Below are 266,977 nucleotides of genomic sequence, written 5' to 3'. Positions count from 1 at the left end.
TAGATATTACTAAAAAATAATAAAGTGTTATCACCCTCCACTGCATAACATTCAGGCTGCTGAGGTGCCTCTCATTGGAAAGGCTTTCCAAAACTTGGGTATCCAGCTTTTTTTGGACTACAATTCCCATCATCCCTGACCACTGGTCCTACTAGCTAGGGATGATGGGGGTTGTAGTCCAAAAACAGCTGGAGTTTCAAGTTTGGGGAAATCCTAGTGTAAGGAGATCCCATTACAGGTGAAACTCAAAAAATTAGACTATCGTGGAAAAGTCCATTTATGTAAGCAATTGTTTTCATTAGCTACTGGAGTTTAATAAATGAGATAGACTCATGACATGCAAAGCGAGATATGTCAAGCCTTTGCTTGTTATAATTGTGATGATTATGGCATACAGCTGATGAAAACCCCAAAGTTGAAATTTTTAATTAGGGGTTCTCATCAGCTGTATGCCATAATCATCACAATTATAACAAATAAAGGCTTGAAATATCTCGCTTCGCATGTCATGACTCTATCTCATATATTAGTTTCACCTTTTAAGTTGAATTACTGAAAGAAATGAACCTTTCCACAATATTCTAATTTTTGGAGTTTCACCTGTACTTATAGAGAATCCAAAATACTTAGAATAACGCCCTACTTGTTGGTTGGGAATATTTCAAACCCATTTGCTTCATGTACATAACATTTAGTACAGTTGAGTATGGACTTACCCTAGGCCCAAATTCTGATATTAAAAGGAAGTTGGAGTATACAGGCATTTAACTTTTTTTTTAATGGAAAAGATTAAATAATGACACTGTAAGATTATTAGTTATTGGTTCCAAATTCTATACAACAAGCATCTGGCCAATGGAGACTAGATAGAGGAGGTCATAGTGATGGGAGCCCCTCTGATTTTGACGCCAAATGGAAGTAAAGAGTGCCTACTTAATCAACTGGAAACTTCCCATCAATGAATCTTACCATTTTAAGTGAATGAACACTGTAACCCTACTTTTAATGCAAGGGTTGCCCTGCAGTGCCATGAGGCAATTGGTGAATATATATCGTGTGCATAAACACAGAATTAACTGAGGTCGAGATCTGGAGGTGCCTCCTGCACCTTTAAGAATGGCACAGAATGGGAAATTCCACAGGGTGTGGCTTCTCCACCCACTACACCACTTAAGCATTTAAAACACCCAACAACCTTCTCATGCCTATGCAACACTTAAAGGCACTGGAACTTAATCCAGGTCTGGACTTGGAAGCTGTGCTGAATAAGCATTGGGATGAAGAAGGGGCAGCTGCCTCCCCAAGCAAATGAAGGCAAGAGTAATTAAAGTTGTTTGGAACAGGCTGTATACAGGTTTGGAGCAGGATCGTGGGCACATTCCTTTGCTTTGGGTCCCCATCTACCTTGATGGATCCTGACAAACTTCCCTGCTGCCAGGGACAGCAGCAGTGCTCTGAAACAGTACCAGGCAGCTGGAAACCATTTAAATTACCCACATGCCCTAGAGCAGGCATGCCCAACAGGTAGATTGTGATCTACTGGTAGATCACTGGATGTCTGCAGTAGATCACTGGTAGATCAATGGCTCCCCCCCAAAGAAGCTGAATAACTGCGGCTCCCCTAAAAAAAAGCTCAACATTTTACCCTCTCCCTGAAAAAACTCAACAACTTTGACCTGAACCCCCAAAAAGGAGGTAGATCACTGCCAGTTTTTAACTGTGAGTAGATCGCAGTCTCTTGGGAGTTGGCCACCCCTGCCCTAGAGCATAGGTCTTTAACCAGTGGGTCAGGGCTGACAGGTGGTTTGCAAGGCCACACTTAGACTGACCCAGATCAAAGGAGCATCGCATGCATGCCCGGCATAGGACATGTTATTCTGGTGAGATGTTTATTTTATCAGTTTCCATGGCAGAAGAAAGGCACAAGCCATATATATAATTCAGTATATTCAATATATATATAATTCAGTAGTAGTACTGAAGCAACACTATGGATATTGCTATGTTAATATCAATTTTTGGGTTAATAGTGTGCTTTATTAGCACTATGAAATGTGAATCAAATGTGGAAATGGGTCCCATGTTTCAGCATGGAGTTAAGTGGGTGGCCTTGGATCTGGATCAGTTGAGGACCACTGCCCTAGAGCAGGGGTGGGATGTGTTTTTCAGCCCAAGGACTGTTTTTCCTTCCAGGGCTTACAAACCAGTGGGGTGAGGGGGAAGGTGCTGGCTGGAAAGGTGGTCAGAACATTGTATGCGACTCTTTCCTTTATACAGAAGGTTACATTCAGCCATCCAAAAGGCAGAGATCTCTACACTCACACATTCCTCTATCCACCTTCTGAGCAAGCAAGAGGCATTATCCCAGTTTAATGACACATTCCAGGAAGCTGTGTGGCCTGATGGAATCCCAAGAACGAAGCAGAGAGGCCTGGAGTGTTGCATTTGGCCTCTGGGCCTGAACAATGCTAAGCCAGGAGTGTTGTGGAAAACTAAAATGGCGGCTTCCCTATCCAGACAGTCTAAAAGAAGGGCAGGGCTGTTGCCTGCTAGTGTCAGGGCGCTAACACTGAGGCCAAATCTGCACCATACTTTTAAAGCAGTATCCTACCACTTTAGACAGTCATGGCTTCCCCCAAAGAATCCTGAGAACGCCGTTTTGTTAAATGTGCTGAGTTGTTGGAACAGCCCTATTCAGATCTACAGTTCCCAGAGTGGTTTAACGGCCAATCCTTATTATTGGGGAACTCTGGGAACTGTATCTCTCTGAGGGGAACAGGGCATCTTCTAGCAACTCTCAACCCCCTTAACAACCTATGGTTCCCAGGATGGTATTATGCAGCCTAGATCTGAGGAGAATAGGAATGTTCTGGAAGGCCTGTAAACTCTATGCTGGTATTCAAGATAACCCCAAACTAATTGGCAGTTTTTGCAAGCACAGCCTCAAGTATGTTTATGCTTTCACTTCCTTTGATGCATTCTAATTGGCTTCTTTGATGCTGTGCTTATCTGTGGACCTTGGGATGCTGGGCTCTAGGCCCAGAGAGGGGAGAAGCTCTGGACAGTTGCCACCTATGGCCTCACTGGCCAGGTGCGATGGGAGTCCAGGCCAAACGGACACTTGTTGCTTTGTGCATAAAGGATGTGCACATGTTTGCTTCGGTGCAGACAAGCCACCTCCTTGCTGTAGTATCCATCCCACATCTGTAAAAGCTGGGAGACCTGGCAAGCTGCTTTACTGTAAGCCTACATTTTTTTTTTCTTTTAATAAAGCACTAGAACTGATCACTCTGGTGCTTTTGACATCCTTCTTTACTATCCCTGCACCCAAACACTCGCACAAGCTCTTCTTTGGGCTTAGTGGATCAGGACAATCAGACATAATAGTGCCTCTGGTTATAGATGCTTGGGGAGGTAGCAGCATTCTTCCTGAACTCCCTAGCTATTCACCTCTATTGGAGGGAAGAGGTGTGTATCACAGATCCTGTTTTGCACCCACTTAAGTATCCTGCTACTGTTTGCATTAAAGAAAGAATAACCTTCCAGCCCAGGTGGCTTCTGTACTTGGGAAATACGGGGAGGGGGGCACCATCTTGTCCTTTGCTTCAGGTAGCAAAATGGCTGCTCACAAGTTATCCAGAAGCAAATGAAACTGAAATCATTTTACCACAAGGTCATATATGAATTTATGGGTTTAGTTTGTACCTATAAAAGTGTTCCATTGTTTGCATTTGGGGTACCAGTTCTCACACATCAGATGCCTCTGAGAAGGACTGTTATCTGATTAGACTTTGTTCACAAAGTTGTGTGTTTACTCTCAAAGTTTATGAGGGGGGGAAAGGAAAAGTACAAGTTACGTGTTTAGAAGACATGGCAAGTCTTATGAAATTTAAATGGCCACAATCCAATGGAGAATTAAGTATCCTTAAGTCTTTGTTGGATTGCGGCTGTTGCTTCTTGGATTTGTTTTCTTTGAGAGATCAGGAGGACATACCGTTATGTCTCTTCTCTGTGAATTGCTGAAGTCTTTGACTTGTGCATTAGGGCGTGTTGAATTTTTCATCTTTAAAAATCCTGATTTGAGGGGTGTTAAAAAGTTGTGGTATGATTAGGTAATTTGAAATATATTTTGGTTACTTGTAAATATTTAGGTCTTGCTTGGTAAATATCTATGTGAAAAGTTCCTACTTTTTAATTTTTTTAAATTTTTCTGTCATTTAAACGTATATGTTATTCCCAAATTTTCATGAAAACAGATGTTGATAAGTGCCTAAAATTGATTACAAGATATTGTAGTTCTGTTATATATGTATTGTAGTTATCTGTATTATTAATATTAATATTATTAATTATTAATATGTAGTTATCTGTATTATTAATACTGGGTATGTTTAGCCTGGAGAAGAGAAGGTTAAGGGGTGATATGACAGCCATGTTCAAATATATCAAAGGATGTCATATAGAGGAGGGAGAAAGGTTGTTTTCTGCTGCTCCAGAGAAGCGGACACGGGGCAATGGATTCAAACTACAAGAAAGAAGATTCCACCTAAATATTAGGAAGAACTTCCAGACAGTAAGAGCTGTTCGACAGTGCAATTTGCTGCCAAGGAGTGTGGTGGAGTCTCCTTCTTTGGAGGTCTTTAAGCGGAGGCTTGACAGCCATCTGTCAGGAATGCTTTGATGGTGTTTCCTGCTTGGCAGAGGGTTGGACTGGATGGCCCTTGGGGTCTCTTCCAACTCTAGGATTCTATGATTCTAATATTATACAATGGTATGCGATTTCTTTTTTGCTTTGTACAACCAGTGATAACTGCTTCACTATGACTACAAAGAAGAGAACAAGGCAGGGAACATTCACACATATGAGCAACCTTATTGGAAGTGGAAGAGACATGTTGCCTTCTGAATTACCAACTTTGCAAGAAATGTTAAGATATGGACTGTTGCTGAGAGAACAAAGTAAGTGAGGATATGAGAAACTATCCAGCTGCCAGTGTTGCAAAAGACTTATAGCCTAAAGTACTTGAAAAATGGGAACGAGCAAACTGTTCTTTGGTTTTCCCTGTTGTGAATTCAAGAGTTACAGTATTAGCAAAGATTCAAGAAAGTTGAGAGCAAGCAGAAAACATATCTCTTGGAAGGGGCAAGTTAGATATTAAAGAAGCCTTTGCTTCAAAACTTGACAAGCTCTTTGACATTCTCAATTGCAAATGTGAAATCATTATGTGCTCTGAATTTGGCTGTGCTACAGATTGCACAAAAGAAGCTCACATTAATTGCACATGCTCTAAAGACAAGAAGATCCCAGTGAAAGAACTTGCTTTCATTAAAGGCCAGAGAAACAATATTGGTTCTATTGGACCACACCAAATTGGTTTGCCAGATTTTCCAGAACATAACAGACTGATAAAGAAGCAAAAGCGAGGAGAAGTTGAGAGAACAAGACTTGCTGATGCTGAATAGAAAAAGGAATGTTTGCAGACTTCTTCACTTCCATCACATGAAGAAAGTTCCTCCGGGGTTGGAAATGAAAAAGAATCTGATACAGAAGATGGAAGTGAATCAAATTATGATTTAGCAGCTCCTTCAACTTCTAATGGAGAGAAACAGTACAATACATTAGGTATTCCTAATGTTGCTATGCAGTGCATCAGATACGGTGTTGGTCTTCGTGCCATAGCTGCAATTACCACCGCTGCATTTATTGATATTGGCTTGATCACTGAAGAGAATACAAAACTTGTTGTTGACCACAATAAAGTAAGGAGAGCACAGGAGAAATTGATGTCATCATTAGACAATGAATTTGAAGAAATTCAAATTCATTGTCTAATGAATTTGAAATTCAAATTCATTGTAAGGTGGCTTACAACAGCAAACAGACTTTGTCGCTTGTGAGTTTCCAAACATGGCCTAAAAGGCAAAAACCTCAATAATTTAAGGCTGATTGTAGAATACATTGTTGGTGTGTACTATCCGTGTTGGTTCAATATAAAAGTAAAACATTTGTGGATAGAAGGCCCATGTCATTTGTTGTTTCAATTGCAACAGCTTAGACTGCAAAACAAGGCTGCTGTTTTGCCGACTGTTAAGCGTTCAGCGTGGTATGCATTTAGTGAAATGTTAATTCAGACACTGCTGTGCTCAAATAATAAGGAAGAAAGGAGAGCTGGAATTCAAAAGATCATCGATTTGAGAGGTGGCAATGATGATATATTTGGAGACCTTTCAGTACGTCCAAGGAAGACACCTTCTATAAACACCTCTGCTTCAAACTTATTGGAGTTGATAGACTGGTTTGATGGAGTTTATGAACCTCCATTAACATGCAAAATGACCTTGACAGAAATAAAGGAATTTATTGACAAGCCTATGCAAGTTCCTCAGTGGCCTTGTCATGGTCAAGGGATTGAAAGATGTGTGAAACAAGTCATGGAGGCTGCAGAGAGGCCAAGAAGCAGGTCGTCTGCTTTTGTCAAGAAATGAATCAATACAGGACTTGATGAAACTTGTTATTAATTCCAATTAATGTTATTCTTTTTTTTTAACTATAATAGGACGTTATAAGATAAAGTGATGATATGTTGTTACAGCTGGAAATAAAATTTCTTTATATTTTGCTTGTATAAAATGATTAAAAACTTTAACTTTGCTTCAAAATGCGAGTTTTTGGCTTTTTTTTAGTGTATTTCAAACAAATCTCAATTTACCAAGCTAAACATCAACCAATCATAAAAATAATTGCAGATTTGGATTCCTCATGTGCAATTACATATTTTTAGACCCCCTCATTGAGCAAATTCACAAAATAAAATTTTCCGTCCTTAAATGACACGCCCTATTGTGCATGCCTCACAGTTGCATATGCCAAAAGTTAAATAGGTGTGTTCTAGTAAGGGATAAAACCTGCTCACTTCACTTTCTGTGTCAGTCTTGAAATTCTAGAAAGTCAAGTCTTCAACCTACTATATATTAATAATCATAATCTATGGCCCGGTAGCTAATCAACTTACAGTCACATGGTTATAAGAAACTAAACTTTGCACCGTGTGCTCCTGGAAGTGATTTGCATGTGGTTAGCCTTGGGGAAGTAACAGAAAAGGGGCTGTCTTTCTCTTAACAGCCCAGTGCAGGTGTAACACACCTTGCTTGCCTAACCATGGTTAGCTAAGTAGGAGTGATCCATGTGCTCTTCCCCTTTCCTTTCCTTTCCTTTCCTTTCCTTTCCTTTCCTTTCCTTTCCTTTCCTTTCCTTTCTCATAGAAATCCCTAATTCCTTTTAGCTTCAGAGCTAGCTTTGGCTTATAAGCACATTTCCTTTTGGGGTGGGTGGGTTTTGTTAACCATGGTTACCTCCAAACCACTTGATTAGGTGCAAATCCACAAGCCGTACTTTCAGCTAACTAAGGTTAGCAAAAACACTGATGACAGTGTTACACTCACAGTAATTGGCTGCAATACTGAAAGTGATGCAGGAATGTCCCCTCAAGAAGGGAGGAGGAAGGACTCTGTAAACCCATTGGGTGTTTTTAAATGGCAGAACCATGGTTAAGCAGAATGATGCCTGCATTGGGCCTCTTCTGTGTGAATGAATTCCTGGCAAAGATTCTGCAGAACCTTGGAGAGCTCCCCCCAAAAGGCAGATCCTGGTTTGAGGCCATTTCTAGAGTGGTCTTTCAGCCGGTCTTTATAGGACAAGATTGTAAAACGTTCAAATCCCATCACTTTCAGTGTATTAGTATTACTGTATTAGTTTTACTGGTTATAATTCTAGTATTTCTGTCTTGTATTCTAGCATTACTGTTACACTGTTGTGTTATGGAACTGTGTTTTTTTTATTATTCATATACCACCATGCCATGCTAAAATTTAAATTTTGACAGATCACTATATGCCAGAATATTGCTGCAAATTTCCTTATGGGAGCAGCAGTTGTGTGATCATGGAAACTGTGGGGAAATTACAGTGCAGAACTCCTACAATTTTCTGAGTTAACCATCTTCTTTCTCTTGAAACAATTAACATGGAAATTTATATTCTATTTATTTTCTATACCTCTCTTCATCCAATGATCATAGGGCAGTTTCCAATATGAGCACTAAACTTTTGCTAGATTCCACTAGATTCCAGAACTGTTTATACATGAAAAATCACTTAAAACACAAAAAATAACAGATAAGGATCTAGGAAGACAGAATAAAGTGCTATCTGAATGCAGCCAAAGTTAAGCATTATTCTATGTGCTTAACTCTCTTTCTATCATCATATTTAGTTGGACTGAATAGCACTTCCCTTTGGGCAGACTTTGGCCATATTTTTTTACTCACAGTAAACATTTAATTGTATTCCATTCGTCAGGAAAATGCAGTTATGAAAAAAAGAAGTTGCAAAATGCACATGAATAGGGATGATATTTTAATGGTGCAATGAAACATTTCTATTTACTAAGATGGTGTAAACCATTGAGAAAAAATTAATTTAAATGGTCTGTATCTGTATGTGTGCATGCGCGTGTTAAAATAAATTAATAGCATTGCAAATGGTACCTGGAAGATTCACAGAGAGAGAGAGAGAGAGAGAGAGAGAGAGAGAGAGAGAGAGAGAGAGAATTATTACTTGTTAAAATTAGGAAAACATTTTTGAGGCCAAAAGAAACACAATTAGTTGTAGGTAATGGAAGGATAGAGTTCACCTCTGTGCTAAACATAATGAGAAAAACAATGCCATTAGCAACACACTGAAGAATATATCTTGTGATCATCATAAAAGCTCATCAACTCTAGTAATTTTAATCTATGTTAATAATGGTTTTCATGGCAGTGCTTTGAATAGGGTTTTAAAATTAAAAATTGATTTTAATTAATTGAAATTGATTAATTGAAATTAATTAATTATTAAAATTTACACTGTTTTCAGTTTACAACAAGTTTCTAGATTAAAAGTGACTTCTTCATTTACTCTTCTAAGAAAACCATTTAGCTTGAACCACATTGAAATGAGAGCTGTTTCTCTCCATCAACCATCAACTCCCTCCCTAATGGATAATGCTGGGAATAGGGTGGGGGGACATCAGGAATATTCTGGGCAATTCCCCTGACTTTTTAGGTTTCTTTTGGTGGTGGAGGTCAGGGTCTAACTCAAGGGAAACCAATATGTCAATTTTCAGATGCTGTCAGAGACTACAACTCTTATTAGCCCCAACTAATCAGAATGGCCAGTGGTCCGGGTGGACACTGTGGTTAAAAAACATATGGATGGCACCGTGTTGGCTATCTGTAGAAACAAAGGAAGGAAACTGTATTATGTCAAGTGAAGCCTATTGGACCATCTAGCTTAGTATTGTTTACACTGACTGACAGCAATTTTGCAGCTTTCAGACAGGGCTCCCTCCCAGATGCCAAGGATTGAACACAGGACCTTCTGCATGCAAATCAGATGCTCTTCTAATGAGCTACAGCCATTCCTCTAAAGCCCTTGGTCTAACCCTTTGACTCGAGGGTCAAATTAAATGTTACCTTGGTGAATATGTGGCCCCAAAGCTGTGGAAAGTGCAGGGGAGTGTGTTTATTCTTAGACTGAACCTTGCTTTCCTATCACAATCAATGGGTCATGGTGGCTTCCAAAAGTTGCAAACTGGATCATACATTTAAATGCACACATACCAAATTCTAATCCAACAGGGTCGTAGGTTTCAGTTTTGGAAGCCAGCTCTGGAAAACAATGCTTTTGAAAAACCTGTGGATGAGCCAATTGCAGGGGAGAATTTGGAGGTGGAGGAACAAGAACAAAGCACCACCTTCTCCTAGGGATGGATGACTCTGGCTGGGACTGAAGAAAGTTGTAGTCCAAAAACATATGGAGGCCAATAAATTGGGGGAGGCTGTTACATATTGACCACAAAATCATCTTCTGGGTTGTTTGTCACATGTACACTATATATTTCAAGTCATAGGGTATCTTGGGTTTGCTAAGGGTGCTGGGAACTGTAGTACTGTGAGATTAACACAGTTAATGAACAGCAGTTCCCAGGATTACTTGGGGGAAAGCCATGTAGCAAAAGCAGCACTGGGTACACACACAAGAAAGAGAGAAGTGTCAGCACTCAGTCTTGGGGTAAGCCCAGACCACCCAGTAAGGGCTGAGCATGCTCAGTAGCCGTGGAACACTGAATGTCCCAGGACAGGGGGCGGAATGGGGAGGTACCAGGATGCAAAAAATTCCATATAGAATACGATATGTTTATCTGAAGGAGACCCATTTCATTGTATATTTTAATTATGAATGTTTTTCATCTTTTGATTCAACTGCTTTATTCTGTGTTTTAATTATATGTGGATATTTTACAGTTGATCCTTGAATGGCGTCCTGGCATGTAAGTGGTATTATTACCATTATTGTTGGGTTGTATTGAAGTAAGTCCTACTTAGAGTAGACCCACCGGGAGTATTGAACCTTAGTCATCATGCCCATTAACTTTATTGGATCTACTCCGATTAGGACTAGCATTGAATACCACCCAACACAGTCATTTCTGGCTAATAGGCCTATATCAAATGAACATCAACTTTGGGTTTTAATGTTAGCTGTGGTTAATCACAGCGGTTTCTACTTTCTTCACCAGAGGCTGAATTGTGTTTCTGAGGATGAATAAGCTTGTCAGTGGGCTAGGTTAATGACCTGACATCTCATTCTGAGTCAGAAGAGACTTGCTAGCTGCATCTCTTGCAATAAACAGAGGCATTGCTCTGGGGGACAAAGCAGTCTGCTTGTAGCTTTCATTAAGAGGAAAGTACCGTTTTGGCTCCACTGTGCACTCTACAGAGGGTTGAAGTCAATGGCTTTTGCACTGTCATTGAACTGGCTGGAGGTAGTTGTGATGAGATTATATATATACTCCAGACAGTGGATTGATCCAGGTAATAAACAAAGAGGTTCTGTGCCAAGGAAAGCCAATTTCTGCTATCAGGATAAATAATGCTACTAATATATGCTTCCGTAACTTTGAGTAAATTTTGCTTTTGCAGGTCATGGGATATCATAGGTAGAGCCTATGCAAAGCCAAGGAAAATTGATGGGGTGTACACATGATGGAGCAGCACAAGATGGTAGAATAGACTGCACCACATCAGACTACAGGTGTGAAGTGCCATTTTTAACCCTTGCACATCTTTTTAAAGAACCCCTGGCAAACTAGCATGTCAGGGAGAAACGTTCTAGACCATCACTTTGCCTGCTCTGCTGGCCTTCTAACAGAAGGGAGTTGCTTACACACACATAGGGGCATTAAAAAAGGAACCATTCAGAACATTAGCTGTCTGAAGTAATCCATTCTACCACCTCAGCTTCTGGCTACTTCATTCTTCTGCATGTGTTGATCAGGTTCATCTTTGGTCACCTCTCACACATTGCTTCTGCGATAGTACCAAAAATAGTCTGCACATCTCTTCAGGTTTATCTCAGCAAGCATAGGAGGCTTGTTTTCATTTAAAACATTTGTTTTAAATGAAAGCTGAGATTCTCCAGGAGATCAGTTCTGCACCGCTTATTGCATTCTGCATTTTCTTTTCTCCTGCACTGGTGGTTTTGCAGCATGCAGACTGACCTCAGACAGCTCAGTTGATTAGAGAGTGGTGCTGATAATGCCAAGGTTGCGGGTTCAATCCTCATATGGGACAGCTATATATTCCTGCATTGCAGAGGGTTGGACTAGATGATCCTGAGGGAGCCCTTCCAACTCTGTGATTCTATGATTCAATATAACCTGCTTATCACAGTCAACCTTCCTCCTTTAGCTGAGTATGTGGTTGAAATGGGCTGGAAGATCCATTCCAAAGCCCTGTATTACCAACATTGCTTTGTAAAATGTTGACATTACACTTGTGTGACAGAGCACAACTGTACTTGGAAATCTGATGCCTCTTCCTTGTAATCTCTCCTAGCTATCCTAAGAGCATGAATCAGCTGCAGCAAGAGAAAAGAGGATACTCTTCCTTCTTATTCCCTCATGTATTCCATGACTTGTACAATCCGCCCAACCCAGTTTTTCTAAGGCTGCTTTTGCAACATGCAACTAAGCAATCCAAAAGCAGCCACCAGCTGTCAATTGTGACCTATCAGGATATTGATGAGCCCCAAATTTTTGTAGTCCCTGTTTATTAAGGGATGACTGTGCATGACACTTTCAACCACCCCCAAACTCCCTCAGCCATCATTCTCTCCTTCTTGGAGATGTTGTGCTTTCCTGAAAAGTTAATTGAGCAAGCAGAAAAAGGAGACATGCAATTGTTTTTTTTTTTTTAAAAAGAGAGCTGTAGATGAAAATAGTACAAGAGCCCCTTGAGATGAGAACCATCTAGTTCAACATCCTTATCCAATGGTCACATCCACGCTGTACATTTAAGGCACATCTAAGCTTTCCCAAAAGAATCTTGGGAACTCTCACACAGTTTCAGCACTGGGAAGCATGAAACAGTGGTCTGCAGAGATGAGAACAATAGGGAAAGAGCACTGTGATGAGTGGAGATGCAACCGTCAGAGGCCAACCTGTTTGACGTACTCGAACTCCACACTGCACAGTCTCCAGAATAATGCAGTTGTCATGGCAAGCATTTGAATTTCCCTTAGCAACTGCGGTGCTTAACAGCAGGAGAAAAGTGCTCTAGCCAATTCTCACAGGACATCCCTTGGCATTTTTACAACTTTGCTTTTCTAAAAGAAATCCATCTTTTCTCGATATTGTGCTGCAAAAACTGTTGTTTTACATTTCCAGTGTAATTCATGAAGTGGCAGCCAAGCCTAGAGATGTTGCCACACGGAGCTGCCATTGCTCTACAATTGTTGCTCAAAACCCCCCTGCCCCACCAAAGCACACACTTTTGTAAATGCCGTGTTCCCCCCACTCTCCCCCCCCCCGGAATCCACTAGGGTTTGTGTGTTTGTGCCATGCACGCATGGATGCATGAAATAGTTGCCTCCAACTCTGATTCCTCTAAAACTTTCTATGTGTCATGGCAGGTACCTGTGATCCAAAGACCTGTGCTCCACTTTTATGCTGGTTTTGTTTCCATTTTAATGGGTGCTGCTGCTGAAGGACCTTGGACTAGATACCCTTATTGCAGGATGGAGAACATTTTAGAGCCTGAGGGCCACATTCCCCTTCTGGCAAGCTGCCAAGGGCCACAAGCTAGTGGTGGGTGGAGCCAAAGGCCAAAATGGGCAAGGACAACGAATGTAAAATTGTACTTTACTGCAAAGCACTACTTTGTACACACATTCTCTATTTCTCGTCCATCTAGAGCAGGGGTCAGCAACCTTTTTCAGTTGTGGGCTAGTCCACCGTCCCTGAGACCATGTGGTGGGCCTGACTACCGGTATTTTTTTTTGGGGGGGGAGAGAACGAATTCCTATGCCCCACAAAAAACCCAGAGATGCATTTTAAATAAAAGCACACATTCTACTCATGTAAAAACACCAGGCAGGCCCCACAAATAACCCAGAGATGTGTTTTAAATAAAAGGACACATTCCACTCATGTAAAAACACACTGATTCTCATACCATCCGTGGGCCAGATTGAGAAGGCGATTGGTCCACATCCTGCCCACGGGCCTTAGGTTGCCTTTCCCTGATCTAGAGAAGCAAGAGGCATTTTGCGGGGCTCAAGGACTCTTACCAGCCAAGCAAAAACACTCAGGTTGCAACAGGGAGTGGCACAACCTGGGGACAGTTCTGAGCACCAGATAGAATGACCTGGAGAGCCACATTTGCCCTCCTGCAGTTCCCCACCCAGCCTTATTGGGTCCCCTCCATGAGCAGGGTGCATCTCCTCCTCACCACTGACATCACTGCTCCTTTCATTCACTTTCTTCCTCTGGGACCAATCCATGTGGCAGCCAATGGGGAGGGAGCATGAAGCGAACAAAGGGTGCCGCCCCTTTTCCATTCTCCTGTTGCTCACTGCCTGCTTGTATAGAGAGGACTGTTGAACAGGTAACCAAGGGCAGCCCAAGACATTTTGGCACCTGAGGCAAAACGCCTTGCTGCAGCCGCCATAATTGTGTTGTGGGTGGGTGGGTGGGGGTGTTTCTGCAAGGGCTTCCCCATAGCCAGTAACATCATGTGCACTTGGCTTCAAATGCAAGAGGTGGGAATGTACTGGAGCTGTAGTAAGTTGCGATGTGTACACAGCCCTTGCAGAACTTGTCTAAAAAGAGGATGTGGGCCATAGCTGTCAACCTTTCCCTTTTTGTGGGAAATTCCCTAATTATAGCATTGGGAAACAGCAGGGAAGGTTGACAGCTATGAATTGGGGGCAAAACTCGAAGTAGCTGCCATTGGCTTTGGCTCTGGCTTTTGTGGCATTCCTAACCTTCTGCCTCACCAGTTCCAATAGACACCACCACTGTCCCTTGCAAGCAGTCCAAGGAAGTTAGTTATCCAGTACAACCTTCATAAACCTGGTGACCTCCTGACATTTTGAATTACAACTCCAATCAGCTCCAGTTTTGGCCGGGGCAGATGAGAGTTGTTGTGCAAAGCATTTGGAGAGTGTGCCAGGTTGGCAAGGACTCATTCAGTGCACAAGTATTTGCCAGTTTCCTGCTTGTTTCTCTGTGCCACTTGTGTTGAAGGGTGGAGTAAATTCCTATAGCTGGTGGCACCCAGAAGTATGCAGGTAGACAGTTTTTATTTAGGACCAATAAAGCAGCTGGGACAAAGAACAAATGAAGGAAAGGTGCACTGCACTAAAATATACCGGTATGCGCTAAAATAGAACCAACTATTTCAAAAAAATAAATAAATTCTAAGTTATGAAGCAGAGGGAAAAATAAACCCTGAATCTATTTACCTTTGGTTTTTGTGTGTGTGCAACGAGGTTATAATAGCACATAATTATAACCATGCAAATTAACCACAATCCTATTTCAATCCTAGCCCTGCCTTAATTAGCTTTTGACCAACACTGCTGATCCTGAAATTCCTGTTTAGGTGGGGATATGCCTATAAAACTTTCTCAGAAATTCCCTGCTTGGTTAGAAACAAAATAAATATTCATAGAAATATAAGGACTCGTTGTTTGCACAGCACAAAGTGGACTAATTGTGCAAATGTTTTGGTGCGAATCTGCTAATTCTTATGAACACAGTACCTTTGTTGACATTAGCAGTGAAATGCCATCTGACTACTGAAGAAAATTCTGCTTCATTCATAAATGGCTTTCAACACCAAGGTTGTGGCATTTGGGACTTTTTAGTTTACAGAAAAAAGCGAGTTAGAGGTGACAAAATAGAAGTTTATAAAATTATGCCTGGCATGGAGAATATGGATACAGAAAAGTTTTTCTCCATCTTCCATAACACTAGAATTTGTGGGCATTCAATGAAGCTGAAAGTTTCAAAACAGATAAGGAAAAGCACTTCATGTAGCATATAGCTAAACTATGGAACTCACATATTGGAGAATTGGAGAAATACATGGAAGATAAAGCTATTAATGGCCTTATGCTAGCCATGATGGCTCTGCTCTGCCTCCAAGGTCGGAGGCAATGATGTTTCTGAATACAAGTTGCTGGAAAACTCAGGAGGGGAGAGGGCTCTTGTGCTGGGGTCTTGCTTGTGGGTTTCCTACTACAGGAATCTGAGAACAGGCTGATAGACTAGATGGGCCACTGGCCTAATCCAGGAGGGCTCTTTTGTTCTTACCTCCTCTGATCACACGGGAATGACATGCTCTTTAGTGTTTCTGAATGGCTGCACAACCCCACCACCACCACATGCACCCCTGGACACTGAGGGCTTCCTGCACTGGTCGTTTCTTACGTTTGTTGCTTTGTTTTTATTTTGTATGACACCCAGAGTCTGCTTTTCATTAATACAACCTTTCTTCATTCCAAAGGCCACATTCCCTTCTGGGCATGCTTTCACGAGGAACATGTCAATGACAGGTAGGGCTGAAAGCAAAGCTGAGTGGAAGAATGGATGCAAATGTTACTTTTCTGCAGTAGGCTAGCTTCTTTGCTAGACAAACATGAGGCTTTATCAGAATTCAATGACACATTCCAGCCAGGAAATAACATTTAGGGTGTGAAGTGGAGCCAATAAGGGATGTGGTTTGGGGACAGATCCGGGAGCCAGATAGGGAGGCCTGGGGCCTAATGGACCTGAAGGCTCCCATCCCTGCATCAATGCAAGAAACAAACAAACAAACAAACAAACAACATGATATTGGGCTACTTGTGAAATGTCTCTATAGCCATCCCACCCTCTTCCTGCAAGCACTTTTGCTAGAGAGGAATGCACTGTGTGGACTGTGGTTGCTGAAATGTGAAGGACTTACTTGAACAAACTGGTGAAGCAGGGTATAAATTGCTAAGCAAACGCCATATAAAATGTTCCTGGTGTCTCCACACTTGTGATCTACTCATGGTGTCATCTAAAATAAGCACACACCCTTGCCATTTCCCACCAGTCATCAAATACTTTTCTGTGCCAGTGAATTTTTGCTTCATTGCCTTAGGTCAGAAGCGGTTTTAGGGTGGCACAGCTGGTGCTGTGGCACCGGGCACTAGCTGCAAGGGCACCATAACAATGCTGTGGAATGTAGCGAGAGAGGTGGGGGGGGGGGCACACACCTAATTTTAGCATCAAACAGGGTGCTGCTGAAATTTCAGAGCCCAAAGCCCGCCACCTCTTAGGTAAAACTTTGCATGTAGGATTGTTTGTAACCTGCCACGCTTGTCTTTTTATTTTTCTACTTTACCAAGATGTTTTATTGTGATTGATTTTAAAATTTATGTATGTTGTGTTCAACGGGCCTCAGAAAGGTGGGACAGAAATCTTGTTATATTTTTTTTGTATTTTTTTTTTTACTGTACTAGAAGCATGCATTGCCACAGTAAAAACCCATTAATGATAAATTGCATATACTAAATAAATAAGGGATGCGGGTGGCACTGTGGGTTACACCACAGAGTCTAGGGCTTGCTGATCAGAAGGTCGGCGGTTCGAATCCCCGTGATGGGGTGAGCTCCCGTTGCTCAGTCCCTGCTCCTGCCAACCTAGCAGTTTGAAAACAGATCAAAGTGCAACTAGATAAATACCATGTTTCTCCTAAAATAAGACACCGTCTTATATTTCCCCCCCCCTCAACAAAACACAGTATGGCTTATTTTCAGGGGATGTCTTATTTTAACCGGTACGCTGCATAGCCACGCCTCTCCAGGCTGTTTTAATGGGAGGTGCCGCATCACTATGGCTTATTTTCGGGGTATGGCTTATTTTTGGGGAACAGCTTATATTTCACAAATGCATAGAAATCCTGCTATGGCTTATTTTATGGCTATGTCTTATTTTAGGAGAAACACAATAGGTACCGCTCCGGCAGGAAGGTAAACGGCGTTTCTGTGCGCTGCTCTGGTTCTCCAGAAGTGGTTTAGTCATGCTGGCCACATGACCCGGAAGCTGTCTGCGGACAAACGCCAACTCCCTCGGCCTATAGAGCACGCAACCTGAGTCATCCGCAACTGGACCTAATGGTCAGGGGTACATTTACATACATACAAACACACATACATAGCTAGCTTGGCTTGGCTTAGCTTAGCTAGCAGTGTGGGTAGGGAGATATGAATTATAGCAGGGGTGCCCAAAACATAGTTTGGGATCTACTGGATGATTTGCAGAAGATGAACAAAGGTTTCTGGTTCTTGAATTGCTGAACTACAAAATTGTTTTCCACCCAAATTAGGCGGCTGTGAAATGCAGAAAGGTAGAACCAGGAGTAGAATTTTATGTGAAAGGGTTGTGAATTCAGTTCAGTTCTGGTTCAGAGGCATTGGTTCAGAGGCACTATGTTCTTTAATTCTAACTGAATGCCTCTTGCTCTGGTTGGCAGACCACAGAGTTCCAGTAGGAACCAAAGTGGGTATGACAAACTTAAAAGTCTGACCACCCCTGAAATGAAGTATCTCATGAGATTTAGCTGAGTAATGAAGCAAAAACGTAGACCTTACAAAAGCAGGGCAAATGTTCCGCAATATATCAGTAGGAGGGGGTGCAAAAACAGGAAGAGAATAGGATAACACATAGTTTATACAACTTAATGCCAAGGCTTTAGTATTTTGGTTCCACAGCAATGACAGAGTTGATTTCCAGCAGCTGCTCTTGTGCTCTTGTGCAGTCATTGTTTCTGAGGAAGCACACTCTCATTTTTAAAGAAACCAAAGGTACCTTTGCCTCTTGTCTTTGTTACCTTACCTTACCTAGCTTGTGTTGGCTAAAATACCTGCATAGACAACACCATATGAGGAAAGCTGTTCTGTACAGAGGAGGCTTCCAACCTCTCAACATTTTCAGGTTGGAATTCAACGGCATGCCAGCAAATTCAGATCTTGCCATTATAGTTGATTGTGGGGGGTGCCTTTTAACAAAGCCACTTCCCCAGAAGACCAGGCTTTTGGTGATAAGACAAATAACAGGGAACTGCAGTGTAAAATGTGAGGTACCGGTAATACTTGCTTTGATGCAATGCCGTCTAGTCTCCCCATAAACAAATCAGGATGAATTTTCAGTAAGCAGGTTGTCTGGAAGCATGCTGAGTCAAGCAACAAGGTCATCTAGTCAAGTATTATCTACTCGGGCAACATGCATCTCTACTGCACCTGCAAGTTTATAGTCAAGGCCTTATGCCCTTTGGTTTCAATAGGACAGTCCCAGCCCATATTCTGCAGTTGCATCATGAAAGGCACTCCCTTATGAGCAGGTTTCATAACAGTCCAGTAATAACGCCTGACTTAGGCAGCCTTGTCATCTGGTTGAAAAACACTGGACGAGAAATTAAGAAAATCAGTTGCCACAACCATGTGGTTCTTTTTTTGCATTGGCTGTTTTCCTTCTCTGCTGGTATGTCCCGTGTAGGACCTTAAGGTCCTCAAGTAATAATCTTTTGGAGGTCCCGAGCAACATAGATGCTAGGTTGGCCTCAACTAGGGCCAGAGCTTTCTCAGTATTGGCCCCAACTTGGTGGAACAGTCTATCACAAGAGACCAGGGCCCTGCGGGATTTGGCATATTTCCACAGGGCCTGCAAGACGGAGCTATTCCACCTGGCCTTTGGGTCGGTTTCTGTTTGATACTTATGCTTCATTCTTTTATTGGCGGGCTATTTGAAAATGAGACTGCAGTTTTAATTTTGGATTTTTAAATCTGTATTTTAAATTGATTGTTTTTATGTTTTTGCTGTGGTTTTAATTAGTGTTAGCCGCCCTGAGCCCGGTTTTTGGCTGGGAAGGGCGGGGTATAAATAAAAATTTATTATTATCATTATTATTATTATTCCAGATCATGTGAGAAACCAGAAAATTCACCACATCCAAGCAGTTCCTCCATCTGAAATATATAGCTGGGGAGCCTGCGGTCATCCCTGACCATGGGCCACAGTGGCTGGAGGAGATAGAACTCAGAGAACAACAAAATCAGGAGAGCCACAGGTTCCCCATAACTGATCTAAATGTTATGACTGTGGAACTGGGACACAGAGAGAAAGTGAAGGTCTGAATAGGCAGTCACCTGCACAAAGGGCTTCTTTCCCCCCAGGAGGAGATGTATGCTTAGCTGAATAATATGGCACATCCGTACTGAGACAATGGCATAATGAGAGTGGACTGGACTGTATATACTGCAGCTTGCCACTGTGATTTGAAAAAGGGCTTTGTGATTTTGGAACTCAACATGTATGCTTGTGCGATATGCCGAGTCCCAGTGCTTGAGTGACATCCCTTCAGACCTCAACTTCCCCAGGGAGGGGAAATTGCCTGCAATTGGACTCATCACCAGATGGATCTGTCATCATATATAAAACTTTGCTTTCAAAGACCAAAGTAAATAGAAGTGGCAATTCAAATTGGAGCTGACTCATTGCATGCAAGTTGCAAGCAAAGGAGATAAAGCTATTTGTTCAACAGCTATTTGTACACCAAATGAAGATGTGGGGGTTGGAGAGGTTATTCTAGCAAATAGAACACAAGAAATATTAAGTCACCGGAGAAGAAGTGACAACAGTGTTTGCTAGTTTGAAACAGTTAGGATCAGCCTTCACAGATGTGCTGGCTGGGGCAGATAGACGTTGCAGTCCATAGCATCTGAACAGCACCAAGCAGACAAAGGCTGTTCCAGATTATCTAAGGGGCAAAAGTGTCACTTGCATTCATCTCAGACTTTTTAAAAAATACATGTTGGAGAGCTGAATTATATTAAGACTACAATGCACAGTGATGAAAAAATCCCCCTCCCCTGAACCTGATACTATATTCTGGTATCAAAACCTTCATTTTCTATTTCACAATGAATCTGCTTGCCATAAACATCCATCCTGTATCATAGAATCATAGAATCTTAGAATTGGAAGGGACCCCAAAGGTCCTCTAGTCCAACCCAATGCAATGCAGGAATCTCAGCTAAAGCATCCATGACAGATGGCCATCCAACCTCTGCTTAAAAACATCCAAGGAAAGAGAGTCCACCACCTCTCGCGGGAGTCTGTTCCACTGCTGAACAGCTCTGACTGTCAGAGAGTTTTCCCGAATGTTTAGTTGGAATCTCCTTTCTTGCACGTTGAAGCCACTGGTTCAAGTCCTACCCTCCAGAGCAGGAGAAAACAAGCATTCTCCCTCTTCCATGTGACAGCCCTTAAGATATTTGAAGATGGCAATCATATCTCATCTTTTCCAGGCTAAGGATACCTGGAACATACCTCTGCACACATTCCAGTTTGTCAACATCCTTCTTAAATTGTGTTGCCCAGAATTGGACACATCATTCCAAGTGTGGTCTGACTAAGGCAGAATAGAGTAGAACTATTACTTCCCTTGATCTGGATATTATACTTCTGTTGATGCAGCCTAGAATCGCATTCGCTTTTTTGCTGCTGCATCACACTGTTGATTCATGTTAAGCTTGTGGTCCACCGAGACCCCTAGATCCTTTTCGCATGTATTGCTCAGCTCATCCTTATGCAGCCGCACCGGTTTCCTCCCACTTTTCTTTCTTGTTGGTTTTGTCTGCATTTGGGCCTTCAATATTTCTCCTTTTAGAAACTCCCATTCTTCTTGGACTCCCTTCTCATTGAGTATTTCTTACCATGGGAGACCCAGTAACTCCTTCAGCTTTTCAAAATTGGTCCTCTTAAAAGTCCAGAGTGTGTGTCTGACTACACTCAGTTTTCCCTTGCCTCTGTATCCTGAAACCCAGGAGAACATGATCACTTCCTCCCAAGTTTCTGAGCACATCCACCTCATCAGTCACTTCCTCCCTATTGGTGAGAACCAGGTCCAAGATAGATGATCCCCCCCTTGAACATCCCTGTTTGCGAGGTCTGGTCAGAGCTCCCAGGATCTGCACTGAGCTAAGTTTGACTGCTGCTGGTTGCTAATTCCTCCCCCTCAGTTCCTGTGTTCCCACAGGGCAATCAGCCACACACACCCTCAGGCCTGCAAGGAAATAAAAGTAACCAGGAAAAGTAATCAAGCCTCTAGCAGAGCACTCAGCCACTCCCTGAGTCCTGCTATCAATCTATCAAACTTTTAAACAGCTCAGAAAAAGCAAGCAAGCAAACAACATAGCTGTCAAGTTTCGGATTTGAAAATAAGGGATCAGCAGCCTCACCTATCCCGGGGACAGTCACATGGCAGTGGTGGGCGGAGCCAGAAGCAAAAGTGGGCGGCACTGATGTGAACGCGCGCAGTAGGCTTACTGTATTTTGGAAACGCTGCCCGTGGGCTACGACGCCTGTAAGCGCGGGAAATGGCTCCCGCTTGCTTTGAGGCTGCAAGGAGGTGAGGTCTTCCCAGTCCCTGGCCAGCAGGGGGAGGGAGAGGAGCTGCTTCCTTTGAAAAAACGGGAAAGGGAGATTCCTGGGGAAAACGGGATACTTGACAGCACTGGCAAGCAAGCAGCCTTACTCCAAAAGACACAAGGTCACTCTCTTCAGTCTCCTCCAGCAATCCTTGCCCCTGTTTGAGAGGTCTAGTCGCAAGCTCCCAGGATCTGCACTGAGCTAATTTTTATCTTCCAAGGATCTCAAAGTGGTGTACATGGTTCTCCTCCTTCCCACTTGTTATCAGATATATGCTCATGTTGCTGTTGTTTAGTCGTGCCCTCCATCTTTCCCAGCATCAGGGTCTTTTCCAGGGAGTCTTCCCTTCTCATGAGGTGGCCAAAGTATTGGAGCCTCAGCTTCAGGATCTGTCCTTCCAGTGAGCACTCAGGCCTGATTTCCTTCATAATGGATAGGTTTGATCTTCTTGCAGTCTTGCAGGAGTCTCCTCCAGCACTTTGTAGCCAAAATGCTACCATCAATACACAAAAGAGAAGTATCATCAGGCTTGGAGAGCCCCAAGGTATGAAGCTGAAAAAACAAAATTGCAGAAAATACTAAATAAGAGAGGAACCCCTTCTGAAACAGTCAGATGAGGAGTGAACATGCACAAATGCCTGTTTGTGGGTGGGGAATGGGGAAATGGGGTGGAATAAGAGTGGAAGGAATAAAGCATTTTGGGAGACAGGAAGGCTGGAACTCTTAACAGGAGCACTCCACAATTCAAAAATTCACCCCACTTATCATTGCATTGCAGATGCAAGAAAACAAACTGAGAGAGATAGCACTGTGCCAGCAAAGGTGTTTCAAAATTGGGGCTTCATTTTGCAAACATATCCGTCAGATATTGCAAGCGAGTCATTGGCAGCAGTCCCCAACACTTATTAGAGTTTCCTGTGGGAAAAGATTACATGGTGGTTGTAGGGAATATGAGTTGGCATTCTGATCGCTAAGGGATGGTTTGAAAAATTTACGTGTATGAAGAACACGGATCCCACAGTAAACACTCACAGAGAAGCAGCCAAAAGAGTTCACAGTTGAGACTTCCCATATAACACTGTCCCAACCATGTTTCAATGGGACTTACTCCCATGCCCATGTGCTTGAAGTCACAACCATGCAGCACAAATCTAACCATGTCTGCTCAGAAGTACGTAAGTTGCATTGAAATCAGTGGGGCTTCCTCCCACAATTACAACTGAGGTCAGGATTGAGGCAGCATGATTCTGAACTAGCTTTTGCCTGGTAATCTTTTTGCCTAAGGGAAACAATCCAAAATAAAACAAACTGATAAATATGTTCTTTGTTCATAGTATATAATGTTTTGTGTGTTTTTTTTTTTTAAAAGGATTGTGCCATCACTTTTTGGAAGGATAGGTTGGCTCTCTGTTTTCCTTCCCGAAGTACTTCCTAGTTGAAAAGAATCAAGCTGCCACATTCTTCTTTATTCCACCTGTTTGCCCATCTCATCTATTTGAGAAACAGAGCTCTCTAAACAACAAAGGCTAACATTATGCATAGCAGAAAGATGCACAGAGGAATGTATGTGCTGCAGGGGGAGAAATCATGACAATGGGGGGGGGAGTAAAAAAAAAGGGCGCTATGAAGAAGGAAAGAGAAAATGTTAAGTTAGTGACTCATAACGCTGTGTGACTAATCACCTAGAACAGCTTGTTTCAAGGGTGGAATCTGTAGAAAATATCTTGCCGAAGAAGCTGAGAGGTTATGTGAACTGATGTGTGGGTTCAGCTTGGGCAAAGAGTCCCCATGTGCCATTGACCGTGAAGGACACTGCTTCCTTTTCTATGCCAGAATCCTGCTGGGTTCATTTGAGCAGATTTTTCAGTAATGACATCACACACAAAAAATATTTGGGGGATGTGGTTTTCCAGCCAGAAGGGAAACAAAGAAATGCTTAGAATAATGTTGCTAAACTGATGTGCAGCTCCATCCTGTTCTTGTTTAGTTGGAGGTGAGACCCATTGAGTTTAGTGGGAGTTGACTTCCTAGTAGGTTACTTGTTTAGGACTCAGGTAGGTAGCCGTGTTGGTCTGAGGCAGTAGAAATAAAAATATTTTTTTTTTTAAATGGTCCAGTAGCACCTTAGAGACCAACTAAGTTTGTTCTTGGTATGAGCTTTCGTGTGCATGCACACTTCTTCAGATACAATGAAGCAGAAGTCACCAGACCCTTATATATAGTGAAAGGGTGGGGTGGGGTATTTCTCAGAAGGGTAATAGGAGATGGGTGATTGGCTCAATGGGTATGGTAAACCTGTTGACAACTGTTAACAACTGCAGTTGGTCCTACAGGAAAAAGCAAGGGATAGCATGCAGATGACCAAAGATAGCTTTAGCTTATCACCCTCCCACTATATATAAGGGTCACTCGGATATAACTGCCAGAGTGAAATCTGGACATCTTGGCGCTCTCTCCCATCCCTTTCCACTAGCTAGAGGTGTCAAACAAGGCTGCCTTTTGGCTCCTTTGCTTTTTAATTTTTATATAAACGATATAATAACAGCTATTAAAGCATTTAACCAACCTGCCCCGTCTTTGCAACAAGCAAAAATACCCATCTTATTATACGCTGACGACATGGCAATCCTCTCGCTAACAAAGTTGGGACTCAACAACATGATGAGAGGGCTTGTGCAATTTTGCGAAGAAAACTTCCTAAAAATTAATTTTTCTAAAACCAAAATTATCCCCTTCGGCATGATAAAACCAAATCCATCGTGGAATCTCGCGGGCCACACCATTGACCAATGCTCGGTCTTCAAATACTTGGGCATTACTTTCCACCACAGATCATCCTGGACAGCCCATTTAAACACAACCATCCTGGCCGCTCGCTGAACCGTGGGTGCTTTGGTGAAATTCTTCTTCGCGAAAGGTGGGCAGCTGGTGGTGCCAATCAGAAAGATCTACCTAAGTAAAATACCCCCAATGTTGCTTTATGGGGTGGGAATATGGGGGTGGAACCTGAATATCCTCCAACGACTGGAGTCCCTGCAAAACCCTTTGGCAAGAAAGATCTTGGGTGGGCCTCCCTAATGGGACAATGGCGGCCCAACTGAGAATGGAACTGGGTCTACCATCCATTGTAGCAAGAGCCCATATCAGGATAATTACCTTCTACAAATCGCTTACTGAAACTCCAAATTCTCTATTAGCTAAACAAGCCTTCTTAGCCTTCACCGGCAGCAGCACCTGGTCAAGGAGCATGGAGATCCTCTGTGATTGCTACTCCCTTCCAGATTTCGCCGCCCTATCCTCATGGGACAAAGACAAAATTCTTGCTAGGGACATTTCTTGATCAAGAACTATCTAATGCGGCCAGACTCTCCATGTGGTTCCCCCGCGTGAAGGTAGTTAGATCTCTGGCCCACTATTTGAGTGATCTGATAAATCCTACACTAAGAAGGGCCTTTACACTAGCTCAATTTCATGCCGACTGAACGACTGAACAACAACAACAAAGATAAAAACCACACAACCAACCTCTGTTTGAACTCTCCTAGCTCTCAAAAGGGTTGTTTGGGTTTTTGTTTCTTGTTTGTTTTAAATCAAGGCCTTAATAGTGGGAAAACACTGATCTGACTTAGAGCATAGATGACAGACATAACACACTGTTTCTTGGGTGACTTCCTCCACATTCAGTATGAGCACGCCTCTTTCTGTCTTGGTTCAAGCTCTGAAATACCAGTTCTGCTAGTTTTCAGAGTCGCTCAGTTTGAGTCTGAGGGAAAGCACCTATTGGCCTGCACCTGTGCATCCCAATATACCTCCCTCTCCCTCCTCAAAGTTTTGGTGAAAAATAAAGTTATTATACAGCCTTGGCAGAATACCGAATGATTCCTCAGTTTCAGAGGGAAACCACTTTTAAAAAAAATTATGACCTCCCTAGGAAAGCCTACCTGGTTCCAAGTTCCCTCACTTCTCTGCTAATTGTTAAAGCTTAGCTATTTCAAGCGCTCTCTTTTTCCCCCAAGGCTGCATTCTAATCCTTTGTGAAGTTATGCACTGATGTATCTTCTTAATTACTGCATTCTTTGGCTGTATTGTTTAATGTGTTGTTGTATTATTAATAATAATACAAATCAAACGGGTTGTTAGCTGCCTTATATACTAATATAGATGGTTGGACAGTGTTCTCGAAACTACCAACATGAGTCTGACCAAACTGCAGGAAGCAGTGGAAGACAGGAGTGCCTGGTGTGCTCTGGTGCATGGGGTTATTATCTGCTGCCTCAAAAACAGCCCATATCTCCTCCGAAAAAAACTCTTCAATTCTTTGCATGAAGAAACAGTTGAAGAGATATTTCCAGCAATAAATGAGAAGGATAAAGCTATTTCCCCCTTAATCGAGGCACAAAGATTGATTGATAGAAAGGTGGACCTGCTGGAGGAATGCTGTTTATTGACCGCTCAAACAGTTCAAAAAATCTTTGAACAATTACAAAACATCTCCAAGAAGTTGGATAACTTAGACGATAAGAGGCAATCTATCCCCTTTTTGCCTCCCTTAACAAGCCCTAGAGATAAACAGAACAAACACAAACGTACATCTGTAAACCTGCCAAAAAACCAGAGGAAATCTCCTTCACCCAGTCAACCTAAACGACTAAACAACAACAACAAATACTAATATTTTAATATTCCTTGTATACTAGAAATATTTTAAATAAATAAATCGTACTTACTGACCTTCAGGGTTTGTTGCATAGATTATAATGGAGTGTATTTGAAATGGTTTGAACACCTTGAATGAGTTAATTATGATTAGTTACTATGCCTGCACGCAGAGCAATACCTCACTGGTCAAATTTCTTTCTGTTGGGAGTTTTAAAGCAAGTGCTAGAAAGAAAAATAAATTAAAGTGGCATTCCTAGCAGTGAAGGAAAAGGGGAAATTGCTGTCTCCGACTGTTCACAAAAATAGATGGGACTTAACTCAGCTTTTCCCTGCTCTGGAATCTTTTCTTCCTGTGAAAGAGGGACTGTGCGTTAAGAGAAATGGCCCTTTCCACCCACTGCAGGGCATCTCCCACCCTCCCACCCCGGTTCTTCTATTGTGTTCCAGGTTTGAGAAGTGGCATTAATAACAACTTATCCTAATATTTACCTTTTAACAATATTTAAGTTCAAAAAGATTTCATGTGATTGTGTCTGCTAGGCTAATATATGCAAAGTACTGGAAATGAGCAAACAACTTCAAAGAAAAAGTAATCCAGCATTAAAGGAGTGGGTCACAAAACTGGAACATGTCTGAATGAAACTGAAAATGATTTACATCTTACTGGAATGTCAAGATGAAAAAATACTGTTGTTGTTTCTTCCTTGCTGAGAATGGGAGTGTTAAACCACTCCCTCAGTAAAACGGTGTGCCTCTGTTTAAGCTATTTGCTTATTTTTTGTGATATTATTCTCCTATTTTATTATTTTGATAATTCGCCCATTTCAGTGCTTTAATGTTTTCAAGCTGCTTTTAAACAGAAAAGATGCAAATTATATATATTACGTATATATAATTGTATTATAGATACAAGTGAAGCCTGGACACACTTTGTACATGCTTGGAGGAACTGTTAGCCCCAGCAAGGTTGTGGAGCTGTGCAGTTTGAATGGAAAGCTTCGTAGCTCAGTGGCAAAGCACCTGATTGGCATGCAGAAGGTCTCAGGTTCAGTCCTTGGCATCTGCAGATAGGGCTGGGGAAAACGCTTGTCTAAAACCTTGCGTGGAGAATGGCTGCCAGCCAGCGTATAACGCAACAACAAGTAGACTTAGTTGGGGCTCAGTATATTAAACTCACTAAAATGAGTTTTCCCTCCTCTTGGGTGTGCCAAAAAGCAACAGAATGAGAAAGAAATTATGTGTGGGTTCTAATGAAGCCATCACACACACACACACACACACACACACACCGAGAGAGAGAGAGAGAGAGAGAGAGACTCAAAACGGCGGGAAAGGAGCAGCCCGTTTGTTCGCCTAGTTAGTGCGCGCGCTCCCTTCCCGAGCGGCCCTGGAGCGCTTGGGCTCTCCCTTCCTCTCTGCCTATGTAGCTGTTGCCACCGACGCTCAGCTCTCGGGCTGACCTACTTTCCACGCCAGATTCCCAGCGTGCCAACCTGGGGAGCGCGCAGCACAGGAGCGCGCAGGAGCGCGACAGAGAGAGCACTGGCAGCCCTTGCTTGTCAACTCTCCGTGGCAGCTCTCATCCTAGGATGGGACGCCTCGCTACGCTACGCTGCCTGCTTGATGCTGCTGCTGCTGTTGATGCTGCCGCCGCCGCCGCCGCCGCCGCTCCTCAGTCCTTTGGAGTTTGGCTGCCGTGCCATCACCACTTCAGGAGGGATATTCCTGAAACGGGTTCTCCCTCCTCTTGGCTGTGCCAAGCGAGACAGACAGACAGATAGATAGATAGCGCGCGTGCACCCACACTTATACCAAGGCTCTCCTTTCAACGTGGGTGGCACTCTCTCTCTATCCACCTCCGCCTGGCTGGGCATGATTGCGATGGCTTCAGTTGACACCCCCCCCCCCATAGCAGCCCGGGTTCTGTTTTAGGGAGCTTCCATCACTATCCAATATCTGGACGGGGTAGTGGGGTGGTGGTCCAGCTCTCTTCTGTCAGCTCTCTTCTGTCAGAGGCGCGCTCCGTGGGAATATTTCCCCACTGATGCCCAGCAAGTTCCTACTGCCGGTGCCTCAGGACGCGCTCCTCCTCCCCTTCACGGGCACGAGTGGGTCTCTCAGCCACTCTACCTAAATCTCCCCTCCTCTAAACTAAGGGAGATATTCGCTATGCGCGTCCCACAGCACAGCAGAGCAAGAGGTTCGCTTCCCCGAAGCGCGCCGCCGCCGCCCTACTCAGCGCTTCTCGCTTTTGACACAGCTCTTGGCGAAGCGCTCTTTCTCTCTCTTCCTTCCTTTCCTTCAGTCCCGTCCTCCGTCTCGGCCCTCCCTTTAAAAGATGTGGCTGGCTGACTAAACTGACTGGACTTCTCCGCGAGCTAGAGGCGCGCGCACGCGCTCCCGGGTCCTACTGACCCAGGAGGAGCGGCGGGAGCGCGCCCGCAGCCCGGGCGATGATGCCAAGGGAGGACGGGCTAACCCCAGCAAGCCGTGCATGTATGTGTTGGGGAGTTACACAACCAGTCAGGGCAGATTGCGTGCTGCAAATGTGAGTTTTCCCCAAGTAAGCCAAAGCTCCCGTCTATCTTTCCCCACCTCTTTCTTGGACCAACCCCGTCTTCTTATTTTTATTTTTTTTTTGGGCTCCCCTTCAAGTGCCCTCACTGTTACCACTTTCTGGAGACGTTTCCCTCCGCACTTCCTTAAACAATTTTCGTTTTTATTACGACTGTTGTTATTCTGCTTGGGAAGGCGAGAATCGAAAAGATGATATGTGGTTCCTTCTCCTGGAGGCTGGCACCAGAACTGAGGACCCTCGCTGCTGTTGGTCGGGCATCTTCTTAGAAGAGAAGCTGGGTAAGTTCTTGCACTGGAGGCAGTTCGACTTTCTTTCAAACCTGGGTTCTCCCCCACCCCACCACAGCGCGGTATGTTTGTTTTGCATCTTATTTGCCTGGCATGTGCAGGCAGCCTAGGTGCCCGACTTACTCTGTGCGGCATAAAAGTTTTGGATTCCGGGGGTTGTTGGGGTTTATTTGCTCCCCCTTGGTTGCAAGGCAATTGCTTTGTTTTGCAACTGCCTTTCCCTTTAATGAAGATGCCTGCAAGGTGAAGGAAATGGATGTGTTGGAAGATTCCCGGTTCGTCCCTGTTTCCTGATCTCCCAAATCACGCTAAAGTCCTGTTGGTAGGACCTTTTTAAAACTCACAGCAATGTGTTTCAGCCTCAGAAGTAATTTTCTTCCTTCCTTCCTTCCTTCCTTCCTTTCTTTCTTTCTTTCTTTCTTTCTTTCACCAGTGGAATGTGACAGGTTTTGACATCCAGGGAATCTTTAGCTAAACCAGGGCAGATTGAAGTGGTCTTGCTAGGTGTATATTATAACTTTGAATCAAATCAGAACCATGGAAACAAATGGAGAAGCATCTTTAATATAAAGTCATCAAGGCTTACCTGTGTCTGGGTAGATTTTGGTGAACAAATAGCATAATTAATTCGAAATACTATGCATAGTTTGAGTTACAAGGTGCCTGAGCTTCCTGAGGTATCATATGAGGAAGAAGTCTGTTCCATAGTGTGCCCAGTTTGCTGTAAAAGAGAGTGATTTATCTTAGGTACAGATGAATGTGGTTGTGATGGATGTTGCCAGCTTTCTCACTCTTTCATTGAAGAAGTCTATTAGAATGGTCCAACAGGAAAGGGGGAAAGCTAAATCATATGCTACTAGGTCAAGAAGTTACTCCCTGTCTGACTTTGCAGACTGCTTATAAACAGGGAATTGTGGAAAACTGCTTATCAGCTTACAAAAACTGTAAATTGATTGCTCTTGCGAGTGGTTTGTATTAGAAATGTACAGCTAAGCTGTGCCCAGGTGACTCAGGCAGTGTCATAACCATCTTACAGAATGCCTGGCCTTTGTAAAATTACACAATCCCAAATGTCAGATCTGAGCCACCAGATATCCCGTTTTACCAGTCTACCTTAGATCCACTGTAAGTAGATTTAGAGAAGCAGCCCTGTAATGAATTGGAGGAGGAGGAGGAGGAGGAGGAGGAGGAGGAGGAGGAGAGGGGCAGTCTGAGATGACATGATAATTAGTTGGGCTGTGATCTTCAAATCATACTTGGGAATAGTGCGATGAGCTTTAGTGGGAATAGTCAATAACAATAACAACAAAACTTTATTACGGTCATAGACCAGCAAAAGTGGGAACAGTCAAGAACAAGTGGACTGAAAACTACAACTTTAAACGACTGAACAAACACCCTCCTGTTTCAGGAGAGATTTTAGGGGGTTGGGGTTGGTATTGGTATTAGCAAACCTTTTTTAGCAAGGTGCACTTGAAAACAGATATTATTATCCTCAGACATCCTTAAAAAGGGTGCAGTAGGTAGGCCTATGCACTAAGAGGGAAGAGATTTATTACAGGGAGATTATTTTACCTTGCCCAGTAAAAGCAGTGTTGATCTAATTAATGAGACAAAATGTTCCATTTGTTTAGACTCTGAAATGTCAGGAGTCATTCTGTTTCTTAAAAACAACAACAGCAAAAACCCATACTGCTAATTCACCTGTAGTTGCCTACCCTAACATGGGATTCTTTTCTGCTAATACTTGGGGCTTTGGATAGGTCCATCACCTGATGAAATATATCTTAGCTGATTGGTTGTATGAATTTTAATTGATTCACCAATTAATTAAAGGCAAACGAATCTGCAAAAATTCACATGCAAGGAAATCAATACTGCTGCAAAGAAAGTACTTATCAAACCTTTATTAGAAATTTTACGAGTAAAACCGCGAAAGAAAGAGGCAAAGAAAGTACTTATCAAACCTTTATTAGGCATTTTATGAGTCAAACTGCGAAAGAAAGAGGCACATACAAGAAACTTTAAAAAAGGGGGGGGAGTATATATACAAAGAGACAACAATTAAACTCGTAGGCTGATTGTATGTGTATATATGTAAAATCTAGGATTTCCTCCTGTTAAAGTACTCCTTAAAGCACTGCTGCCAAAAACTCGGCTACCCCCGCAGTCACCCCTTGGTCAATGTCAGAGAGACAGAATCCAGCACTTCCACCATGCTGCGGTTTCAAACCACCCAAAAGGGGGGACAACACGCGTTCACGCAGCGTATTGTGTAGTGGACAGTAAAAGAGAATATGCTCTATGGTGTCTGGGACACTCAGGGAACATCTGCAGTATCTCTTGTTCCTGGGAATATTCTGATATCTACTGCTGACAAATGCCAAGGGAAAGATATTCAGTCGGGCCAGCATAAATGCCCTACGTTGGGCTGGTATTATTAGTTTAGTAACATAGTAAAGTAAGTAAGTAAAATGATTTACTTAAAAAGAGGGATTAACTCCTGTGTGAAGCAGAATAATGTGATATCTAACAGCAGATTTTTTTTAAAAAAATAGATGTTTTAATACAAAAACTGTGCATAGAGTGTTTTGCAATACATAGTTTTTTGTAAGCCCTTGTAACTTTTTTTTCAAAAACAGTCTGCTGTTAGTTAATCAGCGTTAACATATTTTTAGTAAATCAAAGGTGTTTTTTTTTTAAGAAAGAAGAAAAAACACACTAATGTTAAACCATTTAATGGCCTAATAGTGCACATCTATGCTACAAAAAAAAGAGAAAGGCATGCTGTGTTCCTCGGAAGTAAAACCCATTGAACTCAGTGTAATTTACTTACAAATGTTACAGCTCTTGTTTTGGACTACTAAGCAGCTTTTAAGATCCAATATCAAAATTGGTATGGGCAGGTTTGATGCCTACAGTATACCATCTTATGGGAGGGGGAGGGAAAAGCACTTGTACAGTATAATAGGTGTGGGGAAAACTCAGGTGCCAAATGCAGCCCTCCAAAGTCACTCTATTTGGCCCTTGAGATTTGCTCCAGGCCACACCCTTTTACAAGGTCATGCCCTCTCCCAAGGTCACACCCCTCTTTCAACCAGCCCCACCCTGTACTTACAAGTCGTTTAGATTGTTTTCATTGTCTGGAGCAGGCTTCCTCAACCTCGGCTCTCCAGATGTTTTGAGACTACAATTCCCACCATCCCTGACCACTGGTCCTGCTAGCTAGGGATCATGGGAGTTGTAAGCCACAAACATATGGAGGGCCGAGGTTGAGGAAGCCTGGTCTGGAGTGTATCAGTGGAATGTAATAATTCCTCTTGCTTGCCTAGATATAAAAGCAGTGTGACTCTAAGTGAGAATATGAAAAGATGTGTGTGGTGTAAAAAAAACACCCTCTGACTATACAGCCCATCAGCTATGAATTTGTTTCCTTAGATTCTCAACCTGTGTGCAGTGGCAGGGTGAGCCGTCCAGAGTGGCAGGGTGAGTTGCCCATAGGGGTGGGACGAGGGCGGGGCGAGCCGCCCATAGGGGCGGGGCACACCACAGGGCCTCTGGAGTCTGCCTGTCTCCTTCCACTCAGCTGCCCTACAGCTGGGAAGGAGGCAGCAGGTGGACTGTTTGGGCAGGAGAGATGCGTGGCTCGGGAGCGCTGCAGGCCCCACGAGTGCCGCCTGGCATTTTGTCACCCCACCTGGGGTGACCCGCACCCACCACACACCCCTTCCTCTGCCCGTGCCTGTGCATTTCAAAGGCTCATAAGTGATTCATAGATAGAAAATGAAGGAACTTTGTAGTTGGCATGTTCAGATGCTTGGACACTGGTGCAGGGAGGTCCCAGTGACCCACAGCCATCAGGATTTGAGCTATTATGTTCATCAGAGAGCCAGTGTGGTGTAGCGGTTAAGAGGAGTGGACTCGTAATCTGGGGAACCGGGTTCGTGTCTCCACTCCTCCACATGCAGCTGCTGGGTGACCTTGGGCTAGTCACACTTCTCTGAAGTCTCTCAGCCCCACTCACCTCACAGAGTGTTTGTTGTGGGGGAGGAAGGGAAAGGAGAGTGTTAGCCGCTTTGAGACCCCTTCGGGTAGTGAAAAGTGGGATATCAAATCCAAACTCCACTTCTTCTTCTTCTTCTTCTTCTTCTTCTTCTTCTTCTTCTTCTTCTTCTTCTTCTTCTTCTTCTTCTTCTGTGGCCTGTGTGGGGTAGTGGTTAGAGTGCTGGATTAGTGCTTCAAGTTCAGAAGGGGACTTTGGACCAGCCTAACCTACCTCACAGGGTTGTTGTGGGAATCAAATGAGGAGGTGAATCATGTGCACCACATTGGGCTCCTTGGAGAGAAAAAAGCTGGATATAAAAAATAAATATAAAAAAGCACAGGTTGGAAACTTCGTCACCCAAAGGCTGCATGCATCCCTGATTTTTAAGGGATTTTTTATGTGGTCTTAAAACCGCTCCAATTCTTAGGATCATAGAAGGCTTGTCATATACCAAGTTAGAACATTCGTCCACAGATGGTATTTAACACCCACCAGATTGGCGAAAACTTCTAAAAAAAAAAAAAAGTAAAAAAGGTATATGTTGGAAGTGTGAAGAAAATGAGGGATCCTTTTGTCACATTTGGTGGTCCTGTAAAGTAATTAAGGAATATTGGAAAACTATATATAATGAATTTAAATATATATATATTTAAAAAGTTTCCCCCAAAGACACCTGAGATTTTCCTCTTAGGGATGGTAACAACGGAGGTTTCCCCCCCCCCCAAAAAACCCCCAAAAGAGTTTATTACTATAGGCCACTGCCGCAGCTAGAACCTTATTGGCACAAAGGTGGAGAACAAGTCTAGTACCCACTAAGGGAGAATGGCAGTGTAAAATGTCCAAGTATGCTGAACTGTCTGAAGAAGTGTGCATGCACGCGAAAGCTCATACCAAGAACAAACTTATTTGGTCTCTAAGGTGGAAGGAATTTTTTTATTTTATTTTGTTTTGTCTGGTCTGACGAACAGAATAAGAGAAAACGAAGATAACGAATACAGGGAGGAATAGATAACGTTTATCGACTATTTCAAGGACCAGTATAGACAAATACACATCTTAGCAGGTCTCGAGTAAATCCAGCAGAGTTGAAATAGATATTTTTTTAACAAATTGGATGATTAAAAAGGAGTAGCAGAAAAGGAACCAGGAAAAGTGTGGAAGGGAAGTCATACGGTATACATACTGTATTTGGTACGAAGATGTAAGGGGGATGGGAGGGGGCTTAAAGATGCTCTTTGTTCCTGTTTCGGAAAATGCAAATAAAAAAATAAATGGAAAAAAGAGCATTCGTCTTTGTACACTGTACTCTCCAGGGTTTTAGGCAGGAGGCATTCCCAACTATACCTGAAGATGCCAGGGACTGAACTTTGTACCTTTTGCAGGAATAGTAGATGTTCTGCTACTTAGCTGTGATCTTTTCCTGTTCCTACATCCCATCAGAGCTTCCTTCCCGTTTGTCTCCTTATTTTCCTGGACTTTTAAAAGCTTCCCCTCACTCTTTCTGTGCAGTTTTAGATCAGTTGGAAGGGGCAGTTTTTCACATCAATGAAAATAAATGGTTGTTGATGAAATTATTGCTTGTGTGGCTTGTATATGTTTTATTCACCAGCTGTCCGAGAAAAATGTGCATAGGCTTCTAACATACATGTGTGAGATACTGCTTTCACTTGAAAAGCAATATACGTATTTGAGAGTAACTGCTTCAACCCCAGTGGGGCTTACCTCTGAGTAGAACTTCATAGGACTGAGATTCTGAGTTAGTCATAAGAGAAAACTAAAGCAGGGTTGCCTCTCGCTCCACCCATCATTAGCTCTGACTCTGTCCACTATGGAATGGGTTCCTAGAGGAAATGTGAGCCCAAAATAAGGTTACCCTTCCTGATCCAGACCATTCCATTTAAAGCCCATTACGGCAGTTTTTGGCGCAATCCTAACTATATCTACTCAGATGTGAAGCCTACTGAATTCAATGGGTCTTACTCCCAGATATGTGGGACTAAGATTGCAGCTATTTTTATTTTTATAAACACAGCTTGAATCAGAAAGCCTTTTGGGTGGAGTTGGAGGCAGGGATGTCAACTCGAATAAAATACTGGAGGGAGGCAGGTAAGCCCCACCCCACATAATTTATCACAAGATGCAGTACATGCACACCATTTGAATAGCCATGCCTATCGACTTTGGGGGTTTTTCTTTTGTGTAGTGGGGTAGGATGAAAGGACCTCGGCCTCTAGGAGTTGTCATAGCAAGTAGGCCTGATGACCACTCTGGTGTCTTTTATATTCTTTATTAAAAATAAAAAAGAATTATAAGACAAAAGAAAAAGAAAAGGGGAAAAGAAAACTTATAAACTTACAAGATTGTTATTATACTCATCCTAAACTTGGAATATTGCACCACTCGGAGATTGCGGTGGCGTGCAACACTGTTTTAGCTTTCTCCCCAACTAGCCAGTTTTCTGCCTTGGAGGACTTTTCCATTCTTCCATGCAGGAGCATTTGGGCATCTTGGTTCTAGTCGCAGTTGGAAGTTGCACAGTGATTTTTTTCCTTCCTCTACTGTGTAGTAATAACAACCTATGGTTTTCAGTGGTAGCTTTCTACTTTAAGGCCTCCTCTTTTTTCCCACCTGAAACCTGATGGCAAATATCGAAGTGTTATTGAACCAAAAATCTTCTCCCCATATGCATTGCTCCTAATTTACTGCCCTTTGTATGTATTTATGTTGGTGTAAACACCAGAAGGATCTGCCCCAATGGATTTCAGTTTGACAGTAACATCCAGGCGTGTACCATTGATGTTGGAGAAGACTCACCATTCTGTATCACAGCTGTACTGCCTACCTCTGAGACAGAAACATGCTGTTACAAGTATTCCGCTTTAAGGAGGAAATGAAAGTTCATTGAATTTAACAAAGGTTTCTTGTTTACTTCAGTGACTAATAATGTCCTGAACCGTATCCTAAACCCATCAGCTCTCTTACAACTGTTGGTGTGTTCAGGATGCTGTTTGGGACATGGAACTAGAGAACATTTACCTCTGTTCTATTGCTATAGTTGTGTTTCCTCCCCTCTGTTTTTCACACTCAGTGGGTTATAGTCTAGTCAGAGTAAGACCCACTGAAACTAATGAACATAACTTAGATGGACATATCAATTTCAAGGTGGTCTACTCTAACTTAGTTAAGCACAACCCCAAATCTTATGCCAAATGAATTCTGATCATGTCTAAGTAAGCGTCTGTAGCCAAGATTACAATCTGAATCACTGGGACTTCTTCTTAGATGTGCATAATTTTGTACTTTTAAGAACATGGAGAGTGACCTTTTATTTGATCAGACTGTGTCTGCTCTGCTGGGTTTCAGAAAGAATATTTTCCATCATTTGCTAACCCAGTGGTTTTCAACCAGTGTGCCATAGCACCTTGGGGTGCCTTGAATGATGGTCAGGGGTGCTGCAGGCAACACTGGCCTCTGTCCCCCTTTCCTTCCCTCATGCCCTCTTGCGTCTCTGCCTCCCAAAGACTTGCACAGTTGTTTGTTGCAGCAGCCCTGGCTACAAGTGAAAGGTGCCTCTGGGGCTGACCAGGGGGTACTTCCCAAGCCCCTGTGGGACAGTGTGAGGAGGCACCTCTTTTGGGGGTGGGGTGCGGCCAGCTCAGAGACCAGGGGTGGCAGCAGCAGCTTCCCAGAAATCTCTCAAGGAGAGGAGAGGAGGCTGAGGGAACACTCCACAAGGGAGGGTGCTCAAAAAGGAGTAAGGGGTTGCCAGCTCTGCAGACAAGGGGTGACTTACCATAGCTGGGCTCCTGAACCCCAGAGGGGTGCTGCAGAAAGAATGCAGTTGGTCAAGGGGGCTGTGGACTCAAAAAGGTTGACAATCTCTGAGATGCCTGGGGTTAAATACAGAACCTTCTGCATGCAAGTGAGCCTTTTCATACCATTGATCTATTACTCTGTCTTATTGGTTGGCTGCCCCCCTGCTCACCACCACCTTTGTCACTCATTTCCAGTTCTGTATGGGACTGGACTTGGATTCAAGTGGCTCTACTATTCTTTTTTAATTTAGTGCTGTGGCCAATCATTGTGTGTGCATGTGTATATACATGCATGTGTGTCTTCAGGATCTGAGTAGTAAGGCTATTGTACACATTAGTGGCTTAAAACACAGTGGGGTTGTTTCCTCCCACTGTGTTTCAAGACACATTTTTATGCTTTTGCACACACCAGAGAGGGGGCAGGGAAGTCTTCAACAGATGCACATTACTTATTTGGTTTCTCCATGCTTGCAGCCCTCCTGAACTCCTTTTCATAGAAGCTGCTATCTGCACATGTGCAAAGGCTGTTCTCAAATGTACACACCTCTGCCTAACGACAGCCTGGATGGAAGCTGGTTTGAGGGAAAGCATAGCAAACAAGAGTTTTTCTCAAGAAACTGCATGATGCATATGGGTTGTAGCTAACATCATGAGTACTCGAAGTCACCAGCAGTAGCAGCACACTGGAGCCAAAGTTAATGATAATGTGTACACAGCCTATGTCCTTGTCAATGTGTCTACATAAATTACTAATCCTGAAAATCTACAACTCCCTTTTCTCTTTCGCATGCCCACATGTGTCATTGTAGCACATCAGTGGCCTGGAACCAACTCTGTTCTGGTTTAGATAAGCTTCATTGCTTTCATTTGCTGAAGACGAAGGCTTATTCACTGTAAGCGATCACTTGAGCTCTCATTCATTCATTTCACTTATTTCTATCCTTCCTATCAGTTTTAAGCTGTTCAGGTTACCTTCCAACATTAAAACCACACATAGATTGCTATTAAAAACACAGGAAAGAATGTTGTGAAAATACAGTCCATAAAATAGCACTGGCGGTAATAAAAATGCAGAAATCACCATTCATTAAAGGCAAATGAAATTGTTTTCCATTCGTGTCTAAAACCCAAAGGATCTGGAGCCAGGCATGCATATCCTGGAAGCCAGTTCTGTAGACTGGGTGGCAGTAAATAAAAAATTGTAATTTGCAGTTGCCACCCCAGTTTTTGTAGTCCCATCAGCAACCCCCCCCCTTCCCTTAAAGCAAATTCCATCTTCAAGAGAGGGGTTTCTACAGGACCTCAACCATAAATCATCACACAAATACCCAGCTGATGCAATTTGTTCTTTTTTGTTTTAAAGAAAACCCTGCATGTTAGACTCATTTAATGGTTGGTTCTTCCTGCCCTCTGCAACTTGCATGCAGTTTGCCCAGAGATGTCTCTCGTCCACTTATTCTTCTGATCATGAATCAGGTGCACAGACTTGTTATTTCCATTTGCATAAGGGAGGTGTTTAATACACCCCCTCACCACCTCCATCGCAGTCCACCATGTACTGATGCATTCTTCTGACCCCCATAACAAGGCTGTAAATATCTAAAGAAATTAAAGGTGGGGGTGCAGGTTAATTGTTTGGGCTTGTTTTGCCTGTTTGTAAGATGCGTCTGTCAGACCAGAGGTGAATGTGTTACTCACTCCTCTTCTAGTGCACACCAGGTCTTTTGAAAAATGGGCAAAGGGAAGGGTTCACAGCACATAAAACTGCACTAGGGTGTGAAGTCTTGGATGTTCTCCCTGCAGAGGAACAACTGTTTTTTCAAAGGAATTGTGGATGTAAAATATACACCGCCTCCTCTTTCTGCTAGGAACTGAAAACAATTTAAGATTCATAGCCTGGAGCATAGATTTGACAGCTGATAAGCTGTCTTCTTCATAGAATTTGAAATAGCAATGCACTCTCAGAAAGTAATAAAAGAGGAAGTCAGATTTACCTCCCTCTGGTAAGTTATCTGATCTTATTTTGCTTCTCTTACTCTTGAAGTCAGGGCATAGCTTCCAAGTTTACGTTTTTTTACTATGTGCCTCTCTCAGCAGATGCAACACGTGTTATTAACTCTTCAGTTACCACCACAACTTGCATGAGTCAGCATTTTTTTTAAAACAGTAAATTTGATCTTCTCTTTTGCAGTGGACAGCAGTTTAGAGACTGTGGTAGATATTTCCTGTTTTCTGTATTGATTTAATGACAGGGAGTCAATGGGCAAAGAGAGTCGCCAAAAATAGTAATTTATGGCTGCTGTCAGCTGATTGATGTTTGTATTGAACAAGTCACATTCATTAATACTGGAAGATTGCTGGACATCTTAATTTAGGAGTTCTCTACTAACTGAATAATGAGGCACTTAATTTTGCAAAAACCACAAGGCCATTACTACTACTACTACTACTAGTAGTGATTGTTTTGATACAGTAATTTCTCTTCTTCGGCAGGGGTTTTGTTCCCAGGGTTCCACATACAGTATACACAAAAATCATGTATAGTATATTGAAACTTTTGGAGCTGCCCCATGGCTAGCTGTTGAGGGGAAGAAACAGAACATCTTTAACACTCCCCAGGCAGTGTGCTGAACCAGCCTTGGCCAGCAAGCAAGGTGGAGAGCTTAAAAGTTCTTCTTGCTTGGTGTTACCCAGTGCAGAGAGAGCCAGTGTGGTGTAGTGGTTAAGAGCAATGGACTCGTAATCTGGTGAACCAAGTTCGATTCCCTGCTCCTCCACATGCAGCTGCTGGGTGACCTTGGGCTAGTCACACTTCTCTGAAGTCTCTCAGCCCCACTCACCTCACAGAGTGTTTGTTGTGGGGGAGGAAGGGAAAGGAGAATGTTAGCCGCTTTCAGACTCTCTAGGGTAGTGAAAAGTGGAATATCAAATCCAAACTCTTTTTCATCTTCTTCTTCTTTTAAGCTCTCTTCCTCACCCACACAGCATGCTGGCTCTTGGAAGGCTAGCGGTGCTCATGAGAGGTCTCACCTGGATTGCCCTGCAAAATCTCATGAGAACATCCCAGAGCCAGTACACTGAGGGGGACCTTGCATTTGTGCTGGGTAACCCAAGTGGACCCCATGAAAATAACCTTTAAGCTCTCTGCCCTTGCTTGGCATATGACTTGCACAAATCCAACCAGTCCATCCTCAACTGCATATCAGAGGCAGCACGACTGGTTCCCCCACAGTGGGTGCCTCGCTGAGGGGGGTGCTGCAGGGCTTTGCAACTAGGATGTAGTGGAAGTGCAGAACGGAAGGCAAGAGGTAGGGTGGGGAGCACCAAATTTTGGCCTTGCACAAGGTGCTGCTAAAATTTGGAAAACCAAATGGTTGAAATTGTGCATTTCCCTTCCAACTCTACACATCTATGATTCTATGAAATTTAAATTGAATTTAAAATTGTGCTTTGTTTTTGTTTTTTAATTAATCTGTTATAGTTCTTATTTGCTTATATTATATTTTTTCTTGTGTGTGTGTGTGTCTTAATTGACATTGATTTGGTTTTGCTTTGTGAACTGTTCCTGCCCAAGGGATTTCTGCTATGGGATTGGCAAATATATATGCAACGGGATCTTTGAAATCAAGCCTGTGGTATAGGCTTGCCAACTTAACTTTGTACAGTACTTCAGGAATGTAGTTGATACTTCTCTTTTGTGTATTGATGGTAGCATTTTGGCTACAAAGTGCTGGAGGAGACTCTTGAGAGTCCCATGGACTGCAAGAAGATCAAACCTATACATTTTGAAGGAAATCAGCCCTGAATGCTCATTGGAAGGACAGATCCTGAAGTTGAGGCTCCAGTACTTGGGCCACCTAATGGGAAGAGAAGACTCCCTGGAAAAGACCCTGATGTTGGGAAAGATGGAGGGCACAAGGAGAAGGGGACGACAGAGGATGAGATGGTTGGACAGTGTTCTCGAAGCAACTAGCATGAGTTTGGCCAAACTGAGGGAGGCAGTAAAAGATAGGCGTGCCTGGCGTGCTCTGGTCCATGGGGTCACGAAGAGTCGGACACGACTGAACGACAACATGGAGGGCGGACGTACTTTCTTCTTTGGTTAGCTGACTACACCTTGTGTTTGCATTTACAGTATTTATCTCCTTAACAGCTCTTTCTCTGTGTTCTTCTTTCTCTGTGTTCTTGCCAGGTTCTCCCATCAGTTTTGTTTTGTTTTTGTTTTTTTACCATGCATCCAATTCCTTAAGGCAGGAGTAGGGAACCCATGTCATTATGGGAGCTGCATTCTTTTATGGACAAGTTCAACCTTTTGGAGGCTGCATGCCAGTGGTGGGCAGAGGCAGAAACTGGGTTCGTGAGTGAGTGAGCGCAATGGTTCAGGATCAGTTTTTAGACTGAATTGTCCTTGAACCTCATGATAGATGACTCTTCAGGAGAGGGACATGGGGAGTGCAATCCTGTTGCTCTTGCTTTACATCTCAGTGACTTTCAGTACTGTTGACCATGGTATCCTCTTGAAGTTGGAAATTGGTGGCACTGTTTTCAGTGGCTTCACTTCTACTTAAGGGGCTGACTCAGAAAATAGTGTTGGGCGATTATTGGTTTGCCCCCTGGCAGTTGTGCTGTGGGATGTAGCAGGGCATTATTTTGTACCCAATATAAAATAAATAAAGCTGGTGACATGGTCATTATGAGATTTGGGGCATGGTGTCATCAGTATGCTGATGACACCCAACTCTGTTTCTCTGTTAGATCTCATTCAGGAGAAGCTGCAACTGTTCTGAGCTGGTACCTGGATGCAGTGGTGACTGGATGAGAACCAATAAACTGAGACTGAATCCTGGTAAGACTTCATGTGTGAGCAGTTCTCAGGACCAGAAGTAGGGGAGTTTTTCAGTTCTGGAGCACTCCCTCTGAAAGAACAGATATGTAGTTTGGGAGTAGTCCTAGATCTGCCTTCATCACTGGATGCTCATTAACCTCAATGGTGAGGAATGCCAATTATCAATATAAGTTGTTGGTACACCAACTGTGATTTCTTCCTGGACAGGAATAGCTTGACCACTATGATTTATGCATCTGTAACCTTGCAATTAGTCTGCAGTAAAGCACTCTATGTGGGTCTTCCCTGCACCTTGAGAGCTGGTGCAGAACACTTCAGCCAGGTTATTCAGTGGAGAACCTGGAGTGCCACATATTTCACTTGTGCTAAGAGAACTGCATTCACAGCCAATTAGCTACCCAGCAATGCTCAAGATCTTGTTACTAACATATAAAGCTCTGAACAACAATAATGTTGCCTGAAGGACCAGCTGCCCCTGTACAGACCTGCAAGATTGCTGGAGATCTTATTTGGGGGAGATTTTACTTGTGGTACTACACCCTATAGAGGTAGATGCAGCAGTGACCTGATACTGTGTAACGTAGCTTTCTATTTTTGTATGTACAATGTCTCTTTAAAAGCAACCCCTATTCCCCCACTTATTTTTCTTCCCTTAGAAAGCTGCCTTATACCAAGTCACACCAATGGCCCAAATAGCTCTGCACTGCCCTACAGCATCGGTTCTCAGAATTTTCCCCACTCTGGCTCACATTTTCAGAATAAATATTTGCTCGTGCCACACTTCGTTTCTTATTGATAAGAAGTACATTGGAAAGCAAAAAAGAAACAACTTCTAGCAGTGCTTGATTTTGAAAAGGTATCTATCCATATTATGCAAATGAAAAAATATTTTGATGCGATACCACACTACACTGAAATGTTTCTTTGTTTGTCCCTGAATCTTCCTGCCACACTTGCAATCCCCTCCTGCCAACCAGTGTGGCATGCCAAAAACTTTGAGAGCCATGGGTCTACGGTACCTGAAAGTAGCTCTCCTGGGTTTCAGACAGGCCTACCTGGAGATGCTAGGAATTGAATCTGGGTCTTTCTGAACACCAAGCAGGTGCTGTACCACTGAGCTACATTCTGTTAATTAGAATAAACCTTGCTGCAGACCTGCCAGGGAACTGTGCATAACCTTTTAAATAAACCCATTATATTTACTTAATGGGGAACAAATTCAACAGACGACAAAGGTGCCATCTTGTCCTAACCTGCCAACTCCCCATTAGTGGACAGTTGTCGAAATCCTTGTTGTGCTATGTGGCTCAGCTGCCTTTGGCTGGATGTAATGTCGTTAGGGGACGTGGGTAGCGCTGTGGTGTAAAGGTTGGCGGTTCGAATCCCCATGACGGGGTGAGCTCCCGTTGCTCAGTCCCAGCTCCTGCCAACCTAGTAGTTCGAAAGCACGTCAAAGTGCAAGTAGATAAATAGGTACCGCTGTGGCGGGAAGGTAAACGGCGTTTCCGTGCGCTACTCTGGTTTCACCAGAAGCAGCTTAGTCATGCTGGGCACATGACCCGGAAAAACTGTCTGGGGACAAACGTCGGCTCCCTCGGCCAGTAAAGCAAGATGAGTGCCACAACCCCAGAGTCATTGGTGACTGGACTTAACTGTCAGGAGTTCTTTACCTTTTTTAAGTCGTTAGCAAAGACAAGAGGCCCCAGAGCCACTACAACATCTTTCCATGCAGATGTTGCTAACTGCTAAGAAGGCCATCTAGTTTTGTCTTAGTGATTCTGGGGGTGGCTTTCTGCCCAGCTCTGTTTGAGTAGCGAATATCTAACCAAATTCCACTTTCTGCAATTAAGCAGAGAGAAAGGTGCAAAGCACATGCAAAATAAACATTTAAAACATGGGTGTCATTCAGATAAACTGATCTCTGTGCACATCTTCTTTTTCTTTTTCTTTTTCACTGCCAAGTGTTAATGTAATGCAAGGAGATACTGTAACATAAATGCAATGCAAGTGCTAATGCAAGGAGAAAACATAAATTACCTGTTTCATTGCTGTTACTGTTTTCCAATCTCACATGTAAAACGCTGGGAATGATGTTCCACGATAATGGAGTGTGGCTGGATTTTATTTATGACTACACAGGGCATGCTTCCTTACCACCCCAGGAGACAATTCTTGCTTCTTCCGAAGCTGAAAAAACACGTGCATTCTTTGAAGTCAGTCTGCTTTTCTTTAACTGTGTGCGCGCATTCGCAAGCACTGTAAGCCCTGGGAGTAAGCTCCTTGAGGATGGCAAATTTCAAGCTTGTTTCATCACCATGGGGCTCCTCCGTTCAAGCTATTAGAAAAGCTCTGCTCAACTTCCAGAGCCACAATTTGCATACAGTGGTTTGCCAGGCACCATGTCTTAATGCATCCCACGCCCCCCCCCCCAGCAGCCGTAGTATGTTATTAGAGCATAAAGCTTGATGCCGTCGGTATTGGGTTCAGGCAGTTTTGCGGCACTATGATTTACAGTATACACATTGCTACCAGGCAGTTGTCAATGCCAGTATCTTCGGCATCTCAGGGACATGCTTAAGTAAGATTTGTCCAACGACAAGTTGGAATGCAGTTAAGTGCTTTAATTAGCTGATTGTATCACTCTTCAGTTTTGCCGTAGATTTTCCAGACACTTTGTAACAACAAATTGTTCTTCTTTACGCACCAGGGTGTTCAGATTATTTTGCTGTTCACAAAACACTGCCAGGAACCCGAGAACCTTCCTAGCTTTCCACTTGCAGGCAGGAAGGAAATAGGAAAGGTTTGTCGGATGCTTTCTGGGCCTTCATGCAAGGCAAGTAGGTTTGTGTGTTTGCTTCTTCTTCTTTTTTAAAAAAAATGATGTTCCCAAAGATGGGAAGAACATGCAATGAACCATACACTTGTAAGGGCATGCAGAGAACATTTTGTGAGCTCCACCCTGGTGCAAGAATTCTCATTTCATGTCAGAAGTTGGCAACCCTATTTAGGTAATGTACCTGTACCAGGACAGCACTGTGGTGTGACATATGACTTGTGTTTTATGCTGCTTTATTTCAGTGTATGCCCTTTACTGTACAGCGGTGTAACACTTTGGGATTTTTAGCTGTCTGTAAATGCTTTTAACCATCCATTCATCTTTATTTAGTTAGTTTAATTCTATTCCATTTTACACTTTCGGGGGGGGGGAACCCTGCAAGCAGCTTAATAACATGTCTTAAAACACAACAAATAGAACATCACAAAATATCAGAACATTACAAATGAAAATCAAGTGCAAAACCCCACCATCACATTTAAAGCAGCATAATTAGCAGCAGAATAGAATACTCCCTTAAACATCAAAAACACTGCAAGTAGAAATCAAATATTTTTAAAAAATCTCACGTGTTATTTAAAAAAAATCTCATAGGTTAACCTCCAAATGTTGTTGGAGTCCAGTCCCATTAGTCTCAGTTACCATGTCCAATTGGCAGTGATGATGGAGGGCATCACAGTGGCTTCGTCGTCGTCGTCTCATACGCCTCTTCAAATTCTCTCCATTCTCTGTTGTTTTCTTCCTGCATCCACATAAGTCTTGCTGTCAGTTTTAGATCATCCACCCATCGCATAGGTCTCCATCCCCATAGTCTTTTGCAGTTTTAGGGTGTCCATACTGACACTGCTTTTTTCCATTGGTCTGAACTGTCTCTTGTCACATGTCCTTCATACAGCAGCGTAGCGTTGGTTGCAGGTGCCCGGGATAGGTGGGCATGTGCCGGGTAGGGTGTGTGAGAGCCCAGCCCTCACCATCAATGCCGTTAAAGCGACCTCACCCCCCACTAGAGCAAAGCAGGGCCACGTTGAGCTGCCTGCCCGCCTGCGCAGAGGGGAGCCTAGCCTTGCCAAAATGGTGAAGAGGAGCACCGGGCCAGGCTGTGCTGGGGGCACCTGCATGGGGATGCCTGGTGTGTGCCCCTACAAAAATTGTGCACCCAGTGCCACACCCCCTGGCACCCCCCATGCTATGCCCCTGTCATTTGTTTTTCTATCCTTTAATGTTATTCCTAACATTGCATGTCCCATGGCACATGGTGTTACTCTGTCGTGTTTCTCTGCATCATGATCTTGTTTTCTGCTCCATAATGCATCACAGGTAATGCATAAAGTGCATATTGACCACTTTAGTTTTCAAGTCTAATGAAACATTTTTAGTTTTCATTATAAAGCTGAGTTTTCCAAAGGCTGCCCAGGATTGTTTTATTTCTCCGCTTTATTTCTACTGTTTGGTTTTCTGTCCCCAATATGACTTTTTATCCTAAATCCTCAGCTGCAGGGCCATTTAATCTTTTGCCATGATAGCTGCACTGTACCTGCATTGTTGGAGGGCAATGCACCTCTGAATGCCAGTTGCTAGGAACTGCCAACGATTTAGATATATTTTCCTGACATACATTTAACAAATTGAAATGCTGTCCACATGCTGGCCAATATTTTTTTTGTTTCGCTTCACGCTTCATGGGTGGTTTAATGTCGCTGTTCCATTTATCTCATTATAATTCATATGGCTTTCTTTATGTACTGATGACCTTGTTGGTTTAACAATCAGCTTGCTATAAATAAATAATTGTAATTAATCACACCATCATCTCTATACATTTTGCTCTGCTCTGTTGACATGAATCGGATAATCTTTGTATGTTCTGAGTCCTGCCCCATCCCAGAAGTTACTTGAGGATTAGTGTACGGGGAACATTTCAGGGCCAGACAAGGAGAATGCATTTTGGGGCATTGAGATTATTATTATTATTATTATTATTATTATTATTATTATTATACCCCACCCATCTGGCCGGGTTTCCTCAGCCACGCTGTGCAGCTCCCAACAGAACACTAAAAACAGAATAAAACTTCAAACATTAAAAACTTCCCTAAACAGGGCTGTTTACACCTCCCTCACAATAAACCTCCTCTTTGGCATCACTGAGAGGTCAGGATCTATGTGTGATTTTGAAGTAATGTAGTAAAATTGAAATGGTTTGGTTGAAATGGAGTTATAATGGTTCACTTTCAACAAAGTTGTGTACTTTCTGTTATTGCATTTCATATTTGGCTACCAGGACATATATTTATGGACTTAAGCTGGATGGAGGAAGCTCTCAGTCAATATAATGCCATCCTATGTTCCTAAAGGCTAGGGAGGGACTTCAGCTTAGAGGTAGAGCTCAGGTTCTGCTCATAGAAAGTCCCAGATTCAATCCTATGCATCTCCTGGCAGGACTGAGGGGGGGGGGGGTGAAACTTCAGTCAGACGTTTGGAGGATTGCTGCCAACCAGTGCAGACAATACTAAGCCAAATGCACTAATGATCCAAATTTGTTCCTATGAGTTATTCACTCCCAACTTGTGATCATGATGAATGGGGTTCAGTCCATCAACCTGCCAAGTTCTGTCTCGCCCCTAAAGATCCACAGCAAACTATGTGGCCACATTGGTCAGTGTTGTGAACTGGATCTTCAGGAATTTGTGACTGCACACTGACCAATTCATACTCTCTGGACATTTTAACTGTTCCTTCTCCTCTAGCTAGGTTTCAAGGGCTATGCATCTTTTGAGAGCAATGTGCAAATCTCCTAGGTTTCTTTGGTAAAGGCAGTACATAAATGCTTAATAGTAAATACCTTAAAGGAGGACTTGAAGGAGCTGGGTGTGTTTAGCCTGGAAAAGAGGAGACTGAGAGGAGATATGATAACCATTTTCAAATATCTTAAGGGCTGTCACATGGAAGAGGGAGCATGCTTGTTTTCTCCTGTTCTGGGGGGTAGGACTCGAACCAGTTGCAAGAAAGGAGATTCCGACTAAACATTTGGAAAAACTGTCTGACAGTCAGAGCTGTTCGGCAGTGGAACAGACTCTCTCCTCCCTTGGAGGTTTGTAAGCAGAGGTTGGATGTCCATCTGTTGTGGATGCTTTAGCTGAGATTCCTGCATTGCAGGGGGTTGGACTAGAGGACCCTTGGTGTCCCTTCCAACTCTAAGATTCTATGATTCTATTTATACTCTGAACTTTGCACAGGTTTCTTTTCTTTTTGTTTGCAAAGGTGATAAATAAACACATATAATTTAGAGAGAGAGATTATAAAAAATATATAGAGAGTGAAAGGGCGGAGGAGCAGGTTCTAAGTTACATTCTCCTCCCTGGCACTGTAAAATCTTGCAGAAACCAGGACTCTTTAGTTAAAGGTCACAGACATTTTTAACTACTGCTTCTGGCTCCTTGCTATGCATATGATGGTCCACTATCTCATTGACCTTGACAGTGCTATGCGGTTATATTGTCACACAAATGAACTCTTTCTGAACCGTTTCTCAAGCTGCATGCATTCATTGCATGAAAAAGGGCCATAGCTCAGTCGCAAGTGCATGCTCAGCATGCAGAAGATCCAAGGTTCAACCGCTTGAGTAGCAGGGCTGGGGAATACCCTGCCCTAAGACCTTGGAGAAATACTCCTGAATTAGACACTGGCTGTGTTTGCACGGAACACTAGGTGGACTATATACACAAGCAGTGTGCAATGGCACACAGGGCCTTTGTAGCTGCTCTGTGCCTCCAATATGTTAGTGGCTAATAAGCTGAGATCCTAGGGTCCCATCTTCTGGGAACCCAGAAACCATGGTCAATGGCTTCGATGCAAGTGAGGATGTGATGCCATGGTTTAGAGATGACTCACTATCCTAGGTTGTTTCCAGTCTATAACTATAGTTCCTGGGCTCACACATAATGGCTGCATTTGCAGATCCCAAGAATATGCGAATGGCTCTTAACCAAGCAGAAGCAACAGACCACGACCCCATACTTAGCTTGATTTCCAAAATGGAGATCAACATTTGTTTTGCTCTATAACGAACCACGATGTGAAGCCAAGATTTACCAAACATGGTTTGCTTGAGTGAAGCTAAGCAGGAATCCCGACTTGGAGATATACAGTAACTCTGAGCCAGGGATAGATAGTGGTTTCATGCTTGTGCATGAAGGGAAGAACGAATCAGGAGCAATCTCCGCATTCAGTGTAAACCATTAATTATGGTTAATCATGGCATGCAAACTGGAACACTGGGAAGCTATGGTTAAGTACTGATTTCTGGCTTGTTCAGCCACTCATGCAAAGGAAGCAGTCAAGTGGCTGTGAAGGAGTTCTTGAGTATCTGAATAAGCAGTATTTTCCTGCTTATTTTTGACTTAGCTTTGGATGCAAATAGAGGCAGTGATGGACTAGAAAAGGCCCAGTGGTTTAATCAGTAAAAGGCAGTTTCACAAAAAAAAAGTATATTCATTTAAGGAGGAGGACCTGGTATACTTTTGCATGGCGCAAGCTAGGGTTTGGTCATATCATTAGTTGTAGCTGACACAGTTCTTACCTCCCCAAGCATTTTCTAAGTCCTTACCAAGGGAACACTGGGTTATATACATGAGTTGTGCTTTACAAAAAATGTGCTTAATTTACATCATTATTTTTTTTTAAAAAAATTGCAGCCTGAAATTTGAATTTTTTTTCAATGAACAAATGTAATGGCAAGATATGCTTGGTAACTTTGGAGCCATCCATGATGATGGCTGTGAAAGAGTACCCTACAGTATTTATTTCTTCTCCCTTTATGGGCTCCTTGCTAAAAGCTGCAGTTTTGTACTTTGGGGGATATGGTTATAAACCATAAATGCATGCCAATTATGGTTGTTAACAACAACAACAACAACAACAACAACAACAACAACAACAACATTATTTATACCCTGCCCATCTGGCTGGATTGCCCCAGCCACTTTGGGTGGCTTCCAGCACATATAAAAACATAATAAAACATCAAACGTTAAAAACATTTTTAAAATAGTCTTTTAAAAAATAAATAAATCAGAAGTTCCTGTTGATGCTGCTCCCATGCTGAGTCATACATTTTGTTAGTTCAATGGTCTGATTAACCACCCAGCCATGCAAAAGAGCTGTAGGAAGAAAGACATGTATAATTTAAATAAGGCTCATCAAAGCCCAAGGCCTTTCTTATATAGTATTTATGATAACAATTAGCCATAATGAGTGGTCATTATTCCAAAAGGTTAGCTCAAGTTGAGTTTACAATGCAGCTGTTCAATATAGATTTTTTTACAAATTTTGAGATAAAACTGTTCCGCCTTTGATCTGACATACATTAATCAGATGGGCAGGTGGAGCTTAGAACTCCCATATTATTTAAACTGGTTATTGATTCATTTCCAAGCCTAATTCAAAATTCAGGTTCTTACCTTTAAAGTTTTAAATAGCTTGTGTGTGCGCGTTTGTGCGCACGCCAACCCCCTGCCATAAAGGAATCTTTCACCCAACATGGGACTCAAACCCACGCCCCTGAGATTCAAAGTCTAATGCTTGACCAACTGAGCTATTACCTGCATGCACCTTTCAGCTTTGGAGGCCCAGTTTCCTTTTGCAATATGAGATTCAACACATAAGACAAGGCTTTCTCAGTCGCTACACCTCAGCTGTAAATGCACTCCCCCCCCCCCAAGCTGGCCCAATCTGCCTTGTTTAGAAGCGCAGTAAACTGCCTTCAAGTCCATCCAGCTCAGCACTGCTTACTCTGACAGGCAGCAATGCAGGCAGAGATTTAATTTGGCATGGAAAGGCAGTAGCTTTACTGCTAAGCTAGTATGGCTGCTCCACCCACTATCTCTATATTTTGTAAAGGATGCTGCATTTTGATTGTTGTTGGGGACAGGACTGGTCCAAGACATTTTGACACCTGAGGCAAACCACAAAATGGCGCCTCCCTTCCCTGCCAGGAAGAAGGGGTGATTGAAGATCTATGTCAGGAACCAGGTGGGAATAAAGATCTACATTGGGCTCTGCTGCCTCTGTGGAGGCTGTCACCTTGCCTTGTCTCTTAGGTAGACAGGCCTTATTTGGGGATATGATTGAAATGCTTTCAGCATCTCTATTTACATCTCGTGTTTTCTTTCATATACTTGTTTTATCATTTGTTTTGTTTGATTATCTAACGAGATGATAATGTTTACCACCTTGAATATCAAGACGTATAGAAGGGTGGGGAATCTTTGTAATAAATAAGTTTAATATTTTTTATCTGTATACCTCTATATAGGCAGAGACATAGGCATTGTTAATAATGCAAATACTTTATATATAACTGAATTGCCCACAGGAGTTTTTGAAGTAACTTCAAATAAAACCACCTCATGAGCAGAGATTAATGGGTGTGTATGAGCTCAGAGGAGGGGAATTAACCATGTAGTCCTGCACATGTTTACTCAGAAGCAAATCCCTCTGGGTTCAGTGGGACTTTATAGTTATCCTTAAGACTGCAGCCTAAAACTTAATTACTGTCAACGTGTGTATGTATGTGTGCCTCTGAATTTAATTGGGTTACAATTAAAGCTAGAGGCATCAGGGGACAAGTAAATCAGTGGTCTTTGTGTCTTTGGAGCCCCGAATGCTTACCCCATGATGGTTGGTTGTCATTAATCAGTGGTGAGCAAAAAGCAGCATTATTTGTTTCCGCAAAACATTATCCTTTGCAGAATTATTTGAATTGTGTTTGAAAAGTGAGACGGGGTGCATTATATGCCTATTGAGACACCATAGTGAACATGCATGTCATGCATGAGTTATCCTGCTCCTTACATTCATTGCCAAGGAATCTTATTTTTGAAATACTATTAAAAATGCAGCTATTTTCTTTCTTTCAGTGTGGTGTAGAGCAGTGGACTCGTAATCTGGTGAACCGGGTTCGTGTCTCCGCTCCTCCACATGCAGCTGCTGGGTGACCTTGGGCTAATCACACTTCTCTGAAGTCTCTCAGCCCCCTCACCTCACAGAGTGTTTGTTATGGGGGAGGAAGGGAAAGGAGAAGGTTAGCCGCTTTGAGACTCCTTCGGGTAGTGATAAAGCGGGATATCAAATCCAAACTCTTCTTTCTTTCTTTCCAGTGCTTTTTTTTCTAAAAAAAAACACGTTTAGGGGTACTTTCATTTTCCTACTCATATTGAGATACTGCCCCTCAATGAGGCCAAACTTAGATGCAAACAAAATGTTTAGGGGTATGCGTCCCTCTGCGTCCCCCAGAAGAAAAACACTCTGTCTATCTATCAGTCTATCTATCATCTGCATTTAAATCCCATTTAATATTTCAAAAAGTATCTAAGCAGTGTATCGAAAAGCAAAAAAGCAAAAAAAAAAAAACCCAAAACACAACCTAATTTATGACCAAACCTAATCAGCAAATGCAGTAAGTAAAAAAAAATAAATCAACATTTTTGTGTGTGCGCACACACCATGGTTTGTTTATTTCTTGTACAGTATGGAGGCCAATTGAGCTTCCAATCAAATTCTAATCAAGTACAAAACAAAATAAAAAATCCTTCCAGTAGCACCTTAGAGACCAACTAAGTTTGTTATTGGTATGAGCTTTCGTGTGCATGCACACTCCTTCAGATACACAGTCACACATGCACACGAAAGCTCATACCAAGAACAAACTTAGTTGGTCTCTAAGGTGCTACTGGAAGGATTTTTTAATTTTTAATTTTGTTTTGACTATGGCAGACCAACATGGCTACCTACCTGTAATCAAGTACAGTTACCTATATATTTTTCTGAGTTTGTGGCATGTCATCTATAATTTATATATGGCCTAGTCAGTAAACTTGTACCACAAGCATGGTATATTAAGGATTGTCATACAGTGGTACCTCGGTTTAGAAACAGCCCTGTTTACGAACTATTTGGGTTACGAACATCTGCAAAACCAGAAGTTTACCTCAGTGTATGAACTTTACCTCAGTCTAAGAATGGAACCCGAACGGTGGAAGGGCATTAGGGAAAGCGCGCCTCAGTTTAAGAACAGACTTCTGGAACAGATTGTTTGTAAACCAAGGTACCACTGTATTTACTCCCTTAGTGACTTTAATGTATTGCCCTCTGTGTGCCTGAATCTTTAATTCTACTTCAAGATAAAATCGCACCATTAAAAACAATATATATATATATACAGGAACAAACAAGAAGAATGCTGCAAGACTGTTAAGTCGCAGGTGCAGTGTCTATACGATTTCAGCTCTTTGTGTAATCAGCTCTGGGTAGCGATTCAGCATGCTAGCAAGGATATGCTAGGAGTCAAGTCTAACAAGAACAATCTTCTTTATTGCAGTAGGGACTTGACTGACTGGAGGGAAAGGGCAAGCTCCTTTTATACTCTCAGGAACAGGAGTTGGGGAAAGGATACATTTAGATTTTGGCGGGACCCAATCAGAGTAAGGATCCAAATTGTGCCAACAAGTTAACCAATAGCAACTGTCACCGCACCCATTTGAATCACCCTGGAGCGGGAAAGGTAGTTACAGGACTAGCAGTGAAACTCATGTATGCATATTAAACCAATACATAACAATGACAATACAGCAAGATCGCTAATGAAGGGGAAAGGTAAAGTCACTATATCCTTCGTAGGCTTGTGGGACAAAAAGGTGCAATTCTTGACTATTACTTAACATTTTTAGGGCTGGCTGAGCTAAAGCTCAGTTCTTGGATTAAGCCCTGGGCTAATGTCTTATTTAGCTTTTTGAGGCTGCTCCACTTATATGACCCACATATTACAGATAAGGTTTATTTTGACTGACGTTTTCATTTGCTATGTTTGTCACATGCATTTGTCAAGTCTTGTTCCTGGTAAATAAGAAAATGAATCTTCCAGGACCTGGTGACCACAGGAAAATCAATGGGGTAAAAAACACAATTTCTTATTGTAGGTCAAGGGTAGGAAATCTGCGGCCCTCCAAGTGTGACTGAAGAGCAGCTCCCATTATCTCTAACTATTGGCCATGCTGGCTGGGGCTGATGAAAGCTGGAGTCCAGAAACTCACAGAAATCATGATAAAGTTGATTTACGACTTACGTATGTTTAACACATATGATATCATCATTACCTGGTTGAAGGCTGGCTAGTTGAAACTACAGTGGACGCTCCGGTTGCGGACGTAATCCATGATGGAGGCATGTCCACAAGCCGCAGCGTTCGTATCATGCAGCGCTGCATCTGCACACGCGCGTGATGTAATTTGGCGCTTTTGTGCATGTGTGAGTGCCAAAACCCAGAAGTAACCTGTTCCAGTACTTCCGGGTTCAGCGTGGAATGCAACCTGAAAAGACATAACCCCCAGCAGCCGTAACATGAGGTATGACGCAATCTGAAATTTTTGTGATGCATGCGCATGGCTAATTTGCATAGGGTAATGCGCATCGTAATATTGTCAGTTTGCCTCTGAAGTGGCATGGCCTAGTTGCGTGTAGAGGTCCTCAAGCCCACCCCCAAGTGATTCACACCGGACACAGAAATTTTGTTAAGGTTAATGGCATAAAAATTTGGCCACAACTGTTTTATTAAATTACAACATGTGAGTGGTTGCTTAGGCATTGGTTTGACTATAAGTCCCATCTAGGGGACAGGCTGACTTCCAACCGCTTGGTGGAAGACAGCAAAGGGAAAACACTTTGAGGAGAGGATTTGGGGACGGGGCGGCCAAGACCCTCCCTCTCCCTTAATGTTCCCAGGGGCCCTAGCGTGGCCCTAACCCATGACCAAGGGACGGACAAGCATGGAGAGCCCCTGGATTCCTTTAACGGAATTGCCTGCGCAGCAGCAGCATTGGAGGGGCAGGCACGGCCAACCACTTCCCCTCCACCATCCAAATTAAATAACCAATGCCTAACCGCCAACCTTACAGTTGTGACTAATTGCTATGCAGTAGGCAAAACCCAATGGCCACAGCCAATCTGCCAATTGGGAAAATTCCTACCAGGCCCCTGCCACAAAGCAGACGACCCCATGACAGGCATAGCAAGGTCAAAGCACACACCTATACCGAGGGGGGGACGGGTGGGAGATCCGGTGCACGCAGCAAAGAGGGGCAGTTGCTGCGAACGCCCCAAAATATATAACCCCTGAGCTGTCTATCAAACTTTGCAACATGCTATTCTCCCCAACAACCCCAACAACCCCTATCAGCATCCTAGCTAGCTAATTAAAACCCGCCCCACAACTCCAGCAGGGTGTCTTGATGGCCCCAACCACAACACATGCTCTCTAGGAAGGAGAACACGCTTTTTCATAGTACAATTTTCCAAATCAAAAATTTCTGCAAAATTCACACCACTGATAGGCCGTGCAGGGGATGTTTTCAGGAGAGGGGAACCAAAATAGCAAATGATTCTAGCCAAGCCAAGGGAGTGGGGCGTTGCTATCACCTCTCTGAGGCACCCAGGTGGAAGTGACAGCTGATGAGAGCTAGTTTTAGGAGGGGAAGACCCAAATAGCTCTTGGTCCCAGGTGGAAAAGTGCCAGCGGAAGGAGATTTGGGAGGGGAGGAGCCAAAGGACAGCAGTTCCCTCACCAGGCTGATATGAGGGGTCTTGCTGTCATCGAAGATGTGTATTCGATTGCTGAAACAATTCTGAACAATGAGCTTCCTAATGATAGTGTTAGCCGCCAGCACTCAATCATTACACTTCAAATAAGTGGGCCCAAAATGTTGGGGGTGGGGAGCGAAATTACTTATTGAGATTTAAATCGTAAGCCAAGAAGAGGCTTGATCAGATTAGTCAGGGCTGAATAAAAATAGCACTAAGTAGAATCAAGTAAATGTGTTCAATATATTCCAGACTAGGAGGACTGACAGCTACAGGGTTTGGATCTTTGATGATGTAGCAGAGGGCCTGTCTCTCAAAACAGTCCAGCAATTGTTGGGATTTGTTCTTCAGCCCTGCACTACCTGGGAACGCAAGGCCAGCTGATTTTTCTGCTATCATTTCAACTTCTCAGCAGCCTGGCAAGAAGAGGCCCTGGGCCTTTTGCACTTTTAATAGTTGCACAGTAGAGATAATTTCAACATGTGTAGCTTGCATAGCAATCAACACTTACTGAAATTATCCCTTTTGCAACAACTATTAAAGGAGTATAAACTCTGTCCATTTTTTTTTTTTGCATCTGGCCACAGCTGCGATAGAGAACCAGAGATGTCCTCGGGCTTCCAATAAGCACAGACATAAAACAAGAACAACACATCCCTTTATCTGGTTATCAATCAATCAAGGCCTAGAGCCTCTAACCATGAGACTCGAAGCCCAGAACCTCTAACAGCAGCCAGCCATGTTATCAAATGAACATCCAGCATTTCCTATGCTGGCTCTGAAACAACCAGCCCCTTGTACATTTATTAACTCTTTAACTCTGGTGCATGCCTGTTGGCACAGCCAAGAGCTGATGAGAGTTGCCGATGGTCTGGCCTTGTTATACCCTCAACACTTCTCTGGAAACAGCTTTGGCTGTTTACCGATCCCATGCCAATATGTCTGATCCAGCTTTGGTGGCCACCTCGTGGCTTCTCTCCCACCAGTATGTACCTGCCCCTTTCCCACCGTGGCAGAGCAAATGTGGCAAGAGAACAGCAGTTGTGGGAACAAGTTCTTGCATGCAAGTGTGCCTGAGGAATACAGTGTTGAATCCTCCAGGCAAACTGCTGCATGCATCCCTGCAGAACCCAAAGCAACGTACATGGGTGAGTTTCTTCTCGATGCGAGTGTTTTGATTTCCTTCTGGGATGTGTGTATGTGTTTTTGAAGCTTGTGAGTGACAGCGCACATTCATGCCATGGCCTCCACTCCCCTGGGGAAGGGTAGCCCTCCATAGCACAGGTGGGAAAACCTTTCCATCCTGAGGACCACATTACCTCATGGGCAGCTCATTTGTGTGGGAATACGTTTTAAAGTGCTCCTGCACTTGTTTTCTTTAAGGTAATCTTCCGCGCATAGCGGTTTGCTGCCTGGATCCCTCAGCGCTGGGGGCAAAGCGTGCCAATTTAGCCTCATTAATGATCAGTTAAGAGTTTCCCGCCCAGAAACTAGCCTAGAAACAACGTTGTGATTGGTTGTTGACAATGTTATGACGATGTTTAACTTCCTAATAAATAGCCCCTGCTCTCTGTAGCGGTGTGGAGAACGCGCGAGACAAGCCAGAGAGAACATCAGTGCGAGACAAGCCAGAGAGAAACCGAAAGAGAAACTAAGCCGCACAGAGCAGTGGAGCGCTTCTTCACCATTGACTGCAGTCTCTTAGTCTTTATTTCTTTTATTTCAAAAACGTTTATTTGGCCTTCTAAGTTTCAGCCACTATTTAGCTTTGCCTATCTTTCCTATCCGGAAACCTCCAGAATCTCCAGAACCTTCACAAACCTTCAGAAACCTTCGGAAACCTTCAGAACTCATGACAACTACCTTCAGGTTCATAGCCAGCGGACCCTTTCACGGCCAGTGGGAGCAGGAACTCCGGGATTACTGGTTATCCCCACAAATTTGCCAGAGGCAAATGGAGCTGGCTCTTACTTTTTGTGGAGTAGGCTGCATTCCAACCACACACAAGTCAGGTGTTCCTACATGAGTGCATACGCACACACCCAACCACCCACCCACACCTCTCCATGGTCCTCCAGGCAAGCAAGGGGCATTGTTGCCATCCAAGACACATTCCAGGCAGGCAAAAATACAGAGCAAGGCTGGCGAGGGATGTGGCTTAGTAAGAGTGGTTGTGGCCAGGTAGAGATGCTCGGAGTGCCACGTTTAATTCCTGCTGTAGAGGAGCCTCTAACAGAGAACACTTGGCACCCTCACCACAGTACACTTACCACATTTGTAAACCGCTTTGAGGTTTACAATCAATCAGCAGCTGAAATAAATAAAAGAAACAAATGATTATTTGGAGGATCCATGACAGTTAAACATGTGCACACTTGTGCTGTTGATTCTTTGTTTGTGGTTATCTGCTGGGATTCTTATAGTTAAGATAAGCTTGGAAAGTGACATGATGAAACCAATTAAGATATACCCTCCAACATTTCTCTAGTGAAAATAGGGGCATCTATTGTTGTTGTTGTTGTTGTTGTTGTTGTTATATACCCCATCCATCTAACTTGGTTGCCCCAGCCACTCTGAGTGACTTCCAACATATAAAAAACCCAATAATTTAAATTTAAAACTTCTCTATTCAGGGCTGCCTTCGGATGTCTTCTGAAGATTGCATAGTTACTTATCTCCTTGGCTCGGTGTTCACATAACATTTCTCTGATGAAAATCAGGGCATCCTAAGGCAAAGCGGGACATTCCGGGATCATATCAGAAACCAGGACAGCTTCTGTAAATCCAAGACTGTCGCTGGAAAATAGGGACACTTGGAGGGTCTGATAAAAGTTTGTAGCAAAAGCATAATATTAGTTTCCCTCTGTGTTCTTTATGTATTGGATCTTCTCCTTTGGCTTTCTCGCCACTCAGGGCTGTGTGTGTCCCTTTCTCTCTCTCTCTCTCTCTCTCTCTCTCTCTCTCTCTCTCTCTCATCCCCTTTCCAGGAGTATTGTGGAATGACTCCGCAAGCTAAGAATGGCACGTCTGTAGAAAGGATGGCATAGCAGTGTCCTTAACCTATCCATTTCCTTCCTCTGCCTTCTGACACCCCATCCCTGACATCTCACCATCAGCTTTAAGATTATTTCTGCGGCATCAGTAAGGTTGCTGGGCCATGAGTGGGGAGCTCAGCTGCAGAACAGATGTGAACCGGATCATTTCAGGATCTCTGAGCCAAATGAGGTTAACAAAGAATTGTGAGCTGTAAGGCTTTATATTCTTTCAGGCTTCTGGGCTCATTTGTTGTACCTGGGTCAGGATAATGCAGTGCTATGTGTGCTTTTTACTTAGCTTCAATTAATATCTGCAGAGCTTAAAAATAGAAGATGAAGCTAGTTAATGCATCCCTGCTGTGACTCCTTTTGATACTCATTTCAACAGGCAAGCTGATAAAAATCTGTGGGGTGTATCTAAACTTTAATCCTTTGAGTTTTTTTATTGTTTTGTGGCAGCTCCTTCTTGAGTTCTGATCATTTCCTTCTGCTTGCTTCGCTAGTGTAGTGTAAGGATCCAGATGCATGTTTGCACTAAGTTCATTCTCTCCCCCCCCCCCCACTTTCTCTGTATGGCTACTTGCCAAGCTTTAAATATTATTTAAGATAAGCTTAGAAGTCAGTGAATGACTTCCTGGTTGTCAAGAGTTCTAGGCATTCCACCACTAATACATGCACATGAAGATCAGATAGCCAAGAAAGAAAGAAAGAAAGAAAGAAAGAAAGAAAGAAAGAAAGAAAGAAAGAGAATTGTTGAGTGAGTTGTTCAGCTTTTGGAGATTTCTAAGGTATTAGAACTGTTTCCCTCTTCCCCAAGTATTTTATTCTGTCCAAAATCAAAATATATTTATTGTCTTGTCCGTAGGACAAAATAACAGTTACATGATATAACAATGTATTCATGATTATTTTAGTCTGGCTCTCTGTTGGTTAATATTGCTACAGGCCACCACAATCTCTGATGAGCAATGCAAGATCCTAGGTGTCCTGGTGCATATTTTCTTTGGAATGAGGCACGATGGAGACTGCATACCCTCCAGCAGTTATCCAATGAAAACGGGGACATCCTATCCCACAATAATGATAATTTTATTATTTATACGCCGGCCATCTGACGGGCCTTCCCCAGCCACTGTGGGGGGCTTCCAACATATAGAAAAACATCATAAAACATGAAACCATCTACAGGACTACCTTCAGATGTCTTCTCAAGGTTGTATAGTTATCTCTTTGGCTTCAGGGGTTGCGTAACTCCATACCGTCCAACGAAAATAGGGACGTCCTAAGAAAAAGTGGGACATTCCAGGATCAGATCAGAAACCAGGATGTCTTCTGTAAATCTGGGACTTTGCCTGGAAAATAGGGACACTTGGAGGGTCTGAGACTGTAGTGTCTTTAAAATATATAGTTTTATCTATACATATATATATACACCTGAGCCTTGATGGAGGGATTGTGGATCATTACACTGCCAGGGTGTCATTTGTTGCTTCTCCCATAGCTTCAGCAAGCTTGGGTCCAGAGCAGAAACCAGCCCAGATGTGGCGCTGGGGTGCAAATATCCACTCAGCACCCCCAAATTATCATGGATAGTGGGGGGTGGGGCGAAGCCATGGGGGGGCGCAACTTTCCCCCATGCCACTGCAGGAGAGCAATCCCCGACAAGGCTTGGGAGGGAAGCTACGTGCCCGCCAGCCATATAGTTGGCGGGGCGCAGCTTCCATCCTAAGCCTCTGCGGGGATCACTCACCTTGGGGTGGGACAATACTGCAACATTTTGCTGTGGGTACTATTTATATTTATTAGTGCAGTTCTGATTCCCCAACCCCACCCTTATGATGTGAAAATACCCAAGCAAAAGAACAACCCTGAAATTACTACTGCTCCTTTGGGATGGGTTAATAGTTTTGACGTCTTCATTTTTGTTGCACCCCCAGAATTCTATCAAAACAAATCAGCGGAAGAATTAATTTCATAAATATTTCTTTTGTTATGTAATTCCAGTAACCTTCTTCATAAATAATTGCTTCAACATTGGTGTGGCAAGAATTCTCCAGCCTGCTTGGTGAGGATATGGCAGGCATACCCAAGCTTTCCATTATTTGCAATACCCATGACGCTGTCTCTGTGAGAGTGATTGATCGTGTGCTTGTGTTGATGGGGAAATTGGAAAAAAAAACAGGGTCTTGCTGAGCCCTATAGGACTCATTAGCACATGGGCACTGCAGCTGCCTTTGAATGGACAGAGCCCATTGTGGGGATGGGTGAATCTGTCCATTTCAGTTTTATTCAGTTTCCCATTTTTGCAATCTTAAATTCAGCTCTCCGTGTTTCCAGATCAGTTTGCATTATCAGCATCTTAGTGCAAATTTCTCCAATATATACATTATTTTTCTACGCAATTTCACCCAATGCACACTTTTTTGGGAGAGAAAATTTTCCCTAGTACAATGCATTTTTGTATGTTGTTTTTACTAACATATATTTTACTACACACACTTTACCCAGGTTTGTGCATTTGGCTGGAGAACTGCACTGCAGATTTTGCAGCTGTGAGAGTTTTGAAAGATGGCTGTGTTCAGTTTGAGTTACAGGTAGGTAGCCGTGTTGGTCTGCCATAGTCAAAACAAAATTTAAAAAAAATCCTTCCAGTAGCACCAAAGAGACCAACTAAGTTTGTTCTTGGTATGAGCTTTCGTGTGCATGCACACTTCTTCAGATTTCATATTTCAGAGTTCAGTTTGCATATTGTTGTGGAATACTGTACTGTATTGCTTTCTTTTGAGTTTACTTAGCAAATACTGATCGAACAAATACCCTTATCTATTGCTCTGGTTGCCTGAGATATATATTTTGAGTGCTTATACTACATACAGTCAGGAAATGTAGTATGTTCCAATCCAGTAATGTAGTAGTTCTTACATTGTTATGTTTCTGCAAAGTCTTCCGAGGAAGAGAGCACTGAAGTGCAGCAGACTCTCTTGAAGATTCTTTACTCTGCTGCTGCTTGTATCTAGGTTAATGAAACAGGCTTGTGCATGCAATAAGTTAAGGAAATGTGTTACTGGGGCAGGAGAATTCCTGTCTACCTCTCCGTCCCAGCAGAGAAGAAGCAAAACTGTACATCTTCATTCCTCTTTGACATGGAGAGATGTCAACTTTGGCCACCCTCCAAAAGTGTCTGTGAGTGTGCGTGCTTTACTTTGGCTAGCTAAATGTCATTTTGAGTTTGCAACAGTCTGCCAACAGCAGGAGGCAAATTTTAATGCTGCATGTATAGACTCCTTAATTACCGCGTTCTCAGTGCTTAAACCAGCCATAAGGAATATGGAAGCCCTGCCTGCTGTTGAAATGTCATCTACAAAAATGAGGCATAATTGAATCAGTAACACTTTACTGGAAAGGTTAAACTCACACTTTTCTTTTAAAGTCATTGTGCATTCAGATGTCAGATGCAAGCTGTTTCTTTCTGCCTATAGTTGAGCTTGAATGGCAGGCGCTGGTTGATACTATAGATGTGTGCAGCTATAGTGGTTCAGAGAGCTGTCCTCCTTCTCCAAATGTAGTTGTAATTATATGCTTATTGTAAAGGAATTGTGGCAAGCCCGTATGTGCTCTGTTGCATAAGCTCAAATTCGGTTTTATGGCAGAGGTTCCATCACTGCTGCCTTTGGATGCCACCCAAAGACCAGGAAACCTCAAAGTGCTTTGAAAGAAAGTCATGAAAATGGGTTTTTGTTAAGGACCCATCAGAATGAGAGTTAAGTTTTGCCTAAAATTATCTGGATTGGAAAGAGCTATGTGGGAAAAATATAGTACTTTGCTCAGGAAATAACCTTCGTTCAGAGGTCTCCTTCTAGCTGTTGCTAAGGTATGAACACTTTCCTGAATATTCATGCCCTGCCGTCTGTGCTCATGTATGTTTTCATAGGGCCGCTAGGATGAGTACCTTCTTCCTCTGTGCACATCGTTTTGATGGATGGTGTGAATTAGATTGGGAAGCAAACATTGCTACAGTACTTCTATTTATCGCATACATGCTGCTGACAATTTACAAAGTGCACCACAATCTTTTTATCATATATTTGTCATCACAGTAACCCTCTAATCTGGTTGGTGTTACTTCCACTTTGCAGTCAGGAGCCAATAAGGTCAAGGGCTAATGATATGTAGGACAGAGTCAGACTTTTGTCGGATGTTGCATTTAGCCATGAAACATTGTTTTGGGAGAAGCATGAGGTTTTCTCAGGTTCATCCAAAGGGCACAAAGATCAGCTTTTGCTGTGAAATTAGAACATCCCGCCCTCGTTGGCAGAGACTTGCCAAGAGGAAGGAAGCTGTGCCACTGAGCTTAGCTGTTGGCATAGTTCAACGCTCCTAAATTAGTTTCTACAGCAACTTTAAAGGGAGGCAGTTCACAGAAATATGCAGAACCCTACCCACTTTTCTTGGTAAGAAGGAAATTATATTACTGCACTTTGCTTCTGTTAAAATGTCTGTTGCAGTTGCTCCCTTTGGAAAGTTTGGAAAGGGAGGGCATTAGGCTCTCTTGTGCCCATGATGACATCCAGGGGCGTCTTACCCATAGAGGCTAGTGGCGCGGGGCGCCAAGTTCTGGAGGGCGCCAGGGAAGAGGCGGAGGCTGGACGCAGTGCCTCCCAGCATCAGCTCGCTGCCCTCGCCCGCCTCTGCCATGCTGCGCCAAAGCAGCGCTGCACCCGGAGCCTCTGTCTGCCATGGCCACCACGGCACGAAGCGGCCAGCTGAGCTGGGAGGCGTTGCATCCAGCCTCCGCCTCTTCCCTGCCGGAGGAGCCGCCCTCCAGCTGCTTCCCGCCTCCTCCAGCCCCGCTGGCAGCGCCGCCCTCCCTAAGAAAAGGTTGACAACTTTGGGAATCGGGGGGGGGGGAGGGAGTGGGCGGAGGGAGGGAGCTTTGCACCACGGCGCTGGAGATGCTTAAGACGGCCCTGATGACATCATCAGTGGTGCAAGTCGTGGCTGATTCAGCAGAAGTCCAGTTTTGAAACCAGAGACATTTAAGTTATCCAAATGATGCCATCCAGATTGTTTTCCATTTAAACAGTCCCATTCCAAACTGGATGTGGGTGGGTCTTTCATTACTAATTGCAGCATGCTGTAATTCTGCAAGCGTGCTGATGGTTGCCAAAGTAGTTTCTCATTTTGCACATAGTAAACTTTTGTTACATCTGCAATCCGCAGTTTACAAACAGAGAGGCTATCACCCTATGACCTATGTGCACGGCACATGTTAATTCCCCTGGAACTAGGTAAAAATGCTAATATCAACATGGAAATGCTTCTCTGAATAATTTGGTAATTAGTATTCTTTTTTATTGTTAATTTGTATACCACCGTTTGTCTGAAAATCCCAGGTCGGTTCACAACAGAAAAATGCAAAATTAGAATACAAAATACATAATAAAACCAAACAAAAACAATAACTCCCCTCAACAAATTTAAAAAGCCATAGAATGTTAATCAGCCAAACTCCAAGCAGTCATTAGTAAGCCTGTGACTTTAGGACAAAATGCAGGAAATGCGTATTACAGATCTTACACTGCAGTATTTTGTTCCATATTGCAATTTTTTGTGCGCAGAATTACAGTAGCCAGTTAACATGCTCTCATTTATTAATTTGCAGAATTTGTATACTGCTTTATATCCAGAAGTTGCAACAATTGGGTTTACAATACAGTTGTAATTAATTAATTAATTTATGAAGCATCCTGAATAAATCAGCACGGCGAGATGGAAGCATTCCCAACAAAAGCCAGTATCAACAAGAATGGAAAAATAAGGCTTGGAGGACCAAAAGCTTTCCTAAATTAAAGCCCCTTTTCCCAGTTTCTGAAAAGCAAGCAGGAATGAGCATTGAAAAGCCTCTCTGTAGGAAGGGCACTCCAGAGAATCGTAGCCACAACTATGAAGACCCTTCCTTTTCAAGGCCTTATTTTGACTGGGTTGTTGATTGTTTGACTTCTGCTGATTATGACACGCAATAAAAACAGCACTATTTTTCTAGAAAAAGAGGTCCCTTGTTTTCTTATAATGGCAATGGCACCCACCTGAGAGGTGCTGGGACTCAGTTTTGGTAAGTTCCAGCTTGGGGGGGGGGGAGCCCTGAGTAAAATATAAATCTTTTTTTATCACTTTGGAAAGCATCTTGAAACTCTTTATATGGCAGAACAATCCCAGACCCTCCAAGTATCCCTGTTTTCCAGGAACAGTCCCAGATTTACAGAAACTGTACTGGTTTCTAATTTGATACTGGACTGTCCTGCTTTTCCTTCGGACGTCCCTGTTTTCATCTGAGAAATGTTGGAGGGTATGCAGTTATGTGACCCTCCCCCCCAAGCCAAGGAGATAGGTAACCATACAACCTTTAGAAGACCGCAGGGGTGGAGCAAGGGGGCGGGGGCGGGGGGGGCGGAAGGCAGCCCTGTATTGGAAAATATTTTTAAATGTTTCATTGTGCTTTTATATTTGTTGGAAGCAGCCTAGAATGGCTGGGGCAACCCAGTCAGATGGGGAGGGGTATAAATAACAAAATAGTTGTTGTTGTTGTTGTTGTTGTTGTTGTTGTACAGGACACCCCTATTTTTCACTGGAGAAATATTGGAGGGCTAGGGTGCAGGGCCACCCCCAGTTTCGGGGAGCCCTGGGACACTGGGAATCTGTGGGTGCCTTTCTTTGCCCCCCTCTTCCTTCTCAGCCATTCCCCTCCTGCCTATTGGCCTCGGCCCTTTCAAGTAAAACCAAATATTGACCTGTATGTCAGCCTATTGTCAAAAACCTGTTCAAATCTGCTGCTTTTCATGGTAGTTCAAATTAAAAACATACAGTGGTACCTTGGTTTAAGAACAGTCCGGTTCGGTAAACGATTCGGTTCACGAACTCTGCAAAACTGGAAATAGTGTCCCGGTTTGAGAACTTTACCTCGGTCTAAGAACAGAAGCTCAACGATGGAAGGGCACTAGTGGCGGGAGGTCTCAATAGGCAAAGCGCGCCTCGGTTTAAGAATGGTTTCGGTTTAAGAATGGCCTTCTGGAATGGATTAAGTTTGTAAACCGATGTACCCCTGTATATGTTTTTAATTGCCTATGATTTGACATTTTAAACATTTGTTTCATATCTGCTATTCAGTTAGAGGTTCTAATTACAGTCAAGCCATAAAGAAATTATGACCAAGATAGATAATACGAAAAGAAAACTAATCATTTGAATTTCACTGATTGCTTTATTTTATTTTTTAATTAGTGAACAGTATAGCTCACAATGCTTTTTCTCTAAAAAAAAAAAAATGTTTAGGGCTACTCCTATTTTCCTACACATATTGAAATACTGCCCCTCAATGAGGCCAAACTTAGATTCACAAAATGTTTAGGGGTATGCGTACCCCTGCATGCCCCCAGGAAAAAAAGCACTGTTCGGAGCTATAATTTAATGTGCAATTCTATGCACAGTCACCTGAGAGTAAAGTCAATGGGAGGACAGACATGTCATTCATTGAGATTATTTCCCCCCCCACACACAATGGCAAGGGGAAGTTTATCTTTGATCTAATCCTTTCACTTGGATTTCAAATGGGCACAGCACAGGTAGATGGGCAGGTGGATAGAACCACACAGTTACAAGTTTGGTCACATCTTATGAAACTTTTCTGACGTATCTTGACTCGATTCTATTTAAAGATCCAGCTTAAAACAAGACAGCGAACACTTAGCACTCATTGTAGCCCTAAACTGTTTAATCCAGTTAAGAATATTTTGACCTTATTTGTACCATCTAGGCTGATTCTTTTTACAGCTCAACATTCTGCTGCATCATGGCAGGAAAGGCTGCGCGTGTTTTGGCAAGCATTTTTACATGCAATAGCATAAATGTTAACTCCAGCTTTCTCATTTATTTAGCTGTTCTGCTCTGGCACTCAGACAGTGCAAAGTAATTTGAACACTTGAAATGAGCTCTAATATATACATGCTGATTATTATTGTTGCTAGCACTGAAGCCTTAAAAATTAAGGATGCAGTCCCAACTCCCTGGTGCTGATGGGCTCAACCCAAGGAGCATTTCTTTGCCATAAAAAGCCCCTATGAACCTGTAGCCCTCAAGTTTGGAATTGCTGCCCCACACCCGGAGAGCCATGGTTTCCCTATCCCTGCACTGGGGCCTGCTCCGAGACGTTCTCAAACCCTGTGCCCTCCAAATGTTTTAGACTACAACTTCCATAATCCGGCATCATCTGAGGTGCGCAAGGTTGAGGGAGGCTGTGCTGGAGCTCACATAAGGCATACCCAGAGATCCAGTGTTTTATATATAAAAAAGTGTCACTGTGGTCAACGCGTCAAAGTTAATTATTCCTCCCCTACTGCAGCAAAACTTACTACAGTGGTGCCCCGCTAGACGAAAACAATTCATTCTACGAGTGTCTTTGTAGAGCGAATTTTTCGTCTAGCGAAGCAGAAATGCAGCGCGGAGGTTTACGCGCCGAAATTTTTTCCCCCCCGTCTTGCGAAGCAGCCCCATTGACTTTTTCGTCTTGCGGGGCAGCCTTCCACTAGCGAATGCCATTCGTCTAGCGAGTTTTTCGTCTAGCGAGGCATTAGTCTAGCAGGGCACCACTGTATAGATCTTTGGGACACTTACACTCTCTCAGCCTAGCTGACCTCATGGGAATGTTGTGAAGAGAAAGTGGGTTGGAGGTGGGTGGGGGACGACCACAAACACTTCCATGAGTTCTTTGGATGAAAAGCAATAAATACATGCTATAAATAAATAGATATCCATTCAGCTTTTTTGATATGCTATTTTAGTCTTGCATGTCTTGCTTTAGGGTCTTCTACTGATAACTAACTTAGTTGGTCTCTAAGGTGCTACTGGAAGGATTTTTTTTAAAAAAAACATATTTTGTTTCGACTACGACAGACCAACACAGCTACCTACCTGTAACTTCTCTACTTTCTGTTATGTGTAAAAGTACCTCTGCAAAAGTGTAAAAATTGCAGTTAGCCATCGGCTAATTAAATGACCTATGGCCTTTGAAACTGGTGTGTGTGTGTGTGTGTGTGTGTGTGAGTGAGATAATTCTATGTATTTTTGTGCTTTTATATTGTAAACTGCCCTGTGATCCTGGAATGAATGGTGGTATAGAAACATATAACATATGTGGCTTTTTAGTTTAGAGTAAAGATGACATCACAGGCATGTATAAAATCATACATAGAATTGTAGAGTTGGATGGGACACTGAGGGGCATCTAGTCCATCCCTCTGCAGTTTAGGAATCTCAACTAAAACATCCAGCAAAGGAGAGTCCACAGTGTCCTGAGGGAGTCCATTCCATTGCTGAACAGCTCATACTGTCAGAAAGTTCTTCCTGATGTTGAGTCGGAATCTCCTTTCTTGTGACTTGAAGCCATTGGTTCGGGTCCTACCCTCTGTTGACTCACATTGTTGACCCGTGTTACATGTACTACTAGCAAGCTAAGTATTCCCCAACTTATATTTGTGCAGCTGGTTCTTCCAGCCAAGGGGGAAGCGGGTGGCTCTGTGGTCTAAACCACTGAGCCCCTTGGGCTTGCCGATCAGAAGGTCAGCAGTTTGAATCCCTGTGATGGAGTAAGCGCCCGTTGCTTGGTCCCAGCTCCTGCCAACCTAGCAGTTTGAAAGCACGCCAGTGCAAGTAGATAAATAGGTACTGCTGCGGCGGGAAGGTAAACGGCGTTTCTGTGTGCTCTGGTTTCTGTCACGGTGTTCTGTTGTGCCAGAAGTGGTTTAGTCATGCTGGCCACATGAACCAGAAAGCTGTCTGTGGACAAACGCCAGCTCCCTCGGCCTGAAAGTAAGATGAGCGCCGCAACCCCAGTTTATCTCCCTCGTATCGCAGTGGAGCTCTGAGACATCCAATGAAGCTAAATGTTGGAAGTGCCATTAAATTATGGAATTTGCTCCCTCCATCTTCTGCACAATCTGCTCAATGGGTCAGAGAGGACGTTCCTCTCAGGGGCATGCAATTCCTTTTTGCAGCGATCAGGATAGACAGCTAACCTCAGTGATACCTAGCTAAATCATTGAGACTCCAGATGTGCCTATATGTCCCTGTCCTCTGCTTTTCCCGCAACCCCCAACCCCTCCCACTCCCGTCTCAATAATTTTAAAGTGTGGGCGTTTTCAACATGAGTAGAGGATGCAACAAAATTGGCTAATTAAGCAACTGCTTCAGAGAAATGATACGTCTTACAGATAGACAATAAAATGATTCGGGGCAAAGAAAGGTCTTGGCAAATTAAAGCAATTAAAGATTTGATGTAACATGGAGAATCTTATAGATCAGTGGGTGGTACTTCCCCCTGGGGGGCAGGGGGATTAGCTGGGGGGGGGGCAAGGAGGCGGTGCGAGGTGGGGCTGGAGGTGTAAGTGACTACCAGGCTTTGAAAAGCTGGTGACACTGAAACAAGTTAATCAGTTCTGTTGAATTAATTCAGCTAAATAGATTATTATTATTATTATTATTATTATTATTATTATTATTATTTAAAAATAAACCTTTATGTACAGTCTTATAATTATTACAATACTTTTCATACATCAAAATCATACAGTAAATTACATCACATTGTAATTATTCCTTACCCAAATTTCATTCTTTATCCCACTACCAGTGTGGTGTAGTGGTTAAGAACGGTAGACTCGTTATCTGGGGAACCGGGTTCGTGTCTCCACTCCTCCACATGCAGCTGCTGGGTGACCTTGGGCTAGTCCCACTTCTCTGAAGTCTCTCAGCCCCACTCACCTCACAGAGTGTTTGTTGTGGGGGAGGAAGGGAAAGGAGAATGTTAGCCGCTTTGAGACTCCTTCGGGTAGTGAAAAGCGGGATATCAAATCCAAACTCTTCTTCTTCTTCTTCTTCTACCAAAATCCCCTCACCACACCCCTCTGACTTCCCTCCGTTACCAATTTGACTTCCACAAAAAAAGAATGTTGTAAACTTACTCTTGCATTGCAGATTTCCCTTTATATTAATTTATATATTGATTCACCTGATTCATTTCTAAAAATTTCTATCTTTATTTACTTCATATATCTTAATCAAGGCATGATAGTATATTATATTTTAGTTTTAGTTGCATAGTTTTTAATTTGGACATTGAATACATGTGCAATTAGTTGTTACGGTTTTGAATTCTACTCTGCTGTTATTTTCCTTAGAGGGTTGTACAAACCGCTATTCTGAATAATGCTTTTTTATGGCTGCAACCCAGCAGTCCGGGGGGGGGGGCACCAAAAGCAGCATTGTAAGCAGCACTGGATGACAGAGTATAGCTGCCACAGTGCCCGAGAGGAACATTACATCATAGAAGTTGGGGGGGGGGAGGAAACCAAGGTGGATTTGATTTAAATCAATTTTTTACAGAAAGGTTCGACCTTGCTGGCATCCTCTTATTATTGACAATCGGAGGAAGGTTTCATTTTTGGAATAATAAATTTTCAGAGTAGTTTTTACAGTTCTATCAAAAATTACTGATTTGGTTCTACTATTAGAAATACATAGTCAGATAATTATGACATTATTGTTAGTTAACTGTTTATATTTGGACAACTTTTCTGCTGTACTTTATCGGAAGGAGAAAAACAATCATTTCCTCAATAACAATTTGAACAATTTATTTAACTAAAACAGTAACATTATAGCATATGCAGTGCTTTTTTTCTGGGGGGGAAGGCACACCCTTAAAACATTTTGTGAATCTAAGTTTGGCCTCATTGAGGGTCAGTATTTCAATATGAATAGGAAAATGAGAGTACCCCTAAACATTTTTTTAAAGGAAAAAAAAAGCACTGAGCATATGTATCCATGTTTGTTAATGGATGTGGTTAAACAATTTTAAAAAAAAACCACACACAATAAACTTAGACTGAGTTTTAGCACACGTTATAGGTTTTCTCCTACAGGGAGAGAATATTGTGATAAATCTCAGGCTATACACACAAATGTAATGGAATCTCAGAGGGGCTATATCTCCCAGCTTTGGAGTGGTTGGCCTTCCTTTTTCTAGGGGGGAGGAGAGATACAGTTGGTAGGCCTAGGCTGCAACAGGCTTGCAGAAAGAACAGGAGGAGGAGGAGGAACAGGCTGGTGGAAAGCTGGAAAAGGGGAACCAAGGACTGAAGCAGAGAACTTCAGGGATTCCTGCTGCAGGACTAAAGTTCCAGGTAGAGACTTTATTGTTTGGACAATGCCAGGCGAGCCCTGGGAAGAAGGGACTGGAGGCAGTGAACTCTTTTTAATTTAATTTTTATTTATAAGAGCCAGTGTGGTGTAGTGGTTAAGAGTGGTAGACTCGTAATCTGGTGAACCGGGTTCGTGTCTCCGCTCCTCCACATGCAGCTGCTGGGTGACCTTGAGCTAGTCACACTTCTTTGAAGTCTCTCAGCCCCACTCACCTCACAGAGTGTTTGTTGTGGGGGAGGAAGGGAAAGGAGAATGTTAGCCGCTTTGAGACTCCCTAGGGTAGTGATAAAGAGGGATATCAAATCCAAACTCTTCTTCTTCTTCTTACCGGTAGTTCACTGGCAACAAGCACTTCAAGGTCTCGCCAGTTACTATTTCCACCACCAACCCCCTTTGGATCTGCATTGACATTCAGGTGCCTATTCTGTACAGTTAAGTGTTAGTGCAGTTGTTGGAACCCAGTGGGACTGGGAAAAGGTTGCACTTGCCTCAAGTCTGAGTTGCACAGACAATGCAACTGACTTGCACAATTATTACACAAAGATCCCAAGACTTGTGGAGTATTCTGCTCACTTTCATTTTTACTGCTTCACACTTAGCTACTTGCACAAATCTATTCCGCTCCAAACAATGTATTCATTGAACCTCTTGGAATTTAGCATTTAAGACGTAAGGGTTTGATTGTGTCTATATAAATTTGCAAAAGAAGAATGGGATTAAGTTTTTCCCCCTCAACTCTCTGTTTATTTTGTAACATTTTTCCTGTGAAGAAAAGGCATGTTACCTCTGCAGACACTATTTCACACTTTTGAGAACTGTAAAAACAAGCATCTGTGAAATATTTTCTTGTTAGAAAAACTGTCTCAAATAATCTTACAGAAGCCTCTGGAAGAGCATGACATTGTGAATGGATTAATGGAATCCATTACCAAAAAATTTAAACATGGCATATAAAGCCTCATGCTGCATAATTAAAAACAAATCCTTATTGCCTTTGGACTATGTTGTTGTTCAGTCGTTTAGTTGTGTCTGGCTCTTCGTGACTCTATGGACCAGAGCACGCCAGGCACTCCTGTTTTCCACTGCCTCCTGCAGTTTGGTCAGACTCATGTTGGTAGCTTCGAGAACACTGTCCAACCATCTCATCCTCTGTTGTCCCCTTCTCCTTGTGCCCTCCATCTTTCCCAACACCAGGGTCTTTTCCAGGGAGTCTTCTCTTCTCATGAGATGGCCAAAGTATTGGAGCCTCAGCTTCAAGAGCTGTCCTTCTAGTGAGCACTCAGGCCTAATTTCCTTAAGAATGGATAGGTTTGATCTTCTTGCAGTCCATGGGACTCTCAAGAGTCTCCTCCAGCACGATAATTCAAAAGCATCAATTCTTTGGCGATCAGCCTTCTTTATGGACTATAATGTAACCTAAATAGAAAACTATTTTTAGAAAGATTTTTTCCTCCAAAAACATTTTATTTAAAAAAATCCAATTTAAATAAAGAAATCGATTTAAATTAAAAAAATCCAATTTAAATAAAAAAAAATCCATAATTTATTTTTTTATAACAAAATCATTGATTTTTATCCACCCTGGGGGGAACTGAAATGGAGGCTAGTTGCCTGAGCTTCTTGCTAGAACCCTGGAAGTTGCTTAAGATTGCCAGGTACTAATGCTAGCCCTGCCTATGCTAACCTAATCTAATTCAGCGTTTGCATGCAATTTTTAAAAAATATGTAATTATTTTCAAATTGGTTGAGATTTCTTACTGTCAGCCAAATTCTCACATACTTAGCCCTTTTTGCCTATTTTTAAACCAGTCACCCTTTCTAAATAAAAAATAAAAAAATGGCTGCTCATCCATGTTTTTAACCAACATTTTGGTTTTATCTGAATTTATTTTGAAACCAGCCACTTCTCCAAACCTTAAATTTTTTTCTCATGCTTTGAGAACACTCTCCAAAGGTTGTTCTAGAGTCAACAGCACATTCTCAGCAAATGCCCTTAATTTATAGACTCGAGGTCCCACCTCAATACATTTAATTTCCCTGTTTCTCCTTATATTCTGAAGCGGTATTTCTAATGTCATAATAAACAACAGTGGAGCCTTTTCTTCACTGCTATTTTTCTATAAAAAAGGAGTGCTGGAACTCACCATGTTCTCTTAAAATGGCAACGACGCCCCCCTGAGGTGCCGGAACTAAGTTCTGGCAAGTTCTGGCTGGGAAAAAAAGCCCTGCTTTTCTTCCATATTGTTCTCGTGAAGTTTTAAAACTTATTTAGCTGTTAAATCACTTGAGGTGGTGGTTGCCATGCAGCAAAAAATATTTTGTTGCACCTACCTAAAAATTTTCCTGGGGCACTAGGTGTGGTCCTCTGGACGCACTGCTGAAAGTGGCTTGTGAGTTCCTGGGGTTGTGATTGGTTCATTACAGTCACTGATGGAGGATGATTCTGATGGCATGGCTGTGATTAGTTCTGGTTGGGATTTTTTCAAAAGGGAGGGTCATTCCCAGCGGTGTAAACGCTGGTGAAATCAAAAGGGTGTGGAGACAGATTGTGGTTTGGTTTGTCTGCCACAGCCCATCTGTCAAAACTGGGATGTGATTTCTCATAATCACTCTGAACCGATGGATTTAATGCAAGTTATCAGCTGAGAAACAATTCGTTCCGTAGCTGTTTTCAGTTACTTCTATTGCGCTCAAGATGTGATTTCACCCCCATTTTTTCCCTGTGGTTTTGAACATGTAAACCAGATTTGCACACAGATTTAGCTTTCTGATACAGAAAAGCAAACTTCTTTCTATCTGACATGGGCTGCACTCACTCACCATACTAAACCAAACCATAGTGTAAAGGCACCTGCTGCTGAGTAAGAAATCTCATCTACTTTGCTCTCCCCTGTGCTTTAAATCAATGTGGTGCAGCAATAAGCAAAGCTGTGAACCTCGGATCGTGGTTAACCATGATCTGTATGCAAGGCTTGTTGTATGGCTAACTGGTATCCCCAGTTCATATGACATGTTAAGTTGGACGTTGGTTCAGCAGCTGTGCAATGCTAACATAAAAAACCCAGAGAGGGCAATGCAGTTGCAAGCTCAGGCCTATCATGATGTGTGAACCAGGTTGTTGTGTTTTACTTTAGGAGTGGCATTTTTAATGGTTCCCTATACACCTGAGGATGGGACGCGAGTGGCGCTGTGGTCTAAACCACTGAGCCTAGGGCTTGCTGATCAGAAGGTCGGCAGTTCGAATCCCCACAACAGGGTGAGCTCCCATTGCTCGGTCCCAGCTCCTGCCAACCTAGCAGTTCGAAAGCACGTCAAAGTGCAAGTAGATAAATAGGTACTGCTCCGGTGGGAAGGCAAATGGGGTTTCCGTCTGCTGCTCTGGTTTCACCAGAAGCGGCTTAGTCATGCTGGCCACATGACCCGGAAAAACTGTCTGTGGACAAACGCGGGCTCCCTTGGCCAGTAAAGCGAGATGAGCGCACAACCCCAGAGTAATTTGCGACTGGACTTAACTGTCAAGGTTCCTTTAAAGGTAAAGGGACCCCTGACCATTAGGTTCAGCCGTGTCCTTTACCTTTTTATACACCTGAGGGCCATCTTATGATCTCTGTAATTCTCATCAGATGTGCAGAGTTTTCAACACTGAAGTAAAACTTCTTTGCTTTAAAGGGCTTCATTGAAAGGTGACCCAACCATTCTGAGGTAGTTACTCTGATGTTTTATTATATGTTTATGTTATTTTATGATTTATGACTTATGGTGTCATATTTATGGTGTCACGTTGGTATTTTAAAATGAAAGTTATTTGCAGATGTATATAAGTAGATACAATATTGAAAATGGTGCAGTTGGGTGTTTTGTTTTGTTTTTATCTATCCTGAGCTTGGGTCAGACAGGTTATTTATCTAAATGAATCTGCCAACAAATACAACAGCACCAACAATTATTGGTTGATGAAGCTGCTACCTTCATAGCATTGGGCAATTGCCACCTTCGTAGCATTGGGCAATGTTTCTCATGCTTCTCGTATTCTCCTTGTGTTTCAGAACTCTGTATTGTGTAAACGAGCTGATGGACGAAGATGAGAAGGACAGGGCAAAGAGGTATGGATATAGGTGCATGTCGTTCTCCAAGCTCACCTGTCCTTATCTGAAAATGCAACAACAGTTAACTATACCACTTCTGATAACAATGGCTCAAAACCCAAAGGGTTGTTTCTCACTCTTATTTCTTATTCTGTAGTGGTACAGATTTGTGTACCGTGCAAGATGGCATCCGTTTTCATCACGACTAACAAGGGTGAAATTATCAAATAAAACTATCCAAGTTCATTAGCCCCAAAAGTTGCTACATGCATCTTTTTGATGTTTTAGAAACTGTGGGTGAATACAGTAACTGAAATGTGGATCCATGTCGTAATTATTCCACCCACACTTTCCCCTGGAATTTGGTGCTGCTGGAGAGAGGACACTGGGCTGGGAAATGACTCTTTCCTAAGGATGTAAGCTCTTCACAATCCTGTTGGGTTTATGCAAGCACAATTGGCCAACTTTGGCAAAACCAAATGCCTGCAGTAGGCTTCCCCCTAACATTTAGTATCCAGCTGTGCAGTGCCTAAGGTGAAGTGTAGTATCTGTTCTTATCAGTTTAAAAAAAGGAGGCACTGCTTAGCACATATTTTATATTAGGTTTCCTGAAGACTGCACCTGTAGACTTTCTCCCAAATGCAGGGCGTTGCCTCCCAAAGTGGTTTACAAACCGTACACCAACATCTAATATTCCAGAGCCAGAGAACAGTATTGTATATATGTAACCCAATCACAGGTTGCTTCCAGATGACCTGTTTCTTGAACACTTGTCCTAATTTGTTTTCAGAAAGTTTGCAGGGAGTTTGGATGATGCCAACTACTTATTCTTACTTATTTTAAGGGAGGTCATATAATGTTGCATCAAGCAATTGTTACTTTCATTTTCCCATCTGTTTCCTTATTGCAAGAAACTCACTTTTGTGGGGCGGGCAGGAGTGGGTTTGTGCAGAAGAATGCTGAATCAACTTTAATTGAGCAACCTGAATATGCCAGTATCTAATTGAACCCCACCTAAAAATAACCGTAGTCTGGAATCTAGCTGTGAAAGGCTATGGTAAGAAAACAGGTCTTTATGGCTGTTTTAAAAATGTTGAAATGATCACGACCTAAGCCTCGATTTCACAGTTCTTGCATTATACCTTCATTATTTTCAATGCACTTTTGTGTTTCGATTGACTAGGGCATCGCGCAACAAGTCAGAAAAGAAAAGAAGAGACCAATTCAACGTCCTTATTAAGGAACTATGTACCATGCTGCAAGGCCATGGGCATCCACTCAAGATGGACAAATCCACAATACTGCAGAGGACCATTGACTTCTTACAGAAACAGAAAGGTACCTGAACTGCCTGCGGACTCCTTTTCTCTGCCTCCCTTCTTAGTAGTTGCTATTTTTACTGTTACTGAAGTATATTGCACTACAGATGTGTTAAAATGCGTATTACAAGCTTTAAAAGGTGTGCAGTGCCTTGCCGGTGACCCACCCCACCCAGTTAGCCTCTTTTTAAAGAGCACAAACAAACAGGATATATAATCTCTAGTTTGGGGAAAGGGGGAAGAGGGCATGTATTCCCAAGGCAAATGTATTTTATAATAAGCTTTTGAAATGGTAAGGCATAAGAAAGGGAGAGCCTTGAGCTTTTAAAATAAATACTTTTAAAAGAGCTGCATGAGTACTTATGCAAATAAACACCCAACCTTTGCATTTTTTTTTAATTAAAAACTTTTTAAAACCCTTGTATGAACACATGGAGCTGCCTTATGCTGATTCCTAGCCCTTTATGCCTATTCTGTTTGGCAGAGACGGTATTGTAGTATTCCAAAACATGTTGCCCTCCATATGTTTGGACTTCCACTCCCATCATTCTTAACAACTGGCTATGCTGTCTGGGGCTGATAGGAGCTGTAGTCCAAGAAATTCAAACTTTATTTGCGTAGCCGACTGGCCATAGCATCTAAAAGACAAACACCAACAAAAATACAGCAAATATGGTTACCAATAAAACCTTATAACCTATTAAAACTCAAGGTAATAGCTCCTTGGAACTTAACATAAATAGTAAAATGATAATAATAATGATAATAATAAAATCCTATGCTGGGAATCCGGATGACTACACTGTTGTCGTTCAGATAGCAGCTCTCAGTCTCATTGCTCTCTCGATAAACATTTGGCCGGCTTCAGATTGGGGAAGCCTCAGACAGAGCATACAGAGCCTCAGCCAGAGGTCTTACAGAACATCTGTTACATGGTCTTTCTTAACTGGAAATGTCCAGGACTGAACCTGGGGCCTTCTGCATGCAACTCCTTAGAAACTGTTCCAAAACAATAAGGGCGTTGAAGAGAGGGAGATTATTTCATTGTCAAAAATGTCATGCAACCAGTGCTTCCCCCCCCCCAAAAAAAGTGTTTAAGGGTACTCTCATTTTCCTACTCATATTGAAATATTGCCCCTCAAAGAGGCCAAACTTAGATTCACAAAATGTTTAGGGGTATGCGTACCCCTGCGTCTCCCCCAGAAAAAAAGCACTGCATGCAACTAAAGAGGTTTCTGGACTGGGAATCATGGACACCAGTAAGACATGAACATGATTGAGGACTGAGTATGGGATGTGCATGTTTGCCTCAGCGGTCTTATGCATTTGGTCCCATGCCAACTAAAACTTGGATTTGGGCCATGGCATTATTTGCGTTCTCCTGTTTCCTAGTTAGATCAATAATTATTTCTAGTCATTAGAGACAGGGCCATCTTAAGTAAATCCGGCGCCCTGGCGCGAAGATCCCTCTGGCGCCCCTCGCGCTCCCCCAGGCAGGGCCAGGCGCAGTGGGCACCTGGAGGGCGCGGTGTGGCGGGCGGGGATGCTGAACTTGCGCTCTGCCGGGCAGGGCCAGGCGCAGCAGGCAGCCGAAGGGCACGGAGGGGCGGGTGGGGACGCTGCCAGCTGTGCTCTACCTTTGCCTGCTCGGCTGAAGTGGCAGTGCAGTGCTGCCGTCCAGGGATCCCTGGCTGCAGCACCGATGGGAGGCTCGCTGATAGCCCGAGAAGAGGTGGGCGAGAGTGGGGCTGCTGGCGGGGCTGGAGGGCGCAGGCACCCTCCTCAGGCTGTGGCACTATGGCGCCTTGTGCCAGTAGCCTCAATGGCTAAGACGTCCCTCATTAGATATGATTGTCAGGTTTTTCTTCACTGTTTTGTCTATAGTTAGATTATCTTCTAAGTACAGGGCTGAAGGGGTGATATATAATATGTCTAATTTTCTGATATTGCTCTCTTTAAATGGGCTTCACATTTCACAGTGTTTGATACTCCTGCGCCGCTCAAAATCATAACTTGCCTGCCCTCCTTGTTTTCTCTTTTAGAAATCACAGCACAGACTGAGGCCTGTGAGATTAGGCAAGACTGGAAACCTTCATTTCTTAGCAACGAGGAGTTCACTCAGTTGATGTTAGAGGTAGGATAGAATTCAAATTGTACAGAATATGGGGGTGGGGGTGCTGATGTTCAGTGTTCTTTGTCACCAGGTCATTAACCTGCTGTCCTTCTGAAAGGTGCTAGGAAAAACCACACCCAGCATAATGCCATCTGCCAACAGCTTTATATGTGTGACAGTCTGGCTGTGAATTTCACTTTTCACAAACAACTTGGCTGGTGATATGAAAAATTAAGATTTGAAGCACCTTCCAAAGCCTGACATCCAGTTGTTTTGGCAGTGAATAAAATGCCTAACAGCCCCTGCCGTTTGTTTAACCATATATTCCCAACTATTTGCCATGTTTACTGTGGGAATTGGGAAGTTCATAAACCTTACACTTCAACCACCCTAACTATGGATATATTTGGACATTCACCAAATGATTTTTTTAACGTGTTCTGAGAATCATCCTATTTGGGTTTCCCTTCTCAATCAGGCTTAGTGGGAAGTAAGCATTCTGCACATTTTTATATATAAAAAGAGTCCATCTATCTGCCTACCAACTTACCAACCCGTTTTGTTTTTAATTGTTTGTTAAAGCAAGGTTCCCCATTGTTTTCAGACAGTTCTCTGCTTTTGTTTTCCCTGCCAATGTTTAAGGGCGTGCACTGCCCTAGAATTGCAGTGTTTTGATTATTTCCTTCTCATAGAGATGTGATGACTCACCTTCTTTGGGAAAGAAGGTATGTTTATCTCCATCTGCAAATGCCTCTTGGTGAACAAGTCAGTCCATTGCAGTTCAATCAAAACAGGTTCCTGCCTGAGACGATACAAGCCCTTTGCAGGCTTCACTTGCAGATAGAGGACTATTTAATGGAGTGTTTTTCAACCTTTTTTGGGCAAAGGCACACTTGTTTCATGAAAAAAATCACGAGGCACACCACAATTAGAAAAGTGGAGGGTGTCCCCCTAGGGAGTGCCAATCGGCGCCCCTGCTGGCCGAGGGTGGGGTCAAAAACCCCACCCCCCCATACCCAGGACACAGTCTGGCGCCCGCCTAGTGGGCGAAAATTTGACATTTTTTTTAAAAAAAAAATCTTTCGAATTTTTCAGTTTTTCCCACGGCACACCAGGCAACATCTCGCGGCACACTAGTTGAAAAACACTGATTTAATGAACCTCCTCTGTGCTGAGAGCCATCTCACCCTTTATTTTTGACATTATTTTAATGATTTCCCCATGAATGTGAGGGAGCAGAATAAATTGGGAAGTGGGAAGGAAGGGTACTGGACTCCCTGTGTCCAAGCTGCTTGTCTTGGGTCCCTGCTGACCTGACAACAACAACAACACAGTTGTGATCTCAAGGACATGTTGCCATGTGTGCATCACTCATCAAAACTCCAAGCCTTTTATTGCACTGACATAAATAAGAAACAGGGAAAGAAATAATGAAATGGAATGAATTAAGTCAGAATAAAGGAAACAGAAAACTTTTGCTGCTGTGGATTCCCAGGTCTCTCTGTGTTGCTGGTTCAAATAATATGGCTGGGACTTTTCCATGTGGCTTGTGAAAACCTGGGGTTTTTTAAAAAATTTTTTAAAATACAGCGATGTTCTGGGGAAAACAGACACATGGATGAAGGTAAAAAGGAGCAAAGGTTATTGAGTTCACTAAAGTTCTCACCAAATAGCCTCTGAAGTAGTTCAGGAATAAACTGCTGAAGGGCAGTTACTACCCCACCTGAACTCTTTATCTGCCTTCATGGCTTTGATTCTAAAAAGACAAGTAGCACTGAAGAATCCTCCTTAATGGCAACACTTACCTGAGATTAACCACTGAGCTCAATGGGACTTGCTTCGAAATATGCCGAAGCATTCTAGTTTGGAGTTTGTACTGCCCTCCCTAATGATTGTTCAAAAATGGCATTGCATAACCAGTCTCCCTCAACCTGGTGTTCTCTAGATGCTGCTGAACTACAACTCCCATCAACGCTGCCCATTGACCATGCCGGATGGAACTATAAAGGGAGTTGTAGAGTCCAAACCATCTGGAGGGCAGCAATTGGGGAATGCTAGCATAGACTGTAATGTTATGTACAAAACATATGTTTCTCAAAAAATCTAATTATACTATTTCCCTAAGGTGTGGGGGACACATGATGTCATGCAGTGTATGGGTGTGCATTATGTTGGGTAATTATTGTGGAACACTGAGTTAGGGAAACCTAAAAATAATTTATTACTTCGTATGACAGAAGTTCACTCAATGTTAAAATTATCCTAACATTACCTGGAATTAAAAAAAAAAATTACTTAAAAGCTCAGAATTTGGTGTTATTTAAAGAAATTGTTTATTTTCATTTTTAACCATATATTTTTAAAAATTAGATTGCAGTCAACTAAGCCCCATAGATTTCATTGGGATATGCAATCCCATATCTGTTTAGGATTGTACTCTTAAGTTTGCTTGAAATAATATGTACTCTAACTGTGCAGTTGTTTGCATATCCCTATGCACACAATGAGGGACGCGGGTGGCACTGTGGTCTAAACCACTAAGCCTTTGGGCTTGCCGATCAAAAGGTTGGCGGTTCGAACACCGTGACGGGGTGAGCTCAGCTCTTGCCAATCTAGCAGTTCGAAAGCACCCCAAAAGTGCAAGTAGATTAATAGGTACCATTCCAGCAGGAAGGTAAACGGCATTTCCGTGCGCTGCTCTGGTGTTGGTGTTCCGTTGCGCCAGAAGCAGCTTAGTCATGCTGGGCACATTGACCCGGAAAAACTGTCTGTGGACAAACGCCGGCTCCCTCTGCCTGTAAAGTGAGATGAGCGCCGCAACCCCAGAGTCATTCACGACTGGACTTAACTGTCAGGGGTCCTTTACTCCCAAGTACGTGAAAATAAAACTGCAGCAATTATTGCGAGGACTTACCTCTGAGTAAATGTACATAGGATCAAGCTGCATACCGGTAGCTGCAGTATACGTACTTGCTAGTCTTCCATTGAAGACTAGTGCTCACAAAACTTTTTGAAATCAGTGCACAGACTGTTTTGCATGACATTTAAAATACCTCATGTTAAAGGAACAGAACCATTTAATTGTTAGCAAGGCCTCTTTGTAAAAGGTACATATTGTCACATATGGAGGAGTTGCCCCACAGTTTTGCCTTTCTGGAACAATGCTTTTCATGTTATGGGAGGCGGGGATCACAGATCAAAGAGTTGTTTTTAATTGCATCTTTAGCTTTATTATATATACTAAGAACAGCATGATAAACCCAGATTTAAAGATTATATTAGTTATATGTTACTGACTGATAATGACATTTATCTTTAAGCATATATAAATGGTATTCTACGGTAAATTACAGTTTATTGAACTAGCAGAAAAGATAATATAAAAACTACAGTTAGATAAAGGACAAATAAGACATCCTTTCTGAAGTATGGTATAACTATTATTTTTAATGGAAACAAGGCAGAAACCAGAAGACCGCTGACAGTATGTAAATGTAGAAATGACTGAAATACCAGTAATCTCACAATAAATCAAAAATAGCTTTTGAAAAAGATCTTGAAGTACTGAGAAGACCCTGGGGGGCAGAATCCATGATAAAGCAGCATGTGTGTGTATATATATATATAGAGAGAGAGAGAGAGAGAGAGAAAGAAAGAGAGAAATGTTCGTGGCAGCAACAGACAACCTGGGAAGAGAACTGCAAAATAAAAATAACAATTGCATTTGTTTCTAATTTATACATTTTGATTATTATTATTTTTAAAAATCCATACCCAAATAAATCATATTCAGGGGAGACCCATTTAAATAAATGGATTTAAATTGCTTGTGTTCATTGATTCTAATTAGTCTACTTTGAATAAAACTAATGTTGAATGTCACTCAATAATAATATTTCTCTCACACACAGGATAGAAGCAGGGTTTTTATCTAAATTATTCCTTCTTTTTCCATATAGGCATTAGATGGTTTTCTCATTGCACTTACCACTGATGGGATTATTATTTATGTATCTGATAGTGTCTCTTCTCTTCTTGGGCATTTACCGGTAAGTTCTCACAACAAAATGTCTGAAAATCTTATTATTTTCCTTAGGAATGTCGGTATGGATGAAATGCAACAAGTATGCATGCAAAGTAATTTTTCAGAGACTTGGATTAAGTTTAATGCAACTGTTCTTGCCCCTAAGTAGATATATTTGGATGTTGCTGTCTTTTCTAACCCATGGCTTTCTAGAAGCATGACAAAAACTTGTTTGGTCAGAAATTGCAGGGGATAATAATGGGTTCTTACTGCATCCTGTCATCCTCATCCCAATACGTACAGTGATGTTCTGAGATTCTGCACGTAGAACTGCCATAGTGTGGTCTAGGGATAGACAAATCGATTAATTTTGGTCTTTCTTGGTCTCTCATTTTCCCATTCTTAAGTACACTTTGCCTGAATACCTCATGAGGCGTGGGCATTGTTTTTCCTTAAAAGTCCACATGACAGTTTGTGTGCATTTTCAGGTACATTCCCTCATATGGGTACATTAGGCAAAATTGGTATCTTTTAGGACATATGGTTTATTTACACATATATACAACCTGACCCTGTGGTAGAAGAGTTCATAGCACTGATGGCCCAAGATGGTCTCGTTTCTCCCATAGCCAGCAGAAATCAGCCATGGCTCTGACCCTCTCTCCAGTTTGCCGCCTTTTCCAAACTGCAACCTTTCCCCTCCAGGTCACATCCCAGCCAACTCTGACTTTGCCTTCTAACTCAGAGCCAGAGGAGGGCCCCCACCCACTTGCCATTAGGCACAGAGCCCCTCTCCATAGCTTTCTTAATAAGCCATTGCCTTTCCTTAATTTTCTTAATGGCTCATTTCCCAGGCAATTATCCCCTCAGGAAACTGGCCTGGCTTATATTTTAACATTTGCCTTGACTGAAACCTTACTCCCAATGGATCCAGGAATTTAGGGGAGTCTGGTACCCACAAGCTCATGAAGTGGGTTGTAATACATAAATGATATAAAATATCTGGAACATGTAAACTTTGCCTATAAGAAATACAACATGATACTTTAAAAAATGGAAGTTAAGAGGGAGTTGAAGAAAAATAACCAGATTAAAAATTGTATTATATGAGAACAGCAGCTAGACAGGGTAGGTTTAACCAGGAAAGGCTTCCTTTTGTGTTTTTGCTGCCAGAAAGAGAAATCTAGATACAGTCTCTGTTAATTGTTTGAACCTGCCAAAAGGTAGTCCAGATACCAGATGTTAGCGTCTAAAATGCCCACCAGATATGATAGTAATGCAAGATACTCCTTAGAGAGAGTGATCATGTGCTTGATGCCACCTCTCTTAAGTAGGCGTTATGTTTGTTTCTCTCTTTCCCTGAGTGTATGGGAGACATTTCTCTAATTAACTGTGCTGTAGACTATTCTCTTCTCCATAAGGAGTGCAGATGGCTTGGCTATCTTTTGCGGCTTTGGGCACAACTTGTCTGTTTTCTATGGGTGCTTTTTAAGGCCATCACATTAACATCATCATCATTAACATTGTGCAGCCGAAGGCCCATCTTTTTTTTTTTTTTTTTTTTTTTTTTTGCTGGTGATATTCAGTTGGGTTCTTCTTGGCCTCCTTGTTCTGTTTGCTTTAGAACAGCTTTCCCTCACTATTGGCAGAGACACAGGGTAAATGCAGTCAAAATGCAGCCAGCACATTCTAATTTGCCCTTGTCATCTCCGGCCTACCAACTTCCACACTTCTTGTGTTCTGTTCTGTTCTGCCCTGTGCTGAAGCTCTTTCTACCGTGGTTCACTTGACAGCATATTGGTTTGAAATAGATCTGGGTTCTTGGCTGAGAGGCGCAATTTTTTCAAGGGTGGGTGTCCCCCCCCCCCCCGTTTAAAGCGTTCTCACTTCACTCTTTAGTCAAAAAAGGCTCCAAGAGAGGATTATAGATCAGTAAAAACAAGACAGACCCTCTTCTCCGGCTTAACAGTCTAAAATTCACAACATCAAAGGGGGAAAAGGGATGTGGTCGGAGGCACTACTTAAAGTTGCAGCTATTATAACACCTATTTGGGATGGAAACTGGTCTGGCAGCCTGATGGAATAGCTGCTGCTAGGTGACAACTGAGTAACAGCCAAATAAACTTGGTCTTTCAGCAGAGTGGATAGCATTTCCTCTGCTTTATTCCCCCCCCCCCCTTCTGCTTTGCAGCTTGATGGAATGGTGCAACTATGGTGGATAGTTGAGTGAGAGCCAAAGTCACCTGGTCTCTCAAGAGCCAGTTGAATAGTTCTGCTTCCTTTTTCTCCAGCCTCTTGCTATATATTCTTGGGCAGGTTACTCTTTCCCAAGGTTATAATTAACAGGTCATAAGCCTTGCATGGAAGGATGACTGTACTGAATGTGTCTCAAGTGACTGAATACTGCTCCATACAAACAATTCCCCTAAGAGCGAAAGATAGAAATCGGGATGTACTGCGTAGCCTTCTCCCTGACATCTTGTTTTCTAAATGTGGGAATGTTTTCCCCCCTCCCAATGGGAGAGACATTCCATCATGCACTTTGTTGGCATTGGTCTGTCTCTAGAAACAATGGAGTGTACCTCTGGGGGCAAAGTCGAACTGCTGGAGAATCCCAGCACCCCCTGTGGCTGCAGAGACCAGTTAACTCATAACCGCTGCCTCTGGTGCTGTTTTTGCTGTGTTAGCAGCACCGAAGTGACCTTCCTGGGGCACAAGCCTGGGCATTGCTCATGGAGGTCCTAGTCTGCCTTGGTGTGGTCCAAAGGAAACCAGAGCAATATATTTGGCACCAGCTTGGCTGCAGGAGTTGCTGGAAGGAGGCATGCAAGATGACATCAAATAATATCACCTGGACAATGGTTTACCACCTCAGGTGTTGTTCATGAGCATTCGGCCTCAGTTTTCCATATGCAATTCATCAATAGTAGTACCCTGAGTAAGTTGTTGTGAGGATGACAGGAAAAAAGAATGCAATGTGGTTGTTGGCACACTATTAGGCTTAAAACCCTTTCCCTATGTACTCACTACGTATGCAAACAAGATTTATTGGCGCAGAGGTTATAGCATCCCCCCAAAAAAACTGTTATTGTAGTAATTAATAATCATCCTCTGTCTTCTAAATCTTTTTTCAAAAGACTTGTGTGTACATGTCTGCCTTTGAACCAGCTCGTGTGTGTGTTTGTGTGTGCCCATCATCTCCGTGCAGCATCATTTGATGACTTGCATATGTGAACACACACCCAGAGAAATCACCAGCAAATCATTTATGTCACTTGATGTCAACGTAAATCCGAATTCCTTACAACAGAAGCAGTTCCCATATTTGGCTGAGGGTCTTCAAGTGTTGAGTGACTATTCAGTGCTGTTTTTAAGTGTCAAGCAGCCCTTTCATGTGTTGTGATCATTTAAACACTCTGCCATTGAACATGACAAAGTGTTCTTTTGTATCAGTCAGATTTGGTGGACCAAAATATATTAAACTTTCTGCCTGAGCGTGAACAGAGTGATGTGTACAAGCTGCTTTCTCCACACATGCTCATGACAAACGCTGTGGCAACAGATTTCCTGAATGGTAAGTAGCATTTTGTTTATTGTCTCTGATAGGAAAGAGAAGACCTGCACAGCAAGGGCACACCCACACCATAAATGTTAAGCACTGTGATACCACTTTAACAGCCAGCCTCTGAAATTCACAGGTCTCTGAATTTTGCAGTGCAGTTCTTGCCGTGCAAGAAAAGAATACAAAACTACAGAGATAATGGTGTAAAATTTGCATACAAATACACATATGAGCGAAAACAACATACTAAAATCCATTCTTTTAGGGAAATTTGCTTTGCAAAAATGCATACATTGGGCAAAATTTTCTACAAACGTATGTATGTTAGGATAAATGTATACTAAAATCCTGTTGAATTTTCATGATGACTATTTCTCTTTTAAAAAAAAGTCGCAAATTGATGTGGAAATGTGAAGAACTGAATTTAAAATTGGGAAAACAGGAAATTGAAATAAAACAAAATGGACAGATCATATCTGCAAGTTCAGTAGTGTTCATCTGCCATGAATTTGTCTAACCCTCTTAAAGCTTTCCAAGTTTGTGGCCATCACTTCTTGTGTTACCCTAGCCCCGTAAAAAGTTCAGAACACTATGCAATGGCTTTAATTCTGCCAGGGCAATGTAAGAACCTCTATTAGGTTTTCCTACCCTTGCTGAAAGAACCGAATCTCTGTCCAGTGATTCTACAGACAGCTTAATTGTCATGTAAGTACTGATTAAGCTGGCAAAATAAGCCTTCACTGGGACTTAAGAGGCACACAGGGCTTCTTATATCTTGTGCCCTCTGCCCTGTTTCAGCCTTGAAGAAGGTTGCATGATTGTATGATTCAGGTGCGGGGTTAATCTATAAGTCTGATTTAATTCCTGCAGCCTGCTGTTATTAATGTGAATGTGCTTTGGTCAAAGGGGTTAGCAAGTGAAGACCAGTAAGCTTTGTTCTCAACATAACTTTTAGTCCTATGGCAATCAAAGGAACAATCTACAAAGGCAAAACGATCAGATTTTAAACTTGTGGAGATGTACTACTTAACCATGGTTTGTTTTTGTTATTAAGCATTGCATCCGATTGTCAGAAGTCGGAGTTAAGGATGGGCTCTAAACCAGAAGGCAAAAGCACGGTTGAAGTTTTTTTCCATAGTGCGAAACATCTGAATAGAACAAACTGGTTGTAATGACTTGAGGGCATCTGGGTTCTAGTTTGTACAGTGCCCAAGCTACATTAATTGCTGCTCTTGATATTAATGCCAATAGGATATTTTATTTTATTTTATTTTATTTATTTATATATATATAAATAATGTTTCTGCACTGCTCTTTCCTAAAATTGGCTCAAGAGCAGTTTGCACAATTAAAATTTGTTGCGAAGAAGCAGCTTTTTCTTGCCAAAGGAGTGCTGTCATTTTGTGCCCATGTCATTACATTTCTTTTAAAATATTTTATTTTGGGGTTGGATGTCCAGAATTTTCTGAAGGGATGAGGTTACTATTTAAATTTTAAAAACATTCTCTCTCTCTCTCTTTCAGCTGAAAAACAGATAGAATTTTGTTGTCATTTAGCCCGAGGAAATTTAGATCCAAATGAACCCATTACATATGAATATGTGAAATTTGTGGTGGAATTTAAATATTTTACTAATGGTAAGCCATTGTATTATCACTGTCCCTCTCCCCCCTGCCCATATGTTCATAGAGTTGCCTTAAACCTGTTGAACCTCTAAAGTTTCTGGTGCTGACAGTATGTTAATTGGGAATTATTATTTTTTTGAGTGCATGTGGGGGTCATCATTTTTGCATTGTGGAATAAAGCCAAGGCATGGCATCACAGTGGGCATCCAGAGCCAGTGTGGTGTAGTGGTTAAGAGCGGTAGACTCGTTATCTGGGGAACCGGGTTCGTGTCTCCACTCCTCCACATGCAGCTGCTGGGTGACCTTGGGCTAGTCACACTTCTCTGAAGTCTCTCAGCCCCACTCACCTCACAGAGTGTTTGTTGTGGGGGAGGAAGGGAAAGGAGAAGGTTAGCCGCTTTGAGACTCCTTCGGGTAGTGAAAAGCGGGATATCAAATCCAAACGATCTACCAGATCGTTTTAGGTCTTCCAAATGTTTCTTATTATTATTTATATCAAATTATATGTCAAATAATAAAGGATGTCATATAGAGGAGGGTGAAAGGTTGTTTTCTGCTGCTCCAGAGAAGCGGACACGGAGCAATGGATTCAAACTACAAGAAAGAAGATTCCACCTAAACATTAGGAAGAACTTCCTGACAGTGAGAACTGTTCCACAGTGGAATTTGCTGCCAAGGAGTGTGGTGGAGTCTCCTTCTTTGGAGGTCTTTGAGCAGAGGCTTGACAGCCATCTGTCAGGAATGCTTTGATGGTGTTTCCTGCTTGGCAGGGGGTTGGACTGGATGGCCCTGGTGGTCTCTTCCAACTCTATGATTCTATGATTCTATGATTATTGAGCATTCATGATGGTTTGTGCTCATGATGATGGCATCAATACTGTTCGCACCTTTAGAGGTTTCCCAGTGGACATACTGCTTCATTTGCAATCAGTTTAGGCTCCATAGTTTCCTGCTGAAATCTTTTAACATTCGGTATCACTGTTGTTCTAGTTTATTGCACTGTGTAAGGCAAGAGTTCCCTTCCAGACGGTAATAATTTCAATGGAGTAATAATGGAGTAATTTTGGGAAAGCATTGCAAAACAACTAATAAAGCAGAATGATGTGTGGGCAATCCGAAGTAAATTCGCTACTAATGCTACTAATACTAATTGCATCAGGGGCATTTAGCCCCTGCCCCTGCCCCAAAGAAACCAGTCAGGGTGGGGGGGGGATGTCCCTATTTTAGTACTGAATAGAGTTGTTTTCTTTTCCCTGTCCAAGGTCTTCATGACCTTTCTGCAGCTCCGTTTCACAATCTTTTCCAGTATAACAATGCTACGCCAACAATTCTGAAATAATCTCTCAAATAAAAGAAGTATTGTTATGCTGGATGTTCATAAAGTAGAAAGTTTAGCTGGCTTGGTTTTATTGGCACTGGGTGAATATTGAGGGGGATGACAACCAAAAGTAGACAGGAACGTTTTGGAAATGCTGCCTTTACTTAAGAACACAAGGAGAGCCCTGGTGAATAACATCAGAGGTGCAAATAGTTGAGCGTTCTGTTCACACAGGGGCCAACCAGATGCCCATCTGTTTGGCACCATTCTGTCTCAATAGACAATGGAGTGTGCCTCCCAGGGTGAAGTCAAATGACTGCATTTGCAGAATCGAAGTAGACCTCTTTGGGGTGCAAACCTGGCCAGCAGTGTGCATGGAAGTCCTGGGCTGCCCAGATGACAAGGCCCCCCTCTCGGCCTCACTGATAGAAAGCAGAGCAAGGTGTTCGGCACCAGCTGGGCTGCAGGAGTTGCTGGAAGGAGGCATACAAGGTGCCGCCTTAGGGACTCCACTCTGGATTTGTGTAGGGTTTACTCCTTAGCCTTTTCTTCTCTCAAAGATGTCCCACAAGGCAGCGGAGCTATAGGGCCGGAGTTTTCCATGTCTTCTGCCTTCCCCATCTGTCACACTGCAGTCTATGGGGAGCCCAGCAGCACTCCCCCCCCCCCCCAGCTCTGATTCCTAGTACCCATTGTCTGACAGTGGAGGTGGGACATAGCAGTCATGGCTAGCCTTATCCTCCATGAATTTGTCTCATCCTCTTGACAAACAACAATGAAAACTCAGTTTCTGAATGCTCGTTTCGTGTTTTTGCTTTCAGTGCCTACATCTTCTTACAATGGCTTTGAGTCTGCCATCGCTCGAGCGTTCCGATCAGCCAACGAAGAGCAGACCTGCCTAGTAGCAACAGTTCGTCTCGTCACTCCACAGTTCTTGAAGGTATGCAGTTTCTCTGATTAGTGCAGTGTTGTCATAAATCAGGGTAGGGAACTGTTTTCAATCCCGGGGCTGCATTTCGTTCCTGGGACATTTTGCCAGTGTTGGGCAGGGCCAAGGGGAAAAGTGGGTTGGGGCAACAAATGTGAGTTATTCCTTTGCATTTTTAGGCTGGTTTCTTCACACAATTGCACACTCCTCTCTGCCCTCCATCCAGGCAAAGCAGTAGGCACTATTCCAGCCAGGCAAAGTCACTCAAGGTGTGAAGCAGTGTGAAGCAGGGGAGGCTTCTGAGGGACTGGCAGGGAGCCCCAGAGGGCCACATTGGCCATCTGGAGCCTGAGGACCCCCACCACTGTCTTAAAGGGGCAGGCTCAGTGGGTGAGAAGGGCAGAAGAGGAGAGCTTCTAATGAGTTTCACGAGATCAGTACCTGTTTGTTAATTTTATTTAAGCTATTTGTATATTGCTTAATTGGGACGCGGGTAGCGCTGTGGGTTAAACCACAGAGCCTAGGGCTTGCCGATCAGAAGGTTGGTGGTTCGAATCCAGGGTGAGCTCCCGTTGCTCGGTCCCTGCTCCTGCCAACCTAGCAGTTCGAAAGCATGTCTTTTTTTTTTTTTTACATAAAGCATTTATTCAATTTTATAAAGTAATAAAAAACAAAAAACAAAAATCATTGATTACATCTTATAACAATCCAATACAACATATAAAATACAAATAGAAGAAACAAAGAAAAAAGCAAGAAAAAGAAAAAGGAAAAAAAGAAAAACAACAACAATTATTTTATATCTTAATCTTGTTCTACATCTTCTTTAGGGGGGACTTCCCCCGTCCTCTCTCCAGCGTTCAATTCTAATTTACGTTAGTAATTTTGTAACTATTTGTTAATCATTCACCTTAACTATTCATATTCATTATACATTATAACAACTTATCTTAACAACTTATCTTAACTTTATAAACTTTATTATATATTCTAAACTTCCATTACTTTAAATGCAAAGAAAAGTCTTATCTTACTTTCTCATTTTCTATTTTATTCTCACATTAAATTGCTGTCGCCTATATCTATCTCTGATTTCACTTCAAAAAGTCAATTTTTCACGATGTTTCAAGTAGTCTTTAAACTTCTTCCAATCTTCTTCCACCTTCTCCTCCCTCTGGTCATGGAGTTTCGCGGTCAGTTCTGCGAGTTCCAAAAAGTCAATTAACTTCATCTGCCACTCTTCTATCGTTGGGAGCTCTTCACCTTTCCAGTTTTTAGCAATCAAAATTCTAGCGGCTATTGTGGCATACATAAAGAACACTCTGTCTTTCCTGGATATCTCATGGTTGGTTATGTCAAAGTGCAAGTAGATAAATAGGTACCGTTCCGGCGGGAAGGTAAATGGCGTTTCCGTGTGCTGCTCTGGTTCACCAGAAGCGGCTTAGTCATGCTGACCATATGACCCGGAAGCTGTACGGCGGCTCCCTCAGCCTATAGAGCGAGATGAGCACCGCAACCCCAGAGTCGTCCGCGACTGGTCAGGGGTCCCTTTACCTTTATATGTGGGATTTCCAATGCTGCTGCAGGAGCTCCATGTTGCATGATGTTTGTGACAGAATAGCCATGTGCTTTGCCAAGTGAGCTTGCAAACCTTCTCCATTATCATGTTCACTTGAGGTTTCTCATCCTTATTGTTCAGCAGCTTTGGGCCAATAGGTTGTAATGGTCTCTCTGACACTGACTCATTTCACAACCTTGGCTAAGTTAATGCAGCCTTTTGGTCTGCACCCATAAAACAAAAAAATAAGCAAGGAACGTGGAGGAATGTTGTTGGGAGCAATTTTCATCAAGTTTTTTCAAAGGCCTGCAAACCCAGCAGCCTCATTTACCATATGGCCCATGTGTTTGTCAGAAAGATGTATTTGTTTTTCAAGAGCTGCATTTATAAAGGGGGTGGGGAGGAAAGAGGATGGGAAAAAAATCTTGTCCTACCATCTGTTTCTGCAGGAACTTTGCAATGTGGAAGAACCGTGTGAAGAATTCACATCAAGGCACAGCCTGGAATGGAAATTTTTGTTTTTAGACCACAGGTGAGATGGATATGTTTGTTTTAAAGAATTGCATTTTTAAGGGGAGGGGAGAAACAACCTCAAGATGGGGGGGGGAAGAGTTGGAGAAGACAAACTCATCTTAACTCCTTACCAGGAGCTGGATTAATAGTCAGATTAAGTAAATTTGAGAGCATTAAAATTGGCACATTGGGTCAAATGTTTATTAGTTCAGCATTCTCTCCTTTCATAACATCTGCTATTGATCCCCAAATTATAGTACTGGAAGAGTTGGTTCCAAAGATTCCCTTTTTATTATAGAAGGGCTTCCGTAACCCAAGGAATGTATTTTTTTTTTTTACCTTATTTTGTTGCAGAGTATGGAGGTTGCATTTGTGACTACCGTTGCTCACAGCCTAGCAAACACAGAGCTATGCTTCATATGCTTATCTTAGCATTTTAAAAAACGCTGTGCAAATGTGTGCATGACCATTGCAGCATCTTGTGGCCATGAGTTCCATAGGTAAATTGCGCGCTCAGTAAATAATTGCTCGCGTTTCTGTAAAGGAAACAATAACCAAGTTCGGCAGAAAGGTCTGGGGGGGGGGGCTTCTTGAGCACATTTACTGTATATTCTGGTGTATAAGACTACTTTTTAATCCAGGAAAACCTTCTCAAAAGTCGGGGGTCGTCTTATACGCCGGGTGGAGAATCTGCGGTCGAGTAAATCTCAAACTCTATATTTTAACTGGGAAAGTTGGGGGTCGTCTTGTACGCCCAGTCGTCTTATACGCCGGAAAATACGGTAACTGAACACACTTAGAAATCTCCGTGCACTTGAGAACTCTGACTTTTCAGGATTTGTGCCTAATGCACAAAGGCCTGAGAGAAGCCCTGTGCATGCAGGAGAAATATACCTCCTTGCTCCTCTACACATTTTTAACACTTGTGTATTCTGGCAAAGCATTTGAAGACAACTCCGATTAAGATTTTACCTTGTGGTTTATATGCACAACCTGTTGTTGTGTGTCTAATGAATGTGCCTTTGGGGTGAAGCCAGACCATTGGAGAGCTACAGCACCTACTGTAGACCAATATGGGAGAGACATGTTTTGTTGCAGCTGTGGCAGATGAATTGCACAACCATCATTCTACAATATGTGGGAAAGCAAGCGTAGTTATCACTCGCGGCTGCACTTGTACTTCACACCCACTAAACCATGGTTTAATGAGACATGCTGGAGCAGGAAAAGAGAAAATGAGAGTCTTGAGAGTGCATAGTTATGCCTCCCACACAGCCAGAAGTAGAACATAGGTTTTGGCTTCTGTTTAAAACAAGCTGAAGAAACCATGTTTTGAAGTTAGCTTCTATTGAAGCTGGCCAGGGTTTGTTACTAACTACATCCCATCTCTGGGCAAAAAAAGCGAAAGGAAAATGAGAAAAACCTGCTAAAATCTTCCTCTTGACCACGTGGGAGGAGGAGAGTGGAGAGGTTGACTTGCTATACTTCAAATCAGATCCTTAGCTAATGAAATTGATGTGGTATGAAACTAGGCCAGATTATATATATATATATATATATATATATATATATATATATATATACACACACACACACACACACACACACACACATATATATATATATATATATATATATATATATATATATTCTTATTAAAAAGATCTAGTCCATTTATAGACCTCCTAGTATGTTTTTCTATTAAAAGGTAAAATCTGCCAAGACAATACAAGCAATTAATTTGTGATAAACTAATAAACCAGACACAGGCAGCCTTAAAGAATTTACATGGAAAGGGGAGTCTTACAAAGACAAGATATGGATTGTACACAGTGCCGGGGGGGGGGAAGTATTATGGGAAACAGTGCCCTGGGGGGAAAAAAGTATTATGTGTTACTATTTTAAACTAAAAAAAAGTCACAGGAAATCCTACCTTGAGGCAGTGGTGTGAAACCACTCATATACTCAGCCTCTCCCAATTGGATGCATTGGCTTACATATTATTCATGCTGTCTAGGCATGGCTATCCTAGCTTTCAGAATCCACAGAAAAAAGTCGTGTATATTTCAGAGCACAGTCATACCTTGGAAGTCGAACAGAATCCGTTCCAAAAGTCTGTTGAACTTCCAAAATGTTCGCAAACCAAAGCACGGCCTATGATTGGCTGCAGGAAACTCCTGCAGCCAGTCGGAAGCCGTGGAAGCCCCGTCTGACATTCAACTCCCAAAAAATAGTTTGCAAACCGGGTTTGCAGCGTTCGGGAGCCAAAACATTCAAACTAAGCTGTTTGAAAACCAAGGTATGACTGTAGTTACCTGGCTGTTGTATCACACAAGTAAAGGTAAAGGTAAAGGGTCCCCTGACTGTTAGGCCCAGTTGCGGATGACTCTGGGGTTGCAGTGCTCATCTCGCTTTACTGGCTGAGGGAGCTGGTGTTTGTCCTCAGACAGATTCTGGGTCATGTGGCCAGCATGATTAAGCCGCTTCTGGCAAATCAGAGCAGTGCACAGAAACACAGTTCACCTTCCCGCCAGAGTGCTACCTATTTATTTACTTGCACTTGACGTGCTTTTGAACTGCTAGGTTGGCAGGAGCTGGGACCAAGCAATAGGAGCTCATCCCGTCACGGGGATTCGAACTGCCAACCATCTGATTGGCAAGCCCTAGGCTCTGTGGTTTAACCCACAGCGCCACCCGTGTACACAAGTACAGCCTGTTTAATGTTGCTGCGTCTAGGACATAATGCTACCAACTTAACAAAACAAGCCAGGGTGAGCAACAAATATCCTTTGTTGTTGTTCAGTCGTTCAGTCGTGTCCCGACTCTTCGTGGCCCCGTGGACCAGAGCACGCCAGGCATGCCTATCTTTCACTGCCTCCCGCAGTTTGGCCAAACTCATGCTAGTCGCTTGAAGAACACTGTCCAACCATCTCATCCTCTGTCGTCTCCTCCTTGTGCCCTCCATCTTTCCCAACATCAGGGTCTTTTCTAGGGAGTCTTCTCTTCTCATGAGGTGGCCAAGAGAAATAAAATATATCCTACAGTGGTGTATTCTTATAGGATTGCCATATTTCAAAAAATGAAAACCCAGACACAAAAGTTGTTGAGCTTTCAAAGGAAATTCGGCAAAATAATAGACTTCCTGGACATTTCAGCGATTTCCAACACTTCTTCGAACTGCCATGTTCCGGTTATGTCCAGGAAATTCCGGACATATAGCAAACCTGATTCTCCAAAGTAGAAGATACCGACAAAATGGCAGCAAAGGAACTGAATGCAGGCATACAGCCTGACTTATAAAGCTAGATTTGATTGGGTGAACATGGGTTTTGTGTTGGATGGGGGCAGGTTAATATAAGGTTACCAGATTTTTTTTCTCCAATGAATCCGGGGACACTTTTCAATTTCCTACTAAAGAGATGGATTTTGTCAGGGGACTGATTTGTAAATGCAGGAACTGTCCCTGGGAAACAGGGACGTCTGGTAACCTTAGGATAATAATACAATGTCTTTGCAGACTTGTGTATGTGTGTGCAATATCCTCCTTTTGCTGTTTTATTTGCATTACTTGTCCTTATGCTCCATTTCCCCAATAGTACAATAGGACACTGCAATTTCTGTGTTGCTTATTCTTGCATTTCATACCATGCTGAGTCACCAGTTTCCTATTCGGAAATCCTAAGAAGAATGTCCAAATTCCAAGCAGCACAGGAAGTTACAAATATCCTAAGCAATGAATAACCTAAAAATGAGGGGGTATGCTTTTCAGCTTGTACTGCTAATACACCAACTCATTAGCAGATCACAGCTAGGTAACTGTTAATGCTATTGTTATTACTTGAAGGATCTGTTCTCTTTCAACAGTACGGACAGTTCTGAAATCATGATCTCTCCACAGCATTTTCTGGCAATTTGTTAACAACATGGCCCTTGTGCTGGACCAAAAAAAAAAAAGTTTGACTTTTGCAGTGAATTAGGCTTTTTTTGGGGGGAAAAGATTTTTAGTGAGGTAAAAGAAATGCTACAAAATTTGGGAGCCTCGTGATATTACCTAAACAAAGTGTAATCAAATACACTTGTAATTCATGATCCTATGCATGCATACTCAGAAGCCTCTCTTGAGTTTAATGGGGCTTACTTCCAAGCTGGTTTTCTTAGGACTGCAGCCTTGATAAACTTCTCTATGGGAAATAATTGGCTTTGCATCAGAGCAACTTTCTGTAACCTGGTGTTTTAGACTACAGCTGTGTACACACCCTGCCTTTGTAGCACATCCGAAACTTTATGACTGAGTGGGGGCTTGAACCCACATCTCCCAGGTTCGCACATCACACACATCACACAGTGCCTCTTTATGCATAGGGTTGCACGGTTAGGGTGATAGTCCCTTAGGCAAATATGGAAGCACTCAGTGGTGTTGCTCTGGTGTGCCACAAACATCTATCGGTATGCTGCCTCTCAACCTGAATATTCCATTTAGTCAACTTACACATGTATTCCGGTAGTGAACTTATTGTCCCAAGAGTGGATCCCTTCTGTAGCTGAAACAGCACCATCCACACACAAGGGAGCCCCAAGATTTTCAGAAGCACAAATAAAAAGTTTAGGGGCCCTAATGGAGGAAATGGAGGAAAATCTTAACATCAGCCCAGTGAGGACTGACCATGCTAAATAGCCATGGAATATCTAGCTGAATGCTGAAGATGGGAAAGTAAGGCAGGTGGAATGGAACAACCTGGAAAAGGGCATGGTTGGCTGGAAACCTGAGCAGGAGCAGTTTATACTGCAATGTTTTGTTCAGATTTTGCTTGTCAATGTCTAGCAGCTACCGATAGACCTTTCTTTCCTGTGTGAAGCTCTGCTCTTCACACATACAAAAGGATGGCTCATCTGTTGTGAGCCACAATTTCCACCATTCCTCACAATTGGCCATGTTGGGAAAATCTGGAGGGCCACAGGTTAAGCAGTCCTGTTATTCAAAGACAACCCACTCAGCCAGTCGTGGGTCTCCAATGAGCATATCTGCATGAAATGTTTGGAAATATTAGGCATAAACCTAAGAAACACACATAACATGCCTTCATATTTCTTGTACCATTTTTGTGTGTGTGTGTGGGGGGGGGAGGTATTCACTTTGGGTTGATTCCTGTTGCCCCAATACGTAGCACACTTTTTGCAACACTCCCCCCCCCCAGCTGAATTCAATCTTGCTGGTTTTTATAACTTATTTGTAGGTTCCTTTGTGACACTTGCCTTTCCTCTTGCAAAAAGCATACTGAGAGTGACTAAAAGGAAGGGAGATGCTATTATTCTGTTATGCAATAAAAAGCCTCCAGCTTGTTCTTGTAAATGCCATAATTTCTAAGAGCATTAACTATTTCCTCAATGCATACGCACACATCGCTACCCTGAATTGTTTGCCCAAAATTGTGCAGAATTTGCTGTTAACTGTTCCTTCTGAGAGCCGACACAAGCTCTTTGTTGAAAGAGTATTTGCAGTCCTGTGCATGTTTTTACTTACCCGGGAGTGCAAAGCAGGACTCAGGTTTTAGTAAACAAGTTTCGGCTTGTTTACTTCAGTCCTGAAAGGCAGGACTGAAGGCATGGATGTGTAGATTGCCAAATTATGCCTTATGTGGAAGGGAAGGATACGTTGTTCTGCTTGCAACTTACTTATATATTGGCCTGTTCTTAGGTGTAATCAGAACAACTATACAAGAGTCATTGTATACATTTTGTCACACAACTGTTTGAAGATTATTCCCTGACTTGGCTTAATGATAAGCTTTCCCCAGTGGTGGTGACTGTGCTCCCAGACAAGTTTGCTGTGGTTTGTTGAGATTGGGGTTGGTATGGGAAGTGGAGAAACAACCCAGCCTACTAGTCTAGTATGCCCTTAACAGCAGGTTGATTTGATAGGTGGCCATAGATGAAGCTTCTCCAGGCAGGGACAAATCCATGGCTAAAGCTCCACTAGCGCTGTTTCGATCCCCATATGGGCCAACTGCATATTCCTGCATATGCGGGGGGTTGGACTAGATGACCCTCAGGGTCCCTTCCAATTCTACAATTATAGGATTCTGTGAACAGCTGGGGCTTCTGGGAATTGTAGTCCAACAGCATTTGGAGGGCCATAGGACACCCACTGCTGTGCTAGATTTATTGATGGAGGGAACCTCTGTCAATGGCTGCCAGCCGTGATGACTGTAAAGGACATTTAAAAGAGAGACATTGCACATACTCTTGTAACTCAAGAAATCTTTAATAAAATACATTTAAAAAAGAAAGAAAAAGAAACAGTAATAATAATAAATTTAATTTATTAAAATGGAACTTAAAAATTAAAAGATGGTTCAAAACAAATATCACCTGTTATCATGATTTACCTTTATTTTGCACAGTTTCTTCCGTATTATTATAACAACTTTACATAAATTCTCTGCTTTTCATGGGGGACGGGCCCCCCTCACTAAAGAGCTCTCAAAATGGCAAACTTTGTACTCACTGCTTTCCTCCCCTCTCGTTCCAGGGCCCCACCTATTATAGGTTATTTACCCTTTGAGGTGCTTGGGACTTCAGGTTATGACTATTACCATGCAGATGACCTGGAACTTCTTGCTCGGTGCCACGAACAATGTAAGTGCCTCTGTTCACTACGTGCAATGGACTGTCAGATGTGTGTATTTTAATTGCATTTCTTGTTCTCTCTCTCCACCCTCCACCAGTGCAAATCACTGCAGCGATACAAAAACCATTTATGATGGAAAACTTAACTGTAAAATGATGTCAACCCAGAGCCAGATTAGACTGGACATTAAACCTATATTTGCATTTACCATGCAGGGTTGTTTGGCTGTTGTTGTTTTTTTTAAAATGCAGATTGTATTAGCTGGGAGTACTGATAATGAATGGAATTAGGACAGGCATAAAGGGAATTTACCCTGCTGTGATCTCAAGGAAAATGCCTTATTTGAAGTTAGTGTCTTCACTGGGAGGAAATATCCCTCCCCTGCCGCCAATGGGTTTTTCTGGAATTGGGAGAAAACCTCTCATTGGCTCAAACACAAACAGCAGTTTCAACGGAGGGATGGAAATCCATATCATTATCAGCCTAAACCCCCAGATGGAGCTGCTATTATAATTGTAATGGGTTTATTTGTTTTAAAATTGTCTTATTCTGTTGTAACCTGCCCTGTGACCTTACGGTGAGGGGTGTGTTCGAAATTGTGAGAGGCAGGAAAGAAATCATGTAAAAAAAGAAAGAAAGAAAGAAAATGAAAACATACAAACAAATTAATATTTGCATTTTTCAAAGCGTGCATGCTAACGGCAAAGATGTATTTAACATCAAATCTAGTTTGGGACTCAGCCTTCTTATGTTATCTCTCTACCACCTGTGCTTTTGAAGCTGTTTCAGAGGACTAAATTGAAGAGACATAGCCTTTATTATTAATACCTTACTTTGCTCAGTGGTTTGCAAGGCACATGCATGCATGCATATATATATATATATATATATATATATATATATATATATACACACACACGCACACGCACACGCGCACACGCACACACACGCACACACACACACACACACCCTCTTCATACATAGGATGATTTCTCATGGATCTTGTAACAATGGACTGATTAAGCCCCACTAAGCCATGGCAGTATTTGGTTTCCCACATGAAAACTCCAGCAGGCCAATAGATGTATTTTTGCTGCAGGGACTGAAGGGAGAAAAATTAAACTGATCTCTGCCACAGAGCTCACCCTAACTCCTGGCAGTGTCTGGATTGCATGACCTGTTACAGAGTGTGCTGGATGTTCTCGTTAACCAGATTAAGAGGCGTACTTAACTCCCTGCCAAGTTTTGTTGTTCGTTTCTCTTTTAGGTCTCCTCAGGCCTTCGCAGACCCTGGCTGTCTCTCTGTAACTGCAGAGGTTCTAGGCTGCTTGCTAGTACTTTGGGGTGGAGTGGCTGATCCCCCCCCCCATTAGTGCTGCTACCATACCTCTAACAGCAGCCCAATGCATGTAAATTTAACAGGTGGAACTAGATGCCAGACTTTTGTGTATGCCAAGCTGCTATTAACATACAAGAGGAGAGCCCATAGGCTCACTTTGGGGTTGAAGCTGGAGGAGATAAAAATATGTGAACACCTTGCATTTTGTTACTTGCTGTTGTTAGGAAGCTTTTTGATATGTCTGTTTGTTTTGGTCAGGGTGTGGGGAAATTGCAGCATTTAGGAGCTTCAGGTTTCAGCTGCTTCTGTCAGGGTTCTTCGCTTTGCCAGTGTATTGGGGAATTGTTTCCTCAAGTGCAAATCCCTGCAGTGCTAACACAGGATTCTTCCTGAGCAACTCTATGTAGAGTTGCCTGGCTGCAACACAAAGATTTGTGCCGAAGCTTTAGAATTACTAGTTAATTAGGACTGCTGGAGTGAGTTGGGCCACCATCGTTTCAAGGAAGGGGAACCTATGGCTCTCCATGTGTGTTGGACTCCAACTCCCATCAGTGTTGCCAATGGTCACAGGTGACTTGGAATCCCCAACCCTGCCCTGTAGTAAAAGGGGAAAAAGAGTGTACAACAGAGAGACAATAAAATGTTGCAGCGCTCAGGGAAGAACCTGTTTTTCAGGTTCTTGAGAAGTCCTACCCTTATTTTTTCAACAAACAAACAAACAAACAAGCATACCCCAGACTTGATTTTTCTTGAAACCTTGGAATTATTTGAGCTTGGTGGTTCACAAAATGTACAAGCCCCTTATGGAAGGACAGAGCAACTTGCCAGTGTGCAGTCTAGCAACTGTGCTCCTGTCTTTCAGCTGGTGTGGGAGGTGAGGGGGGGCAGGCCTGTTTACAATTTTCGAAGTGTGAAAGCTGTGAACATTTTGAATTAGCAGCTATGCTTTTGCTTTTCAGATCAAATTTCTGCCTCTTTCCATTTTCCAGCTCTGAAAATAGGCAGAGGTGTACTTAGATGGTTTGAAAAGGAGGCAGTGAATTTCTGACAGCAACAGCCACCCCCCGCCCAGCTGAAAAACAAGCTTAAAAGTCAGAGTGTAAAAGCGGCCCCAGATATGGCAGGGCGGGAATAGAAGTGGAGCCAGGAGATATTTGAAGGTACTGGGGAGTCAGAATCCCACCTGAGATGTTCAAACTCTTTTAGACAGGCCTTTTATTCACTCTATGAATTTTGGCACTTATAATGGGTGTTATTTTGGCATGCACGGGGATTATGCACAGCTTTTTATGCACATGCCCGGAAGAGCATTAATGTTTCTCTAGATCAAAAAAGCCTAATACGATGGTGATGTTAACTAAGTGGTTGTTTTCATATGTAGTGATGCAGTTTGGAAAAGGCAAGTCCTGCTACTACAGGTTCTTAACCAAAGGCCAGCAATGGATATGGTTGCAAACACAGTACTACGTCACTTATCATCAATGGAACTCCAAGCCTGAGTTTATCGTGTGCACCCACACGGTTGTTAGGTAAGAAACGGCACACAATTTATGCTGCCACTTATCTGCGTCTTCAGCTATGTCTGCTCAAATATTTGGCTATGTGTATTGGCTCGATAAGGCACTCCATTATATAAAACGATTAGGTTTGGAAAGTGGGAGAGAATGTCACTGTGTTTTTATTACTCTTTTATTTTTGGCAGCCGAGATAGAAGCCTAGAAACAGTTGTTGTTGTTGTTCAGTCGTTCAGTCGTGTCCGACTCTTCGTGACCCCATGGACCAGAGCACGCCAGGCACGCCTATCCTTCACTGCCTCTCGCAGTTTGGCCAAACTCATGTTAGTAGCTTCAAGAACACTGTCCAACCATCTCATCCTCTGTCGTCCCCTTCTCCTTGTGCCCTCCATCTTTCCCAACATCAGGGTCTTTTCTAGGGATTCTTCTCTTCTCATGAGGTGGCCAAAGTACTGGAGCCTCAACTTCAGGATCTGTCCTTCTAGTGAGTACTCAGGGCTGATTTCTTTGAGAATGGATAGGTTTGATCTTCTTGCAGTCCACGGGACTCTCAAGAGTCTCCTCCAGCACCATAATTCAAAAGCATCAATTCTACGGCGATCAGCCTTCTTTATGGTCCAGCTCTCACTTCCGTACATTACTACTGGGAAAACCATAGCTTTAACTATACGGACTTTTGTCAGCAAGGTGATGTCTTTGCTTTTTAAGATGCTGTCTAGGTTTGTCATTGCTTTTCTCCCAAGAAGCAGGCGTCTTCTGATTTCGTGACTGCTGTCACCATCTGCAGTGATCATGGAACCCAAGAAAGTGAAATCTCTCACTGCCTCCATTTCTTCGCCTTCTATTTGCCAGGAGGTGATGGGACCAGTGGCCATGATCTTAGTTTTTTTGATGTTGAGCTTCAGACCATATTTTGCGCTCTCTTCTTTCACCCTCATTAAAAGGTTCTTCAATTCTTCCTCACTTTCTGCCATCAAGGTAGTATCATCAGCATATCTGAGGTTGTTGATATTTTTTCCGGCAATCTTAATTCCGTTTGGGGATTCATCCAGTCCAGCCTTTCGCATGATGTATTCTGCATATAAGTTAAATAAGCAGGGAGACAATATACAGCCTTGTCGTACTCCTTTCCCAATTTTGAACCAATCAGTTGTTCCATATCCAGTTCTAACTGTAGCTTCTTGTCCCACATAGAGATTTCTCAGGAGGCAAATGAGGTGATCCGGCACTCCCATTTCTTTAAGAACTTGCCATAGTTTGCTGTGGTCGACACAGTCAAATGCTTTTGCATAATCAATGAAGCAGAAGTAGATGTTTTTCTGGAACTCTCTGGCTTTCTCCATAATCCAGTGCATGTTTGCAATTTGGTCTCTGGTTCCTCTGCCCCTTCGAAATCCAGCTTGCACTTCTGGGAGTTCTCGGTCCACATACTGCTTAAGCCTGCCTTGTAGAATTTTAAGCATAACCTTGCTAGCGTGTGAAATGAGTGCTATTGTGCGGTAGTTGGAGCATTCTTTGGCACTGCCCTTCTTTGGGATTGGGATGTAGACTGATCTTCTCCAATCCTCTGGCCACTGCTGAGTTTTCCAAACTTGCTGGCATATTGAGTGCAGCACCTTAACAGCATCCTCTTTTAAAATTTTAAATAGTTCAGCTGGAATATCATCACTTCCACTGGCCTTGTTGTTAGCAAGGCTTTCTAAGGCCCATTTGACTTCACTCTCCAGGATGTCTGGCTCAAGGTCAGCAACCACATTTCCTGGGGTGTATGAGACCTCCATATCTTTCTGGTATAATTCCTCTGTGTATTCTTGCCACCTCTTCTTGATGTCTTCTGCTTCTGTTAGGTCCTTTCCACTTTTGTCCTTAATTGTGGTAATCTTTGTACGAAATGTTCCTTTCCTCCAATTTTCTTGAATAAATCTTGAATAAATCTCCTAGAAACAGTATCAGCTGCCAATTTTACTCTGTTCTAGAGGGCCCCCACTTCCAAGCAATTTAATGGGTCAATGAGAAAAGCTGATACCAGGCAGCAGCACAATTAGCGACTTTTAAAGCAAATGGTTTAGAATAAAATCATTTCTCCCTGTCTGTCATTGTATTATATATTAATGATGGCTGTATTCACATGCAAAGTTAGAATGTGATTTAGTGTTACGCTTCTTGGAGAGTTATAAGGAGTTATAAATGTAATAAACATTATGACAATGAGCGGCGGCAGCTCATATACACTCCTCCTCATGAGTGAGGGGGAGATCAGAAGCTTTTCTTACAGTTTAGGCTAGTCACAATTTATTCTGATGCCTGGAGCCATGCAGACTGTGGTTAGGCTTAGCTGTGATAAGTGGAAACAAATTGGCTTCAACCATAGTTTACAAAGCAGGCTACCCTCCCCCCCCGCCGCCCTTAACCATTGTTAAGATTCACTATAGTTTAGGATTTAGACACAATCTATAATGGAATTGGAAGCTTCTGATCTCTTCCTAGTGACTTCCCCAGAATGGGAAACTGTGTAAGGCCAGTGCTCGCCACAGCACAAACTGGCTATGGTAAACCATGGTTTAGCATTATGTGCAAATTGGGGCAATAATCGGCAGCCCAGCTCTCCAACTGTAGTTTTCAAATTGTGCTTGAGCCTGTGTTCAGGAACACCTAACAGGGAACCCACCTAACCCATCTCCCACTTCCCTTCTGCTACCAAACAGGCATTTGATGAATTTTGGGCTGATTTTGCCTGATCTCCCTTGCTCTTACATTTGTTTTTATAGCATTGGTTTTTCAGACATGTTTTATAATTGCAGATTGTTTTAAGCCACTTTGAGCACTATTCTTACAGTGAATGGGTGGGATATATAAAAAGGGGGGGATCTCTTAAAGCCCTGTAAGTCACTCTGGTTAAAGATTTTAGATTACCCAAGAGAGCCGCTGCCAGTCAAACTGCTGGGCTTGGTGGACAATTGATCTGACTTCTTATGAGACAGCTGTGACATGGTCCCATTGATCTGTTCCAAAGTCATTGTTTGCCATAGGAAAGTACTGTGCTAGTGGTGAAAGTGGGTGGGAATCATTAATGGTAGACAAGCTTCTGCAAAAGGCAACACTGAGGGTGATGGGTGAATTTTGGTGAGAATCCTATATGATGAACTGAGTGTGCACTCTAGAACATCATTTCTGAACCTGGTGCCATCTAGATATTATGGACTACAGTTCCCATCATAGTTCCTTCCATCCCCAGTGGTCAGGGATAATGAGAATTGTAGCCAGCAACATCTGGAGTGCCACAGGTTCACGACAACCACTCCTGCTGTGTAGATCCATCCAGCTCTTATCACCAGATCTTGAGTGTGCCATTGCATTCCAAGATATCGTTGGCATCATGCAAGAGGGCTGTCTCTGAGGTGGTGCCCCATTTGTGGAAAACCTAACCCAACTTCTCTATTCTTTTCCTTTCCTCTGTGATATATACATATATATGACACACACACACATATAGTTATGCTGAGGTTCGAGCTGAAAGAAGAAGAGATCTTGGGCTTGAAGAGTCATCCATTGAACTAGCATCTTCGTCTTTGAAGGTATTGTGCACTGGGATGATCAAGTAAGAGCTGTTAGAAATGTGTTTCTGCTCCTGGTGGCAAGCTGCCATTTTGGGGACATGAGAACCATCATCAGCATCAACATCATTAGTTCCAGCATCAAATGGCTTTGCTGGCTGGGGCTAGTGGAAGATGTCGTCAACACCATTTGGGGAGCAAGAGATTGGCAGGGGCTGCTTTATAGTGTCAGAGCCCCCCACCCACCTAGCTCAGGTATGAGATAGGAAACCGAGTGTCCTCCAGATGTTATTGGACTCCATCGCTCCCACCCAGTCAAGGATGATGGGAGTTGTAGACTAGCAACATCTGGAGGGTGTCGGGCTCCCCATCTTGGCAGCAGCTCTTCCAGGTCTTGTTACCGTAGGATGCAATTAGTCTTTTTCTAAGCTTCCTCCTCCCCCTCCCCCCAAATATTTTGATGCATGATGCCAGGGATTGACCTAAAAAGTTACATTTGGAACCTTTTTTGGGGGGGGCATTTGGGTGAGGGACTAAGGTGGGGAGAAAACTCTGGATTCCAAAGTTGAGTGAGCAGGGGTGGGCATTCATGTGTGTGTGTGTGTGTGTGTGTGTTACACATGGCAGTGGTTACAGGTAAAAGCTGGTCAATGGAGGAAGCCAGATTCCACCCCCCACCCCCAAGAAGAATCGCGAAACCAAATTGGACAACCACCACCCTGCCACCAGCAAACCTGCCCGCCCCCGCCAGCCCCCAGATACTGTATAGGGATATTTCTTTTCACCTATACACGAAATTACCTCTGGCAACAGAAGCTGATTAGAATAATCCACATTAACACATAACATCAGTTCCAGGAACATTTCTGGCCCCATTTGCAAAATAAAAAAAATGTGTCAGAACCTGCACTGCCCCCAGCTTGGACCAGCTTTTACATTATTATATTATATTATTTAATACTATTTTAAAAAGAAGGAGGAGGAGGAAACTTTCTCCCCTCCCTCACCCACGTGAATGTTGCTGCTTTTCCTACTCCTGCTGTTGAAAAGAAAGGTTCGTCGAAGGTGGGACGGGGACCTTTGTGCCGGGAATGTTTTAAGAGCACAGGAAAAGCCTCTCTGGGTCAGGTCCATGCCCCACCCAGCCTAGCATCCTGTTCTCACAGTGTCCAGACAGATGCCTGGAGGAAACCCACAAGCAGGACCTGTTTTCTGCCTCTGAGCTACGGATAGCATATAATGTGTACAGTCCCATGCTACCCATAGGTGAAATGAGAAGACTGGAGGCCATTTGGCAGCATCTACAAAAGCTGCATCTGTGGGACTTTTATGCTGAATCACCTGTTCTAGCCAGACAAAGATTGGAAGCAAAGGAATGATTTATTGATCTGTTTTCTCTCTGGGATTGCTGCTGTGTTTTTAAAGGATAAGCATAATGCTATCCAGAGGGTGGGCAGGGCTGTGGTCATGACAACAGTTTCCATTGCCTTTTTAAAAAAAAGGAAAAGAAAAGAAAAGAAATCAATCGGGCATCGTCATAGCCTGCCCAGTTAATAGGGTCAACTCAGTTAACATTTTAAAAATAAACCTCGCCAGAGTTTTCATAATGAGATGCCAAAGCAGCGCCAGAAATAAAACCCAGCGAAATGGATCCATCAACTACCAAGTTGTCAGGTGATGTGCCTGCCTGTCTGAATTGGCTCTGTGGCTGCCCCTTTGCCATATCATCACAGAGGCACACGTTTTGGGAGTGGGGGGTGGGGGGGGGTGGGAACCTTCGCAGTCATGGCAATTCCTGCACTGCGTCACACTAACATACAGCTGAGCCACAGAATCCACACTGCCGACTGGCACCATCGCTGGTCTCTGTGTGATCCGGATCATTAATCTTTTATTCTGTTTTGTTCAGTGGTTAAACACGGACACCACCGCCCCAGTGTTGTCTACAGCACCCCTCAAAGTTGTACTTTTGTTGTGGAGAGCAGATTTAATGTTTTGCATTTGGGAGGTAATTGCATTTCCCCAAGGTAGTGGAATCAGTATTGTGCTTGCTACGTGGGAGGTTGTTGGACATGATTGTACGGGCACCATGATGTTCGAATCCTATACATTAACTTAAATGGGGGGGCCAACTAGAATTCACCTAAATACAGCGTGGCCATTTTGCTGCTGCGTCTGATGGGAGCTACCAATTAAGGGGCTAACGAAGCTCACGAAGGATATTGCCTGTAAACTAACGGATTCCTTTTTCACTCCCCATACTCATTCCACTCTCCGTAATATGAGTCCTCAGCAACCCTACTTTCTAGTCAGCCTCCCTAATTTGGCCATTTATTCATTAATTCTGCATATACTGTTGAAAGCCTGTGACATGTTGAGAGAAAGTGGGCAGAAGGGAGCTAATTATAAAAGAGCGTTTCTATTTTTATGCACGACTCTGTCGTCATACGGCAGTGATGGGTAAAAACGATAGGGGAGCAGAAGGACAGAAAAGCCACAGTGTTGTACCATGGAAACGGACGGCCTTTCCACCTATTTCCCATAGCAGTGATATGAACCAGGTCACCTGCATGTAGCAGGTTTCTAATCTTGCAGATATACTGCATTGCCATGGATTCACAGAGAGCTTTGTCGCTTTACCATTGGGATTATATTTCCCAGAGTTGCCTATGTGTCAAGTAAAACATCAGTAGATGAACGCAGGGCGCTCCCCCTCCCCCCCAGCCGGAACTCACTGCAGCTCAGTTCCGGCACCTCTCAGGTGCTCACCGTTGCCATTATAAGAGAGGCCTTCATAGTACCGGCACCTCTTGTATTTCCTAGAAAAATAGCGCTTAGATAAACCTAAGAGAGGAGTGAGGAACCTGTGGCCCTCCAGATGTTGTTAGATTCCCAACTCCCATCTCCACCACCCAGCATGGCAGAGGTCGGGAATGATGGGAGTTGTAGCCCGGAGACACACTTGGGAGAAGGTGGAAAGAGGAATTGAAAAATACTTTGTTCCAAAGAGGGCAATCAAGAGCGGTGTTTTGCTGCTTTTGCTGCTGTTGTTTGTTAAGTATGTGCTGATCTCCGCTGCTAACGATACAATGCTTTTTTCCCCCGCCTGGGCTTGCCTTTTTCCAGAGTCACGGTAGCTACATTGATATCCGGCAATGTTTAACCAACCAAGAAGCCAGCCGGGAAAGGGTGTCGGTGTCATCTCATAGCTCTCGGAGATCCTCCCACACGGCGCTCTCGGACTCTGCATGTAGGTTTCACATGGGACAGCTGTGATACCAAGGGGTGGTTGTGGTTCTAATGCAGCTGGCCAGTGTCCAAGAGCAGCATCCTGATTCCCCGATTCCGTTTTCCTTTGCCACTCTTCATCTTCAAGTGTTGGTGTTGACCTTTAAAGCCCTAAACGGCCTCGGTCCTGTATACCTGAAGGAGCGTCTCCACCCCCATCATTCAGCCCGGACACTGAGATCCAGCGCCGAGGGCCTTCTGGCGGTTCCCTCACTGCGAGAAGCAAAACTACAGGGAACCAGGCAGAGGGCCTTCTCGGTAGTGGCGCCCGCCCTGTGGAACGCCCTCCCGTCAGAAGTCAAGGGAATAAACAACTACCTGACATTCAGAAAACACCTAAAGGCAGCCCTGTTTAGGGAAGTTTTTAATTTGTGACTCTGTATTGTATTTTGGTATTTGTTGGAGGCCGCCCAGAGTGGCTGGGGAGACCCGGCCAGATGGGCGGGGTATAAATAATAAATTATTATTATTATTATTATTATTATTATTATTATTATTATCCTCTATAACAGGACAGAGGTGGGCAATTGGGTCTGGAGCAGACGGGTCAGGAGCCTTGGATTAATCCAGTTGTTTCTCCCAACCACTTCAGAGTATCCCCTTGGCAGCATGGAAGCTTTGCACCTTGGACTCATTTGCATGTCCGCTCTCCCTCTGCTAGGTTGGGAGGAGAGACACTGGCAACAGCGCTCCCCCATGCTTCCCACCTACTCTGGAAGGAGAGGCTAATTTCTTAGTTCCTCGGGAAGGGGTTTTCCGATGTTGCCTTCCACGCACGTCCTTGAAAGATGCTTCTCTTTTCCAGCCACGTCATCTGTACGGCACACGGATGCCAGCACCCCTACTAGGCAGTCGTTACCGATGGGCCAGTCGGACAAAGCACCTCTAAGACTTGCCTCAAGTAGCAGCACACAGGTAAGGAAGCAGCAGCAGCAGCAGCATCGCTCCCGAGAAAGGAAGCCAGGGAGGGGATTCGCCCAAAGAACAAGAGTGCAGATCTTTAGAACAGCAGGAGGAAAGCATCAAAGTTTTCAAAACTTCTAATCTGAATTGGTACAGAGTATCTGAGCAGCCGGCTACCTATCCTGGCATTCAGGTAGTTAGTGGACAGGTTACTTACAGGTTATCCAGAGAATGAAGGGGAAATGACCTAGATCCCAGGAGTTGGGATTGCTCAATCAGTAGTACATGAGACTCTTAGGGTCGTAGGTTCGAGCCCCACTCTGGGCAAAATTCCTGCATTGCAGGGGGTTGGACTAGATGATCCTCGCTGTCCCATCCAACTCTTCAGTTCTGTTATTCTATGATTCTAGTCCGAATATGTGCCTTTAACAAGCAGCTTGATATTCAGAAATCAGCGTTTCTGACAAAGTTAAAGCAGGCATTACTGCCTGTAGAATAAGCTGCTGTTGAAAAGCACACAAGGAGAAAGAGAGGCTGGTAATAAATATAATAATAACTGTCAAGTATTTGACCTGGCCTAGTGGTTAGCTGACCTGCAGAAGTCTCTCACACAGGTAGGTTTTGGGGGTTTTAAGGGCTATATAAAGGGAACATAGGGGATTGCCTTGTGCTGAGTGAGTAAGTAAGTAAGTAAGTAAGTAAAGAAATAAATACAGATTAAAATAAAATATAAAAAATAGCACCTGTTGGTCAATCTATCTCTGACTGGCAGTGGTTCTCTGGGGGTTTCTTCAAGCTGTACCGCAAGATGCTGGAGATCAAGCTTGGGATAGATGTTTTACCACTAAGCTGCAGCCACCACAAATTCTGTAATGAGTACTGGCCTGGTGCAGAAGTTTAGTCAACACTTTTAACAGGTTAGGAAGGAGATGGGGCAGGGCAGATGCTGGGCATCTATTCTAAGGTCTTTTGCTTATCAGATGCCAAGTAAGAAGGGAATCTTTTGCCTAGTTCTCAACTAACATGGTGAAGCTGTGGACTGAACAATTGTCGACTGCAGGTTTCTGCTTCCATAACTGAATGCTGCTCCATAAAACAATTTCCCTGTGTATAGAAGCCTAGGATTGAAACTCTTCTTCCTGACATGCTGACTCTTCTTTTGCATGGGGAACTGTCCGGTCATGCACATTTTATTGCCTTAGTAAGAACCAGAGCTTTGATTAACAAGGAAATACTGTGGCAAATGTTGCGGCAAGATAATCATATCCATCCTTGCACTGGGTGCATTATGATCCCCTATTCTTTCCTCCCCCCCACCCCTCCTGCAGGGTATTATAACTCCTCAGACGCCCACTGAACATCTCACACAGCACCATATGGCACAGACGACTGTCCCAGCCCAGCAAGCGGTCATGGTATGTTGGGATGGGGGGGAGAAACTCCACAATTTGGTTCGCAATTTAATGCAAGCCCACCTAATTCACACTTTGCAGAACAGTGTGCTAACTGAAACACAGCTATCCTTTGCAGTTCACATTTTCTCCAACCAATGTGTGGAAAAATAAGTTGGGTCTTTAGGAGCAATTTGTAGGTGCTTCCAGTCCCCCTTTTAGATGAACTAGGTCTTCACCTGCCCCACACATAGTGTCATGTAGGAGGCCTTAAGTTCCCTCCAGAGTGTCAGTGTTTTGTAAGAGGGATTCAAGTGCATACCAAAACTTCAGGTTTGCACAACTGAAGTGGATTAGAGAGGGTCTGCTTGCCTAGTGTAACACATCCACTTTTTTATATATATAAAAATGAAATGCCCTGCAAAGCATAGCTTGGATGAATAATTGACAGGAAGGCATGTTGCACCATACAAAGGATTCGGGATGAATGCTTGTTGTCATTTAACTTCCCCACAAGCAAATCCGAATGCATGCTCAACCTCTGCATGAGACTTGTGCAAGTAAATGAAGGTGAATGCACAATAAATAGATGATCTGCAAGAGACCATATTGTCCTTTCTACATATAAATGTACAGCTTACTATCTGAAGCAGTTCCCAAGCATCCCCCCCCCGACATACAGCTGCATAGGTTGACACATATTCCTTAAACACCAATCAATTTGCATGTATCTCCATTCATCACCTCACAGCAGTCCCATTTTCCTTCTGATCTATAATTTGCTCACCTTATATCTTAGCTCCATGCTGTTGTTATGTTTGCATTGCTTAAAACAAAAAAAAATGCAATAAAAGTGTACTTAAAAAAAACCAAAACCCAGCAACACCAGGTGAGCCCCCATGGGCGACTGGAGGGCTACGGTGATCATGGTGTGATAGAGATTGCTTAATCCTGCTTGCCACAGACAGAAGATTCTGATATTGACATGTTTTTGCATTTGATTTAGAATGTTGCTACGATTAGTTTGGAGACCATTTTGTGTTTTTTTGTCTTTGATATTATTTATAGCCCAGTAAAATGTTGGCTACTGGTTTGCTGTTCAACAGAACTGGAAAACAAATCCTTAAAGCAAAGTTTTTAAAAAATCACAATGAGCCCAATGAGTGGTCTGGGATCACCTGACACTGCAAAGTTGCTAAAGCTCAGCAGGTGGCAGATCTGCAGTGTCTTATAGGTCCTTTGAGGAATGACTGGAACAGTAAGTTATGTTTTTAACATGGAGAAGAGGAGGTTAAAGGGAGACAGGATAGTGGTCGTCTTAATATCTGAAGAGCCGTGAACACACAAACGATGGAGCAGACTTCATTACTGCAGAAAGCAGGATCAGAACCCAGTGGGTTGAAAATTGCAGGAGAAGCAGATTTCGGCTGAATGTCGTTAGGTGTAAGAGCTGTTTGATGATGACGGAACAGACTGGTGGTTTCTTCTTCGCTGGGCGTTATTTAGGCTGAGACTGCATGGGCCAGCGATGCTGTAGTTACCTGTTGCATTGCAGATTCTTAGGAACATAGGAAGCTCCCTTACACTGCATCAGGTCATCGGTCTGTATAGCCCAGCTTCTCTGAAGGTGGAAATAATAAATGCATGTAAAAGGTGCAGATTGGGTCATGTTCCTTTCTCATCTATGCTTCCAGCCAGTGTATCACTTCCCAACTCAGATAGGGATGATGCATCATTTGAAGGAACAGCTTGAGGAGAGAACGCGCATATTGCAGGCCGACATCAAGACACAACAAGATGAACTGCATGTGATCAAAGAGCAGCTGCAGCTGGTGCAGGACTCCAATTTGCAGGTATATAGGGTTATATAGGGAAACTCAGGCATGGGGTGGGGGGCAAAATGTGGTCCACAGATATTTTGCAAGTCCATATGTCCACATGTGTTCATGTCAGTCATTTATTGTATATAAAAAAATAAAAAGTGGTGGGGATATCAACTTTTATAAAGCTTCCCTGACTGCAGGTGATTATTACTCGCTACAGGTGCAACTGCTGAATGGCCCTCATTACAAACCTGAGTGTACTGAATAAACATGTTTAAATCACATAGAGTTGCACCCCTCTTTTATAAATTGCCAAGGGAGAGGGCCTTTTCTGTGTTAGAATATAGAAAGCTGCCTTTTATTTCTTTATTAAAATATTTATGTACTGCTGCGTCACAACAATATATCGCAGCGATATAAAAAGTTTACAATATAAAAACAATAAAACCAGGCCATAATATCATAAAATAGTTTAAAACAGTTTTAATGGAAAAGCAGCACTGTATACAAGTATTTTAAACAAGAAAATAAATATACTGGCAACGCTCTGCCATCAGGTGTGTCGGATCCCTTTTTGCTTCAGCAAGAATCACTGCGCACACGTTAGGTGCATAAGGCTACACAGTGATTCATTCACCTGACCCTGCGGTGTTGCTAATTATGTGCAAAATAACCTTTAATTGCTCAAGTGATTTCTTCCCAGAAAGCCTTACAGTTTTTATTCAGAGTGTGTTTAGTGTAGGGAAAACAACGACCTGCAGCCATTTGGAAATTAGGGGTTATAAAAAGAGAGTCCTGTAACACCTTAAAGACTGTGGCATAAGCCTTCCATATTCAACATATGTCGTGTAGGAACTACAGTTTGCTTTAGCCCTTTCATTTCAGCATGACCAAGACTCCCTGTCTGTTAGACTGAAACTAGGTAAAGGTAAAGATACCCCTGGCCATTAGGTCCAGTCGCGGACGACTCTGGGGTTGCAGTGCTCATCTCGCTTTATTGGCTGAGGGAGCCAGTGTTTGTCTGCAGACAGCTTCCGGGTCATGTGGCTATCATGACTAAGCAGCTTCTGGCGAACCAGAGCAGCGCACGGAAACGCCATTTACCTTTCCGCCGGAGTGGTACCTATTTATCTACTTGCACTTTGACATGCTTTCAAACTGCTAGGCTGACAGGAGCTGGGACCCAACAACAGGAGCTCACTCCGTTGTGGGGATTCGAACCACCGGCCTTCTGATTGGCAAGCCCTAGTCTCTGTGGTTTAGACCACCGCGCCACCCGCGTCCCTGAAACTGAAACTACCGGAGACCTTTTTCCACCAGCCTCTGCTGATACTTATATCCTGCTTATAAAGATGCCCAACTCCACATGAGCGTCGGGTGAAAGTGGTTATTGCTTGAGAAGTAGAGAAAAGGGAATTTCCTTAAAAGCAACAGTTCTGGACGAGTTTTTAAAAGAAGTTTAAAAATGCATATTTGTGTTAAAATATAACCTTTCCCCCCCTTCCTGGTGTGCCAGCTCTCAGTTTTAATCACTGATGGGTTGACGTGAGAATATGTTTGATGCTTGGGTGACATCTAATGGCTGTTCTGGCTGTTGCTGCACTTGGCAAATAGGATTCTTATCACAGCACTGTGTTTGCCACAAACTTAACAGCCCCTAAGGTTGCAACATGGACACAAAAATAGTGCAGTAGTGGTAGGTTTATTCTGCCAGAGGGGCAAGAGTTGGACAAAACTAAACCAAAACATTTGTTGCATAGCTGGAAGTTACAGGATGTGCACTGCTCGGAAATGAAACAGTGTGACAGCCCCAAAACAACAGTATTGAAAGCAGAATTGAATGTGACTGCTGCAATAGCATCAGGAGCATGAATCATCACAAGTGCAAAATAAAAATAATGTCTGGTTGGCCAGAATTTACAGAGGTTACTTTATCGACTTCTGCGGGCCCTCTTTATTTTGTGCATGCCAAATTTCAAGCATCCATCTTTGTAGGAGTTCCCATGTGTGCATTGCTAGTGACAACCCCCAATGTCTCCCCCCCCACACTCCGCTTTTCGGATAGATGCTGATGCAACAACCTATGCCCATGGTCTTCAGCGGTGTGCAACACCAGAACCCGATGAGGCCTTCCCAGCAACAAGCAGCAACAGTTGCGAGCAGACCAGCCACGTCAAAGAAATCCCAGCAGCAAGGCCTTATGGGATCAAAGCAGTTCTGCAGCACACACCTGGCATCGCCTCAGCAGTTCCTCAGGGACCCTTGTGTCACATCATCCCAGGTGGTGGTTTTTGTTCAACGTAGTGCTAAATGCACCACCATTTTAAAGCTGTTATAACCTGGGGTAGATCTACACACCGGGGTGGGGGGGGGAGGACACCGACGCTATGAATAAGTCAGAAATTAAATAGTTATAACAAAAGAAAAAACCGCTATGGAAAACCGCTTAGAATTTTATTTATTTATTTTGCTCTCCAGCACCATCTGGTGTTTCATGTTTATAACACATTCAAAACACTGATTTTTTGACTAATGTAGCTGAGTCCCTGCTCCCCTATTGACCTACTACCCTGACTTTGCAGGACCTTCACAAGACTTGCAGGGTCTTCTTGGGGGCGATACTGCAGCTCTGGAATCCCCCCCCCCCATTGTGATGATCCTTGTTCCTGTCTCTTAGATAAAAAGTTTAAAGTGTTTTTATTCTAGCAGCCTGTGTAATTAGGCTGTTTTGGATATTATATTGATTGCTGCGTTTGATGGTGCTTTTGATTCTAGCTGATTACAGGGTTTAGAGACTGATAGTTGAACTTAGTTCACAATTAAGTCAATGAGACTTAAGTCATGACTACCTTGTCCCGCTGAGATTAATGGTGCACAAATTCAGCCAATTTAGGGTGCAATCCAAACCCTGCTTACATGGGAGTAAGCCCCATTGAGTTCGATAGGAATTATTTTTTGAGTAAAAAATAATAATTGTCCAGTAGCACCTTATAGAGTAGACCAACTAAGTTTGTTCTGGTATAAGCTTTCATGTGCATGCACACTTCTTAGACCAGAACAAACTCAGTTGATCTACTCTATAAGGTGCTACTGGACAATTTTTATTATTATTTCAACTACGTCAGACCAACACAGCTACCTACCTGAATCTATTTTTTGAGTAGGCCTGGTTAGGATTGTGTAGTTGGATCCAGACTTGATGCAGCCTTAAGGCTGCTATTCTATATCCACATATGTGGAAGTAAGCACCATTGAGACTTACTTCTGCAAGTTGGTTTTTGTACAGTGGTGCCCCGCTAGACGAATGCCTCGCTAGACGAAAAACTCGCTAGACGAAAGGCATTCGCTAGCGGAAGGCTGCCCCGCAAAGACGAAAAAGTCCATGGGGCTGCCTCGCAAGACGAAAAAAAAAATTTTTTTCGTTGCGCGAAAACCGCTAGACGAAGATACTCGCAGAACGAATTATTTTCGTCTAGCAAGGCACCACTATGATTATTATATTGTTGCATGCCACCCCAATCTCTGAGCTCTGTAAGATTCCAGGGGGTTCCAGCCACACTTGCCCAGGTAATGTTGCAGTGTGAAAGTGCAACTGATCTGTGTTCCATGCAGGTAGCCATGCCCTCCTCGGGTACAAATAATAATAATAATAATAATAATAATAATAATAATAATAATTCCATTTCCCTGTTCCATGCCCCCAACCATCAGTCAGCATTCTGTGGACACCTTGCATGCACAGTCCTCACTGGGCTGTTGTTTTTTTGCTCTTTTGCTCTTCGTACTTTTATGAACTTTGGGATTCCCCCAAATCTGTCAATACCGTGTGCTGGGAGTTAGCCAGGCTGGCCCCTGCCAATGGCACAGGCCTGGTGTGTGTGTGTGTGTGTGTGCGCGCGCGCATGGACGCAAAAATCACACCTCTTCACTGTGGCTCAGAGTGGCTGGGAGCCTGCTTATCCATCCATACCCTCCCTGGGTCTTTCCTCTACTACTCTGGGCTGTGGAGGAAGTCACTGGTGGCGCATGAAACCTTTCGAGTTTCTGGTCCATGGTAGGGGTGGGAGACATGTCAATACAGCTCCTTGCCAAGGATCCAAGGGATTGGGAGGGGCGGGACCGTCAATACTGTTCCTTGCCAAGGGTGCAATGGAGACTAGATACGCCCCTGCATTAGAGATGGTGTTTTGGCTGCATTAGGCTCAACACTCAAGAGAACGGTTTTCCTATTTGTATACCAATTTGCATAGTTGCAAGCTACTCTGAGCCCTCTGTGTAGCGGAAGAGAAGGATGTGAACATACTAAACAGACAATGTGCTCATTCTGACAAAGGGGTGTGTGCATTTATGTATCAGGTACAGCAGCAGCAGCAGCAAAAACAGGCCATGAGAGGAAAGCAGGTCCAACAGGCCTGCTTGCCAATGCAGATGAGCATTGCGATGCCGCTGTACAACAACCCAATGGTGTTCTCTCAAGCGCACCCTATCACCACTGAAATTGGTGAGAGACAACAGCAGTCCGATTACAACCAAGATCGGACTCCAAGGTACGGATGCAGGTATATGTATGCTGAGAAGTCCAAGTAGGGGCCGTTACTAATGGTATTATTATTGTTTTTGCTCTCTCCTGGCGGATGAGCTGATTCCACTTCCCTTCACAGTTCGTTCTGGCAGCCTACCCCTACTGTGGCTCTCCAGATGTTGCTTGACTGCAACTCCCATCTTCCCTTGACTGTGGTGTTGATGGGAGTTGACATCTGGAGGGCCACAGGTTGGAGAAGGCTCCATTGCTTTGCTTCTCCTGGGCTCATTTGTATGAGTGGTCCTTCCAATAGCCAACTTTCCAGGCCAGATTGTGAAGTGTTAGGTACGTCCTGCACTGTTTCCCTGCCCTCACCCAAGGCAAATAATATCAACAGTGAAGTGTGATTGTGGGGGAAGGGGCAACTGTTTCCGCCCCTGCAGAAGCCCAGATGAAAATCCCTCCTGGAAGCTGGTATTTGCATTGGGAGGAAATCCCTTTTTGACACCATGCAGCACCATTTTTCATTCTTATTTTTAGGAGGGATTTTCCTCTTCAGCCTCAGCAGGGGAGGAAGGGCTTAATGCAAAAAACAACAACAAGCACTTCAGTGCTGGTTTGGTCCCAGTGGAGGGAAAATGGGGCCCTGCCCCATCAACTTCAGCCAGTCCTGAGCAAGCCCCCATTTGCCTGCCTTCTTACTTACAACTGGTCTGGTAGAGTGACTGGCTGCCAGCTCCCTCCTTCCTTGTCTCAGTGCTGGCCCTTGAAGAACTTACAAGGGAGGAGGATGCAGGCAAAATTAGAGTGAGCTGGCTCTGCCTTTCATTGGCTCTGGTGCCACCTGGTGTTGGTCTTCCTGTCTTCCTATCAATCACAATGGGCACCAACCACCAGTGTTTGGTCCATGGTCTCTGAAGAGGCAAGCAACGGCTCTGAAACTGTGCTGGAAAGAGGCTATCCAACCTGCTCATTGCACACGTTGTTAGATCAGCCTGTGCAGCCTGCAACATCTGGTGCGCATGGGAGCAATCAAGTCTTCACAGATCAATACTGGCAGACAGCAGGGAAAATAAGCCTTCCCACAATCAAAACCAAACAATTTCAGAGTAACAAGCCTCCATATTGGAGGCTGTCTAGTCCTTCCCCCTGCTCGGCACAGGAATCTTTTAAACTAGGATTCCCTGACATGTGGCTGCACAGCATCTTCATAGCTACTTCCACCAGCTCCCAAGATTGCTCTGCTCTGTTCCACTCCTGAACAAAACCAAAGCAGAGAGCGGATATCATGGGAAGAAGCATGTAGAGGATGCATAGGCTGGGCTGCCTTCCTGTCAGAAGTACAACACAAAAAGGCAGGCTAGTACCTCTAAATGGGCAAAGCGGACCCTAGACTTCCATTTTCAACTTCCATAGTAGTTAAGATATGAATGCAGCCTAGGCTATGTGCCCTCCATGCTAAACAAAAGATTATGCACCTAGGCAACCTAAACTCTCTGCCATGAAAAGCTGGATTCTGCCAGCAGCATACATTATTCAGGAGAGCTCCCATTTCTGACTTTGCCTAATGTATTCTGCATTGTTAGAATAGTTGTAGCTGATTTTATTCTGTGGTTTGGTGACTACAAAAAAGGGGAAGGGCACTGAGCCTTTGCTTGCTAGCCACATTAAACCCTTGTCCTGCCATCACTCCTGCTTCCGAGGGTTCAGAGAGCATTGCCACATCTTTCAAGCAGATTGTCACAGCAGTGAGAGCTGGAAAAGGTTGCATCAGGGGGTGGTTAACCATTGCGCACCCAGATGTTGCTGGGCTCCCGGCTCCGTCAGTACCAGATCTAATTCAGTGACATCTGGACGGGGCACCGGTCGGCCACCACTGCTGCGTTTTGAGGCAACCTCTGGTGGTTTTTTATCTGTTACCTTCTACCTGTGTTGCAGATTTGCTCCGGAGCAGCAAGGGCTGCCTGCTGCAATACAGATGCAGCCAATCACATGCGCCGCCACTCCGTCACCCGTCTTCACCTCCTCTGTGATGATTCCACGCGCCAACATTGCCGCGCAGCAGAGCCACCCTCCTCCCAGCACCCTCCACCAGTGGCAACCGCAGCCAGTTCAACAGCATCACCTCTACCTTCAGGTAACAAGCTACTAGTTTCCAGCGAGATTGTGGAAGGCGTGATGACTGATAGGAATGCCAAGGTGGGAGGCAAGTTCCATAGCTTTAACTATGCACTGTGTGAAAGACTGCTTCCTTTTGCTAGTCCTCAAGGCTCAGCTGTACTGGGTGACCCTGTCTTCCAGTATTACGAGAGGAGGGGTACATATGCGGGAGGGCTGGGCGTTCCTAGCGCTAAGGCTGTTGCGTTATCCCACAGATGCAAGGTGCAGCTGAGCCGGGCCAGAACCAGCGCCTGTTCCAGCAACCTCATGTACCGCAGCAGAATGCCACCATGGGATATTTCCACCACCCGCAGCCGCAGAGCCAGCACCTGCAAGGCCAGCATTGCAGTTTACAAGACCTGCCTGAAATGCAGCTACCTTGAGGCCTTGGTGGTGGCAATCTTGGGGGTAGTGGCTGTGCTGAGCAGAAGTGAGTGGATGGAGGGGCAAAGCACAGAGGAGATGAAGGTCCTTCCTCCCTGGTATGCCTGGAAGGTGAGGAACATGCCAGAGCCAAGGAAGGCCTTGGCTAGAGTGGAGAGCAGGTTGGGAGTTTCTTGCACTTACTTGGAAGGAAAACAAACAAAGGAACCACCCGGGAGCGACACTATCCCAGCAAAGTGGGATCAAAAGCCAAGCCTGGCATTTCTTAACCGCTTAAACTGTGTGCAGCTAGAACATCTCGTCTGTACATCCTGTGGCTAGAGATGGGGATGAGTGGAGCCTGGGGGCAAGGCTGATTTATTTTTGGATGCTTCTGTCTGCCAGGAAAGGTCCACTGGCAGATAGGGTTCCTTGCTCACCTGCAATAATTAAAACAATAACGAACTTAACTTGCCCGAGTGAGGGGGAAATAATTATTTTTCAGGAGAGCAGCCCACCTTGGTGTGCTGCAAAGCCATATATATGAATATTAGTTATATTTATAAATATGGTAGATGGAATTCTAGCCTGCAGGTCTTTTGTTTTTTTTAAAAAAAATATTAGTAAAGTTTACACGCTGATGCGTTATGCTGCAGAAAACCACACACCTGTGCAGGAGGCAGCCAAGTCTTGTTTTTTTCCTTTTTCTAAAACAATCGTTGCTGAAATTCACTGTGAATCACTGTGAACACAGATGGAACTGTAAGCATCAACCCACGACCATAGAACTTTTTTTCTTTTGTGGGTGTATTTGTGTATATACAGATTTCATTTTTGTGTAGTAGTTCATGTGTGGATTACTGGACATATTCCCCAGCACTCTGTCCCATTACCCAACCATTTCCCTATATGTGAATCCCATAGTTTCTTTGGATAATTGGGTAATGCTGCTGCTGTTTATCACACCACTCTTGCCTGAATTTCTTCTTTTTGAACCAGCCCCTTTCACTGTTAAAGAGTTATGAGAGTTATGATGTGTCTAAGAGTTTCTCCTATTTTGTTGCAAAGTCCAGATATATAAACCTACCTATTTCTACTGCCCATTTAGCCAAATATATATATATATACGTATATATATTTTTCAGGAGATGCGAGAAAGAGAACCTTCCCTTTCTTTCTCTCTGTGTCTATCCAATGAACCTTTCTGTGGGGGAGGTATCTTGATCCCCAAATACAAAAGCAAACTTTGTGGTTTTGCTGCTTAGTAGGTAGAATTTGGCAAAGCGGAGTTTCTACCTAAACAAGGATACCTACGATGTTACAAGTCAGTAGCGTTAGCAATAAATTGTATTTTTTTAAATGGTCACTTTAAGTGTGTTTATATATTTATGAACGTTTTCTTTAAAAAAAAAAAAGAATATATTCTTCAGTGGGTGTGTATACCAAAGTGTCCCCTACTGTTTTGTGTGTTTCCAAAGGAAAATTAATAATTAATTGTTAGGGGCATTTTTTTGTTTTGTTTTGCTTTTTGCAAATGTAAGTGTGCTCGACTTGTGCATTTTTATATGCTGGGTGCAGAAGGCAACTTTCACTAAAACTTCTTTAAAGAAAAGAAGAAATGAGGTTGCATTTAGGGATCTGGTTAACAACAACAACAACAACAACAACATCCACCTGTTGCTGGCGGTTAGGAAGAGGGTTTTTCTACCTGCAACATCAGAGTAAATTCGTTTAGTAAAAGATCACGGCCATAACTTCAATGAAAAACAAAGCTACAATCATTTGAAGCATAGTAGCTCTGTATTCTGAAGATTCTCAGGCAGCACTAGAGATCAGTCACTGTGTACAAAGGGTCTTCTTTTTCCCTTTACTTGCCAGTACAGTGGATGCTCGGGTTGCGTTCGCAACCCGCAGTGTCCGTAACCTGCCATGTCTGCGCATGTGCAGGTTGCGATTCGGCGCTTCTGTGCAAAGCACGATTTAATACTTCTGCGCGTGTGCAAGCACTGAAACCCGGAAGTAACCTGTTCCGGTACTTCCGGGTTCAGCGCAGCGTGCAACCTGAAATGGCCGTAACCCAAGGTATGACTATATTGTTAATTCTCAACTACTGATGTGCACACACACTTGCAACTAAAACGTCACAGGCCCTTAGAAAGTGCGCAGGTGTACTTTGTTTGTTTTAATTGCAATACATAGTCTAAACCTGCAGAGAGTCTATTGGGGGGAAGTGGTCTTCTCAGTTTGTCCTGTGTCTTTTAAGAGGAGAATGTAAAGCATTCAAGAGGATCTTCGAACCATCTTGCTTTCAAGTGCAATGCACAATTTATTACTTTGCATTAGGAAAAGATGGGTGGGTACATAAAGGAGAGCTTAGATCGCTCTCTAGTTCATTTCCCCCAGTCAATCTAAGGAAGGAAAGGCAAAGCAGTTGCCAGAGCTTCCTCCGGCTGGTACTTCTCAGTTTTTAGTGGCCCTCTCTTCACCACCAAGGTGTATGTGTGAGAACAGAAAACACAATAAATCTGGAACCAGCTCCTCTGTTTAGTCCTTGGCAGGCCCAGGGCACAGTAGACACCTAGGCTAAAATGCCAGTTTAGAAAACAAAGAAACAGCATTTCAAAGAATGTAGAATATGGTTTTCTTTATCCCCTTGGTAACTGCAGGGGGAAAGGCTGGAGCAACTCTAGGCATGTCATTATTTCTCTGATAGCTGCTCCTCCACCCCAGCAAAATGTTGAGGCTTGCAACCAGCTACAGAGAGCCTGTTTCAAACGTTCGGATTTGTGGCTTTTATTTTTTGAAATAATATATGTATTAATCGCATGCAAGAAACCTAAATGAAAACACACTAAGCACCAACAACGTCAGCTAGTCTGCCGTTTCTTGGAAAAAAGGCGTAGGAAGGCGTTATTAAACAACATCAGCAGTCTGAAAAGGGTTTCACATGTGGGCACTGTAATGTTGTGCCGGTCTCTGCCAACGAGCTCAGCACTGATGCTCATTTGTTACAACTACAGATGCAATGGAACTAAGGCATTATTAGGCCAGGGTTTGGAACACAGTGGCCCTCCAGCTGATGTCTGACTCCAGCTCTCATTAGCCCCAGCCATGCCTGAAGGGAGTTGCAGTTATTACAATCTCTGGGGAGTCAAAGGTTAGCCACCCATTGTGTAAAGCTGTGTCTAGTTCTAAATGGGCCCCACAGCCATTTCAAGTCGAGGGTTCTCTCCCATTCTAACCTGGAATAGGGTCACTTTGCTCCTGTAAGTAACTGGCTTTTGGTAGTGCTAGCTCCCCCTTCAGAAAATGCTACTGAAATCATCCTATAACAGGGGAGAAAGTTTCCAGTGCCAGGCACAAGGCAGTGGGCGTCTTCTTGAATCACAGAATCACAAAGGTGGAAGCGACCTTGAGGATCATCTAGGAATTTGAAGCTGGATCAAACCTGCAGCCTTAGCGTTATCAGCACCATGCTCTAACCAACTGAGCTATCCAGCTGAGACAGGAGACATCAGTAGAATTGCTTTTAAGAGGGGAGGGGTGCACATTAGCTGCACACCCAGTTCTGCTGTGTACTTGTATCAATAGCGATGCCAAGGCCACAGCAGTCGCCCAGTCCCCCGGCATTGCAGTGGGATGAATCCACTCCAAAGAGTAGGAGCCTCCTCTGTCAGTCTTACATCTTTAGTTCCATTGTCACTTTGAGCACAGGGATGGCAATCCTTTGGGAAACCCTGCAGAGGTTGTTGACTCTAGCTGCCGCCATCCCTAGTCAACACAGCCTCTTTCATAGAAACACACCAATGTTACCTTTCTCCCCCTCCCCTCCCCTATCTTCATGCACTTTAGAACATCTTGGGGGTCAACCTTAATACGTTTTTGCAGCAAGTTGTCAACGTGACATCCTTCCCCACTTCCATTGCTTTTTTTTTAACGAGACAGACTCAGCAGAGGCTGTGGAGAAGAGTGCTCTGGCACCTACAGCTGGCTCTTTGTCTCTCTCGCAAGGCACTTCGGAATTTGAGGGAGCTCCTCATGCAAACCTAGCAAGTGGGAGAGCTTGACTGTCTTGTTTTAGCTGTCTGCACTCAAAACTTTACATCCGGATTTTGTGGAGAAGACGGGGCATGTTGGTTAACAAAATTAGTTTTGGGGGGAAAAAACACCAAACAGAACCAACATGTGTATCTGAAGAAGTGTGCATGCACACGAAAGCTCATACCAAGAACAAACACAGTTGGTCTCTAAGGTGCTACTGAAAAGAATTTTCTATTTTGTTAGAACCAACATGGCTTGGCATGTCTAAGGAGGGTTAATTCATGGATCATCTTACAGTCTTGCAGGGCATTTGGGTGTCCCCCCCCCCTCTTTTTGAGCCTGAGTTATCTCCATTTCCCCATAGCTATACAGACCTACATGAGACTATGGTTTGTGGTGGGCTGTGCTTTAGAAACCACGCCCTTAGTATGGCAACCGCGTGCACTGGGGAAGAGATAACTGTTTTACACTGGGGGAAAGGTAAAACCATGCACTTTATTAGTAAGGAACTGCTTCCTTCATAAAACGTTATGTTGCACGAGGTGGGGAAGGTCACTGCCTGGTGTCGATTCATCCCACGCACTGTTCAGGGGAGGAAGAAAAGGTATGCCAAAATGCACATCCCATTTTATTGTGAAGTTTGAACCAGCTCTCCCCATCCCCTGACAAGAGAGAGAGGGGGGGGCAAGATCTGGCACCTTCCCTTCAGTGTTTCTGCAGTGCCTTACTTAGGCAATTCCCTCGGTCAGCTCTGCATTGGGGACTTTGGATTTAGCTGCCAGCCACCTTCAAGCTTGTTTTCTTTCTCCCCATCCCCATTTTTTTTTTAAAAAAAATTGATGCTATCCAATGGTTTACCTCTGTGTTATGGGACAGAAGAGTTTGGAATTGGATAGAGTTAATTAGCCGGGCGAACCCAAGGGGACAGTTCTACTGGTTAACACTTCCATATTAGATATAATGGGCCCATGGACTCTTTGCTGGTGTTTATTTACAACTCTGGCTCAAGAGTTTCCCATGGCACCTCGAAATACAAATGTGAGACGGCTATAGCCTCATTTTGATGTATAAAGAGGATTTGTTAACGCAATTCCAGGCTTCAGGAAACACAGGCACATTTCTGAAGCCTTGCACTTTTAAATGCATTTTGTACATAGATATATATATAAGCTAACGGCTAGTTGATCTGGCCAGGTTTGGTTTGACAGATACAGATTCTTCTACCGTATGTTGTATATATCGTGGCATATTAACTATGTTTAAAAAAAAACCACACGAAAAGAAAGGACAGAAATGAAAAGATTTTTAAAAAGCAGCAAAAGCCTTAGAATTGAATATTTAGTTTATTTTATATGATGTCAAAGATAGATACATTTATAAATGTTCCTATTCATAAAAGTATTTTGTAAAATGGGCAGGGAGGGGGTGAGGAAGTGTCTTATGGGGGCATTTAAGAATTCTAGCCTGGAATGCTCACGCTTTTGTGAAGGTCCATTGGCCAAGAACCAACATGTCTCCCATGTGCTTTAACAGATTTGTACAGAGTATTTTGAAAGAAAAATAAAACTGTACTTTTATGAACTCTTACTAGGTGTCCACTCCTTTGTACTTGGTGAAATGCAGAGTTTCCCCCATTCATGAGAACAGAGCAAGCAGGCTGACCGCTAAACAGAAGTCAACAAAAAAAGGCCAATTCAGGATTTCCAGTGTATTGCTATAGACAGATTATTTCTACCCCATTCTGCTTACATTCTCGTCAGTTTTCAGAGTTTGTTACTTGTGCTTAGCTCAGTGATGGTTGCCCTGATTACCTTTACAGGGAGTGCTAAAGGGGGACGCACAACCTTGCCTCTGCTTCTTGACCTCTCTGTGGCTTCCAGTACCTTTGACCGTATCCCTTTTCCAGGACCAGATCTATGGAATGGGAATTGGAGGTGTTGTGCTACAAGTGCAGAGCAGCATTTTTGAGGGCTGTTTCTGGACTCCAAATCCCATCAGCCCCAGCTAACATGGCCAGTAGTTGGGGATTATGGGAGTTGTGGTCCAGGAACATCTGCAGGGCACTAGGTTTTTTTTTAAAAAAATAAAATAAAATAAAAAAGCTTGCGGGAGGGAAGGGGGTGGACCATCTCCCTTTTCTCCAACAGCAGCTGCCCCCTAACCACCACCCAGTCACCCAGTTCTCTCACAGTCCTAGCACCTACTCCTTTACAATGTGAAGAGGATCTAATCCGAACATCTCCCCTCTGCCCCCTCCCCAAGAAAGCACTATTGAAAATCCTACCATCAACATTTTAACCATGGACAGTCAGAGGCATATTGTGAGCCAGGTTTTCCACCTGCCCTACTTCCATGAAGTGATGGTTTATTCATCTCCTTCTCATTAAAGATACAGTGAATGGTTATCAAAATACAAAACGCCAGCACATAAACATCTTTTATTTCCTTGGTAGCAAAAAGGATAAAACAATCCAGTTCCTCCGGAAAACATACCATATTCACCTCATTTAGAAATTTATTCTTAAAGACAATTGCACACATATTTTTTTAAGCTTATTTCAATATTTCTCTCCATAAGTTGTTTGTTAGACAACCATTAAGATGAGGAACTTTAGAAGAAGGCAAATAAATACAACTTTTTTGTTGTTTTTCTCCCTAAGAAATTACAGCTGCATCTTTGGCTAACTGTATTATAAAAGTCACAACTTGTGAGGCAACAGCATGGCTACACGCTACAGCAATGAACAATCACTGCAGTTGTTGAGTGAAAATTTATCTCTGATCAGGTGACCTACAGTGAAGTCACCTGATACTACCCCCACCCTTTAGTGAAGTCCTTGTGCAATCAGATCTTACTAAAAAGGCTCTCTGCCCACCAGGCAGGTAGAACCTGCGCAACAGGTAGACCCCCCCCCCCCGAAAACTTTGCTGGAGTTTGCAATAGTGTGAGAAGTCTTCACTTTCACAGGTCTTTGCTCAGTAACCTGCTCTGAACAGTAAATGGCAGCTAACCCTCTATGCATCCCATCATCCCTAGTGTTATGTGCCAAATGACCTCATTATTTTGCATCTTAGCCACCATAGATCTAAAGCTTCATTGCTCTGTTCTACTGCCCCTCGGCTACAAATGTTCTATATTCAGCTGCAAAGAATGCCTAGAGCACCTGTGTGTGGTAGAGAAAGAGAGAATGCATGCATGCTCTGGGAACTGCAGAGGCGACTCAGCAAGAAAGCATTGTCATCATTCAGATATTTGGATTGCAGCAAGTACCACTGGAAGAAACAACAACAGCATGGCACAAACATGAAACCCAGACCCAGTGGCGTCCCACCATCTAAGCACACTAAGAAATGGATAGTAGACTTTGATCAAAACTAGTGCCAAGGAATTCAATCCCTAGAGTAGGTTTAAAAGAAAAGAAAAATGCTTTTCATGGAATGTGTTGATCCCAACTTGCCCATCCAGAGCCCTAGAAATTGATTTAAAGTTCTGTCTTAATAAACTTTTTATGCGGTGAAGGAGAGACTACATCAATCCCACCCAACACAAAGCCAAAATACTTGTGTTTTTTTTCCACCAGAGTAAAGGGACTAGAGTCCCTATGTTAGAAACATCCTCTCCAAGGCTAGGTGCATGAAACAGACTGCGGCAGTAGAATAGACTTCCTCACTTAAAATGGCAACAGGGTGATATCATTTCTGCAAGTTCTCCCACTTTTCTTTCTCTTCTTTGAAAAAAAGAAAACCTGCAAGTAGAAAACTAATGCATCGGAGTGAAGCTTTTTTTATTTTTTCCTCCCTGCTAAGCTTCACATTAATGAGTCTTTCACAATGAGAAGCATTCAGAAATGTCACTTCCCAGCTTGCATGCATAAAGCTGCAATAGATATGCATAGGTATGATGCTGCCTTGCTAAACAACAGCTGTGAGGTCCTGTTTAATTCCCAGGTCAGGACTTCTGTTGCTTCCTGGAACACATCAACTGAAGGTTTCACTTCAGGCAGCCAAGAAGAAAACAATTGGATTTGGGTAAATGAGAGTTTCCTGTAGGAACTTAAAAATGGAGTATTTTGAAAGTGGTGGGGGGAGGAATCAGGCTGCATGGTTTAACATATTGCCCATATTTAACTGAGCAACTGTTTGGAAAAATAAATCCAGAATAATATTAAGAAAATGCATCTTTCTGTTTTGTTCTCACCCCTGTGGATGAGAACTCAAGATTCCATCCTTAAAGAATGGGAAAGAGATAAGGGGAAAAGACACGTAAGCATGGGAAACAAGTTTGTAAAGAATCACCTGCTCCCAATATCCAAGTTGCATTCATTGGCAAGGTGTGTGGGTTGTGATCTAAAGGCCCACCTCCCTGGGCAACAGAGACAAACAGAAATCAGTCCCTTTTAAAAGGCAACACATGCCTCCCACAGTGCTGGTTTATTTGCATAGAATTTAGACCGAAGGTCCTTCCAGTGGAAAACTTTGGACCTGTTTCAAAATACTCATAATTAAGATTAAGTCTTGTCCAGGATGCAGATAGAAAGGTGCAAAGAGGCTAAGACTAAGTGGACTGATTTCTCCTCCTCTGCCTTGCCAGTTGTTAAAGCTTTTTCCTTCCGAGCTGGAAAGCTCATTCTTCCTTCTCTTGAGCAAATATACCCATTGCTAGCAAATATCTACTTTGCACATATCACCAGGGGCTGTTTGGTTGGATAAGAAGTCTGCACATTTCCAATGCTTTAAAAAAAAAAAAAAGACCTAAAGGGAGACACAAACACACAGAGAGAAAGAACCCTAAACACAGTACCTCTGTCACTGGTAATCAATATCTGATTAGTACATATAATATGTATGCTGGTCATTCTGCATATAAAAGATTGTACCTACAAGGTTCCAGAATATAATTTCCTTACAATTTGTAAATAGATCTATTGGATGACATGCTTTGAAAATAAAAAGGAATTTGTCCACCTGAGCCATGGAGAGTTCTGGATTTGCCAAGCTTTCTCATCACTCAAACTGCACTATGAACATAGTTCTGAATTGAACTGGCATTTCTTCTTCTAGCATCAGCTAGCTACATTTGGCTGAGAAAAACCCTGCAGGGACACTGGAGATTATTTGGGAGGAAGGGGCATGTTGAAATTTTAGTGCTTCCTATAACCATTATGACATCAGTAATGTCAACAAAAGAGAGACAAGTGAAGAAAGAGACCATAAGCCCCGTGTGTGTGTGTGTGTGTGTGTGTGCGTGCGCGTGAGCATGTGTGTTTCAGTTAAACAGGTACTAGAAACTGGCTTAGTCCTAAAAACCTACAAGACACCAGCAGGGAACAGTTCTCCACAACAGTGTTCACCTTAACTTCACAATAATCCTTCAAGTATCATGCAATCTGTATTACAAAACTGTTTTATGCTGGCCTTATTACTACTCAAAAAGGAAGCAGATAATCTAAAGCAAGGCTGCAGCCCCAGGGACCTGATGCAACCTCTGTCCCAAACAAAGCCCCCCGCCCCCACGCCAAGACCACACCAGTTTGGGCAGTGGCAGCAAAAAGAAATACACACTACAGACATGTTAGTGGGGGGGGGGAGAGACGTTTAAACCCCTCCATACAGTCCGGCACCCTGATGTGGACGCAAATCACCCAAATCTTGGTCATGAGATACATCATTTGGTAAGTGGAGAGAGAGGACAGACAGTAACCCCCCACCCCACCCTCCCACCCTCAACTGATCAACATGAAGGAGAGGCTTTGTGTGTGAACATTTTCGAGTGTGGGGTGCCTACACTTTGGGCTACGCAGTGGGATTTGGCCCCCGGAGCGTTGTCCAAGGGTGAATGTGGCCCCTGAGTAAAAAGATAAACTAAAATGTTAAACGCCCCCGAACAAAAGCCAAATTCAAACACTAGTGCTGCATCACAGGAGCTGGTCTCCTATGGGGACATCTGAGTGGAGACACCAGGCTGCAGTTTGTTTCTATTCTAGCGCCACCTTCACTAGCTGATGCTGACATGGAAAGAAGCCCTGACATCTTCCCTTTACCAGAGTGGATTTGGGAAGGAAGCCGCCATCACAATGTGGCCTCCATGCCGCTGTGAATTGGGCTAATCTAGGGTAAGCATGGTCAGGGAAACACAGGACTTCCCACAAGTAAAATGGTCTAAGGCCAGAAATTAAAACAGTGGGCAGGTGACCTGGGTTTGCAACCTCCCCAAGATTGTATCAACTAGCCACTTTTTTAAAACAACAACAACAACAATGATCAAAAGCAGCACTTAGTCCCATTCACAGAAACAACACAGCTCCCCCCCCCCTTTTAAACAGCCACGCTCAACTGACCATCAAAAAGTATCTCTCCCAAAGCAGGAAACAAATTCTACATTCAGAGCTTAAGAAGCAATTCTTTGGAAATCCAACCAACAGTTACATCAGAATAGGTAAAGGCCAACACCACTCTGCAGCAAAAGTGGCAGACATTACATTCAGCGTGAGAACTATTAACACGAAACGGTGGTTTGGGAAAGCAACAACCACGAACCATCCCCAACTTTGCCCCTGACAGACCTGCTTGCTATTCCCTTCCAAGTTGGCTTGTGTTGGCAGATGTGGTTTAAGTCTCCCGAGTGTACTAAAAATGCAAAATTTAGGTGCAAATTGTCCTTCAAGCTATGCTTATTTTAACTTTGCAAAAACACAAACAACCCTGCCTATGGCATAGAGGGGAATCAAGCTGAATCTTCAAACCCCCCAAACTCAAGATGCTGAGCTCACAAATGACCCTCTGTCCTTCCAAGTGCTTCTGTGTGGAGCATCAGGCAGGTGCTATACTCTGGCCTTCGCTTTCAACTGAGAAACTCTAGCGTTTTCCAACTTGGCTGTGACATCCACTGGCTTCTCGAAAAATCTCACCAAAGCAGGTTCATTTAGTAAAGACGCCAGCAGCTGCTCAAAGGCAAATGACCATTCGTCGGGTCTGCGTGGGCTCTGAAGTCCACCTCTTTCAATCTGTGGGGTAGGCTGAGCCTCTGGGGGCGTCTGGGCATCTTCTGCGCCCAAGTTGGAGGTGGAAGGGGCCATGCTCTTGGCTGGCAAAGTGGGGCTCTGGAGTCTTCGGCCAACCTCCTCCATCTTCAGCAAGAGGCTGGTGACGGTGGCAATGGCGCGATAGAGCAGCTCCTCTTCTGGGTCTCCGTGAAATAAGTTATACAAAGTCTTTGAAAACTGGATGAACTGGGACTGGGGTGGGTGGAGAAGGGAGAAATAAGAAGGCATATTTTACAACCTAACTTCTATTCCCTCCCCCATTTCTTTTTCTAAAAACCTCTTAACATATTTACAAAGTGTGCTTCTAAGTGGGACACGCTAGCATCACCTGACAGGTTGGCAGTTACCAGAAGTGTCGCCATATTCAGCTAAGTTTGGCTGCCAAACAAGGCCTAAAGGGCCACATGCAGCCCTCAGGGGGCCAAGTGTTGGACTACCCTAGATGTTTCAGCCTACTTTAAATTGCTGCTGGTTTTATATTTTACAGTTACCTTTTTCTTTCACCAGCTACTGATGCTTTTATTTGATTCGGAAGGTTATGCTAATGCAGTTTTAGGTAATTGTGCATCTCTGTGGGCGTTTGAGTGTCTCTATGTTTGTACATATTGCATAAACACTTAAACCATTTTTCATGTTCTTATTTTGCAAACTGCCTTGCAAAGATTTTTTTTTGCCACGGCATAAAAAATACTTTTAAAATGGAGCTGTAAAATAAATAGAGTGCCAATAACTGAATGGCTTTCACAATGAGGACGTGTTCTCTCTCCTGATCTAGAGGGCACATCTAGGATGGTAGGTTTCTGCAGAACATGAGGAGAGGCTTTCTGACAGTAGGGCAGTTTGACAACGAACTGATTACTTTAAAAGAGACAGCCGTACCTTGGTTGTTGAATGCCTTGCGACTCGAACGTTTTGGCTCCCAAACACCACAAACCCGGAAGCGAGTGTTCCGGTTTGCGAACGTTTTTTTGAAGCCGAACACCCGACGCGGCTTCCGCTTGAGTGCAAGAAGCTCCTGCAACCAATCGGAAGCCATGCCTTGGTTTTTGAACTTTTTCAGAAGTCGAACGGACTTCCGGAAAGGATTCTGTTCGAGAACCAAGGTACAACTGTACAACAAAATAGGATGGATTAAAAGAAGCAATGCAAGTACAACTAAAAATTGATATGGATATTTAAGGTGGACATGCTGTGGACTACATGAACAAAGCTCATAGACTACTGGTGGTCCATTTACCACAGTCTTGGAACGCCTTGCCTAGGACTAGTTTGGGCAATAGTACAATATATGAAAATAAGGGTGTTTTCCCCTATTAGGAGGAAATACAGATATATGAAAACAGGGAAATGCCCAAGCAGCCAATCCATGTTTATCCAGAAATATGCCCCAATGAATTCCACTTCCCAGGTAAGTGAGTAGAGAATTGCGCCCAATCATATTCCAAGGATTCATGCCCAAGCCCCACCTACACACGTACGTACAAGCACACACACAGATGGGCGTAGCCAAGGGGGAAGAAGTACAACTGTACTGGGCTTTCCATGGCTGGACAACTTCGAGCACAGCCTTCTGCCAGGGAGGCCTGAACTCTGAATTTCCTGCATCAAGAAAGGAATTAGACTAGATGCCCCCACCCCCAAACCACTTCCTACTCTATAATTCCTTCTTTCTTTTAATGACCTGTTACCCTGTTAGCATGTGTCAGGCTCAGGCCTCGTTGTTTGCTCCCACAAACCAACCAAACCCCAAATAACACACACACACCCCAAAAGTTCTCCCGTAGGTGAGTTTTACCTGGTCCATGCGGGGCAAATCCTTAATGCTTTCTTCTTTTTTTAGCAATTCATCCTGCCACTGCTTCAAATAGGCCTGGATGTCTACTTTTCCTTTACCTAATTGGAAGGCAACAAGACACAAATGAATAGTGAAATCCTCACTCTATCCACAGCAGTCTCTAGGGAGTAGTTGCTCTTGCCAGATCACACTGGGGCTTTGCAGCAGGGATGAGGACTCCCAAAACCATCATCCCCTGCCAGCATGGCCAATGATCAGGGATTATGGGAGCTGCAGTCCAAAGATATCTGGAAGACATCATGTTGGCATGAACATAGTTCTCTGGGTGCCATCGTTTACATCGCCAAGACAGCACCACTCAGAGGTTATCCAACAGCTTCAAGGGAGACCCAAGGTTTACAGAAGTGCAAAAATAAAAATGTTTAGGCTAAAAATTCTGGGCTGGGGAAGAGACAAAAGAGTCCCAATGAAGACTGAGTATGGTCAGTGGCTATGAAATGCTGTTTTGCAACAGACAAAAAGGTGAATGGGGGAATGGAACACAATGGAACATAGGAACCTGCCTTATCAAAGTCAGATTATTGGTCCACCAAGCACAATACTGTCCACACCGACTGGTAGCCAGTCTCCAGGATTCAGGCAGGGGATGTTCCCAGCCCCACCTGGAGATAACAGGGATTGAACCTGGGACCCTCTGCATGCAGGTGAGATACCCTTCACCCCATGGAGTGCCTAGAATCCTCAGCAGCGATACTCTAAACTGATTGCGGCTACTGTACAGACTTTGGTCTTTCACAGAGCAGTGGGATTACTGTCTCCCCCCCCCCCCCACACACACCCTTACTGCCTTTGCCACCTGGAGAACTCAACCTTTGGTGGGCAGCATATGGACTGCCCTCATCCCACATGCTACCCTGAGATCTCCAGAGGACAGGAAGGACTCAAACAGAGGAAGAAGGCTAGGTAGATCAATAAAACACACCATTTTCTCTGCTCTCCCACGCTTTCTATACTGTCAGCTGCAACATCTGCAAGAGGGCATTCAAATTTCACAACAGCGTGCTGGCTGGAGGGCAAAGGAAGCTGAGTTTCCAAAAACTGGAGTGCCGCATGTTATCTGCTCCCAAGATCAATGGTCTGGAAACCAAGTCTTAAGAGGAACGGTTGAGAGAAGATTCTAACTCAACAGGAGGAAGAACGTTCTGTCAGTAAGAGCTGACAAAACTCCCTTGGAAGGTGGTTGTGGACTCTCTTTCCTTGCAGGTTTTAAGCAGAGGCTGGATGGCCATTTCTAATGTGTGCACTAGGTGAGATTCCTGCATTGCAGGGGGGCTGGACTAGAGGATCCTCGGGACCCTTCAAACTTTAATATATATATATTATCCTAACTTAAATATTACAGTACAGAGTAGAAAACAGCATCTTCCCTACATGGTATGTATAAATTGACGCAAGTTCTCTGGATATTAATCAAGTTTACCAACCTTTTTCTGGGCTCCTGTTTAAAGCATCAGCACCTTCACGGTCCTCAGGAGAAGAAACTAGAATAGAAGAGGAGGATAAGAATGGACATGGGAAGCTGCCTCAAACCAGAGAGTTTATGGGTTGGTTTGGACAGAATGCTAAATCATACAAGAGAGCGCCGCAGTGAACACTGGGCTCATAACTTTCCCACCCCTCCCCACAACATGGCCACTTTTGCTTCCATCTTTTAATTACAGTATTTTTTCATAAATATTTTATTTATTGTTATTCAATTTTTCCCTAACCTTATAATAAACCTGTTCTTAATTGTGACAATGGCTTGCTGAAACTGGTCAATATCAAACCATAGTTTAAGAAGGTGGCTTGGTTAAGACACAGGAGCTGGGACCGAGCAACGGGAGCTCACCCCGTTGCGGGGATTCAAACTGCCGACCTTCTGATCGGCAAGCCCTAGGCTCTGTGGTTTAGACCACAGTGTCACCCGTCCTGCACAAGTAGATCATGACAAATGCTCATCAGGCAGTCTGGTGCAGCTCTAACAGTCTCACTTCAGTCAATTCTGGTTTTGGTATCTTTAAATGGTGGGATGCAGTGTGGAGGGCAGCTTCTGTATGAAACTACAGACCTGAAAATCCTGCTTCCTTTGCCTCTCAGAAGTTGGGACCTAAAATGCACTTCTTGGCACTTCAAGTTGGAGTTCTGTTGCCGGTCCTCTTCCCAGTGGAATGGGGGTGGGGGAATTAATCTCCACCTGGTTCTATAAACAGAGCGTGCTTGAGGCTTACCATTTAATTGGCTAAAGTGGATCAACTCTTCTTTAGATAGCTGAGTCCCTTTGGAAGGGCTTAGGGATTCCACTTCGGTGAAAGCTGCAAAAAAGAACTTCGCATTTGCAAAGGACGTTCCACACACAAAACTTTTGTTTACTTTATCCTTGCAGCCCATTACTCCCATTATACAGATAGAGGATTGAGTCTGAAAAAGATCATTCCTGCCTCAGGCCACAATTGGAGCTGCTCACCCATCCCCGCCATATAGTAAGCAGCAAAATTGTTATCCTGTTCTTCCTTGAAAGAGCTCGGGGATATATCTCCCTTCTCTGCCACTCTCATTTTCACAACAGCCCCGAGAGGTAATTTCTTAATGAAAGCAACCTACTTTTCTACACAAAACAGTCAAAGCAGCTAATAAGGTATAAACGTAAAACAATAAAATAACTGAAATATTAAAACAGCATGATAGCCAGCGGTGACAGGACAGGACCTGGGGTGGGGGACCAAGTTTCAAATTGGTCCAGATTCAGCCATGAAGTTCGCTGGCTGATCTTGGGCCTGCCTGTCATTGTCTCTCAGCCTACCTTGCAGGGTTGCTGAGCGGATAAAATGAGAGAGAAGGGGAACCACGTATGACACTCTGAGCTCCTTGGAGGAAAGCAATGAAGCTATTAAAATTGCATTTAATAAACACAGAAAATGCAAGCGAGATCTTTCACAATCCCAGGCAGGCAATGGAACAACTAATACATGATCTCCCGAAAGTGACTCACCCGGAGGTATGTGCAATTTGAAAAGCAGCTTCAGCTTTTGGGTAAAGCTCCCATGATACATGACATCTAACAAACAGAGAAGGGTGGGGGGTGGAGAGAAAGATTATTCATATTCAGAAGTCTCGGGTGTACAGGGGAGCATCACCCCCAACTCTTGCTGCCTGGGTGTAATGAAACTGCTACTAGACTTAACTCTCCTAGTTAAATCTACTGTCAGAGGCAGCGATGCTTTGCATGCAAAAGGCCCCAGGTGCAATCGTTGCATCTCAGTGCAGGCTTGGAGGATGGATGAGGATTATGATGATGGTAAGCATCTGCTTTGCATGTAGAAGGTTCAATCCCCGCATCGCCCTGGGAACTGGCCACTGCCCGAGACCCCGAAGAGCTGCTGCCAGTCAGTGCGGACAGTACTGAGGTACATGGGCCAATGAGTGTAACTCAGGATAAGGCAGCTTCCCAAGTTCTTAAGTGGACAATAATGGGTGTTATGGACAAGTAGTATAACCTGCAGGGACCCAGGTGGCGCTGTGGGTTAAACCACAGAGCATAGGGCTTGCTGATCAGAAGGTCGGCAGTTCGAATCCCTGCCACGGGGTGAGTTCCCGTTGCTCGGTCCCAGCTCCTGCCCACCTAGCAGTTCGAAAGCACGTCAAAGTGCAAGTAGATAAATAGGGACCGCTCCAGCGGGAAGGTAAACGGCGTTTCCATGCGCTGCTCTGGTTCGCCAGAAGTGGCTTTGTCATGCTGGCCACATGACCCGGAAGCTGTCTGCGGACAAACGCCGGCTCCTCGGCCTATAGAGCGAGATGAGCGCCGCAACCCCAGAGTAGGACACGACTGGACCTGATGGTCAGGGGTCCCTTTACCTTTACCTTTTAGTATAACCTGCTAAGATTATTAGCGTTTAGTAGCACCAATAAAGCTGAAAGATATAACTAAAGCAATAAAGAAACTTAAGCCACGTAAAGTGCCAAGCACGGATGGTATACCAAGATATTTCTATAAAAAATTATCTGAGATGTTATTGCCCCATTTGCAAAGATTGTTTAACAGAGTATTGGCTGGCAAGATAGTGCCTAAGACATGGAAAGAGTCTACAACTGTTGTGATACTAAAACCAGGTAAAGATCCAGAAAAATCCAGAATCATACAGGCCTATCTCATTAAAATGCAAATAAATAAATAATTCACTGGCATTTTAGTGGATAGAATGGCAAAAATACTACCAAACATAACCTGTTGAGGCTGCTTCCACTGCCAATCTTCCCACCCCAAATGGACAGCGAGTCCATTGGCAAATAACCAACCCAGCCCAAGACTGAGGAGCACATGTCCCTCTCGCCCTCCCCCCCCCCGCATGGCATGCATTCAGTAGTCTACCCAGAGTAGAGGCAAATTCTTTGAAGTTTATAAGCCCATCTAGGTTATCATCCAGCAACCGGAACGTCCACAGAGCGAGGGAGTCCCTGTTTGCACAATGCGCCCAAGGGCTCAGGAGGTGGTAAAGGACACGGAACTGCTGGCAGTCGATGCGATACTGGTCCAGGTAAGGGAGGCTGGGGTCATGGTGCTTCAGGGCCGGGCTGTCCATGCTCCAGTAGCAAGAGAGAAAATGCTCCTTCTGCAAAATATGCACAAAAGCCCATGTGTTTAACAACAACAACAACAACAACAACAATAATAACAGTAACTTTATTGTCATTGTACAACCTGTGTACAATGAAATTAAACGAGCCCCTACCACCCCGCAAACACTCAATCTCTTATCGAACAACACACCACCTCGCAAGTCAATTTCGCTATGTTATTTTCCGTTCAACAGCCTAACAGCCCACGGATAGAAGCTATTTTTTTAGCCTGTTGGTACGGCTGATTATACTTCTGTATCTCCTGCCTGAGGGTAGAAGGTTGAAGAGGTGATGACCGGGGTGTGAGTCATCCCTGAGAATTTTTCTCGCTCTCCTAAGGCAACGATCCCTTGCAATGTCATCTAGTGAACTCAAGGGACAGCCCATGATATCATGTGCTGCATTCACCACCCTCTGTAGAGACTTTCTGTCCGTGGCTGTCAGGCCAGCATACCACACTGTGATATGCTGGCCTGACAGCCACGGACAGAAATAATATTGTGCAGAAATAAGAGCAATACCTGCGGGGGAGAAAGAACAAGGATAAGAACAATTCCGAGAGGGACGTTGCTTCCGAGTTGTCGCTCAGAGGTAACATTTCCCCTACCTACAACTTTTTGTTGATGTCTTTGCTGCATACAAAAACATGTAGCCACCCCACCCCCTAAAAAAGGCAGAGAGATGGAAAGAAGACACAGTCCCTACCAGAGAAGAATGGCAGATTGAACTGATGGGAACTATGCAGAAATGGCAAAAAACGACCGGAAGAATTAGGAATCAGGAAGACCAAAATTTTAAGAAGGAATGGGGAAAAATATAATTTAGATTGAAAATTAATGTTGTAAGCAATTAAAATTATTAGTAGGACTTGAATGTTGGACTATGGTTGCAATGGAGATTTAATAGAACTGGATCAACAGAGAAGATGCAGAAGGGGGAAAAAGTTAACATAAGGATCCACAAAGGGGAGGAAGGAAGTCCATGGGAATTTATGGTATTCATTCTTTTTGTTTTGGTTGCTTGATGATTGTTTGTGAATATGAAAATTTTATTTATATATATATATATAGCAGAGAAAATGAAAGAAAAGGAATGCAGGAATGATTTTATAAATTTATTTTTACAACTGCAAACCAGCATACAAAATTACAATCTTACTTCACTGAATATCTGGTGGTATTTATTAACCATAATGAAGAATGAGAAGCTTGGGGGATATGGGGGTTTTCTGCCCTCTTAATATAGTCAAAGGAGAAAAACAAATATGCCCGGAAATTGTCAGATTGAGTCACTCTCCAGCATCTGTCTGTGTTCAGGTCCAGCGTCCCAGAAAACCGGCGTTCCAGACAATTGTGTACCATGTTCACAACATAGTAAAGCACCAGGGATAACACTGACAATGTCTGCTGGTCAGTAGAAACGCTAGCTGTGCATTCAACTAGTAGCATTCCGCCTGAAATCACAGGTCGTAGTTTGTGAGGAGTGCATCTTTAAAATGATATTGCACACACACACACACAGACATACAAAATATCATTTTAAAGATGCACTCCCCACAAACTACGACCTGTGATTTCAGGTGGAATGCTACCAGCTGAATGCCTAGTGCCTAAACTGTGTGTGTGTGTGGGGAAGTACACTGCCTAGAGATTATAAAAATATGAAGTGACTTGATAAATGCTTTAAAATAAGTAGCATTGCCTATTGCTCGGGGACTGCAGAAGCAAAGGGGGAGAAAGAACAAAAAGTTGCTCACTGCTATTCAAGCAAGTTGGAAATAAATGTGCATTTACAGCTCCTCACCTTGTTCCAGCCTTGAAGCACTAATTCCACTTCTCTACTTCTTCTTGTGTCCCTTGTCTTTTCAGTTTCCAAGCCCTTGCCAGGGCCTGTATCATCTGCTCTCAGTGTCTTTACATAGCGGTACCTTGGTTCTCGAATTTAATCCGCTCCGGGAGTCTGTTCGGCGGTTCGAAAACCAAGCTGCAGCTTCCGAATGGCTGCAGGAGCTTCCTGCACTCAATCGGAAGCCATGGAAGCCGTGTCGGACGTTCGGCTTACAAAAAATGTTCGTAAACCAGAACACTCACTTCCAGGTTTGCGGCGTTTGGGAGCCGATTTGTTTGGGAGCCAAGCCGTTCGACTACCAAGTTACCACTGTATTGATATGAGCCCCTTTGGGAAATTATGATTTGTGGCTTGTATCCTACGTAGCACTATGTCACCAACTGGTCGATACAAGGATTTACGCTTGCACAACAGGACTTCTGCTGCCTCTCCTCCCTTCTGCACACACCCCAAACTTGTTCTAGGGTTTTCCAAACTGCCCAGAGATTTGGGGAGAACATGGAGTGCATAAGGGACGAGAGGAGTGTTTGTGTGTGGGGGGGGGGAGTCCCTCTGTACAAGCATAAATCCTTGCACTGACAGATTGGTTACTTAGCACTGTATTGGATATAAACTAATAACTGCTTCGGGGGAAATACAGTAAAAATAAATAAATGATTTTTTATTATTATTATTATTATTATTATTATTATTATTATTATTATTATTATAAAAAGAAGATCAAGAAGAGCTAGCCAGTTTCCAGGAGTTAATCAAATCTCCTCTGTTCTATCGGAGGTGTGTCACAGTAGGATACTCAAGATGGAAACAAAGAAATTTTTGGGAAACAAGCGCATTAGGCGAAAACAGCTTCTCACCTTGAATAATTCATACAGCTCTTCCAGGTTGCTAGGACTTATTTTCACATCCTGGGAGATAACACGCAGCTACAGAGGACAGAATGAGAGCAACCAAGTTAGGAGGATGTAAATCTCATTTCCCCCTCAGTTCTTTGTGCTTTGACATTAGCTGATTTTCAGCTCGTAAAAGAAGAGGCTGATTTTATCAGGCACAGGAAAAAAAATCTGAGAACTTCTTCTGCACTTGGGTCGAAACACTTTTAACTTAACTCTTCCATGTCCCCTTCAACCGCTGAATGCGACCGCCTCAAATTTCTGAGCAAAGCCATTTTAAGGTGAAGGCAAGGTGCATCTGTGTTCATTAGGAACCCAAAGTTTCCATGCCTCTCTGTCTGGCCCTGTATATCACTACACCTGTCTTCAGGCAATGTCCCTCGCAGACCCTGCTTCACACTCTCTGTAGAAAAGGGAAATTCTCCTTTGTTGCCCTGCTTACCTCTGGCCTGCAGCCCTTGGGAATGTGCCCCTCAACATGAAAAGGGTTCCCTACTCCCTTAAGAACAGAAACAAACCAATAACCTTCCACCACACACAGTTTAAAAGGCAATAGCTTAATCAGCCAAAGGCCTGGGAGAAAAGGAACGTTTTTGCCTGGTGCCTAAAGGTGTATAATGAAGGCGCCAGACGAACCTCCCTGGGGAGAGCATTCCACAGACGGGGAGACACTGCAGAGAAGGCCCTGTTCTTGTGTTGCCACCTTCTGGACCTCATGTGGAGGAGGCACACAAAGAAGGGCCTCTCAGATGATGACCTCAGAGTCTTTTGGGTCTGGTTTGGTTCACATGGAGAGAGGTGGTCCCTGAGGTACTGCAGTCCTGAGTCATTTAAAGCAGTGTCAAGCCACTTTAAATAGCCACCCCCCAAAGAATAGGCTCCCCCAAAGAATCCTAGGGTGTTAAGGGTGCTGGGAGTTGTTAGGAGACGCCTGTTCCCCTCACAGAGCTGCAATTCTCAGAGTGGTTTCACAGTTAAACCCTCTTCCCAGGAAACTGTGGCTCTGTGAGTGAAACATTAGGGTCTCCTAACAATTCTCAGCACTTTAACAAGCTACAGTTCCCAGCCTTCTTTGGAGGAGGCCATGGCTGTTTAAACTGGTACGATACTGCTTTAAATTTATAGCGTGAATGAGATTTAAATCTAAGCATGTGCAGCTGAGATAGCCACATAGTTGCCCTCTGCTTCCCTTCTTGGATTTCCGACTCCCCCTTGAGGCAGAGATCTATCCACTTGTACTCTTAAAATAAAAAAACACCAAATTATTATAGCAATAATGCACAGCCAACAAATAAAATGACGACAACTACGACCACACATTGCGAAGTTACCATACAATGACCAGGATGGCTAATGTTCTTGTGCCACACAGCTCAAGGTATCTGAGCATGCAGTTCACTCACCACATTTTGCTTCGTAGTGACCTCCAAGGTCTGAATGACATACAGCCTGTTACGGCGCCGCATACTTTCTACTTCCTCAAACCGGATGTCACCATATTTCTAGGAGAAGAGCAGGAATCCATCAGGCCGCTTCCAGGGGCAGACCTAACTGGACTGGGATGCTGTAAGATTCTGGTTACCTGAACAGCAGGATGCAAGACCCGCAATAGGGCTGGTAAGCCTCTCCTACCAGGGAACCGTTGGAAGTGCAATAGCAGGGATCATTCTGTGTGGAACTAAAGGGTTATCTGTTAAGAAGGCTAACCAAGGGGGGCGGGGTTGGTGTTGCTTAGCAACCAGACAAAGTGCCTTGATGTTACTGAGGTCGGTGCCCTGAATCGCTGTGCAGTTCTGCCGGAGCTTTTCCTCTGTATGTTTGGTTAAATGTCTCCCAGCTTTGTACACGGCCTAATGTCAGAGAAAGACAAAACCACTCTGTTCCTTTTCCCTCAAATTATATACAGGTTTTGTTCAGTTTTCCTCAGTAAAATGCTCTCAGAACTTCTTTTCTCTCTGGATTATGTCTGCATTATTTAAGCGACTGTACTATCAGGAAGCAGTTTCTAAGGTGGGAGAGAACCCCCAGCTCTCATAAAGCCTGGTTTACTTTTGGGGCTATAGTGTCCAACTAGGACTTGAGAGACCAGAGTTCAAATCCCTACTCAACTATGAAGCTCATTGGATCAGTCACCGCCTCTCAGCCTATCCTACCTCACAGGGCTACCTGAGGGCTGCCCCAGGAGGTAGAAGGGTCTCTTCAGGGGTGTAGCAAGGTAAATTGGTAACCAGGGGCAAAAAATTTTTTGTCACCCCCCCCCCCAGAGGCGTAGGAAGGTCAGGTGGTACCCGGTGAGGAAAATTTCTTGTCACCCCCCATTGATCCCCCCCCCCCGCAAAAATGGTTTTACGTTATTTCACATTTTCTTATAAAGGAATAATAACAAGTAATAATAATAATAAACTTTTATTTATATCCCGCCCTCCCCGGCCAAAGTCGGGCTCAGGGTGGCTAACATCAGATACATAACATTGGTATAAAATCAAACAATAATTAAATTACCTCCTAAAAACACCTCAAAATCAAATTAAAGTCTAATTAGATGGCTTTCCACAGGGTTAGGGTTGGGAACAGTAAGTGCTCCACTGAACTGAAATTTCAGCCATCACGACATAGGAAAACAGCCACGTAAATAGCTATTTTGGTGGAGGAGGGTCAAGATATTAACCGATATGCATGAAATTTCATATATAGCTATATAATCCCTAGTATAGTGAGATAAGACCTTTTTAATGAACCGCCCTAGAAGGGCAGTAATTGTTCCTTGATTATTTGTCACCCCCTCCATTATGGAACATGGGACGGACTTCCCCCTACGCGCCCCCCTTGCTACGCCCCTGGGTCTCTTTCACTGGAGGTATTTAAGCAGAATCTGGGAGGCTATCCCATTAGGAATGTATCCTAGAGTCTGCGCTGAGCAGTGGGGCTGGATTACCTCTAAGGCCCCTTTCATTCTATTATTAGATACCTTGAAGGAGAAAACAAGAGAGAGACCTCTAGGTGGCTTGTTGACAATGCAGGAAAGAGGGGGAAAACAGCACCCACCCCTCTGAAGCCAATTGGCTTTACGAACCTCGTTTGACTCTCGAATCAAGTCCGTGATGTCCACTTTGGGGTGAGGGCTCTTGGCTTCATTCGCACCCGAGCCCTGCTGCACTGCTGGAGGCAGAGGACTGTCTTTGTTGGTAACACTGTCAAAAAACCTTGATTTGCAATAAAAGGGACAGGGTGGGGACATGTACAAAACATAGTGAATTAAAAGTGAGTAGAAATGAGTATTTTTTTTTTAAAGACCACAAGGAAAAACCTTGTTGTGCATGAAAAATAATAAATATATAAATGGGCCAACCTGCTATTTTATTTATTAGTGTTGAGTAGGGCAGCTGTGGCTATTTTATATTTTTTGTTGAGGAGGGGTCATCACCACAGCGCCTGTGGGTGGGCAAACCAATACTGCCTATAGCACCCATGAAATTTCACAGTAAGCACCTCATAAAAATGGGTAGTGGCTGAAGGACGGTTTGCTCTTCCTTCCCACAGTTCCTGTTTGCCCACTTTTCACTGGACGCCAGGAGGGAAAATTCGCCCACACTTTTGTTCAGAACAGAGGTGTGAAGAGTTTTTGCCAGCGAGCAAGTGATTTTGTGTCTTCATTCTGCAGTTTTATGTTGTGAACTACCCTGTGATCTTTGGATGAAGGGTGGTACACAAATTTTAACGATGATGATTGTGATTGTAGGTGCCCTCTCCCCACCCTAGGCCCCACCATGAAGCACACTTTGTAGTCCAATCTCTCTTTCTGTTCCTTTTTAGATATGGCGGCCATTTTGTGTCACACCACACACACGCACACACCCCAAACACAACACATAATGCATGGGTAGGCAAACTAAGGCCTGGGGGTCGGATCCGGCCCAATCGCCTTCTAAATCCGGCCCACGGACTGTTCGGGAATCAGCGTATTTTTACATGAGTAGAATGTGTCCTTATATTTAAAATACATCTCTGGGTTGTTTATGGGGCATAGGAATTCGTTCACCCCCCCAAAAAAAAGTATAGTGTGGCCCCCCACAAGGTCTGATGAACAGTGGACCAGCCCCCTGATGAAAATGTTTGCTGACCCCTGACATAATGTGTCTTGTGTCAGCCATTTTGTGACTGGCGCCCACAGCACTTTCTCAAAACTCCACTGCCTTGCTGCTGCTGGAGCTACATTTTCCCCCACAATGTATTTCACCCTGTTTTTATTGTGTTTTGCTGCTTTTGACTGGAAGCTGCATTGTGCTGCTCATCAATTAAAACAGAAAGCAAAAGGTTATTATAAATTCTGGTAGCGGGGTATGGGTGGGGATTCTAGACAGAGGCCTAATCTGAAAAGGAGAAAAATATCCACATTACTCTAGTTGTATTCAAGTTACAATCCTATATCACTGGATTCCATTGTGGTGTCATTTCTAAGGTGGCAGTGAGCCACCCTGTGATTTTAAGATGAAGGGCAGTTTACAAATTTTAACAACAACAACAGCAGCAGCAGCAGCAGCAGCAACAGCAACAGCAATTGTTGTTGTTTTGGGGGTAGGAATGTTGGACTAGGACCTGGAAGTCAAGGGTTTGAATCCTCACTCAGCCACAAAGCTCACTTGATGACCTTGGGCCAGTCACCATATCTCAGCTTAACTTAACCTCACAAGGATAAAATGGTGAGCAGGGAATGTCTATGCTACCCTGAACTCTTTGGAAGGAAGGTGGACTATGAATGTAATCATAAATAAATTCAGCCCAGACACTGAGGTCCAGCTCCGAGGGTTTTCTGGCAGTTCCATCACTGAGAAAAGTGAGGGAAAGGGCCTTCTCGGTGGTGGCGCCCGCCTTGTGGAACGCCCTCCCATCAAATGTCAAGGAAATAAACAACTACCTGACTTTTAGAAGACATCTGAAGGCAGCCCTGTACAGTGGTATCTTGGCTCCCAAATGGCTTAGTTGTCGAACAAATCGGCTCCTGAATGCCACAAACCTGGAAGCAAGTGCTCCAGTTTGCAAACGTTTTTCTGAAGCTGAACGTCCAATGAGGCTTCTGCAGTTTCCACTTGAGTGCAGGAAGCTCCTGTGGCCAATTGGAAGCCACGCCTTGGTTTTCAAACAATTTTGGGATTCGAAAGGACTCCCAGAACGGATTAAGTTTGAGAATCAAGGTACCTACCACTGTATTGGGAAGTTTTTAATGTTTGATGTATTGTGTTTAATTTGTTGGAAGGTGCTCAGAGTGGCTTGGGTAACCCAGTCAGATGGGCGGCATATAAATAAATTATTATTGGTAGTAGTAGTAGCAGCAACAAGTTGAACCAAACAGCACTTATTTCTGAGTCAATATGAACAGAACTGCACTGTCAGGTCATCTTAGCTTTTTTTTTTTTAAGGCTTTATTACCTGTTGAGGACAGTCACAGCTTCTGCATCATCCTTACAAGTGAGCAGCCTGTCCATGTTGTAATCTAGCACAGCCAGGCCCAGCTGAAGAACGGCCTTGATCCCGTCGTAGAAGAAGCAGTCGACCACATTGACCGCGCTCTCAATGGGCAGCACACTGATGAACAGAGTGAGGAACCAGGACAGGGAGACGGAGGAGAAGAACGTCATGTCGGTCATGTGCTCCGTCAGCTGCGGCAGATAGTTCCTGATCAGCTCCTCAAACACCGCTTGGTCTACCAAGGCACCTGCAAGATATGATAGCCACCTTCAAATATCTGAAGGGCTGCCACACAGAAGAGGGAACATGCTTGCTTTCTCTTGCTCTGGAAGAGAACCAATGGACAGAGGTGGATTTAGGGCAGTGTAACCAGTTACCCCGCTGCATGGGCAATCTATCCGGAAGATAAATTTTATTTCGAGGAGTTAGTCATCTGACATGGTTACCCTTCCTGCCTCTGTTCCTTCCCCCTCCCTGTCTCTTGTTAAGTTCTTTGATGGCATGAAGAACAGCCTTTAATGTCCTAATCAGTTGGGAGGAAGTAATAGTGCTAGGTACCTTCTTTGATGTTGGAGATTGTTTTGAGAAAGTGAGGCTTTGGGAGGGGGTGGCAGATGAATGATCTGCATGTAGCCAGTTGGGCAAGCCACACAGGCTAGCTAGCTATAAATCGGATGGTTGTGGGCAGAGTTTTGGAGAAGCTCGTGCGTGGACTGATCAGCCACAGGGCTGTGCAAACTGAGGCTACCTGGGAGAGTCACTTCGCCGCTTCTTGAGGGCTTCCAAGTGGTGGATTGAAGTGCTTGCTTGGTATGTATATATTGCTTGCTGTTTAGAATAAAATATTTTATCTTCTCACTTACTTGTGTTTTGTATGACAAGAGGGTGCCTTCCTGCCTCCTTCCCAAAGCCTAGGAAGTGCTTAGTTCAGGAAAGAGGTCCTAGAGTCCTCCTGCCTCTTTGCCAAAGCCTACTTAGCACTTGTCCAGCTTTAGAAAGGAGGTAGGACGCCGCCAGAGCCTCACACCTTCTTCCCAAAACCCGGTGCCTCGCTTAGCTGGCTTTGGGAAAGTGGTGTGAGGGCTGGGTGGGTGGGGCATCAAATTTTGGCCTTGCACAAGGCTCCATATTACAAAATTCCTCCCCTGCAATAGATTCAAATTAGAAGGAAGGAGATTCCGACTAAACATCAGGAAGAACTTTCTGACAGTAAAAGCTGCTTGACAGCAAGTTCCTCAGGAGGTGGTGGACTCTCCTTCCTTGGAGGTTTTAAAGCAGAGGTTGGGTGGCCACCTGTGAACTGCCTGGGGTGCCTCTGAATTAAATAAATGGAAGGAAAGGAGGGAGGGAGGGAAGGAAGGAAGGAAGGAAGGAAGGAGTGGGACTGTCCAAATGCCCAGAGTCATTGCTACTCTATGGAAGCAGCACTTATCTGGATGTGCCAGTGGCCTCAGCTCAATTCTGCTCATAGGGCAGATTCCTATGACCCAAACATGAAGTTCTGGCTCCAGATGTTGAGAGGCCCCTTGGACAAAGAGCACTCAATGGGTCCCCTTCCCTAAGCAGGCACCCCTGCTATCTCTGCAACCTGTTCCATATAAACTGCCTGCACCACTGCTTGTTCCACGAGGAAGGGTCTCTTGCCATTAGGACTTGTGCACTGTGAATCAAATGCTGGCATCTACTCTCACTGCACAGCAGGTTCCCCTGCCTATTCCTTTCATTTGCGAAAGCGACCATTAAAGTGAAGCAGTACCAATGATTCGGCGGTTGAAATAATCGGGCAGCATCCTTTCGCACACAGCAACCAGGAGCCAGAAAGCTTCTTCCTCCTTGGCGTAAAGGAGCAGCACTGATGTCAGAATGTTCATTGCCTATCGAGCACAGTAAGCAGTGTTAGGAGGGAGAGAGATGTACGTCATTTCGTAAAAAGGACATCGGGGACTAGTTCTGCTCCTTGCAAAGCCTGCTTAGCCCTCAATGTGGCTTCCCAAATGCACAACAACTACTTGATTCTTGAGCATTTGGGAAGCACTGTAAAGGTAGGTAAAGGTAAAGGACCCCTGGATGGTTAAGTCCAGTCAAAGGCGACTATGGGGTTGCGGCGCTCATCTCACTTTCAGGCTGAGGGAGCCGGTGTTTGTCCACAGACAGATTTCTGGTTCATGTGGCCAGCAGGACTAAACCGCTTCTGGCGCAACGGGACACTGTGACAAGTGCCAGTGTGCATGGAAACGCTGTTTGCCTTCCAGCCACAGCGGTACCTATTAATCTACTTGTGTTGATATGCTTCCGAACTGCTAGATTGGCAGGAGCTGGGACAGTGCAACGGGAGCTCACCCCGTCACACGGATTTGAACTGCTGACCTTACGATCTGCAAGCCCAAGAGGCTCAGTGGTTTAGGCCACAGTGCCAACTGCCTCCCACTGTGCACAGTGCTGAGCAGGTTATCTCCTAACAACCCACCATTGGCCAACTTTGACAGGTGTCTACATTCCGACATCAATGCGATGTCAGGTGATTGACAGGTGGGTGTGTAAAAAATCATTCTCCTTACGTTGCCAAAAGCAACAGGAACCTAAGCACAATCCCTAACAGGATTAGGGGAACTCTAAGGTTTGCAAAAAAATAAAAATAAAAAGTGCTTTGGACCCCAAACAGCTTGGTGGGGACTGAGCATGATTTTTTTGGCACAGAATGCTAAGTAACTAGTTAAGAGGGGAGAACAGAAAACGAGGGGGAAGGAGGATGAAATGGAAAAGGGCAAGCATCCCTGGACAGGTGCATCCGGTGTGGAACTGGTACCATTACCAAGCACCACAAAATACTCCTTCTGCACTTGCAAGAGATTGATATTTCCTTTGTGTGGTGGTGCTCACACTCCTGAACTCCCTGCCGATTGCTATCAGGCAGGTGCCTTCTCTGTGGTCTTTTCTGCACCTACTTGAAACATTTTTGTTTATGCAAGTCTACCCAGACATGTATGAGTTACAAGTGTTTTATTTTTTAAGCTGATTTTAATAATCTTTAGAATGCTTCAAATACACCTTTCTACTGTTTCTCCCCTCCCCACCCCGGGATTTTAATGCTCCGTTTTATATTTTTGCAACCCAAGCAGTATATATTTTTGCAATCAAACAGTATATACTTTTTCGTTAAACAAAACAAAATCTCTGCTGCCAGCCTTTTTTCTCCAGGTCCCACTTGTACGTAGACTATGAACAAACAAAACAATTTAAAAGGAAGAAATAGAAAAGTTAGCAGTTTGCAGACTACACAAGGATGGCCGGGGTCACAGGCATGTCTCACCTGGCAATATCCAATCTTGGGGTTCCTGTGGGCATACGCCGTGAGAACCCTCCTCAGGGCAGAAATGCCCGTGTCACTCTGGAAAGCTGGATGCTCGGGTAAGGAGCGGCGCAGATCACGTTCGATTTCATCCGTTGCCAAAGTGCACGTGCCGAAGGACCTCTCCACCATCTCGGTGTAATAGCCAGGGTTGGTAGCCATGTCATTTGCAGCGCCTGCCAAGGTGTTTAGGTTCACACTGTTACAGAACAACCAGGAAGAGGACATTTGCATTTTCCCTGCAACACTTATAAGAGCCGAGTGTGCTGATTCAGGCCACCATGTCTGAATAAGGGCTCAAGGCTGATTTGCACCCACGGATTTGCTCCCCACCTTTGATGCAGCCTTTGCCAACCTGGTGCCTTCCAGGCGTTCCAAACTACAACTCCCACCAGCTGCAGCCAACACAGGCCGGCACCAGGTTGGCAAAAGCTCAGCTAATGCGCAGGGATCATTTTAAGCAGCCTTCTAGGAATAAACCACCTAGGCCAGTGCTACCCAAACTGGGATCCTGACATGCAGTGCTCCTGCGTGAGTCACACAATTTCTCTTTCCCCATCATTCCAGCCCTCCTCTGTAACTGGGCTAGCACCAAACAATTAACTGCTCTGCAGCCCCTCGAGACACAGGCAGCGCCAGGGGGCTGGTGTACCGGGGGGGCAAGCATCCCTCCAAAAGAAGGGACTCGTCCTCTATTTGCCCCCCCCTCCCCCAATTCCTGATATTTTTCTTTCTCACTCACCTAAAAATATACTTTGCCCTTTCTGTGCCCCCACCTCGATCCCCCTACCTTTATAAGACAGCATCATTCTCTCCCATGCCAAGCTTAAATTCTGTCCAAATATGTACTGCTTATATATAAACATACGGTAGGTAAAGGTAAAGGGACCCCTGACCATTAGGTCCAGTCGTGTCCGACTCTGGGGTTGCGGCACTCATCTCGCGTTACTGGGATTCGAACCGCCGACTTTCTGATCAGCAAGCCCTAGGCTCTGTGGTTTAACCCACAGCGCCTCCGCGCCACATATGTAAACATACATACACCTTAATGTTTAGTATATTACATGGTTTTTATTGGACAGTTTTACAGACAATTGTTGCAAACTGCAACTGGACAGTTTAAAAAATAATAATAATATTTATTTCGACTGCATCAGACCAACACAGCTACCTACCTGGATCTCACTGCATTGTGGTTTTTTTTTATGAATACTGTATGTAGATAAATAAACATAACTGAAAACCTTCAGAAAAGCAAGAGAAATCCATTACAGTCGTACCTTGGAAGTCGAACGGAATCCATTCTGGAAGTCCGTTCGACTTCCAAAACGTTCAGAAACCAAAGCGTGGCTTCCAATTGGCTGCAGGAAGCTCCTGCAGCCAATCAGAAGCCTTGGAAGTCCCGTTGGAGCTTGGGTTCCAAAGAACGTTTGCAAACCGGAACACTCACTTCTGGGTTTGCGGCATTTGGGAGCCAAAATGTTCCGAGTACCAAGGCATTTGGGATCCAAGGTACGACTGTATTAAGAACGCTTAATTCCCTAACTTTGGAGGCAACCTTGTATGTTTTATTTTCAATACTATTTTGTTTGTAAGCTGCCCAGGAAATATTTATTGATATTGATGTAGGTTCCCTGTTTGTGGGATGCCCTCCTTGGAGAGGTGAGCCTGTCTCCCTCACTACTGACTTTTGGGGGAAATTTAAAGGCGTTCCCATACACCCCAGGCTTTTGATGGGCCCATAGATGGCAACCTTGAAATTAGGGTACAAGGTTGCTTTTAAAAGGCTTTAGATGGTTTTAATTGCCTTGTTTTATTTTTTAATTGTATTGTTTTAACATTCTGATGTCTGCCACCCTGGGCTCCTTTGGGAGGAAGGGTCGAATACGACCTGAATAAATAAAACAACACTGCAATATAATAATAACAACAAAGCATTGCCATGAGGACATAACCGATAGTACCTGAGAAAAGGAGCCAAAGGTCTCCTCGTAACACCTCGGGTATCCCTTTGACAATCAGGTCCCTCGTCTTCCTCGTCCGAAACATACTTACACCACGCCCGCATTCTACGAAAAGGATGTTCCAGGACTGCTCCTTCATTCTTTCTTTCAACTAGAAAAGCAAGTTATCATGTACTAGCAGTACGTGCGAAAAAGATCTAGGGGTCTTGGTGGACCCCAAGGTTAACGTGAGTCAACAGTGTGATGCAGCAGCAAAAAAAGGCGAATGCTATTCTAGGCTGCATCAACAGAAGTACAGCGTCCAGATCAAGGGAAGTAATAGTCCCACTCTATTCTGCCTTAGTCAGACCACACTTGGAATACTGTGTCCAGTTCTGGGCACTACAATGTAAGAAGGATGTTGACAGGCTGGGAGGTGTGCAGAGGAGGGTGACCAAGAGGATCGAGGGTCTGGAATGGTTGAGGAAGTTGGGGATATTTAGCCCCGAAGAAGAGGAGTCTCAGAGGAGATATGAGAGCTATCATCAAATATCTTAAAGGCTGTCACATGGAGGAGGGAGAATGCTTGTCTTCTCCTGTTCTGGCTTCAAGTTGCAAGAAAGGAGATTCCAACTGAACATTTGAAAAAAACTTTCTGACAGTCAGAGCTGTTCAGCAGTGGAACAAGAGGCGGTGGACTCTCCTTCCTTGGAGGTTTTTAAACAGAGGTTGGATGGCCATCTGTCACGGAGCACGTTCTGTCATGAGCACATTCAGGGGGAACAGAACAGCTTGGGGGTGTGGGTGGGGAAAGGGATGGAAAACGGGGAGGGAGGGAACGGAGTGTGTTAGAAAATGTTGCCTGGCTGACTCCCTGAACAGGAACACACCACAACTGCAACATTTTGTTGCAGATCCCATTTTGGGGGAGGGGGTGGAATGTGCACAAGAACGATGAACTCTAGCTGCATAAAACAAAACCAAATGCAAAGTAAGCAAAGATGACAAGTTGGGGTAGTTGGTTTCCAAACTTTCTTCAAGGAGGGCTAGATTTGATGAGCGCCGACCAAAGGGCCAACCAAAGTTGTTAACCTTTTTTTAGGATTGACATTGCTGAGCCTGTTTTTAGGATTTTACCCTGAAGTTGTTGAGCTTTCTTTAGGACTATATAAAAGGAAATAAACTGCCACAGGGGCTGGATTAAACCAACCGGCGGGCCAGATTAGGCTGCCGAAACGAACTTTGGACATGCCTGGGGTAGGGGGATGGAAGCGAGGTATTTCCAACAACAGGAGCTGCTTTCCCTTCTTACCATTTTAGCGTCCAGATTCTCCGCATCCTGAGGGTGAAAGACGGTCATGAGGGCTTCCGTACTAACCATCTTGCTGTTGTCTTTGTGGCTTGCCATCGGCTGCCCCTCAAAATAGTCCACGAGAGGCTCAGCGTTCGAGCTAGCAGCAACCTGCAAAAAAATGCATTTACAACAGGAGCTGTGTTTTAAGAGAAGGGGAAAAAAGCAGGCACACCTCCGAGTGACCTCCTAAACCTTCTGAAAAGTCCCCTATTCTGGCGTTAGGTGGACATATGAATTAACAACAAGCTCCTTCAGTTTGCGAACATGTGCCTGGTCCCCAGAAGGTTGCTAGCCCCAGCATTTAAAGCTCCCCTGACTCAAAGGAACATAAGGAGAACTCTGTTGGATCAGCCCAATGGCCCAACTAGCCCAGCGTCTTCTTCTCAAAGTGGCCAACCCAGGTGCCCATTTTTGGGAGGTCCACAAGCAGGGCCTGAGAAGCTCTCCTCTCCTTCATTTTCCAGCAACGGGAGTTCAAAAGCATAGTGCCTGCAATGAACACAGCCGTCATAAAAGACCGCCCTCCCCACCCCCAGAGTCCTGCAATGAATTAGACAAACAGAGCCTTTACCTCTGTGCTCACGCTATGCTGTAGGCTTGCTGCGGCATCACACTTCTTCTTAAGCGTCGCCACCAGTTGTTCAAAATCCCGCACTTCGGAGAAGCGGAAGGCTCTCTTCCCTCTGGTAGCGATGCTGACAGCTTTGCTACCAGGATCAGACACCTCGACTGCTACAACCTGCAAGTGTTTGCATGCACAAAGATTACAGCAATATTCCACTCTTACAAGGCTCGTTCTCACTAAATTTGGTCAACCGGTTCACTCCGAGGACGGCTAGGGCTTACACTACAGCTGAGGCCAGGAGGTTCGCTCTCTTTTAATTTTGCTTTCAAAGCAGAATCATACTGCTTTAAACAACCATGGCTTCCCCCAATGAATTCTGGGAGATGTAGTTAGTTAAGGGAGATAGGAGCTGTTGCACTCTCTCTTGTGGGGTGAACTACACTTCCCAGCAGTCTTTGCCAGGGGCGAGATATACTTTAAATGTATAGAGTGTAAACCCACAACTCATGAGCACATTTGACTTGTGCACATTCATCTTTACATGCTTGGCAAAAAAATTTTTTTTTAAATAAAATAAATAGGGAGCAGAAAGGGGACGGGGAAAAAGACTTCAGCAATCCCACCCGCCATTGAACCCAATGTTTTGATAATATGTGGATTTGGCTTTAGGCACGATCCCCGGAACATAATCCTCATGTAAGTTGCTGGCTTGCTGCTTGTAGCCATACTTGAACATAGCTCGGTCGGTAGAGCACGAGACTCTTAATCCCAAGGTTGCGGGTTCAAGCCCCACATTGGGCAAGAGAGTCCTGCATTGTAAGGGGTTAGATTAGATGGCTCGTGTGGTCCCTTACAATTCTACTAAATCTTTTTTCTTTTGGAGGGGCACCCAGGATGGGGCCGGCTGGTTAACGCACCCAGAGCCAGAAAGTACCAGTGTGATTTACTGAGTGCGTCTCCACCCAGCCTTGGCAACAATTCCAAAAGGACCGCATAAGTGTTGTTAAGATCCTAGCATTAAAATAATAATAGTATCACAACTTCTGGTAAAACAATAAAATGAAGGGGGGGGGAAGCAGTTAAACCCAGTAATGAGCCCCTCGACTTGGATGTTCGCTAGACTGCAGCTGCTTTGATTCTAGAAGGGGAGGCAGACTTAACGACAAAGTGGCAGGTGGCAGCGGCTTAGCCTTGGCTTCAACCTCACTCACCTCTCTCAGAGGGATGATTACGCAGCACAGGCAACCATCCTGGCTGGCAAAGCAGACGTAGTTCTCCGAGATGCACATTTTCCCCAGAGTATTGTAGTGGCTGAAAGGCACCCATAAGAAACACTCGTGCACTTCCCGCAGGCACTCCTCCTTCGGCAGCCTGAAGAAGGCATTAAACTGCTCGCTGTGGGCTCTGCTTTCAAGCCCTCTGGGGAGAAAAACAACAACGGGGGGGGCGGGGGTAAAGAAAGTGTGCCGGGTTAATTATGTTTGTCTTGCAAAACAGAGGCAGGAAGAAACCACATTTCTTTCCAAGCTACCTGTGGGGTTTTTTTTTTGCTTTTGTTGAGCAAGATTTATGCACCATTCAATCAAAAACATAAACAAACTTATAAGCGGTTTGCATTTTAAAATGCTGTAAAATATTCATTTAAAAAACAACAACACCCGAAAAGGGCAATACAAAAACAGTAGGCCTAATAAAATGATCAAAAAACAAGGGTAGGGGGCCAGGTTTTTAAAAACTAACATCCCTACATAATAAAATTACACATCTGGACAGAATTAAGTTAAGTGCAGAGGCTGAGCGGCTGAAACAAAGCCCTGCTGAGCCTCTGGGCTCTTCGGGCCTTTCTTCGCCCTCAATGAAGTCCTCTTCCGAGCTCCAGGAAGGGTCTACTCGTGAGTCATAAGGGCTCTCTAGCTTCCTGCCATTCCCTGGTATGATTACCCCCACTAGACATATATGTGGTGGCACTTGAATAGAACTCACAAGTGTGTGTGTGTGTGTGTGTGTGTGTGTGTGTGTAATGCCTGTAAATCTCTAAGTAGTGCACAATAATAATATAAAATCACCATCACAGGAAGTTCACAGGAAGCTATTTTATACAGTGTCAGACAGCTCAGTATTTCCCAAACTTGTTTTTTTTTTTTTTTACTACAATTCCCACCATCCTTGACCACTGGTGCTGTTAGATAGGGATGATGGGAGCTGTAGTCCAAAAAACAGCTGGAGACCCAAGTTTGGGAAGCACTGATCTAGCTGATATGGTCTACACAGGCTGGCAGTGTAGGGTTTCAGGCAGGGCGTCTATCCCAGACCTTACCTGGAGATGCTGGGGATTGAACCCAACACCTCCTGCTCGTGAAGCAGATGGTCTACCAATGAGTTGCAGCCCCTTACTAGAATATCATCCCCAGCTCAGCTTTAGAAGCGAGCAGAAACAGAAGGCATTTTTCATTATTGTTTTATACACACACACACACACACACACACACACACACACACACTACCTCTTAGTGATTTGCAGGGGATCACGGAGGACGGGGTCATTATCGAACGTCTCCTTGTCAAAGAGTCTTCGGACAGCATACAGGGCCAGCTGCTCCATGAGAAGGAATGTTTCACTGATGTGCAGGAACATGGAAAAATAGTGGTCCTCCCCCCGGGAGCAGACATGGATGCTCTCTGTCAGGATGACGTTGGACGACTTTTCGAGCACTGAGATTTCATCCCAGGATATGACAAGTTTTACTGCAGGTGGGAACAAAAGAAATCTGTTCATGCCTTTCGGCTTCACGGTGGCCAGCTATTTTCCTTCGACCCTAAAGGGAGCATCCAATGAAATATTCTGCGTTTCCACGGAAAGATGCCACTGCTTCGCATTAGCCCTAAAACATAAGAGCATTAAATTTCCTCTTTTAAGCGCTACACATCCAGCTTTGACAACCTGGCGTTTCTGGCCACATTCAGACCATACATTTGAAGGACTATGATGCCACTTCGAATAGTCACGGCTTCTCCCAAAGAATTCTGGGAGTTGTAGTTTCTCAAGGGTGCTGAGAGTTGTCAGGAGACCCTCCATTCCCTTCCCAGAGCTACAATTCACAGAGCAAGTTAACAATCAATCCCTCTTCCTCATCAATGTTCATTTGGCAATTTCGGTCTCGCTGAAAATGCCCAATCCTCATTAGGCTGTTTTTAGGAGATTGGGGGTGGACATACTGATTTCTCCAATCCAACTTTGATTTCTCCATTGTTTTCTATGGACAGCATTCACTCCCATCGTTGATGACATTTTAAAATAGCTTCTAGAAAACAAGTTTAAGGACAGCACAAACATCAAGGACAGAGACCCTTCCAAAAAAAAAAAAAAGGAAAAAAAAAAGGATTAAGCTAGCTGGAGAAGGTTGTCAGGACAAATATCTCTCTATATGTTTCCAGAAACTACAAGGAGTGGAGTACCTGTTGTATCTCGAGGCTGTCCCACAAGACGGGGCAACCACAATGAAAAGCCCTGCTCCAAATGCAGAGACCTAATGGGGATATGGAAACAGCTTTGACTGGCTGGCCATCCCAGATGAGGGTATCCAAGGGGTCTCAAACCCTCGGCGAGATACGGACGTCCCCTGTATGCGAAGACATGCTCCCCGCGGGGGTTGCACAGATGAGACCAATAGTGGGTCCAATGGTCAAGAAGGCGGTTTCTGCATGTGCTCAGATGCTAAAGCGGAGGGGATCTTGGTACAGATTAGAGTTCTAAAATGGAATATGCTCATCCTTTTTTAATTGTTTATGGTGTATTTATATTGACCTGTTTTGTGGCACAAGGTTTACAAGTTGTGCTTCTGCTTAGGAAAGCAGTTACAGTGGTAACTCGGTTTTCAAACAGCTTAGTTCCCGAACAACTCAGAACCCAGACGCTGCAAACCTGGAAGTAGGTGTTCCGGTTTTCAAACTTTGCCCCGGAAGCCAAACGTGCTCCGGAGCTTCCGTTTTTACTGTTGCGCAGCAAATTTGAGTCCCCCGCATAGAAATTAAGGCTTTTTTGCTCCCGTTTTACCCTTAAGCAGCAAATTTAAATCCACCCCCTAATTAAAGCATTCAATTTCTGATTGCAGTGTTCTGAGGTGATATTTGGTGCTTTTGTTTTTGCTATTTTTTGCGTTTTTGTTTGTGTGGCTTTTTCATTTTTCTGTCTGTGGCTTGTTCTTCATTTTATGATTGATTGATTGGTTGATTGATTGTGTGACTGTGGAAAAAGATAAAAGCCCCCCCCCCCATCCAAACAATGACTATAATCAGTGCAGGTAAGGAAAAAAATTAATTTAAATTTTTATCATCTACAATGCTGTCTTATTTATTTTATAGCACAGAACATTGATTATTGCTTTCATTTTATGGATCAATGGTCTTGTTAGACAGTAAAATTCATGCTAAATTGCTGTTTTAGGGGTCGTTTTTAAAAGCCTGGAAAGGATTAATCTGTTTTGCATTACTTTCTATGGGAAAGTGTGCCTTGGTTTTGGAACGCTTTGGTTTTGGAACGGACTTCCGGAACGGATTAAGTTTTAGAACCAAGGTACCACTGTACTTCCCTTTATCTATGTTACGTTTTTTGATAGACAATTGTATTTTAAAGATAAATATTAATTAATCCACTTGTAGCTTCAGATATAAAGCTCATTTCAAAACCCACCACCGTGCAAGGGAATCACGGAGAACGGCAGGACTCCACTTACTTTCAGCTCCCAGTAGGAAGGAGTAAAAGCTCAGAAAGTTGGTGCTCAGATACAGCCATCCTTGGCAGGGCACCCGGCCTCTCCAGTAGCTGCATGAGTAGTACGTCACCAGCTTCTCTTGTTCGGGTAGCCCGAAACACTTCCCGAACTTCAGATGAGCTTCACGGAACTTCTCTGGATCCTCCTCTTTTATTAAGGATCCTTTTCCTTCTTCGGCAATCAAACCCTTAAAAAAAAAGGTGAATGAGGTGCTGAGCACCAGGTAATCTACCCAAGTCACTCCCCTGAAGCCAAGAGCCTCAGGCCACTGCTTTGTGGTGGGACCAGAGGCAACAGCAGGCAAAATATGGGCATCCTGTACCCGGAAGTGTTGTCAGAGTTCAAGAGCAAATCTGGTCAACCAGAAAAGCTCAGGTCCAGTTAGGGGTGCAGCCTAGGGAGGGTTTCGAGGGCCAGGTAGCAAGGCTTAGAGGTCCACATTCCGTCCCAGAGCCTTTCAATACCCTCCCTTCTGCAACTTTTCTACATTCCAGCATGGCCCCTGGATGCTGGGTATTGCTGGGTGACATTTGGTTTTCAACATCTTGATATATCACCAACAAAACATCATGATGTACCGGTATATTACAATGTCTGGTATAAGGAGGGAGCTATGTAGAGGCACTGTCTGGCTTCACTGTCCGTCCGTCCCGTCCCCCCCGTCCCCATTGTGATTTTTGCTGGCACCACTGCCCCCTGCATGAGGCAGGGGAGAGCTGAGCCAGCAGAGTTAACAGGTGTTGCAGGAATCAAGAGAAGCATTGGCTGGCTTCAAGGTTTTCCCCACACTGTGATTTTTGCATAGCGCAAACACACACACACACACACACACATCATGATTAAAATATTGTCAAAAATTATGAAACTGTTATCACGATGTGGACTTTAAAGTGGTTTTGGACAATATATCGCCCAGCCCTAATACTGGGTGCAAGTCCCGAAGTGGCTTATAGAACCAGCTTCTAACGTACTCTGATCTTCCCATGCACAAAGCTGGTGATGTCCTCACTGGAATCGAACACAGAGAGAGTCGCCATCACATTCTGCTCTAGCCAGTCCCAGTGTGCTGTTATTTCTTCTCTGCTGGCTCCTGATAGGAAACATTAACTAGTATTAAATAAACTTCACTAGGTACACCAGAAGCTCCTCCACCAGATGGGTAAACAAGATTCCCCCCCCTTTATCCCCAGCCACCATATCCTATCTTGTTGCAAAGTCAGAAAAAGAGTACTAAGTATTCTGCTGATATTATTTTCTGTTAGCCGTTCTCTGTCTTTTTTTAGTGCAGTTGCCCCAAGAAAAGGGACTTGGGGAGAATCAGAAGTAATTGAAATTGAGTTGAAAATAGGCTTATGATCACAGGGGGCTGCCTTACAGCAAATCAAATATTTTGTTTGTCTTGCCGAGTATCATCGAGGGCCCCATCCGTACTATGCATTTAAAGCAGTATCATATAACTTTCAGCAGTCATGGCTTCCCTAAATTAATTCTGGGAGCTATAGTTTCCTAACAGTGCTGAGGGTGTTAGGAGACCACCTATACCCCTCACAGAGCGACAATTCCCAGAGTGGTTTCACAGTCAATCCCTCTTCCCAAGGAACTCTGGGGATTGAAACTCTGAGAGAAGAATGGGGGGGGGGAGGAAGAGTGTCTCTTAACACCTCTCAGCACTACAGTTCCCATAATTCTTTAGCAGAAGCCATGACTGCTAAAACTAGTATGATGCTGCTTCAAACGTATAGTGCAAGTGGGCCCTACATCAGGGATGGAGAACCTATTAAGAGGACTTGAGGATGAGCTTCAGAAAACAATTTCTCATTGGCTTTAGGGTGACACGTCCTTTGGTAAACAGCTCCCCGGTAGTGCAGGAAGACAAACAGGATCCCCGCCCTGCTTCGCTCTCTCTCCTTTGTGTGTGCTTCCTTGGAGTCACTGAACAATTATCTGCATGAGGTTCCAGAGAACACAAGATTCAAGTGTTAGCAAGGAGTTGCACTTAATATAATAGCACCTGGTTTTGTCATGGAGGGGATACACAGGGGGGCATGGATGGCTTGGAGGACCCTATCCCTAGCTTCACACTGAATCCAAGAGAACCACATGCAAACAGTTGTAAAGGGAACATAGGAAGCTGCCTTCAGCCCCATTTGCACTACAGATTTAAAGCACCATGGTGCCGCTTTAAACAGCCATGGGTTCCACAAACAATCCATGCAGGTGTAGTTTGTCCAGGGTGCTGAGAGTTGTGAGGAGACCCTCCCCCCAATTCCCCTCACAGAGCTACAATTCCCAGAGTGGTTTAACAGCCAAGCCTTCATCCCTGGGAATTGTAGCTCTGTGAGGGGAATTGGGCGCAGGGGGGGGGTCTCCTCACAACTCTCAGCCTACCTTAGCAAACTGCAGTTCCCAGAATTCTTTATCGGAAGCTATGGCTGTTTAAAAAGTGGTGTTGTGTTGCTTTAAACATGATAGTGCAGACAGGGCCTTAGATTATTTGGTCCATCTAGCTCCATACTGCCTGTTCTGGCTGGCAAAGAACCAGGGGGGAAGTGATAGGAACCCTGATCTGACCCAAAGGTTAGATGTCCCCCTACCTCCCCCACTAAACTAAAAGTGAAGTCTTTGTTCTGTATCAGGCAGCATTTCTTCCCCACAATGACAAGGCACCCCAAGTTATCACTGCCATCCTCCTGGGCTCAGCTCAGTTCTGAATTGTATGTACTCACCACATGCAATAGACCAGTAGACTTGAGAATCTGGTGTCTGGTGCAGGATGCGAAAAGGAGCAACTTTTGACGTAGAGTCCAAAACTGCATCCAGGGTCCCCACCAGGATGCCTGTGGGGTATAGGACAAAGCTTGAGAGCACAATATATACAAGGTATGGTTTGCAGAGTCTGCTAGACGCCGGGTTTTGCCTTCCATATGGTCCAGAGAAGGCTGTATACTCTTGGGCAAGGAAGATGGCAGATGAGTGCTGCATAGGGCCAGCTTTGGGAACAACGGTGCTGGAAGAAGGTTAAACAGCAAACACGCCCATTGCAAGGCAGGTATTATCTATAGATACATATACAGCTATAGCTATAGCTATTGGGGTGGAAGTAATCAGGGGTGTCTTGGCTGTATTTGCATTCCCTGGCTTTCAAGGACTGGAGTATAGAGTAGACCAGGGTTTCCACAACTTGGGTCTCCAGCTGTTTGTGGACTATAATCCCCATCATCCCTGACCACTGGGTCCTGCTAGCTAGGGATGATGGGAGTTGTAATCCCAAAACAGCTGGAGGGCCAAGTTTGGGAAACACTGGACTAGACCGTTCTCCCCAAACTGATTAAGGTGAAAACTTTTTTTTTTTTTTTTTGTCCAGAGGGCAAGGGAGAATAAGCTGCAAGTGTGCATTTCTAATGAAAAAAAAAGTGTGCTGAATCCCAAAACACTGGGCTGCATGTTTTGTTCTTATTATCTTGGTGGCCAAGTTGGAACATGGCCACCAATTTTGGTTACTGTGTGCAATCACACCTATCTGCCATAGGTTGTCATATCACATTTTGTAGCCACCTTCACAAAGATTACGGAAGAGTTTACATTTTAAAATTTGGTCCATAAACAAAAAAGTTAATGGCATTCGCCCCCCCCCCCCCACCATGTTACCATTTTTCTAACTTGTGAAATTCATGAACACCCGCTTCCAACCAACTCTCCCAAAATGCATTCAAGCTTTTTAAGAGGCCTTTTCAGGATTCTGAACCAGTATAATGCATTGCATGATTCCGTGTGTGTATTACCAATGGTGCTTTGTACACCCCCTTCCGGCAACTCTTGCAGCCAAACACCTTGCTCTGCTTTCCTTTGGACCACATCAGTGAGACCAAAAGGGGGGTCTTGTCTGGGCAGCCCAGGATGTCCATACACACTGCCCTGAGAGGTCATTTAAGTGCTGCAAATGCAGCAATTTGAATTCACCCCTCAGAGGTGCACTCCATTGTCTCTATGGATACCAAGAGCAGTGTTGAATTACCACTGGCAGCTGGGGCCCATTAGGACTTCTAGAGTGGCAAGCAGGGTGACCAGCCATAGGTGCAGCCAGAGCTAATGATAGGCAGGAGCCACCCCCTTACTGCTTTGGATGTAAGAAGAAAGGGAAGTGAGTCTGGAAGTGACAGCAGGCTGAGATTGGTGGGGCAGTACCCTATTAATGGACCAGCTTCCATGGTGCGTTACACAAGAGGAAATCCTAAAACCTCAAGTGTGCAACTCGACGACACCATGAGTCTGCTGAAATGCAAATCAGGAACCAGCCAGCATGGATTGTTCCCTACATTTCGTTGCCACATAGTTGGCCTTCTAATTAGATCACAGGAACATAAGAAGAAGAAAAAGCCTTCCTTCTGCGCTGGATCGAAGGTCTATTCAGTCCATGGTTCCTGTCCAACAGCTCCCAACCAGGTGCCTCTAAGAAGCCTATAAGCAACCAGCTTCTTGTACTCAGTCCTAACCATCTGGTAAGCAGAAGTTCACCGTCCGTCTCTGAAAAGGGAGGTTGCATGTAGTCAACATGACTAACAGCTCTGGAGTGACCTGCCCTTGTGGAGTCTGCAGAATTCTGTGAAAGGAGCACTAACATTTCGCCTACCCTGAACTAACCAATGACCAGGTTCACTGGATGAGCCCGAACTCTTAGTGCGAGGGGGTTATGGGTGGGAGCATCTTCTCTCAACCAACTCCTCCCCCACCACTTACCATGTTCCTGCTGATCATGCCAAGTTGCACACAGCACACAACGAAGCCTAAAACTGGCTTGCTAAGAGGAGGGAGCTGTAAAGATGAACTCCCCACCCCCTCACCCCACAACGATGCACAGGAAACACAGATCAATTCCTTAACATTTTAGAACAGCCATTAGCTGCTAAAACGAATCTGTGGCTCTCTTAAACATTTGATAAGGGATGAAACACCCACACAGAGGGATCAATAAGTTGAGTCAGGCAGACAGACCTCATCCGGGACGGCGACAGAACTTCATATCACTGGACGGGGTTGCCAGGGCTCCAGCCAGCTGACTCTCCACCCACCCTCCCACCCAGTGACCAGACATAGCATCACTCCAGGGGATTGTGGGAAATTCATCCCAGCACTGCTCAGAATGCTAGGTAGTCATCAGCAGTAGGTTGTGGAGGAGCCATTGGAGGTTGCCCAGCATGCCAGGTGCCAACTTTGGCTCTAATGAAATCTACTAGCTTGGCTTGTTGCATTGCTCAGATCTGTCAGTGCCAGATAAACCTAAGGGGGCCCAGAAGCAGGTGAGGGGGGCCAGAATCAGAGGAAGGCGCTCCTCAAACACAGAACCAGATTTGAATTTCATTTCAGGGAGGGAGGGAGAGAGATAACACTTGCAGTCCGAAACCTAGAACTATTGCTTTTCCTGCATGTGTAATCTAATCTTCCCCTCCACTTCAGAGCCCTTAACCGCGACATTACGGATTACATCCAGATTCACTGGAAGAACGCTTCCTTGCTGAATTATTCATCTCGCCAGGCGCATTTTGCAGCTGCCTCAATCTTCACAGAGACTTCTTTTATCAGAACACCTTCTAATCTATTCCCGTCGCCCAGTTCCCATAATGATCACACTACAGGGCAATGGTACTAGTCCATGTTTCGCGGAATGCAGAGCCCCCAAATGGCAGCTTCTTACGGCATCGTCTCTGGAAAAGGAAGGGTTCTTGAAACACCAAAACATGCTCCGTATCAAATCAAGAGGGGGTGACTTTTCGTCAGCATGAAAAGGCAGCTTGCAAATTACCTCGCAAACTTATGCACTGCCTCTTTCCCTAACGCATGCCTGCTTCTTCAGCAAGGGGAGGGAAACCAATTAAAGTTGATAGAAACTTTCCTGTTTGCTTGGGCAACAAATGGCTGAAAATGGCATGATGGTGGGTATGCCAGGCAAGCTGTTCATTGAGCAATCTATCCTGATTTGCTGGCGCAGAGGTCAAACTTGTCCACATCAATCAATAGTTTATCCTGTACTCTTTAGATTATCCCAGAGGCCCCCAAACTTATTTGGTCTACTGCCCCTTTTTCAGAAAGAAAGAAAGAAAAATTACTCATTTTCATAATTTTCTTTTCTTTCATAATGCCCCCCACCATCCCTTTATTTTAATTCAACACCTTCCAATTGCATCCAAAGCTACTACTGCCGACCCAGGGGGCAGTATGGCCCACTTTGGGAAACACTGGTAACTTTCCTAACCGCAATAAATAAATAAATAAATCTGTGCCTGTGCTTTAAGCGAATTTGCTGTGCCCAGAGCGCTTTAATTGCACAAACAGACGTGGGTGGCGCTGTAGTCTAAACCACTGAGCCTAGGTTGGCGGTTCGAATCCCCGTGATGGGGTGAGCTCCTGTTGCTTGGTCCCTGCTCCTGCCAACTTAGCAGTTCAAAAGCACGTCAAAGTGCAAGTAGATAAATAGGTACCGCTCCGGCGGGAAGGTAAACGGCGTTTCCGTGCGCTGCTCTGGTTCGCGGCTTAGTCATGCTGGCTACATGACCCAGAAGCTGTACGCCGGCTCCCTCAGCCAGTAACGCAAGATGAGCGCCGCAATCCCAGAGTCATCCGCGACTGGACCTAACGTTCAGGGGTCCCTTTACCTTTACTAAAATTTCTGGAATCCGACTGAATGACTCCCAGAAAATTATTCATGGAGGAGAATGGTTACCAGTCACAATGTCTCTGTTCCGCCTCCACTGTCAGAGGTAGAGATGCTTCTGAACACCAGCTGCTTGGAAATGGCAGGGGGGGAAAGTGCTCTTGGCTCATGTCCTGCTTGCTGGCCTCCCTCAGCGATCTGGAGGGTGTCCAAGCGGCTACATGCACATTATAGTAAGTTCTAAGTAGGTAGTCTGTGTTTGCTTTTAACCTATGGTTTGTAAGAGTAATCATCGGGTTGTCCTCTAAGATGTTGTTCGGACTACAACTCCCATCATTCCTGACCACTTGCCATCAGAAGACAGTACATTCTGCTAGCTCATCGCTTTGTGTTTGTAGGCAAGTCAACTAATCACAAGACTTTCGCTCAACCAACCAATAGTTTGATTAAATCTGCATGTGAGGGAAAAAAAGTGGGGTGGGGAAAGCATATTTTGCACACATGCGAATGCAGAAGCCATAATTTTGGAAAAGGAAATTCTATTTCCGCTCACATCTTCCTTTAAAAAAACTTTTAATAAATTAGATCTGATTTGGGGGGACCTTTTAAAAATCAATTGCAGAATGTTTTCAATAGATCAATCCATTGAGTAAGTAGAGGATATACCGGTAACCCCAAGTCAGTGTTTCTCAAACTTGGGTCTCTAGCGGTTGTTGGACTACAATGCCCATCACCCCTGATGACCTGTCCTCCTTCACTGCCCTAAGTGAAATTGAAATAACTTCTGTGGGTGCCAAATGAAGACTACTCTACTTAAAACTGGGGTCAAAATACAAAAGTTGCTAAGCAACTTTTGCCTGAATCAGAGGTGGGGGGGAAATGTGAGCCTCCAGATTTTGGGTTCCAACTCCTGTCAGCCCCCAGCCAGCAGGCTCAGGAATAATGGGATTCCAACGCCCCCCCCCCAATAACCCCAGGCCTAAACGATGACTCTGTATCACACAACATACGTATCAATGAAAAAAATTGTGCAGAGGGAATAAGTAAAAGATGTGATGTTATTTTCTTCAAGTCCCAGCACTGAATATACTATATTAATATAGAGGGTATGAATTTTGCCAGAAAGCATTTGCACTGATTACCGCCTTTCACCAGATAAAAACACAGTTTCTAACTGCAATATTAGTCATAAAGCAATGGGAGGGGGGAATCTCCGTGACTCAAAGCTAGCTACAGTGCTTCCAGCTAAATTATTCTTGCTACATCCCCTTTGGCACCATTCAATGTAAAACAAACTGCAAACTTCCAAGATTCTGGCCCCACACCAACAGGCAAGCTCATTAAAGTTTCAAAAGCACGGAGTAAAATATCATAGCTAGGTATCCTCCAAAGCCAAAAAGCGAAGCTAGCAAGTGTGACGTGTGCATATATGTATGTGTATAATGCATTTGTGATCTTTGTATTACCTGGGATAAATGATTGCTTTATTAAGGCTCTGGGTGAGTCTCAGCCTTGCAAATGCCCACTTGCCTGGCAGTCTGTGGTTGGGTATCAATTGCTTCCAGGCACAGAAGAGAGTTTGTCCATTAGGAAAGGACAGGTTCCTACCCCTCCCCAACCCACGTCCTATTACCAGGCCATCAATCTGCTACAAGTGACTAACGCAAGTGTAGGTGGCCGTGCCAATGGGCTGGTGATGCCTTTGGATGGATCCGCATAGCAGGCATAACCTTATGCACGTGGCGATTGCAAGGACAAAAACGGGGCAACGCTCTCCACTGCTTATAGGAAGCGCAGCACACAAGCAAGATGCGAGTGGCCCAATTCGACAGCCTCCTGGGGGGTTGCATCAGCAGCAGAAGCAAGCCATTTTTTCCCCTGACAAAGCGTGCTGCTGCTGCTGCTCCTGCCTCACTCAAACAACCACCTGCTTTGAGAGCAGGTGTTGTGCAGTGGATTAAGGTTGAAAGCCAGGAAGACCTGGGCCATCAGTTGCTAGCTTCAGGGCGCAACCCAAACAAACAAACAAACGGAGAAGGCAATATTGGCTTACTGGAAACTGCCTTAGACCAGGTAAGGCTCTTTGTGCAGATAGCTCAGGTTGTATACCCTGAGATTGGCAGTAGCTCTCCAGGACTGCAGGCAGAGGGCTGTTTTCCACATCACCTGCAACCTGATCTTTTCTTCTTAAACAACAACTGTACAGATAGTTAGCCCTAATATAGACCAGCTTTCTCTTTAACCTATGACTAACGGTTCTTTGGGTTTGAACCAGAAGCTGCAGCTGGAGAAGAACGATGGCGACTGGAACTATTGGACATAAGCATGTTGCTTAAAACATTGCATAGGCTGCCAATTTGCTACCATGCCAAGTTCCAAGTTACAGTACTGATGAAGGTACTGTATACGAATCCCCATAACGACCTTGGACCACATTGTCTGGGGGAATGCCTTTCCCCAGTATAGATGGCCTGTTCACTACAATTGTTAGATCAGTCCCATCATTCCCAACTACTGGCCAGGCAGGCTGCAGCTGATGGGAGTTGGAGTTCAGCAGCATTCAGAGTAGTGCAGGTTCCCCATCTGTGGTTTAGATGCTTGTTCAATACTTATTTACTCAAGTATTTGATGTCACTGTTCATCTACTGTGGATAATTTGCATTTTCTGGTTTTACTGTACTGGCCTTAAGGAGATATGTTTGCACACTTGCCTGGGATGTAAGGCAGTGGTATAAAAATGAATTATAAATAAATAAATAAACCTTTATGCTGCCTTATGCTGAGTAAGACCATTGGGCCAACCTAGCTGAGCATTATCTACACTGACCGGCAGCTGATCTCCAGGGTCTCAGGAGGGAGTCTCTCTCAGCCTTACCTGCAAACTGAACCTGGGGTCTTCTGCATGCTGCGCTTGAGCCCCGCCAGGGGGACTACAGCTCAGCGCAGAAGCAGAGGCATTTCCGCAGAGGAAGCTCCAAGTTCATTCTCCTCCACGGGTGACGAGCCACTGCAGCTGCTGACCCAACTGGTCCATGCAACAAAACTAATGGGTGGTAGGCAAGCAGCCAAACAGATTGACAAAAGAAACAAATTTCCCAACACACAATGAATAATCAGCTCATGGAATTTCACCAGCACCAACTTAGATGGCCAGTAACTCTTTTGTGTGTGTGCAGGGATATGCTTTTTTTAAGCATTAATCAAACTGAAGGGGTGGGTGGGGATTGAATTATTAAAGGCTCTTTGCTTTGTTAGCTTAATTGAACCTTCACATTCAGTGGCCATGTATCTCTGAACTGACCAGGTGCTGGGGAAGAACATGGACAGTCATCAACATCATGTCCAGAACATGGGAACAGAACACTGAATTAGATGCTGGTGTGTTTTTTTTAATCAGGGCAGGGAATGTCAAGCCTGGGGGCTGGTGGAGGCTCTCCATCCATCTCCATTTGTATCCTTAGATCGATCTCAAGACCCTGACTGGTCCTGCTTCACACCACAAGTGCTTTTTTGCCTGGCTGGAATCACAGAATTGAAGAGTGGGAAGGGACCACAAGAGTCATCTAGTCCAACCCCATGCAATGCAGGAAAAGCTTTTGCCCAACGTGGGGCTCGAACCCACGAACCTGAGATTAAGAGTCTCAGCTTCTTGCCTCATGGGATGGATGATGGAGTGTGCACAAAAAACTAGCCTACCATGCAAAGTTAAAATGCACTCAACTTCTCCACACCTGCATGTGGCCCTTGAAGGATGTTGCAGAAGGGCATGTGGCCTGGAGGCTGGACAAGGATTCTCTGCTCTTGGTTGTTTTTACTCTTGAGTCCCTGTTCCACACTGTAACTAATCCTTAGTACATGCAACTGGGGGAAAAATGTAACTGAAAAATTGCTTTCCCTGCCTGCATTTGGCTCTCCTTTCTCTGGTTTGTCCTGCAGCAAATGTTCAGATTGTAAATGCCTTGGGGCAGGGGCCTGCCCTCTTGCACTTTGTGAAACTGCCATGCAGATTGAAGACACAATTATGAGTAGTTATAACAGGAGTTTTAAATGTTGCCTTGAGCTCATTTGGAAAAGCGAGGAAAGTGTAATGACAGGAACAGCAACAATCAAACAGAATGAACAACAATTATTAGAATTTTGCCTGACCAAGAGAGGCAATTTATTCTACACAGCTATTATGAAATATTGTCTCACCCCTTATATACTCAATCAACCACCATGTTCTGCAGACACCAGACGTTATCAGGGGATCCATTCCACAAAATGTAGGAACAGGGTCTTTAGTGTGGTGGCTCCTACTCGGTCGGTAGAGCAGAAGACTCTTAATTTCAGGGCCATGGTTTTGAGCCCCATGTTAGGTGAAAGATTCCTGCATTGCAGGGGGTTGAACTAGATGACCCTCATGGTCCCTTCCAACTCAACAATTCTATGAATTTTCTTCCCTTGACTATTCAGCAGACACTGTCATTTCGGCACCTGCTGAAGACCTTCCTCTTCCAACAAGCCTTTTAATAGCAGAGTTCCCTCCTCAGACTGCATCTGTATTGGAACGGCTTTTAGATGTTTCTATTGTTTTATCGCTTGTTTGTTTACCACCCTGGGCTCCTTGGGGAGGAAGAGTGGGGTATACATTTAAGAAATGAATGAATAAAAGCACAGGAACCCTTGTCCTCACCTAGAATCAGGGGTTACCAGGTATTCTTTTATTTTGTTCATATGCCTCCTAAGTGTTTCAAGAGCTGCCATGCTAGGGAAAACACCAGCTACAGAATCTATTCCTGGCTCAAAGATGCAGAAATGGGGCAGAAACTTCAGCTGCCCACTGCGACCTTTCACATATCTCTGCAAGAAACCAGTTCCCTGCCCATTATTATTATTATTATTATTATGAAGGTGGCGACACCCCTTGGTCATCTTAGCAAGCTAGAACTTTTAAGCACACCAGAACACAGCCAGTTAAAAATGACGGCAGCAACAACACCATACCAAGCTGAGCGCTAATCTGCTCCCTCCTGTGCTTTTAAATGCACCTGCTTCTAGAGACATTTGCAGGTAAGCAAGCTTTTATCCCACAGTCCAAAAGCTTCACCTGCTGGTCTCTTCACTTCAAGGGCGAAAAGGCGGTACCAGACTCGGAGTGGACAAGAGGCAGAATAAAACACTGCTTCACACCTAGCTAATTAAAACCTATGGAACTGACTGCCACAAAACACTGCAAATAGCCAATAAATTATACTGTTCCCCCTTTTATTTAAGGGAGTAGATTAATTCAGAGGTGGTCCCATGGAGCCTCCAACTTCAGCAGCAGTATACCTCTTGAACAGCAAGTGCTTGAGACATACAATATAGAAAACCATTAGCCACAACAGTTACATAGAGCTTCCCCGTTCAGGAGCAGTCAGTAACCCCTCACAACTACCAGATGATGGCTTTGAGCCCTGCTTCTGGGCTTTTCCTAAAAAATATCTGATTGGCTACTGCTGGAAACAATATGCAGGGCATAAGGAGGTGTTGCACTAGGCCAGGTGTGGGGAAACATTTGGTCTTCCAGATGTTGATGAACTACAGCTCCCACCATTCCTGGCTGCTGCCCTTATTTGCTGGGGCTGGTGTAAGTTGAAGATGAAAGGTTGAAGATGAAAGAATCCCCCCCCACCCCCACCCCCGCATATGCACTAGACTGGTCCTTTGGGTAGATTCGTAGGTGGGACTGTTTTTGCCTTCCTGGACAGCTGACCACCTCGTCTGCACTCAGAACCCTACCACAGGCCAGGTGCGAAAACAACAGGTGCGGCGAAGGTGACTAGGGCACCTCAGGGCCAAGAAGGGGGACATGGGTTCGAATCCCCACTGCCTGTCCAAGTATCTTTCAGCATTAATCTACCTGCCTCGCCAAGGTGCTTGTTGGAATCAAATCAGGTGTGGAGGGAAAGACCCATATCCGGATCTCACCCTAGAGCTCACCTGGTGTGTGTGGCCTTAGCTTTCAGCCTAACCTACCTCTCAGGGCTGTTGTGAGGACGCAGCGCGCGTGGGGAGGGGGGAGGGGAAAGGGAGGCAGAACACCCAAGTTCAAATCCCAGCTTGCCCTTGTAAGCGCAAAGCAATAACTCTCAGTCTAACCCGGGCTCCCTCGCAGGGTTGTTGTGAGAATGCAAGGGAGGAATCTAACCGGGAGGGGCGGGAAAGAGGGAGAGAGAGGGAGGGAGCCGCTGCCTTACCGGTGAGCCCTCCTCCGCCTTCCTCCCCACAGCCTCTCCTCCTCTGCAGGACGAAGTACCGGTTGGAGCGCTCCAAGACCCACAGCTTCAGCGCGTTCTTTAGCAGCACCTCCTCGGGAGTCAGCCACATTATTGCTGCTTGCAGAGGCAGCTCCGCTCAGCCTTCCATGCCCGCCTCCCGCGCTGCGAGCTGCTCCTCCCGGGCTCCCACGTACGCAGACAGCCGGCCAGAGGCTCCCCGGGAGAGGCAGAAGGAGGGGAAAGGCAGGCACGCGCGAGCTGCCCGCTGGGGACTGTAGTTCCAAGGGCGGCTCCTCTGCACTCCGTGCGCCTCCGTGGCGCACTACAAGCCCCGGCAAGCCTTGCGCAGCCAGCCCCCCCCCCCCCCGGTCTGCTGCCTCTCCTCTAAGAGGCTGGCCGCCTTTGCCTTGGCAGCTGGAGAGCTGGGGAGGGAAAGTTCCCCTCCCCGCCACCGCACCCCAGCTTTCTCCCTGCTGTTTGTTTTCAAAGAGTGACCGGCTTCTGCGGTTTGTTTCTTGGCTGAAGCCCTCCAGGGAGTGTTGCCCAACTCCGTTGAGGTGGCTAAGTTTGTCCCCCACCATGCACGTCCCACGACATTGGCAGGGCTGGATCGTGTGCAGAGGAGGGGCGCCCAAGATGGTCAAGGGTGTGGATACCAAGCCTGATGAGGAACGGTTGAAGGAGCTGGGTATGTTTAGCCTGGATAAGAGGATACTGAGAGGAGATAATGATAGCCACCTTCAAATATCTTAAGAGCTGTCAAATGGAGGAGAGAGCATGCTTGTTTTCTCCTGTTCTGGAGGGTAGGACTTGAACCAATGGCTTCAAGCTGCAAGAAAGGAGATTCCGACGAAACAATAGGAATAACTTTCTGAGAATAAGAGCTGCTCCACAGTAGAACAGACTCCCAGGATGGCCATCTGTCTTCTTTTTGTTTGTTTGTTTTGTTATTACTTGTAAGATGGAAAATGTGGTATTGTTCACTTGCAAAAACCCAATAATTATATTAAAAATTAGCCCACATTTCTATGTCTTTATTATTGTTGTTGTTGTTGTTGCCGTTATATCCCACCTTTACTCCAAGGAGCTCAAGGTGGCATACTCCCTCCCTCCCATTTTGTCCTTCCCAACCAGGGGTGCATGATGCAGTGCATGCACACTATTTGAATGGGCATTATCAACTTGGGGGGGGGGCAGCTGAAGACCCTTTGGCCCCTAGGAGTTGGCTCCTATGCTCACAACAGCCTGTGAGGTAGGCCACACATTCTAGTTGTAAGGGATCTAGTCCACCCCACACCATTTCAGGATGTCTGCTGCCAGTGATAACACTGCTGACTTAAGAGCAAAGGCCCACCTTGTTTAGCATTCTCCCCTCCACAAACAGTGCTTTCCCTGCTTGTGGCTGTCCTCCATGAAATTTCATTGGAGGTCCACATTTTCTCATGGATAATCTTCTGAGGGGGCCACACAGCAATGATGGGCAGTGCCAGCAAATGCAGCCTCTGCCCACTGGTCTTCTAACTGGTGATTCTGGATCTGCTATTCAATATTCCGGATTGCCATTCAATATACAGTAAAATATCAATAAATGGGTTTTCCCCAAGTGCATGTTTGAAAGCGGGTCCTGGGTCTGAGAAGGTTGAAGATACCTGCATTTAGACTACCCTCCAGCCAGAGATCCATGCAGGCATGCAAGCCACCAGGTATGGTCACAGCACTTGAAGAGAGCATGGAGTATGCCCACTGAAGGCTTCATCCTGGGGAGAGTTTCAAGGGCCAGAGAGGCCCTTATTAGTGTTGCAGGAGAGCTGAAAATAATGCCAATATATTTCACTTCTGGCAACCAATGTGCCCCCTTTGGTTTCAGATAGTACGTGGGTAAGCAGAGTCTAAAAAGCCAGGGACACAAATTTTCATAGCCCTCCAGCAGCTGTGATGGCTCATTTACCAGAATTAATATATTTAGCATTAATTTTGGAAGTATATACTCAATTCTGACCAAACTAAGCCTCCTAGAGCAAAATATATGGGGGGGGGGGCTTGTTTGGGTCCGAATCAAGTAAACACGCTAAATACACTTCTGGTAAATGAGCCACCATAGCCGCTAGAGGGCAGTGAAAATTTGTCTATCTGAAACCAAACGGGCACATTGGTTGCCGAGTGTTAATTGTTCTTTCCAGCTCTCCTACCCCAGTATATCACCATGTTTAGCTCCCAGAAGTGATGTCCCCCCACCCCGAGGCTAGAAGTCTGAATTAGACCTAGGAGACCAGAGTTCAAGTCCTGACTCAAACAAAATGCTCACTGCATGATGTTGGGGCCAGTTGCTGTTCCTCAGCTTAACCTACCTAGATGAGGGTGGAGAGAACCGTGTACAACTCCTTGTCGTAAAAGTGGGATACGAATGTATTAGTAAGTAAACAATCCCTTTTAAACACCATCTAAGGTCGCATCAGCCATGGGTGGCAACAAATTCCATAGCCTTTTTGTGCATGCAAAGGCCTCCCTTGTGTCCTGAAGCTTCTTGCTTAATTATTTTAAGGCAGAGGCATCCTGCCAGAAAACAATTTTGGGCACATTGGGCCATAGCACATTGGGAAAGTGTGGATAAAGGAGTTCAAAACCTTGTTCAACCACCCAAAGGCGCAGGGGGGTTTAGCATCAGGCCTTGGCCATGTCGTTCTCTCTCACCTTAACCTACCTCAGAGGAAATCTTTCTAAGACAGGGTTTATCCCACTTTATCCCGAGCCTAATGGAAGAAGGGTATGAGCAAAGCAGCAAAGTGTTCCTGCAAGGCTAAGGGGAGGTGTTTTGTTTTTAGAATAGCTAATTGCCTATAGTTGCAAGGGAGAATTAATGCAGAAAAGCCAGAACCTAGATACAGGTAGAATTGAAACCTGCACAATATATATACTGACATATACAATGATACCTCAGTTTTCAAGTGTCTCGTAAGCCGAACATTTCGGTTTTCGAATGCCGAAAACCCAGAATTGCTTCCGTATTTGAACACGCCTCTGAAGTCGAACGGCTTCCGCTGAGTGTTTTTCAGTTTTTGCAACTGAACTTGCAGCCAGCCCTTTGTGCCTCGGTTTTCAAACATTTCGGAAGTTGAACGGTCTTCCGGAATGGATTATGTTCAAGAACCGAGGTACCACTGTACATGCTTAATCATATTAAATATTGACGCAGTGCAAAATTCTGTACTTTAAAAAAATGAAACCTAAGAGCTTGTGAGTTGTCTAAATACTTTTAGGGTCACTGGCTGAAACTCTGGAAGGTAGAACAGCTTACCTTAGGCAACTGAGAACAACACACATTTTCCTCCCCTCACACCCCAAAGGAAGATAGTCTTTTAAAATAAGAATAGTGAAAACTTAACATGCAAGGTAAAAGTCCTGGGATATATCTGACCATTAAAACTACCACCACACCCACTAAAGCAAGAAACCACCAACACCAATGCCTCAAAACAAATTTTTGCATCAAGGTGCTGTTGAGCAGGTCTCTAAACCTTGGCATGGTTTATAGTCACAACATTTGGAAGGTAATTTAATACCCGCTTTCACAATCTACTGGGAAGTCCCATTTCACCAATCTCTCTTTTGAAACATACCAGCTACTTCCTCTTTCATCCATGCTTGTGGCATTCTAAGTGCAATAGGAGAAGCCCAATGCTCTCCTTCTGCAAGGGAAGCTAGCAATTTTGCAACAAGCTGCATGTCGCGTCGCCCCCCTGGCAAGCAACCATTTAGCAACTCTCTTTACTAGCCGAGTTAGATTTCTCCAACCTGTTAAACTAATAGACCATTAGACCTGGACGGTGCTGTGGATATCACCATGTGAACCATTATGTTAGGTAAACAAGAACTTATAGTTCTTGACACTATATAGTGTTTCAAGGCCAGTAATTACAGAGAAAGTTAATCAGTTTGCAGCAACATGATTTACAAAAAGAGCAATTCCAACTCAAGCACCAAAATTAATAATTTGTTAAGATTTACAGCCTACACCATCCTAAAGATGCATAACAAAGGGATATAATCTCCAGCAAAACAAGTTAATGTCCATCATATGGAGTAATCTCTTGACTTTGGACTGATTTTGAGGGGCTACTACATAAGGGTTTGAATCTCCCAGGTGGATTTTCCTGAATAACTCTTGCTTCTTAGCATGGGGTACAGTCATTTCTGTCCCAAAGGGGCCAGAGGTGGTGGACCAGAACTGGAAAAGGCACTCCTGGCCACAAAGCCTACCCAGGCCAGCAGTTGGTGTTGAATCTAGGAGTATCTCAAGCTGCCAAGCTGCTCAACCTTGTCCAAAACAGGCTATCTCCTGGATGCAACAACTCAGGTCCATAACAGCTGTCCCTTCAGGATCAAGTACAAGTGGTTAGCCAACTGAGCCTTCTCCCATCCAATATCATTATATTCATCTTTAATACAGTCATAACAGTAGCATCTTGCTATCTGTTATCTCCCTGTTGCTACTGTGGCAGTTAGTCTCTCTCCATTGCTGAAGGCACACAGGTCTTATACACTTGAGATTATTGCACATTAAGTTAACAAGATGGAGGTTATTTAACATACTTAACCTTCTGAGGTTCCCCATGGTGATGGTGATGATGATGTCATTCAATGAGAGTTCGACTCTGAGACAAAACTGTTTATAACACAACTGTTTTTATTATAAAAAAATAAGGGAACATCCTAAATGGGCATTAGAACAGTGTTATTTACATTTTGTATCCAACACGGTGTTGTTGTTGTTTTTAATAGAAATCAAATATTTACAACTTTATTCAACATGATGCAAGAATGAGGAGGGGAAATGTACTGTTTTCTCCTGTTAAAAATCAAAACGTTAAAAAAAGGAAAAACAAAACAAAAAAAGGCCACTTCTGCTAGTGCTACCCATTAAAAACAGAACCACAGGAGATGCAAAATAAACAATAAAGTGCATTATTAGATGTAGTTCACTTTAGTGGATGAAGTTCCACGCTCCATCCTAAGGCACCCTGAGTACCCCGCCCCCCCTTAGCTTCATATCCAAATTGCTGTCTCACAAATCAGAAAATAATAAAAACAAAAAGTTCACCCATTCAGTAATTGCCATCTTAGCCATGTTCTCACCTGACCAACACCATTTGGGAACATTCATTTAACTGTTCCTCCAGAACAATGGCAACAAAAATTCCCTCTGAGTTAGAAATCTTCAGCCTTCATAAAGGCTAAAAGCAGCAATATCCAAAGTGGACAGATTTCTGGGCTATGCCCGTTTGTTTGCACCAGTTAAAAGTAGTCCACCGTAACCTTTGGTGAAGTGTACGACTGTATGTAGCTATTTTCCCCCCCTGTAGAACGTGCAGATTAAAGGCATCCCAACTTTTTACTCAAGTACAGCTCAAGCATTTTTGCAAATTTTAACCCTCAAATCCCATAGAGTAGGTGCAGAAAATTCCTGATATATTTTATAGGTACACCTGACTGGTCCCAGTAATTTAATGTATCAAGAGATGCTGCACTGAATATAAGGCCACTCTTGTTGGTTATATATACATACTTAACCTAGGCTCATTAAAATGAAAAAGGAACACGCTCCACTAGTTAACTAAAAACATAAGTTCATAAGAAAGCTAACTATGAGACTTAAAACAAGTTAATTCAAAACCAAAATGAAGCAAATGAAATTCTACTGTATCAAAAGTAGCTGAGCTCAAATGGCTTTGTGTTAAGATTCTGTCTTCCTTGTTTGCACTAACCCCCCCCCCCAAAAAAAAAAAAATCTGTACTGGAGAGTACTAAAACTAATCCCACAAGAAAATAAGTAAATGGTCAGGTCACTCCATTTAATTGCAACCTTAAATTTTATCTCAATATCAAAGCAAAATTGCTGCTACAACAGTCTTATCAGTTCTGTCATTGTTTGATGCTGGTTATGTCAAGTAGATAGTAGATGCTGCAAGAGCTGCTTAGGATTTCTCTTCACGTACTTCTCCTTCGTCAGCCTCAAAACCTGGATTGTCCAGGTGTGGAAGCACATCTACAGGTGGAGGTTCTGTTGTGTTGTTCACAAGATGCAGATTATCACCTTTTACAAAGGAAGGGGGGGAACAAGTTTAGAAAAAATGTCCTACCCAGTCACAACTGATTGAGTTTATATTTTTTGTGACATTTCTATGCCTTTGGAAAGTCGATTCTAAGCAGTTATACTAAACTGGCCCTTTTCTGAAGCTTTTAATTTGGGCTGTTTTGGCAACCTGGCACTTTTCCTCCCTACAAGTTACAAGCCCACTAGTAGCGCGTAAGTGTGTCACAGAGGAGCTGCAAGCACTATTGAAATTTCACCAGAGGGGCCTGAGGCAAGTCAATTAACAACAGATATATCGAGTACAAGTTTTTTTTTTAAAGGAATACTTAGCTATGTGAAGCTTTAAAGCAATACAAAGCTAAATTGAAGTTAATAGTTAATATTAGAATTGTTGGCCTTTAGAGACAATGGAATGTGCCCCTGGGGGTGAAGTCAAACTGCAGCACCAAAGTGATCTTTCTGGGGTGCAAGTGTGGGCAGTATGTCTGGAGGCCCTGGGCTGCTGTGGTCCAAAGGAAAGCACAGCAATATGCTTGGCACCAGCTTGGAAAGCCTATGAGATATTTCACATGCAGCATCTTTGTCCATTGAGTCCATGAGCTTGACAAAGTTAACTAACAGAAGAAATTTGACACCTCACTGTTTTATGTATTTCCATATAGTACTTGTGATGTAGAATAAATATTTAATCACTTTCCCAGATGCATATATAGCCAGGCAACTTTTTGGGTAGTAGTACCATTAGCTGTAACCCTGCCACCTTAATGCAATCTGTCAGTAATGCAGTATTTTAAGTGGGCACAATCTGCTAAAAAAAAAAAAAGGGAAGAGCTCCAAGGCTCATGTTGGAGGACTGAAGAGAATGCACTGGAGTTTACTGGATGTGAACCTCCAGAAGGTGGCAGCAAACACTAGTATTTCTTCATTATTTTAAACTCATGCCTGCAAAAGCTTAGGGTTCACACTCCACTGCAGATGATTAAAAAAATAAATAAATAAATCATGCCCTTTATGATTGGAACAGTGAAGTATGCAATTAATAGTGATACAAAGTGCACAACTGCTCTGCATTGGGTTGTTGTACTTTGTACTGTTGTTTAATGTTACCATAAAAACATAAGACTCAGAAGCGCTACTGCACAGCCATTAAAAGACTTACTTTCTGAAGGGGCCACTTCCTCTTGAACAGGCTCGTCATTCCCCTGGACAGAAGCGTATCCAGATGATCCTGTCTCACTATGATTATCTTCTTCGATGTGCGAAGGCATGTTAGAGGGTTCGTTGGAGACAGTGGCTGGGAGAGACTCTGCTCTCTCCTCTTCGTCCACCTGCATCAAACATACTTAATGTCAGGGAACCTCTACTATAAAGATGCCAATATTTCTAACTGCCAGCTATTCTCCCACCCTTCACATGTATCGCTGATGTTAAGCACTTTGCCAAAGTTGGGATATTTTAATGCCCCACAATGTAGCTGCAAATGTATGTATTATATATAGATTTTATGGCTGTAAACGACTGACTTAGAAGCTGGTTTGGGCAGTATATAAAGAAATAATGCAAAGTTGCTCAGTGCTGACAAGCCAGCCTGGAACACAATGAGGAGATGCATATGAAATATGCATATTCTGTTTAGTAAATTGGTAGTGGAGGAATTTGTCTCATTGCACCTTTCCTTGGGCCCAAATGCCTTCACAAACTTACTACAACAGCCAAATGTTCAGTTAAGCTGCCGCCTCCTTTCTAGAAGCAGAAGAAACCACATGATTCTTAAGCAGGAACTGCAGAGGTACCTCAATTCCCAGTGCCTTGAGTATGTCACATTTACACATGGGGCATGTCCTGTGCTCCAGTAGCCAAGGATCAATGCAGTTCTTGTGGAAGAGATGACTGGAAAGGAAAACAAATTATTTGTAATGTTGACTCAGCAGGTTACAGTAAAACAGTGCTTGCTGAAAAAGAAGATGTTTGAAGCCAATGACATTGTTTAGGAGTGGCCCAGAACCTCAGGTAAATACTCTAAGCCACACAAACACTAAACCATGAAGTGTTTGCCTTTTAGTGGTACAGCAGCATCTTATTGGGAGAAAAGAAACTGCATAAGCTTTGTGGAATTTGGGGGAAGTAGGGAAACACATGTAGCTAGGATACAAACTTGTAGATACAGAACTTGATGGGAAACCTTGGCTCTGAATAGAGAAAGGGCTCTGTGTACTCACATGGAATGAAGTGCACGCGCACAGGAGGGTGTTTTGTGTGTCTGCATGTCTGTAGGACAAGACCTAGAGCAAGTATAAGGGACCTTTGACCCTCCAAATGATGCTGAACTTCAACTCCCATTCTCCCTGGCCATGTACCATGCTTGCTAGGGCTGATGGGAGCTGTAGTTCAGCAGCACTTGGGAGAGCCACTCCTGACCCAGAGACAGCAAATATGTAGGGCAGCCCACCACTAGCACTAAGGAACTACAGAGGACTATTTCTACATTCTGCTTCCCTATTCAGCTTCCCACCCTTGTAGACTCTCGGATGACACCACAGAGCTACAGAATGCCGCTGCAGGCTCCTCTTCTCTGGTTCCTCTTTATGGCGTTCCACGTGCCTGAAGAAAATGGTTTTGCTTTTGAAAATTAGCCCTGTGTGTGCGCACGGGAGTGTTCATGAGTTTGCAATTTCCATTTCAGTTTTGATATTAATTTGTCTGCCATTTAAGGTGGTTAATCTGTCTTTAGTCCCCACTTTCAGAGCAGGGCTAAAATAGCACATGCAGAATGCTAGGAGAAAATGGACTTCAGTAATATGCAAATAGGCTGACCTGCATCAGAGCATTTGAACAATTTTTCCACCCGTCAGAGGCTTCCACCTAGCTATCTACATGTTGTAAAGATGTGAAGCCATGGTCATTTCCTAAGCATTGCAAAAGTGTAATGCAGCCTTAATGTATAGCTTCTTTTTAACAAATACTACACATGAACTAGGACGCGGGTTGCGCTGTGGGTTAAACCACAGAGCCTAGGGCTTGCTGATCAGAAGGTCAGCGGTTCGAATCCCCGCAATGGGGTGAGCTCCTGTTGCTCGGTCCCTGCTCCTGCCCACCTAGCAGTTTGAAAGCACATCTAAGTGCAAGTAGGTAAATAGGTACCACTCCAGCAGGAAGGTAAACGATGTTTCCGTGCGCTGCTCTGGTTCGCCAGAAGTGGCTTAGTCATGCTGACTACATGACCCGGAAGCTATACGCCGGCTCCCACGGTCAGTAACGCGAGATGAGCGCCGCAACCCCAGAGTCAGACACGACTGGACCTAATGGTCAGGGGTCCCTTTACTTTTTCCTTTACCCATGAACTGCTAATCTGTTAAAAACATTGCCTCTTTCAGATTTAGTTTATGTGCATGCACCTGATTAAGGGGAGTCATACGCAAGTCATTCAAGACATGTGCAACAGGTACTTTGCCTCGGGGTATGGTTTTGCTGACATGGTTTGTCTCGGTGAATAACATGGTACTCCTGAACCTTTGATAGCAGAGGCACACTAACACCCAAAAACTTACTTGTGGAATGTGCAAGAGAAAGAACAAGCTCAGTCCTTCTGTGTCTGCATTAATCGTTTTCTAGGCATGCCTCCTTCTCATGGTGGGCAATACTGCCACAACACTGCACAGGGAGTGACAGAATGATTGAATGGCATCCAATGCCAACAGCAGAATTACCTTGGCTGACTGGAAGGAAGAGAATGCAACAACACTCTTGTAGCAGGCTAGTGTGCTCAACAGAGTTTGGAAGTTACTGAGTTGGCCAGTAGCTACAGGGGCAGGTTTACAAATTCTAGGAAACAAATAATATCTGTCACTATTTAAAGGCTCTCTTTTCTACATATGGTAATTTTGTTACTGAAAATTTTACTTAAATTAAAAATTATCAAACAATTGAAGCAAGCTCTCTTATGAATTTGCAGCTAAAATATTTACCATTCTTGAGTGCACTCAAGGTTTTTTTCCTCGTTTTGGTATAACAACCAACCTACTGCCTTAATTCTCACCCCCATCAATGTCACCACATCTGCCAGTTCTTTTAAACATACTCAACCGAGGCATTGTGCCCTATCGCTGCATAAAATTGATGCTGCAATATACCAGAGATGCAAAATCATTGTTCAAAGCCAACTGCTCATATAATCCTTGGTTCCTTTTAAAAGCTTAAAGCCTTAATCCTTTAAAACATTCAAGGTCTTGGAATTAAAGCATGATAGTAAATCAGGCAGCTGTAAACCAAGTCTGAAAGTAGCTAGAGCAAAGTTAGCAGGTAAATTGTCAAGTTAGCTAAATCAGGTTCTTCAGCTATTCTGAGCTGGATTGCCATGAGAAAAAGTGGGGTCACCCAAACAAGGACCCCTGTGTTGAATTGTTTCCCTTTCCCTCTGTAAAGTGCAGTAAAAGTTGTTGTATTGTTTGTTGTTTATTCAGTTTATATACCACCCTTTATCTGAAGATCCCAGGTAATAATTTACATAGCATAATAATGATTTTTTTAAAATCATAGAAAAAACCATAACAGTCCCACTTTTAAAAGACCATAGATTGTTTAACGGCCGAAGGCCTAGGTCAGGGGTCTGCAACCTTTAAGACACAAAGAGCCACTTGGACCTTTGACCCTCCAAACTTGGGGTGGGGAGAATATCTATTAAAAATATGTAGTAGTTTAAAAAATAAAAATAAAGGGGGAAAATCTTTTTCTTCTTTTTCCTTTTTTTGAAAACAAAAACAAAAGGGGAAGAGAAAAGAAAAAGGGGGGATAGAGGGAGAAAAGGGTAATAATAAAAATTCAAATAGAGTGGCTGCAGCAGCTGTGGGGGGGGTTGTTTGTTTTTCGTTTGTTTGTTTGTTTGTTTAAAAAATGGGATTTCTCCCCTTGGATTAAAAAAGGAGGGGAGGAAGAAAAAGAGAGGGGGTGGGAGAGCAAGGCAAAAAGCCAAAAAGCAAAAAACAGGTTTTTTTTGGGGGGGGGAAATCACGGCAGGCACTGCAGCGCGCCGGCCTCAGGGCTCCGGGCCCCCGAGCCGCCCTTGGGGCCGTCTTGAGCATGTACACCGCCCGCAGCGAGCGCTGGCGAAGCACCGGTTGGCGGAGGTTTCAGAAGCAGCCCGGACGTTTTCGCCGCCACCACCCCAAAGCAGCTCTACTTCATCCTGTCGGTGACCATCGTCGCCCTCCCGTCACAGCGACGCCTGGCCCGCCTGCTCCGCCCTCCGCGCGGCCGCTTTGAAAAGGATTCTGCCCGACAGGGGCCGCTCCAATCGCCGCCACCACCTCCCGCCGCCTTTATTATCCCGACTCTTTTCTCTCTCTCTCTCTCTCTCGATAACTCGCAAAGCCCAGCTCCTTCTTCTCCCCGCCCTAACGCCACCCTCATTGGCATGCTCCCCTCAAACAGGAACAGGCATCCCGGCGGCTCATTGGCCGGACGAAGCATTGCTCTCCCGTGCCCGCCTCCCGCCTTCATCCTCAGTGGCTACCTTGGCGGTAAGGCCCCGGCTCCGAGCCTATGCGCCAAGGCGGGCGATCTGTCCTGCCAATCGGCACGCCGAGGTGGTAAAAGCTCAGCCCTCCCCACACGCTTATTGGTGTGAAGAAGTCGCTTCCTCTCTCTGGGAGTGGTCAACGTGGACATCAATCTTGGGTCTGTCCTCGGGAACCCCGAGAGGGCTGAGAAAGACCGCCCAGCTGTTCAACGTTGATGCGGATTATTCATGGTTTTTTTGGCCCCCCTTTTTTTTGCCGATAACCATTTAATTATTATTGAAAGGGCATTGAAAGGGGGCATGCCGGAGCCGCGGGAAACCTGTCAGAGAGCCGCATGCGGCTCCGGAGCCGCAGGTTGCTGACCCCCGGCCTAGGTAGAGGGCAATGTTTTCAATTGGCGTCTAAAGTTATGAAGTCATCACCATCATCATCATCATATTTTTCCTTCCCTACTCAAACTGCCAGCAGCAGTAGCAGGGAATGGGAAAAAGAAGATTAACAGGATTCAGGTGAACTTTTACTACTTTATCCCAAATTTGCATCCCTGAATCAGCAACCCTGTGCTAATCATAAAATGAAGGTATGCCTTGAGCTATGGACAAGCTGCTAGGTAGTAGAAATGCCCCTGGCAGCTGCGCTATCTGCCTTGCCCGAAAGATTCTTTGGGCTGCAAATTTTCACCATTCTGTTTTAGAAGCTAGGTTTCAACAGGAGATACGATAAAGGAAGTTACTGAACTGCCTTAAACATCACACCTATAAGAATCCTTCTTTGGGAGACACACGATGATGCCAGCAAATAACTGGACTCCTGTGCAAACCCAACTTGAGAGCTGTAGAAATATGAAATAAAAAGCCCTTACAGAACATAATTGATAGCAGGGGAGGCCCATGCGGTGCTTTCCAGATGTTGCGGGATCCAACTATCTTCACTGAAGAGAAAAGTTGTAGTCCACAACATCTAGAGAACAACATGTTGGCAGCACCCACTGATCTACAGCTTTGGAAAGTTAACACTAACCTTGTTCATCTGAAGAGTGGAGTAAAATAAATAAAAGCTTTTACAACTTCAGTGTATATAAAGGGGGACGAAGACAGACATGACAAAACAGTCAATGTTTTAGCATGAGAATGTAACTGGGGGGTGGGGAATTAACCTACTTGCATGTTAAAATTCGCACAACATCATTTGGCTTGTATACTTCAATGCACACAGCACAGCTATCAGCATCAGGACCAGTTTCCTAAAGAAAGGGGGGGGGGGAAATATCCTTGTTAGAGACCTTTGTTTTAAATAAGCATGATAGCATTCAGCAAGTGTGGTAGTCACAGAACAACGGAGTGGAAAACTAGACTAGCAATATTCCAAAACGCTATTGTACAGTTGTGGTGAGTTTTAAGAATACATTTTTGCTTCTTTTCTCCAGAGCATTAAAGGGTAACAATAGCTACAAGACGTGCTTTAGCAAAAAGGAAGACCAAAATATATGTAATGGAATCTATTCCATCGAAGCTATTTTACTTTTGCAGTCTTGTAGAGCAGTCTAGTATAAAAATACTGCAAAAACGCAAAGTTGGTTCTAAAACTGAAACATGGCCTTTCAGTGTTCCTCCTCCAAACAAACTACAAATGTTGTCTATCATTTCCACCCAACCTTTAAGTAAGGACTATTCAACAGCGTTTAAAAATGTGCAAAGCAGTTTTAACAGGCTCTTCTCCTTTTATACCTATTTGGGAAATTCATGGGCTACAAAAACATCTCTTTGCTGCAGGTAAAGAGGGGACACAAACTGACCTAATGTACTATTAATCTTTCTGTATTATAAAAAACAACTTCTGCATGATTATATTAGGAATGTCATTAGGATTAACAAAATATTTTAAAACCAATGGGAGTTTTAAGTAAGCAGTTTTATACCTATGGGGCACTCAGAGGAGCTTCGCAGAATAAAAAAAGTAGAACAAAAATTATAAAAAAGAAGAGAGTAGCTGAAGGTTGGGCTGTTTTTAAAGGTTGCCTTATATGGAAAGCATTGAAGTAGTCTGTTCTGGAAGAAACTAAAGTGTGGTTAACAGAGGTAAGTTAGTCTGTCTTCACTAGGAGAAGCCAAAAGCAGCATAGCAGTATAGAGTTGGTAAAAGGGTCTACAGACCACTGCCAACAGCCAAGCACTCAAAGAAGGTGACAGGCCTGAGAACCCCCCCCCCCAACTGCTCCATCAGTAGAAGCGCAACCCCACCCAGAGCACCATGAACCACTTTCTCCCAGTTACAATACCTCGTCTCCCTGCTTCAGTGTACGTAGCTGAAGCCGTCCAATGGCTTTTTTGGCATCTGCTTTCAGCCGTCTCTGTAACAGACAAGCACAAGGTCAACACGGAACTTGCTCTCCCATAAAAATCTATAAACACCAACTGCTACACAATTCATTAACGTTGAATGAGGTGTTTCCATAGGCAGATGGATAACTCTTGCCTAACAGTGGCAACCGGAAGATAATTATGAGCCAAGATATGCATGAAGTTTAACTGAAGTGTTTATTTAGCATTCCTAAGGAACATTGGGGTTTATTTAGGAGGCAATGCTTATTTGCCACTAAAGACTAAAGGACATCAAAAATCTCAATCACAATTCCAATGTTTTCAGAAAGCACTTCTCATTAAAGCATTAAATCAGTCCTGCAGAGATTGAACACCCCCCCCCACTTGTTTCAGAATCTCTAATCCTTGCATTGACCTCATGTTTGCTATAGACAAAACAGATGCAAACACGATCTTTTTGTTCCAGTATTAGCTTGCAATCACACCCTTGCAAGTCTCTACTGTGTGTTGAACTAAGCCCGTATATCAGTTAAACAGTCACCCACCACCCTTAGCTTGTTTGAAGCAATTTCTAATTGGAAAGGGAAAACGTGTGCATTTGATCTAATCTGGAAAGCTGCAGGCTTTTCTATTCTCTTAACGACAGGAATACTCAAGTATCATGTAGTCTGGTTTGAAATGCATGAATGCATCCTAACCACCAATCAACTGGAATATTGTGACTCTCTTCCATTTAGCTAATAAAGCAATTGTTACTAAATTTATTGCCCCACCCTTCACCAGCAGGTACTAGGGTGTTTACAACAATGTAAACATTTAAAACAGATTACACTCGGAGGAATAGGCTGGGTCACAGTTGCCACAATGTCAGAAATGAAACTGGATAGGTGGCATTCCCCTCCTCAGCCAACAGAGACTGGCAGATGAGCACAGGCAAGCTAATCAAGTAACTCCTATTGTCCTCAATTTTTGTTTCAGTAGGCCAGCTCCAATCAAAGCTCTGCTTAATTGCCAGGAATGCTACAGCCTTACACCCACACTGACCAGTCTTATCAAAGCTGACACAAACCACTCCCAGATCTGCTCTGATCGAACACAATCCATAACACAGGAAAATATGCTAAAAGAACAAGGAAGTTGTTCTCATGCCTCATTAATCTGATGCTCAAATAACTTTTCAAGGAAATAGTAAACAATATTTGAAAGAGCATCATATTAGGAGAAGCTTTTGGAAGACTACAAGATCTACTAGCAACAGGTTTCCAAAACATGCAGGCTCTGAAGTGTTCAGGCTATTTGCAAAATAAATTCCTATATGCATGCTGATGCAGTCTTCCCTGCAAGTTGCTTCTTGGTTTCTAGCACCTCCCCTAAAACCAAAAGCCATGGGTTCACTGCTTAAATTTGCTACTAACATTAACTGACTATACAAGAAGAGGTTCTTCCCTGATACAAGAAGAGTCCTTCAGTGGCATGTGGCAGAATGGAAATTGTCTCTCATTTACTTAAGAGATTAATTGTCATAACGAGCCCTAAAGATTCACATCCTTTTAGGAGGCTATAAATACTGATGAGCCACAATGAATACATTTTTGCACAAATACGCCTCATTTATCCTTACAACTCGTAATTTCAGCTAGGTTGGTAAGAAGCAAGGGAAAGGCTTAATTAAGCACTAGAAGAACCTGAATGGTAGCTAGATGCCTGCAGTCAATCACACTGCTGTCTCTCAGAGGAGTCAAACCCATTTAGGTTGGGGAGGGCACTACAAATTGGACACTTGGCCTTGGCTCCTATCATTTGAAAGATGTGGTCCCAGGAACAGCTGCTCTTACTCCTGCAGTAACTCAAAAGATACTGTTTGAGCAATCCCTGGCAAAAACGCATCAAAGAACACCAGGCATTCATTAACAGCCCTTGAAGAGCAGGTGACTGCTTGATACCTACATATATAAAAAAAGAATATAAGTTAGAAGGTAATTGATTTTTAAGAGAGGAGCTTATTACAACAAGGTCATTTTCAGCCAGACCAAACTGATCAGTTAAAAAAAAAATCACAAGGCAAATACCCTTCTCTGTCTAAAAATCAGGAAGCCTGAACGGTGTAAATTTCATCTGCCCAGCAAGCACTCTAGTCCCTGCTGTGGTTTCTATTTCCCACATTAGATCTTGCATGAATAGCATGCTTGAGAGGGGAACTTAATTACCAACACAGAAAATGCAAAGCTGACTAGGCAGGAAATACTAAAGAAACACAAAATAAGTGGGAATATTTTATCCCTTTTGACCTCTCATCATGATAATGCTAGGCATACAAAAGAAACTGTTATGCAGTTGTAGCAGTGAAATCTACCATAAGCAATCTGATTTCAGTAGAATAGAGATGTGGAGATGCAAAAAGAAAAGCCAAATGGAACAACTAGTAAATTTCCTATACTGGTGTCTTTATAGGCAAAGGAGTCCAAAAATTAGTAGGAGGGAGTCTAAGTACTTCACATCCCTATCACCTCTCAGTGATCAAGCTAACCCCCCTTGCCCAAGATTTTGGGGGCTTGTCAACTTTTGGGGGCCTATGGGTACCTTTGGATTAGGATTGATGTCCTAGTCAATTTTCCTGTCCCTATCTGCCCTGGATCTTTTTGCATATAAATTAAAGTGTATTGCAATAATTGCCAGTTTTTATTGATGGCCCCAAATAAGCTTTCCACATGTTCCCATGCCCAGCTGCAGTCCTTACTTGCTATGGTCAAGTAGCTATAAGACTACAATAGACATTCCCGGTTGTCACATCCTACCCCTTGTAGCACCCAGAATCACATCACATAAAGAAATCACTTTCCATATAAGGAACTTCAATCAAGTATTTAAACCACCTATTTATTAGAAGCACAGCTGAGTGGGAAACTGGGAGGCAGCTTGTATATTGTATCCACACTGCTTACTGGACTTTGCATGGGTGATAAAGAGCTCTAGAGAGACTACTAGACTAATTAGCAATTCCCTGCACAGACTTTGAAAATCCAAGACAACACTCTCAATGTGTAAACATCACAGAACAGAGCTAACTTGTTTAGTTAATGAGATTCAAGCCTCTTTCTAAAGTTGTATATAAAGAGGTGAATCCACCATTTAAGACTCATGGAACCATGATTAATCTTAACACAGATTTTATGTAGCATGCTGGCAGAAGTGAGTTGTGATAAACAGCAGCAACTGACCCTTGAATCCAGCGTACTCTATACACCTGAGAAAAGTAAGCGTTAACAAATGTCTTCACATGTCTCTTCAGGGGTAGGGATGTACATTTCTCCATAAACATGAGGCTATGAGAGAACCAGTGTATAGTAAAAAGCAGGGGCAAGTTAGAGCAAAAATACTTGGACAATAAAGCCCAGAAAATGCCCTGTTGGGTCAAATGAAAGGCCCATCTAGTCTAGCATGCTGTTCTCAGTATTGAACCAAAGGCCAATGACATGTGTGCATCAGAGATTCCCAGCAAGTAGAATTCAGAGGCATCCTGCTGCCATCCTGAGAGGGAATATTATTGAGGCATCCATCAATAGCCTTATCCTCCCTAATACCAGTCCAGAACACTGCCTGTAGGGCGTCAGCTGCTAAAGCAAGATCAACTATAGCATGCTGGAGCTATAGTTGTTACATCTGCTTAAGGAAGGCCAGTGTTGATTTTGCTGTGTAAATTGGCACATCCAGACTCTCCAGTGAAGAATGCATTTGAGAAACTCACCTGTCTCCTGTTCTGAGCCCTTGCAAGTCTAAGCCTCCTTGCAGAATAAAATATAAAGTACCCGACGGTGGCTGCTGTGACGATGAAGAAAGACACAGAAACAAAGAAGATGGAGTAGTTATTCATCCATGATCCGTGTTTTTTCCCCACTTCAATAACCATGGTCACTTGGTAGCCTTTTTCCAGCCTACGGAGGATTTCAATGCCTTTTGAATGGCTAATCATAATGGCCACAGTGTTTCCCGTACCTGTGAGAAAAAGACAGAGGTCTGAGTTAGATTTCCATAGCAAAGTTGAGTATTAACCAATAAAAGCCCATTTAGTATTCTACACCTTGTTCTCCTTTAATTTTAGGCAATATAGGTAAGTCAGGACAGTTGCCTTGAATGAACAACTATGGCAGGCATGTCCAACTTTCAAGAGACTTGCAATCTACTCCCGCTATTAAAAAAAACTGGCAGTGGTATACCCATTGAATTGACCAAAGTTGTTGAGCTTTTTTGGGGGGGGGAGGGGGTGGCAGGATTCCACAATCAACCACGGGGACAGGGGGACACACCGCCGCGATCAACCAGTAGATCGTAATTGACCTGTTGGACATCCCTGAACTATGGGAACAACTATACCCTCCTCCCCCGCCCAAAAAAAAAAAAAACTTAGGGCATTTTTATGGGATCTGCTCCTGGATTTGTTAGAGGGGGCACATGATTTTTCGGGGGTGGGGGGGTTGGTTGTCGAAAGCCAAGGTGGCATGTTACTGACTCTTGGCATATTTTCGTACTGTGGCTATTGGTTGGAGGGCCAGGATGTCTGATAGTTTAGTCCAGGGTAGAAAAACCTTCCCTCTGTAAAGTACACCGCAAGACTAAACATCTATTTTTGTGCAAGGTTGCTCACATCGGAAAAGAACATAGCAAAGCAGCAGTTCAAAACAATGCCCAACCAACAATCTCTGCTGGGGACCTTGGAAAACTGCAGCCATGGATCTCTCTAAACAGAAGATAGTCTCATCTACTCAACTGAGAAAAAGTGTGCTCTTTCTAATATATCACCATATAGTCTGTGCACAATCAAGGTACATGCTGATGCCTTTTATTTATTTACTGTGACATGTTTGCTTGGGATTGCTTCTTACACAGTGTTGAGTACTGTTTAATTTAAGAATGTTATTACAATTAGAAAGGTCAGCTATTGTTATGAAAGTCAAGTCATAGGCCTGAGGATGTAATCCAAGAGCGAGATGACTTTTAAAAAAAATTCCCACTGTGGATCAATAGAAGTACAGAATGTCTGAAATAGTGACTGAATTGCAACCTATCTCTGGCTGCTTAGAACTAAACTTAAGCTCAACAGAATATAGAAAGGGGCTCTTCTCTGATACATACAGAGAAAATATACCCGGTACAATAGCAACATCTAACACTTCATGGGAGCATAATTTACTGCACAATTATGACAGCAATAAACCCAGCAGTGTCAGAATAGAACCACAAAACATTACAGTTCCTCTAACGACAGTCAAAGTCAAGGCCGTCAAAAGGGTTTCAATATGTCTCTTTTCACATTGCTGCATATTTGTTAACAGACACTGAATATGTATTACCAATTTGTGATAATTACACCACCATTTTAAGTTCAAAGAATTTCTTTAAAAGTGCAGCTGTGTTAATATAATCTTTGGCTAATGTTGTTTTATTGGATTATTAAGACTAGACCTAAGCAGCTCAGTTTTATCTGCAGGTATAGAACAGCCATTCAGAATTAAACAAAGAAAAGTCCCACAACAGCAGCTAAGGTAACCGCTTCCATGAGAATGTAGGAAAGTAGGTTAGCCCAGCATAACAATTTGATAAAACATTTCCTTGTATACCCCAATTAAACTCTATACACTAATCATTGATTAAATTATACAGCATGAGGGCTAAACTATGAGTTTTGTTTTATGTTTTGAACAGAAACACAATAAATTTGATTTAAGCATTGGTCAACTGGGGACTGAAAAAAATGACAGTTAACGTTTCCTGGGACTGCAAAGCTGTAGGGAAGCAGACTAAGGAACCACTCGGTGTACCAGTTCCTTCATGCACAAAGTCCAATCCTCAACCTGCCTCCAAGCTCTAATGAGAACTGCAATTATGGCAGCAAAGAGTGGCTGGGAGGGGCTGCTGATGCGCTGCAACAGAGTTAAGGCTATGTGAAAGGACATTATCTCCCAGACGAACTTGACTGGGCACCAACATCTTTGGGAGAGGCCCTTCTCTCAATCCCACCCGCCTCACAGGCACGCTCAGTGGGGATGCAGGAGAGGGCCTTCTCGGTGGCTGCTCCCAGACTATGGAACTCCCTCCCTAGAGAAGCTAGACTTCCTCCCTCAGGTTCTCTTTCTGCCAGCAGGTAAAGACCTTGTTATTCAAACAAGTCTTTAGGTAAAGGTAAAGGGACCCCTGACCATTAGGTCCAGTCGCAGACGACTCTGGGGCTGCAGCGCTCATCTCACTTTATTGGCCAAGGGAGCCAGCATACAGCATGTGGCCAGCATGACTAAGCCACTTCTGGTGAACCAGAGCAGTACATGGAAACGCCGTTTACCTTCCCACCGGAGCAGTACCTATTTATCTACTTGCATTTTGACGTGCTTTCGAACTGCTAGGTTGGCAGGAGCAGGGACCGAGCAACAGGAGCTCACCCCGTCATGGGGATTCAAACCACTGACCTTCTGATCAGCAAGCCCTAGGCTCTCTGGTTTAACCCACAGCGCCACCCGCACTATTCCTAAAGAAAGGGATAGTGCTGTGGTGTTTTTATTGTTGGGATAGCTCAGTCAATAGAGCAATCTGAGCGTTGCAGATTTGGTCCTCACTATGGGGCAAAGGATTCCTGCTTTTCAGATCCTCCAAGTCCCTTCTGACTCTATAATTCCATGATTCTTTGTATTTTTAATGGCTCTGTTTTTATATTGTTTTAATCCTTTTAGGTTTGGGTTTTCTATTTTATCTGTGTTTCCTATTTTTATTTGTAAGCGAGTCCCAGTTCAGTAGAAAGGCAGGATATTAAATCAATCAATCTATCTATCTGCTACTCACGCATGCAAAAGAACATTCAAATGAAATATTAAATGGTATGTTTGATACAGAACTTTGAGACTGCTGGATATTCCCAAACACCTGTTCAACCACAAAACAAAAACAACCCTAGGAATATCAATTAAATATTGGACTATAAGAATGCACAAGTATTGCCACCACTGAGGCTTGAACACTTCTACCAACAAGAAATATATAACCTTGAATCTCATTCTCCAACTCTCAACGAGAAAATGTGGCCAGACTGGCAGGCATACAGCCTACCTGGATAAAAACAAAGCAATCTCTCCAAGCATATGTGAGACAGCACCTGTAATTATGTACAACAGCATCCGCTTTTGTATTCAGCCCAGATTTAGAACAAAAGGCAGAGGCAGAAAAGCAGGGCCACGTAGTCTTGCACCGGTAATAATCAGTGTGGAGGAGGAATCAGGAAAGGCTGCTACATTATCGCTACCATCCCACAGCGCTAGCCATAACACGCCGTCTTGCAGAGCACATTATCTCTCCAGCAGATGTGCACCGGGCCAAATCCTAGCTAATTGGGGTATACAATAAATCATGACTCAGTAGCAAAAGTCAGCCTCCCCTGGCAACTGTCCATCTCATAATAGGCAGAACAGCCTCAAACCCCTGCCTTTAGGGCATCCTCCCGTGGGAGGTTTGCCTGGCACCTGTGCTGGTATCTTCCAGGCACTGGGCAATGGGTTTTTTATTTTAGTTTTTTTTATCTTAGGCATTTTGCTTAGTAATTAAATTTATATCTATCCTTCCTTCCTAAGGAGGAAAGTCCTTTTAATGTTATCATTTTGGGTTGATGATGATGAATCTGTACCTAGCTTTCTGCAAAATCAACAAAGTGCACAAAATCAACACAGTACAAAATAAAAAGTACAACTGGAATAGAATTTATGGTTGCTGTTGAGCAGTTGCAGTTATTTTGCTCTTATTGTAATTACAACAGCACTGTTCAGAATGCATTGTTGTACTTCTATAGCAGGCACGCCCAACAGGTAGATCGTGATCTACCGGTAGATCACTGGACATCTGAGGTAGATTACTGGCTCCCTCTCCCTCCAAAGAAGCTCAACAACTTTGGCTCCCCTAAAAAAAGCTCAACATTTTTGCCCTGCACCCCCAAAAATGTGGCTTTCCTGATCCCTAAAAGCTCAACAACTGTGACCTGAACTCCTAAAAAACAGGGGGTTCCTCCCTAAAAAGCTCAACAACTTCGACCTGAACCCCAAAAAACAGGGCTTTCCTTCCTAAAAAAAACACTCAACAACCTTGACTTGAACCCCCCAAAAGGAGGTAGATCACTGCCAGTTTTAAACTCTGTGAGTAGATTGCAGTCTGTTGGGAGTTAGCCACTCCTGTTCTATAGCATGCCACCCTAAGAAACAGAATATAAAATTATAAAGGCTTGGCTTTCTCACTTCCTTCTTCGTGGAGAAATCTAGATGAATTGTTCTATAAAGATATTATATTAATCGAAAATACACCATTATGTGCTATGGAACAGAGTGCAGCTACTGGCAATTTTCAGCAATGGGTGATCTAAACAATACACCAGCAAAGTAATTCGTTCAATCCCACAAGTGCACAGAAACTACTCGGCTGACTCAGGTTTCCCATTACTTTCCAGGATCAGATCAAATTACAAACCAATGCATTTACAAATGACCCAGAGTCAAATTGAGGCCCAATAGTCAACATAGTGTGTGTGCACATGCCACAGTAAATTCATGCCAATATATCGTTAGGAGGCTCCAGTACCCTCAAGCTGGCAATATGAACTCATAGGTGCATTTCTAGACACGGACTCTCTTTTTAAAAGGAGAAAGAAGCATTACTGTACAGTTTTGGAAACATTGCTCTAGGACAGTTTTATGTTCTAAGGCCTTTAACACTCAAGTGTCAAAGCAAGCAGTCAGGAAGCTGCCAATACTTTCAAACAAGGTGTTACTGTTCTCAAGTATTACTTTTTCCTCCTTTGACCACCACCATCTCTTTTGTGAGATTGTATATTCATCTTTGTCAGGCATGTTTCCCTTAAGCATTGCCATGGCTACGAACATTTCATTCTGACATAAAAGTCTGCCCCAATCTCTTTGGCAAGCAGAGTTGTCTGTAACATCACCTCTGATCAGTTTCTTATTAAGGAAAAGAGTTGTTTCTTATTAAGGAAAAAAAGGGATTTTTTGAATTGTTCTTTCAAATCCAATTTTGCAGTGTTAGCATAAATTAAACCACTAACAGGTTGCGGGGGGGGGGGGACATCCAATGCTGTATTTTTCTAAGGAAAAATAAAAATGCATTGTTTCATAAAAATTAGTAACAGAGTGAATACCAGTCAAATATGCAAGTTTTAACCTTTTATTTCCACATGGAAGTCTGCAAGCAAGGTATAATTTACTAGACAATGTAAATGCATATTTCATGGGGAAAGCTAAGATTAATATATTAAAATTCAGCATTTCCCCCCCTCTCTAATTTTAACAATGTAAGATGTATGCTACTGAAAGTTGAGTTGCTGTGTTTTAAAATATTTACTATCCCAGTAAAACTTTGCATTTGTTTAAACGTATCATTTAAACCGCATGAAGAATAGTGACTTTGGTTATAAGCAATAAAGTGTGCTTGGCTTGATTTTTATCTTAAAACATTATAGCATGTTTTTTTGGGGGGGGGGTTGGCTATTGGGGGGAAAACCTCTATAGTTATTTACCCAGTATAAATGTAAAATAGGTTGGGGAGGGTTACTGAACTTAATCAAATCCCAATCATTTAAGGTATCAGATAACTTTCTGTAATTCCTAGAATTGTAGCTTTGGGGAAAGTCTAATGTTTGGCTGACATCTGAATGGTATATACGCCCAGATTTTACTGATGGTGAATATTTTAGAGCACTTCATACATTAGAAGATAATACACGAAAGATAGCTCAAGGGGCACAAAATCTAGACTCACCCTTATTCCCAGTTCCAACGCTATGTATATTGGATGATGCCCAATATTAGTCATACTTTGAGCAGACACATTGAAAGCCATGGACCTACTCCAAGTTGTACTTAGGCAATCACCTATTATTCAGTTAGCAATTTGCACAAGGTGAACAAAACTGGAGGCATCAAGTCTACTCTAATAATGGGGAGTTCTTTGGGGGGAAACTTGCCACTAAGGGTTCCTGATCACTTCACAGCAAAATCTACCTGGGGAGCAATTCCAGGAACTCATTTTCTCACTGAACAGCTGTAAAGCAGCAGGGAGGAAATAATTTGCAGCAGAAGAGCAACCATTTCCCCTTGCAATCCCCTTCTTCTAGCCATTTCCAACTGCTATGCAGCAAACATGTTTGAAATTGCCAGCAGGGGAGAGGTACATAGAAAGGGTCAGGATAAGCACCCTTTCCCATTTCAGCACTCTAGGGCAGGAGTCAGCAAACTTTTTCAGCAGGGGGCTGGTCCACTGTCCCTCGGACCTTTGGGGAGGCAGACTATGTTTGGGGGGGAAGTGATGCAAGAGCACCACGAGCCCCAGTGGCTGCTTACCTGTGTCTTGCGAACAGCAGGGGCAGGCGGTGGCAGAGGGACGATGAGCGGAGCGCAAAAGGGCTATGGAGAAGGGCTGCTTAAAATGGTGGCCGCTCGAGCGCTGCTGCCGCTGCTGGCACCAACAAAGCCAAGCCCCCTTCCTCCTCTAGGCAGGGCTGGGAGAAGCCAGGAGGATGGAGGGATGAGGTGCCGCCACCGCCGTGGGAGGGAGAGGGAAAGAACGCGTGCACTGGCGATCCATGCGGCGATTCTCAGACCGTCCTCGGGCTGGATCCAGAAGGCAATTGGGCCTGATCCGGCCCATGTGCCTTAGTTTGCCTACCCATGCTCTACGGGGCATACAAGATTGCCAATCAACACTTGGTCAACCAAGAAACTCAGTAAAACTTCAAGGCAAGCTCCCATCTTCATATTTTTCAGCCCATAGATTTGAGAGCAAAACACCAAGAAGTTCAAGAGTCTTCCTTGAGACTTTCCGCCTTTTGAACCTTTGCCCTCCTGAAACCTTAACAACACAAGCTCCGTACTGTGTTGTGGCAAGTAAGCAGGTACACCAGCATAGTTCTTAAATAATGTTGAGAGTCATCATGCAAAGACACCTTTGTAAAATGCCCTGTGTTCCTTGGATGAACGGTGGTATAGAATTTTTTAAAGTAAAATAATATATATATGATGCCTTACCTAGGTATATTCCCTTACTTTTTAGAAGGGGCCATGCTACCACTACAAAATGTGCGTTTCACACCTGTAACCTCCTAAGCTTCCAAGTAAATACAAATTTTCATAGCACTGCATTGTACTTCAAGCTTAAATGGTATCTTTATTATCCGGTGTAAATACAGTTGTACCTTGGAAGTCGAATGGAATCCATTCTGGAAGTCCGTTCAACTTCCAAAAAGTTTGGAAACCAAAGAGCAGCTTCTGATTGGCTGCAGGTTTTTGATTGTTTGGGAGCTGAAATGTGAGTTCCAAGGGATTCAGCAACCAAGGTACAACTGTACATTCATACCTCTGGATAAGAACACTGCGTGTTGCGTTCATCACGGGTTACGAATGCGCCGAACCTGGAAGTACTGGAATGGGTTACTTCCGGGTTCAGCGGTTCGCGCATGTGCAGAAGTGCCAAATCGTACATGTGCAGAAGCGCCAAAGCGTACATGTGCAGATGTGGCACTTCAGGATACATGCTGCTCATGTTGTGAACGGGGCTCCGGAACAGATCCCATTCGCAACCAGAGGCACCACTGTATTGCATTCAGTATACTTAACAGCAGCTTGGGACTACTCATTTTGGATTCAATGAGTCTGCATTGCTATTAAAGTGTCTTAAAACTATTCAGCTGAACCACAAATTATTCCTTTAACTCCCTGGTTTTTAACTAGTGTGTCATGGCACCCTGGGTAGCTTGAATAATGGTCAGGGGTGCCATGGGCAACACTGGCCTCTGTCCCTCCTTCCTTCCTTCCCTCCCTCCTCTGATGCCCTCTCGTGTCTCTGCCTCCCAAAGGCTTGTGTGGATGTTGCAGCAGCCCTGACTACAAGCTCCCCAGGCTGGTCAAGGGGTGCTTGTTGCCAGGAGTTAAGGCGGCCTCAGAGTAAGCAAGCAAGCGAGCAGGTGATGGAGCCTAGCCAGCCAGTCCTTGCTGTTGGGAATGGACAGACAAGTCCCAGGCCCTTGTGGGGCAGCACCTCTCTTTGGGGTGGGGGTGGGCGGGAAGCTCAGAGATCGGGGCAGCAGCAGCAGTGGCTGCCCAGAGGGCTCTCAAAGAGAGGGGAGAGGAGAGGAGGCTGAGGGAACCTTCCACGAGGGAGGGTGTTCTAATAAGGTTGAGAGGCTGCCAGTTCTGCAGACAAGGGGTGACATAACTGGGCTCCTGAGCCCCACAGGGGTGCCGCAGAAAGAATGTAGTTGGTCAAGGGGGTTGTGGACTCAAAAAGGTTGAAAACCTCTGCTTTAACCACCTTGAAGTAAAAACTGAAAGGTTGTTCTAGAGGAGAATCAAACCTCATCATTTTTTATTACGACTAGTGTACATATTTGAAAAATGTAGAGTAGCCAGTCTCTGCTGAATACTGCAGAGGTAAACTTGTGTTTAGGCTTTGGTACTTCAGATGGCAGATGAGGCTCACACGCTATTGCACATATAAAGCCCGGTGTCGTGCAAATGAGCCTGCTCCAAAATGTTAGCTTTCTAATTGAAGGTTTTCGGAGTTTTTTTTTAACCGAGGAGCATTCAGACATGCAAACCCCCAGCAGCAGTGTGAAGTTGTTCAACAGATATATCTGGCCAAAACCAAATTATAAAAATGGTTCATTTGACCATTAAGTAAGTCCTCAAAACCCTTTATTTAATTAATTGCTAAAAACCAAGCTATAAGTTTCCAGAGATACTCAACTCTTAAAGGTAGACAGGATTTATTTGAAGAGAAGACAAGAAGAGAGCAATTAGGCTTGATGGGGGGGGGGGAATGTTCACCTCATAATTTTGTAGCTCAAAGTAATTTGTGCCACCACTATTATCCTCATCATCATCTTAATTTATTACTGCCCTTCACCCTAAGATCCCAGGATGGGTTACAACAATTTCAAAATACAACTTGAAGCATATCTTACTGCATTGTGGGCAATATGAGCAACTGATCAACTGATCAAACTCTTACTGGCAAATTTGCCGGGAAAATCCGAAGCCTACCATATTAAATATCTTTTGGAAGACAGGTCAAATGATATTACACTGGCCATGGCAAAGTTTCTTTCAGGGGTTATAAGAAACAAAGATCATTATGCCCTAGATAAAACAATATGACTGCCTTGGTTTCTTCCATCTGTCTGTCTGGTCGTTTTAACTGTATCTAGTTTTGAAATAGTTTAGGATCACAATAAAGCTTTGAATTTGAATATAACTTTTAAAACAGTTTTAAAACCAATTATACTTCATTAGACAAAGGAGTTGCAATGTTGGGAATATAAGTGGACTACCTGTGGCCTTGCATGCATGACCCCATCCACTTCTTTCTGTGTTTCCACAATCCAAGTCTAGAAAGAAACTGCTCTCAAGCAAAGTTTTAGAGCAATGTGGGAAATTTGCACACAGCATTTTGCAAACCAACCAATTTGTTCTCTCACACACCAATATGGCTTCACTTCCGGGGTTAAAATGAGTAATCATCTACTGCTCATTATAATCAAAATGCTCAAGTCTTGTACAATAATCCATATATGAGGAACACAATATAGCTAATGGGGAAAGTGCCGGGGGGGGGGGAGAAAAAAAACATACGGTACTTTGTTCTGTGGGACTGTTTTTAATCCTTACCAACACAACAGCTTGATTTTGAAGGTCAATACAGATTACACAAGAAGGGCAATTATAGTTATGTACTTGGAGACCTGCTGTAGAAAGGTACCATCTTCCCTCAGTAAGCAGTTGATAAGATTCTGCCCTTACAAGTTCACAAAGCAAATATTTATTCTGCATTTGCTAAATCCTGGGCATCTTGCCCTGAAAAAAATGTATTATCATTATCAGCCAACATTTAATAGCATTATTTTTTATGTTAGAGATTTTAAGTATCAGGCTGGACGAGTTATGCTGCTTCCAGACACTCTACTCAAAACAAACTGTAGTAACCATCTAACTATTGTAGTAGGTTAGCAAGCCAAGTTACTATCCTAAGACAAAGGTTCACATTATTATGACTTCATTTGGCCTGAAATGAGCAACATTCGTTCTGAAATGGGTGCTGCGTGTTGCTATATCCACTTACCAACTTGCTTGGGGTGGAGGCCCCTACTGAGCATGACACAAGAAATCTCCCAGAATTCTAGAGATACCGACTTGGGTTTTGAAGCAGGAAGAAGCAGTGAGAGATTCATGCTGTTTCTGCTTGCTCCAAAACCCCATTGTAGCAAAGCTTTCTCTGGCATGTAAAGAAGGGTTTGGAAGAAGGAAAAAGAGAAATGCTAAATTACAGCAGGCTGCTGATGCTCCATTATAAATAAATCTATGTATTATAAACCCCTCAACTTACTGGCACAATTTCACCCATACATGGTTGAAATGGTGCAACTCAAATCCCAAACAAGGCAGAGAACTTAAAAGTTCTTTTTCTTCTGGGTTCACTTGGGTTTAGCTCTTTAGCTCTGGAAGGCTCTGTCTCCCTCCCTCCCCCCCCCACCCACTCCCTAGCTATGGGATGGCTCCAAGGGTTTGAATATATGTTATTTTCATGTATATATGGAATCCTTAGAACAGTGTTAGAAACTCTGGTGCCAAACAAGGTGCCAAATGGCTCCTTAAACCAAGGTTAGTTGCCAAAATGGAATGTCTGGTTGCCATTTTTGGCTCTAAAGTCTTCTTTATCAAATGATGGATTGACTATGATTGATTATCAGTTAAGCATCTGACTAGTTCATATGACAACCCTGAGCTAGGTTAAGAACTTTGAGAACTTTTAAAAAGTCACTTGATCCAGCGACAGTCCACATACGGTATATACTGGCCTTTTACGACCTCCTTTTCTTAAAAGTGACCATTCCTGCTGCACAGAAAAAGCATGTTGGTTCCAGAAATTCATTCCAATTGTGTAGATAAACTATAACTGATAGAATTCTACATAATGGGGTACTAGTATGTGAAAACAGTCCAGATCCAATGATCCCAAGCATGCACCTCCAGATGGTGGAGGTGTGAGGCACCATCCTGGCACCCAAGCATTTTCACTTGGTCAAAAGTGGTCTAAAGCCTGGTGCAAAATGTGCCTGACTAATTTTGAACACTGCCTTAGAACGAAACTGCTGTGTAAGGCGAGAGACTACTATACTTCAATTTAGAAGATAGTGATTTTCTAACTGAACTAATAGTCTATTCTGTGAAAGATTGTTGCTTCAAATGTCAATACCTCCTGATATCAAAACCATAATAAATATTATCCAACTGTTTAAGTGATGTGTGGGGAACCTAATTAGGCCCCCCAGTCCTCCCCATTCGGCCCATGAGGACATTTTGACCAGGCTACACCCACCTGCCCTATATCAGACATCATGTATGACATCAGATGTGGGGAAGATAACTGCATGGCTTGGTTAAAACAGTGTTTGCAGTTGATCAATAGTGTTTGCAAATCATAGGGCAGTATATCACTTTGAGAGGGGCTTGATCCTCAGAAGTCCAGTTCAAAGTGATGCAGGAAACAGACCAAAAGGTAGTCTGGTGTCATTATGATGTCAGGTGACTGACAAGTGAGCAGCTCCACCTATCATACTTGGCCCATCAGGGTAGGGGAAGAGAAAATCCTAGCCTACCAAGCTACTAAGGAAATGCCGTGTTCTCTCTTGACAAATTTACCCATTACTCCCCAAAGCAACAAGAAGCTAGTTAGTTTCCTTCCCTGGCCCTGAAAAATGAAAGTTAATGGAACTTGGACAAAAATGAATTTTTGTATTCCTAAAGGAAAGCAGTTGCTTTGGTTTCTACCTTACCTTCTAAGAATATCCAGTTATTCACAATTTAGCCTAGTAGCAAGTGCTGCAAACAGTTGCTCTTGAGAGTCGCATAGGATTTTATAAACTATATAAACTCTGCCTTTTGCTTTGACAACAACCTGCTTAACACAAATCCTGGACTCAAAAGAGGTTTATAGTGTAGCTGCCACCTTAAAGGGGGACCCGATCGTCAGGTTTCTGTTGACACAGCAAGACTATGTACATTAGCTGAGAAACAAGTTCCGCCCCCACATGAGAATGCCTTTGGGCTATCCATACACTAGCCTCCTGATCTTTGAGCCACCAACAGCTGGCTCAGCCAGTGCTAGGCTTTTCCTCCACCCCCAATGCAAATAGGAACCTGTGTAATTTTCCCACAGTCATTAGACATCTGACATGCAATGAAAACACAGTTGCCCACCAGGCACCAGCAACACTGGCACATAAGTCTGCAGAATTCAGTGGTTCATGTGACCTAGCCAAATGAAACACGTTTCTCCTTAATTTCTTTTTCATCTTATGGTTGATTTTGTTTGCTCAATGTGGTTTATAATTTGAGAGGCACTAGAAGTTACCTGCTGCGTTTTGCAGCACAAGCAACTCCTCTCCTGACATGGGAGGAGTGAATCCCTCCCGGGTAGCAGCTATACAACACCACTTAACAAGGAGTCTGCATGTCACCTCTCCATCTGGAACCTAGTTTGGTTTATAATATAGCAAGTACCCAACTGCTAGCACCCAATGCTGTTCTTTCAAAAGCCTGTCCCTCTGAAACACCCAGTCAATCAGAACAGCCACACCAATACAATTTGGAAGTTTAACACAAGTGTTATTTCCTACTCACCATGCTTCAGCTCTCCAACTAAAGAGGGCCAAACAAACCCTCAAACTTACATATGCATCTGCTACCTCTTTCAGCAAATGTATGCATAGCAGTCTTCAAAAAATGTTCAGTTCTGGATATGCTAACATTCGGTAAACATGTGATCACATTTACCTACCTTTCAGATTTTCCCATCTACCCCTGACACTCATAGCCTATGTATGCCTCCTGGGCTCAATGGACTTCCTTCCAAGGTCTCTTGCTTTCTGCTAAACACGCAAAGCTCCAGTCTGGAGTCCACAAATGTTGGTTTGGCTCTCTGGGTAACCTTTCCTTGCTTTTGCCACCAGCAACAATTCATTTGCACAATTGGGGAAGGGGGCTAGGTGTTGTTAATTTCATGTGAACCTTCTGCATAAAGGGAGTAGGGCGACTCTCCTACTGCTTCTTCCATACCAGCATGCAGCCCCTCACCTGTCCCAAAGTTCTCTGAAATTTATAGGGAGGAGGGATTTAAGTCTGAGATAGCGTCGTGGGTTCGAGTCCCATGTTGGGCAAAAGATTCCTGCATTGCATGGGTGACCGTCATCTGCCCCTCCAACTCTACAATGCTATGATCTGGCAGGGTAGCACCTGATTTGTGGGACCCTGCTCTGGTCCTTCCTTTCTTCAGCTCAATAACTACAATCTCTCCACACTGCTTTTCAGGATCCTGCTTCCTTTGCCCCATACTTTAATCACTTGCCCCTTGACTAGGTTTCATAGCACTCCTTTGCCCCTCCTCCCCATAAATAGCATACAGTCATTCCTGACCTTAAGAATGATGCAGTTTCTTCAGAGACTCCCTGCTGCTTCAATATTCCATGCCTCCATCATTAGCCTCAATTCTTCCCTTCTGGCTACCAACCCCCTTAGTTCATTGACTACTCTCACAAGCCTGGCTAGAAGACAGGCCTTTCCCAAAGTTCAAGATTCCATTTCAACTGTGTAGCATCGTTTTATAGGAGAGGATGCAAATGTTTCTTCAGAGTTGTTATAGTGGTACCACACTCACACTCATTCTAAATAGCCCAAGTCCTGCATGCTTCAGAAACAGTATTTTTCTGTGCATGCTCAATCACTTTAGAATTAGGAATTTAGAATTGCTATGGCCCCTTCAATTCAGAAGATGCAGGAGAGTTCAGGTAAAACCTTCTCTGCAGTAGTCCTCACTCCTCCTCATCAACTCTAAGATACAGTGGATTGATATTTGATGCTTATCTTGGTTTAATTGCATGTCAAAGTATGTTTGATAAGATAAGATAAAAGCATTTGGCTTTGCCCTGGAGAGGCCCTTTCAAGGAAGGCTGCCTGCCACTACTGATCTTTTCAGGGAGAAATGCTTCAAATGAACCCCATAAATCTCCAGAACTCAATCTGAAATCTCAGTGGCTTTATAGATGAATTCTATGTACGTTTTATTCAGAGGTGCCCATGTTGTATTCAGTGGAGATTACTCCCACAAGTGGATAGGGTTGGGGCCTTATTTCTGCACCCCTACACATGAATCAGACTCTAGGATAGATGAAAGCAGTGTAAGTACCGTAACATTAACACACAATACAATCAATTATGTTCTCCTTTCAAGGCAATTTAACAGTTCTGCCCTACGATGACTTTTTGTCTCAGCCAAAGCCAATCAATTTATTTAGCATCTGTATAGCCAATCAATTTCTTGTACTATGTAGGCCCTCTAAATGATATCAAGGGAAACTGATTTTCTGACTAGCTATTCATTAGCTGAAGCACTTGTATTACATTAGGGGATCTGGATTATTCAGTTTGCAAGGAGCGGGCGGAGGGGGGGGGGATGCAGAGAAGTCAAAGGCATGCAGCAGCAAATTCAACAGATTTTTTTTAGTCCAGTAAAAGTCACATCAGGGCTGTGGGTGGTGCTGTGGTCTAAACCACAGAGCCTAGGGCTTGCAGATCAGAAGGTTAGTGGTTTTAATCCCACGACGGGGTGAGCTCCCGTTGCTCGGTCCCAGCTCCTGCCCACCTAGCAGTTCGAAAGCACGTCAAAGTGCAAGCAGATAAATAGGTACCGCTCCGGCGGGAAGGCAAATGGCGTTTCTGTGCGTTGCTCAGGTTCGCCAGAAGCAGCTTAGTCATGCTGGCCTCATGATCCAGAAGCTGTCTGCAGACAAACGCTGTCTCCCTCAGCCTATAGAGCGAGATGAGCGCCACAACCCCAGAGTTGTCCGCGACTGGACCTAATGGTCAGGGGTACCTTTACCTTTACCTAAAAGTCACATCAATCACCCAAATTTGTAAGCTCCTCCCACACTCGAGGTTCATGTTAACTAGAGTACAATAATCCCATGGCACATGTTTTAATGCCCCTCCACAATGATAACATGGAAAAACTAAATAAATAAATAAATCAGTGCATGTTTAATAACTCCCAGAAGATAATAGGCATCTTTTCAGTATTGTTTCATAGCCATGAGGGACATGCTACAGAGGGAAGGGAGGCAAAGTGTGTTGCTTTCTTTTCTCAAAGGAAAACATTACTACGCAAGACTATTGGTGTCCCTGGAATTCTTCTAAGTGGAAATTGTTCGTATATTACTTTTATGCACATTCTCGTCACTGCAGCAAATAGCAACACGGTAAGCATGCAACTAAGACAACTAACTCGCTCACAGAAAAACGTGAGGCAACAGCATGGCATTAGCACACTAGTTTAGCAAACTCAAAAGGAAAGATGGTCAGAATGTTCATACTTCTGTGATTCCTAATCATTCCTACCAATATACAAGGCAATCCAGAGAACTAGAAAATTAGAATTATTTTCCTTGCTCAATACTCAGAATCTTGCATATGATTTCCAGGCAACCTCCCAATCCAGATTACTTTCAGAATAGTTCTATGTGCCTTCTGACCATTCAATGGACTCCAGACCACTCTAAGGATACCTAGACTCTGGATATTTAATAGATCCCAAAGGCATAGATCTTAAAAAAACCAAAACGCTCAAAATTAAATAGCTGTTACATGGGCTCCCAGAAAGCAGAGAGGTACATATTGCCAGAATACTGAGGCAGAAGAGTAGCAGAATTCAGATATGAGGCAGAAGATTCACTTTTTAACCACCATCAAACTCAAGTCAAGACTGGAAGGAATGCTTGATGATTCCCTTCAGTATACACACCTGGCTAGGTACTGCCACACACCTTTGAAAACCCTGTTGACACATAAAATGAATGTTTAAAAATCACTTTAAAATAAAATTTTAAAGGGTGGTAAACAAGTGATGAAATCCTTCCAGAACTTGTCAGTGAAAATCTATGAAGAGCACTGCATATAATTACAATGCATTGCATAAATGCAAATTATTATAATCCATATTTGTAATGTTAACATACAAACGAGATAAGCCATTGCAACTTGATTAAAACAGAGTACTAAAGGTTGAGCTGCCTTGTAGACGTGGTGCAGGTGATACCAGGGTCATGCCCAAGTTACTACCATCTCTCAAACCACACATTTCACATGCAAACATGGGCTAGAAACATGATTATTTACTATTACTACTAATAATACATTAATACTGCATATGACACATGAGCAACAAGGGTTACCACATATTTTCTGGAAGCGTTCTTATGCTTTAGGTAGGTGCACATTGTGTAGAATTTCAACCACAGCCAACGTGAACTTATTTTACTTACAAGAACTCTCCCCTTGGACTGAATGCTCTTGAACATGTACAGAGCACCTTTCAGGCTTTAAATTTTCTTCATCTGGCAAGCAGTTAAGATACTAAAACAGAATCATTGGTGGCCAGCACAATCATCAGAATGTTTACGACAGTGTCTAAACTTTTTTTCAAAGAAGGCCAGATTTGATAAAGTGAAGGGCCATGAGGGCCAACCAAAGTTGTTAACCTTTTTTAGGATTGAAGATGTTGAGCTTTTTTATTATTTTACCCCAAAGTTGTTGAGATTTTTTTTTAATTGAAGTTGTTGAGTTTTTTAGGATTTTACCCCAGGAAATAAACTGCCACAGAGGCTGGATTAAACCGACTGGTGGGCCGGATTAGGCCCCCAAAATGGACTTTGGACATGCCTGATTTAAGAGGATAACTTATCCAATTATTATCTGTGCAGCTCCAAAATGAAGATTTAAATTTCTACTATCTTTTTTGTATTTGTTAATATATTTTTAGGGTGTCACATAAACTTTTTTGCAGATTTTCACCAACATATGACGCAGTATATAAATTGCCTAAACAAATAAATGATACAGAAGCTTATTGGGTGGCTTTTACTCACTGCAAGCAATAAAGCAAGGAGTTGTTTGCTGCCCTTTTGCAACTGCTTTGGAGTACTTTCAACTTGTATATACAGTAGTGGTAAGGCAATTGCTTTATTCAGGATGGTGACTTGAGTTCAGGAGGAACCAAAACTTGGGAGAGTATCTCCAGAGTTAAGATTCCTGCATTTTGGATCTATATGCTATGCAGAATATAATTTTGTGCTAGCTGAAGTGAAGTAGTGTGGACAATGGAGGAACAGCATTAGTACTTTTGAAGATAGCATGTGCTCTATGTTTTTTCAGGGATTATAACCTCAGGAGCTGCCCAAGTTGTTCTCAGGATCTTCTGCCTACTAGAAGTACCAAAGAACATTAGAAGAGCCTGCTAGATCAGGCCACTAGTTCACCAAGTCAATCATCCTTTTTTCACAATGACCAACCTTTTTTGAAACCATTCAAGTTGGAAACCATCACTACTTTTTGAGGGAGCGAGTTCCAGGATTAAACTATACATTGTTTTGAAGAAGTATTTCCTTTTGTCTGCCCTGACTCTTCCAAAATTTAGTTAGTTACTTGCAAAGTGTATTTATGACTGGAGTCTACCCCGAGATGCTAGGTGGTGTGCTCCACTGAACTTACTGGGACACTTCTGTGTGTGTATGCATGTGGTCACAGTGAGAACCTGGTGGTGCTTGCCACACCAGGGGGAGGAAGGAGTAAGTGGAGTGATTCACAACAGTAATATAGCAACAGCCATGGCCAAGAGAAGCCTTTGCTGTAGAGAGTCTGATCCTGTGGACTAGCATATTTAATACTCAAGCAACTCCTGGAGCTGTTTTATAGCAACTTCTGCCTCTGGAGGAAAAAGCCTAGAAAGATAGCACACCCATTGCACACTTAAAACCCACGACTTTGCCCAAAGAATCCTGGGAACTGCAGCTTCTTACAGGTGCTAAGAATGTATTAGGGGGAAGCTACAGTTCCCAGGATTCTTTGGGGAAAGTCATGTGGTTCAAGTGTATGATGTACGTCTGCCCTCAATTTTCAATAGCCAAGGACAAGTCTCTGCAGCTGAATTGGAGAAAAACTTCTGTAGGTTGCCATCTTCAAAATCAGTGGTCACTTTAACCCTCTTGCTGCACCTTTCCATAGAGACTTGGACTATGATGTCACCAACTGCCATGGTCCACAAGAATACAATACTGTACGCCCTTCTCTGCCTTTTCCCTCATATCACACCTTCCAACAGATTTTAACTAAAAGCAGCCCTGAGAGCTAATCTTGGCTAAAAAGCAAGATATAAATTTCATATACGAGAGCAGAAAGGTATCGAGGCTGCAATCGTATGTATCCTAAGATGGAAGCAATCACTTAATGACCCGCAGATATATGCAAGGCCCAAATAAGACACACTTTACAAAGCAACCACACATCAGACAAGTGCTTGTACACCAAGCACAAAAATAAACAATTTTCTCATTTGATTATTGCAACTGAAAACAGCCAACGCCACAAAGAGGTTGTAGAATACCTAAGCAAAAAGGAGAGAGAAGCTAGGATATGCTTCTTTCTACTTGGGTGTTCAAACACAGAAGATGGATGATATCTTCTGAGTCAGCAGAGCAGGAGACATGTGAAAGATTCCTGCACTGCAAGGGGTTGGGCTAGATGACCCTTGGTGTCCCTTCCAACTCCACAATTCTACGATTCCAAGTAAAAAACAAAAGTTTACTGAATACCCCCAACAGCCCAGGGCTGCAAGACGACAAGAATGTTCCTTGCCTGCAATTCAACTGCATAAAAACACATGTGCGTGACATACAGAGAGCCAGTGCAGTGCAAAATGGTCCACCCATGACCTGGGTTCCAATCCCCACTCAGCTCTGAAGCTCACTCTGGGCCAGTTCCCATCTCTTAGCCTACTTCCCAGGGTTGTCATTAAGGATGAAACGGGGAGGAGAGCCATGTTTCCCCCACACACACACACACCTCCCCCCCCACCCTCCCTCAGAAGCTAAAGGTGTTATATAAACACGTTAAGCAAGCTGCATATCTACACACACATATATCTATAGTTCTGTTGGTTAGAGCGCGGTGCTGAGGAACGCCAAGGTGGCACTTTCCATCCCCTTATGGGGGCAGCAGGCTTATTCTTGCGGGCTGGACTAGATGGCCATCGGGGGATCCCTCCCCCAACTCCACCAATTCTGTGCTATTCAATACAGTGTATACACACGCATTAATTTTTTTTAAAGGCCAGGTCTTCAATCCCGACTCAGAGGGACCACATGCCCAAACAACGGGCGCGTCCCGGAAACTGCCCGGCTCCCTCTCTCCGCCACCCCCACCCAGGGAGCCCCACCCACACCCCCACCCCACCCCGTTTTCCTCACCCGGGTGGGTCATGGGGTGGACGTCGTTCCCGGACCCCCCGGCGTAGTTGTAGATGACGGCGGCGGAGGCCTCCCTCGCGGCGGCCACGGCGATCTTCTCGGCGAAGGTGCACCCCCCTCCGCGCTGGATGAGGGCGAGCCACGGGGTGGGCGCCGGCGGGCTGCTGAAGTTGGTGAGCGGGCTGCAGGCGTTGGCCGACCCGGGCCCATCGGGGGCCACCACCAGCCCTGCCGCCCTCCGCAGGGGGGAGTCCTGCCCGAAGATGCCGCTCTCGCCCGCGTTCCAGGAGCTCTCGTTGCTGCCGGGCATCCTCCACGACACGTTCAGCCACGCCGTCCACACCGACTGGGCAGAAGCCCCGTGGCGGAGGCTACCGGGGCCGCCGCCGCCTCCGGCGAGGAGCAGCGCCAAGAAGGCCCACGCGGGTTGCCGCCACATCGCCTCAGAAGAGAACCGCCGCGCCACGGAGGAAGAGAAGACGCAGGAACAACTACAACGCCGCCGCCAACGTTTGCCTCAGGCGAGCGACTGACGGGACAGCCGCGCTCTTTACCTGAGCCCATTCCCCGCCCATTTCTTGGGGGGGCGGGGATTCATGGGGAGGGGCGGGGCACGGTGGAGAGGCAGAGAGACACGCCCCTCCACACTGCTCCTCCTCCTCCTCCACAGCCGGCGAGGGAGGCCCACGTGCGCGCAGGCGCGCGGCGGCCGGGGTTCTAGCGTTGGCGCCGCCGCCGCGTTCCGAGCCTTTATCCCGGGCTCGAGGCGCGTTGTTGAAATCAGTGGAAATCAATAAAAAATGCCTAAGTAACTGAGGTTCCGCACCCGCCGCCCCCTCCACCAAAAGATCAGTACACTAGTCTCGTGCTGTATGGACTGATCTAGTCCAGAAGTTATCTTGCAGGACGGAGCCTACTAGTAAAAACTGTTGCAGTTGTACCAAGGTGTGCTTTCCCGTAGAAAGTAATGCAAAACGGATTAATCCGTCCCAGACTTTTAAAAGCAACCCCTAAAACAGCAATTTAACATGAATTTTACTATCTAACAAGACGATTGATTAAAAAAAATGAAAGCAATAAACAATTGCCACCTCATGAGAAGAGAAGACTCCCTGGAAAAGACCCTGATGTTGGGAAAGATGGAGGGCACAAGGAGAAGGGGACGACAGAGGATGAGATGGTTGGACAGTGTTCTCGAAGCTACTAACATGAGTTTGGCCAAACTGCGAGAGGCAGTGAAGGATAGGCGTGCCTGGCGTACTCTGGTCCATGGGGTCACGAAGAGTCGGACACGACTGAACGACTGAACAACAACAACAGGTGTTTACTTCTGGTTACAATGCAACTTTTAATGATGAATGCTTTATGACAGGCTTCCTCAACCTCGACCCTCCAGATGTTTTGAGACTACAATTCCCAGCATCCCTGACCATTGGTCCTGCTAGCTAGGGATCATGGGAGTTGTAGGCCAAAAACATCTGGAGGGCCGCGGTTGAGGAAGCCTGCTTTATGAGAACCAAACTATGAAAATGCTCACCAGCAACAAACAAGAAGAACTAATCACCAGCAACTTATATAAGTACAAGGTCAAAAATGAACAATTAAGGAATTTACAATAACATAAAATATTATAATAAACTGTGTGCTCTTAAGATTGTCGTCTGTTGTTCCAGTGGTTAGTGGAGTGACGGCATGCTTCAGCATGAGTGGGGCTGGGGGCTAGGAGTGCAGCCCTAGCAGCCCAGGTTGTAGCAATTTATTCAAGAGTAAGCCCCATTGATTTATGTTTGGCATAGGTTGCCTTGCAGTGCTTTGCTCACCTGGTTTGGGAGTTAGTCCCACTTACCCGTGTAAAGGGGAGGGGAATAGAATTGCATTGCTACTGTTTCATGTTATTGTTTGTTTATGCATTTGTCTGGCCAAAGCCATTACAAAATTTTATACACACACACACACACACACACACACACATATACATATATATACATACACACACACACACACATATATATATAGGGGTGGGGGGTGGGGGTGCGTGTGGGTGTAAAATAAAAACAAAACAAAATACACCACACAGTTAAAATAAAGCATTTTGTCATATAACAGTTTGCTGCCCTGAAGGATTTAACCTATCATCCCCACAAACGTTTCTCCTTAAAACTGCCACTCTCAAATTGCTAAACAGGCCACTTTTTCAGAAGTGTCACCTAATGAAAAATTAATTAGATACTCAATCGGGAGATTTATACCTTTGAACAAAGCTGCTCTTAAGTTATTGTAAATAGTGGAGTAAGTCCTACTTACTCCCAGGTAAGGGGGAAAATACATTGAGCTGCATTGTAGTGATGCCAACATCTTAAGTGTGTACTCAGAAGGAATCTCCAATGATTTACTAATCTTGAATGCACCTACTTGTCCTGTGAAATCAGCTGGTGAAACTAATCATAGCTTTAGTTCCACTTATTTTTATGGGAATGAAAGTGCAACTAACTTCCTTATTATTGAGGCTTTTTGCAGCTGATTAGTGTGTATCAGCTGAGAGATTTCCTCACCACCCCCTTATCAAATGATTGACTTGGGAAGGGACAATTTGAATCCCCATCAGCTATAAACCTCTCTGTCTGCTCCAGTGCTGTGTCTACCTTGAATGCATTTTGGGTTTGCTACCACAGCCAAAATCAGTGAATTCTTTTTTGTGAGGGAGGGAGAGAAAAAAAATGCTTGAGAGGAGAGGCCACACCAGCCTCCTTGGGCTAGGAGTTGACCACCTCTCATCTAGATCAGGCTTCCCCAAACTTGGGTCTCCAGCTGTTTTTGGGCTACAGTTTCCATCATCCATGACCACTCGTCCTGCTAGCTAGGGATGATGGGAGTTGTAGTCCAAAAAAAAGATGGCTACCAAGTTTGGGGAAACCCCGATCTAGATATTTTATTGAAGAATTTCTGTAAAGGTTTAGCCCAGCAAACATTTGTGAAGGGAAAAAACAAACAAACGGATGTAGGCTGATAGTTTACACAAAACAGCACACCTAGCATCTTGCTATTGTCTCAGGCCACAAGCACTGAGACAATTCATGAAAGCAAGTGTGGTCAGGACCGCTTAAGGATATCCGGCGCCGTGGTTCAAAGATCCCTAGCCCCCCCGCCCCGGTTTCACCTTTTTACAGTGCTGCCTGCAGCTTTGCGGGGCTGGAGGAGGCGGGCAGCAGCTGGAGGATGGCTCTGGCGGGGAAGAGGCAGAGGATCCAGGCGCGGCACTGCTTCAGCGCTGCAGACGAGGGCGCCACGCCCAGCCCCCGCCTCTTCCCTGGCACCCGTGCCGCAGTGACCATGGCAGGTGAAGGCTCCGGGCGTGGTGCTTCTTTGGTGCGGTGGGCGAGGGCAGTGAGCTGATGCCAGCAGGTGCCGCGTCCAGCCTCCGCCTCTTCCCAGGCACCCTCCAGAACTTGGCGTGAACTTGGAGCCCTGGCGCCCCACACCACTTGCCTCTACGGCCAAGACGCCCCTGAGTGTGGTGTAGTGATTCAGCAGCCTTTCTCAAACTTGGGTCACCAGATGTTGCTGGACTACAATGCCCATCATCCCTGTCCACTGGTCCTGCTAACTAGGGATGATGGGAGTTGCAGTCCAACAACATCCAGCAGGGACCCAAATCTGAGAAATGCTGGATTAGATTATCCTGGGCCTATCAGTGCTTCTCAGCCTAACCTCCTTCAAGGGTTGTGGGCATTAAATGAAGAGGATGAGAACCATGTATACTACACTGAGCTCCTTAGAGAGGTGGGCTGTAAATGCAAGATGTACATTACTGGCTGAAGCTGGTGCAAAGTTACCATACAACTGTCTACTCTGTACCCAGATGATGCGGCTCACTATGGCACCACACATGGGAAGTGGCACAGAGTCAGTTTATATACATGCATGGGCATCACTTGCTCACCAACTGTTTTGGACCCATGTACACATTTGCAAACTGGAAAAAGTGTTGTTGTGGAAGCAGCATGCACTACAGCCTGATTTGCTATGATGACTCGTTCACACACGTGCCAGTCACTTCTCGATGCTGTGGTCCTTAAAATATGACGGTACTTATACGATCCAGTAAATGCTTAGCTGGCAAATAGCTCAAGAAATATGGCAGCTGCTCACCCTGCATCTAGTGCTCACTGTAAGTGCAGTAGCAGACTTCACGATGCATTAAAACATTTGTTCTTCTACATCTATCTCAGTCTCATTGACTTTAGAAAGTGTGCTCTGCGGTAAATGGGTTGTAGATTACATTTGGAGAGAACCGCAGTGGCATGGCTGTCTATTTAAAATGAAGCTCTGTTGAAAGTTCAACAGAAAACAAAATATGTGCATAACATTAAAAAGTAATAATTTCTACTAGGGTAGTTGTGTTTGTATTGCAGGAAAACCAAAGAAGAGTCATCTGGTAGCTTAATAAAGAATACAGTAATATGTTGTTTGGGATAGGCATTTGTAGACTATGCATGTTTTGGTGACACCTAGGATTGACTGATGCCATGTATATGTCAAAGACTGCTCAGAAACTGCAGTTAGGTCAATGTACAGCTGCTAGGCTATTGACTGGCACCAACTAGTGGGACATATATCATGGATATGGAATGACCGTCACTGTCTTCCAGTCCATTTCTGAGCACAATTCCAAGTGCTTAGGAGGATTCAAAGACCTAGGGGAATATCTGCTCCCATAGCAACCTCACAGGATGTTAATATAATATTTGGAGGCTCTCCTCCAGGATAGTGACCAGAGAGAGAGAGCCTTCTCAACGGTGGTTCCCTCTTTGTGGAATTCCTGCCCCAAGGAGGCTTGCTTGGCACTAATATTGCTATCCTTTTAATAATCCCAGACCTTTTAATATATTCAAATGTTTTTACAACCTTGCTGTGATTTATTGCACAGCTTGGATGTTTTTCTTTTCTTTCTTGTTTTTATAAACCACACTGGAAACTCTGCTGAATAACCTTTTAAATCAGCCGAATAAATAAAATACAATATCAGGAACAACCAACAGTGCCAGTATCAGAATACAAACGCTGTCTACCCTACCATCCCACAGATCAAGACTGCCACATGCTATAAAGACTTTATGGTGACAAACAGATATCCCACAAATGTTTAAGTCATGGAGACTTGTGGCTGAAATCTCACTGCCTTCAAAAGAAAAAAAACTGTTGGAAAGTTTGCTCTGATTGTTTGGTAAAGTCAAAGATGAGCTGCATCAATGGTGCTGGAAAAATGGGGCAGGGAAATTCCAACCGATAACATTCATTCCAGCATGAAATTATATTTGCTGGCAGATAACTTGTGCTGCTCCAGGCTCTGTTTGACAACAGTTCTAACTCCCAGTGACCTAGACCAAAACCCCCACGCAATCATGAATAGATCTTCTTCCTTATGTTACTCTTAAGTAAACCAGTTGCTATTGAAACTGCCTGCCTGTTGCAATAAGATGAATGGGAATTGAGAACATCTGAGCATGGAAGGAAAACTGATTGACGTGACCTGCTTCTTGCACAGAAATGTCGGCTAGGCTTGTGCAATGGAAGAATTGTCAGCTCACTTCCTCATGTGTTCAGCTATTCATGAAAGCATATTTACTAAGCAGGTCACAAGCAGGACAGGGAGCTTGGTGCTTGAGGAAGCAAGCAGATGGGGACTTTGCCACCCGCCAGTAATCAATAATTTTTGTAGCAGTTGCACAGGCAGTATGCATTTTACTACAACTACTTATACATCAACCTAGGGCACAGATTATATGCAGGACAAAAGTAGGGAGCAGCCTTAATAAAATCAACAATCCCTGAACCCCAACTCCTGTCAAATTTCCCCCAAAGGATATACACATTCAGGGCCGTCTATACCTGGGGGTGCAAGGGGTGCAAGGGGCATCCCCGTGTTGAATTATGGGGAGCGCCTGGTAAAACAAAATACATATATACCTAGGTATTACCGAAATGTACACCTACTGTTTCACTAAAGGACTTTTGACTTTGTGTGCTCATTTACCAAAGACGCGCCACACCAGCAGTGGCACTTGTCATTCACACCAGCAGTGGCGCTTGTCAGACTCAACGATGGTGCTCACAACTAAATTTGAGGGTGCTGGATGGATCTTTGCACCCCGGTGGCGCATATGCTAAAGACTTGCCTGCACACACTTTGCTTTTGCTAAGCAAGGCTGAGTCGGGTTGGTGCCTAGATGAGAGACTGCCAAAAAAATCCCTGTAAAACCAGCTTGTCTGCCACAGTAGAAGAAAATCAGGATATAAACTACTGATAACTTCAAATTGAAAGAATTTGAAGAAATCAGAAGATACCTGACAGACTGGCTACAATAAGAAGGGGTCGAAGAAGGCTTCACCAAGACCCAGAAGAAGGGCGACAAGAAATGCAAGAAGAGCAGGAAGGAAAGCTACTCCATCTATATCTAAAAACTGCTTCGTCAGCGACATCTTCAGGCACATCTATGTCTACAAGGTGCTCAAGCAGGTCCACCCGGACAAGGGCATCTCGTCCAAGTCCATGAGCATCATGAACTCCTTCGTCAGCGACATCTTCGAGTGCATCGCTGCTGAGTCTTTCTGCCTGGACAACAAGCGATCCACTATCACTTCCCGGGAGATCCAGACTGTTGTGTGCCTGCTGCTGTGCACCAAGGCCGTCACCAAGTACACCAGCTACAAGTAAACTTGGAAAAGAACTACTCCACTTGTTTTGTTTTGTTTTGATGGGATGGCATCCAATTTCATTGTACTTGTACAATGACAATAAAGAAATCTTATATCTTATCTTATTTTATAAAGGAAAATGGAGCTTAGATAAAAAGGAAGGTCTTGCAAAAGAAACATCTAGATTTGAAAAAGAATTAATCCAATATAAAGGAAAATACATTTCAAGAATATATAACCTTCTTTTAGAATGGGAGGTGAAAGAAGAATTGGTGAAAGGGTCAATGGTGAAATGAGCGCAAGACCATAGCTGTCAACCTTCCCTTTTTTGCGGGAAATTCCCCTATCAGTACTATACTATAGACTATAGTGCTGATAGGGGAATTTCCCGCAAAAAAAGGGAACGTTGACAGCTATGCGCAAGACCCAGGGTATAACATCTATATGGATCAATGGGAGAAATTATGGAGGGAGGATATTAAATTTATGGCGTGCTATAATCTCAGAGAAAATATTATGAAAATGCAATACAGACGGCACCACACTCCAGCAAAACTTGCGAAGATGTATAAAAATAGATCACCAACTTGCTGGAGGTGTAAAGATGGTATAGAGTCATATATGCACATGTGGTGGGAATGCACAGCTATTAAGGGATTTTGGAATAACATCTGTAATGAATTAAAAAAGTTATTTAAGTTCTCATTTAAGAAAAAACCCGAAACCTTCCTCCTAGGTATAATGGCACCAGAAATAAAAAAAAAATATGTTAGACCACTTTTTATGTACACGACCAGTAGCAGCCAGGATCTTAATTGCAAGAAACTGGAAAAGTGTTAAAACACCTATGATAAATGAGTGGCAGCTCCAAATGATAGAATATTTGCAGTTGGCCATGATGACTGGGAGAGTCAGAGATTATCCAAAACAGAAAGTACAGAAAGAATGGAATTTTTTAAAAGAATATCTGGGAAACTATTGTAATAACAAACATCTCCTGGAAGAGCTAGAATGATTCTTGTAAAATACGAAATATAATGTGTTTGGTATTTGATAAAAGCAAGGAAAGCAATACAGTAATTTGGAACTGTGTGTGGGGGAAAATATTAGAAATAACAATACAATGAGTCTAATCGGAAGTCAAATGTGTTTATTTTCCCCCTTTTAATTCTTTCTTTATAATCTCCCCTTTCTCTCTCTCTCTCTCTCTCTCTCTCTCTCTCTCTCTCTCTCTCTCCTTCCCTCCCTCCCCCCTTTCTTTCTTCTTACCCTCTTCTTTTGGTCTTTTTCTTTTTGATTTGCTAAGAAGAGATAGAGAGAGAAAAGTTAAATGTGAATATTTTACTAACTCAAAGTGATGTTTTGTAATTTGTCAACTATTGCTAAAAATGGTCAATTGTAATGAACTGATGTATTAGTTATTGTGGATTTTTTTTGTTATTGTTGAATCTTAAATAAAAGTTTTTTTTTTAAAGGCTCAAAGCTGTTCTGGCAGAGGCGGATTTGGGGGCGCACAACTGGTTGGGTTGCAATGGGCACCACAACTATGATGTAGAATGGAAGGCAAGAGGTGGGGGTCACACCACATTTGTGCATTGCACAGGGCGCTACTGAAATTTGAAACCTCAGGCCCATGACTGGTCCTGGGAATGCACATGGGGAGGAAAAGCCTGGTGCTTCTTTTGACCATTTTAATGGCAAAATTGCTGCCTAAGAATAATGGGTTGGATCCAAACTAAGGTGGAGGGGGGAAGCAGGAGGCAGTGAGCAGCACACTCTTGGAGGGCCCAGATCTGCCCCCTCTTCCAAATGTCCCCAACCTGCTGCCTGAGCTCACTGACCCTAATGGATGGGCTGGCAGACCCTCCAAGTGTCCCTATTTTCCGGGAATGTCCCTGGTTTAGAGAAGCCATCCCTGTTTCTGATTTGATCCCGGAATGTCTCACTTTTCCTTAGGATGTCCCTGTTTTCATTGAAGAAATGTTGGAGGGTTTGGAGTTATCTGACCCCCCAAGCCATCTAATGGAAATCCTGTATAGGGAAGTTTTTTTAAAAAAAAAATGTTTAATGATTTATTATGTTTTTATATATGTTGGTAGCTGTCCAGAGTGGCTGGGGCAACCCAGCCAGATGTGTGGGGTATAAATAGTAAAATTATCATTATGGAATGGGGCATTCCTATTTTCATTGGAAAAATGTTGGAGGGTATGGGCTGTCGCTGACTTAGAGCTGGTTTGGGCTAAGAAGCTAATTGGAAGAAGCCTTTGGTTCAAGCTATTATCAAGTCAAATTAATGCTTCTAGAAAACAACTAGATGTGGCCCATGCTAATGTGTCTCCTTTTCACTGTTTCTGAACTCTTGACAGTTAATTTCAAGCTTCTACCTGTTAATTTAGGTGCTGTGCTGTGCATCAAACTGTAATGAATGACCTTGGCTGGCTTATATAATCCGTTTCCACAATGTAATTTACTGTCCTGTAAAGCTGGTCTAATTGTATTTCCAGGTACATTTAGTAATAATGACTTGACTGAGAATCTTGATTTGAAAGCCCAACAAATGTTCGTGGGTAAGGCACTGTAGAGGAGCATGTCACAAATTAATTAAAACAGGGTTGAAAAAAAATAACAGCAGGGTTTTTTTCACAATGGAGACAAAGATTTATCCACTGCAAACCAGTTGAGTGGGGGTTAACCTCTTAACGAGGCATGCTATGGAAGAGTTTGCTCTCAATTTGTTTGACATTGCAAGAGGTTAAATAAATGAAATTGATTTGTGTAGTTTTCCTTTGGCAAAGGAGGGAGTAAAAGTGCCATAATTACTATTTGTAGGTAACTCAACAGTGTTTTTTGAGTTAAATATACAGGAACCCATTCCTCACTGAATAATAATAAAAAATCTCAGAGAGTTTTTAGTCAGTTTCAAAGAGAAAAGTTGTTAGCATTGAGGAAAAGATTGTGGGAAGAGATTGTTTGCTTTTGAACATTAATTAGCTGCTAGTCTTTCCCCCTTTCTATTCAAATTAGGCCATAATGGTCCACACCTGCACATAAGAGGAGGAACTTCAATCTTTCCCATTCGTACCAGTAGGCTCTTCCTTCTTATGAGTTGCTTCTATTTTGCCAATTAAGTCCTAACAAGACATGTGGGCAGAGTGCTGCGCACCCCTTGTTTTTTTTGTTTTTGTTTTAAAAAGAATTCTGCAAAAGCACACAACCAGGCAACTGTAAATTCTCCGAGGAATCAAAAGAATCTCCTCCGTTCATGCAGACACCTCCTGAAGTTAGGAGCAAATCTAGAAAAATAAATGAAAGCAATTGCAAATGATCAGAATGCAGTTTCCAGATTTCTGCCAATGTTTGGTGTAGGGATTTTTAAATGTGGTTTGCTCATGCAATTCCCTGGTTTTTGTGCAAAACTATGGGATCAAAAGAGGAAGCAATAGCCACCTCTGCTCAGGAGCACACTGGAAATACTTACAAACACAAGCTGGTAAAGAAATGAAAGCACCAAGGAAGGAGTGAGTGGAAAGGGGAGTAGCAGAAAGTGAGGGTTGATCTACCCATTCAAAAAACAAACAAACAAAAAACACAACCCTGTAACTAGTAGTCTGTGATCCGGAGTAGTGATATTTGGATGCCAATCTTCCCCATTTTACAGTGGAACCCCGGGTTACGCACACCCCGGGTTGTGGATGTTTGGTTTAAGAACGCCCGCAACCTAGAAGCATTTCCGTAGTGTGCGTCACCCGCGCGCGACTCCTGGATGTGCAGAACATTTCTGCGCACTTCGCGCATGAGCAGAAGCGCTCAAATCACACTACTTCTGGGTTTTGGTTTTTTTTTCATGTGTTCGGGATACGCACGCCCGCAATATGCACGGTGACACAGAACTGATCGCGTGCATAACCCGGGGTTCCATTGTATTAGATTATCCCTGTGTTGGATAAGGAGGTTAGATTGGTTTCAACTAGTGCCAGGGCCTTTTCAGCACTGGCCCGACGTGGTGGAACGCTCTGTCACAAGAGAACCAGGGCCCTGCCAGATTTGACATCTTTCCGCAGGGCCTGCAAGACAGAGCTGTTCCGCCTGGCCTTCGGCTTAGACTCACTCTGACTCCTTATATGGAATTTGGTATATAAATTATCCCTTGGCTTTTTTGCTGGCCCATGTAGGACCAGCATGGATAGCTGGCTCGGGTGAATATCCGATCTTTCCTCCCTTTTTGGTCTTGATTTATGGGCTACTACTAAAATGAGGCTGCATTTTAAGCTGTATTTTAAGTCGTATTTTAATTAATTGTTTGTTTGTTTGTTGTTTTTCTTTTCTTTTTTTCTCTATTACTTTTTATTGTAATTCATGTTTGGTGTTAGCTGCCCTGGCCGGGGAGGGTGGGGTATAAATAATAATAATATTTATTTATATTTATTTAAACCTGAATTTAAAGGAGGACAGCATCAAGACTGGTGTTGTTTGAGGGTAAAGTCATGTGGACCATGCAAATTAAATCGGGATGCAAGCATCTGCAAACACACTGTAAACTCTGGTGTGGACAAGCCCCGTGTTAACGTTATGGTCAATGGTTTGACTCTCTCTCTCTCTCTCTCTCTCTCTCACACACACACACACACACACACACACTTTAAGAAATAGGAAGCCTAGTCCAATCCCTTTCAAGTAGAAATAGAACAGAGCAGGGAGTGCCCTGAGAGTCCCATCCTCTGATCTAAGTTAGCCTGGCAAAATGGTCACCCTGCGCATGATGCACAAACAATTCTATGCCCCATGGTCGTAGCCCCATAATACAGCACTGTGACCTGCACAGTGGCTGCACAGGAGTTTCAAGGCAATTCGCAAAGACTTATGTCCTGTGAAAAGTATAGCAATGCATATCTTTTTAAAGGGTGGAGGTGGACAGAGCCCCACAGCTCAAATTTTGTATAGGAAAAGGTGCAGCCACGGCAGCTGTATGTTGAAGGAGCCACTTCCTCTTCTCTTTTAGCCTGGCACCAATCAAAAGCTCCCTGATCAACTTATATAGCAGATGGCCTCCTCCAACCCCCGCACTCTCAGTTGTGCAAAAGTAGTTCAGTACCTAGCGGTAAATCTGCTGACTCATTTCAGTACTTAGTTGTCACAGACTGGCTGGGTGCAGAGGTGGGAGGCACCAGCAGCTGGGGAACCCCCCCAAGGGAACCCCCGGGATAGAAGGCTCAGAGCCAGAGGATTGGTGGTGCGATGATGATGTGCAGTTAGAGGAAGCAGACTTTGCAACACACAACTATAACATGAAGCTGCTGCTGATCCCCACAATATTTACCAATAGTGGGTCCAATGGTCAAAGAAGGCGGTTTCTACACATGCAGTGAGGGGCAGATTGGGCTTGTCAACCTGAGAAAGTCTAGGAGAAGGAAAACTCTGATCCTAAAGCTCTGCTGCCTTGCAGGATATTTTCTAGAGAAGAAAAGGCTCAGGAGTAAACCCTACACAAATCCAGAGTGGAGTCCCTAAGGTGGCTGGATTGCACCTTTTACAGCTCTTTCCAGCAACTCCTGCAGCCAAGCTGGTGCCAAACATATTGCTCTGCTTTCCTTTGGACCACTCTCAAGACAGACAGATGCCAACAACAACATGTGTCATGACTGTTAGGACATGTTCACATCTTACTACACATCCAGATTGAAGCTGTTTTGAGGGGGGGGAAACATCAAACAGAAGCTACAGGATTGGTTTGGATTGTGGCTATCATTGTGAATGCGGTTTCAAAAATTAGCAGTGGGAGGCCACTGGATGGTGACCATACCCTTCTGTATGCTCAATTGGTTTTCCACTCACCCCCCCCCCCATTATCACTGCTTTTAAATTCCCTTTCCTCTCCCCATTGTCAAAGTTTGGGGAGGTGATGGGAGTTTATGTTGCTTAGGTTGCAAAGGAACTGTGTACATGTATAACACTATATTAAAACGCAATGTTCAAGAATGAGAGGAATTTCTGCAGAGAGATGAGATGTTTATGGTTTACTACCAGAGGGTATGTGTCCAAACATGTTTGGATGGAAAGACTGGATGTGTTGATTCATCAGGGTCTTTCACTCAAGTCTGGTAGAGTTTCCGTTTGCTGGGGCTGAATCAGAAGGTCTTGTTTCCCCTCCCGTCTTCCCCCTTTGGGGAGCCGATTACACAAGAGTGGAGCTCTAGGTCTTCCACATGATCAAAGAAATGACACAGTAGACTGGACAGCTCAGAAGCGTCAAGTAACTGAAAGTCTGCAAATGGGAGGGGGGACATGTTTGGACATGTCAATATGGGGCTATATATAATATGCGCGCGCACACACACACACACACACAATGTGCAATGCAATTGACTAAATACGGGCATGTGATACAAAGGCAATCCACACTGGGGAGGAAATCACCCAAATTCCAGGGATGCACTTTAGATATATATTCACCATTTTGTAATATTTGCATGCAACATTCTGGGTCTGCAATGTCAGGTTTTCCCCTCCCCCTTTATTCCCTAAAGTACAAAGGGGTCAAGACAAGGTTTGAAGTTTATAAGATACTAGGCCCTTCTGGCGGTTCCCTCACTGTGAGAAGTGAAGTTTCAGGGAACCAGACAGAGGGCCTTCTCGGTAGTAGTGCCTGCCCTTTGGAAATGCCCTCCTGTCAGATGTCAAGGAGATTAAAAAAAAACCTACATACCTTTTAGAAGACACCTAAAGGCAGCCCTGCATCGGGAAGCTTTTAATGTATGATGGTGTGTGTGTGTGTGTGTGTGTGTGTGTGTGTGTGTGTGTGTACTTTATATTGGAAGCTGCCCAGAGTGGCTGGGGTTACAAGTAATAAATTGTTGTTGTTTGCAATAGCTGGAGAAATGGATGAAGGGAGAGGGTATAAAATAAATGGGGGCTTGAGAATTCTACTCTGTGATACCTCATGTTCTTACCTAGTGCAGCTCCACTCAGAAATTAATACTCAGTATTATTTAAAAAGTACCGGTACTGCATTTTCATTAAGCTGTTGGGGGGGGGGTAAAGTAAGTAGAAAACAGGAGAGCAAGCGCAGTAAGAGGGGCACATGCTTTCCCTAGAGCACTCTTCACAGTAAGGTCTTAACAGCTGGCGACTTGCAGTACCATGCATGCTTTGTAAAGAGGAAAGAGCACTTGTGTTTTGAGAGCAGAACCAACTGGTTCCAAGCCGAGTACAATCTGATAAGAGAGCTTTAAACAACAGTAAGTGACAAGCTGCAAAGCAGTTCAGTGTGTTGCCTGGGTGGGGTGAGGTGTGGGGGGGAATTACTGAGCAGCCTAACCTTTCCCTACCCCAAAGTCATTTTACTAGAGCTGATCATATTAGACGGGACCAATCCTGAGTTTGGATGATGCACTAAGCCACAAACCTATTTACTGTATTTGTACTGGCCACCAAATAATATACGTCTGTTTTCTGAGTGACTTAGAAGAGTACTTAGTGTAAGAGTTTACAGTGGTACCTCAACTTACGAATTACTCGACATACGAATTTTTCAACTTACAAATGGACATCCGTTGGCGGTTTTAGATGGGGTTTACTCGATTTACGAATTTTAGATGCAGTTTACTCGACTTACAAATTTTTCTGAATTTTTCATTTCCAATGCATTCCTATGGGGAAATCGCTTTTTTCGACTTACGAATTTTTCGACCTACGAATGTGCATTCGGAACGGATTAAATTCGTAAGTCAAGGTACCACTGTATTTTTTAATTCAGTCCATGGTGAGCAGATTTCGTGGCCCTGGAAGCAGCTTGTGTGAACGGAACAATGGACCTGGCTTCAGCTGAGAGATAGCGATGAGACGCTCCCTGCCTTTTTGTTCCTTCAGCTGCCATTTTGTTCCTTCTCACAAATGTCCCTGCCGTTGGCCATTCTACTAGGATGCATTCAAGGGAGAAATGAGACAGCAGACTTCTCCCAACAGCTGGGACTCGCTGCCCTTTGGATCTTACTAATGCTTACCCCTATGATATTATGAAATCCAGGGCAACCGAGTATGTGTTCAGGATCATAACCAGATGCACAGATAAAAGATGGGGGACACCTGGCTTACCAGTATGACATGTGAAAAGGACCCAGAGGTCTTAGCAGATAGATAGATAGATAGATAGATAGATTTGAAAAGTGTTGATGATCAACTCTAAATTTATTGTTTTTCTATTTGTGAAGGCGTTGGCTCTGAAATGATACCAGGATTCAAGAAGGGGGGAAAAAACACAGTCTGCTGCAAGTCCACTGTGTGATTGTATTGGCTCAGCTTTAAAGTTCTGTTTTTCCACACAGGATCAAACTGCACTTTGAAAAACAGACCACAGGACATTGGTATTTATTATGGTGCAATATCAGACTAAGCAGTTGAGATTGCTGAGGAAGATGAGGTCAGAATACGCAACTCAGGAAATAACAGCAGCCATAAATATATCTGATAATCTGGAAGCTTTTTTTTTTTTTTTTTTTTAAATGGAATATAAAATAATTAGAAACAGAACTTCTCAGGACAACAGAGCAAAGTTTGCCATCTGTCTTCAAAACAAAAGATAACATCAAAAACGAACAGTGCACAAATGCAGCCCCTGCACCGTTGTAGCAAACTAATAAGGGCCTATCTCGAAAAAGGTTGAGATAAGGCAGATGGCCTGAAGCACAATTTAAAGATTCAGTACCAGTTCTCCCTTGTAACTAATGGATGCACTGTACTGAGTTTTTACTCCCCGGTTTTTTTGCAGGGCTTTTTCTTTCTTTTCTTTTTTTTTAAAAAAACTCAGAAGTGTGTTAGTGACTGATGTCCCTGCAGCAATGCGTTCTGCAATGCAGATGTAGCGTTCCATGTGTGGACCTGCTCTTATGGAGTTATAACAAGTTATCATAAAAATAGGGGGATTCCTATTTCAAGCAGCTCATACCCCAAGGTTTGGAGCTCAGCTACAGTGGGGTCAGTCCAAAACCAAGGGATTGTCAGGCAGGTAGTCAGTCTGTTCCACTCAGTTACAAGGAAACCAGATACCGTATCAGCCCCTTGAACCAATGGGCCAAACCTCATGGCTCTAAGCAAGTAGGGGCAGAACTATGCTCATGGTTTATAACATTAAGGAAGGGTTAAGAAACGGTTGTCATAACATATTTGGACATACAGTGTGACCCAGGAAATTGAACGGAATCCGTTCTGGAAGTCCGTTCGACTTCCAAAACATTCGGAAACCATGGTGTGGCTTCTGATTCGCTGCAGGAAGCTACTGCAGCCAATCGGAAGCCGCGGAAGCCACGTTGGACGTTCGGGTTGCAAAGAACATTTGCAAACCGGAATACTCACTTCTGGGTTTGTGGCATTTGGGAGCCAAAACATTTGACTCGCAAGGCATTCACAAACCAAGGTACTGTACAACTGTACAGTATTACATTTTGCTTGTAACGTTAATAAAACGTTGTTAAAATGTGACACTAGAGAGCACTGCAGAGCAACCAGGAAGCAGCAGTGAGGGGACCTGCATTGTTACAGAGGAAACAGGTAAGGAACATTTTTATTTACCAGCATTCCCTGTGACATTTTAGATATATCGTTCTAATAGCATTAAAAGGGTCAGTGTAGATTCAGCTGGGGTTTCTGTTCGCCTCTCACTCTATCTTGGGCTGCTGCCTTCAATGGCACACTAGGCTGGTCTGGGAACCTGGAATGGTAGGTTCCTTTTACCATGTGCATGAGATCTGTTCAAAGCAAAGTTCTGCTCGTAATTCACTGGATCAGCATAAGTCTTACAGCACCCAAGTGGTTGCTGGCATCCGTCTGTCTCGAGAGACAATGGAGTGCACCTCTCCAAAAAGCCCCAAATTGGCCTACCCAGGACGCAAGCCTGGGCAGTGTGTATGGATGTCCTGGGCTGCCCAGACAACAAGACCCCGCCCCGTCCGCCTCGCTGGTGTGGTCCAAAGGAAAGCAGTGCTTGGCACTAGCTTGGCTGCAGGACGCATAGCTGTCAACCCTCCCTGCTGTAAGGGAATTTCCCACAAAAAAGGGAAAAGTTGACAGCTATGTGCAGGAGTTGCCGGAAGGAGGCATAAAGGCGCCATCCAACCGTCTTAGGGACTCCACTCAGAATTTGTGAAGTCCACCCCTGGCTCAAGTGTGGCAGAAAATCCTCAGGGCCGCGAGTTTGATAGCACTATGCAGAAAAGGTGTTACAGTCAACCTTCACCAAAGAGGCACCGTGAACTCTGAGTGAAACTTCATTTGGAATTTGGGATGGGGGATATAAAAACACAAGAGGAAAACCACAGGTGTACAGCAACTCAGTACAGTCAGCAGCCACTGTTACATACATCGTACAGGACATTTTCTGGCACCGCTGTCCTTGTAAAAATCGTTGAACACTCTGTGGAGAGTCGCAGTGGAGAATGCCCTTTCTCCTGCCAGAATGAGGCGCACTCTGCCGCAGAGAGTTCTAACCAGTCTCTCTTTCCCCTGCTTGTAGCATCCAATTCTTCTCCCCTTTCAGTATTCTTCTACTATCTACTTGCTAGTCAGAATGTGGCAGTGAAGGGAGCAGTAGGCCTGGAGAGCACCGGGTAGACCTATTGTTTGACTGGGCTGCTCTCAGTGCTTTTTCTTTCTTTCTGGGGTTAGTCAAGGGTACACAGTAGTGGCATATCTTTTTCTAGAAGAAAAGCACTGGTTGCCTTTGCCTGCTGCAAAGTGGTGGCTGCTCATGCCGTAATGGGAAAGGAACACCATCTACCTACCATATTTTTCCGTCGATAAGACGCCCCCCATGTATAAGATGCCCCCTATTTTGGGGGACTCCAAATTAAGGAAACATCCCTCAGCACTACGCGTGTATAAGATGAGCCCCAATTTTAAACCTAATTTTGCGGTAAGAAAACAAAACCCTAGTCTTATACATGGGAAAATATGGTAATCTGAATGATGAAGCTCAGGTTGGTAGGATTCTGGGGGGGGGGGGAGAATTTGCTAACAATCCAGCAGTGCCCATGTTGACGCAGTCCTCTCCATGTGGGGGGGGGCAGGGCCCAGGGCAATCGCTCCCAATGCCCTGCATTAAGAAGAGCCTGCCAGCACCCCCTCCCCACCTCCAAATTCAAATTGGCTGAGAAGTTGAATGTTCAAGGAAGGAACTTTCGGAGAAAGAGCACTCATACTCAACATGGTGGGAGCTTGATGCAAAAGACAAGCAGATGGATTGTGATCTTGTAAAAGTTACCAGGAACTTAAGCAGATGTGGAGGAGCAGAGGAGAAGAGAGACAGACGAATGGAGGAAAACCATTGCTGAACTCTTTCTTTTTTTTCTACCTCTGTTGAACCACATAAGGTAAAGGTAAAGGGACCCCTGACCATTAGGTCCAGTCGTGTCCAACTCTGGGGTTGCAGGGCTCATCTCGCTTTACTGGCCGAGGGAGCTTCCGGGTCATGTGGCCAGCATGACAAAGCCACTTCTGGCAAACCAGAGCAGCGCATGGAAATGCCATTTACCTTCCCGCTGGAGCAGTACCTATTTATCTACTTGCACTTTGACGTGCTTTCGAACTGCTAGGTGGGCAAGAACAGGGACCGAGCAACGGGAGCTCACCCCGTCACGGGGATTCGAACCACCGACCTTCTGATCAGCAAGCCCTAGGCTCTGTGGTTTAACCCACAGCGCCACTCGCATCCCTTGTTGTATGTAACACATACACAAGTGTAAAAGACTGATCAAATGTGATGCTTATTTGCATGTTCATTACTGGGATGCAATTACTGTGGCCTTTGGTCCATTTGGTTTTGGCAGGCATATTTAATTTGCATAACTAAAGGTGGCCACTTGAGGGCACGATTGCTCCAGGATAGAAACCAGAGGAAGAGAAAGTCAAAACTTACTTTATTTACTAGAGCCAGGTGGAGCTCTTTAGTCTTTTTCAGCCCACTTCCTCAGAACCTCAGAACTGACCAATAGCAGAGCAGTGTGGAAATGCTCTCCTGCAAAAAAATCAGTACATTTGCCACCCAGTGTTTTTATTTTTTATATGAATGAATGAATGAATGAATCAAACTCCAGGCAACATTATTTTTTCTCTGCTGGACAGGTCACATATTGGGAAGCTGTGTTTTGCATGGACAAGAAACAGGGGCACGAGGGTCAGAGACAACGGGTGAAAATTATTCAGGCATGTATATACACACAAACAAAACTCAAGGATCCCTAATGGCAGAATAGCAGCTGATGGTGGGGGGGGGGGGAGGAAGGAGAAATAGTTCAATTTCTCAAGGCCATAAAGGAACATTTATGCAGGAAGCCCTCTTTTGCCAAATAAATAAAAACAAGAGCAGCCGTTGGAAGTTTCAGTGGTCAAGCTTGCAGCTGCCATTTAATGTCCTCGGCCTTTTTGGTTTTGATAAAATGCAGCCACCCAGGCTGCGAACTAAAGATAGTTAAATGAATATTGTATCTGGTGAGGGGGAGAGATGGGAATACAGACCCTCTCCATCACCTCTGCAGAAACATCTTCCTCTCCTTTTAAAACAGCTGGTCATTCCAGCTTCTTTTCCTGTTTCCTCCCTCAAATTTTTCATTTTGTCTCATGCCTTTTAGACCAGGGGTAGGCAACCTAAGGCCCGGGGGCCGGATGCGGCCCAATCGCCTTCTCATTCTGGCCTGCGGACAGTCCGGGAATCAGCATGTTTTTACATAAGTAGAATGTGTCTTTTTATTTAAAATGCATCTCTGGGTTATTTGTGGGGCCTGCCTGGCGTTTTTACATGAGTAGAATGTGTGCTTCTATTTAAAATGCATCTCTGGGCTATTTGTGAGGCATAGGAATTCGTTCTTTTAGTTTGTTTGTTTGTTTCAAAATGTAGTCCGGCCCCCCTGAGGGACAGTGGACCAGCTCGCGGCTGATAAAGGTTGCTGACCCCTATTTTAGACTATAAGCATGAAAGGCAGGGATGTAAGCAGCTCTGGAAGGCTTTTTCAGCTGGACAGCATGATATAAATGCTTTAAATAGATAAACAAATGTTTTCTTCAAGGGGTTTAAGGTGGCAAACAACACCTTTCTTCCCATTTTATGCATACAACAACCCTGTGAGGTAGGCCAAGGCTAGGGGAAATGTGACTGATCCAAAGTCATGAAGTAACCTTCATGGATGTCCAAGAATTTGATGCTGGCATCTACAGTCCTGGTGCAACATTCAAACCACTGTGTGCCATCAGTTCAGACCAAAGCAAGTACCTAACTTTTTGCCTCACCATTGAAAAAAATATATATGGTGTCCAGTTGTCACCTCACACAAGAGGACAAGTCGGGTTTAATTAGCTTTTGGCACTCCAAGACTTAATCAAATTCTAGCACCTACTGGACCCAGAAATTTAAGGGAGTCTAGTACCCACAAACTCATAACAATATATCAGTGAAAAGAACACACACAAAATGTATTATTTTAGGAGAAATTGCTGGCCAAAATAAGGAAAAAAATTGTACACTGAAATGTTGATTTTTATGAGGGCTTAAAAATAAATCAAAAACAACTTGATTTTAAAATGTGCCAAATACAATTTAAGATTGTGAAAAAAGTGAAAAACAGAGAGAAGCTGGAATTGACAACCTGATTCATCCTGAGTGGCGGCTGCTGATTTTGGCAGCAACCCCCTGTATACTTATCTGAGAGTAAGCCCCACTGAAAGTTACTTCAGAATGAAAATGGACCAGATTTCAGCTCAACAGGCTTGGGAGAGGAACAGATGGATTCATGAAAAGTAGATCTATCTGTGACTAGTGATCTTTATCAGAAACCTATGGAGATGGTGAGCAGCTGTTGTGCATCAACAACAAGGGATTTATCCACAACCTTCATCTCTTGTTCCCGAGCATCCGGAGGTGTCAAGCTGACTGCTTTTTGGTATCAGAAAAAAGGAATTAAATGGACAGCGGGCACACCTAACAATATGTGCTTTTATATATACTTAATCCCTTGATGTTTTATCGCTGAAGGTTACTGGAAACCTGGAGGCTTCATCAAACCTTGAACTAATCCATGATCCAATACCCTTCTGCGTCTGTGCAGCAGTACACAGGTGTTCTATTTTTAAAAGCGTTCAGCTCTCTCTGAGTCTCATGTGTTTTCATCTCGCGGGGTTGCTCCTGAACTTCCAGTCTGTAACTTTTGATTATCAGAGAGAAACAAGTGGAATCTGCAACAAAATGTTGCAACACGGGAGTCCTTCCTCTTCCTGTCACCTACCCTTTGCCAATTTTCTGCCCTCCACCGCTCCCAACAGTGTGTCAAGATTCTATCACAGCTGAGGATACTCAGTCCCCATTGGGCTGCTTTTGGGTCTCCCTAACCCCTTAAGGCAGGGGTGGCCAACTTCTAAGAGACTGCGATCTACTCACACAGTTAAAAACTGGCAGTGATCTACCCCCTTTTGGGGCGTTCAGATCACAGTTCTTGAGTTTCTTTAGGGAGGAGGAAAGCGACAGTGAGCTTTTGCTAGGAAGGAAAGCCCTGTTTTTGGTGGTTCAGGTCATTTTAGGGGTGCAGGGCAAAGATGTTGAGTTTTTTTTAGGGGAGACAAAGTTATTTAGCTTCTTTTGGGGAGCCACTGATCTACCAGTAATCTACCACAGATGTTCACTGATCTACTGGTACATCACGATCTACCTGTTGGACATGCCTGCCTTAAGGGATGCAGGTGGCACTGTGGTCTAAACCACTGAGCCTCGTGGGCCTGCCGATCAGATGGTCGGCGGTTCGAATCCCTGCGATGGGGTTAGCTCCTGTTGCTCGGTCCCTGCTCCTGCCAACCTAGCAGTTTGAAAGCACTTCAAAGTGCGAGTAAATAAATAGGTACCGCTCCAGCAGTAAGATAAATGGCATTTCCGTGCGCTGCTCTGGTTTGCCAGAAGCGGCTTAGTCATGCTGGCCACATGACCCAGAAGCTGTCTGCGGACAAACGCCGCTCCCTCAGCCAATAAAGTGAGATGAGTGTGCAACCCCAGAGTTGTCCACAACTGGACCTAATAGTCAGGGGTACCTTTAACCCCTTAAGGTTATTCCCCCTTTTGGGGGGGGGTACTTCTGCAAACCTTAGCTGCCCATTCTGCTCATACCCACCATCCCTCTTACCTGTATGTGTGGGTGATGCATTTTTTTTATAGTTTTCATTAAAGATTTTCTTGTGCTACAAAACAAACAGATGGGGGGAAGTACATTGTTTGTCTCCAATTCATAGAGTCTTTGATTACATGTAGTGAGAGAAACATTTCTCTGTAGACATCTTGCGGTTCGGGGGATATATATATGGTTGTTGTTCTTTTGTTCTGTTGCATAGTGCTAATGTAGGGCTTTTAGTCAGCATCATGTGGATATATCCTTTGTTTATATATATGTTTGGGGTGGAGTAGGGGATTAACTGGGTAATTTTAGCTACGTAAGCACTCATAGCCCGATTTATGCTAAGATATAATTCAGTGGGATCCAAATGCACATTGCTGGCTACCACCCAAAGAGAGAGAGGTGTGCCTCTGTAGTTGTATACAGGGTTACTCACAGTATCTAGTTCTCTGTGGAACTCAGGAGATAGGAAACTGCCTTTTACTCCAGCCCAGTACTGTCCACACTGATTGGCAGCAGCTCTCTTGGGCTTGCCGATCAGAAGTCTGGCAAGGTTCTCTCCTAGCCCTAGCTGAAAATGTTGAGGTTTGATTCTAGGACCTTCTGTGCGCAAAGTCTACCACCAAGCCACAGCCTTCCCACACACACACACAAAAATCATATTATAGTGGGGTTACTGTATTATTTTTAGAGGACAGAAGGCAAACAGAATGTTAAACTCGGTCTTCAGGGAGCTGAGCTCTTATGGCAGCTCCATAATGGGTGAGCTTGGGGAATGTTCTATCTCAGCCTCAATTCCCCATCTGTAAGAATGGGTTCTAATTTCACATGGTCGTTGAAAGTGTAAGGAGCAATGGGGTAGAATGCATTTCAATAGGAATACATATTTGTTTGGAAGTCCTGCTGAGGTCAAATGGACTTCCCTAAGGAGGTGTGCGTTGGGGCCACTTCTCTTGCATACTACAAGTGCCATAAAAATGGTGAATAACCACAGTGAGTCTATGAATCAACTCAGAGTTGCTCAAGCGGACAAGGTCAACGACAGAAGGTTATCTCTCCACCACCCCCCAAATCAGAATCCATTGGCTGGATGTTATTTGGGATCCATCTGTCAGACCTCAGATAAAGACTTCTTCTGCTTTAAATTATTATCTGGAGCGATCATTTCAGATTGATTTGGGAGTTGCTAATTTATGTGCTCCTGTTACAGATACTGAGATAATAAAACAGCACTTTCCTAAATGGAAAGCATGTGTTTATCGAGACAGAACATTTCCTGCATGGAGACCCGATCATAATGGGACTTACCGGGATGTGCCATGGAAGCTGTGCGGTTACCACGCGAAGGGGAGTTGTAGATTACAACAGCTTCTGCACCCTGCGCAGCTGCACGGTTGATCTTCTCTGAAAAAGTGCAGTTGCCTCTTGCGATCAGGGCAACCCATGGCGATGCAGGGACAGCAAACTCAGTGTTCCAAGTGCAGGCTTGGTGGTTGGTGGAATTGGGAATGACCACCAACCCCCTCGCATCTGCCACAGGAGAGTCCACCCCAAACAGACCGCATTCACACCTGTCGCTCTCTGAGGTGTTGTTAAAGGCGTTGAAATAAAGCAAGCTCACATTGGCTTTGACCCCAACAGCATGTGCAGCTCCCAACAGGCCAGTGAGAACCAGGAAGCAGGCAGAGCTGAATTTTCCCACTTGCTTCATTGCTTGATCCTTACAGCATTTGCAGGTACTTTCCGTTGTTGTCAGTCTGCTGCTTCTCCGAGTGGTCTGAAATTTCAATCCGAGGCAGGTAAGCAACACCACTCCTTCCAGGATCATTAGATCTTTCATTGCGTCATCTCCATTTCAGTGTACTGTGCTTATCTCAGGGGAATAAGCTGCCTGATGCTAGAGCCATAGTGCAGAAACCTGTGATGGTAGCCTTCGCTCACATGCACCCCCCCCTATATTTCTGACCAATTTCTCCTCTGCACTGCATCACATCCCTCACCAACCCCCTTCATTGCCACAAAGGGGCTTGCTAGGAAGTGGTTTGGATTAAAGGTTCTACACGAGGCTTTTACATCCTGCCTAGTCTCTACTGCAGATGAGACAGAAACGTCTGCTTTTCTTCGGGGAATTGCCAGCAAGTGACAAACCAAGTGGCTACAACTGAAAGAGGACCACCAGGTTGGATTTGGGGTGGAGGCTGTTTTAGATTAAGCCTAAAATAAACCATCCGGAATAAACTACGGTATATAGCCTTATGGTCTTGCAAGCACAAAACAAGGTGAATGCACCTTATGCAGTATTTAGGAAGGTTAACAAGACTTTGGTCCACCCCCCCCCCATGGTTCTGTTAGGTAACTCTAGATCTGAATCTATATTGGGGTGTGTGTGTGCGTGTGTGTGCGCGCGCCCTAGATGTTAATGTGCATTACTTCCCTTATTTTGAAATGTGGGAAGATAGCCCTGCTGCAAAAAATAATAATTTCTGCCAGGCATTTATTTATTTTTTTTGGCCCAGCCCTTTAAATCCTCATTCCAACTGAAACAAGCCAAAGTGCACATAATTTGCATTTGCATTGTACCATGCTCCTGGTCCTGACCCCACCCCGTTATTTCCTCCATTAACCCTGCTGTATGGGGATCCTTTGCAGATGATCTCAGTGGAGACAGACAGTCAGTGACCAGACAGCGGTGACCAGAGGAGAAATGACTGCTGGGAGGAGCACAGAGAGAAGGAATGCCATGGCGCATCTGCATCAGCACAACCAGATACCTTCACCTGCCCCAGCTGAAACAAAACATGTCTCTCCCACGTCGGTCTCTACAGCCACAGCAGGCGCTGTAACGCTCCATCAGTTTGACTTCACCCCCAAAGGCCCACTCTTCCATTGTCTCCCAAGACAGACGGAAACCAATAACAACAAAATGCTGCATTTAGTATCACATTTTATTTTATTAAAGATAGGATAGGAAGAAAAGTTAATACATCATACTTAGTTATTTTATATTTCTATTAAAAGTGAAAACCTAAAGAAGGGGGGGGGGAATCAATATCCAGAATTAAAATATCCATAAGATATTTTAACTAAACTGAGAAAGTACACAATATTTCAAAATCAAAATTCAAATTTCCTCTTCTTTTGAACATCTCTGGCAAAAAATGTGTCAGTATACCCCCCCCCCCCACAGAAAACTAGGGTCTCCAAAGGCCATGAAACTATTACATCACTCTTCGGCCACATACATCACTCTTCGGCCACATACACTTTGTTAAGAAAGACTTCAACTTTGTCTTCCCCCAAAGAGCAGACATCCAGGATACAGATGAGAGGTTTTCTCCTCAGCCCACCACCTAGTATGCAAACACAAAGATATGGAGTTAGTACTAAAAAACAACAGTTGCTTTCTTGTTACATTTCCAGGAGTATCATCAATGTTTCACCCAGAACAGGTAATAAAGCAGAATGGGGAAGGCAGAGAATCATTCCCTCCTGCTTCCAACACGATGGCAAAGGAAAATACTCTTGCAGAAAACCAATCCCCTGTGCCTAAAGTAGGGAACAAAAACATCTGGATGAATCCTCCTCATCCAGATTACTCAACAGCATGGACAAAGTCTTCAGAATTTCAGCTCATTTCAGTGTTTGGCCAATAACTAACTAACTAACTAACTAACTAGGAAGAAAAGGGGGAAATTTCACTCTTATTTGGAATTACCGTATTAACTCAGTGTGAAGCAAAAGAAAGAAAGAAATAGCAACTGTTTCCATTTCAGAAGACCATTTTAACACCGGAGTTTAGGGTGTTATCTAACGACCACCAGCATATCTGTTGGCTTCTAGTTTCTGAAGATAAAAATTCTAAGATTGACACAATAAACAATGCTTCCAGTTCCTTCTTGTTCCATATATCTGGGAAGACAACACGACACAAGGAAAGCTGGCACTAATACACAGAAAAGCATAATTCGCAATCTTCTATTAGGTCAAATATTCAAAACCAGTTCCTTTGCAGACACAATTATGCAAGCAAACACTTGCAAAGAAATATGCTCACTGAGGCATTTGTGCACTTTATTGCTTACTGTAATTATTTACAGTTGCCAATTAGCAAATGGTTGGAATTAAGAAGAGCCACCATTTAACAGGGTTGCGATCTCTTCAGGGAAGAAGATGTGCACCTAGATGTATACTGTTTAACACTGCAACAAGGCTAGTCAAACCGTACTAGATAACAAGCAGTCCAGGAGGCAATTCTAAAGTAAAGGTTTTGCATTAAGGTCTGTTATGTGGCAAACCTTCATTTACAACTACGCTTGCTTATTTGGGGGCATGTAAGCAAACCATCAATATCATCTAGAAGTTCTTACGAGAAAGTCCACGAGCAGTCTTCTGCTGACTTGAGGTGTGAGGCAACTCCAGCGTAGAACAGTGCATGCCCGCTGCTTGAAGTAAATCTGAATTCTCAGAGTAACACACAGGCAGGAGGGCGACATCTATAGCTGTGTCATAATCCAATCCTGTACAAAAGATGGATATATTTTGTTACCATCAGCTAGCATAATGAACTACCAGTATTCAGTTGTCTTTCACAATCATTTCAGCACAGGGAAATCTCTCATCCAAATACTAGTGTCTACTAGTATAATGGCAACCTGTCAAAGAGTTGCACCAAAGACTTCAAACATAAACATCAGAATCCTGATTCGCAGCGGCCCACACATTTTCCTGAAAACATAAAAAAACCCACCACTTCTATTGCTTTCCTCAGTAATCTACTGTTTGGCTATATATTTGATTCCCCCCAACATACAACATTAATCATTGTGTAGGTAGATACTGCAGATACATAGATGATACAGAGGTATAGATTGATCTGTTCATCTCCCCCATAGTTGCCTCTTAAACAAGTCCAATTTAGGTTGAGATGTGACTTAGTTCTGGCTCATGCTCCAAGACCTGGTGACCCAACATACTGACTATTCACACAAAGTTTCATCAATATGCTCTTCCATCTACATACTTTAATACCCTCACAGGTTTTCTTTGAACTATTTCCAACAATATCCTTCTAGGACCAAACAAAGTTCCCTGAATGATATACTACTGGTGTCAAGTGAAGTGATAATCTCTCTCCCCCTCCACCCTGCTTCAAGACTTGGAAATTGCGCTCTTATTAATATAAGGCAAGACTGCATTGCTCTTCCACCCCACCCCACCCTATCCATATTCCAAGCTCTTTAAAAACACACAAACCTTAATACTCAATTTAAGATCAACACCTGTATTGAACATGCTGCCATCTAGTCAGATATTCTGCGGGTGGCACTGTGGTCTAAACCACAGAGCCCAGGGGTTGCCAATCGGAAGGTCGGCAGTTTGAATCCCCGCGACGGGGTGAGCTCCCATTGCTCGATCCCTGCTCCTGCCCACCTAGCAGTTCAAAAGCACGTCAAAGTGCAAGTAGATAAATAGGTACCGCTCCAGTGGGAAGATAAATGGCATTTCCGTGCGCTGCTCTGGTTTGCCAGAAGTGGCTTAGTCATGCTGGCCACATGACGCGGAAGCTGTACGCTGGCTCCCTCGGCCAGTAAAGTGAGATGAGCACCGCAAGCCCAGAGTCGTCTGTGACTGGACCTAATGGTCAGGGGTCCCTTTACCTTTACCTTTACCTTTCCTCCCCACATCTTTGCACCGTTCTGCATTTGCTATGATTTTGAAATTGTAATCTATACAAAATCATTCCACTAAAATGCAGGGCTGGTTTTTTTGTTTTTTTTTTTGGAAATGCAGAGGATATTAATTATGTAGTCAAGAAGCAAGTGCTGCAAGTTTGAGAAAGGCATACTATGGCTGCTGTCCAAACAGGATTTTTTTTGGGGGGGGGGCTCCCACAGACTTTTCTGCATCCTAATATCATTTCTCCCTCATTTGCCTTTTAAGATCAGACCTCTAAGATTAAGCCTAATCTTAGGCTTATTGCCGAAAATCTCCTGAGTTCCAGCAATTACTTACCATATACAGTATGGGAGGCCTGCTATTTGAAGAACACAAATCCACACACAGACCTCGAATGTGTAGAAGTAAAAGCAGGTTCTTTGGATCCTAGACTATTCCCCTTACAGTTGCTCTATTTATTCTTCATTAACTGTGTTTTTATATCCCATCTTTTCTCCCTGCTCTGTCCATTTTATCCCCAAAACAAACCTGAGGAGTACGTTACACTGTGAGATAAACACCAGTCCGAGACCACCAAGTGAAGTTTGAACCCAGATACCTCCCAACTCTGACCTCTTGCTTTCTCTAACAAAAAAACCAACCACACCTTTAGATACATTATCCATTCCCTCTTAGCTCTGTGCAGCAACCATTATTCTTTCAACACCCAGACAAAACTGTTAACACTTCTCCAGTGGCGTAGCAAGGTCACGTGGTACCCGTTGCGGGAAATTTCTTGTGTGTCCCCCCCACATTGATTTTTTTTATTTTTTATTTTATTTTTTGCCTGCAAAAATGGTTTGACTTTATTTCATATTTTTTTGGGGGGGGGAGCCAGAGTTGTTGAGCCTGCGTGCCCCTGCACTTCCCAATGGGATGCTGAATTTTGTTTTGCAGAGATAGTGGTTACTTACCGACAATAGTCACTTGATAGTATTCATAAGGACAGGCATATTCAGTTTGAGCTTCTGCAGTTGGTACATCTTTGTATTTGGATGCTTGGAGATTGTACAGTTGCATGAGAAAATCTGACTTTTCATAATTAAATTTCGAAGGAAAGCTTTCCTGGAAAACGCTGCTGCAATGCAAGTGCTGCTCCAAGCTGTCTTTTATTCCAGCCCAGAAGCTGTTTTCCCAGGAACCTGGTGGACATTTGGGATGCTTCTTTTTGGAAGCTCCTAATATGAAGATAGCAGGTGTGCTGTTAATCTCTATTTACTTCTGTAAAATTACTCTAGATTTTCAATAAAACCCTCCCCAAATTGTGTGCATGTGGAATTAGTACAGCAGCACAGTAGATATAAGCTTTTTATTATATATTTTTAAAAGAAAATAAATACGAAGTAGCATTAGCTAGCGTTTCCTGCACTTTTCAAGTTGTAAACTGTCAGGAAATCCAAGTTCAGCAAAATGATTACTATTCCAGAATGGATTTTTTGTTTATATCACTCAGCTTATTTCACTCTTTTCCATGCACTGCATTTGCCGAGTTTACATGTGTGATAAATGGGAACCCTATTTCATTTTTTTTTTTAATGGAGGCCTCTTCATTTTGTTTTTTCTTTAAAATAAGTAGTTTCCCCTTACTGAAAATTGCTGTATAAAATATAAATCTGAATACAAGCATATTACACTTGTAATCTCTTAAAACTAAATCAATTAATGGTCACTGCTTTTCCATGTAAATATCAATGGAGAGAAAAATATAATTATGAAGCCAAGCACTGTAACAACTTATTCCATGGATACCAGGGATTGGCAACACATCATAAGCCGTGGAATCTAGTCTTAGCTTCAGGAGTGCCAGCCTGTACATCACTAAAAGGGCAGGATTCCTGCATTGCAGGGGGGGGGGGTTGGTCTACATGACCCTTGGGTGCTCTTCTAACTCCTCTATCATTCTATAATTCTATGAAAAGGATCAATCAGCTACTGTGCCTATGGGGTGTCTGCATGCTCATTCTTTTTCTTTTTGCTTCAACTACCAGAGTTTTGCAGCTTGCTCAGTTCTCAAACTATGAATATTCATATTGTCTAAACAATGACATTTCCTCCTCATCTTCTGAAATTGGCCTGTTCGGCCTGGTTATCTGCTCTTGCTACTAGAAAGCTTTGGTCCCTTAGTGTTGCCTCAATACATTAAATGAGACACCTCCAACAATGGACCAAATTAGCACACACATACACACACACCCCGCAATTAAGCCTGAAATGCCATTTTCTCCAAGTTGCACAAACCTGCAGCACACCTATCGTAAGATGCAAATAAACATGTTGGTTGCAAAAGAAAAGGAGTCTTAAGGTGTGCTGCAGCCCTTATCGCCCCTTTGGAAGTGGAGACTGCTGTTGGGAGTTACCGGTAGTTGGTCAGCCATATACTGTACAAAGCACATGGGTTGCAATGATCACACATTATGGATTGTCAGGTATTTTGGGTCTTGAAGGTGGGACAAAGCAAGAAAGTTGCGCAATATAGGAGTAGCAGAAACGAAGCAAAATTGCAACATTCAGATGAAACAAATCCTCCTAGAGTGCTCTGTTTACTTGTTAATTCATATGCTCCAGTGGTTAGGTGAACCAATTAGTATGCAACATTGTTTAGGGTATATAAAACGTCAGTGGTAAATTTAAATAAATTATTTGCATTGGTATCTTCCCCTTAAACTGCTGGACTTAAATCGTCTGTCCTACATGCCAGTCCTTCTACTTTCTGGCAGGCGCTGGTATTTGTTTGTTTGTTTGTTTGTTTGTTAAACCAGCTGCTTTGTACACTAGAATTAAAATCTAGGGTTCCATAATGGGGCAGCAGCACTGGCCAGTAGGAAACGTAGAAGATCCAAGCAAGATCATCACGTATGCAATTTAGCTACCGGTAACTGAAATCACCTTGCTATTCACAATAACAAGGTAAGACCTTGTAACATAAGAGGTTGCAGATGGACCTCAGGAAGGAAGATTCACTGCAATTAAAATGAAAGGTTTGGTTGAAGCAGCAAGGTTATCCCTCCTCCTCCATCTCCATTTAGCACTAGGGTCCTATGCCAGGCTTAAAAACCAACACTTTAGCTAGAATTTTACTAACTAAACAACATATAACATTACTGTAAAAGGTTAGGAAGGCATATTAAGTTTGCCAAGGCTGCTTATTTTAATGTAAAATGCTGGCGCTCATATAGGTTTCAAAGAATAAGACACATACTTCTAGTTCTCCTGCGCTTCTTTCGCACTGGAGCACTTGTTTCTGCAGCCGATGCATCCTGCTCATCTTCATCCGACCTATAAAAACCAAGAGTAGAGTTGCCATTGGGGGATTATAGGGCTGTTTGGCCATATTGCCAGAAATCACCATTTCGACACATAGAACTCTCAGGTTGCGGCATTTTATTTTTACTGACTAAGGCAGTGACTTAGGTCACTGGCGGAGGAAGAGGAGTGCGGGGGGAGCGTACTGCCCCCGGCAGGGCGATCCCAGTGGGGTGCCATCGTGGCTCCCCCCCCCCCCGCCGCCTGTGCTGGGCGCTATGCCCCTGCAGGAAGACTACTTTCTAGAGCTCTGCTGAGCAATAGCAATTATAATCAAGCTAGCAACTGATGTTTACCGCATTATTGCTAAGCTATGTCTTTGTCAGAATGGACAAGATAGGAGCAGAGAGAAACCTGTTGGAAGCCTGCCTGAGGTGCAGGGAGCTGTACAATGCGCTGCAAGAAGCAATGGAAGCTTTCTAGGCAAAGCTCCAGCATGTGCTGTTGTAAATATGACACAAACACACTTCTCATTGGCAGAGAAGACCAAGGAAGACTCAAGCAACACTTACCATGTTTGAATCTATAGGTAGTCTCTGTTACCTATACTACCCAGGGGAAGACAGCTCAGTAAATCAAACAAGACTCTTCGTTGATTGTTTGTTGTGAAATCATGAATCAGAACTACAAACATGTTTAACTGGTATCTTCAAGAGACAGATTTTAACACCATCTAATCCACTGCCCATTTAAATACACTGTGGTGTCTGAAGCAGAAAGTCTCAGTGTATCTTCCAACACTTTTAGGATGAAGTCAGAGCTTTTCTGGATGGAAGCTTGTCACTATCCCTCTTCCCAGCCTTTTAGGCTGTATTAAGCAATAAGGCTTATTTGTACCACAAAACCCATGGCAGATCTATACCTGTAAAGTCCTATGTACAAACTCCTGGGAGTCTGCCAGCAACACATGACAGACACTTGGGTTCAATGGTTTTATTTCAGCCATGCTCTCCTTAAGAAACAGCAGTATTATATGTTCATGAACTAAGCAGGACTGCAGTGTTAAAGCACAGAGTTGCCTTTGCTTTTAAGGAAAGGCGGAATGGTGACAGCAGTCTTCTTCTGTAAAAAGCTAGAACTGAAACACAAAAGCCTCCTGAGAGCAGAAAGAAAATCATTAGAATTCTTTCCCATTTCTTTTTTTAAGATCGCATTTAGGAGGCAAATTCCTGAGCTTTGGATGTTCAGTTAAAAAGGAAAAATCCAATGAAATCACAAAATTACTGAGAATTTGCCACTTGTGCTATTTTCTTGCTTGCTGCACTAGTGAAGTATGAATAATCAGGCAGGCAGCATTTTATTTAGTAGGCAGCTTTGGTTTTCTATTGATAAGTTAAGTAGGATCGTATGACACAAAAGGGCACTTTCTGGAGCCACAGCCCTGTCTAGAAGCTATATTGGATTCTGCACATATTCACATGCATCCACAAAACATTCAAAAGTTAGCTCATTGTTAAGAGCCACCTAAAAAGAGGTGAAATAAATCATTTCGAATCCATCAATCAATCATTTAAATGGTCTCTTTGGTATTGCAATCCTGATGTTTTGAACCTTTTCCTGCCCAGATCAAACTACCTCATTTAGCAAGGTCTTTCCCAAATATCTATTAATATCTAACCAGTGAGAACATGGTGCATCTGCTATGGTGCATTTGCAATAGCACAACCAGACACAACTGCCAAAGCAATCACTATAACTCTCCAGTGGTTTGACTTCACCGCCAAAGGAAAACAAACGTCCTGTGTCTCCCAAGACAGAGGGATGCCAACTACGGTATTGCAATGCAAAAGTGATTTCCTTTGCAAATGATAACCTAAGGCATTTTAGAACACTGGTGCAGCTCATTTGAAAAGTACACAATTCTGTGTGCCTAATCTTGCTCAGAGGGAAGTCAACAGAAGCGGGATTGTGGCCTAACACAGACAAATGCCAATAAAAACAGAAAGGGAATTCCATTTTAGAGAAATAGCTCACCCCACAGTCCTATTCTTTCTCTTTGCTCGACACTTTCTGGGTTCTGTAGGTTGCTGTTCGGGTGATAGGGAGGTTTGGGCAGAAGTTCCTGCTGCAGGTTCCTGGCTGACCTGTAGAAAATGAACAACAGGAGGTATCTTGCCTTATTATTCAGAAACAAAGAAATACAGCAACTTCTAGGTAGCCATTCTTCATATATACATGAAAATATATATGAAGTTGTTCCATACATAAATAACCTTTTCTGACACCTGGGGATTTCAGTCCAAGTCATCCCCAGCAGAAAGTAATTCTGAACTTTTTTTCCAGTTCATTATAAATCATTTCCCATTATCCTGTTACCTTTTTAAAATGTCCACCAAATATTAAAGAACGTTCTCTCCACCTCTTTACACTTCCAGCACTTATCTGATTCTGTCTTGTGCATCTTAGCAAGCTTACTTGGAGTTAGAGACCAACTATGAATCATTTTCAAATAGTTCTCTTTCAAAGAGTAAAATGCTGTAAATTTCAAGTCACTTTCCCAAAGTTTCTCCCAGAAATTAAAATCTATGTTGAGCCCTATATCTACTGCCCAGTGTGTCAATTAGGCTTTAACTAGCTTGTCTTTTGTTTCACATTCTAATAACAAGTCATTTTAGACAAAGGTTTATCTTTGTTTTGCAGAAGTTCTTTTTCGAATTGTGAGCGTTGTTCCAAAAAAACTTGTCTATCTAATTTAAACATATCATGTAACTGATGATATTGCAAACAGTCTGTAACGTGGCTCCTTAGGTTTTCCATTGATTTCAATTTGGTTTCCCCCCTGTGAATTGTAGTAATTCCCTATAGATCAAGCGCTTGTCTATCCATATTAACTCTCTTAATAGTAGTAGCCTCGATAGGAGATAACCATAAAGTGTTTTTCTTTCCAGCAGATTTTTATATTTCTCCCAAACTCTATACAGATTATTTCTAAGAATATGGTTCATAAAACGTTTATAATTTTTTACCTTCCCATACCAAAGGCATGCATGCCAGCCAAATTTTAAGTCATGACCCTCTAGATCTACGATGTCTGCATTATCCAATGTAATCCATTCTTTTAATGAACACAAACAGGCTGCCTCATAATACATTTGCAGATCTGGCGGAACAAAGCCTCCTCTTTCTTTTATATCTATCATAATTTTATGTTTAATTATTGGCTCCCCCCCCCCTGCCAGATAAATTTAGAAATATCCTTTTCCATTCTTTAAAGCAGCCTGAATTGTTTACAATTGGGATTGATTGGAATAAAAACTGCATCCTGGGCAATAATTTTAATGGCTGAAATTCTACCCAGCAGGGAAAGCTTCATTCTCTCCCATATCTCCAACTCTTTCTTAACCTCTTTCCACAATTTAATATATTTATTTTCAAAGAAATTGAGATTTTTTACTTTCTGCCAGATTCCCAGATATCTGACTTTTAAAATATATTTTCAAACCAGACATCTTTTCTAACAATTTTTTCTACTGATCATCCATGTTTTTAACCAACATGCTTGTTTTATCTGAATTTATTTTAAAACCTGCCAACTCTCCAAACAATTTGATTTCTTCTAATGTTTTGGGAATGCTCTCCAAAGGTTGTTCCAATGTCAACACCACATCATCAGCAAATGCCCTTAGTTTATAGACTCTATGTCCCACCTCAATACCTTTAATTTTCCTATTTCTCCTTATATTCTGAAGCAATATTTCTAATGTCATAATAAACAGCAATGGAGATAAGGGACAACCTTGTCTCGTTCCTTTTTCTATTTGGCATTTGTCTAAAAGAACATTGTTTATTAAAATATTTGCAGTACAGATGGCTTTAATTACCTGTTTCCATTTTCTCTAATACCTTACTCATAAATGACCATGAAATATTATCAAAGGCTTTCTCTGCATCTTAAAAGATTAGTGTGGCCTGTTTTTCATTTTTTACCTCCAAATACTCTATTAGGCTAATTACATTTCTTATATTGTCCTTCAAAGATATATCTATATATTTTAAACCCCAATCTAGATTCAACTCCAGTATCAGAACCATAAGGATTAGTTTATAGGATATATACAGTCTTTCAAATATGATCTACTAAATTAATTGTTCTACCTACCCCCCCCCCCACATTTAGTTTCTCAATTCATTTCCACTGCTTTTTTCACATGTAGAAAGCTTTAAATATCAGTTTGAATACTCTTTTTCTTAAAAAATGGAACATCCACATTAAACCTTTAAAAACCTAAACTATGCCTTTCAAACTCTATTTCTTCTTTAAAAATGAAAAACATGTAAAACATAGTATCTAAATACTTATACTGTTAATTCTCAAGCACCATACCTGTTCTGGTGTCCCGACTGAGGCATCAGAAGATATCTTGGTGCAGTCGATATATTTTATAGCACCAATTATCCCCTGAATAGCAATGCGTTTGTGCTCCCTGTAATGCAGTTTTTCAATCTCCTCCCCAATTTCATCGACGGTTTTCAACACTTGTTCAACTGCAAAATAATAATAATAATAATCCCTTGAAACTTAGCTTTGAACAGAAATGCATCCAATCCACCACACAGTGAACCACTATAACTAAAATGTATTAACTGGATGTTGATTGGCATTTGAATAATTGTATTAATTGGGAATTAATTGAAATTGTTATAAATTGGTACAGATAAACCTCTGATTGATTTTCATTACTGGCCACCCTTAGACTACAAATAGTCTCCACTGCTCGCCCACTATTTCAGCACTGCAAGTCCTTGGTACATGTGATATGTGGGGGAACTTGTGGTCAGAAGTGTGTGTTCATCTTAATCTTGTACTGGAATAATTTCATTTTACTGACTCACATATATATTATTGAATTCTACCCCACATTGTGGGGACTTTCAGGTGCACACACATATATATATATGTAAAGAGCTTTGTCTAAAATCTTTGTCTAAAAACCCTTTGTCTATGTAGAAATCTTTGTCTAAAAACCCTACTAACTGGCTTGCTCTGATAGTTCAATATTTTTCTTCTTTGTCAATAAACTTCCCAAACAAATCCCCCATTCCTCCTCTACCTTTTGGTTTAGTTTAGTGTATGACAGTTACTGGTATAGTTTGTTGTTTGGCATTGTGATCATTTACTAAAAAGTACAAATAAATGAATAAAGCTGCACAGAAATATTTCGTTTAATAACATGACTATTGCCAAGTGGCAAGCATGACTGAATGAAAATGCAGAGTAAAACACATCACCTGAAGCAGTTTTACAGTACTTCAGAAAAGTGTCTGGAGCTGGTGGCAAAGGATAATATCCGCCAATGGAAGTTTCCTTCAGATGAGAATGTTCTTCCTGAGTTCTCATCCACTGAGCAATGCTTTTTACTCTGGCTTCTTTTTCATAGGGCTGGCCTTTGTGCCACTCTGTTAAGAAAAACAAAAAAGGCTGTGAAAAGCCTAATAAAAGTATCAAAATATTAAATTAAATATTAAATATTAAAGCAAGATACAGTCCAACCACCAGTCTGTGAGATAGCTCAGCCAGTAGAGCATGAGACTCTTAATTTTAAGGTTGTGGCTTCAAGCCCCACTTGAAGATTCCTGAATTGCAGGGGGTTGGACTAGATGACCCTTGTGATCCCTTCCAACTCTACAGTTCTATGATTCTATGAAGTTATCATAGTGCACCATTTCACCAGAGATTTAATATTCTTCTGTAACTTCTCTGTGACCCTATGGCTTTATTTCCAAAATCAGAGATGCAGTACTCTTGCTAGAATCCCACAGATACAGACCCAACCCTAGACCAGGCTTCCTCAACCTCGGCCCTCCAGATGTTTTTGGCCTACAACTCCCATGAACCCTAGCTAGCAGGACCAATGGTCAGGGATGGGGGGAATTGTAATCTCAAAACATCTGGAGGGCCGAGGTTGAGGAAGCCTTTAGAGCAGAACTCCGACCCCCAAAAAATTACAATAAAAAAATGAAAAAACAAAATGGCTGAAGCCCAAAGGTAAAAGGGGAACAAAAATATGTGGTTAAGATGTACATGAGCCCTTGAAGGCGGCTGTTACAAATTGCATGTATTAATTATGAAATTAGGGTTTATTTACCTGAAATAAACATTTGACTTTGATCAGTAGTTTGCAGGTAAGATGTAGTGGAGCCATTCTCTGCAATCTGTCGGATCACCTTCATGTGTGTACATACGAGATGTGACACTGGAGATGGAGACAGGTTGCATCATTTTCTTTCATAAATGTTGTTTCATTACGTTTATTTATTTCACACATACTATTCAGTCTTTATGTATGTTTGGAACTATCAGGTTTTAAAGCAAAAGAAACAAATGACAGCATTTTTATTGTTATTTAATTATTACATTTGCACTTCCTACAATTCCTAGCTCAACCTAACTCAAACTTTTGTTCGACCAAGCAGTTAAAACTATGTGACTTGGTTGCCGTTCTCACAAACAGCAGAGGAGGAGAAAAAAACCAGTTACTGCTGAAAATAGCTCTCTGTATAGAAAATAAGATGCCAGAGGTGTTCTAGTCTAAGCATCTTGCAGATGCGAGAGTGTTTTTGTGCAGCAATAGTATCTGCAGAGATAGTATTCCAGCACATGAGCCCTTACCTGCAGTTTCAAATAGTACTCACCAGATCCTGGTTTACTCCAAGAGAACTAGGTAGCTGTGGTGGATGATTACAGATTTATTGTGGGCTTTGCAGAAGCATTTGCGTGTTGAGGTCCCCAACCACCCTCCAGTAAAATAACTCATACCAGAAACATTAATTTTGGTTTGGGTTTTTGGGATAAATTTTGGCCACAACTTTATTAAAATACAAGATATGTGAGTGGTTGCGTAGGCATTGGTTTAGACTATCTGACCCACTGGAGACAGAACTGACGACTGTCAGTAAGGGAAAGCATTTTTGGGGAGAGAATAGGAGCCGGGGGATCAGACACAACGACTCTCCCCAAATGCTCCCAGGGGCAGCATTGGAGGGGCAGACACAGCCAATCATTACCCCTCCAGCGATGAACACGAAAACCAATGCCTAACCGCCAACCTTACAAGTTGTGACTAGTTGCTACACAGTAGGCGAAAACCAGAAGGCACCAGCCAATCAGCCAACTGGAAAAATTCCTACCAGGCCCCTGCACCAACGGCAGACGACCCCATGACAGGCATAGCAAGGTCAACGCAGAGGCCTAAAACAAGGGAGGGGAGGGCGGGCGATCCGTTGCAAGCAGCAAAGAGAAATAATACCGGGCGTGCCAAGGATTTTAATCCAGTAACTGTCCATCAACCAAAATTGCAACGTTAATTTCTCCCCAACAACAAATAATGCCCCAATCAAAACAGCGACTACCTTTGAACCAACCCACACTGGAAGGGTGGATTTTCTGGCCCCTACCGCAACCCGTGCTCTCTATGAAGGAGAACACGCATTATCTGTCCTCTGTAGGGAGCCATATCCAGTAGGCCTATTCAGTCTACTCAGAGCAGGCAGTGAAATGAAGGAACATGACTAACTTAGGTCCATTAATTTCAATGGATCTACTCTGACTAGAACTTAATTGACCCAGGATGTTGGACTACGTGAACCCTTGGTCTGTTGCAATATTGCTCAGGCCCAAGCCTACACATCTTCTTCGACATTTAACTTGCTATTTATTTTTTGAAAGGTCAAAAGTCTTGCTAAATTCCCAAATCCTGCTGCACACCTAAACATAACTCTTTGGATTATAATTTAAGGCCATAAAATTTACACCAAAGGGTTTAAGCCACTCATTTATAAATGCTAGAGCAGGGGTCCCCAAACTAAGGCCTGGGGGCTGGATGTGGCCCAATTGCCTTCTAAATCTGGCCCGCGGACGGTCTGGGAATCAGCGTGTTTTTACATAAGTGGAATGTGTCCTTTTATTTAAAATGCATCTCTGGGTTATTTGTGGAGCCTGCCTGGTGTTTTTACATGAGTAGAATGCATCTCTGGGTTATTTGTGGGGCATAGGAATTTGTTCATTCCCCCCCTCCAAAAAAAAAATATAGTCCGGCCCCCTACAGGGTCTGAGGGACAGTGGACCGGCCCACTGCTGAAAAAGTTTGCTGACCCCTGTGCTAGAGAGTACTTCATATACAGGTGAAACTCAAAAAATTAGAATATCGTGGAAAGGTTCATTTCTTTCAGTAATTCAACTTAAAAGGTGAAACTAATACATGAGATAGACTCATGACATGCAAAGCGAGATATGTAAAGCCTTTATTTGTTATAATTATGATGTTTATGGCATACAGCTGATGAGAACTCCAAATTCACAATTTCAGCTTTGGGGTTTTCATCAGCTGTACACCATAATCATCACAATTATAACAAGCAAAGGCTTGACATATCTCACTTTGCATGTCATGAGTCTATCTCATATATTAAACTCCAGTAGCTAATGAAAACAATTGCTTACATGAATGGACTTTTCTACGATATTCTAATTTTCGAGTTTCACCGTATAGCTCTCCCTTCAGAAACAATGGAGAAAATATATATAAACCTGCCTGAGCACCATCACATGCAAAGATGGCGCTAATTTCAGTTCCTCATTTCTACTATTCTGCCAGGGACTTTAGAAGGAGCTGCAATGGTATTAACTGCCAATACCCAAAATTAAAGCAAACTTTTAAGAAAAAAGGTATAACAAGATTTGGGGTGGAGAGAAATGCAGGTGTATTTAAAAAAACAAAACGCAAATACTTGGGTGAATTTTCTCAAATATGTCAGGCTGAGATGAAGAAAACAATTGCAGAATGAAAGTCTGATCTGAGGTTCCATCAGCGACCATCACCCAACGATGGATCAAAAAGTCTTCTCTGTGCTCTGTAAGGACAACAGAAATGTTAAAACATTTTAAGAAAGTGTTTTTGAATTAATTGTTAATTAGCACAAAAATATTTAAAAATAACCTGTAGTTCTTGTGCGCTCTGTCCTTCCCACAAATTTCACAAGCCCAACTACATCGCAGTCGTCAATGTATGGTGTGACAGGCAGCTTGGATCTGTAATACGGAAAGGTACGAGTGATATTTGTAGCACACAGTAATCTCCCATGTTTATGAACACGATGCTCCATCTCTCCAGTTAACCTGAATCTGGACAGGTTGTTGAAGGTGTTGGACAGGTATCTGAAAACAATGGCTACATAGGAGCCAATAAACTGAGCCTAAATCCTGATCAGACAGAAGTGCTGTGGGTAAGCAGTTCCCGTATCTAGGAATTAGGTGAACAACATGACCGCACTCCATCTGGAGGAACACGTTCATAGTCTGGAAGTGCTCCAGATTCCAATGGGTCACCAGATTCCCAAGCATTATGGAGTGATGATGACCAATATATGTACGTTGCTTCATCAGCTATGACTTTTCCTGGACTGGCGAAACCTAGCCTCAGTTGTCCATGCTTGAGTGACCTCCCATCTGGATTATTATAGTCCCCATTAATTTATAATCCCCATCAATTTATTTAAATCTTTATAACACCATTCATCCAAAGATCACAGGGTGGTTCACATCATAAAAATGCAAATTGGGAACACAAAATACATCATAATAAAACAAAAATGAACCAATAACCCCCTCTTCCACAAAAACATTTTTAAAGCCATAGAATGCTAATCAGCCAAAGGCCTGATGAAGAGAGATGTTTTCTCCTGGCGCCTAAAGATATGTAATGAAGATGCCACGTGAGCCTTCCTGGGAAGAGCATCCCACAAATGAGAAGCCACCACAGAAAAGACCCATTCTCATGCTGCCAACCTCCAGACCATTGGTGGAAGAGGCACACAAACATGAATAGTGATATCTTTCCTGAAAGGCATGAGGGCTTTGGTCCAGTCTTGAGAGTTCTTGTGGATCAGGGCCACCAGCTCAGGGGTCTGTCCTTTAAGACATCCTGGAAACCACAGCTAGTGCACAGTGCAGTGCCTAGATTGCTGCAGCCTGACAAGGCCAAGTGTAAGTAGTCCTGCAGGTGATGCGCTAGCTAACAGTGAGCTACTGTGCCCAACTCACAGTGTCAGTACTAGCATGCAATGCCCTAACCAGCTTGGGATCAAAGTACCTGGAAGAATGCCATTCCTGTTGCCAATGGGCTACATATGGCTGATTACAGGGCCTTCTTGGTGGCAGCTCCCCATTTGTTGAATGCCTTCCCTGTTTGAGTCTCCTTCACTAATGGCATTCAATTTTATTTTTTATTTTTTAAAAAAATCCTATTAAACAAGGCATTTGATGTTTGCAAGATACTGTTCATGAGAAGCCTGAAATGAATATCCATAAGGGTCATGTTGAACTTTTAAAACACTATTAAAACTTTCAAATGTTTTTATTTACCGTATTTTTTCGTGTATAAGACACCCCCATGTACAAGACGAGCCCTATTTTTTTGAACCCTGAATTAAGAAATAAATATTTCTTGAGCTGTTGAGCCGCCAGTCCCTCACTTGCCCACCCGCTCGCCACATCCAATCACACCCCACACTGCATTCACTACCCGTGTATAAGATGACCCCCCCCCATTTTTGCCTACAAAATTTTAGCAGAAAAAAAGCCTTATACTGTACACAGGAAAATATGGTATTTAGCTTTTAATTGTATTGCTCTTCTGCCTTGTTTGCTGCTACTTTGGGAGCAAAAGCAGAATAGAAATGCAATTATAAATAGAAAATGACAAATGACAAAGCTTCCCCCCCCGTTACTTTCCCCCTCCCTCCTCCTTCCCCCTTTTGTTATATTATTGATTCCTGCCTTGTATATTGCTACAACACATTGTCTCCAAAAAAGAGAACATAAAAAGCCTAACCTGGTTACAAAGCGAAAATTTAATTTGGGAAGTCTCCACCTTGACTTGATATCACCATTTGGTATTACTATCAATGTGGGCCTTTGCCCACATTTGACAGTTAGTTCTAGAAGAAGAAGAAGAAGAAATTAACTGTGAGAACACACATTGAACAACTGAGATCCTGCCTGCCTAAGTAACATAGTTCTACTACTCCTGTATGTATAACAAACACTGTTATCCCCCAGACTCAATTCTTTGGGTAGCACAAGGGATTTAAAATCAGATAGAGTGCCACTATGTTTGGAGCTTTTCTGGACAATCTTCTCACTGACAAACTATTCAACAACTGCATCCCTCAGTTTTGCCTTCCAAGATCAACCATAAATAAATAATGAGAGTGGTTATATCAAAGGGAAGAAGCCTGAATCCTTAATGGCAGAAATTCAAAATACAGGCTGAATAGCGTTTGAAGATTGAAGACAGAGAATTGTTAGACTGGAATTTCTTCAAAAGAGCTTCAGTGTTAAAAATGTTTTCCCCCCCCCCTCCCTTCAATGGAGTAACAGAAGGTTAAGAATCTAGCTAACACCCAAGAATGGTTCCGTATTGTAAATATTTATGGAGTTCTCTAGATTAAGAGGAGGGACCAAGTATTTTGTTTTATGCAGCTAGTGGGACTTAACAATGAGCAGTTGAAAAGACAGTGTCAGGGCTACCAACCTAGTGTCTTTTACTAAATGGGGGGGGGGGTCTTCCCAGCGTGAGCTGCAAAGCCCTAATATCTATTTCTGAATCGATACAGGTATCTGAAATATCAACTGAAATAGTTATGCATAAACTTCACTTAGTCTTAGCAACACAGTACCAAGGCAGACGCAAGGTTTCACTTTCGATATTACTCTTTAACCAAGTGAGCTAAGCAGTGCTTTTCAAGTTACACAAAGAGTATGATCTCACAACAGGAGAGGGGAACCTGTGGCCCTCCAGATTTGTTGATCTGTTGTTTATGTGGTGTTATAAAATAATGACATTTTAAAGTGAACTTTGAAACAAAATTACATGCTGATTACAAAATTGCATTCCAAAAATATCTATAAATTTGGGAGATTTCATGAGCTTTCTATGAATGCAGTGAGTGGGAAGGTCAACTCCTCTGTCAGAAATTGTCATTATTTAACTTACATTGTTCCTTGTTAATTTCATTTGGCCTTTCTCCCTCTCCCCTATATTATTTGTTATCTCTTCATGATTACACAGACTTATTTAAGATATGTAAAAAGAAGAAGCTTTGTTTCATCAATCCACTGAGAATACGTTTGTAAAAATATTAATAAATGTCTTAAATTGACAAATTGTGACATGCAATTCTCAACAGTTTTCACACTTCTCTTTCCTCCTAGCCTGAAGAAACATCTCACTTTCTACCCAATGCATTATATATACATATGTAAAGCAAAATAATTTGAAGCTAATTGTACCGGTTACAAATGGCATGATGGGGTATCAAAGACTTTTGTGGATTTAAGGAACAACAACTGAAAGTTACTATTACACAGCAGATGAAAAGTGTGGTTGACTTGGGACAACAAGGAATTTCATCTTTTAACACTTTTTTGGGGGACGACGACACCAAAATGATTTTTTTAAAAAAGATTTTTTACACCTTAGTTCTGCAGCCAATGAAGTAAAATTTTACTTTCTGTTCTAGGGGCAGTAATGCTGTGGGTTTTTTTTTTTAAAAAAAACACAACAACAACGATAGTGCTATTTTTTCCTCAAAGTGACCAATGTATCCCCTTCATGACCTAGGTATAGATTTCAATCTGCCTTAATACAGTTATAATCAATGAACAGCCATATACTTTCAAATGGTCAGTAAAACTAAACGTATGTTGCCACCTTCTGCAAAACAACAAAACAACAAAACAACAAAAACAAAACAACAACAAAACCCCACATTGTTGAACAACAATTAATATTCAAAATACTTAACCTATTGAGAACGATTTCTTCATGCCAATGGCTCCAAGAGTTGGCTGTGTTTTAAAAGGGTGACTTCTTTTAACACCATAGTTTTCAAGAAACAGCACAGTGCCAACCTCCAAACTGTTGTACCATTCACAACACAAGTCGTTCCACAGCACCATGGCCATAGAACCGGTATGATCAGCCACTCTGAAGGATGCCTGAAAGAGATTGAGAACATGAGCCACAAGCTTTCAGCAACACTGTGGAAGAGCGAAAAGTACTGTTGAACTGCTCTTTCAAAATGCCTGTGGCTAATCTGTACTTTTCTGACGGCATGCTCCTCCTCAGTTTGTCAGCTGTGTATAAGGTGCTGCATAGGAACAGAAGCAATGCTCCCCCCATTCAGAAGGCTTAAAGTCTAAGGTGGCAACCCTATGAACATCTGCGTGGTAGCAAACCCCATTCAATGGGACTTGTATGTGGGCCCAAGTTCTGTGCAGCAGTGCGGAAGCAGTCAAAATAATGGCACACAAAAAACGGAGTTGGATTAAATTAGGCTGCAACTTTATTGCACCAGGATTGGCACATGGTCAACCAGCTTGCTGGCTGGCTCAATAAGCTGCCATGGGACACCCTGGGCAAACTATTATTGAGGTGCACCATGGTGTGAACTGTTTCTGGAAGAGATAGGTAGCCATGTTGGTCTACCACAGTCAAAACAAAATAAAAAATAAAAAAATCTTTCCAGTAGCACCTTAGAGACCAACTAAGTTTGTTCTTGGTATGAGCTTTCGTGTGCATGCACACTCCTTCAGATACAGTCACACATGCACACGAAAGCTCATACCAAGAACAAACTTAGTTGGTCTCTAAGGTGCTACTGGAAGAGCTCATCTAGTCCCTGGCAGGGGGCATCATGGCCTGTCAGCCCTCGACTGGGCTTCTGAACAGATAGCACCACACTCCAATATCTCTTATGGGGGTCTTCCACTGGGCTGGGACAGGGTGCCCCCTCTACTAAGGGTCCAGCCCAATGCCTCATCCACCATGTGAAAGTTGTGACAGTTGCTATGAGGTAGAAGAAAGCCCATAGGACCCAGCCAGTAAATGTGAGGACAAAATTCCTCTTTGGGGCCTGCATTCAGCAACTGACCTCCAACTATAGCAATGCACTTACACACAAAAATTCAAACAGTGTGAGAACAACACAAACGGTGAGCATGCCTATTATATGCATGGGTGGAAAATAGAGGCAAAGACTATAGAGGGGAGGTTGGGAAAGCCTGCCTTGGATGCTCCTAAAGTATCTCTTACAACTCACTCTACAGTTATATGAAGCAGAACAGATTTGGAAGTGTTCACTTCCAGCCATCTCTGGAGTCTCTCTCCTCCCACCCACCCCCCAGGAGGCCAGCAATAATTTATTCCCAGCTCTCCAGGAAGACCCTGCCCACACTCCAGCCTGACTGCAAAGTGCACAAAGCACTCTGCATCATACCTTTCTGAGTAAGCTGAGAACGGCACATTCTGAACAAATGAACAACAGAGCTGGGAGGCAGCACTGCAAATCTAAACATGGAAGTTACATAGAAACCAACGGGGCTTACTTTTGAGAATTGTTAAACTGACTTCTACAAAAATAACAAACCCAAACCTGCACAAAAAAATGCAAGACAAACTAGGGGACAACCAAATACCCTGGCTAACACACCACCAACTGCACGCCTTCTTAAACAACCCAGCAGCAACGGCAGCAGTGATTAGGCCTTTGACCACTTCCAAAAACCTTCTCCTGACAGCAGAGGGACATGGCAAGGGCATGGTACCCACAATATATAAAACACTGCTCCATAATCCTACAATCCCCCCATCTCAATAAAAAACAAATGGGAGCATGACATAGGTTACAAAATAAACCTACCCAATGGACTAAACTGTGGTCTAAACCAGGGTTTTTCAACCTTTTTTGGGCAAAGGCACACTTGTTTCATGAAAAAAAATCACGAGGCACACCACCATTAGAAAATGTTTAAAAATGTTTAAAAATTTAACTCTGTGCCTATATTGACTATATATAAAGTAATTTTTCAATTTTTCCCACGGCACACCAGGCAACATCTCGCGGCACACTAGTGTGCCGCGGAACAATGGTTGAAAAACACTGGTCTAAACCACCCTTTAAATCCATCTCAGCAAAAAGAAAGGAACTCACATTGAAACTTATCTATAGATGATATCTAACACCACAGAAGCTGGAGCTGATACACCCAGGAACCTCACCAAAATGCTGGGGAGGCTGCCGTTCTACAGGCACATACCTCCACGTGTTTGTTCCAAAATACAACCCTTTTGGGCATCAATCCTACAAGAAACATGCAAAATAACAAAACAGTTACTAGAAACCACTCCAGAACTGGCCCTACTGAATAACACATACTCACACCACAAAGAACTCATAAGCTACCTACTTCCAGCATCCAGGAGTATCATAATTAGACACAGGAGAGACTTGTCAGGAATGAACATGGGCCACTGGTACTAAACCTTATGGAAAACAGCCCTACTAGGAAAAAAAACTACAACCAAACTGAAACTAGCACAGGAGAAATAAAAGCGGCTTTCTTCCCTCTGGTGTTGCTGCCCTTTATTACACACGCAGCCCAACAACAAGAACCCACTGACAGCATACAAATCAATATGACTAACTTGACCCAACAACACCCACCCCCAAAACAGATCTCGCTGCAGCCAACTGAAGGGAACCAGCCACGCCATGCCTCCCCCCCCAATCTCTTTCACTGCCAACAAAAACCAATATATGAATAGAAATAGAACCTACCCAAACAATGACACAAAAACCTTCTACATTTACTATGTAGAAGAATCAACGTTTACTACCCCCTCTTCTTCCCTCCCTCTTTTCTCCCCCAAATTCATACTGTCTATATAACATCCATGTCTCACATTGAAAATGAACGAACTGTTTGAAAGAACTCTTTGAACTGAAAGCAGAGACGCTGCATGTGCTTTTGTAACCCAAGAAAATATTTAATAAAAACATTTTTTAAAAAAACCACCATAGAATTGTAGAGTGGGAAGAGACCCTATTCCAATGCAGGAATGGTGTATAAGCTAAGGCTAACAGGTGAAAATAGGAAGGGAAAACAGGTTAGAGAGTTATGGCTTCATAAAGTTGTAGCAAATAAAGTGATGTGTAAAACTGGTAGCAGAAAGCTTAACATATGGCTTGGTAATAATAATAATAATAATAATAATAATAATAATAATAATAATTCCTGCTGCTTAGCAATCGGAAGGTGAGAAGAAAGGCAACACAATAGGAAGCAAGGTTTTTTTCCAGCCACTGGAAACAATGGGAGAGGGGGGGCAAGGAAAAATGGCTTCTGAAAGATGAGTTTTTGTGCTATAGGCAAGAGTAACGTAAAATCACAGAATCATAGAACTGAAGAGTTGGAAGAGATCACAAGGGTCATCTAGTCCAACCCCCTGTAATGCAGGAATCTTTTGTCCATGGGAAAAAAACCATCATTAAAAGGGGTTAAATAAATAAATAATGTAAGTGATTTGGTCATGGAGAACCATGTAGGGCATGTTGTTTCAACAGAGTTAAGAACACTTTTAATAACTTCCGTTAGCAGTGGCATCATGATTCAGCATTATGAAATTTTGAAAAGCCTTTGAAAGTCTTTTTTGTGTGCTCAGGATATTGAAGAAAGGCTAATCAGAGTAAAGTTCCACAAAAATCAAGCTGTTATTTCACAGGTAAATTGTAAATTAGTACAATATGTATTAGCAACATGGTATATTCACCAATAGAACTGTTTCCATTTCTACCTATATCAAAGCAACAAGATACTCTCAAGATACAGTCAATGAAGTAAACAAGGAGATACATTTAACTCAGTTCATTTTGGTTAAAAAACCAAAAACAAAGCTTGAACTATGTTAACACAAACTACAATTCCAACAAGAACTATTGTATATATTTCATATATACTTATAGTACAACATACAAATACTGAACATATTACAATACCATTTACAATTGTATTTCGTTATGGCTGTTATTTAGAGGAAGGATTCAGAAATAAGAATTAAGGTTTTTATCAGCATAGCAGGATCAATGCCAGATTTAACTGGACACACAACAAGACGTAAGCATGTTAAGATCTGTAGATAGCCTACCTGGTACGGCTTATCAACAGCCAGAGTGGACTTTCCGTAGTACTGAAGTCTCCCCTTGTGGGTTATTTTAATGATAATAGGATGGGTGCCAATTTTAATCTTATTGCCTATTTTGTGGCCAAATTCTTTCTGCAAATCATGCAATGTTTTAATCGCAGAGTCTAGGAAAACAACAAGAGATTCAAAAGTGTATAGGTGACATAGTTGGATTCATCAGCACTGCCACCACTACAAAACATATTGCGGCAAACAGATAAGTTACAAATAACCAAGCACTGCTGATCTTAAAAACTGGTCCTGCCAAGTTGGCTATCCCTAACGGTTGCTCTGGTGCTGTCTCAGAAGAACACAGCCCTTTGTATGCACTGTTTTAAGAATTACAAGGTGTCATAAATAATACGAATGAAGTGTACAAGGTAAACAAAAATGCACAAGTACATAAACCACATGTTTGAAATGGCGCAGGAGAGCATCTTGACTCTTAATGTCCCCAACTATTTCTCTTTGGAAGGAAATATATTCGGGGGGGGCGGACCCTTAGAAATCCTTCAAATCCTATCCTAAGGGTACATTTTGTGTTTGAATTAGGTGGGCACCGTGAACTGGATTCATGAACTAAGCTAAGGTATTCACCATCTCAAAAGAATGACCCAGGTGGACCCAGAAAATGCAATCCGCAAACATTATCAGCTATCATGACAGACAAGCCACAAACTCAAATTTCTTTGGAGGTGGTCTTTGGCTAAAGGACACTAACACCCATAATATGTGTATCCCTTACCTATTCAATGCCTAGGACAGAAAAGCTGTACTGTAAGCCACCCATAGTGGCTGGGGAAACCCAGCCAGATCATTAGGGTATAAATAATATAATTATAATAAAATTATTAAAAGCATCCTCTCTCAGGTTTGGGGCCTGGTGCAGTGACGCACAACACAAAAACATACCTAAATAGCCACCACGTTGGACCAAAATATACCTGAATAAGACAACACCAAACATATTCCCTCAAATTCAGCTTGTGGGCTTCTCCTGCAAACCAGGCTCTCAAGCCAGAATCTGAATGCTCACATAAAGCCAAACCATAGATTGTCAGTACTTAAGTCTAAGAGACAAATCTATTGAACCCAGTAACAACAGCGGCATATCCCAGACTATCCTATCCATCTACCTTAGTCCCATGCTTCCAACATCACTATTGATGACCAACCCTGCAGCAGTCAACTCACCATCCACCAAGTCATTTTGTGAAGCCTTTTTCTCCAGCCATATGTCCCCGTACGGATCTTCATTATTCCACAGTGGAAGATAATATTTCCAGCTTCCAGTCAGCGGCATATGCGACTTCATCATGTACTCAGGAAGTTCTAGTCCTAGGGCAGCATCAAATCTACTGGCCGCGCCAACAACTTCAATCTGTTCTATGCACATAACCCAGCTATTAATCTTCTTAAAGAAAGCGCACGAAGCCTCTGTGATTTTCACCCGCAGGCCACAGCGAAGGGCATTTGTGTGCACCAAGCGGCTCAACTCAGGGGCCAGAAAGCACCTCTCCCGATACACACCGTCGGAGATAGTCACATCATAGAAGTATTGGAAGCCAGTACGCTTGGGTACCTTGGTGAGGGAAGAGGCACGAGTGCGCTCCTCGCTGGTTGAAAAATTGGGACTGGGCGCCTCGTTGGTGGCACCGGCAGAAGTGGTCGCCTGGCTGGTGGAAGGACCAGGAGTAGCAGAAGGATCAGGAGTGGTCACTTCTCTGGAGGAAGAGGTACGCGTGGATACCCTGCTAACAGAAAAGTAGCTGGCGCGTGTCTTCTTGGTGGTATCCTTCAGGTACCTCTCCAGGGATAACACGGTCACCGGCTGAGGAGCTGCGAAGGTGAGCACTTGGTTGGAAACCCAGATAGCTCGGCAGCACGCCGTTTGTATCCAAGAGTCCCGACCCGTCTCGTTTCCCATGTTCCTCCACCGTTTGCGTCTTTGGTAAGGATTGCTATCAAGCCATAGCTCCAGCATATCTGCTTCTTCCCCTCTTGCAGTGGGTCTTTCGGACGCGTGTGACCCCATTCACAGACTCTCTGGCCCGCCACACACAGACCCAACGGCTGCCAAGTCAACTTTAGTCAAGTAAGGCGGAGAAGGAAGCTGCCGATGTATTTGCAGGTCCAAGAGCGCAAGGAGAGAATAACTTTTTTCCCCTCCGATTTTGAGAGTGAGCGGGATTCACGGGGAAAAAAAAACAAAACAAATTTGCATGGGACGCTGTCCAATGAGCTTGCTCGAGGCGGAGTTTCTGTGATGCTGAAGGGGATGCGGGGGTGGGTGACTATTCGCGATCGAGGGCGCTTGTTGCGCTTTACCAGAAAAAGAAAAAGACCCGGGCGCGTTTGTTCTTCTGTTACAGTTCTATGATTCTAAATAAATAAATAAATAAATAAATAAATAAAGCCAGCGGAAAAACAGCCACACACAAGAAGGCAGCAGTGTGCTGTTACTGGGGAGTAAGTAGCATTGATGGCAGAAAGTGAGGAAGAATTAAAGAGCCTTTTAATGAGGGTGAAAGAGGAGAGCGCAAAATATGGTCTGAAGCTCAACATCAAAAAAACTAAGATCATGGCCACTGGTCCCATCACCTCCTGGCAAATAGAAGGGGAAGAAATGGAGGCAGTGAGAGATTTCACTTTCTTGGGTTCCATGATCACTGCAGATGGTGACAGCAGTCACGAAATCAGAAGACGCCTGCTTCTTGGGAGAAAAGCAATGACAAACCTAGACAGCATCTTAAAAAGCAAAGACATCACCTTGCCGACAAAGGTCCGTATAGTTAAAGCTATGGTTTTCCCAGTAGTAATGTACGGAAGTGAGAGCTGGACCATCAAGAAGGCTGATCGCCGTAGAATTGATGCTTTTGAATTATGGTGCTGGAGGAGACTCTTGAGAGTCCCGTGGACTGCAAGAAGATCAAACCTATCCATTCTCAAAGAAATCAGCCCTGAGTACTCACTAGAAGGACAGATCCTGAAGTTGAGGCTCCAGTACTTTGGCCACCTCATGAGAAGAGAAGACTCCCTAGAAAAGACCCTGATGTTGGGAAAGATGGAGGGCACAAGGAGAAGGGGACGACAGAGGATGAGATGGTTGGACAGTGTTCTTGAAGCTACTAACATGAGTTTGGCCAAACTGCGAGAGGCAGTGAAGGATAGGCGTGCCTGGCGTACTCTGGTCCATGGGGTCACGAAGAGTCGGACACGACTGAACGACTGAACAACAACAACAAGTAGCATTGAACACTATGGGACTTGCTTCTGAGTTGTTTTTGCACGCATCTTATCAGAAGTAAGCCTCGTGGAGTTCGGTGGGACTTGGCCGCAAATCAGAGAAGAAAGGCAGTTTTCTACGAGGTTCTTTTGCTTTTTGCTGCTGATTAGCTCAGCTGTCTCCTCTGGAATATGATAAAGGGATGTGTTAGACACAACAGCAATGAAGCGCGTGGGTAATCACTGATTTTAAAGAGAAAGATCCTTAAAACCGTTTGTTTCGGTGTCCTTGAACTACTGACTAGTTTTTAAAGGCAAATTTTTAGTTATACGGAGGTGTATTTAATATAATTAAAAAAACAAAACCCCAAAACAAACACGATGTTGCTTCTTGTATTTCGTCCAGGGGTTTCATCTTAGTTTTGCAAACTGCTCTAGAAGCATTTCTGAAAGGTGGCTCAAAACATTTCGTTTCTTTGAAGTCAATTAAGCAAATTTGAACAATATGTACAAAATATTAAACCGTCCTTAATAAGAAAAACAGAAAAGCGTGTTTAAAAAAATCCAAATCCAAGACTTTATTCTATTCACAACATTAAAAAGAAGACTATTACATAGCTGACATTTGTATACTTACATTGCCTTGAAACTATTTTTTTCGCCAATTGTCCCTATACTGGCCATTCCAAAAACAACTGAACTGAGTTAAACTTTTTCAAAATAATACCAAAGCATGTTTTCTGCAGCTATCTTTTTACAGGTTCATTATGGCATATGTTTTGGTGATTTGGTGCCCAGTCAGGTGTATTTTGCCTCATTTGGATATATGTATTATATGTATTTGTGAGTAGAGAAACGGGGAAATGCTAGACACCAGGGGGGGGGGAAAGGCTATTACATGCAAGAGAGCCATTCTGTGATATATCTGTGTACAGTCCCAGTGTGTACAGGGTAAGCAGAGCGACTATTCTCAATTACTATTGGTAGTTCTAGAAGGAGACCTATTCCCCTGGCATAGTAAGTGGAACATAGGAGAAGATGCAGGATCCATTCACATGGAGGATCTTTATGCATGTCCTTTGAATGCCTGGGAGGGAATATGACTTCCCCCTGCTTAGAATCTTCCTAACTTTGCTTTGCTAAGGGTTTAACATATGCAAGGGGGAAAGAACCCTTTTCTTCATTTGGCCCCAAACAATTAAAATCAAACCTGCTGCTACTTTTTAAATTCTTTTAAAGTAGATCAATAAACAAGTAGATCAAGAAAAAAAGAGTTTTTTGGGGGGGGAGTTGTTATGAAAGGGGCAGCGAGATAGCCATGTTTCATGAGAGCTGTCATTAGTGTGTCAAACTGGATTAAAATCCAATACCAGCACATGCCCTCCAGTATTGCTCTATATGCAGGAAGGCTACTGACTTTCTTTCAATGGAAGGTAAAGATACCAGGGCTAGGTTGGATATCTAACAGGAGAGGCATCCTGCAAAGATACATGTTCCACCAAACAAAATGAGATCTTGTACCTATCCTCAGATGAAGCATCCTGTAGAGCTGGCCAGTGAATATCTGAAATATTCACACACACACACCCCATGCTATGGGGGCTTAAGTTTGTTTTAAGGCTGCTTTTCTATTTACAGTTAACATCTGAAGTGGCTAACGGAAAAGAGCTTTAGTTGAGAATCCTGCATTATTGGGAGTTGGACTAGAAAAGCCTCAGGGATCCTTTTCAACTCTTCAATTCTGTGATACATATATTATAGCCCTATTATTTGTTTGTTTGTATGTTTTGTTTGTTTATTTAATTTGTATGCTGCCCTTCACCCAAATACAAAACAAAAACAAACACAAACCAATACCACCCCACAAACACATTTTTAAAGACATAGGATGTTAATCAGCCCAAGGCCATGGTTAAAGAGGAATGTTTTTTTCCTGGCACCTAAAGGTGTATAAGGAAGGTGGCAGGCAAACGTCCTGGAGGAGAGCATTCCACAGATGGAGCCACTGCAGAAATGGCCGGTTCTCATGTTGCCACCCTCTGGACCTCTCACGAAGGAGGCACATGAAGAAGGTCCTCAGAGGATGATAGCAGGGTCCAAGGAGGTTCACATGCAGAAAGGTGGTCCTTGAGGTATTGCAAACCTGAACCATTTAAGGCTTTGCAGGTCAAACCAGCACTTTGAATTGGGCCTGCAAAGTAACTGTCATCCAGTGCAGTTGATGTAATGTGCTCAAACCATCTTGCCCTGGTGAACAACCTGGCTGCTGGATTCTGCACCAGCTGGTGTTTCCAAACTGCCTTCAGTGCAAGCCCTACATACAACACATTGTTTGTAATCTAACCCAGAGTTTACCAGAGCATAGGCAACAGAAGTTAGGCTGTCCCTGTCCAGATAGGGGCACAGCTAGGCCATCAACCAAAGCTGATGGAAGGCTCTCTGTGCCACTTATGTTACCAGATCCTCAAGTGACAGCAAAGGATCCAGAAGGACCCCCCCTACTGCATACCCACTCCTTCAGAGGGAATGTAACCCCACCAAGAGCAGGCAACCTCCCAGTCACCCAGTCTAGGGAACTGCTCACTAACGGTGCCTCATTCTTATCTGGATTCAACCTCAGTTTGCTGGCTCTCATCTAGTCCATTATGGAGGCAAGACGCTGGTCCAGCACTTCCCCTCCCTTACCTGCAGATGCAAAGGAGAGGTAGAACTGAGAGTCCTCATCGTATTGCTAACAATGTACTCTCAAACTCTGGATAATCCCACTCAGTGGTTTCATGTAGATGTTCAATAGCAAAGAGGATAAAACCAAACCCTGATGAACCCCACATTGCCATAGGGCCAGAGAGCACTCCCCAAGCATCACCCTGTGGAAAAGACCACCCAAGTAGGACCAGAACCACCACAAAGCAGCCCACTTGGAAAGCTGCTCCAGAAGGACACGATGGTTCATCAACCATTGTGTCCTTCTGGAGCAGCTGTCCAAGTATCAAAAGCTGCTGAGAGGTTGAGAAGAATTAACACGGACACATTCCCCCCCCCTCACACAGAGCATTTATATATTGCTGTTGCATGTTGTTCTGCTTGACCTTGCTGTGGCATAGATGGTCACCATATTTGGAGCCAGGTTGGAATTTTCCTACTTTGCAAATTGGCTCCAGCCCTCTGTCTTTCACCATCCTCATAGCAACTTGGTCACAACTTTGGTGGTTTAGGCATTGGAGAGGCATAGACTTTGGGATGCAGGTGGCACTGAGCCTAGGGCTTGCTGATCAGAAGGTCGGCGGTTCGAATCCCCACAACAGGGTGAGCTCCCGTTGCTTGGTCCCAGCTCCTGCCCACCTAGCAGTTTGAAAGCACGTCAAAGTGCAAGTAGATAAATAGATACCACTCCAGCGGGAAGGTAAACGGCGTTTCCGTGCGCTGCTCTGGTTCGCCAGAAGCGGCTTAGTCATGCTGGCCACATGACCCAGAAGCTGTACGCCAGCTCCCTCGGCCAGTAACGCGAGATGAGCCCCGCAACCCCAGAGTTGGACACATCTGGACCTAATGGTCAGGGGTCCCTTTACCTTTTTAGGCGTAGACTTGGTTGGAGGGCAGACTGGAGTCTCTGCCTGGCCCCTCCAAAATGGCCCACTCAGTATGGACCCATTTAAAATTAATGGACATTACCAGTGCTTTTTTCTGGGGGGATGCAGAAGCATGCGTACCCCTAAACATTTCGTGAATCTCAAGTTTGGCCTCATTGAGGGGCAGTATTTCAATATGAGTAGGAAAATGAGAGTACCCCTAAACATTTTTTAAGAAAAAAAGCACTGGACATTACTAATTTAAGACTCTTAATTTTAATGGTTTTTATCTGAGTATACACCATACATTTAAGCACATAGCTTTCCCCCAAAGAATCCTTGGAGCAGTAGTTTGTTAAGGGTGCTGGGAAGTGCATATTTGTGAAGTGTAAACTACAGTTCCCAGTATTCTTTGGAGGAGGAGGAAATGACCTTTAGATCTTGGAGAGAATTGGTACAACTCAGAGAATGGGAGTAATTTCTGTATTGTTTTTTCAAAACACTGGCTCATGTTGAATGTTGTGCTCATGTTGTGCTCTTCCAACAGAAATAAAATTGGATGCAACATCAGGTGTGTTTAGCTATGTGCTGCTCTAATTATACTTGACATTATATTAGTTATCACCAGAATAAAAGAATGAAAGCGTTAAAAGACATCCAGTTTTCTGCTCAGAATATTGCTTTATTTTTGCTGTTACAAATATACAATTTGGACATTAAAGAACAATTAGTATAAAATAAAAAATTCCCAATGACATACAGTACATAGCATTTATTGTTCTCACTTTCTGGATTCACAGGTTTGGGCTAGAACAATGCAGCTTGCAAAATAAATGCAAGTGCACAATTTATTGCTTTGTTACTTTTTTTTACAACAGTAAATTACAAATATGGAGAATTCTTTTAAGAAAAGCCATTGTGGGTATGACTAGGCAGACACCAGTATTGCTGGATTCTTATTAATAATTATATTCTCTCCCTAGAGCATTTTATCCTGAATAATTATTTTGCTTGAAATGCAGAGTTTTAAAGGCTGCAATCCCAACTCTGTTGACCTGAAAGTAAGCCCTATTGAATTAAATAGGGTTTAGTTCTGAGTTAGTATTGTGTTAATCTTCTCAGGGCTCCCTGTGCATGTATCCTACCTGACTTGCTTACACAGCGGCTAGATTATGCCTGGTATCTATTGAACATTCATTCTGATTTGGTAGCTGGGAGGTTACAATGATAATCAACACAAAATAAAATATTCTTTCCAGTAGCACCTTAGAGACCAAATAAGCTTGTTCTTGGTATGAGCTTTCGTGTGCATGCACACTTCTTCAGAAAGCTCATACCAAGAACAAACTTAGTTGGTCTCTAAGGTGCTACTGGAAGGAATTTTTTATTTTATTTTGTTTTGACTATGGCAGACCAACACGGCTACCCACCTGTAACTGATAATCACTTGCTTATAATCTTCCCATTGACCTTAAGCCTTCATAAGTCTTCCCGTTAATCAATTCTCAGTATGCTTCCATGCAAGTAACTGCAAAAAGTCCTTCAAAAAAGGTAGAACTGTTGGGCTAGGACTGGGAATGTTGTGTCTCTGAAACCCTGAATGGCTGCCAGCTGTCAGTGCAGCCCATATTGGTCTAACTCAGTTTAAGGTAGCTCCCTGTGTTTCTTTTGTATGCAATTTTACTCAAAAGTAGCTCTAATGGAGTTGAAACTTGCTTGCAAGAAATTGGGTATGGAATCACTCAGCAACCTGAACATTCGCCTTTCTATTTTCTCCTCCTTAGTGACATTTCACATATCCTTCCTGACCATTTATTCATTTCTCCCTACTGGCATTGATTGACTCTCACAGCCTTGCTCTTCCTAACTGTTGCATTAAGTGTGAACTATGAAAAAAACCTCAGCTTTTTGATCAACCATGCTCAGGAATAGCAGATCCCTATCAATTAGCTTTTGTTAACCCCGTAGCAAAAGATTGGTGTCCAAAGACTGCTTATCCCATGGCAAACTAATAATAAAGATAACAGTACATATTCTTACACTGCAATTCTATGTGTTTTCTCAGGTCCTGCTGTGGTCAGTGGGGCTTCCTCCTTGGTAAGTGTGTGTAGGGATGCAGCCATAATGTCCAATTTGTGTTCTCTGCAAGACCTCACAGACTACAGTTCCCATCAGCCACAGCCAGCATTCACAATGGTCAGATATTTAGTCTAATAACATATGTAGGGTGCAATGCTGGCCATCCCTGCAATAAACCATCATTAACTATTTAACCTGAGTGTACAGATTGCTCCTGTCCTGCTAGTGCATGGGAGCAACAAACTATGATTCTTAGCTTAGTCTGGCAATTGAGCCAGGGCTCATGGTTTGTTTTCCCTAAAGCAAAATCTGATATGCAAGCTATGGTTTGCTCTTGGCATAACCACTGTAGTTTGCTTGGAGCAAAACAACCACAATACCTAGTTCAGATGCAATGAGTTGTAGGGTGTTGTTTTTTGTTCCCACTTGCAAAAAGGAGGGGAGCGAAACACGAGCAATCTGTATGTTCTCAATGAACCATTCACCAAAACTTACAGTGACACATGAATGCAACATGCAGAGATGCAGCGGTGGAGGAAGCCTTTTGGCTGCCTGGGGCGGCAGCACGGAGACACCCCCTGGGGGTGGGGGCGTCGTGACATCATGACGTCGGACGGACTGTGCAAGCGCGGAAATGCTGCGCATGCCCAGTCCATCCAGGCTGGCGCTGCTGCTCCCGCGGTGACTGGGTGAGCTGCCGAGCGAGCGGCGGGTCGTGGGGCTGCCCCGTCCGTCCGTAAAGCAGTACGGACAGGTGCCAGGTGGCGGGGCTCGGTTTGGGGAGGGGCCGGCAAGTGTCACCCCCCTCCTCTGGAACATGGGGCACACCACACCCTACGCCCCGCCCTTCCTACGCCACTGCAGAGGTGGCAACTTAAATAAAATATTGGGTGTCCTGCAGCAGGTAAGCCCCACCCCACAAAATCAATCACAGAACATGGCACACATATACCATTTGAATGGCAATGCCCATCAACTGGGGTGGGGGGAGGACTGGCCCCCTCAAATAATTTATGGAGGGAGCTGAAGGTACCTTGGCCTGTAGGAGTTAGCTCCTATTGCAGCCTATATATCTGTTTTTGTGTGTGAACTTTGAACCCTCAGAGACTTGGGAGAGGAAAGCCTTCATTCCTACATGCATACACCTTTGCCAAACATCCCCATACCATCCTATTTTCTCTACTGATAATTCTGTAATTCAGGAGGGAAATTCTGCTGTTGCTATTTGCCCATCCCATATATGCACTCTTATGAAAAAAGAAAATTAAAAAGTTAGCAAACCAACGGATTGAGCTACATAGGAAGCTGCCTTAAATCAAGTCAGACCAATGGTTCATCTGCTTAGTATAGTCAACACTGACTGGGAATGGCTCTCCAGGGTTACAGACAAGGGTTTTGCCCCAAACATACCTGGAGAATTTGCAGATTGAACTTAGAACCTTTTGCATGCAAAGTGATTGCCCAGCTACAGAGCCAAGGCCCTTTCCCAACCACGTAGCTCAAAGTGGAGGAATCATTTATCTAACTATGTATACCTGAAGCCTATGAAACTTTTATATACCAATTACAACTGATGATATAAAATCGACTGAAATTTCCCCTTTTCATTTTAACACTTTTTAAAAAAGCATTATAAAAACAAGTTGGATAAGTGCTGGTGAACACTTTGCTTTCAGTGATGATCATTTGTTTACTTAAAGTAGTTTTCTAAAAGAGAAAGCAAAAGATAAGAGTCCAGTGTGATGGTTTCAGAATGTCAGGGCCACTTGCAAACTCTCCTGGTCCTTTCACTGAAATTGACAAAATGCTAACAGATTTCAAACCTCTCCTTCATAAAGTACCACACTGATTTCCATGTGGTTTATTTGCAGATGTCAGTTTCAACCAAACAAGGGCCATTGCAAGTAAGTTCAGCTAAATATCTTAGGAAGTTAGAGGTTTTCGGCATTTGATGATCCATCTCCCGAAGTTCACTTTTGTGTGTGTGTGTGTGTGTGTACAACTACCTAAGGCAATTCCCCCTACAGTTGTGAGATATCTTTTTGCATCCATTTGCATCCAAGTGGCCTGGAAAATACCTGGATGATCTTAGATAAACTCCTTTCTTGAGTCTCAACAACTGAGTTAGAATAGTGGACTGACTCAATTAACTCAGTCAGTAGAGCATGAGACTCTTAACCTCACGGTCATGGGTTCAAGCCCCACGTTGGGCACAAGAGTCCTGCCTTGCAAAGGGTCAGACTAGATGGCCCTCATGGTCCCTTCCAATTCTGCAATTCTATGATTCTATGAAATCACAAAAGTCAAGAACACAAATTATGTGACAACACAACTGGACTCCCCTTCTGCAAGTTAAAGCGGCAAATCACAACTTCACAAGTATCCCTGAGAATACTGAGAAAAGCAGTCGACGGAATGCCATTGTCAGCACACAGACAGCTACACAGCTTGAAACTACCACTCGCTGGCAATCAGTTGACTAGGGGACGCATCAAGGGGTGGGATCCTGCAGCAAACCAAAGAGCCCTTTTAAATCATTAGATTTTAAATCATCAGATAAGCTCACAAACCACTTCCAAAGTCCTTATATAAGCAAACCTACAAACGTGTATGTGTATGTGCGTATGTGTGTGTGTATACACCTTATGTCAGTAATGTTCAGTAGAAGCAGGCCAGACTAGATCCTGTTCCAGAAAGAGAATGACTTGATACAAATCTGACACAAATAGCAAGAAGGCCAACCAACCAATTGACGGGTCAACCTTTGACTATCCTAGCCATTCCATCAAGGGCCTCAAAATGGCTATCTCCTCCGTCAAATTCTGGGAGGCAGGTACAATGTGAAATTGTGCAATAGGAGCAGATGCAAAAAGCAAACAAATGTATAATTTCATGAAGCAAAGACCACAGTGGGGAGTTTCTGCTTCTTGTAAAACACAATGG

The 266,977-nt window shown here is 43.5% G+C and overlaps 5 protein-coding genes across 6 annotated transcripts; 2 read left to right on the top strand and 3 right to left on the bottom strand.

Moving 5' to 3' along the window:
- Positions 1-29,142: 29,142 nt before the first annotated feature.
- PASD1 (PAS domain containing repressor 1) lies at positions 29,143-120,477 on the top strand. Its single transcript, XM_033138275.1, has 20 exons — positions 29,143-29,359; positions 74,876-74,932; positions 76,098-76,252; positions 78,276-78,367; positions 82,306-82,395; positions 85,824-85,944; positions 87,456-87,569; positions 89,697-89,815; positions 91,811-91,893; positions 98,404-98,510; positions 101,223-101,370; positions 104,849-104,930; positions 108,036-108,159; positions 109,003-109,112; positions 110,429-110,515; positions 112,186-112,344; positions 114,380-114,595; positions 116,671-116,861; positions 118,775-118,973; positions 119,212-120,477. The coding sequence occupies exons 2-20, from the start codon at positions 74,901-74,903 to the stop codon at positions 119,377-119,379; spliced, it is 2,397 nt and encodes a 798-aa protein (XP_032994166.1). The 5' UTR covers positions 29,143-29,359; positions 74,876-74,900; the 3' UTR covers positions 119,380-120,477.
- Positions 120,478-129,761: 9,284 nt separating this feature from the next.
- Positions 129,762-170,209, bottom strand: TBC1D8B (TBC1 domain family member 8B). Its single transcript, XM_033137585.1, has 21 exons — positions 169,958-170,209; positions 159,814-159,924; positions 158,059-158,177; positions 157,049-157,274; positions 154,820-155,060; positions 153,527-153,734; positions 152,322-152,489; positions 151,709-151,858; positions 150,418-150,568; positions 148,415-148,629; positions 146,861-146,978; positions 145,066-145,351; positions 142,712-142,841; positions 141,042-141,140; positions 139,603-139,671; positions 136,650-136,890; positions 135,270-135,335; positions 134,509-134,592; positions 133,723-133,779; positions 132,239-132,336; positions 129,762-130,635 (listed from the first exon to the last, which is right to left on the bottom strand). The coding sequence occupies exons 1-21, from the start codon at positions 170,085-170,087 to the stop codon at positions 130,222-130,224; spliced, it is 3,381 nt and encodes a 1,126-aa protein (XP_032993476.1). The 5' UTR covers positions 170,088-170,209; the 3' UTR covers positions 129,762-130,221.
- Positions 170,210-175,331: 5,122 nt separating this feature from the next.
- On the bottom strand, positions 175,332-230,833 carry RNF128 (ring finger protein 128). Of its 2 annotated transcripts, none has more exons than XM_033137561.1 (7): positions 230,431-230,833; positions 187,652-187,899; positions 183,864-183,935; positions 182,746-182,828; positions 177,863-177,959; positions 177,229-177,397; positions 175,332-176,069 (listed from the first exon to the last, which is right to left on the bottom strand). In XM_033137561.1, exons 1-7 carry the CDS (start codon positions 230,831-230,833, stop codon positions 175,951-175,953), a joined length of 1,191 nt encoding a protein of 396 aa, XP_032993452.1. In that variant the 3' UTR covers positions 175,332-175,950. The 2 variants fall into 2 exon arrangements, with proteins under 2 accessions (XP_032993452.1, XP_032993451.1); XM_033137560.1 differs by lacking the exon at positions 230,431-230,833 and adding an exon at positions 207,290-207,749.
- Positions 210,620-214,004, top strand: LOC117040419 (histone H2B 1/2/3/4/6-like). The gene is made up of 3 exons (XM_033138196.1): positions 210,620-210,626; positions 213,660-213,736; positions 213,780-214,004. Exons 1-3 carry the CDS (start codon positions 210,620-210,622, stop codon positions 214,002-214,004), a joined length of 309 nt encoding a protein of 102 aa, XP_032994087.1.
- Positions 230,834-232,365: 1,532 nt separating the features above from the next.
- On the bottom strand, positions 232,366-257,196 carry RADX (RPA1 related single stranded DNA binding protein, X-linked). The gene is made up of 14 exons (XM_033138274.1): positions 256,356-257,196; positions 255,126-255,286; positions 250,945-251,137; positions 248,970-249,075; positions 247,077-247,168; positions 246,868-246,990; positions 244,227-244,334; positions 243,370-243,537; positions 242,465-242,625; positions 240,115-240,224; positions 238,037-238,113; positions 235,752-236,015; positions 233,490-233,639; positions 232,366-232,472 (listed from the first exon to the last, which is right to left on the bottom strand). The coding sequence occupies exons 1-14, from the start codon at positions 257,194-257,196 to the stop codon at positions 232,366-232,368; spliced, it is 2,661 nt and encodes an 886-aa protein (XP_032994165.1).
- Between the last annotated feature and the right edge of the window lie 9,781 nt (positions 257,197-266,977).

The sequence above is a fragment of the Lacerta agilis genome, chromosome Z (assembly GCF_009819535.1).
Source record: "Lacerta agilis isolate rLacAgi1 chromosome Z, rLacAgi1.pri, whole genome shotgun sequence".
In the NCBI taxonomy this organism is placed as follows: domain Eukaryota; kingdom Metazoa; phylum Chordata; class Lepidosauria; order Squamata; family Lacertidae; genus Lacerta; species Lacerta agilis.
The sequence above is the reverse complement of the archived record's forward strand: the minus strand, read 5'-3'. Positions and strand labels throughout refer to the sequence as shown.

Excerpts from the sequence above, each read along its gene's own strand:
- PASD1 (XM_033138275.1), top strand. The coding sequence starts at position 74,901 with ATGGACGAAGATGAGAAGGACAGGGCAAAGAG. Across the intron at positions 76,253-78,275 it reads CTTCTTACAGAAACAGAAAG|AAATCACAGCACAGACTGAG; the intron begins GTACCTGAACTG and ends TTTCTCTTTTAG. Across the intron at positions 82,396-85,823 it reads CTCTTCTTGGGCATTTACCG|TCAGATTTGGTGGACCAAAA; the intron begins GTAAGTTCTCAC and ends CTTTTGTATCAG.
- TBC1D8B (XM_033137585.1), bottom strand. The coding sequence starts at position 170,087 with ATGTGGCTGACTCCCGAGGAGGTGCTGCTAAAGAACGCGCTGAAGCTG. Across the intron at positions 157,275-158,058 it reads TTGTGCATGGGAAGATCAGA|GGTTTGATTGCCGAAGAAGG; the intron begins GTACGTTAGAAG and ends TTTTTTTTTAAG. Across the intron at positions 148,630-150,417 it reads CCTTTGGCTCCTTTTCTCAG|GCGCTGCAAATGACATGGCT; the intron begins GTACTATCGGTT and ends ACACCTTGGCAG.
- RNF128 (XM_033137560.1), bottom strand. The coding sequence starts at position 207,728 with ATGTGGCGGCAACCCGCGTGGGCCTTCTTGGCGCTGCTCCTCGCCGGA. Across the intron at positions 187,900-207,289 it reads CCACCCCATGACCCACCCGG|GTACGGGAAACACTGTGGCC; the intron begins GTGAGGAAAACG and ends TTTTTCTCACAG. Across the intron at positions 183,936-187,651 it reads GGGCTCAGAACAGGAGACAG|AGACGGCTGAAAGCAGATGC; the intron begins GTGAGTTTCTCA and ends TGTCTGTTACAG.
- LOC117040419 (XM_033138196.1), top strand. Across the intron at positions 213,737-213,779 it reads GCAGGAAGGAAAGCTACTCC|ATCTATGTCTACAAGGTGCT; the intron begins ATCTATATCTAA and ends ATCTTCAGGCAC.
- RADX (XM_033138274.1), bottom strand. The coding sequence starts at position 257,196 with ATGGGGTCACACGCGTCCGAAAGACCCACTGCAAGAGGGGAAGAAGCA. Across the intron at positions 247,169-248,969 it reads AATTTTCGCTTTGTAACCAG|ATCCAAGCTGCCTGTCACAC; the intron begins GTTAGGCTTTTT and ends TCCGTATTACAG. Across the intron at positions 244,335-246,867 it reads ATTTGAGAAAATTCACCCAA|TGTCACATCTCGTATGTACA; the intron begins GTATTTGCGTTT and ends CTCCATCTCCAG.